The sequence below is a fragment of the Malaclemys terrapin genome, chromosome 24 (assembly GCF_027887155.1).
Source record: "Malaclemys terrapin pileata isolate rMalTer1 chromosome 24, rMalTer1.hap1, whole genome shotgun sequence".
NCBI classification, from domain to species: Eukaryota; Metazoa; Chordata; order Testudines; family Emydidae; genus Malaclemys; species Malaclemys terrapin.
The window spans coordinates 8007473-8238418 of record NC_071528.1 but is presented as its reverse complement, the minus strand read 5'-3'; the positions used below and the strand labels follow the sequence as shown (position 1 = coordinate 8238418).

Below are 230946 nucleotides of genomic sequence, written 5' to 3'. Positions count from 1 at the left end.
GCCGGAATAACAAAGTCTGTTTTCTTTCTCCACCCCTCCAAGGCAGACTGTGTGTGTAGGACGTTATTGTTTTGTTTTGATAGCATTGACCTGGGGGAAAGGAACCCAGAAGGTTCCATGAGCCAGCGGATTGAACAAGTTTTTCCCCTGGAAGGGAAAGGGGCACTCTAGATTCAAACCAAAGGAATCACTGGTCAGTCCTTGCCCAAAGAACAACTTTCCTCCGACCTAACCTTAAATAACAGAGACAGAGTCTATCTAGCTACGTACACAGCATTAGTAAGGAAAGTTCCAGCCCATGAAATCCTGAGTCATTGTTACGCATGGTATCACAATGTGTCTCTTCCTGCGTCCCCCCCACATCCCAAATGGATAGGGCCCAGATCCTGGGTTGCTATTTATTCCTCCCTTCTGGGCATGCTGATTTAGCTCAATGAGGAACAACTTCTGCTTGCAGCTGCAGAAGGTCCCCTGATCAGTTGCTGCAGGTGATACCACCCTGTAATGTTGTTACATCGTATTTTATAACATTTACAGTATATAATGCTCTTTATTCATGAGCTCCATGGAGAAGGGACCATGCCTTCTCCTCTGGAAGCCAGCTAGCACACTATGACCCTAGTGGAAATAATAGTAACAATTAACCAGATCTTGAAGCCCTTTCCAAAGCTGGGAAAAGCAACCGTATCACCATGTTACAAGCATGTCTCACACAACGTGGCCCATTATTATTCCTTTTATAGGACTGTAAATATCTGTGGTGCTGTCCAGGGAAAGGTCCGTGCCCCAGACCACGCAAAGACACAAGTGGAGGCAAAGGAGATGACAGATCACACTCAGTGCAAGGTGCGGCTTTTATAACTTGAATGCCTGGAACTCCTGCCATTTACAACATCATTGCATCTGTGGTTATGCAAGCCACATTACAACTCATCAGATCTCAAGCTAGGCTGACCATCACTTGATTGCTGTAGGGGTCGCCGAGAATTTTCCCACCATTCCAGCTACATGCAGCATTATTGCACAACAGGTCTGCTACTTTATTAGCCACCCTTGTAGGCAAGGTACTGTACCAGTTAAACCAGTAACCTAATACAGTCTGACGTATCCTGGGTCTTAAATCCATGGAGCATTCAACCCAAGAGGGATTTCAATTCAGATGCTCGAATTAAGTAAATAATTATCCGGTTTATTAAAGTCCTAATGAAAGCACCAACCTAGTGTGATCACACCAAAGACATGACTTTGGACAGGGTCTCACATTGCTATGTCATCTGTAGCATTGGACATTTGTAATTGGGTACAAGCCTAGTTCAGCAAAGTAGGCACCACAGATAGATGTGGGCGAAGAGTGGATTTTTCAGTCAGCTGGCAATTCCAAAAAAAGTTGGAAAAAAAATTAATTTGGGGTCAAATCAAAAATGCAACTTTTCAAACATTTTGGTGAATCAAAAAGTAAAAAAAAAAAAAAAAGTTTTGGATCAGACAAAACAGTTGATTTTGATTATTTTTTCATGTTTTTACATTATTTTTTAATTCATGGAAATTGCAACACGAAAAGCTGTTTCGAATTAAAAAAATCAAAAAGCTTCATTTCTTTCAGATTTCATTTCAAAGTCCGTCCCTCCCAATTGAAACCATGTGGCGAAGTTCATATGAATTTGCAAAATGTTTTGGTGTTGCCAAGCCTGCGGTTGTTTTTGTGTGTGGCCAAAATAGCGTTTTGGTGGAAAAATATCTAATCACTTCTGTATCACATGAGTCTCTGTTGGATGCGAATATGGGATGCCAAGCAGAAACATCTGTCTCTCTCTCTAGAAGAATGGACGCTTCCCATTTATAGTTAAAAATATGAACCATATAGTTCAGAAGGAAGAAATCATAGTACAGAAGCACCTGTAAACAAACCCCAGTCATGATCAAGACCTCACAGTCCTAGGTTCTGTATGTTCACATAGTGAAAGACAATTACTGCCTTGGAAAGTTGACTAAATAGACAAGCCAAAGACACCCTTACACCAAATCAAGTCCCAAATTTATCCGTAGATGTGAAATGGCTAATGATTTGTCTTCCCTTCTGAGCTGCAGATATTACATGTAAACATAGGGGCAAAGGATAAGAACCCCTGGGGGATTTTCATTTCGCCTGAGCCTGCAGCTTTAGGTCTTAATTGTAAAAACTTTATAACATTTTGCACTTGCATAACACCTTTCAGCGGACACTCCCAAAGCTCTTTGTAAAGCTGGAAAGGTCTGACTGCCCCTGACTGGAGGGGAAATTAAAGCACAAAGAGATGAAGTGGTTTGCCCAGATTCTCATAGCAAGTAAGTGGCAGTCCAGAAAAGAACCAGGCGCCTGATCTCCCAAACATGCCATCAGGCGTTGTCTGCGAATAATCTAGGTGGTGGGCAGGGCGTGAACATCACCTAAGGTTTTGAAGGAAAGGGGTGACATTCACACTCAGGAGAGATTCCCTCCCCCAAGACTTCCACCACTCTGCCTTACCTCCTGCTTCATCGGTCACTGGGTGACCTGTGAGGACAAAGCCGAGAGAGAGCGTGTCTGGGAGCCACCATGTGAAAGACAATAAACTGTTATAAAGTCACCCTGACTGTCAATAGAGTGGTCTGTTGGCACAATGGGATTCATCATAGAATCATAGAACTGCAAGGGCCCTCGAGAGGTCATCTTGTCCAGTCCCGTGCACTCAGGGCAGGACTACCTATTATCTAGACCATCCCTGACAGGTGTTTGTCCAACCTGCTCTTAAAAATCCCCAATGATGGAGATTCCACAACCTCCCTAGGCAATTTATTCCAGTGCTTCACCACTCTGACAGTTAGGAAGTTTTTCCTAATGTCCAACCTAATGTCCATCCTCAGAGCGATTGTTATTATAATTATTTGTTATTACACAGTAATAATGAAATTTGGGGCTCTTTTGTGCTAGGATCTACTGAGACAAGCTTACAGTCTGAACAGGCAAAGCGTGGGGAAATGACTTCCCAGACTGACACAGGGGTACAGGGGCAGAGCCAGGATTAAGACCCAGGTTTCTATCACTTACTGCTGTGCCCTCACCATTAGCCGTGGTCGAGAAGCATCACAGAATTGCCTGGTGGCTACTGAATGATTGCCACCAAATTATTTTCACTCATGGTCTAAAGGACTGAGGGGGTCTGATCATGGCTGAGGTTCCCTTCACTTCTAGGCCACCAATTTGCATTCAGTCCAGGTTGGCAGCCATCAAAGGTCACCTCCATCTGAAGGCTGTGTGTGTGTCCAGTCAGCGGTCTTACCCACGCTGCCCACATGACAAAACTACCCCCCGTCCTCATCCCAGCTGGCACCTGCTGGTCCCACAGTTGGCAGCCTTAATAGAGAGAGGAAGGCAGGAACGGTCCATGAAGAGCAAACTCCTCTTTCTGCAGCAGAGCTGGTCTCTCCAGATCAGAGGTAAGGCACAGTGGCAGTGGGAAACTTACTGTGCCCCTTTCCATGAACAGAGAACCTCACATCCTGTGGTGTTGGAACAGTTTGTATATGAGGGGTGCTAAGGGCCATTGCCCCAAACTGTAAACTCTGCATACGATGGAAACCACTGCGAGCTCCTACTGCTCTGAGCAGTGTGGTAAGGGGTGGGGAGCGGGGGGGGGGATTGGATAAGGGGCAGGGGGTCCCGGAGGGCAGTAAGGGGACAGAGAGCAGGGGGCGGTTGGATGGGGCGGAGGTTCTGGGGGGGGTTGTAAGGGGACAGGGAACGGGGGGGTTGGATAGGCGTGGGAGTCCCAGAAGGCCTGTCAGGGGGCAGGGGTGTGGATAGGGGTCGGGGCAGTCAGGGGACAGGGAGCAGGGGGGTTGGATAGAGGGTGGAGTCCCAGGGGACGGTTAGGGGCAGGGGTCTCTGGAGGGGGCAGTCAGAGGACAAGGAGCAGGGGGGGTTGGATGGGTCAGGGATTCTGAGGGGGGCAGTCAGGGGGCGGGAAGTGGGAGGGGCAGATAGGGCGCGGGGGCCAGGTTGTTTGGGGGGGGGGCACAGCCTTCCCTACCTGGCCCTCCATATAGTTCGCAACCCCTATGTGGCCCTGGGGCCCACCCTGATCTAGGAGACATTGAACGGAGCTTCCCTGCAAGATAATCTCGCTTTACATTGCTTGGAAATGGCTCCCCTTACTGGTCCCAGCACGTCTCTGCAGTTACAATGGAGCCTAGGAAAGGTTTCATTGCAAAGCTCAGGGCTAGAATGTCAGCTGTCTCTTAACTCCATGGAGCTAGTCCCAGACACATCCGCTGAGATCTGGTCTTCGGTGTTGCTGATAGTAAAGGAAGGGAGGACACTGATCCAGAAGGACCAGCAAACCAGGCCTTGAAGTCTATGACACTATGTGTATTGCGAATCCCAAGTATTATAATAGCACGAGTTAGGGTCCAATCAATTTAGCTAATCAATTTTGGGTGCTTTTTGCTTTCTTGAGTCATTAGGGTGCACCCAGGTCATATTTTCAAGCTTTTCTTTGCAACCATCAGAGAAAACCCATTAATGTATTTTTTTATTTTTGTGTGTGTGAAAGCTGAGAGTCTCACCTAAATCACATGCCTCCAGGAGCTGGGACTTTTGGAAAAATGCCAAATATTGTGAGACTTGCAATTAAATGGCAAGAGTTAGCAAGACTGGCAGCTCTTTGGGGCAGGGACCATCATGTTGTTTGTGCAGCACCCAGCACAATGGCGTCCTGGTTTCTTAGACTAGGGCTCATAGGATCTACCACAATATAAATAAATAATAATAATTAATAGCGCATCCCTATACAAAAGTTTTGGTTGTGGGATCAGGTAGGGTAGGGGTGGGCAAACTACAGCCTGGGGGCCGCATCCAGCCCTTGATGTTTTAATCCGGCCCCCGAACTCCCGCTGGGGAGCGGGGTCTGGGGCTTGGCCCGCTCCACATGTGCCGTGGCTCCGCACGGCTCACGGAAGCAGAGGTATGTCCCCGCTCCGGCTCCTATGCGTAGGGGCAGCCAGGGGGGCTCCGCATGTTGCCTCCGCCCCAAGTGCCGCCCCCGCAGCTCCCATTGGCCAGGAACCGTGGCCAATGGGAGCTGCAGGGGCAGCGCCTGTGCACGGGGAAGCACACAGAGCCGCCTGGCCATGCCTCTGCGTAGGAGCCGGAGGGGGGGACATGCCACTGCTTCCGGGAGCTGCTTAAGGTAAGTGCTGCCTGGAGCCTGCACCCCTGACCCCCTCCAGCGCCCCAACCCCTAGCCCTCATCTCCCTCCCACCCTCTGAACCCCTCAGTCCCAGCCCAGAGCACCCTCCTGCACCCCAAACCCCTCATCCCCAGCCCCATCCCAGAGCCCCTGAGCTGGAGCCCCCACCCTCCCCACACACCCCAGCCTGGAGCCCCCTCCTGCACCCTGAGCTCCTCATTTCTGGCTCCACCCCAGAGCCCGCACCCACGGCCAGAGCCCTCACCCCCTCCCGCACCCCATCCCCAACCCCCAATTTCTTGAGCATTCATGGCCCACCATACAATTTCCATACCCAGATGTGGCCCTCGGGCCAAAAAGTTTGCCCACGCCTGAGCTCGGAGATGAACCTTCATCCTGCATTTTAAGAGACATCCCTTGTTTGATGTCTCACCACCTTTCCCCACTAAAGAGCTCCTGAGAAGCATTTGATCAGATAAAGAAAGGATCAGACACTGTGATACAAATGAGAGTTTTGTCCCAGGGATGAAACATGCTGGGAGGGTGCCCCTTAAAATAGCTTTGCTCTGGATTTTTAATGCTGTCATTCTTTTCCTTGAAACGTCATCCAGTTCTGGTCACCAGATCTCAAAAAAAGATATGGAAGAAGACGAGTGGGTTCAGAAGTAGGAGGCTGTTTTCTATAGCTCAGAAATGAAGAGGACAGGCTACGCAAAGTAACAGCCAGTAGGGAAAAATACTGATTGGGAACTTCTGTTCATGCTGACTCATAGTACAAGAGCAAGGGGGCATGCCATGAAATGAAAAGACAGCAAATCTAAAGTAATAAAATGAAATACTTTTTTATGCAACATATAATTAACCCGTGGAACTCCCTGCCACAAGAGTGCTTGAGGCCAAGAGCTTAGAAGAGTTAACAAAAGATATTTAGGTGGGTAATGAGAGCATCCAGCGTTATGCTAGCGGGGAAAAGTAGGAGGGTTATTAACACTCCTGCTTCAGGACATAAGCCAGCCTCTAATTAATGGGGGTTAAGAAGAGATTTTCCTGTGGGCGTTCTATAATTACCTACTTCAGGGTTTCTTACACCTTCTTCTAAAACAGGGGTTTTAAAACTGGGGGTTGGGACCCCTCAGGGGTCATGAGGTTATTACATGGGGGGTCGCGAGCTGTCAACCTCCACCCCAAACCCCGCTTTGCCTCCAGCATTTATAATGGTGTTCAATATATAAAAAAGTGCTTTTAATTTATAAGGGGGGGTCGCACTCAGAGGGTCAGCACTTGCTATGTGAAAGGGGCCACCAATTAAAAAGTTTGAGAGCCACTGTTCTAAAACATCTGGTACTGGCCATTGTCAGAGACGGGATACAGGACTATATGCACCACTGGTTTGATCTGGTCTGACAGTTCTTATGGCCCTATTTTGAGACTGTGTGATCAGAAAGCCATCATAATTCAGAGACAGCCATTTATGTCAGATTATTTGTGGTGACTGGTTTTTGGATGGTGTTCAGTTTGATCTTAGGGCTTGCCTACATGGAAACTGGGAGCAAAATGACTAAATCAATTAAAAATGGCGTTAGTAATACTAAAATATGGCTTTCTTATTCCGAAATAAGTGTCCACACACGGACTTGCACTGAAACAGCTGCCGATGGGAATTACCACCAATATAGTTATTTTGGTTCACGATTCTGAATAGCACAGCCCTTAAATTGGTGTCAATTCTGTTGGTAAATTACCTAAATCCATGGAAGCAAAGTTTAAAGTGGGGCTTGTATCATTTAACTAGACTGATTCTAAATCAATTTAGTTACATCAGGGCAATTTTTCTAGTATAGACAAGGCCAAAATTCAACTTTATAGTAAACCCAGGGTAAAGACTGGTCTACACCTAAAACTTAGGTTGACCCAGGGCCGGCTCCAGGCACCAGCGGAGGAAGCAGGTGCTTGGGGCAGCCAACGGAAAGGAGCGGCATGTCCGGCTCTTTGGCGGCAATTCGGCGGTGGGTCCCTCGGTCCCTCTCGGAGGGAAGGACCTGTCACCGAATTGCCGCCGAAGAATGAAGCGACGGCGGTAGAGCTGCCACCAAAGTACCGCCCATCGCGTCTTTTTTTTTTTTTTTTTGCCACTTGGGGCGGCAAAACCGCTAGAGCCAGCCCTGGGTTGACCTCTACCGATGTTGTTCAGGGGTGTGAAAAATTCACACCCAGGAAAGACGTAGTTAAGCCGACATAAGCCCTGGTATAGACATCACACTAGGTTAATGGAAGAATTCTTCCCCCAGCCTAACTATTGCCTCTCAAAGGCAGGATTTACTGTGCTTCTGCTAGACATAGTCTAAGGAATCCCAAATGGCTGAGCACTAAAGCCAGGCTGGGATGATGGGTGGTGAAAGAGGAAGTGGAAGCGGGCCAAGGAGCATTGTCCTCGACAGAAGAACAGGAGACTACTCTGAAAAGCACCGTTGAAAGGACCTTAAAACAAAGGCAGATTAGGAAGCAGAGCAGAACTATGGGGCATTTCTTCCAGCGGCTCCACTGGGGATGGATCAGGACCATACAGGGCTGCTTTGGTAAGTGAAGATCCCGGGGGAAGGGGATGAGCCAGTTGGGAGCCAGGCATTTCTTTATTAATGGAACCTTGTCTTATGAAACCTAGATCTTTGCTCTATGTCTAGATTGAGACAATAATACCTAGCTCATATAAAGTACTTTTCGGACCACCGCTCTAGAAGTGCTTTACACAGTGTCATTATACCCATTTTACAGGTGACACCCCTGGATTGTAGATTGTGTATCATCTGCAGGGGGTGGCAATTCAGACTTGATCGAAAAGCAGGAGCATCTGCTGCCCCTCAGATCAAGAACCCATGTGCCACAGTTGAAGGCTGTAGCAGACTCAAAAATCTCGTATTTTTAGACTAGCCACTAGAAGGAGACAGAGAACCACGCTACGTAAGCGTGAGTTACAATAGCACCGGCTGGATCCCTCTGCAGCAGGAGGAGCCACAGAGGGGATCTAGATTAAGGAGTTAATACAGTTTCAGGCTGTTTGTCTCCTGGCCTGATTTTTTTAATTTACATCGAAATCAGGCAGAGCTGCAGGGAAGAGTGCCAAAGACTTCAGCTGATTCCCTTCCCCCACCCCTCTCTCAACTTTGAGGTATGGGGGGAAAGGGGGTTAAGGGGCTAGACTACAGTTGTGGTAGTCATGGGTTCGTGTCTTGCTTGATCTCACTGAAAGGCCACCTCCAATTCCCTCCACTGCAAAATGGGTACCTGACCCATAGAGGTAGGGACCTCAACGGTGGGTAGATGTGATTCTGGCCACACCACTCCCTTATGTACTGTTGGCTATGGAAAATGAGGTGCCTTAAACCACATCAGCCTGATGAGCCGCTTGACTTGACCCCCGTTCTCAGGCCCTGACACCCCCCGCCACCTAAAACTCTGTAGTGTACCTACTAAAGGGCATCTATGCTGTGATGAAGGTAGAAAGGAGATGCTGGCAAAGGTGCCCTGCATAGGGAGGGGACCACGTGAAGGGGGAGAGGAGGATGAGGTGGTGGGGCAGCAGGGGAGCGAGGAACAGAACAGCTGGGAACGGGAGATGAAATGAGTGAAAGGCAGTGGGCCTGGTTGGTGCCTGCCAGGGACCATGTATCAGTCACTCACACCTGTGTCTATAAGGTGCCACAAGGACTCCTCAGTCTTTGTGTTATAAGGGGGGCAAATTTGGGCCTAAGGGCAGGAGCGAAGGATGCAGCAGTGGGGGTCAGTAACTAAGTGGAGGGATCTGAAGGCGAAGAGGAATAGCAGCAGGATTATGCTCCCGGCCTAAGGGGGAGTGGCGTGTGGCAGGTGGTACAAAAGTGAGGATCCTTCCAAGTTCTGCCATCAGATGTTACTTCCTTGTCAAGGGCCCACTGCCTCCAGGACAAAACCATCTACCCTTCCACCTCCATCTCTCCCCAGGTGAGCAGCAGCTGTGCTACGAACACCTGCTGGGCAAGCCAGCATGGCCACTCACCACATTTTTGCCAGGTTCCTGCTGATTTTGATAGGGGCTGGGCCATCATACCAACTACACTGGATCCAGGCTCATCGGTGCGGCTTGCACGTCAGCACGGAAGGATAAAAGAAATATATGGGAGCGGAGAGAAAGAAAGAGACTCCTTCTCGGGTTTCCTTTGAAAGCAGGTAAAGTGCTGAGGTATTACGGCAATGAGCACAGAGTAGAATTAATGGCTAGCCGGATTAGCTAGGGACAAGCCAAAGATTGTGATGCTGCAGCTGTACAAGAGGTCATAAGACATGAGTTTATCCAGCGGACAAAAGCTTCTCTTCCCCCACAACGTATTCACCCTTCCCCAGGATTCTTGGGCTACAATAACTTGAGTATTAATTTTTGTGGCAGCCACTTGTCTCCTCTGATTCCCCCTGCTTGGAGACGTCTGGGATACAGGGGCCAAGTCCTGGGGCCTCCTGGGAAAATTCCCTGTAGGTCAGCCTGAGTATGGGAGGGCTTTGCCTCTCCCTGAAGCATAAGTTTCTGGCCCCTGACAGAGGTAGAAGTCTTGGCTACAGGGACTGATGGTCTGATCTGGCGTGATAGGCAGTCAGATATGGGGCTATTGGGGTTGATGGTCTGATACAGCATGGGAGGTGGCTATAGGGATACGAGGCTATAGGGATTGATGGTCTGATCCGGCGTGTCAGGGGATTGGATACAGCGTTATAGGGACTGATGGTTGGATCTTGTGCAGCAGTGGGTTGGATATGGGGCTGATGGGGCACAGCACTCCCAAGACAACACGATCCTTGTGCACTCTTGGCAGAGGAGAGGAGCAGGGGGTTACGCCAGGCCTCTTCCAGCCTCTCAGTTCCCTGCCCTCAGTGAGCCAGGGTTGTGGTAGGTCAGACTGAGCAGGGGGTGCTGCAGGGTGGATGGGCCAGGGAGGCAGCGCAGTGGTGGTCCTGGCCAGCAGGGGGTGCCACGGGGCTGATGGGCAGTGGCAGCAGTGCAGTGGGGGTCCTGGCTGGCAGGGGCCCGCTGCAGGGTGGATGTGCAGGGGTGGCGGCACAGTGGCAGGGGCCCACCAGCAGGGGGCAGCAGTGTGGCAAGTCCTGACCGGGAGGGGGTGGCGTGGAACGTCGGCGCAGTGGTGGGTCCCAGCCAGCAGGGGGCACCGCGGGGCGGGTGGGCTGGGGCAGCAGGAGGTACAGCAGTGGCAGGTGGCCACCAGCAGGAGATGCCGCGGGGCGCCGGGGTGGCAGCACAGTGGCTGAGTCCCAGCCAGTAGGGGGGCTGTGGAACGGTGGCACAGTGGTGGGTTCTGGTTGGTAGGGGGCACCGTGGGGCGGGTGGAATGGGGTGGCTGTACGTGGTGCATTGGCAGGTGCCCACCAGCAGGAGGTGCCGCAGCGCAGTGGCTGAGTCCCCGCCGGCAGGGGGAAGCACAGTGGCGAGTCCTCGTAGGGGGCACCGCGGAAGGGCAGCGCAGCGGCGGGTCGCGGCGGGCAGGGGGCGCCGCGGGGCGGGCGGGGCGGCGCAGAGGCCGGGTCCCGGCCGGCAGGTGGCGCCCCGGGAAGGGCGGCCCGGGCGGCGGCTCAGCGGCGGGTCCCGGCCGGCAGGGGGCGCCGCGGGGCGGGCAGGGCGGCGCAGAGGCGGGTCCCGGCCAGCAGGGGGCGCCGCGGGGCGGCGAGGCGGGTCCCGGCCGGCAGGGGGCGCTGCGGGAAGGGCGGCCCGGGCGGCGGCGCAGAGGCGGGTCCCGGCCGGCAGGTGGCGCCCCGGGAAGGGCGGCCCGGGCGGCGGCGCAGAGGCGGGTCCCGGCCGGCAGGGGGCGCCGCGGGGAGGCGCAGAGGCGGGTCCCGGCCGGCAGGGGGCGCCGCGGGGAGGCGCAGAGGCGGGTCCCGGCCGGCAGGGGGCGCCGCGGGAAGGGCGCCGCGGGGAGGCGCAGAGGCGGGTCCCGGCCGGCAGGGGGCGCTGCGGGAAGGGCGGCCCGGGCGGCGGCGCAGAGGCGGGTCCCGGCCGGCAGGGGGCGCCGCGGGGAGGCGCAGAGGCGGGTCCCGGCCGGCAGGGGGCGCCGCGGGGAGGCGCAGAGGCGGGTCCCGGCCGGCAGGGGGCGCCGCGGGGCGGGCAGGGCGGCGCAGAGGCGGGTCCCGGCCAGCAGGGGGCGCCGCGGGGCGGCGAGGCGGGTCCCGGCCGGCAGGGGGCGCTGCGGGAAGGGCGGCCCGGGCGGCGGCGCAGAGGCGGGTCCCGGCCGGCAGGTGGCGCCCCGGGAAGGGCGGCCCGGGCGGCGGCGCAGAGGCGGGTCCCGGCCGGCAGGGGGCGCCGCGGGGAGGCGCAGAGGCGGGTCCCGGCCGGCAGGGGGCGCCGCGGGGAGGCGCAGAGGCGGGTCCCGGCCGGCAGGGGGCGCTGCGGGAAGGGCGGCCCGGGCGGCGGCGCAGAGGCGGGTCCCGGCCAGCAGGGGGCACCGCGGGAAGGGCGGCCCGGGCGGCGGCGCAGAGGCGGGTCCCGGCCGGCAGGGGGCGCCGCGGGGAGGCGCAGAGGCGGGTCCCGGCCGGCAGGGGGCGCCGCGGGGAGGCGCAGAGGCGGGTCCCGGCCGGCAGGGGGCGCCGCGGGAAGGGCGCCGCGGGGAGGCGCAGAGGCGGGTCCCGGCCGGCAGGGGGCGCCGCGGGAAGGGCGGCCCGGGCGGCGGCGCAGAGGCGGGTCCCGGCCGGCAGGGGGCGCCGCGGGAAGGGCGCCGCGGGGAGGCGCAGAGGCGGGTCCCGGCCGGCAGGGGGCGCTGCGGGAAGGGCGCCGCGGGGAGGCGCAGAGGCGGGTCCCGGCCGGCAGGGGGCGCCGCGGGAAGGGCGCCGCGGGGAGGCGCAGAGGCGGGTCCCGGCCGGCAGGGGGCGCTGCGGGAAGGGCGGCCCGGGCGGCGGCGCAGAGGCGGGTCCCGGCCGGCAGGGGGCGCTGCCCCGTAGGTTCCCCCTTTGTTGCCTTTGGCGCCTTCCTCTCTATAAGCGGCTCGGCGGCGGCGCGCTCCTGGCTCGGGCGGCGGCGCGGGGCGGCGGGTCTGAGGTGCGCGGCCGGCGGCGCAGGATGGAGATGGAGAAGCGGCTCACGCTGGAGCTGCGGAACAAGAAGCCGGCGGAGGTGAGCGGGGCCGCCCCCGACACGTGTCCCCGGGTGCGGGGCCGCCGGGCCGGCGCCTCCGCGGCTGCCGGGGGGGGGGGGGGCAGGACAAGGCTCCGGTCCCGGTCCCGGTCCCGGTCCCGCGCGCGGGGGGCGGGGGAGGGGCCGGGTGTCGCCGTGCCCGGTCCGCGCCCGGCGGGCCCCGTGGGGCTGAGACCCGGCGCGGCTCGCGGCGCGTTCCCCGGGGCCGGGACGGAGCCGAGCCGCGCACGTGGGCGGAGGCGCCGGGGCTGGTCCCCGCGCGGCCTGGCCGGGCCCGCCGGGGGCTTTTCTCCTTTTTATAACGACAATCGAGGTGGTGCCGCCGCCCCAGCGGGGGAAGCGGCGGCTGGCGGGCGGGAGCGGGGCGGCGTGTTCCTCGCTCGGGACCGGCGGATCCGGGGAACGTGGCCGCAGCGTGACTCGCCCGCAGCCCCGGCCCTGCCCGCGCTGCATCGGGGGGGGGGCTTTTCCCACGTCCGGCCCCTTCCCGGGGCTGGGGCACCCCACGGGCCGTCCTCTAAATACAGAGTGTCCCAGCCCACAAGTGCTGAGAACTGGCTCCTTTCCCCTTGTGCTCAGAGAGGCAGAAAATGGCTGGGACTATAAATCTCGTATTTACCTTTCGAGTAGTAGAAAGTATGAACTTTCCGTTTGTACGTCGCTAGGGCTTTGTCTGTAGCCTGTTGTAAAACGAGGCACATCTCTCCATGTGTTGATGGACCCCCCCCCCCCGCCGCCGAAGAGCTCCGTGTCCCCCTGCTCCAGAACCTGGCTGTCTAAAATGGTTTGTAAAAACTTGCATCTGCCCAGACACCTGGTGTTTAACCAGGTTCTCTCCGGGAGGGTGTTAGCCGGGTGCCTTTTCAGTGTACCTGAACAGCTCGCGTGCCAGTGAGGATGGGCACCTGGAACCCACATGTGCTTATGCGCTAACCAATGTGTTCGTCTCGAAGGTGCCACACGGACTCCTGTTCTTTTTGTGTGGCGCTCGGCCATGTTCGATCTATCCTCCGAGAAGGTGCCATACTTCTCTTGCCCCAGAATTTGGTGGTGTTGGCTTAAAAATTAGCCCAGGGCTTTTGTAATTATTATTTTTAAATGTTTCTAGCTGGCATTTATTCCTTGGGCCAGTGACTGGCCTTTCCCCACTCAGTGTAGCTATGCACAGAGCTCTTCTCCTATTTGAGAGCTTTATTCAATAAACTGTCTCCCCGCTTTTCTCCACATCCCCCACGTGAATAATCCTGTTGAGTCTCGCTGGCTTTCTTCAGCATGTCATGACCGCTTTGCATCCTCCCTGTTACCCTTCATGGCCTTTCCTAACTGTACCATGTGTAAAAAGAAGAACAGGAGTACTTGTGGCACCTTAGAGACTAACAAATTTATTAGAGCATAAGCTTTCGTGGACTACAGCATCCGAAGATGCATCCGAAGAAGTGGGCTGTAGTCCACGAAAGCTTATGCTCTAATAAATTTGTTAGTCTCTAAGGTGCCACAAGTACTCCTGTTCTTCTTTTTGCGGATACAGACTAACACGGCTGCTACTCTGAAAAATGTACCATGTGTGGCATCTGGCTCCTCTGACACTTTGATGCCCCCTGTACTATTTATTTCAGGCCTCCTGTGCCCTGTTCAGAGTTTGTGGTGAGTGTTGGCTAGTTTCATGGACTGCTGGTGAAAATAATATACCAGATGTCTTGTGACATCAAAAATGGATTCCACTGATGCTTGGCAGGGGCAGTTCCTGGTCTCTGAATCAGGGATTTGTCTTTGAAGCTTGCCCAGGCTAATACAACCCTTTTCTTTCTTCCATTCCCTCCCCTAATTGTTTGCCTGTGGTTCAAGTGGGCACTTTTTTGAGTTACTGGAGGTTGGGGCTATTGTCACCAATGACTTTGTCTAGGTTAGGAATAAAAACACCTTTCTTCAGGCTAGGAGTCGGCTCAACTTGATTGTGTCTACATTGGTGTTCAGTGGGGTTTCCAGTTAACACTTGATTAGGTTTTTAACGGCTAAAGTAGAGCTAAGGGTGTTGAACTGTCTGCATTTTTAATGGGGTTTTCAATACAGTTAAGTTAGCACTATGGAGCACACTCATTTCACCTTTTGTGCTAGTCTAGATGAAGGCCAAGGTGGCTTGTCACTGGTAAGTGGATGAGTGGCTCCTCAAACCTGGCTTTTGTGGGGTTTTCTTAGCTGTTTCACCACCTTGTAAAAATGCTGTCGATGACTGGGAGTTGTATAGGAGTGGGGGTTCAGAGAGGAGTGGGGTAGATCCATGCTCCAGCGTGATGGTTGAGACCCCAGACTTGGTTTTGTTAATACCATGGGCTTCTTGCAATTTTTAAAACATTTTCATGAAATAAAGCGGAGCCAGTGTTTTGCTAGGTTTATCCCTGCACTGCGGTGATGGCAATGTCAGGATTGCAGCATTGGGCTAACATATGGGCAGAAGAAAGGACAAGTGACTGCTCAATCTTTCACTGAGCAAAAGGAGTGAAATGTAAACCATAAAGCAGCAGCATAGATAGGACACATTAGCGACTGTCCTGTTATTTGTGTTGTGGTAGCTCCCAGGAGCTCCAGTCACGGACCAGGATTCCACTGTGCTAGGCCTAGTACAAAAATAATCATTATTGGTACAGGCTCAGCAGTGATATTGTCATGGCTGGGAATTGCAGGTGAGCGTGCAGGAGGTCTTGGAAGGAACTGGAGAGCGAACAAGCCTCTGGCAGCTGAAGGGCTGTGTTTGTAGGCTTCTGGAGAAAGAGAAGAATGAAAACGTTGATGGCCTTTAAAGCATTGGAGGGTATTGAAATCACTGGGACTCAGTGCAGTAGAGAGCTAGGCAAACCTGCCTTGATGGTGGAACTACTGGGGCTGAGTTCAGCCGGCGAGGAATCATTTGAAATTCCCTAGTTGGCCCTTGGTCAAAGGAGTGGAACAACCTGACCTGCCTGTTGATCTGCAGGAATTCCTGGTGATGTCACCTGCAATTTGGAAGGGACTCACGGCCTGTTTAAAATCTAGTCTGATTCTTTGCTAGGTTTCCCTGTGCGTGGCCAGCCTGTTGGCACTGTGGCTCCCTTCCGGCTAGTCTTTCAGACCCAGTTCTCTAGAGAGCAGCAGGAGGTTGCTAATCTGTTTCCCCAGTGCTCATTGGGGGCACTTAACTTTAATTGCCCCTGCACTCTTCCCCCATCTTGTAAAGATGCTCCGCTCTGATCCTCTGTTGCAGCCACCCCAATTCTAGTTGGCTGTTGTCCAGGTGCTGGGCTTGCAGCTACACCTTGCAGTAGTAATAGGAGTGGAGCTGAGTTTCTGGGCTACTGAAAGGAGTACAGGGGTTCCTGCTGCTCAGCTTACCACCTGACCCCCCAGGGTTGTGAAAATGAACTTTCTCACGTTGAAGGGGGGCTGTCCTGCCCACTATCCAAGCCCCAGGGAGCAAGAGCTGACCCTCTCCCCCACCCCTGCTTGAGATACTTCTAGGTTGTGATTCTGCCCCTTCTGGAATTGGGGCAGCTGAAAAATTCACCCTGTGAACTGAGAACAAGTCAAGCTAGCAGACCAATGTTTGCTATTACTGTTCTCTACCTCGTGCAAATGAGTTCATGGGGAAAGGAATAAAGAACTCTAAACTTCCTCCCTAGTCTTCCCCAAATGTAATTGAATATGTTGGGGGTGAGAAGGGAGCTGTTACTGTGTGTTTCTTAATATAGGGAAATGTGGAGGCATAAGGTGGGCATTGAGTGCCGTGGCTGGGTAGGAGAGATCCTTGCTGTTGGTCTCAAGATGAAATTGCCCTACAAAACTGAGTCCTCCTGCAGTGGGAGGAGTTAAATCTCTTGGGGATGGCTGGTGCAACAGGATATGGGAGGGTCAGCATAAAGAATGGAGGAATCTCTGGTGATGCCTGATCTTTGGGGAGAGGAGTTGATCAGATGAGTGATCTGTGCTGCTTTGAGTAATGTCTCCCTTTTCTGGAATCTTAGTCAGTTGCCTTGGATGTTCTTTCCAACCAGCTGGTTGGCTGATCTTTTGCCTTGCAGAGCAATTGGTGACTAGCACCTCCTTAGCCAAGCAAGGAATGCTGCCCCAGCCTTCTGGTGGGGCCAGTTCAACTGCATTGTTGCTGGAGTGCTTAGACAACACAGCTGACTAGCTGAATCTTGAGCATTGGACTCCTGCATCCTTCAAAAGTGCGTTGTCCTTCATGCCTGGGTTCATGGGTGCTGGCTTGACTTGCTATAAATACCAGGCTTTGCTTATAACAAGGCCTCCCTCTTACCTAGGGACAACCTTGCAGTTTAGGTGACATTTATGTAGGGAGATAAGGTCTTGCTCTTTGGCGAGCCAGAGAAATGGTGTGGATCAACTTTAAATAAGGCTAGGAACATAAGGACAATTGTGGGCGTTAAATAGGACGTGACTAGGGCTAGACAAAATGCTTTCTAGATGGTGGGATGGCAGGGGAGGCAATAATAGTAGGAACTGGGGTATAAAACTTAAAACCAACTGCAGGGTACCCTGGGTCTCTTACAAACTGAGTATTTTTTTTACATTTTGCAGCACATTAGTCACTCATTCACTTATTACTTCAAATGTTGCAAGCAAAAAAAGGAAACTAAAGTATATGAAGTGGCAAAGAGTGTGGCGTGTGCTTGGAAGTGGTTAATGTGCCTGTTAAGAAACTGTCTTTAAATGTGGGGTTAATGTGATCATTCTAAAATGGGCTAAACAGTTTTTCTGGTCAATGAACCAAGCAAAACACCTTCAAAGCAACTTTCTGATTGTTGGTTGGTCCACCCAAAAGCTGTAGTTGCTACAGAGGAGGTGGGATTCAAAGCAGGAGTTGAGAGCATCTGTAGTTTTTTAGCCAAGGATGTGACTTTTGGCCCGCTTTGAAGAACATGTAGGACAAGAGCCCATTTTGGAAATTGACCCTGTAACAGCTGCTGTTGGAGTACTGGGACTGAACCCTACTTGTTTCTGGGGTTCTTGCCATGTATGTTTGCCTATCTGACAAGTCGTCAAACGCAACATGTGTGGCTGTGGGAGTGGATTTTTTTTACTGTGGTAAATATTGAGTTTATGTGAGGTCTGGGTGTGAGCTGGCCATCTTACAAACTTTGTTTACCAAAAAAAAAAGTCAGGGCAGAGGAATTGTCATGTACCCTACTGTGCTGTTGTGTTCCCCTGCTGGCTGGGGACTAGTGCATAAAGTAGATGGAGAGTATGGCCTTTGAGCCGGGCTGGAAATGCTACTTTAAAAGATTTTCCAGCATAAGAGGGAAATCCAGATGAATGGAAAGATGGGACCCAAAGGGAATTAGTAACTGGATAAAACCTTGTAGTTTCAAATCTGGGTGAAAATAATTGCCATTTGAAACGTCTTTGGTGCCTTATATGAAATGAGTTGAGATATTTCAGTTCAGCTCTGTTTTGAAGCCCTTGTTAACATTCACTGCTCGGAAGCCACACATTAGCTGGGCCACAGAGACTGAACCTTTTTTAGAGATGATCCCACCATATCTTGGTGACATGGCATAGTGGCAGTGAAGATTATCACTGCCTGTGCTTTAACTGTGGTAGGACTGTGGTATCTAGGGACTGCCAGTCTGGCACCTTGTACCCACACTAAGGTAAACTTGGTTTACAAATAGTGGATTACTTGCATACCCCCTTAACAGGGTGGGTGGGAGGGGTTTATTTGGTATTGGTGCCTTAGACCGGGGCATGTTGCTTCAATCTTAAATCGGTCCCACTTAGGAGCTTGATCTTAATGGGTTAATTCGGTAGGTTAATACAAATTGATTTTTAGAGCGGAGAGACTCCAGCAGTTTTAAGTGACAATGATGGCTCCTTGTGCCAGCTCCTGAGTGTTTCTCCTTCCTTCTCTAGGTGAAGGAGCTGGTGCTGGATAACTGCCGCTCGGACGATGGGAAGATCGTCGGCCTTTCCTCGGACTTTGAAAATCTGGAGTTCCTCAGCATGATCAACGTCAACCTGCTGTCTGTCTCCAATCTCCCCAAACTCAACAAGCTCCGCAAGGTAAACTAAGAGGTGGTGCCAGTCAGACGTGAGGCTGTGCAGCTCTACCATGAGCCTTCTGGCAAATGGGGCAGTAGCAGCTGGCGTTAGAGCTGCGCTTCCCTTATAGGGATTACTCCATCCCCTTGTATAGCTGTCCTACTTCATCAGAGGTATCCGTGCCTGCCTCCTGCTTTCATTCACATGTGTGCTATCAGAGCCTCTTGTGGTAGGGTTACCCCTTGCATCATGACTCATTCTGAGCACACACGAGTGTCTCAAGTTGAGCACCCCAAACTAGAGACCAGTTTTGAGGATCTTGGCCTCTTCCCTCAGCCTCCCCCATCACAGGGGCATCATGCCTCTTTTGGTGCTGCAGTTCCCGTACTACTTTGAAGTGCTGAGCAAACATTCCTTTCCAAATTGAAGTATGTTAAAGAAATATTCAGGGAAGGCCTGAAGCCGAAATTAATCTCCCTTTAGCCCATATGCATGGACCACCCTAGAAAAATTCTGTTGCTGGTCCCTGGGTACTAATAACTGGCTCGGCACCAGTTCAGAAGCCCAGGGGTCGTCTTCATCTCAGGCTTTCACGATGATTTCTCAACTCTGGCTGTCCTCAGCATGTCCCTCTCTCCACCTGCAGCTAACCCAGCATGGGAACTTGTTGCCGACCCCTGTTGAGGGTGCTGCCCTGCATCACTCAGCAGTAGGGGGAAGGGACCATAATGTTTATATGGGGGTTAATCAAATAGATGTGGGAGCAGTAACCAAGCAGAATGACTGTACAGTCACATTAACCATTTAATAATCTCCAATCCTCCCTTTAGAGGTTGAAGGTGCTGTGTCTGATGGCGATCACCCTATGTGCATATGACCCCAATTGGCTGGAAAGCGCTGTGCTCTTAGCAGATGCCTGTGAGACTGATCCCAGAAGCAACGCTGTCTTTGGGGCTTACCTCATTGTGAATGGCTGGCTACGCTAGCTTTTTTCTGAAAATTTCCACCATTGCAAACACTTCTGGAGTGGCTGAATGTGGTAGGGTGAACTGAGCTCCAGGGTGGCTGCTGGCATTTTAAGCACTACCATATTTTCTGGGAAACAATGGTTGAAATGCAGGCAGCTGCCTGGAGTCTTGTCTGCAGTAGCCCTGCCACCGGTGGAGATGCAGCGGTGTGAAATCTTCTGGAAGAAAGGATTAGTGTAACCAAGGTTCTAAAGATCCTTGGCCATTTCATATCACTGACCTTGTGCTCTGACTGGTGTACACATGCCCCTTGTAGCTGAAGTGTTAGTGATTTCCCCCCACGTCAGGCATGTAGGAGAGTGGAGGAGTAAACCTCAGATTATCGCTTTTAACTTGGATTTTCTGGCACTGCTTCTTAACTTGAGGGATTGTTACTCGTGTTCCATATACAGCCTTGAGTGGGCTCAATAGAGCTTCTTCCTGACATGATCATTCTGCTGTTTGTGTTAGGGAGGGGAGGGCATCAGAGCTTTACTGGAAAACTGCCCAATCCCCTGCCCTGATTCCTTATTTCCCTCCCTTTCCAAACAGCAGATATCCAGGGGGAGGAAAGGGGCTCATGTTTGCCTGCTGTGGGTTACGTAATGAAGTTAAAATGAATTCTTCATCTGCAATTTATAGGTAGCAAGGTCTAGTGGTTAGAGAACGGGGTTGGGAGTCTGGACTCCTGTGTTCTGGTCCATGCTGTGACTCACTTTGTGGCCTTAGAGTCCGTGACTTACCCATCTGCAAAATGGGAATGTTATTCACCTATGTCAAGCATTGAGATCCTCTATAGCAGTGGCTCTGAATATTTCCTGGCAGCTGGAGCTGAGCGATAACCGGATCTCCGGTGGCCTTGAAGTTCTAGCGGAGAGGACCCCTAACCTGACCCACTTGAATCTAAGTGGCAACAAGATCAAGGACATCAACACCCTGGAACCCCTGGTGAGTGAAAGGCCCTGTGCATGGATCTAACTGATAGAGGCTGTTTCCTTCAGGCGTCATGTGGGTGCAGCTGAAATCAGTCTTGATAACTGTTCCAACGGCACTTTGTGGTTCTAATATGAACTGACGAGTTGCCCAATATGTGGCTAGGCTAATAGTAATTGGCTCCTCTGTCTGGAAAACCAGCAGCCAGTTGCTAAAGGAACATGAAATTGGACTGGATGAGCAAAACGGTGGCTGTGGAGTGCTCCGTGTCCACCTGGGAAAGGACTGCTAAGGGGTCGGACATTGTTTGAGGTAGATGGCACCTGGGTGTGTCATGGCGATGACTTGCTTGGCCCACATGGGGGTGTCTGACATCAGTCCTAGGTTTTCTAAGGGGCACCTATTACAAAAAATAGTATGCATGAAAGAGTTACTTTACTATAGGTCAGGTTGTAAACCACCTGCTCCAGGCACATCCTAATGTCTCCCTCATCCCTTTGCTCATAGCAAGTTTACCAGAACGGTGTCCTAATGGCCTAACAATTAATCTTTGCAGAAGAAACTGCCGAATCTGCATAGCCTGGACCTCTTCAACTGTGAGGTGACAATGCTGATCAACTACCGGGAGAGCATGTTTGCCCTTCTGCCCCAGCTCACCTACTTGGACGGGTTTGATGCCGATGACCAGGAGGCCCCTGACTCAGACCCTGAAGCAGATGGTGATGGGCTGGATGATGAATATGATGAGAACGGAGAAGGTAAAGGGGGCTTTGGAGTGGCTTTCTGTAATTGCCTCCCACCTATTTCACTAGCCATCCCCCACTGACCACCTCCGTAGTGGTGTGAATTCATTGCCAAAGTCTAATCTTGCTTTGGGAATCCCATCTGCCCCAGGCATGAACTGGAAAACCAAGCTTGATTTAAGCCAGCTGGGCTTGTCAGTTGACATACCTCCCATGCATAGGTCTGTTCTGTGGGCATAGGGCTTTACCTAATGCCAGTGGGGCTGTTCTGGGTTAGTTGCTTTTTCTGAGTTGGCACATCTGTGCGAAAAGCTGTCTGGGTGCATTTCCTGGTTCCCTGTCCCTGGTGTGTTGCTTTGAGCACATTGGTGGGGAACCCACTCAACTCCCTTTGTTGTGGTAGAAGGTGAGGAAGAGGATGACGATGAGGAAGATGAGTTGGATGAGGAAGTCATTGATGACGAGGAGGAGGATGAAGATGATCTGGAAGGTGAAGAGGAAGAAGATGGAGTCGATGATGAGGTGAGGCTATTCTTGTTGGTTTGACATCAGTGTGAGCCTTTGGGTCTGCCTGTTAGTAAATACTTCATCTGTGCCCTGGTGGATGAAAATCAGTCCTCCTGAGAAACTTTATAATCTGGCCAAGTATGCTGTATCCTTGCCTGAGGCTAGTCTCATTCAAGAAAAGAACTTCCTAGGTAGTCAACTGCTCTGGGAAGTGATGCCTGGATTCCTGATGCTGTAGGTGGGGATGGTATGAGGGGGAAACACCTTGCTGTGTTTCCAGGCGGCATTACAATTTCTCTTCTTTGTGCCCACAAGTTCCTGTCCCTGTGAGATGAAGGATGAGGAAGGGGGGCAGGCATCAGGGTGCAAGGGAGAGGGGCTGATTTTGTTACTTGTCCATTTTGAGTTCCTGTGCTGCCCAGAGGGCAATGTCCTCTTGAAGTCATACATGAAAGATTGGAGTGGAAAAGGAATTAGATCTCTAGTCACTGGATCTTGGTCCTTGTATAAACAAAGATTCTTATTTTTTTTTTAATTCAAGGAGGAAGAGGATGAGGAGGATGAAGATGATGACGAAGGTGAGGAGGGTGAGTAGATCTAATTCTCCTAATTAAGATGCAGCACTTACAAAGGTAGCATTAACCATCCACTACTCTGATGCGAACAGTCACTGTCTCCTTCTGGGGGCTGAGCAATAGAACAAGGCACTTTTCTCTTTTATGGCAAGGAAGTCTTGCTCCCACTGAACCAGGACACTGTCCCACAGCTACGTAAAATGTTAAGTATTGAGGTTGGGAAACAAAGCATCCAAGTCAGGAAATTCAAAGTTAGGGCTTCCACTCTGCTACTCAGTGCATCCTGTGAGTTCCATGGGAATGTATTAGTTGCACTAAACATCAATCCCAAATGGCACGTCCTGTGTGGTTGTGGTCAGTGTAGCATTAGGAACACTAACTTTTGAGTTTCCTTACCTTATAGTTTCTCCAGCCATAATGCTGCACTGATTTTGCATTTGATTTGCACGTTTAAGGGAAAAGACCTGGTACATCTTTAACTGCAGGGCTTGTTGTTTTAAACCACGATTGGGTGGTGAGATCGGAGTGTGCTAATGAACATTCAGTGCAGCTAAATCAGTCTCAGGTAGAATCCATTTTCCTTTCTCAATGAGCTCTATAAAACAAGCCATGTTTTGTAGCTTCCAGCCTCAGATCCGTGAGTCCCTGTTTCTTTTGCGACTTACGGGGAAATGGCTGACCTAACTTTGCACACTTACCGAAATACGACTGCTTCGAACTGAGACCAAGCATGAATCTACAGCCCAAGAGAAACTGGTTAACACTTGAACTAAATTATACCAGCATCCCAAGACATTTAAAACAGTCAGTCAGTATTAATAGGTTGTCAGTTGCTAAAAAGCTGATCAGGTAGATTGGCAAAATATCCCAGTTCTGTGTAATTCAGTATAATACTCTGGAAGGAGGAGAGGCTCTAACGGAAGCTCTGCTGTGTTAGCATTTCTATAAATTGCTTGTTCTAGGAACTGTGGTTTCTTTTAGACTCTAGCTGGGGTCTCACTTCACTCTAGGCAACAAAGCACAGGGCATCTCCTTTCTAACTCTGAAGTAAATTCCCTAGATAGTTGAAGACTGGATCTGGATGGGCTTATGTATAGTTGATTAAAATATTTGTAAGGGTATTTATAGGAAAATGGAGATTGGCACAACTCTTGAATGACAAATCACCAAGAATAAGCTTGGCTGAGAGTCTCAAAAGTGACTGGTGATTTTAGGTGCCTCCGTTTTTGGGTGCCCAATTTCACACCTCAAAAAGGGGGACATTAGAGTTCAGGTGCCCACAGTATCTAAAATTTGGGCCCTCTGAAACATCTCAAGAGCACCAAAAAGCACTCACCACTTGAAAAACTTGCCCAAGGCTTTTGCTTGGCTGCCACGTAAAATGGAACAGTGGGTGGGACTCCATCCAACAGCTGCTGTGATTCTAGTTGATACTTGTTCCCCTGCAAGATGTGTAGCTTAAATAGCCTGTGAAGAATGAGATCAAATGCTGTTCTGCAAGACTGCGAATAGAATTTAATCCTTCCTCCCTCCCTGCAGACCTTCCACAGGGAGAGAAGAGAAAACGAGATCTAGAGGATGAGGGAGAGGAAGATCCAGAAGATGAAGAGGATGAGGAGGACGACTGATAATCCTAGCGAGCCAATCAGTTTTACGGACTATGACTGTGCTTGTTAACCTCCCCATTGTGTCCATGTGAGACTGTAAATCCCCCTCTCCCGGCCCCTCCCCCTTTTGTATGGCTGCAGTGTCCACAATCTATTTTTTTAAGACGTAGAATACAGTAGGCGTTCAGGGGAATCTTTCCATACAAGACTCACTTTCTCACAAGTATTTTATGACCAAAGGCTTTCTCCGTTCTGTGGTTTGCGCAGCATTTTGCAAAAAAAAAAAAGTTCTCCTCCTAGAGCATCTCTCATGTCTGAAACCAGCCTTACCGCATGGGACCGAGAGCTCCAACAACCCTTTGCCATCCCACATGACCACAAGAGGCGAACGCTCACCGCCCCAGCATACATGTCCTCAGCCCAACATTTGAAGAAGCTTGCAAGCATTCTGAGCAGCGGCTGCAAACTCTGCTCGTGTAAGTGGACTCTGAAAGCAGTCACCCAAAGTGAACTGAAACAACAATAGTGGTGTGATAGTTGGAGATGCTTGGAGATACTCTAGCGATTGGGGGTGGGGGAAAAGGGCTTGGGTCCCTTAGAGAATCTGCTCTTCGCTGCATCTCAGACCTGTTAGGAGGAACTTTGCAGTAGCCTTGTCTCTTGCTTTCCTATTTTTTTTATAAACTGGAATATTTTTACCCATTAGCCACTTCTTTGTAGCTTTCAGTTCTTGGATGTCTGCAAAGTAATTATGGTTGGCAGGTGTGAATGTCTTCACTTGCCATAAGGAGGCTTTCTCCCACCCCCCTGCCAACCTACACCTTCAAGGAAGAATAGGAAACATCAGGCAAGGGGATACTGCACTGCTACCAAACTGCATTTTTCACTGTACAGAACACACACTAACCATTATTACTGTGATACACCTAACTCGGCATTCACCGGAAGACCGGGTTAGCCTAAATATTCTCAGGGTCCTTCTGGCTAGCCAGTAACAGCTCTCAACAGTGGCCTCAGTTGTTAGCCTGGTGCACGTACACCTCTCCTTTTCCTTTTCAGAGTGATGAGAAGTCCAGCTCTTTCCCATTTATGCACTATGTGCTGTGACAGCTGTCTCTCTTCCCTTTCACCCCAGCCCGTAGGAGTGGAGCCACTGCCTCTCTGACCTGTTTGAGGCATTTTTTTAGAACAGGGAGGTGGAATCCTGCCAAGTGCCGCATGGGATTTCTGACCTGTGTTCACATGATACATCTGTTAGTTTCTAAGGAGAGCTTTGGCTCCATGGCATCAAGGGGCATTAACCAACCCTTCAGTATTGAGTGCCTAGTGATCTCTGCTCAGATAGGTTGGTGAGAGTGGGGGAGAGCAACTACCTTTTACCCAGGTTTGTGGGGGTGTTCCCTGAGGCTTTATACTAATGCAGATGCATTGGCACTTAACAGGGTTCTCCCTCAGCCACTGCGGGCAAATGTCAGCACCCAGCAGTTGCACGTATTCCTCTTGCAGCAAGAAGAGAAAAATCTCTCACCCCTCCTATAAAAGGCAATTTTTGCAAAGGTGCATTGGGTACTGCAGCACATCTCGATTTCTAGCCCTGCCCTTGTCTCTTGCATTGTACAGTAGCGATAACCATTCAAAGATAAACTTCTCCTGTAAAATGCAAACTGAGTAACTTATAAATGCTAAAGGAATTTTTAAAAAAAAATTCACAACAGCAGTTGATCTTTTTAATTTTTTCCCTGCATTTTTTCAGCAGATTGTATGGATTTTATATTCGCCTAGTAACTGTCAGGTTTCGATTGGTCAGATTAGTCCCAGAAATAAGGATCTTCACCCCTTTTGTATCTTTTTTTGTTACAAAATTTGGATAAAACTTTTAATAAAGACTTCAGTTTTTAAAAACCTATTGCAATGGATGGTGTGTTCACTGCTCCTGGGTGAGACACATGGGAGTGTATTGTCCACGCTCTTGCTCAGAGCAAGGTTTTCACTCCAGGACTCCTCAATCTAGAAGCACAGTTTATGGCCAGCTTTTCTTGTGAGTGCCAGGATCTCTCTGGGAAGCCAGTGATTACTTTGTCTCTGGTTACCTTTCATAGCTAATAATGTAGGCGCATGCTCTCTATTGCTCCTTCATGATGTATAACGATCACCTCAGGCTTAGAAATAATATGCTTTCTACTCTTGAAATAACAGTAATATGGAGCCTTCGTTTATTTCTTTGCTGGAATGGAAGACCTGGTTAAAATCTGGAGGGCTTGTGCTACATAATCAGTTCCATAGGGCAGATGCCCTTCAATTCCATGGGAAGAGGCTGACTTTCAGGTTTATAGAAGGGGATCAGGTTGATTTGGTGGGGAGGCAGAAGAAATTCCAAATTTCTTTCCAATCCTCCTTGATTGGCTTTTCTGTAACATCCACACTTGCCCCATGGCACAATTCCTGCAGAAGCATTTTGCCATGGCCAACTTGCTTAAAGGGACACTGGCCAAACATGGTGCCTAGACCGCTCTCACGCCTTAGTAGTCTTGGTTTGCAAGGACCCTTGGTTTCCAATAACCCTGTCTGAGGAATTGTACTCCAGCCCTGCAGCCTACTGGGTGCAAAGGAAGTTTAGCATCCTAAAATGAGATGGAAAAGACCTTACCAGATGGATTTCCATCTTCATCCCTCCCCCATAACAGGGGCAGGGTTGTTCTAGAATATTGGGTTGTGCTTTGCTGGCTTTAAACAGTCTGTTCCCCTTGCCCCATCACACAAGGGGAAGTTGCATCCCAATAGTGACTGATCAAACTCTCCTTGTCTGGGATCTGTCAGGGCCCCCAAACCTTGCATGGTGCTGTGGCCAGCTGAGCTACCTTATGGTGTCAGAAGGAGGCCTGGCTGCTACAGCAAGGTGGCATCGGAGGCAGCACCCGGCAACCATGACTGCTCAAGGACAAAATCAAGTGCCCACACTTACCCAAGACCAGCAAGTTGGGAAGCAGGTGCCCCCAGGAAGGATGGGTAGACAACCTAGAGTGGTTCCCATGGGAGATCCAGGCTTGGGAGAAAAACACCCCGCGCCCCCCCAATAGGCCCACAGTCTGCAAGGAAAGTGATGGGGGGGTTCTGCAGTAAGTCCTGAGCACTGGTGGTCTGCTGCAGATCCACTTTGGCTAGTTTCCCATCCTACCTCTAGGCTGCTGGGAGGCAAGGGAAGTCCTGTTTTGTCAGCCTCTGATTCCCCCTGGTGGTCGGACACCCACTTTCTTCCCTTCTGGTGGCGGACAGGAGAATCTGGCCCTCTGCTCGGGTCAGAGCACTGGTCAAGGAGACTGCGAATCTCATGCTCTGCTTCCCAGCAGTCTGTTCTCTTTGGGGGCTGGGCTTTCCCCTAGCCTGGCAGGTGGGCAGATCTCTGGTGAAGGGACTAGCCTGGGCTCCAGGGTGGGTGAGGGGTTGAGGTGAGGGACCACGAACAATCCCTGCTCCCACTCGGTTTCCTGCTGCTCTGTAGCACTAGGAGGTGCTTGCCCCCGTCCAGTTCGCTGTGTGGGGCGAAGCTGCTATTGCCGAGTAGCATCTTCCCTTCATCGCACCAGCAGGGATGTGGCCGATTCTGGGAGCTGGTGGGAAAGAGAGCGTGAGGCCTGTCAGATGGCTGGGATGCCCCCTTCGGTTTTTCAATGCAAAGGGAAGGGCCAGTGCTCTTAAATATTAAATTACGGTATTACCCAGAGGTCCCAAACCAGATCAGGATCCCTGTGTCCTTGGAGACAGCCCCAAGGACCCTACTGTCTAAATAGATAAGACAAAAGGTGATGGGTTAAATGGAGGCACAAGAATGAAAGGCACTTGCCCAAGCTCAGTGGTGCAGCCAGGTCTCCTAAATCCCAGGCAGGGCCTGATCACCAGACTGCTGCTACCTCCAGGGAGTTGCTTTTCCTTCCCTGGAGAGATGGTCCCACAGCCTGACTGGCAGGCAGTTCCTCCTGATCTCCCGTCTGTTTACTCCCGGATCTGCCCCGAATACCCTTTGCTGTGGTATCCACCTCTGTAAGACGCAGGGATGTCCTCTCCCCTCCCCAGCCGACTGGCTGAAGCTGTTCCTGCATCCCAGCCCCTCAGCTCAGCCACATTGCAGCTGCACTCTCTCTGGGTGGAGTGGGCTTGTTGCTCCCTTGGCGCTACATTGGTGCAGCCTGCTGTTGTGTTGGCCTCTTGTTGCATTGTGTCAGACTTCCCCTCCTATGTGAATTCCATGGGCGCTGAGGCTGCTCCCCACCCCTGGGCGCTGACTCATGCAGGGTGTAGTTGCCACAGGCAAGTCTGAGGAAGGCTTTGCAGTTGAAGCTGCCTTTACAGAGAGCTGCTGGAGGGAGGGAAATTAACCCTTCCATGGTCTTGGAGGAACTGCTCATCACCTGTGCTGGGGTAGGGGGAGTCTCATAGCTCAGAGTGGCTGCCTACCCCTTCTCTCTGACTAGCTCTGTGCAAGATAACCGTAGAGTTCCCCCTTACCACAATACCCTAGGACCTGTTCTCCAAGTTCTCATCGCTGTGGTATGTGAATGCCTTCCACTAGAGCAGCGGTTCTCAAACTGGGTCTGGACCCCAAAGTGGGTCACAACGAGGCACGTAAATATTGTTTAAAAAGTTAACCATTTAAACAGTTATATTGTTTAATCGGTTAACCAATTAAAGGGAGAGGGGCTGGGGCCACTCGGGGCAGCGTGGCTAGGGTGAGGGGTTAACGGCTAGGGTTGGTTAACTGGTCAGACTAATGCTTACTGGTTAACCATTTAATATTTTACCTCTCTTGTCACAACCCCATTTTAATGCGGTCAGCAGGGCTAGCTTAGGGCGGTGGGCTTTGGTCCTCCCTCTTGGGGTCATGTAGTAATTTTTGTTGTCAGTGCAAGGAAGTTTGAGAACCCTGCACTAGTGCATCAAGCAATGTGACCTGCATCATCTGTCTTGTTTGCTCCCATCCTCTTTCCCGGGGGGAGACTTGAAGGTGGGTGGAGTGGTTTGTTTTGGTAGGGTTTTGTTTTGGAATGTCTTAATGATCCCGTTGCTCTGTTTATGTTGGAGAAGGCAGGTCGGAGACATGTGCGTGGCCCAGGTCATGGCATGCCTGAAAAGGGCCAAGAAGCCAGTGTAGAGGGCCGCAGGCAGGTTTGATGTGCTCACGTTAGGCTGAGGAGCTGGGCGCAGTGTTCTTAGTTAAGGGTTTCCTAAGGGCTGGATGTCACCGAGTCCCTGGGCGATGCTCTGGAACTGCTCCCCACAAAGCCAGTCAGGACTTTGGGGAGCCTCCTCTCCCTCGGAGCAGACTGTCTTCAGGGCAAGAAGCTCACATGGCTTCACCTCCTGGGTCTTTCCGGGGAGCATTCAGCATATGCCCGTCCGTATGCTTCCCACAGCGAGTCCGCCCAGGCGGGGTCCTGGGGAAGCCAGAGGGTCCTGCACCCCCCACTTCGCTGTCAGACGTGACTCTCAGCCAGCCAGTAAAACAGAGGTTTATTAGATGACAGGAACACAGTCTAAAACAGAGCTCGTCGGTCCAGCGAACAGGACCCCTCCACCGGGTCCATTCTGGGGCCCAGCGAGCCAGACACTCCTGTCTGCCCTCACTCCTAGTCCCCAGCCAGCTCCAAACTGAAACCCCCTCCTCCTCTGGGCTTTGTCTTTCTCTCTGGCCCCCCCACCCCCAGCCAAGAGGTCACCTGATCTCTTTGTTCATCTTTAGCTATTTCCTTGCAGGGGGGAAGGGCCCCAGCTATTTGTTGCTAGGAGATAGTGTTGGTGATTTATGCACATTGGCCTTTATCCCACCACCTAGAGACTTAAGAAATGCATAGGGGAAACTGAGGCACCCACACAGTATTAGGGGAAACATTAAGAACAGTCCCACTTCGTCACACAGGTATATGGTGTTGCTATGGGCCAGCTGAGTGGGGATAAAGACTGGTATAAGTGATGCCAGAGCATCATTCACCAGGATAGGACAGAGTCTCCCAGCCAATGGGTGATGAGAGCAAGCGTCACTAGCAGATGCAGTTATGTGAGAGCTGAGTGTTGGTGAGGTCTCCAGGAGTCTTCTGAATTGACCAAGTGTGGGGGTGAAGCTTCAAGCAGGGCCTAGGCTACAGCTGCAGATGCTTCAAAGTGTTTTCCTGGTGTGCCCCTCCTGTCCTCTTTCCCCCGCCCCTGCAGCACCTCTGCCCTGCTCAGGTTGACCCTGCTGATCTCATCCGAGCCATGGGGGAAGGATAAGTAGAGCTGGGTACCCTCTGCCTAGCTGTGCTGGTTGGGTTCCTGGCATTGGATCTGCTTCACCTAGTGAAGGCAAATATGACCAGAGTCAGAATTGAGCCTTGGGGGGAAAGGTGGGTGGGAGGTGGCGTCACAGGAGGGAGAGCCAATTTCCATGCTGCAGGTAGCCAAGTATTAAATCCATGTTACAGCTGAGGACCAGCAAGAGAAACTTGTCTAAGATCCCCCAGGGCTGGGGCAGACCCTGTGGCTACCAGACTAGCAGCCTCACTCCTGCATTAGTTTGCCCCTTACCCGGAGGGTGGTGTGTAACTCCAGCAGCTTGGCTCAGTCCTCTGCTGAACATTCACCCCGGGCAGCGGAGGTGGGGTGGCTTTCCTGGGGCAACATGGGACAATGGTGCCATGGTTTGTATTTCCCAGCCCCAGCCTGTGGAGCAGGTCGGGGAGTGAAGTGGTGCCTTGGTCCAGGTCCTTGTTGGGCCTCTTCAAAGGAAGTGCTTTGCTTTATGGAAAGCGATAAATAATGGTGTCCCCCAAGGATCTGTACTGGGCCCAGGGCTGGTCCACTTATTCATCAATGAGCTAGAAAAAGGGGCAAACAGCAACGTGGCAAAATTTGCAGATGATACAAAACTACTCAAGGTAGTTGAGTCTAAAGCAGACTGCGAAGAGCTACAAAGGGACTTTACAAAACTGGATGACAGGGCAACAACATGGCAGCTGAAAATCAATGTTGATAAATGCGAAGTAATGCACACTGGAAAACATAATCCCAACTATACATATAAAATGATGGGGTCTAAATTAGCTGTTACCATGCAAGAAAGAGTGTCATGGATAGTTCTCTGAAAACAGCCCCTCAATGTGTGGGGGCAACTAAAAAAGTTAATGGTGGGAATCATTAGGAAAGGGATAGATAAGACAGAAAATATCATATTGCCTCTATATAAAGCCATAGTATGCCCCCATCTTGAAAACAGCATGCAGATCTGGTTGCCCCAGCTCAAAAAAAGATACATTGGAACTGGAAAAGGTACAGAAAAGGGCAACAGAAATGAAGAAGAGGATGGAACAGCTTCCCTATGAGGCAAGACCTGGGACTTTTGAGCTTGGGAAACAAATTACTAAGGGAGGAGGGATATGATTGGGGGAGGCAAATCCTATAAAAGCATGATGGGTGTGGAGAATGTACATAAGGAAGTGTTATTTACTTCAGCTCATAACACAAGAACTAGGGCTCACCCAATGACATTAATAGGTAGTGGGTTCAAAACAAGCAGAAGGAAGTATTTTTTTCATACAAACAGTCAGTGGAACTCTGCCAGAGGATGGTGTGAAGGCCAAGACTACCAGGGTTCAAAAAAGAACTAGCTAAGTCCATGGGGGGGGAGGGGAAGAAGAGAGAGAGAGAGAGAGAGACAGAGGGGTCCATCAATGGCTATTAGCCAGGATGGGCAGGGATGGTGTCTCTAGTCTCTGTTTGTCAGAAGCTGGGAATAGGGGATGGATCACTTGGTGATTCCCTGTTCTGGTCATTCTCTGGGGCACCTGGCACTGGCCACTGGCCGAAGACAGGACACTGGGCTGGATGGACCATTCGTCTGACCCGGTCTGGCCATTCTTAGGAATGGTGAACCTAGCATCAGGGCTGCTTCGAGGCTGCTACTGCAGCACTGGGGGTGGGTGGTAAATGAGGCTGGCAAAGAGTAATTGCTTGGGAAAAGGCCACGCACCCGACGCCCGGTCTGGGCAGCAAGCTGTTCTTCTGCCGCCTCCTGGTCTTGCTTGTAAGATCCGTGGACAAGCCCTCTCCCTTCCTGGAGTGCATGTAGTGCACCTCGCATGGGGGGGAGGAGGGGTCACCCTGCTCCTGCTTGGGGCCTGTGGGCACCACTTCAATACAACTCATTAGCAGGTGAGGCCAAACAGCTGCAGGTTGTGTAGGGCAGTGTTTAAAAGTAGCTTCTCTATCTTCTTTACCCCCCTCCCTGTGAGATTGTAACAGGCTCTGGCTGGCGTGAGAAGAGGTAGGTGGGTATCAGCTCAGGTTTTCTTAAACCAGGAGATCACAAGCCCCCCCCTCAATGAGGGAGGATTTTAACCTGGCCAGGCTGACATGGTTTTACTGAGCAAAAACCCCCTCTTGCCTCTTGACAGGTTTGGCTGCCGCTACCGTCAGTGACCCTCGCTTGCAAGGCAAAGGCAGCGTTTCGGTACCGTTGGGGCCATGACCCAGTTGCAGCAGGAGTGGAGGGAATTTCCCCTTCTCTCGGGCCTGGGGTTACACTTGATCCTGCTTGATCCTACTCCCTGCATGCTGCAGGGAGGTTCGCCTCCCACCTCGGGCAGATACAGCTGGCTCAGCAGAAGTCTTCCGGCGCCCTTGCTCTCCTGTCCCCGAGCGCTGGATTAACCAGTCAGCAGAACAAAACCTGTTGCTGCCAGAAACGACCACGCCCTGGTGCTACAGCCGTAGCTCAGGGCAAGACCCTGAGGGTCAGATTTCTAGCCAGGCTCAGACCCCAGGAAGGTGCAGACTGAGGGGGCCTGTTTCACACACAGCATGCAGCACAGCTCGGGGGAGCCCTTTTGAGAACCGGACCCACCCACTGTCTGCCTCTGTCTCCCCTGCTGTGAGACACAGCGCGCTCTGCCTGGTTTTCTTAGAGCGTAAGCGCTAAAGGGCAAAGAGGGGCTGGGCGTTTGCACAGCAGGTCCCAGCCTGCAGGTGCTGCCAGCGGAACCCAGCGATCCTGCTCTGGCCAGCTCCCTACGCCTAGATTGATGCTGTCAGTTTCCTGCTCCCCAAAAAGCAGAATCCTGGAGGTTAGCCTCCCCGTCCTCCTGGCACAGTGCTCTGAGGGAGGCAGGGCTGGCCCTTGCCCTGTTAAAAATCAATTATCCTGCCCTGAAGCTACTGCCTAGCCAGCCCCCCTCCCGTAGAGCCCTCCCCATGCAGGGTTCCTGCATCCAGCTCTATCCCCCCAGGGAAACTCACACCAGTCTTTTACCCAGCTGCAGCCCGCGAAGGCAGCACGACACAGAGCAGACGGAGACCCTTCTGTCCAATTCCCATTTATTTCTTAGCGACCTCATCCCCGAGAAGAAGTCCACTAACTCCTGAGCAACTCTACCAGGCTCTACAGAGAACCCTTGTGCCTGAAGCAATAAGATCTGGAGCAGGGGGAAGACACACACAAGCTCCCAGGACTTAAATTAAAGTTAAAAAAAAAAAAAAAAAAAAAAACTTAAGAAAAAGCCTCTCCCTGCCCAAACTCTTTGCAGTGCACAGCTTGAAGTCAGTGGCATGGCTAGGGGTGAGGGGAGGGGTGCAAACACAGCATGGGAAGAAGAGGGGGGGGGGTAGGTTCCTGCTGCAGCCCTGGCTTTTACGTACACCCGTTCCTACGGCATTCCCATGCACATCTCCTTCCCCGCCCCTGGCATCAGAGCTGCGAGTACAGGGAGTTCTCCATCTCCGGCGGGAGCTTTGAGTGGAAGGAGGCGAGGCCGACGCCGAAGTCTGCAAGAGAAGCACAAGGGAGACCCATCAGCGCTAAGAAATCCGCCAGCTCCCGGGCGGCTGCTCGAGAGGCTGTGGCGAAGTGGGGCATTGGGTGCATGGCCTCCTAGCTTGCGTGGGGCCAGCGCTCTGGCTTCCCGCCCCGCGGTTGCAGCTCAGCGGAGGCCATTGCGTTGGTGTAGAAGGCGAGCTTCGAGCCTAGCTGGTGACCAAGAAAACCTGGTTGGGTCCAATCCAGCTGCCTTCGGGAGCTTGCAGAAAGGCCCAGGCCGTTATCTGCTCCAGGCACCTCGACTGACTCTGAAGCCTGATAAGTCCAAGGTCATTGCAGTTTGGTAGAACCAGCCCGTTGTTCTGGGCTTGTGGGTGCAGCTGGCCCCTCTAGGAGCACTTCAGCCAGGACAGCCGGGCAAGGGGCAGGTTTCCCAGCCAAGGGGGAGGATGGAGTTGGTGCAGCTCCGAGACAAGTAGGGAAGCAGTTAACGTCAGGGGCCATTTCTCGGGCAGCTTTAGCAGGGTCCACATCTCTCCGGTCCCTGTGCATTGGGGCAGCGTCCCCTCCCTAGATCAGTCAGAGACACGTTTTCCTCCACCCCCTTGAACCTCCCCAAGCCAGGCTCCTTGCTTCTCCAGCCAGGAGAGGCAAACTCCAGCACTGTCAGGCTCCGGGGAAGGGTGTGACTTTGGGAAGCTGGGCTATGACCCGCTCCCACTACAGGAACACTTGTCATGCAAAGGAATCTAGACTGAATTCTGGGGCTCAAGATCCCCCGCTCAGCTCCTCCCACCAGCAAGCAGGGCAGATCCCCGTCCCCCAGCTCCCCCCGCTGCAGCGCACCCATCTCTCCATCCAGCCGGCCGGGCAGGGGCGGATTCTTGTGCTGATCCTCAATGTGCAGCGTCATCTCTTCCCGCGAGGCGCTGGAGAACGGGCACTGCATGCAGGTGTAGCGCCCTCGCGTGTGCTCCCACACGATGCGGCTGTTGGAGGAGTGGCCTGCAGCACAGGGGGCGGAAAGCGTGTGCGTTGACTTGCTAGTGCCCGGGGAGAGCAATCGCACGGCCAGCCCCTTCCCCCCCGAGAGGCATGCGCAGCTGTTCACCACCACAATGGCAGCACCTGGGCCACGCCCCCTGAAACACACCCAGCAGCTGATGGCCGTGGGAAATGGGAGATCCAAAGGCCAAGGCAGGCAGCATGGTACATTGGACTGCGATTCAGGACGCCTGGGTTCTATTCCCAGTTCTGCCGCTGACCAGCTGGTCCCCTCCCACCCTTGGTCGGTCTTGTCTCTTGAGACGGTGCGCGCTTTGGGGCAGGGACTGTCTCTCTCTGGGCAGCACCCGGCAGGGCGGCCTGGGTCTCTGGTGCCTCTCACTGCTACTGTAACGCCCCTCACACAGAAGAGGAACAGGGGGCTGGGCCAGCGGCTGTTCCAGTTTACGCCCCAACGGGCAGGTCATTCCCCTGCCCAAAGCCTTCGCTACCACACGCTTGACTTGGCTGGGGAAATCCAAGCCTCCCTGGTATCACAGTAGAACAGCTCATTTCCCACGCCTCCCAGGTTTGGCATGGGGTCCAACAGGGATAGGCCAGGCTGATGCTGCTTCCAAGAGCAGCCAGGCCTCCGAGATCATCCCTGCTCTATACAGAGTGGAGGGGAGCAAATGATCAGAGCCCCCAGAAACTGCAGGGCCACTATCCCTCCCCAGATATCAGGGCCAGCACCCCATAGACACACACTAGCACCACAGCACACGGCGTCGGGCTCAGGGTAACAAAGCCAGGCCCGCCCAGGGTTGGGTTTAAACAAGGAGTCTTGTCCATCAAGACACCACCGCAGCGGTCAGTCCCAGACAACTGCCTCTCACCACCAGATCGATTCCCCCCGCCCCGGGCAGGCAGCACCCTCCCGTCTCAGCTAGAGATACGTCAGCAGTTTAATACCAGGCCTCCATACTATGTCCCTTATCGAGGAGCTCAGAGGTCTCCATCCAGTGACGGAGCTGTCTTGACGCTGCTTAGCGTACAGGCAATCAGGGCATAGGGCTGCAGGTTAGAACACCAGAACGGCCAGACTGGGTCATCTCCCCCAGTAGCCTGTCTTCCAACAGTGGCCAATGCCAGGTGCTTCAGAGGGAATGAACGGTTATTGGACTAAGCCACTCAACCACACGTATTGTGGTTGTTTTGCCCCCTGGGTGGTGCCCTTGGGCCTTCCAAGGAGAGCCCCTTGCTGTCCTGTGTGACATGGCTAATTCAAGCCCTCCCCTCGCCCCCTTGGGTTCCCCAGTTCCCAGGGCAGGTCACCCCCTCACTGCACAGCAGCACCACCCAGTGACCAGAGAGCAGCCCAAAGCCGAGAGGTGCCGAACTAACCTGAAGTCACACCTGAGCCAAAGCATGGGAGGCGTGGGCCGACGCACACACCTGCGAAGGGAATCGAGGGGCGAGACAAGCATTAGGCCTTCCCCTCCCTTGGCTGGGGGGGAAGGGACGCGACCAAGAGGCCCTGGCTCGGATCAGCTGCAGCTGCCACTGGCTTTTCAGAACAAGGCTGACAGGACCAGGGGGCACCACTCCAGGCGCTGCCCCCGCAGGAGTCCACGGACAGTTCCAGGGGGTGGAAGCGGGACAGAGATTGGGTGTGGGGGGGCGGGGGAGCTGAAGGGTGATTTTTTTTTTTTTTTTTTTTTTTTTTAAAAGCACAGGGAGTGACTTTCAGACTGGAGCAAATGAGAGCCAGGAACACGTCCCGGTGCCCACTCCATCCGCAGGTTTGCCAGGGCGTTAGTTGGGCAGCAGTCACAATAGCGGTTGCCGGGGCGCCTCCTCCATCAGCTCCTGCGCCGAAGGGGTCCCCAACGCAGGCCGACGACGGCCATGACGGGAAAGGGAGCGGGGCTCACCAGCCGAGCACGGCGGCCACAGGCTGGTGGGAGGGAGCGAGGGAGGAACAGGCCAGGGAGGCATCACGGCCTCGGTTACAGAACGAGAGGCGAATTCTCCGCTGGCGTGGTATCTCCATGGAGGCTGGTGGAGCCAGCGGAAGATTCAGCCCAATACACCCCCAGGCCTTGGCAAACAGAAGGACAAATGGGATCGTGCCTCACGCCCCACGTCCGGGGAGCCCGCCAGGAGAGACGTGGGCCTTGCTCTCAAGTTTCCCCATGGAGCAGCTTGTCTGTGGGAGGTGAGATGTTGGGACGAGGGGCGGAGAAATGGCCACTGGAACCCACCCCATGGAGCCCGGGACAGAGGGAATCTGGGCGCTTGCGCAAGTGGGATCTCTCTGGTTCTCAGGGTGGCAAGGGGAGGACAGGGCAGCTGGTGGGTAGCGTCCTCGGCTGGAAGTGCCTCCCCGCCCGCCTGTGGGTTCTGGCAGCAGCGGTCTGGGGCGAGCCTGGAAGGAGGTTTGCTGTAGCCTGGGGGATTCCCAGCTGAAGACGACAGATTTTACCTGCTGGCCCTGTGTTCTCACCTTGACTTTTCTTCCACACAGCGTTGGAGACGGGGAGGCCTTGGCTGGGTAAGTACGGCCTGAGGCGATGCTGAACCGAAGCCTGAGGTAGGCTGTATGGAGAGGGGTGCATGTAGGACAGGAAAGGCCCCGGCACCGAGGAGTGAGGCTGGCCCGAGAACCGGGTCAAGGACGACGGCCCGAAGAGCGAGGGTTCCAGCAGAGGGAACGGGTGGGAGGCCGGAGAGACCAGGGGCATGGACTCCAGGGAGCCGTGGAGACTAGTCGGGAGTGAGGCTGGCACGGCGGTGGAGACAGCGTCCATGCTGGGGAGGATGGCTTCTTTCTCCATGTGCCGGATGACGCTCTGGAGTTTGGGCAGCCCCTCCAGCGGCTTGGCCGGGGGGTCCTTCTCCAGACCGGAGGTAGCAGGTGGGGTGGGCCTCTCGGCTTTCGGCGCCGGAGCCGGGCTGCTGGCGCTGTCGGAGCAGACGTGCAGGTGCTTGAAGAGGGAGCGGTGGGTCCGGAAGCGCAGCAGGCAGTTCTCACACCTGGGGAGCGACAGGAGAGGGCGAGTCTGCAACGGCCTGGCCCGAGGGGAAGCCGCCGGCCTGCAGGCTCAGCCGAGCGGACCAGGAAATCTCTGTCATGGAGAAAGGAGCCATCCCAGGCACATGGCCGGAGTACAGGTCTGGGCCCAAACCCACCAGACCCCGCTAAGGTTGAGCCATTTTTTGACCCGACCCTTCCCCCGAAACCGGAGCCAGTGCTGCAGCTGCCTCCTGCCCCTGGGGTTGGCACAGCCGTGCCAGCGGCCGCGTGCCCCTCTCTGGTCAGCTGTCACCCCCTGCTGCACTGCCCATGTTGTGCGGCCAGAGGTGCTGCCACCTTGGCAGTCGCGCCGCGGCCGGCGGGAGTGGAACAGGCAGTGGCTGCCCAGACCCCGACCCTCGGAGGCGGGACCCGTTGGGCTGCGGGACTCTAGAGCCCAGAGGACAAAGCCAACACCGAGGAGGGAGAAGAACTGGCCCATTGCTTGTGGCGGGGCCCTTGTGGGATCCAGAGGGACAGCACGGAGTGGTTCCCCAGGAGAGAGCCCCATTGCTTGGCACAGTGCCCTGGTGAATAGCCTGGCGGGCGCAGTGCCCTGCCTAGGAGATCTGGAGGCTCTGGACGAGCTGGGACCAGTGAGAGGGGTCGGTGAGGGAGGGGAAAAAGGAGCCTTATTTCTGTGACCCAAAGAGGGGGGACTTACTTGAAGTAGCGGTTTGGCTTGTAGTGCACCTTCATGTGAGCCACCAGATCCTGCATGCTGGGGAAAGTGTCCGTGCAGCCCTGGGTGGGGCAGTGGAATATTTTACCTGGCAAAAGAAGGGCAGAGGGGTCAGCGAGACACCCACAGTCAGGTCCACCGTAGACACAACGTTCTCAGCTTATATCAAGGGGATTCTTTATAACCAGCTACGCAATGGTTAGGGAGCCCAGCCCCTTCGACACGCACACCGCTCACCGCTGTAAACACACTCTGAACCTCTACAGGAACTCCGCACTTAACGTCGTCCCGGTTAACGTTGTTACGTCGCTGATCAGTCAGAGAACATGCTGGTTTAAAGTTGCTCAATGCTCCCTTAGAACGCCGTTTGGCAGCCGCCTGCTTTGTCCACTGCTTGCAGGAAGAGCAGCCCATTGGAGCTAGCTGGTGGGGGCTTGGAACCAGGTGGGCTGCCAGCCCCCCTATCAGCTCCCCTAAGTTCCCTGTGCAGCAGGCACCCAGCAGGCTATCAACTGCCGGCAGTTCAGCTGTCCCTCCTCCCACTGCTGTGTGCTGTTCCTGCCCTCTGCCTTGGAGCTGCTCCCGGGAGCCTCCTGCTTGCTGTGTGGAGGGGGAAGAGGGAGGCTAATGTCAGGGTGTCCCCCTCCCCCCTGCTCCTGCCCCCTGTTTAACCCATCTTCCATAGAGCAGGGGGGATACGACGGACTCAGGACGGAGGGAGCTTGCTGATCTACTTAAAAAGGCAATGTACTTAGAGTGAGGTCAGCGTACTTAAAGGGGTAAAGCGCATCTCTTGCTCTCTCACACAGGGTGAGAGTCTCTGTCTGCCATGCGGTCTGCCCTCCCTTCATTCGTGCTGCCTTGTAGAGTGTGAGGCTACAGTAACAACGTGTTAACCCCTGAGGGCTCAGCCGAGTGCTAGTTCATCATTTAGCAGTAAGGCATTCCCTGGGAAATAGCCCACCCTCTGACTCCATCACCTCAACCAAGCTTCACAGTCATCATTGCTGTGTACGGTATTAAATTGTTTAAAACTTATACTGTGTGTACACACACACACACACACACACACACACACAGTATAATATAGTCTTTTGTCTGGTGAAAAAAGTTTCCCTGGAACCTAAGCCAACCCCCCCCTACGTTTACATTAATTCTTATGGGGAAATTGGATTCGCTTCACATAGTTTCACTTAAAGTTGCATGTTTCAGGAACAGAACTCCAACGTTAAGCGAGGAGTTACTGTATTTGCAAGGGAGGGCAGGGGACCTTGTTATCACAGCAAGGGAAATTTCAACTCCCCCATCCCCCCCCCAAAAAAACAAAAATCAACCCCCCCCCCAGGTTAATTGGACAGTTTACGAGCGGCGGCTCGGCAGCGAGTGGCTAATAAGATGAGGGGGTGCGGGGAGGGGCTTCAGAAGAGAACCTGGGGGTGGGGAAGTTAGTGAATTAGCTTCTCCTCAGACAGCCAAGGGGTAGATTGGATCTAGCTCTCAAGCAGCCGGAGCCCATCAGTGAGCGTTTGTACAGTCAGAGCCAGTGGGCTGAGCGTTTGGGATCAGGGAGCTGCTGTTTGCGAACACTTGGCTGGGCGAGTGCCGGTTCACACTGTCTGGGGTGGGGGGTTTATAGCTACGAGCTCCCATTCCCACGCACTGCTATAAAAAGTTACGGCCAGAGCACCCAGCGTCTCCCGTTGTTCCTTGTTGGAGCAACTGAGCACTGAGCTCTTGGGAGAGTCCAGCGCCTGTGCTGGGGCCAAGCCCCCGTAACCCCGGCCATTGTCACTCGACGAGTTTGCACTCTCCCTGCACACGAGTTCCAACCAGCCAATCAGTGGGTAGCAAGACCATATGACTTCAGTGGACAATCACTGCTCCAACAAATGCTCACGCGCAACCCACAGGCTGGAGTCTCTTCATGATCTGCTTAGGGGGGAGGGATAGCTCAGTGGTTTGAGCATTGGCCTGCTAAACCCAGGGTTGTGAGTTCAATCCTTGAGGGGGCCACTTAGGGATCTGGGGCAAAATCAGTACTTGGTCCTGCTAGTGAAGGCAGGGGGCTGGACTTGATGACCTTTCAAAGTCCCTTCCAGTTCTAGGAGATGGGACATCTCTATTTATTATTATTATTATTATCAAGAGCAAACCAATGTAGTAGAACAGCCGGGTTGATGCCCCAGAGGAAGCACTGGGAAGGGATAACAAGGCCTCCACATCTCAGGCATCCAGCCTGCCCTAGCATGTGGTGTCCTGACACCCCACCCCTCGGCAGCAAGGCCCCCCCTTCTTCCAGCACCCCGCTGGGATGATATGCAAGCCAGGCCTTACCCTCCAGGGACTGGGTGGGTCTGTAGTGGACTCTCATGTGATCCATAAGCTCCTGCATGCTGTGGAAGGCCAGTTTGCAGCCGTAGCTGGAGCACGGGTAGTGCTTCCCTGGAAGGAGAGAGCCACTGGAGTCATTTCTCTCCCAAGCCCCAACAGCTTCCCTGCCTTCATGTCCTCCCTCCTCCCCAGAACGCGTGCACGGCCTCGCTGGTCCTTCCCTGCCGGCATCAGAATTAGCTGGCTTGGGCCAGAGACCCTGCAGATGTGAAACATAGCGGGTTCACGCAGGAAAGGGGTGCAGATGGTGGCAATGGCCGTTTGCTCCCCCCACAGCATACCTCACCCCTGACCTGGTGGGATCCCCAATGGCTCATTCAGGCTGGGGCTCTCTGCTGAGATGAGCAACCAACGGGGCCAATTCACACCGAGCGCAGGGGTGATTTGTATCCCTCATGAGATCCACCGAACTCATGTCATACAGGCAGGGACAGCTCTATGTATTTTGCCACCCCAAGCACGGCAGTGAGGCAGCCTTCAGCGGCATGCCGGCAGGAGGTCTGCCGGTCTCGCACCTTTCGTGTACCCGCCGCCGAATTGCCGACAAAACCACGGGACCAGCGGATCTCCCGCAGGCGCGCTGCCGAAGGCAGCCTGACTGCCGCCCTCACAGCGACCGGCAGGCCGCCCCCTGCGGCTTGCTGCCCTAGGCACGCGCTTGGTGCGCTGGTGCCTAAAGCCGTCCCTGCATACAGGCTGATGAGTGGTCAGATGGCAACAGTTTCCAGTCCCTATCGGCCTGGGCTCTGCTTGGACCAGAGACGAAGGGTCCAAAGCTTCAGTTCTCCCTTAGAAATATTCCATCATCATGTCCCTTTCCCCCCCCCACCCCTCCTTCTTCCCACCTCTGCCTCTCTCCTGCCACTGCCTGGTCTCTCTCCCCTGCTCCAGGTAGCCACTGCTTTCCCTTGCCACCTCCTCCGGCGCCACCCCTCTGGGTCTTCTCGCGGGACAGTTCTCAGGGCGAACAGGAAGAGTTTAGCTGATTAACCCAGGAATACAGTAAAGGAATCTGGCCTGAACCCAAACTCCTTCCCCTTCTCTAGTAAGAATCCCAGGTTAACATTTAAGGGACAAGTTCGAATTAGTCTCCCTAAAGAAAACGGATGAACAGTTGTGCCCCTGAATCTACCTGGAGCGGTGCCCTCTGCTGGAAGAGAGTGGACCTGCTGGGATAGCAGTTCTACCTCCCCCTCCCCCCGGCCCCGCATGCACTGCTACTCCCCGAGCTCACCTGGGAGGGGTCTGCGCTTCGGGAGCCGCAGGTCCTGAGCTTGAGCCCCGCTGCCTCCACTTCCCGTTGGGTGCATCTGGCTGCCCGACACAGCCGGGTCATTGTAGCCTGCTGGAGAGATCCAGAATTACGACGCGAGCGTGGCCACCTGAGACGAGCTCCCAGCAGCCTGGCGAGGCTGAGTTGCAGTCAAGAGTAGCGTTGCCCAGGGCATAGCGAAGCTCTTGCCAATACCAGGCGGAGGCCATCAGACCAGGAGCGCGTTCAGCACAGGGGGTATTTCAGCGGTCGTGGTGGTCTCCGCGTTCTGTATTTCGACAAGGCCATTGTTGGGTGCCACTTCCCTGCTTCTCAGCGTTTGGATTCCTTTTCACGCTGAACCTGGGTGTTGGGTTTTTATTGGAAGCATCTAGGTTTGTCTACCTTGCCATTCAAAACCCACGGCTGGCCCGTGCCAGCCGACTCGGGCGTGGGGGGCTCGGGCTACGGGGCTGTTTCAGTGCGGTGGAGATGTTTGGCCTCAGGCTGGATCTAGGACCCTGCAAAGTGGGAAGGTCGACACTGCCGTTAAACAGCCCCTTAGCCCGAGTCAGCTGGCACAGGCCAGCCGCAGCGCAGACCTCCGACATTGCGGCCTGGCTTCCTGATGCAGGCTCTCAGCCTGAACGCCTCGGAAAGGTTTGTGAGCCGCGTTGGGAGGGAGCCACAGCCAGGCCCCTCCACAGGGCATCTGGGGGCAAAGAACCAGCTCTTCCACTTCCCACCCAAACCCAGGGTTGTGAGTTCAATCCTTGAGGGGGCCACTTGGGGTTCTGGGGCAAAATCAGTACTTGGTCCTGCTAGTAAGGCAGGGGGCTAGACTCTATGACCTTTCAAGGTCCCTTCCAGTTCTAGGAGATGGGATATCTCCATTATTTAAATTTTTTAAAATTTTTTAAACCAAGGCCTCAAGGCCATTTAAAAGCCAATGTCCAGCTCGTGCACTAAGTTCTGAGGCTCCGTTTGCTCTGCAGCAAAGAACTATTCTTGGCAATGAGCTTGTTAGCCGCTGGATCCAAGAAGGGCAAGTCCAGAACAGCTCTACACACGGGCGTCTCTAGCCTAGGGACGATTCCTACAGAGCACATGCAGGATGCACTTTGGACGTCAGAATTTTCGTCGACCCAAATGGATTTTCCCACCCCCACCCCGAAAACTAAGGTGATACACTAGATCTTCACCACCACCACCAGGACTATGCCACGGTCCAGACCTGGGATGGGGGTGGGCGGGGAGCGTGTAGGTCCACATTCAACTAGTCTGAACAGGGTTGGAAATATTTTCAAGTGGGAAAAGCATTTCTTTCCCTGTTCTCCCATAATTCCAAGAGAGACGCTGGAGGGGTCTTTCCACCGTCTTAGTCTGATCCATTAAGTCACCTTGCCTGCCCCCCCGGCCAAGCCTGAAAGATTGGAGCAGGAAGGTTTCAGAATGGGAAGACGGGGGTTGGAAGGGAGAAAGGTTGGCGCTCGTCTAGTTCACGGCCTCTATGGAACTAGACGAGGGACATGCTGTCTTAACACAGGTGGGAGGTGACGGCCGAGACCTAGAGGTGCGCTCAGCTCCTTCAGCAGGAGAATTCTGCACGTGGGTCCCGATAGCCCACGTTTGACACCACCCTGACCAGAACCTCATGGGGCAAACCCATGCAGCGGGGTCAGCTTTTGCGTTACTGTGAGCGGGGGCTTTCCACTCATGGACTCTGCAGCCTGCCATACGCGCACACTGCCCGTGGCTCTTCCCTCTCATGCCAACTGCCTTGTAACCTGCATCCACCCTCCTCATCTCCCACCGACACTTCTGCTCCCACGGAAACGTATTTACCGCCCAAGGAGAAGGAGGGCAACGCCGCGTCTTTCTCAGTCTTCAGGGCTTTGCTCTTGATGGGGCCGGGCGAGGCGTAGTGCTCGTGGTAAGCGAGTGCCGTGGCGGAGCGGGCAATGCCGGGCACTGGCGAGGGGCTCTTCTCTTGGTGATGCTAAACCAGACACAAGGGGACAAGGTCAGCTGTGCACAGAGAGGTCTCATGAACGCGCAAGACCGACACCTCCCCTCCCCAGCTGCCAGCTGTGATGGACGCAAGCAGGGGAGAGCAGGCAGGGCTGGGCCCAGAGATGGGCAGGGAAAAGGTTCTGTATGAGGAGAGGCTGAAAAGGTCCAGGGCTGAGGAGTCTGACGAGGGATACAAAGCTGCATGTGGCCTGTCGGAACTGGGATCCCTCCACATCCTCTGAACCCCAGGCCGGCCGCCCCCAAAACGCAGGGTCTCCTCTGCCCCCAAACCACTTGCTCCTTCAAATATTTTCGTTTCCCCTGCCCTGCCCCTCCCGAGTGTGGCATGGGAAAAGCTGCCGAGACAGCAGTGACCAATTCCGCCCCCTCCCTCCGCCTATCTGCTATCAGCTACTGGGGCATGTGGGTGCCAAGGACGTAGCTTTACCACTACCTGTGGCCACAGGACCCATGGGGGCATCAGACTTCCACAAGGGGAAAAAAAAAACAGGAGGGGAGGGGCTCACAGGGAAGATACGAGAGGGAAGGGGAGGCATGTTAGGGAATTGTCCTAGCCCACCAGCCTTCTGCTCTCCCTCTCCGGTCACTCTTCCCTGCCCCTCGTTCCCCACCACCGAGGAGAGGGCAGCGTGGCTGGAGGGGGGCAGCGGCGGGGCAGAAGGCCCTTGGGGTGGACAGGAGAGAGCGGTGCTGGGGAAGGAAAGGAAGGGGGAGCTGCTGGAGGGGACGGCTGGTGGTGGTGGGGGAGAACTGCTGCTCCTGCAGGGCCTGGTGAAGGACCTGCCCCGATGAAGCTGGGTCAGGCTCTGGGCATGAGCAGGTGGCAGGGGCTGTGAAGGTGGAGGCCGTACGGCTCTAGGGTGACCAGACAGCAAATGTGAAAAATCGGGACAGGGGGTGGGGGTAATAGGAGCCTATATAAGAAAAAGACCTAAAAATCGGGACTGGCCCTATAAAATCGGGACATCTGGTGACCCTATGCTGCTCCCTCTGGCCAGGGTGTGGGCTGGCAGCACCAGTCAGGAACAAATCACGTCAAACCAACCGAATGTCCTTCTTTGACAGCGTTCCTGGCGCAGCAGATAGAGGGGAAGCTGCAGATGGGGATCTCTTGATTTTAGTAAGGCCGTCCCACATGAGGCTCTCATAAGCACACTAGGAATTACTACAGAACGGGTGGTTGAAAGACCGCACTCAAGGAGTAGTGATCAGTGCCAAACTGGGAGGGCGTTTGTAGGGGGGTCCCACAGGGATCAGACCTGGGTTTGGTACCGGTCAATATTTTCATTAGTGACTTGGATCACAGAGCGGAGAGGATGCTTATTAAATCTGAAGAGGTCACAAGCTGGGAGGGGTCGCCAGCACTTTGGGGGGCAGGATTAGAATTCAAAACGACGGTGACAAATTGGAGCATTGGTCTGAATTCAACAAGATGAAATTCAATAAAGACAAGTGCAAAGTACTCTATGGAGGAAGTGCCGGGGGGAAATCAAACGCCAAGTACAAAGTAGGGAATGGCTGGCTAGGTGGTCGTACCGCTGAAAAGGATCTGGGGGTTACAGGGGATCACAAATTTAACAGGAGTCAAACTATGTGATGCGGGTTTGAAGAAGGCCAATATTCTGGGGTGTATTAACAGGAGTGTTGTATGTAAGACACAGGAGGTAACTGTCCTACCCTACTCGGCACTGGTAGGGCCTCAGCGGGAGGACGGTGTCCAGTTCCGGGTGCCCCACTTTAGAAAAGAGGTGGACAAATCGGAGAGTCCAGAGGAGAGCAACAAAAACGATAAAATGTTTAGAAAACCTGACCTCTGTGGAAAGGTTAAAAAACTCAGATGTTTAGTCTTGAGAAAAGAAGACTGAAGCGGGGACATGATAACAGTCTTCAAACATGTTAAGGTCTGTTACAAAAGATGCTGTTGATCAGCTATTCTCCATGTCCACTGAAGGCAGGACAAGAAGCAATGGACTTAATCTTCAGCCAGGGAGATCTAGGGTAGATATTAGGGAAAAACTTTCCAACTCCCAGGGTAGCTAAGCTCTGGACTAGGTGTCCAAGGGAGGTTGTGGAATCCCCGGCACTGGAGGTTTTTAAGGACAGGTTGGACAAACCCCTGTCAGGGCTGGTCTAGGTTTACTCGGTCCTGCCTCAGTGCAGGGGGCTGGATTTGATGATTTCTCAAGGTCCCCTCTTCCAGCCCTGCTTTTCTAGGATTCTCAGTGCAGCAGGCATGCTGGCGGCCGAGCTAAACCCAGGATCTTGGCCAGCCTTGGCCAGAGCCCAGGATAGTCCTGAAAACCAGGAGACTCTCACAAAACTGGGCCACAGGTCTTGTCAAACAAACAAACTGGACATTGTTCTGTGGCTGGACCTCAAGAGCGCATCGTAAAGGTTACGGTGTTGAAACGCCGTGTATTCGGCAAGGGGTCCAGCCCGCAAGTCTACACAACAACGAAACAGCCCAGCGAGCCTGAGTCAATTGGCACGGGCCAGCTGTGGGTTTTTCCTTGCTGCGTAGACCTACCCATAGTCTGTGCATCTAGCCCCTACCCCCATCTCTGACAATGCAACGTTGCAAGAACCTCCCTAGTGGACAGTTTGGGAATAATATGCCCATGAGGACATTTTTCCCACCCTCTGGCAGTTAGAGGTGGGGTGTGTCTGGAAGCAAGAGGGCTTTTCCCCCCAGGGATGTTCTAGGTCTTTGAGCTCCTACGCATTTTCTCAGGATTCAGATCTTCTGCAGAGCACCCCCAACAGGCCATTTTTAAGATACCCTGCATTTGTAGGATAGCCTGCTCCTCCCAGCCAGTGCATGCACCTAAACCCACAGTGCAAGCTCCAACAGATTGTATTGGCCTTGGAGGCACGCACCCACCAACGGCCAGTTTTTGCAAAGTCTTCTCCACATGCAGCATCGAAGACATCAGCGAGCTCAGCGTCTGCAGCTAAGCTCCTGCCAGGAGTACATAGATCAGCTGCAAAAACCCCTTCACCTCCCCACGGCAAGGAAGGCGGGTCAGATGCGGGAGACACTGGCTTGATTGGTCATCTGCCTGCCAGGACAGCTGACGACGGAGCAGTGCATTGTGGGAGCCTGCTTTATCTTTCTCTCCCCCACGCCGCCAGGGAAATCGGCCTTCCCTACGTGGGTCCCAGCCTAAGCCTATTAGAAACAGACCATCTTGAAAAAGCCATTTTAAGTTCCGTTAGCTGCAGCGAGGATGAAGGGCTGGGGAGCGACAGCTGCCAGGCTCAGACAGATGGGAGCCGAGGCAGGGAACAGCGTGTGTACAGCTCACCATCTAAACGAGGCCAAGCTGCCAACTGTATTTCCCCAAAGCTGTCGGAGCAGAGCAGCCCTTCAGGACAGAGCGGAGATCAACCACATCGGTCTCAGAAGGTCCGGCCCCGGCCCAGTGGATGCATTAGCCTTGGAAACTCAAGGCTGTGAACGCCTCTCTCGTGTCAGGAACTGGGCTGTTCCCCCACCTGCGCAGGGAGGCAGCGGTGGGAGTTAGAGGACAACGTGTAGGGGACCCCATGACATTCCATCAGCCCCACCTCTCCCCATGGAGGGCTCAGGGCAGCCCAGCTGATTGGGGACAAGGAGATGCCAGAGCTCACCCTTTGCTCGGACTCTCATGCAGGGATGAAAATCTAACGCCGACACTGCTAACTACAGGGCGGGTCCAGCTGGAGACCGATGGGCCAGTCCGCTCCGGGCACAGCGCCCACCACTACGGCGTGGGATGCTGGCGCTGGATTCCTAATTTGCCTGGGCAGATGTCCTTGGACCAGTGGGGCTGCTTCCTCCCTTGGCATGAGCGTGTAGCTCTAGTTCACATCGGCACATCAAGAGCAGGGCAGCGCCGTGGTGCAACTCACTAACTTGTTTCCAGGAGAGCCTGGTGTTTACTCTGTACCAGGCCTGAATGCAGCCAAGTACCCCTCAGCCCTGACCACTGGGGGAGGGTCACATAGGTGGCTCCAAGGTCTCCTTGATCCTGGCCTGCCAGTTGTGGACACTTGTCACAGGCCAGTTCCTAGTGGGACCATTAAACTCATTTTCATGCAAACCAGTAGTCAGATGAATGATTTTTGATCATTATTGCCCTGGGCAGGATCTGAACCCATGACCTAGAGGTACAAGGCTCCCTACTGTCAAAATCCCCTGGATAGCCGCCACAGCCCCCGAGTATCTCATGTGTTTCTCCTCCCAGCACCCAGTGAGGTTTGACATTTTACCGATGACATGCCCATGGTCACATGGGAAGCCTGTGGCGGAGCGAGGAATTAAACTTGGGTCTCCCAAATGGCAGGCTAGCACCCTAACTGCTCCTCTCCAAAGGGCCACCGATGGATCCCTCACTGCCAGGCCGCTTGCAAACCACCGGTGAGTGTGGCACCATCTGTGTTTAGTTCGGTCCTTGGGGCAGCTGGTACCGCACAGAACCAGACCCCCCCAAGGCACCGCTGATCAGCAAGGCTGATGGCGGGCAGAAGTTGGTCCTGCTTTGTACAGAGGCAGCACAGTGTCAAAGCCTGCTCTGTGGTACACAAAGAAGAGCCTGTTTCTCCTCCTGGCCGTGCTGCAGTGGAGTCGGTCAGGGCTAGGGACTCCCCATGCGGATGCAGGCCCAGTACAGTGACAAGCATCACAGACCAGGCCAGCAAGAGATGGAAGGGGATAAGGACCTTGCCCCAACCAATTAACACGTCGCTTCTAAACCCAGCTGCACCGGGGAGTTCTCAGCAGTGGGGATTGAACCTGGGACTGCTGGTTCGGAAAGCACGCCCCGCCCCACTGCCTGAGTTCACAACGCGGACAAAGGACATCCGTGGGATGCCCAGCAACTTCCCATTTGCAGGTACAGTGCAGGAAAATACTCCCAGGCTATGGCTCGGTGACATCTCACCTTCTGTTCACCACAAGCAGTTAAGCACTGGCAGGATTGGGGCTGAAAAATGTACTGATCTGAGCCTGGCTGCTTAACTTTGGGGTTTGTATTTAAAACAAAACAAAAAAACCAACCACCATATCTGGCTATTCTCTAGCTCTTTTCATCAAGAGAGCTCAAAGTGCTTTACAGAAATCACTATCCTCCTTTTGCAGATGGGGAAACGGAGGCATAGGAAGGCAAAGTGACTTGCTCCAGAACACCAGACAAACCAGTGGCAGAGCCAGAAACTGAACTGGGATCTCCCAAGTCCCAGTCCAGTGGCCTATCCACTAGGCCACCTTGCCTTCCTCTTAGGCCAGATGTCAGTTTTATAGAGTTAAGATGATCAGCTTGTTCGCTTTCTGGTTTGTGGGGCCTCTTTGCAGCCATCGGCAATAGTTTCATGCTACCTGCCCAGTCTGTGCCTTTAAAGCCAGAAACTCCCTGGGCTTGTCTAGAGGATTTTGCTGCCACTACATCGGAGCAGTCATAGGTCAGCACAAGGAGGCTGCTGCTGCTGGTACTGCTTTTACTTCTCTTCCTTAGAGGCCAGAAAAGGAAGGTTCTGGGAGGACAGTCAGGGAGGAGTAAGGATAGAGCCAGAGAGCCAGTGGTGCAGTAGGGGGGCGTGTGCAGTCGGTAGATGGATATTTGGGACCCATCAGGTACAAAGGCCTTAGGGCCCAGCAGCTGAGGTGCCTACAACACTTGCCTGAGAAGTGGTACCAAGGACAAAGGTGAGTGATCACAGCACTCCAGTTCCACTGGTGGCAGCAGTGGGATGCCCTTACCCTTCCTAGTGGTAAGAGGAAGGCCTCTTATTGGCTAGTTTGGCTGGCAGTAGCTGGGATGCAGGGGCCTGAGGACTACTCAGAAGTGACCCTGACACATTCCAACCGTTTCCTTAAATCCCAAAGAGGGGAATAGACAGGGCATATGGTGAGACGTAGGGCACCTCACAGGGCTATGCATCTATCAAGGATGCTTTGGGTGGTCCCTGGGCCAAACCACTGACCCCAAGTGAAACTGAGCAGGCTACAACCACCACACACAAGCAAAGGGGGAAATCTTTCAGTGGGGCGATTGGGACTCGGTAGGCTCAGAGTGCCTCTGCCATTCCCCCCCACTCCACCCTGAGAGATCAGAACACCCCCCCCCGCCGCCCAACCCCATACAGGGGCTGGAAATTCTATGCTTTCTACACTCTTAGGCTGGGGTTTTCCCCAGGCGGCCGAAGAATTTTCACCCCAACCCCCAGTAGGGGTCTGAGGCCCCAGCGGGTGTTCGCTTTGCACGCCGTGAGCTTTTCAGCGCATCTCCTCCTTTGGAAAGGTAGAGTAAAGAGACACAAAGTACCATTAGCTATAGCATCAGCTTGTGGGTCTGTGCATGTGCTCTCAGCAGTTTCTGTTGGAAATCCCCACCTCACAATCTCTGTACAATCTCTGCAGGGGTAATTTTTTTAAAACAACAAAAGGGAGAACTACCAGGTCAAAAAAATCCCTACGGGCCAACATTCAAATGACCTCCCGGAGGTAGAAAAAATAAAAATGCTGCACATCAGACAAGTCTTAGGGAAAGTCAATCATTCAGCCCAACCTGATCAGTCCACCCTGGACTGTCTCAAAGGCTGGTTTGGCTCAGCCCCACGGACACGCAAGAAACAAAGACCAACAATCACCTCCAGCGAGAAGTCATCTAAAAGCGTGTAGAGAATTCCACAGAGATCTACACTGAGGGATCACGAAGGCTGCATCACTGAATCATCGGACTGCCAGAGCTAAGTCTGTACCTACAACGTTAGCTCTGCCCCCTAACCCCACTTTCGCATGTGCCTTAGGGTAAAGGGTTAAGTTTTCCAAGAGCACTTAAGAGGCTTATGACTTAAATCCCATTGAAAGTCAACTATACTAGGCACTGGACGGACTACATAAGTGACAGTCCTTGCCCCCAAAGAGTTTACAAGTTAAGAGATAAGACAACAGGTAGGTGGAACAAACAAGGAGCAGGAGGGGGGGAGGGAGGGGACAGGACAACATATGGGCACAGTCCTTGAAACATCCTATATCTAGTCTTGGGGTAGTGTGAACCAGACACACTGAAAGTAGGGTTACCATAGGTCCGTATTTCCCCGGACATGTCCGGCTTTTTAATTGTTAATTGCCATCCGGGAGGATTTTTTAAATATATAAAAACATCCAGAAAATACGGACGTATGATAACCCTACCCACTGCCCCCTCTCCTCTTGGGGTGTCAGCTCACTCAGCCTGCGGATTGCAAACCCCCCGTGCTGCTGCAACCCTGCGCCCCACGGCTAGGGGCGGTGGCGTCTCTGCAGCCAGCTGCTGGTGCGGGGGACCCGCGGCTGCTTCTCCCTCCTCCGAGCATCCCCCACGGCTCTGGCAGAGCCTCAGTCTCCCCCCTCCGTCCCGGCCGTGCAAGGAGCCCCCCCGCCAGTGGTCCGTGCAGCCGGGGCGGGTCCCGGCGCAGGGGAAAGTTTCTCGGTGCATGGCGGCTCCCGGGAGCCTGAGCTCCCCCACCTGGGAAGGGCCCGCGCTGCAGCGCCTCCCACAGCCTGAGCTGTCGCAGCCTCATCGGGTCCGGCTGGGAGCAGGGTGGAGGCTCCCCTGAGGGAGGTGAAGGGTGGGGGAATCTGAGGTGGGGGGGATTCTGAGGGTAGGGGGCGGGAGGCTCTGAGGCAGGGGCTGTGGAGAGTGGGGGGCTGTGGAGGGGGTGGGCTATGGGAGGAGGTGGGGAAATGAAGGGTAGGGGTTATGGAGGGAGGTGAAGGGGAGGACTGAGGTGGGGGTGCTGTGGAAGGTGGGGGCCGCTATGGAAGGTGGGGGCTATGGGAGGGGGTGGAGGGCTCTGAGGCAGGGGCTGTGGAGATTGGGGGGGCTGCGGAGGGCAGGCTCTCAGGTGGGGGGGCACTGAGGCAGGAGAAGGCTGAGGATGGGCCCTGTGGAGAGCAGATGGCTCTGGGGTGAGGCCTGGGGGGTCCAGCAGGCGGGCAGGGAGTGGCTCTGGGGTGAGGCCTGGGTGGGGGGTCTGGCGGGCGGGAGGCAGCAGCTCTGAGGTGAGGCCTGGGGGGATCTGGCGGGAGGCGGCTCTGGGGTAGGGTTACCATACGTCCGGATTTTCCCGGACATGTCCGGCTTTTGGGTCCTTAAATCCCCGTCCGGGAGGAATTTCCAAAAAGACGGACATGTCCGGAAAAATAGGGAGGCATGGTAAGAGGGCCGCCTCCTCCCCGGGCTCCCACTTTCCTGGCTCCCGCCGCTCTCCACCGCAGCGGGGCTGAAGCAACTTCCCCAGCGCAGCAGCAGCCGGGGGGGCGGGAGGGAGGAGGGGGAATGTGGGGTGCTCAGGGGTGGGGGCGGAGACTTTGGAGAAGGGGCGGAGTTGGGGTGGGGAAGGGGCGGAGTTGGGGCCCCATGGCGTGTCCTCTTTTTGCAGTATTGAAATATGGTAACCCTAACAAAGTCTTTGGTGTTCTAGGTTTATCCCCTGTAGGCTAGTAAGATGTAAGTTGCAGAATATTAAATTTGGGAAGAGCATGTGACTGATACAAGACTGTATCATGATGCATATACACAAAAGGGACAGAGTTAAGGATATATGTCAAGGTTAGCACAATATTAAGGTGGAGTGGCTAAACTGGGATGTTAAAAAGCACCCGTTTGACTTTGGAGCACAAGCCCCACTGTACGTCAATAGGATTTGTGCTCCCATCCCCCATGCAAGTTGCACCTGCAACGAGACAAGGGCTCCTCATTCGTTGAGCCCCTGCTCCAAAGCTTGCTTTAGCAAATGGGCGTCTTTGTATCAACTTCATTGGGCTTGGATCAGGCCTGAAGCATGCCCTTCACACCAGTGAAAAAAAACGGAGCTGACTGGGACCCCGAATTCCTGTTCTGTGGGAAATTCAGACATTTAGAAAAAAAATTATTCCAATTGGGAACGAAAAACCAAAGTTTCAGAATTTCCGACAAAACAAAAAGTAAAAATTGATTCAGGACCATCGAAATATTTCATTTCGATAGCATCTAGGGCAACCGGACAGCAAGTGTGAGAAATCAGGACGGGACGGGGGAGTGGGGGGCGGGTAATAGGAGCCTATATAAGAAAAAGCCCCAAAAATTGGGATTGTCCCTATAAAATCGGGACATCTGGTCACCCTAATAGCATCAAAGTGTTTCTTTAGTATCGTTTGATTCATTAACAAGTTCCCACAAAACCGTCTGGATTTCAAAGGAAAACTGTTCTGTTAAAAGGTTTCCCACCAGCTCTAGCGTAAACCTCCAGGCGCCGAGCACAAACGGTCCAGCCACATAACTCGGCACGCGCTGAGCCAGCGGTTACCTTTTGCACGGGTGCCGGAGGAAAGGCTTGCATGCGTCCAGCTGCAACCCCAATGCCAGTGACAGCCCCAGGAGGAGCTGGAGATGAGGGGATAGGAGTGAGTTGCATAGAGCAGTAGTTCTCAACCAGGAGTTGGGGGGCTCCTAGGGGGCCTCGAGCAGGTTTCAGGGGGGCCTCCAAGCAGGGGCCCAGGCAGAAAGCCAAAGCCCCCTGCATGGGGCTGAAGCCCGGGGCCCTGAGCCCCACACTTAGGGCTGAAGCTGAAGTCTGAGCAATATAGCTTCATGGGGGACCCTGTGGCGTGGGGCCCCAGGTAACTGACCTGCTTGTTACCCCCTAACACCGGCCCTGGCTTTTATATGCAGAAAACCAGCTATCATGGCACAGATGGGCCGTGGAGTTTTTATAGCATATGTTGGTGGTGGTAGGGGGCCTCAGAAAGGAAAAGGTTGAGAACTCCTGCCATCGAGGTTCTTAGATCTCCGCTCCGGAGCCGGAGGCCTATTTGCAGGGGAGCAGCCAGCAAGCCTCAACGTTTCTTCCGTTTGAAAGCCAGGGGTATTTCTGAACAGCGCTCCAGGAGCCTTATGGCCCTGAGTGCCATCGACAGGGCAGAGGAGTGGAGAAAACCCAGTGGAACATTGCACAATCCTGGCGGATTTGGAGTAAGAGGATGGAGAAAACCCCGCTGATTTGGGGTGGGGTGTGGCGGGGGAGGGGAAGATAACGTGGCATAGATTTTTCCCAGATTCCCCTGCTGATTTATAGCACCCCAGGTCAGGCTTCTCCACTGGGAGCAGCACCACTCGTTGCTATGGCAACAACTATTCAGCCTCCTTTCTTCAGGGGTTCGATCTCAGGCAGGGGACGAGCATCTTCTAAGCCCTACAGGAAGCAGCGAGCGTGCGCCTGCGTAGTGGGGGGCGGGGTGGGGGAGAATCCAGTTTTTGGCACAAAACGTTCTGAGTTAAGAAAGGGAAGTGGCAGCAGGGTGTTTGAAATAGGGAGATTTTTCAGATCCCAGTTCCTCACTTTGGACACTGCTTCAGCTCATCCCCAAACAGCCACCGTGTTTTGAGAGCCAGAGAAAGGCGAGAGAGAATTTTAGGCCTGATCTCCCCCGCGGTATAGCCCCAATTTCAGCATCTGGTACAGAACAGCGAACTCCCCAAGTCCAGTTCTCCAGGTCCCCGCTCCTCGTTGAACCCATTCACCCTCAGTGCAAAGTAGTGCATGTGAGCAGATCAGAATGGGAGTGTTTTACAGGCCCCGTCCTCGGCCCGCTGCCAGATCAGACCAGGACCTTGCCCTGGTGTGACTGCACGAGGCGTGGAGCCATGGGCATTAGGGCCATAACTCCTTGGTGTATTTCGGTCCTCCAAACTTTAACTCTGCAGCACAATCAGGGGCAGACATACCTGAGCTAGCACTGTTAAAAACCGCCATGTAGATGTGGTGGCACAGGCTTCAGCGTGGGCCGTACCAGCATGCCGGGAGCCTGGGTACACACTCGCGTTGCTAGCCCGTGCCACTGCATCTTCACTGCTCCGTTTAGCAGTGCTAGTGCGGGTAAGGTACGTCGACCCATGCTGCAATCACGCCTCGGGTCGCCGTGTGGACACACCGTTAGAGTCAGGATTCCAGCCCCGAGCGCGAATTCAAAAGTCACTTTCTACAAGTATTCCGCTTGGTTGTGCAAAAATCCACCATTTCCCCCCTCAAGAGACTTTCACTAGTGAGCTCTCTCGGTAGAATAACTGCAGGAAGCAAACGCAGCCAAAACACGGTCCTTTACAAAATCCAAACCAACGATCCGTGGGGGAGGGGTTCACAGCAACCACTCAGCCCAAACTAGGGAGAGAAGTCCCCATTGCCACGTCTGTTAACAGCCACAGCTCGGCTCCCCAGTGCAAACACGAGGGCTCATTCAGACCAGCTAACACAGAAGACATTCACGAATCCACAGCAGCGGGATAAATGGAACAAATAATCCTATTTGAGCATCTATACCCTGCTCTGCAGCCAGAGGTTTAATACAATTTCTGAAACGCACATTGTCACACGCAGAGATAAGAGACAAAGGGTTTGGAGCCAGGGACTCCTGATCACTCACTACAAACATAATAAAAGAAAAGGGGGACGAGAGATACAGGAAATAAATGCTCTGACAGCAGAATGGCTTTTTCACTGATCGTTCTGCTGAGCTTTCAACCCACAGCTCTGGTGGTTGCTTGCTCAGTGTTTCCTGCTCAGTCTGGAAAGCATAAATTTGTCTCAGTTAAGCCTTGTCCTTTCTGGATGGATACAAGCAGACCAGGGATCACAGGGTTAATTACGTACACGTTAAATAAGAATAACGGTGTTAAAAGAACACGACGACTGAGCTCAAATGGCACGAAAGTGAGATAATTCAGATTTCTCTTCCAAAGTCTCCTTGACTCACGCTCATCCCCCCTCCCACACGTGTGTTTTGTATTATCGCATGGGGCTGACCATGAACTTCAACGCCATAATCTACAGTTTGTAATGGATCCAGATGACACTTGTTTGTCCTTGTTTGAAATATTAATATTTCAGCCTTAAACGTAGATTTCTTCCTTTCTTTCTTTCTTTTTTTTTTTTTAAATGATGAAGGGAAAAGACAAGAACTTTGCATTTGTGATTAAATACATTCTCGGTGGAGATCACTCTTATTTATGACAGGTTTCAGAGTAGCAGCCGTGTTAGCCTGTATCCGCAAAAAGAACAGGAGTACTTGTGGCACCTTCGCGACTAACAAATTTATTAGAGCATAAGCTTTATGCATCCGAAGAAGTGGGCTGTAGTCCACGAAAGCTTATGCTCTAATAAATTTGTTAGTCTCTAAGGTGCCACAAGTACTCCTGTTCTTATTTATGAAGCATCTAACCTGTGCTAGTGAGAGGAACACACAGAGTTGCTTTGCACCAAGCCCTGATCGCACCTGAGTGTTAATTTCAAGATCTATTCACTGGAATAAATGCAGCTGTGATGGTGGATTACAGCATTTCCCCTGCTCTTAATTATTTTCAGAGAGGGCTGCATGTCAGGATCCTAAATTTATGATGCTTTCACCATTTCTATGCCAGCTTTTAATGGCCGCTAGTCAAGTGACTTGCCCTAAGCAACCTTTTAAAATAGTCCTTCTGAAAATGCTGCTTCTTTCAAATCCTTCCTCATCATAGCTCACTTAGGCCAGGTCTACGCTACAGTGGCACAACTTACGGCACCGTGGCATAGATGCTTCCTACATGGATGGAAGGGGTTTTTCCATCGATGTAGTTAATCTACCTCTTCGAGAGGCAATAGCTAGATTGGCAGAAGAGTTCTTCTGCCATTGACCTCGCTGTGTCTACACCAGGCTTAGATACACCTACCTACAGTGCATCATTTTTAAGTGTAGACCAGGCCTTAGTTTGGAGCCTTTCATCACTAATCTCTACCTACTCACAAACCTGGTCATGTAAATCAAATAACCAGGCATTAGGAAACAGAATAGATGATATGAGCTACCATCATCAGTAAAACCACCTTCTCCCAAGAAAAAACAACAAGGAATCCTTGTGGCACCTTAGAGACGAACACATTTATTTGGGCAGAAATAAGTTATTAAGTAAAATATTTATTATAATGTAAAAATAAAATAAAATATGTATGCCCAAATAAATGTGTTCGTCTCTAAGGTGCCACAAGGACTCCTCGTTGTTTTTGCTGATACAGACTAACACGGCTACCACACTGAAACTGTCTCCCAAGAGCCTCTCTCTCCCCCCACCCCATCTGACAGTGATCTCTTGCCACTGCCCCATGTGCTAGCCTGCAAATTGATCTGCAGAGGAAGCCTCCTTCCATGCAGGACCCATTTGAAGTTATTTCAGCTTGCAGGACCTTCCTATGCGTCCGTACTTCACCACACACACACACACGACATTACAGCAATATGGGGCGAGGGGGAGAATTCTCCCCCTCCCCCCAAAACAAAGGCTTGAACCCCCATTTTTCCTACAAACAGCCAGCACCAGCCCAAACCGGTGCAACACCCAACAGCTCACCCGTTGTCACAGCGCAATGCCTGACGGCCACCTCCAGTTCAGGCCACCCCAAGCCCTCTGAATAACTGCAGCATCCCAGAGCATCTGCAAGCAACCCTAGGAGAACAACAAAGCCAGTGCAGGCAGCTCTGGGACAAGGAGCCAGCTAACATGTGCAGTCAATCAGGGGTGGGGGTGGGGGAGAGAAACTGAGGTTTACAAGGGGGGGGGGAGGGGAGGGTGTCTTTACGAACAAAGACGAATTATAAAAAGGGGCAAGAAAAATCAACATGAAATAAGCAGCTTCCTGTTAAGAAAAAAGGGGCCACTCCAGGCCCATGTGACAGATGGGGGGGAGGGTACAACGGGCAGGGTGAATTCCTTATACCAGGTTTTCTCATAATCGTCCTTAAGGCAGGGGGGTGGAGAGGGGCAGAATGGATGTAATGGCTGGGCCCCTGTCCAAGGGTCCCACTCCCCCACCCCCCAGGAGCCATCTGCCTGGCTCAGCTGAAAGCCAGTTTCAGTTTTCCTTTCCCCTCTGAGCGCAGAAGCTGCTGGCCAGCGGGCTAGTTTAGAGGGGACCCCCCAGAACCAGGCATGGTAACCAAAGGACATAAGGCCACCTAGAGCGCCCCCCTCGGCCCGCACCCCTCCTCCCCCACCGCCCACGGGGGCTTGAATCCCCCCCCCCCCATCTCCACCCTAGCAGATGAAGTGACATTTTCTCCCTTTGCAAAACACAAATGCGGTGGATTATTTTAGGGGGTGGGGGAATACGTAACGCTACCCCCCTCTTTTAGCATGACCTGCTTTTCTCTTTGTGGGGGTGAGGAGGGGAACCCCCCCCTCCAAGGTCCTCACTTACTTTCAGCCCCTTCTGGTTCATTTCACAGGCAGAGAGTCCAGCTGCCCCTGGTCAGTTTCAGCCACTCTCTGTTGTACCGGGCTTGTTTATTTCCAGGACCAGGGAGGTGGAAAGGAGAAGGGGGGGGCTGCCCCCCAACACACACACACACGGCGGCTCCTGGGTTAGCCGAGTCCACCTACCATTTCTCTGGCAGATCTTGCAGGGGAGGGGCTTTTGTGCTGGCTTTAGATCCCAAATTCTCCCGGAGCAGCAGCAAGACACATCAAAAGGCAAAGATGTTACATTGTAGCCATTTTATGTTAAGCAGCTGTCGCGAGACCGAGGGTGATGGTGGAGGGGGGGGAGGGGGAGGGATTTGTTATAGGAGGGAAGTGAGGGATTAGATTCCTTTAGCAAAGGCGGGGGAGGAAGGGGGGGATCTCCTGGAGTTGACAAGACTCCAATACAAACCTAAGAGGCGGTGACTCCAGCGCCCAACCCCCTTGGTCCCCCCCCCCTCTCTGCTCTCCTATCACATGATTGTGTCTCTCATTTGCTTCCTTTTCTCCCCTTAGTTTTTTTTTTTTTTAAATAAGGCCAGAGCTGATGGTGCCAATAAAAAAAGATCTGCCCAGGCCAAGGGGCATCGGGGCTTTGTTTAGGGCAATGCACGGCATGGCAGATGTGCACCGAACCGACATCCTGCGGCATCCTGACCTTTCGGGTGTTTGTCTTGGGCGTGGGGTTGGCGGCTCGCTTGCAGGTATTGCTCTGCGCAAGGCCAGGCGGGAGAGACGCCCCCCTGCGCCTGTTCGTTAAGAGCGGCCACGGGATCTGAACCGATCTCACCACAGCCCTGAGCCCGCCGGCAACAAGGTCCATGCAGATGGACCCTCTGCCGCTTCAGGGCCTAGCAGCAAGATTTGCCAAAGAGTTTATGGGATTTAGGCACCCCATTCCTATCAGCATTCAGTGGGAATTGGACACCTCCATTGCCTTTTGAAAAGCCCACCCTATGCTTACATTTTAGGTTCTTTAAGAACTTGCAAGGCTTGACTAGGTTGAATTGGCTTGGCTGTGTGTACTGCAGACGTCCCTACGGGCCCCAATCCTGTTCGGGGCCCCATTGTGCTAGATACTGGACAAAAAGAGAACCACGAGACAGCCTCTGCCCCAACAGGCTTTCACGGATCTTGGAAGACAGAAAAGGGGAATATTAGGTTCTCCCACTTGCCAAAGCCAAAGATGTCTTTTCTCAATACTAAAAGGACCAGCAGCCCCTCCCTCCATATCCCCCAAGCCCTGCAGCTAAGCATAATGCTGTGTAAATGCTGTAATTGTACAGTAAAATCCTGGTACTTTGAGGCCTTAGAAAATGTTCACATGGGGCCCCATACCAGTCTGCGACCTGCTGACCTGGGTCATCCACTAGATAGTGAGGGATTTCCCCTAATTCTCCACTGCTTTGTCCAGTCTAGTTTTCAATATCGCTTAGTAATGGGTCTCGCAGGAATGAGAGGAATCGCTGAGACGGATGTTTATGTGTTTATTAGATATAGAAGAAACATCTGGGCCAGATCCTGCCCTAGATTACCTTTGTGCTATTCTTAGTGGGAGCTGTACAAACCTTTCTGAAGGGAGAATAGGCCCCATGTTTAGTAGCTCTGCTCCCTTAAGAGAAATCCTGGTGGCTCTTCTATTCCCAGCTCTCCCATTGGCCTGCTGGGTGACCCTGGCTAAGTCACTTCCTGCTCTGTGCCTCGGTTTCCCCATCTGTAAAATGGGGATAATGATATTGACCTAAATATCAAGTGCTTTGAGAGCTGCTGATGCAAAGAGCTAGTGACGAGCTAGGGGTTAATATTGTTACAAGGATTCCTGGGATCGGTTTCTGGCTCTACCGCAGACCTGCCGTGTGACTTTGGACAGGCCACTGCTCCTCAATGGAGATAACACCCCTTCCGTCCTTCCCTTCTGTGAGAAGCCATTGGTCATTAATGTACAGAAGATGCTTGGCTCTTACAGCCATCAGCCTCTTGGAGAGGCCTATGATTAATGCACAGTAAGTCCTTCTTCTCAGGCATTTGTACATTTTCTGAGTTGCCCTTTGGGCTGAAGTTTCTCCAGTTATTCCCAGACCAAGGGCATGTTGATCTCTGAGGAAGTTCCATGGGGGAGTTTTTGCTGTTACCAGGCGTGGCTCTAGCGGCAGGGGCAGCGTGTACTACCAACCAGCAATATAGACTCAGAGACTTTAAGGCCAGAAGAGAAGCCCATGGTCATCTAGTCTGACCTCCTGCACGTTGCAGGCCACAGAACCTCACCCACCCACTGCTGTAACAGACCCATAACGTCTGGCTGAGTTACTGACGTGCTCAAATCATGGTGTAAAGACTTCAAAGGACAAAGAATCCACCACTCACATTAGTTTAAACCTGCAAGTGACCTGGGCGCCATGATGCAGAGGAAGGTGAACCCCTCCCCCCCAGGGTCTCTCCCAATCTGACCCAGGGGAAAATTCCTTCCTGACCCCAAACATAGTGATCAGTTAGACCCTGAGCATGTGGGCGAGACCCACCAGCCAGACACCCGGGAAAGAATTCTCTGTAGTAACTGAAACTAACCTTTTCCTTCTGCCTTAGGTAATAGCTTCAGACCCGTCTCCTGCCGATCTGATTTGTCCAAAGCCAGTCAGTTTATAAATAATGAAGGCATGAAAAATCATTGGAAACAACAGCCTACCGTGCATCCTCCCAGGGGGTTGTGACTCCAACAGCTGCACTGAGATGGGAGACCCAGCTAGGCAGATGTTTCAGCAGCATTTACTGCAGTGATGCGTTAGTGACCTCACTATGAGGAACCATAGTTGACTGGTGACAGCGTAGGGACCCAAGAGACCTGGTGCTAGCGGCCTCTGTCACTAATGGCATGCAGTGGTGTTGTCACCGTGTCGGTCCCAGGATATTAACGAGACAAGGTGGGTGAGGTAATGTCTTTTATTGGACCCACTGCTGTCTCTCTCACCGACAGAAGTCGGACCAATAAAAGATATTACCTCACCCATCTTGTCTCTGTCACTGATTGGCGGTGTGTGCAACCTTGGGGCAAGTTACTAGGGCCCAGCTCCTCGAAGGGATTTAGGCACCTAATTCTCATGGGAGTTAGGCACCTAAATAACTTTGAGGAACTGGGCCGTCGCTGCACTGTGCCTCAGTTTCCCCATCTGTAAAATGGAGCGGATGCTGCTAATACTAGATGATCCCCACCACGCCGGTGCATGAAGGGTTCTCAGATCTGGGGGACCTGGAGTGCGACCCATGGCATGGGGGAGCGCCACATCCTTGGCCTCGTATCCCCTCCCTGCAGAATCTCCCCTGCCAGGGGCTTTGCGGCCTGGTGGGGCAGAGCAGGCCACCTCCTGCTCTTGCTGACGTCTGAGCAGCTCTTTAACAGGGAGACGCTGCTGCTTGAAGAAGCCATGCAGGAGTTGTGTGGAGCAAAGCAGCCAGACCAGACGCCCCTGTCTGTTCAGGACTGGGGCTCCCTTTCCCCCGATCGCCATAACCGTGGGGCACTTTCCCAGCTCCCAAGGGGACCGAAGGGGTTGGATCTGAATGTAGCACCAGGGATTAAAAAATTGCTTCTGCTTCACCTCCTGCCTGGTGAGGATCCGGGCTGTTTCTAGCTGGGCGCCTGGTGCCATCTAGTGTAAACTGTAGTGAATTAAAGTGATGAAAAGGTTACTACTGTCCTTCATAGCATTAGAAATATCACATGGTAATGTCCTCGCTGGGCTTCTTGTTTAGTGTTCATGGATGCTTTTTAATTCAACCTAACAAGGAAATTCCCTGACAAAAGCTCCACTGAGGTGGAGCTCAGGCTGAGAAGGGAAATCACCCCCCCCGATGAAGGGGGATGTAGCCCACAAAAGCTTATGCTCTAATACATTTGTTAGTCTCTAAGGTGCCACAAGGACTCCTGTTCTTTTTGCGGATACAGACTAACACGGCTGCTACTCTGAACCCAGTAATTTAGGGTAAACGATATTAGGGTTTGTTTCTTTTTTTACATGGTGGGTTATGAGCAGGCTTTGAACCCAGCCCCGTCACAGGCAGAGACAGCACAGACCTCGTCCATGGAACTAAGACAGTGGAGATCCTGAAAGGGGCGTGGGGGTGGGTGCACAGTGGAGGCCTGGGGGGATTTGTTGAGTGTGGGGGACCAATCTTTCCCCTCCACGTAGTCTGTCCCCTCACCCACAGACATATTCACTCGGTCCTCCCCACTGCATGTCTCTGCTGGCCATTTACTCAGCCGTCCCCTTCTCATCTCCAGCTGAGATGTTTTCCTAAAAGATCGGCTGTAGGAATTATTTGGGGCAGTTCTCTGGCCTGTGAGATACAGGAGGTCAGAGATAATCCCAATGGTCCCGTCTGGCTTTATAAATCGCCATCCTCCCCCAAGTATTCAGCAACCCCCCCCTTGTCTCCTGCCCCCCTCCTTTGGTCTCCCATCCTCCATCTCCCCCCATCCCTTGTCCCCTGCCCCCTCTTTCATCTCCTTCCTCCCCTTCTCCAAAGTCCCCAGAGTCAGTTTGGCAGCACCCTGGGGGGGAAAAAACTTCATCTCCCAGCAACCCTGGGCCTGTGTCCTATCACTCCCCGCCCCCTCAGAGGGAGGATCTACCCCACCCTAGAGAGAACTAGCTCTAGGGTGATCAGATGTCCCAATTGTATAGGGACAGCCCTGCTATTTGGAGCTTTGTCTTATACAGGCACCTATTACCCCTCAGCCCCTGTCCCGATTTTTTAGACTTGCTCTCGGGTCACCCTAACTAGCTCCCACAGCCCCTGTGCCTGCATCTCCCCTCATGACCTCGGCGAGTCTGCCCCACCCTAGAGAAAATGCCATCGACCCTCTCACTTCTGGGGTGGAGCATCTGCTTGGCAGGCTTGTGGCTGAATGTGAGGGGAGGGGCTCCCGGGGATGGGGAGCAGACCTGGGTAGGGGGAGAGAAAGCGGGACTGGAGGGGTTACTAGTCCGCCGGCTGGCCGGCTTGTACAATGCCAGGACTGAGAGCCATTGAGCCAAACAGTCAACCCTGCACGTCAAGCCAGGGGGTGCAGCAGTACCCCTAGGACCAGCAGCTATGCTGGCCGCACCGACCGCGCCTGCTAGATCTGACCTTTTCATCACCTTCTGCCTGCAGCCGTCCTCAAAGCACAACCAGCAGATTGCAAATGTACACACATTTGCATATATATATTTGCATAACGATACAGCGAAGGAGGAAAGAGGGCTGCAGTGAGGAGTGAAACCCCCAGCCCCTATGGTCTTTACCCTGTCCCCCCTCAGCCATTACAGCCCTTAGAAACCCCCTCCTCCCCAAAAAGAAGAACAGGAGTACTTGTGGCACCTTAGAGACTAACAAATTTATTAGAGCATAAGCTTTCGTGGACTACAGCCCACTTCTTCGGATGCATAACAGAAGTGGGCTGTAGTCCACGAAAGCTTATGCTCTAATAAATTTGTTAGTTTCTAAGGTGCCACAAGTACTCCTGTTCTTCTTTTTGCGGATACAGACTAACACGGCTGTTACTCTGAAACCTCCTCCCCAAACATACCCTCCTCTCCTTGGGCAGCGCCAGCAGGCCCTCTCTGCTCCACTCCCCCACAGAGCACTGGGAAGGGGAGGGCGGACGCCGGGGGAGTCTGAGGCCAGCCTGCAGTGTTTGGAAGAGGTACTTTGGCCAACGGGGTGCCCATAGAGGGCCGCATTCCAGCCGCAGTGGATGGGGCAGGGTAGATACAGCCATGGGAAATGGGCATGGAGCGGCTGGAGGAATACAAGAGATGGCCTGTCAGGTGGCCCAATCTTCCCATTTCTCTGTTCTGTGGAGGGTGTGTTATAAGATCGTAAGAACGGCCAGACTGGTCAGACCAAAGGTCCATCTAGCCCAGTATCCTGTCTTCCGACAGTGGCCAATGCCAGGTGCTTCAGAGGGAATGAACAGAACAGGGCAATTATCGAGCGCTCCATCCCATCGCCCAGTCCCAGCAGTCCGAGGTTAGGGCCACCCAGAGCATGGGGCTGTGTCCCTGCCCATCCTGGCTAATAGCCATTGACCGACCTGCTGAAGCACTTCGCAACACTGGGAAGATGTCAATACAGAGTTAACTTGGGCGATGGGGTCTCACAAGAAAATTTTCGGTGGCCTCCGAGTGCGGCCACCGACTCTCGCTTGTGGCTGCTCGGACGATTTTTCCTAACACCCTTAATCAACTTTAGGAAAAATAAATAAATATGCTCGTCAACGTGTCTAGATCGTAATTTGTTTAGGTAGGTTTTTATTGCAGCCTCAATAATAAAAATACTGTACAGTTGTCTCTGTTCTTTACTGGCCCTAAACAGAATAGAAACAAAGAACGTGCTTTGCACGTTCTGGTCTTTTCGTTGTGGTTTCTTTTGCTTTTTTTAAAAAAGGACTTGCTAGCTAGTAAGTCTGTTTCTGTGAAAGGTGATATTTGTATGCTTGTCAACACTGCTTGGCCCCCACAATCACCCGGCACGAAAAGCCCCTGGTGGCCCCATTGGAGAAACACGCACTGCAAAGCCCGACCTGAGTTCCTGGCACCTCACCGGAGTGGCACTCCCCACCCGTGTGTCACCAGGGATATAGCCCACGGTCCCTTGTGCTGCAGGGAGATGAGCCGCTCTCTGATTCTTTCCCAGTGAACTGTAGGAGAATTTATCTGTCTTTCTGGGGGCACGTGCGTGTGTGTGTGTGTGTGTGTGTGTGTGTGTGTGTGTGTGTGTGTGTGTGTGTGTGTGTGTGTAGGGGGGAAAGGAATTGTGGGACGGCATTGGAGGACTGTCAGTACTCAGTGATTTAAGGTGTGTCCTCACTGGAAAGTGGGAAGGTTCCCAGCTAGTGAAACAGCACCTGGGCTCTAACCCAGGGCCAGGGAGCCTGGATATAAGCCCCCTTCCCCCAAGCACTCAGGAGAGAGGGTTTTGTGTGTGGACAAGAGGGGGTGGGGGCAACACCTGGGCGTGAGGCTGGGCTAATGCTGCAGTGAAGACAGACCCAAAGCTCACACAAAGTGGGGCCGGGGTGTGTGTATGGGGGGCAGACGGGACCGATGGCTTGGAGCACACACACACAACTGCCCCCTCTCCTGGGCACAGAGGCATCAGCTGGTACCAGGGAAAGATGAGGCACCAGCACTAAGGCCTGGAGGGGCTGGCCCCTGCCCCCAGCACAGCTCCCCCTCTATGAAATAACCCATCTCAGTCTCCCCCAAACATCCCCGCTCCTCTTCCTACTACCCCAGGTGGTCACAGCAGTATGGGAGGCCTCTGGGATAAAGGGCTGCAAGGGATACCATGGGGTGTGGGTGGGTGGGTGGATCAGGCAAGTCTTGGGAGCAGGGAAGGGAGCATGCATGGTATGGGGGAGGTCAGGGAGAGATCGCTATGTTGGGGTTCCTCCAGATTCATGCTTCCCTCTGGTCAGGCCTTCCTGCATTCATGCCCAGCTCTCAGACTTCTGCAAACATCACGAGAGGCCTTGCAAAATAGAAACAGTTCCTCCTGGTCAATGGCAGTGGACAGAGTGCTGTGCTGGAACTCAGGAGACCTGGAGTCTATTCCTGGCTCCGCCACAGGTCTGCTGGGGGACCTTGGGAAAGTCACTGCAACGCTCTGTGCCTCAGTTTCCCCAGCGTTACAAGGGAGCTAACACTACTAACCTCCTTTAAAGGGCTTTGAGATCTATGGAGAAGATGAGCTAACTATTAGATTTCCACCTTGTAGCAAACAGCGTAAGACCCGGAGAAGAGGAGAGAGCACAATTTGTCAGGGCCGAAAAAGAGCCTGGTCTTCAGAGCACACGGAGTGGCCCAGCCAATGAGGCCCCGCTCCACAAAGAGACTTGGGCGTTGTGACGCTGAGCCTGCAAACATCTAACTAGAAACTCATAGGAACACCCTGAACTGGGCACCTCGGGGCCCCGGGTGATAGATGGGTGCCTGCGAATGCAAGCCCAAAAAGCCAGCATGCTGAGCTGGGAGCTGCCGAAGCTAGCCCATGGGAGATGCCAAGGAGAGGGATATGTCCTAAGCCCCGTCCCCTCTATCGCGGCTTGCAATGCACAAACTGGGGACGACGGGTGCTCCTTCCCTTAGGCACCGACTCCGTGGGTGCTTCAGGGCTGGAGCACCCACGGGGGAAAAAAAGGTGGGTGCTAAGCATCAGCCTTCCCTCAGCATCTCCTGCCCGCCCCGCTGATCAATGGGGGGGCAGGAGGCGCTGGGGGAGGCAGGGGGGAGGAGCGGGGTGCGCTCAGAGGAGGGGGTGGGAAGAGGTGGGGCGGGGGCGGGGCCTTGGGGAAAGGGGTGGAGTGGGGGCGGGGCCTGGGGAGCACCCCCTGGCACATTAGAAAGTCGGCACTTATGCCCCCTAACTTGTATGCAATAGACATGCTCGGAGGCTGCCTAACACCACACAACCAGCAACCAGGAGGCAAAGGCAGCCTGCCCTCCCCTACAACCTTTAGCTCCGTGGTTAGGGCACTCACCTGGGACACCCCCCCAATTCAAGTCTCCTCTCTGGCCCAATTAATATTGGGTTATTCGGTTATTTCGTTAGAACGGAACAACTTAATAGGAGCGCTTGTGGAGACCTACAGCAGACTATCTCACACTACCTGTGTGGGCCCAGGTGTTACCGACCACCCGCAGAGACCCCCACTCCCAGTTTACACGGACGTCCGGTCAGAAAAACCGGACCAAGGAAAAAGTTTTAGCCAACTCCCAAGGACAGTTCTGCCGCCTTGTTTCTCAACAAAAACGACTCAGCAATGGAATGTGAGACGATTTCCAGCCCAAGTGCGGAGGGGTCTGCGCTGAGAAGCTTTCAAACCATTCGGAGAAAAATCCCAAAGCCCATTTCCCAGATCCTGAGGGCGACATTTGCACGAGAAGCACAATGCAAATTCGGAACAATTTCCCCCCCAGCGTCAGTCTGTGTCTCCTACTTTACTAGGGGTGAGACTCATGAAGATCAATCAAAACATGCTGCCATCAGAAATCCTCTGACGATATAAGGTGAACATCCATTCACAGTCAAGCCAGCATACGAAAGAAAGCAAAATTCTCCCTTTATTGATCTGCTAATTTGGGGCAGTCCAAGCTCTTTATTAGTCATGACAAATCCCTACATCCGTTGAGCCAGTGTTTTGGAGCATCCCAGTCAACCAGGGCTGTACGACCTGACTTGCCTGAAAATAAACTCCCCTCCCGAAAGAAAAATTGGCTCTCAGCACTTCAGTGAAATATTCCCCGTGACTTTTTCCCCGGGTAGTCAGATAACAGCAATACACACACACACGGTTCTGTGGCACCGGATTCCCCGGGGTGTCACTTTCTCGCCTAGACCCGTGTTGTTCTGGAGGTAGCGTTGTTAGAATTCCCTGCTGAATACGCATCCAGATCCCCTGTGGGGCCCACGTGGTTTGGCCGAGCGGTTCAGCATAGCGCTGCGCCGCTCAGACGTATCGAAAGGAGACTGTACCTGAGCTATCATGCGGGAACGGCTGGTTTCCTTGCTCCACACCCTCCAGCAAAATCTAGATACAGAATTGTCTTCTTTGAGGTAACTGTGCAGTCTCAGAAGAGCATCCCCATTGTGTTGGTGCCAGGGTTTGTACTAAGGTGGGAACCACCACCTTGGAGGCAAGAGTTCCTATATCACTGCGGGGGGGCCTGAGGAAATCAGTCGTTAACCATGGCTGGGATTAACCGTGGCTGAAATTCCTGGGGATTTTGGATCCCCCATCTCCGCTTTCCCCGCAGCTCCAGGGTCAGGATTCAATGTGCAATAGCAACAACGTAGGAGTGCTATGTGCCGAGTCACACGGTCAAAGTCACCACTGCTATAAGTGAGGACAACATTATTCTTACTTACTACGTGTACTCGTCCTGTCCCGCTGTGCTAGGAGCTGTACAAATGTGTAACAAAGAGCCGGTGCCTGCTCCAAAGAGCTTACAATCTTAACTCGCGACAGAAATCGGGGTGCAGGTGACTTCCGCGGCCAACGCAATGTTGCTCCAGGTCACGGACAACAGCAGAGCAGCAGAGCCACGCAGCAAGGGAAAGGAAACCGGAAAGGGAGTCGAAGCCCGCGGTAAAATGGCAGCTTCAGCAGAAGGGCACAACAAACAGCTGCCCAGCAGCCATCTGGCGTTAACTCCGCCCCCACCCGACGTTAAATACAAGCGTAATTGACAACACCTGGGCCTGGGAATCCCAACGACGCTTGTGCCATAGTTTCTGCATCATGCTTGGTTGTTGCAGAGCTGTCCATCTGCTACACATCTGGCCTGCAGCTGTCCCTCCCAGTCGGCAAGGGGAGCCGGTGCTCACCGGGCAGGGCCTGTTTTCTCTTGATCAGAAGATGCGGTTGGATGAATTCATTCATGTCTCTCTCTGCTCCACCCGTCTGGGCAGCCGGCGGACCGAGGCTCGCTCAGATCTTCTTCACGTAATTCCCAGGGAAGAGCCCTTCTTTGCCGTGCAGCCGACCTTTCCACCATCCGGAGGGATCTGGAAAAAAGCGACGGGATCATGATTATTCAGTGCAGGGCCCGAGCAATGCCACTGGCGTGGTATTTGTGCCCTACCACCTCAGTCTTACTCGGACAGGGGTGTGCGAGAGACAGGGAGCTGGGTACATGTCTGTGTTTGGTTGGTGGGCTTTACGGCAGAGTTGTACACGTACCCAAGGTTCACGGTTGCAAGCCTACATAGGTACAGCCCAAACCCAGGGCATAGCTCAGTTGCTCCCTGGCTGAGAGCAGCCTTTTAAAGGATTGTTACTCATCCCTTTTGAGGAAGGGGTTAGAAACTATTTGTTCAATATAACCTTAGCCGGCAAGATTACCAGCCCGGGAAAACCATATAACAAAATCCTATGGCCTGTATTGAAGTGCTCTGGCCTGGGTTACGCAGGAGGTCAGAAGAGAGGATCGTATCGGTCCCTTCTGGCCTTAGAACTCGATGAGTGAAAGGTTCTCCAAACAGATCGCCTGCCTGCCAGCTACAGAAATACAACTGCGCACCTCATCAACCCCTCCCAGCGGCTCGCAGGGAGCAAACAAAGGCCTCTGAGGCTATGAGCAGACTCCCTGGGGAAGTCAGATTGTCCTTGGTAGTCCCCGACATCGTTTGTTAATTCCACAACCACAACACGGGAAAGATGATTTTACACACCAATCCCGCAGGTGCATTTTCCTTGGTCAGAGGCAGGAAGCCAGGGTGTGTCCTCAGCCCTATGTTGCTCCGCTTGTCCTCTGAGGGTCCCGCTCCTGAACAACTATTCAGGACGGCACAGTCAGCGAAGGGCAGCGGGGACCCTGAGATGGAAATACTCCCTGATGGCTGCACCCAATGGCTCCATTACATTTTTCAGCCTCTGCAAACAAGTTCCATGCTTCCGCTAAGTCCTTTGGTCTTGATTCTTCATTTTGGTTCTTTAGTCTTTTTGTCCGTCTGAGGCATCCATCTGCAGGTGACTCTCATCCTCCCCCGTAACCCAGTTTAACAATACTCTGTTGGGTGCCGTGTCCAGGTTCCTTTACCTAAACAGCAGCCTCTCCCGTGATTGTGAGGTGAAGCAGCTAATCCTCAGGCCAATGCTTTGGCGGGCAGAGAGGAAGCATGTGGAATGTGCCCGACATAAGGATCCAACCCACACCCTGTGGTGGATGTCTCCTCTGCTTTATGACTGTGCAGCGAACAGGCGAAGTGCTGCATTAACCCGCCAGGCACACACAGATATACTGAAGATAAACCAGCCGGACGGTACGACGAATAACGTGTTGCTCATGAGAGCACAAGCGGCTGGCACTGAAGCCCCGATGGCGGAGGACAATCGAGATGAGCATGTTCCTAATGGGCCTTTTGAGAGGTTCTTAAGCAACTAAGCCATGGAAAAGGCTCCCAAGAGAGTCCAAGAACCATGCAAAGCCGCTAAGCGGGCAGCCAAAAAGCGTGTAATGTCCCATCGCCCTGAGAAAAGGCCACACGGGACAGGGAAGAGGGTGTCTCAGCTAGCTGACAAAGCCACGTCCCTCACGCCAAGGCCACCTGCATTGAGCAAACAGCACTGAGCAGGATCCCACACTCTCTGGACATCCCTCATGATGGCTTGTGTGTTGCCCAGACCCAGGGCAGGAGGGACCAATAAAGAAACGAGGACGAGGCCAGTCAGCCCCAGAGACACCTTCTGATCCCCCGGCCGCCCAGCTTGCAGAGGCCGGAAGGAGGCTCCAGCAAGGCGGGGTTGCTGTGTCCATAGACTCCTCTCCTTTCCTTACATCCCTCCGCCCGCTGGGCTGCACTGCCCGCCCCTGCTCAGGTGTATGAGACGGGGGTGGGGGCGCAGCAGGTGCCTCGTACATACCTTCCAGCAGGATGTCGATGACGTCGCCGACGTTGAAGCTGAGCTCATCCACGTCCTGCCCGATGTACTGATAGAGAGCTTGGCAGCACGGGCCGGTGACCTTGGGCTGGGGCTTGGGGCGTCCCGCCGGAGGGGGCCGTTGGTTGACGCTTCTCTTCCTCTGCATGCTGGAGGGGCAAAGAACAAAAGGCACCCGCTCAGCGCGGGCCGGGCAGGGGTCATGCAGCAGCAGAACGCGGCGGGAACAGGGCAGTGGGGACCCAGCACGCAGAGCAGGCTCCTTCCAAGGGCAGGAGGGTCACAAGCTCCTGTGGGTGGATTCCCCAGACCCCCCGCCCCCCCAAACCGGATCCTGACCCTGAGCATACCAAAAGGGAAAGAGGCTTTCCAGAGGGGCACACAGGTTAGAGCGCTCTTTGCTTATTCCCTAGTGACACTGTCTGGACTTTCCCCCGAGGTCTCCCATTCCCGGGCTGCATGGGCACTGGTAGGGTCACCGCCCAGGGGGTAGAGCTGCAGGGGAGAAGGAGGTCTAAACAGCCTCTTCCTCTTGGCTCCTCTCTGCCAGGGCACACAGCCCGGTGCTGGAGAGGTGATGCTGATCTCCCGCACCGTGATGAATGGGCAGGCTGCGCTGTGTCACGGCTGAATGCAGCAGGAGGGAACTGATTAAGAAAAAAGAGAGCAAATGTCCCAGTGCCCAGCTCCGAGGCGAGGGAGAACCCAGGGAGTGGCATTGGTAGCACGCAGTCTCTCTAACCAGCTGGCGCAGAGGGGCCCGACTTTTGCAACACCTACCCTGCCACTCCTTGGTCGGGCACATTCAGGAACTCCAAGTTTTGCTCCGAGGGGGGTCGCGCCTTGGTCCTGCGGCTCACGCCCTGTTTGGGCAGCATGGCGGCGGGAGGCCCCTGCGCCTGTTTCTGGGTCATGGAGTACATCTGCTCCCGCTGCCGGTTGTCATTACGGGGGAACTGGGCAGCGCCGTTCCTGCAGGTCCCTGAAAGAACCACCAGACGGGGATCGGTTACCCTGTAATACTTCACACCCACCCAGCCAGCCGGTGACATCCGCAGCCTCCCATTTCCCAGACAGGGAAACTGAGTCAGTGGCCAGTTGTCCTGGTTCCCAATCCAGGGGCTGCTGGACATTGGGCCCGCTGCCTTTTCCATCTGAAAAGGTAAAGCCAGGACTAGATACCTCCTGAGGTCTCTTCCAACCCTAAGCTTCTCGGATTCTATTCTCTGACTTGGATTAACCCCTCCGTGGACACGCAGCGCACTTCCGAAACGGGGGGCTCTGCTGACGTGCCTTTGCCCAATCTTGACCCTTTCATGGGAGCTTTGGGGCTGAATTCACAGTGCTGGAGCCAGGCCTCTCGTTCTCCACCGAAGAGGGACAGTTCCAGGCAAACTGCCGCCTCCGACCTGGGCCCCGTAGGGCGGAGATGGGAGGTCAGCGTCCGTAGCTGCAGCTTGGCCCCTCCGCCGAGACTGGCCCCAGGCCTGCCCGCCAGAACCAGCGGAGAGAGTTGTTTTTTTGCAACAGGGACACCTGCTCAACAGGGGCTGGTCTGAGAACTAGCAACTCGTTTCACATGTGCCACTGAACAGCCGTCCGACGGCGGCAACTTTGGGTGCCAAGGGGCAAACTTCTGTCTCCCTGTCTCAGTCCCCGGAGCCATTCGTTCCTGCCCTCACCTCCCACTGAAGGTTTGCCGGGGGATGGCCCCTGAGCGCCCCCAGGGGGCAGGTAGCCCCGAGGGGTCATGTTCTCAGGGTGCAGGGGACCCTGCAGAGAGCCACAAGCCCTGATGTCCCGGCTGGAACGGACACAGGTTTACAGCCCCGGACGGTAACTTCCAGCTGGCTCCAGGCCCTCTCCTTGGGGGTTCTGGGGTCGCCATCAGCTCAGCAGGCTCCCCGGGGCGCGGGTTGGCTCTCACATGGCCCCTGAGGCAGTGTCCCCCCTTGGCTCTGTCCCCCTCACCTCTTGGGGCTTGTGGGGCACCTCTGGAGGGCGCCGGTTGCTTGCGGTGGCCTTTGCTCTGCTGGACCCCTTTCTTAGTGGGCTCTGTTGGGAGAAAAGAGAGCAGGGTGGATGGGGGCTGGGCCATATTGGGCTCTTTGCAAACCATGGTCGGCCAGTAAAACCTGCCATTCCTCCACCTCCTAATTCACCGACCAGCTGCACCGCTGCCCCTCGGCGGCATGTCCCCCTTTCACAGTCGGCAGAGGGGAAAATCCACTCCACCCTCCACAGAGCCCCCAGACTAAAATAATGACCCCCCCCTCCACCAGCCATTTTACAACCCCATGCCCCTCCCAGAGCTGGGGATAGAACCCAGGTGTCCTGCTTCCCAAGCCCCCCTGCTCTAACCACTAGACATCACTCCCCTCCCAGACCTGGGGATAGAACCCAGGTGTCCTGCCCCCCCACCACTCTAACCACGCGGGACAGAGTCCTGAAGCCCAAATTGTGCGACATTCTTCCTGACCCCACGACTGGAGAGTGCAGGACACCAGGCGCTGAGCGAAGCCCCTGCTAACCCGGCTCGCAGCGGGTTTCCGCATGGACCTGCGCTGCTGTTAGCGGCGGGCGCCATCACCCAGCTCGAACGGCCTGTTTATTTTGCGGTCGGTGTTTATCCCGGGCGCAACGGGCCTGGTTCCGTACAAGCGCTCAGGGCGCAGAAGCTCCACCGTCCTCCGGGTGGACCTCGGCAGAACAGCCCCCCATCCCCGCCCCCCGAGGGCAACGGACCCACCGCCAATACTCACTGGAGTTCTTGGGGAGTCCGTCCCCGATGCTGACCGTCAGGGTCTTGCCTCCTGCTTTGAAGACGGCCACGTCACCCTGGCCCCTCAGGAATGTGACGCTGCGCGTGCCACCTCCACCCCACCCTGCCTTCTTCACCCGGAACTGTAGTCTGAGCAAGTGGGGAGAAAGGCTGTCAGGGCTCAGGGTCCAACCAGGGACCCCCCCGACCTGGTGCGGGGGCTTGTTTTAAAAGCCCTAGTGCCACTGAACTTGACAAATCAGGGTCACAGGCTTCTCCTGACTACCCGCTACTCTCTACAGAGCCCCCAGACTAAACTAATGACCCCCCCCCACCAGCCATTCTACAACCCCACTCCCCTCTCAGGGCTGGGAATAGAACCCAGGAGTCCTGCCTCCCAATCCCCCCCACTCTAACCACTAGCCCCCACTCCTCTCTCAGAGTTGGTAATAGAATCCAGGAGTCCTGCCTCCCAATCCCACCCCCATGCTAACCACTAGCTCCCACTCCCCTCTCAGAGCTGGGAATAGAACCCAGGAGTCCTGCCTCCCAATCTCCCTACTCTAACCACTAGACCACACTCCCCTCTCAGGACTGGTAATAGACCCCAGGAGTCCTGCCTCCCAATCCCACCCCCACTCTAACCACTAGCCCTCACTCCCCTCTCAGAGCTGGTAATAGAACCCAGGAGTTCTGCCTCCCAATCTCACCCCTACTCTAACCACTAGCCCCCACTCCCCTCTCAGAGCTGGGAATAGAACCCAGGAGTCCTGCCTCCCAATCCCCCCACTCTAACCACTAGCCCCCACTCCCCTCTCAGGACAGGACTGGTAATAGACCCCAGGAGTCCTGCCTGCCAATCCCCCCACGCTAACCACTAGCCCCCACTCCCCTCTCAGGGCCGGGAACACAGGGCTCTCCAGTAGGTGGAGCCGAGCGGCAGATCGGCCCAGCTGCCCCCGGAGCCCCACCGCCCCTTACGTGTCAGCGAAGCTGAGCTGCAGCTTGCGCTGGGTCAGCTCCTCGTAGCGTTTGCACAGCAGGCTGATGAGCTCCGTCTTAAAGATGGACTCCAGGAAGCTGTCGGCTTCCTCCTCGTGGAGGATGAAGAAGTCGTCCTGCCTCGTGCTGGCCAGACAAAGAACCAGAGAAGAGGGCATCAGAGCCCAGCTGGGAGCAACCCTCGGGCCGGCTGGAGGCCACACGGATCCATCTGGAGATCACAAGGGCCAGGGAGCTGTCGATTCGTAAAGCTGTCCACGGAATGTGACGCTTTGCCTGGGGCCTCCCCATGCAACCCCTTCCTTGCACCCCCACCCCGGTCCACCAAGAAGAAGGGAGACTGGGGGACAGCAGGAGAGCCAGCCCACCAATGCACGCCATGCTGAGGGCCCGGGGCATTGGTAGGAGTGGTTGAGCTGGGGGCCTATAGAGCTGAGGTGATAGCAGTGGGTTGGTTCCCTGGTTGTGGGGGGCTGAAGCTGAGGACTTCTGGGGAAGGAGTCACTATGCCCACATGCAACCAGACCCACATTTGTGGTCCCAAGACCTTGCAGAGGGCTGTGGGGGTGGGCGAGGTCCAGGCTACTAGGGGCCCTGCCAGCTGCAGGGGTCACCTGAGGGAGACTCTGCAGATGGCCTGGATCTCCACCTTCTTCTTCAGCACCTCCTTGATCTGGCCTTTCTCAGGACCCTTCTTGACCTTCTCGCGGCCAATCAGGTAGAAGTACTTGGGGGTCAGGATGAAGTCACGCTTGATGGCCTGGGGGGAGAGATGGGGCAGCAGTGTGAGGGGAGGCGACCGCCAGCGGGAGGAGCCCGGACCGACCCCGGGGAGTCATTTGCCACGTCTCACAGGGAGCAGCACCGGGGACCCCAGGGCAACAGCGGGCAAAGCTGGGGAGAGGAGGTGAGCACTTTGGGGGCATCGCTGGCACAGAAGTGGTTAAACCAATCACTGTCTGCAGACTTCAGAAGGGGAGAATTCCCAGCCCGCTCCCAGGCCCCTCCAAAATCTCTCTCTGTTTCTGTCTGGGCAGGGGTAAGCAGATCCCATTTTCATGCAATGCCTTTAAAAACCGAGCGGCTGCCAGCTCCCGGGCAGGGAGAAATGGACACCTCTGGGACCTGACTGACCGCAGCCCTGCCGGAGAAATGGGTATGGGATCCCACGGACAGCAGGGCCCTTGAGAGGACTATAAATAAGGAACTCTCCCATCCATACAGCGCTGCCTGGGATTTGCCTCTTCCTTTCCGAGAGGAATCTCTCAGCACCCGCCCCTGGGTGAGGAGGAGGAATCCCGTCCCCCTCCCCCACACCCTCCTCCCCGCCCCGGACGAGTCCGTTTACCTTGAATCTCCGGTCGTACTTGGTGACCGAGTCGGCGAAGTCTATCCGCTCCCTCTTCCCCATGAACTGCCGCAGCTCAGGCCTGTCCTCCATGCCCAGATAATCGCCCACAAAATTCCGGTTGATGCTGTTCTTCCTCCTTTCCTTGAAATTGTACAGGATGTGGGAAGCTGGGCAGGGACACACAGTAACAAGAGTCAGTCACAGAGCGGGTCAGTGGCCCGTCCAGGCAGGTATGTCGTCCCCGTGTTGGAGGCTTTCAGAGGATGGCGTTAAAATTCTACAGTGTACTTCACTGTGCAACCTATACCGGGGGGTGGACATATCTTCCTGACCCCCAGTGTATGCCCTGAAGCCTGAGCATTTATAGCTCATGGGATTTTTGTCCTAGCTATTCTAATGGCAAATGCTATTCTTGGTCATATAAATGTCCCCTCTTACTGAGCTGCTTGTCTCAATAACATCCTGCAGCAGCAAGTTCCACAGGTTAATTATACGTCACATAAAGTGTTTTCTTTCAGCTGTTCGAAGTTTGTAAACTTTTAATGACACTGATGCTTGTGTTGTGGAATGGGATGAATGGGAGTGCATGCCTGGCCTTCTTTGCACCATTATTTTAGGTGCTTGTATATCTCCTTTCGCTTTTGGCATGAACAATTTGAGCGTATTACGAAACATTTGGAGTGTTAGTAGTAGTACAAGTAGGAATACCTGCACTTCCATATTACGTTACAAACATGTATTAATTAATTAAGCTTCATAACACCCCAGGGGAAACAGAGGCATGGAGAAATAAGTGGCTTGCTGGAAAACACAAAGGAAATCACGGAAAGCTTGTAAAAGAGCTGAGGATTCCTGCCTCCCACACTCCACTGCTCTAAATCCCCTCCCTCTCCGAGGCAGAATAGAACCTAGGAGTCCTACGACCCAGTCCCCACTATTCTAACCCCTGGGCCACACATTCTGGGAATAGAACCCAGGAGTCCTGCTTCCCGCTTCTCTCATTCCAGACCCACAGCCAGGAATAGAACCCAGGATTCCTGCATCCCAGTCCCAAAACTTATTAAAAGGCCATTGTCAAAAGTGGGCAAAGGCTAACTTTGTGCCCTGCCTGCTTCCCCCCCACCCCTCGAATGGCTCCCCAGCTGCTCCTCCCTGTGCAATCCAGCAGGCGAGAAGGTGGAATGCCCAGCCGGGCTACGTGCACTTTACCCCAGGTTGTATCAGCTCCCCGCTCAGTGTCTCCACAGAATCTCTGCCTGCTCCCGCCCTGGGTCTGCTGGCGCAGCTCTCGGCTCTCTTACCCTCCTCTCGCATCTGTTCGTACTTCCGGATAGCGATGTGCTTCCGCCAGGCCTTCTGGATAACTCGGGCAAAGCCATCAAACTTCCGCTCCCGCATCTCCTCCAGCAAAAAGAGCTGGTGGCAGCAAAACACAAACACACAGGGAACGTGAGACCCAGCCAGACCTATGCAGAGATGGGGTCGCAAGACAGAACCAACCTGTGCTCTCCTTAGGGGCTGCAGAAATGGTTTGAGTAGAAAGACGGACAGACAGAGAGGTTTCTGTCTCATCTAAACCTCTCTCTGTATCAGCTATCCCTCCCTCTAGGTTGCACTGGATGAGAGAGGACACCAAGTTGACTTTATGGGGGCTGTGCCCAGTTTTCTTCATTCCCCACAGGGGTTGGGAACCAGAAGGGCAGCCTCCCCCCTTCTACCCATCAGCCGAGCCCCCGTGAGCCGAAGGCTGGGGAAATTGGTGAAAACATTTGACACTCATTCGGTTTATGTTTTTTTACACCCTCTAATGTTAGGTGTTTACCCCCAAATTAACGAGCCTGGGAGCTCTCTGCTGAACATGCCTCTCTTGGAAATACTGTCATTCCCTAGATCCCCTCTGCTGAAGTTCAGACCGTTAGCTGCAGGGCAGCCCTTGGACAGAGCAACACAGAGACCAGGTGGGAGGCCCTTTGCCCCAATTTCGTGCTGGATGGAGCCGGGTGATTTTATGGGGGCTGCCAAGCACATCCGTTGCCCCGCCTGGAATCCTTGACAATCCTTGGGGGCAATGGGTGAACCCACATTGCAGCAGGCAGCTCCGGTCTTAGGCCAGATGGGCAGGAGCAGGGCCACTTACCGATTCTGGGTTCTTGACAAAGACCTTGCTCCGGCCCATCTGATACTGGTCGGCGTCCATGTTAACCGACCGCAGCAAGTGCTGCACGCCCTGGCGCTCGTCCCCGCGCCAGTACGGCCACGTCTCTGCTGTCAGGATGGCGTACCTGCCGGGAAAGAGGCACGTTAGCTGACAGGCTTCCGGTGACCACAGCTCGGATGCCTTCAGAAACAAGAGGTCCTCTCTGGAGCTCCCAGATCTAGTTGTGCTGATTCCAGGCGCAATGGGTGGGGGTCCAGCCCTGGCAGAGTGCACCGCTCCGGGGGTCCCTGCAGCACTCCCAGAGGTGGCCTTACCTTTGTAGAAACTTGTGAAAGACCCGTCGATAGGCAAATCCTGCCCTACGTACGCGGATGTTCTCTTTCAGCCCCAGATATTCCACTTGGTGCTTCACCCTGCAAAGCAAGGAGGGGAAGAGAGACGCTCAGCACAGGTGACCGACGCGCCCTACGGACGGACTCTCGGGCTGGAGCGGGGCCACCTGGATTTTGCTGAGTCTTGCTGGCAACGTATGTGTGAGGTGGGTGGGCATGTACACGCAGGTGTGGGAGCGTGAGCGTGTGCATGTATGGAGGAGTATATGTGAGTGTTTGCACGAGCGTTACACTTAAACTGGCCTGCTGGGTGACTGCGGGCAAGTCACGTCGCGGCTGTGTGCCTCAGTTTCCCCCTCTGTAAAAGCTTTGAGATCTGCTGATGATAAGCGCTGTATAAAAGCTAAGTATTAATTAATGATTAATGATTAATTAACCCTGTCTGGAATCACAGAAATGAGAGATGGGAAAAAACCTCATGTGACATTTTCAAAAGGGCTTCAGGGACTTAGGAGTGCAAGGGCTATTTTCAGAAGTGACTCATTTTCAATTACATTTCGGCTCATAGGGGCCAGGATTATAAAGGTAATTAGGCCCCTAAAGAGGAAGATAGCGGGGTTGTCCAAAGCGCCTGAACAGGTGAAATGCCCGACACCCATCAAAGTGGTCAGGACCTTGTTTGCAGATAAACGTTTTTTCTGCCTTGAACCATGGCCTGGATCTGCGGGCAGTCCCCTGGGGCTGCCTAGTAATGAATCTTTGGCTTCTTGCTCACACACTCGCAGTAAGGAGCAGTCTGGCCTAGTGGGTAGAGGCACTGGTGTGTCACTCAGGAGACCCAGGTGCCATTCTTGTTGAGCTCCTCTGAGATCTTGGGGAAGGTGTCTCCCCTCCCACCCTTTGTTTAGACCATCAGCTCTTTGGGGCAGGGACTCTCTCTCACGATGTGTATGTGCAGCTCCAAGCGCAATGGGCCCGCTAGGCGCTACTCGTAATGCAAGTAATGAACGGCGAAGGCCTCTCTCACCTGCTTTCCTCCCAGTCCTTGGGTCTCTTGGTCTCGTTGGGTTTGATGCAGCGGATGTAGTGTGGCGTGCACTTCATGAGCGTGTTCACCAGGTCGTTGGCCTGTTTCTGTTGGAAAGACCGACGTCGACAGTGTTACCAGTCTCACCGGCTCCCCGAGGGAAGGGAGAAGCTCTCCCGTACCCTCCTCCCGTACCTTGATCTTGGAGCTGGCTGTGGTCGGTCGGCCCTTCTTGTCGGCATCTAGTTTTTCTGGGAAAAGCATCCGGATGAAAGCACTAAAAGGCAGAAAACAGTCACCAGCGTGAAACCGCCACGGACCCACTGAGGTTCTGAGCTCCCTGCCGCAGGGTCTGGCCAGCTCAAGGAGCTCCTTTCAGCCTGGGCTCAGGCAGGTGCTGCTGCGGTTGAAGTTCATGGGAGCCACACCTGTTTACACCAGGGCTGAATTTTACCCCGAATTTTCCCAACGGGGCTGACCAGCAGCAGGAAGATAGGAGCTGCACTACTAGATCAAATCCAGTCCAGTGTCCTGCTTCCCTACACTAGAGTCACAGGGTTGGAAGGGACCTCAGGAGGTCATCTAGTCCAACCCCCTGCTCAAAGCAGGACCAACCCCAACTAAATCATCCCAGCCAGGGCTTTGTCAATCCGGGCCTTAAAAACCTCTAAGGATGGAGATTCCACCACCTCCCTAGGGAACCCATTCCAGTGCTTCACCACCCTCCTAGTGAAATAGTGTTTCCTAATATCCAATCTAATATCCCCCTTCACTCTTCTCTTCTGCAGACTAAATAACCCCAGTTCCCTCAGCCTCTTCTCGTAAGTCATGTGCCCCAGACCCCTAATCATTTTCGTTGTCCTCCGCTGGACTCTCTCCAATTTGTTCACATCCCTTCTGTAGTGGGGGAACCAAAACTGGACGCAATACTCCAGGTGTGGCCTCACCAGTGCCGAATACAGGGAATAATCACGTCCCTCGATCTGCTGGCAATGCTCCTACTAATGCAGCCCAATATGCTGTTGGCCTTCTCGGCAACAAGGGCACACTGCTGACTCATATCCAGCTTCTCGTCCACTGTAATCCCCAGGTCCTTTTCGGCAGAACTGCTGCTTAGCCAGTCGGTCCCCAGCCTGTAGCGGTGCATGGGATTCTTCCGTCCTAAGTGCAGGACTCTGCACTTGTCCTCGTTGAACCTCATCAGATTTCTTTTGGCCCAATCCTCTAATTTGTCTAGCTAATACCTGATGCATCCCAGGAAGATGAGTCCCCCGCCCCGCCCTTAATAGACTGGTACAATGCTGCACATGAAGGGGACGTGCTTGCCTGACCCCTGAGAGCTGCTGTGCAACAGGCCAGTATACAACCCAGCGGGCTGGGGCACCACTTTGTCCGAGGCCAACAAAGGGTTAAGCTCAGTTAAGCTCTGGGGAAGGGCTGCTTGGGAGACAGAGGGGAGAGAAAGCCACTGGGAAGGCCAGGCTCCACACTGGGGGTAGGGGGCTGTCACAGCCCTGTCCTGTCCTTCTCCCTGCCGGGACAGGGCTCTGGGCTTGTTTCTCCGGCTCATCTCAGCAGTTTGCACTCAGGCATTTTCGCACGTAGACAGAACACAGGGCAGGAGCTTTAAGAAGACCCCTGTGACGGGCCCGGCTATATGGCCAGGGCGACACTCACTGTTCGCTGCTCTGCATGAGCTCAATGAGGTCGGTGAAAAGCACGTCCCGGTTCCGTTCACAAAAGCCATTCACGTCGTAGGAGACCTGGAAGGAAACGTCAGAAATCAGCCCGAGGAGGGTCCTCTACGGACCAGATCCACTGGTTGCCTGAGCCGCAACGACCCGCGCTGTGGAAGAAATACACGTTTGCCGTCAAACGTCCCATGAGCGGGTTGCATACGTCTTGCATTTGTTCCGAGTTATCCCTCCCGTGAGTCCCTCGGGTCGTTCTGGGCCTGCAGCTTGTTTGTGGGGAGCGCTCCCTGCCAGGACGAGCGTAACCCGTTGACTCAGGGCTCTGGTACAAATGTCTCTGCTGCCAGGTGACTGCAGCTTTGCCGAGGTGCCTGACTCAAGGCAGCCGATGGATCCAGGGAAGTAATAACTGCATGTGTCCCTATGGTGCCTAGCCACACGTAGACACGGGAATCAATGCGATAGTTGTACATTATCCATGCAACACGCGGGCATCATTCGCTCTCTCTAGGCACCTACCTGGTCCTCAGCACCATCATACCTGCATCATACCTCACCCCTGTGAGCTAGGGGGGAGTTATCCCCATTTTACAGATGGAGAACAGAGGTACAGGGTAGATTCAGGGATTCACCCCTTAGCCCTTGCCCAGTGCCCGATGTATTATTATTTGTGTTATTGTAGCACCTTGGAGCCCACTCATGGACTGGGACCCCACTGTGCTAGGTGCTGTACAAAAACAGAACAGAAAGTCAGTCCCTAAGAGCTTCTCCACTAGACCACCCTTCCTATCCATTCTGTGCATATACCCAGGGATCCATGCAGTGTGCAGCTGTGTCCACGTGATGTGTGTGTACTCCCATAGGATTATGTGCAGGGTGAGCGGACAGGGATCCATGCGGTGTGCGGCTGTGTCCATGTGACGTGTGTGTACTCCCATAGGATTATGTGCAGCGTGAGCGGACAGGGATCCATGCAGTGTGCGGCTGTATCCATGTGACGTGTGTGTACTCCCATAGGATTATGTGTAGTGTGAGTGGACAGGGATCCATGCGGTGTGCGGCTGTGTCCATGTGACGTGTGTGTACTCCCATAGGATTATGTGCAGCGTGAGCGGACAGGGATCCATGCGGTGTGCGGCTGTGTCCATGTGACGTGTGTGCACTCCCATAGGATTATGTGCAGTGTGAGTGGACAGGGATCCATGCGGTGTGCGGCTTTGTCCATGTGACGTGTGTGCACTCCCATAGGATTATGTGCAGCGTGAGCGGACAGGGATCCATGCGATGTGCGGCTGTGTCCATGTGACGTGTGTGCACTCCCATAGGATTATGTGCAGCGTGAGCAGACAGGGATCCAAGCCAGGTGCTCGCGTGGGTGCCGTGTGCAATGGCGCTAGGCCCTGCGTCCATGCAATATACCTTGCCTGCATAGTGGTGGATTACAAAGCCCGAGTTCCAGCTGTTGAAGTGCTCATGAGTTCCCACCGCCGCCTGGAGCTTCTGCAGGAGGGTCTGGTCTGCCCCTTCCCCCGTCGCATGCATGGTGGCACAGACGTCATCGAGGACGCTCATGATCCCAGGAGGATTCTGGGAGAAAGAAACATGATGAGGGGCCCTGTGTTCGCTGCATCACTGACCCGCAAACCTGGGCGCATGCCAGCAGCGCTGCAGGGATCACAGTATCAGGGATTGTCCCGGATTGCTGGGCCAATCCCAGTGCCAGGCTTTGGCCCGTTCAGCCCAGCCACGTGCTGAGAGGGGTTACGCTCCACTCAGGTCAAGCGAATTAACCCCTTATGCAGAGCATGCGGGGAACAAAGTCACTCCCCAGCGCGGGCTCGTTCCCTGCGATGTCACCTGCGCAGTGCTGCCGTTCTGCAGCTGAACACTGCCCAGGGTTTCAGTCCCCTTCAGCACCCAGTGGGTTAAGCACCTTCCTCGGGGACACACCCCACAGCCCGCACTGCCCCCCGCCAGGAAGGACAGCAGAACTGCCCTCTCTTACCAGCTTGTTCTCTATCAGGTCACACACCACTTTGTTATTGAAATACTGGATCGGGGTCCACTTGATCCCCTCCTGCACATACTCTTCCTAGGACAGACAAGAAAGGCCCAGCTGATCCAGCCGTGCACCGCAAGGACGGAGCTTTGGGACCCACAGCTGGGGCACAGGCCGATGGGGGAGGGGGGCAGTTTTGCCTGCCTCCCTTTTATGCACATAAAGTAATTCCCTCAGGTGCAAAATTGTCTCGGGGCCTTGGGCTTGCTGCAGACGCATTCAGGACCTTTGGGGCAAGATTTTCAGGAGTGGGGGCCTCAGGTGAAGTTCCTACATCCGTACTGAAGCACCTGCTTTGCAAAAGTGCCGAGCACCTAGCAGCCCCCTCCTGCCTGTTTCCCTGGTCTCTGCCAGGGGGGGAAAGAAAAGGCCACAGGCAAATGAGGTAATGCATACGCTCGTTTGCATAAACCCGCCTGATTTCAGAACCTCCAGCCTTAACAAGCCCGTCTCTGCTCTCCCCTGCCCCACAGCGCGTTGCCCCGGTGTGCACCGTACCTGCTCCGCTTTAAGGGTCAGCTCGATAAAGATCTGCTGCAGCTTCTCATTCACAAAGTTAATGCAGAATTGTTCAAAGCCGTTTTTCTACAGAGGTATAGAGGAGAGAGAAAGAGTGAGATCCCAGCTGGGAGGTCGGCTCCCCCCCGACTCACACCCTGTCGCTCCTGTTGGGCCTTATGGGGCATTCTGCAGGGGGCTCCCCGGGAGGACAGCCAGCCCCAGCTCGGGGCTCTCCCTCTCCAGGCTGGTGGGTCCCAGGGGCACTGTGGCTCTGCAAGGCTGGGCAACTAGCTCCCCAGCTGGTCTGCCAGAGGAGACATTGGCATGGGATCTTGGGCGACGGCCCCTGGCTCCAGAGCCGGTCAGTGGGGAGGATGGGCACCAGGAGGGGCAGCTGGCACGCTGGTCCGTGCAGAACTGGGTGTTATACAGCTGTGGGGCAGACTCACAGGCCAACACAGATCAGTCCCCCAAACAGTGGACCCCCGAGAAGGAGCCCAGCATTTTGAGGGGTGCCAAGAAGGAGGGCGGTGGCAGGTGGAGGAAGAGGAAAAGGGCGTAGTGGGGAAACAGTGACTCTGGAAGGGAGGTACCTTTGGGTTCTGCATCTGAGAACCCCTCTTGGCAGTCTAGGCTGCAAGGGGAACCCCCGCATTTCCCTCTCAGCTGTTCTGTAGGGAGCGACCGTGCCCTACGGGTGGGGGGAGTTGGCACCTCCATTCAAGTGTAACAAGTACCTGGAATATTTCAAAGCCGTAGATATCCAGCACCCCGATACTGTACTCCTCATTGGGCTTCTGCATGGCCCTGTTAATGGACTGCAGGGGAAGAAACGGAGAGAGGGAGAGAGAAGGGGGAGAGACACAGGGAGAGCTTCAGCACCAGGAGGTCTAGTTCTCCGACATGTGACACTGTCTTTCTGGCCTGGCGGCTCTCATACATGCGCTGACCCTGGCTCTGGCCCTGGGGGAAGGGAGAGGGACCCTGGCGAAAGCCAAACCCTGTCCCTTACTCACATCGCACCTAAAACGAGAGCCAGTCACAACGGCTGCTTTGGCCCCAGGGACATCGTACCCAGTGGAGAATGTCAAATCGAAGTCAGACACGTCCCCTTCATCACAATTCAACACACCATTCGCAGCTGCTAATCCCAAGTGTGTTGGAGGGTGGATCTATCTATCTATCTATCTAATCTATCCTCATACACCCCCTCTATCTATCTATCTATCCATCCATCCATCCCCATACACCCCTTCTATCTATCTATCCCCATACCCCCTATCTATCCATCCATTCATCCCCATACACCCCCTCTAACTATCCATCCCCATACACCCCCTATATCTATCTATCCATCCATCCCCATTCACCCCTTCTATCTATCCATCCATCCATCCCCATGCACCCCCTCTATCTATCTATTCATCCATCCCCATACACCCCATCGATTGATCGATCTATCTATCTATCTACATACACCCATCCATCCCATCCATCCATCCATCCATCTCCCTGGTGTCTGAGTGCCAGCCAGAAGCCCTGCCCCATACTCAGACAGGGGTCTGGCAACTTCAGTAGGGGAGGGGCCAGCAGCTGCTCCTTTATGAGGAGGAGGGGCAGCTGCTGCTTTAGAGACAGGTTGAAGCGGGAGAGGAAGGACCATCACATCCTCTGCCTTCCCCTCAAGTGTTGGGGCAGTTTGGGGGTGGGAGACTTTGGGGAACCCCGGCCATGGGTCTCTTCAGGCAGCTGCTGCTGGATCCACGGCTGGTGAGATGGGAAGCCTGTAACCACCCCTGGGTAGATGGGACTCAGTCTCCAAGGGGCATCCCATCCTGGGGGCTGATCTCCCCCAGATTCCTAGTCAGGACTCGGGAACAGCCACAGAAGAGATTTCACACAGAGCCAGGGACCCACCGGCTCTGCTTAACCCGGGTAGCTTGGGGTACGACCCTCACCTCCACGAGGAAGTCAAAGACCCGCAAGTAGAGCCCCTTGGCCAGGGCGTCCCGGGTGTAGGACGCCTGCTCCACATTCAGGGTCACGTTGATCGACTCCGACCGGCCGCCCCATTTGCTGTCCATCTTCCTGCTGGTGATCTTGTCATTGAGCCTGTCCTTATCAATCCCCAGCAGGTAGGCGGGGAAGGCCAGCACTGCACACAGGGAGTGAAAGTCAGGGTGTCTCTAGACACCCCACCAGCCCATACAACTCCCTCCCTCTGCCGTTAGTGAACAGGGCTGTTGTTGTTCCCCAGCTCAGCCATGCCCCCATGGACAAGGGGTGGCTGTGGTCTAGTGGTTACAGCAGGGGTCCTGTGTGCCAGGACTCCTGGGTCCTATTCCTGGCTCTACCAATGTCTTGCTGAGTCACCGCTAGCCAATTCACTTCCTCTCTCTGTGCCTCAATTGCCCCATCTCTAAAATGGGGACAGTGACGCTCAGCCATGTCTGTATTGTGCTTTGAGACCTGTCGTGTAAGGAACTTGCATATAAGTCCAAAGCATTATGAAAAGCATCTCCGCTTGATCTCATTAACTGAAAAGGCTAGCTTGAAATCCAGCCTGGATATTGTGAGCTGCTTATCTGCCCTGACACTGGGTGGAAATCTACCCATTCAGCTGTCTCCTGGTCTTCTCTACTGGCCCTTTCCCGGGGGGATGGATTCAGGCTGTGGCACTCACAGTCAGGGTTCTCCACCTGGGCATAGTTGCCCTGTTCTCGGAAGTTAATGTTGCCCAGGTGCAGAATTCCAGCCACGATCTGTAACACCAGCTGCTGGTCCGCTCTGGCGATGCCTATCACCTGCATGGCGTTCTAGGGGGCAGAGAAAGCATCCCATCAGCCCGGGTCCCTGGTATTATGGCTGTACACTTATTTGGGGAAGATTTGGAAAATTAAAACACCAGCAAAAATAAAGCCACCGTGACCATTTGTGAAATGGAATATTCAGCCAAAAAAAAAAATAAAAGAATTAATTTTTGTTGACAACGAAAACGTTTGGAATGTCCTGCAGGACTTCCAAGGGTTTTAGACGTGTCCGCACTTTCAGAAATGTTGCCCTAGAAGAAAGCAGCATCCGCTTCCGGGACCTGGTGAAACCCGGACACGAACAGCCCTGCTGTATCAATCTACCACCAAACAGACAGCACTACTGAAAAGCAGCCACCTCTGGGGTGGGAAGACAGCAACGAGGTGGCAGGTAGCACCCTGCACAGTAATGGCGGGTTAACATTGGCAGAGGACACTCCTCTTCCAAAAAGTGCCAGGGGTTCATTCCTGCGCCGGAAGAGCAGACAGGACCAAGCACGGGTAGAAAACAGCCTCTCTCTGCCTCAGACAGAAAACCTAGCTGGTGTTAAGATGAAGCTTGATACATTTATGAATGGGACAGGGTGGCCCATGACAGCAGAGGACTGGACCAGTGACCCAGGAGGTCCCTTCCAAGCTTGTGTTCCTACACATATGTGGCTGTGTCGACCGTGGAGGCCCTTGGCAGCTTTGCCCTTAAGGCAGGGGTGGGCAAAGTATGGCCCGGGGCCCACGTCCGGCCCTTCAGACATTTTAATCTGGCCCTCGAGCTCTCGCCGGGGAGCGGCGTGGGGGGCTTGCCCTGCTCCACATGTGCTGTGGCTCCACACGGCTCCTGGAAGCCGAGACATGTCCCCACTCTGGCTCCTATGTGTAGGGGCAGACAGGGGACTCCGCACACTGCCCCCGTCCCAAGCACGGCCCCCGCAGTTCCCGTTGGTCAGGAATTGTGGCCAATGGGAGCTGCAGGGGCAGTGCCTTCGGACGGGGCAGCGCACAGAGCCGTCTGGCTGCGCCTCCGCATAGGAGCTGGACAGGGGACATGCCGCTGCTTCTGAAAGCTGCTTGAGGTAAGCGTTGCCCAGAGCCTGCACCTCTGACCCCCTTCCACGCCCCAAGCCCCTGCCCCAGCCCTGATCTCCCGCCCACCCTCCAAATCTCTTGGTCTCAGCCCGGAGCACCTTCCTGCACCCCGAACCCTCATCCCCAGAGCCCGCACCCCCAGCCACAGCCTGCACCCCTTCCGGCGCCCCACCCCCCTGCCCCAGCCCGGAACCCCCTCCGGCACCCTGAACTCCTCATCTCTGGCCCCACCCCAGAGCCCGCGCCCCCAGCCAGAGCCCTCACCCCCTTGCACACCCCAACCCCCCAATTTCATGAGCATTCATGGCCCGCCACACAATTTCCATACCAAGATGTGGCCCTCGGGCCAAAAAGTTTGCCCACCCCTGCCCTAAGGGCTGCTTTTGGTTGCCATGGGAATGCTGGGAAAATAATACAAGATGGCGGCACCACGGGTTCAGAGACTGGGTAGCTGGCCAGATCCCCACCCATCTCCGAGTGTCCCGCTCTCAGAGGGTGCGCGGGGCGCCCAACCTGTCTGCTCATGGCCAGGGCCAACGAGAGGGAGGGGAAGCCGGTACAAATTACCGGGGCCTGGCGGTCTGGAAGGGGGTTCGGGGTCCAGCTTCCCCCCCCTCGTCGGCCCTGTTTAGCCGGTCCGCCCTTGCTGTGCCCAGCACAGTGCGGGAGGGCCAGCCCCGTTAGCCTGGCCTGTTGAGGGGCCGTTATCTGGCATGTGGCTGCAGGCAGGTTGCCACTGTTCCCACTTGGATGTCCAGCCCTCTCTTTCAGCTCCAGCCAGTCCCTCTGGAATACGGGGCCGGAGGGCCCCAGGAGCAGCAGCAGATGGGGCACAAAGAGCTGCCTTCTTGGAGATCAATCCTGTTTTCATCCACACGCTGGGCCAGGTCAGAGGGATAGCTCAGTGGTTTGAGCATTGGCCTGCTAAACCCAGGGTTGTGAGTTCAATCCTTGAGGGAGCCATTTAGGGAACTGGGGTAAAAATCTGTCTGGGGATTGGCCCTGCTTTGAGCAGGGGGTTGGACTAGATACCTCCTGAGGTCCCTTCCATCCCTGATATTCTATGATAAACGTACAGCTCAGGTAAGAGCCACATTCTAACATGCCCCCCTGTGAACACGCCACTCACCATGGTCTCGTGGAAGTCGCTCCGGTCATCGGTGCCGTCCACCTTGTAGGTTTCGGACTGGTTCAGGTAGTAGTAATAATCGGGGGTCATGATCCCCAGGTTCTGCTGCTGCTCCTGGGAGGCCCCTTCAATGAGCTGCCGGTAAAGGGGAAGAATGCAGGGCTGGGGTCAGCTCCTGGAAATGAACCAGCCCTCGGGGATCCCCTGCTCTGCAGCGTGGGGCTGTCTGTCTAACCTTGGAGTGCCGTCTCCGTCTCCTGCTCAGCCAGAAACCCAGGCCTATCAGCAGCTCTAGGGCGCAATTCTGCTACAGACGCTACAGCGTAAAAGCATAGGGGCGCGCTCGCTCTTTCCAGGCACGGACGCCAGTACACAGGCATGTCCATTTGCACACTCACGACGATGCCCGCATGTGCACGTTCACATATACACTCACACATTCTTAGTCAATCATGCACACACGTGCTGATATGCACACTCAGCCGTGTTCACTCTCCTGTTCTCTCTCTCACACACACACACTTGACCGCCGTGGGGCCCGCTCAGCACCAGATCCCCCGGGTGCCCAGGTTTGTCAGGGTACCTGGTAGTAGATGTGGAAGTTCCTCTCGCTCTCATTCTGGTTCACCACCCTGGATTTCTCCAGCAGGAAGTTGGAGATCTTCCCTCCATCCGGCTCACCGCCCCGGCTGAACTGGATTTCAAAGTATTTCCCCTGCCGAGGGAAGACATTTCAGCCGTGAGGCTGCAGGGCTGCGGTTCTCTGGGAATCAGCCAGAGGCCGGGCCGTCTCATTTCAGGGACCCCCCTGTCTAAGGAAGTCTCTCCCACCTTCTCCCAGGACCCTCTGCCTTCAGGCCTCACCATGTTTCTCTTCCCCACACCTGCTGTCCCCTGTCACTGGCAGCTTTCTGGGGCAGGATCTGTCTTTGATGACATGTATGTACAACACCATTACACCAAGCTTTTCACTCCAGATTGGGGCTTCTCGGTGCTACCATAAAACAAATAATAGCAACATACAGGACACAGGGCAAGGCCTTTCTTTTTGGGGCCTCTCATCTCTGACTCTCTTCCTGTCCCCTGCAGGGTTATCTTTCCTTCCCCTCATCTGGGGCCCAACCCTGAGAGGCGCTGACCCTCCACAACGGCAATGCCTAGTTAGGTCCTTCCTACAAACACTGCCCTGATCCCTTTCCAGGCTGTCCCGCCCACACCCTGCCCCTCCCCAGAGCCAGCCTTCCAACGGGAGCTGCTGGAATGGGGGAACTGAGCCATGCTGGTGAGTCCCAGAGCTGGAGAGGGATATAAGCCAGTCCGTGGGGTTCCGAGATGGCACATGCAGCCTGGAGACGTGCCCTGAGAAGCCACTTGCTTTGCTTGTGCTTCAGGCCAGCTCTGGCCCTGTCAGACTTGCAAAATCCCCAGGGGATGGGAGGGCTTCAAGAATGAGCCAGATACCCATGGCTCCCATGGGATGATCACATCTCCCAATCCGCACACCCCTCCCCGGGACCGACCAGCGGTGAAATCTGGCCCCGGAGACTTACAAATCGGCTGGAGTTGTTGTTCCGGACGGTTTTGGCGTTCCCAAAGGCTTCCAGCAGAGGGTTGGACTGTAGGATGATGTCTTTCACGTGCTGAGGGTTAGAGCAAAGACTGGGCGAGTCAGAGATCGGGCCAGGTCCATTGGCTCACGGGGGACTAGTCGCAGCGCGGTGAGGTGCATGGCAAAGGGCTGCCAGAAAGCTGGCAATGTGGCACTTCACGGTTTAGGGGCGGGGGACTATTCCTAGCTCTTGGCTTGGAGCAGGTTTGCTATTTCCAGCTCTGGGTTGGTAGGATGGAAGGGCATTGCTCCGTGTCAGGCTGGCACAAGGCAGGCAGTGCCGGATCTTGGTGCGTGTGTGGGCACTGCCGGATCTGTGTTGGGAGCGCCAAGTCCTGGATTAGAGCAGGGCAGGTCTGAGCATGCAGGGCGGGGTTTGAAGAGGAAGCATGATCTGGTGCCTGGTAGGTCATCACCTTTCCCGGGCTAACCTACGGTGATCTCAGCCGGCGGGGAGAGCTGAGGAGCTGCAGAAGACGGGGAAGGAGGAGCTGCCCTCTGACAGACAGAAAGATGATTCAACCCTAGGAAAGTGGGTGGGAGGGAAGGAAGGGATGGAGCGAGGTGGGGGAAATGGAGAACAAGAATGATGAGAGGATGAGTAGAGAGAGGCTCAGAGAGAGCCCGGGCTGCAGAGGGAGCCGTACCTGCACTTTCTCTCCACCGCCGGACACTTTGGAAATGTAGCCCATAATGTATTTGGCTGCCACCGTTTTTCCAGCCCCGCTTTCCCCACTGCAGAAACATTCAAACAAAACGGGGGGACGTGAAATAACCTGCCCAGTGTCTACATTTCCAGAGAGAACCACTGCCCTGCTGGAGGTTTCACTCACCCCTTAGCCCGCTGTGGGTCTCAGAGGCAGATTACACTTTTGTGGGGCTCTGGGCTAGAACAAGGGGGGGGGCCCTCCCCACCCCTTCCACCTGCAGTGCCCCCTGCCCCTTGCGCTCCTGCCAGGAGCGGGATTGGGGCACGGGGGCTTCCACTGCTCCCCGGCAGGAGCATCGGGCGGGTGGAGCAGGGCAAGCCCCTGCGCCCTGACCCCGCTTCCCGGCAGGAGCACCGGGCGGGCAGAGCGGGTCCATTTTTCCAGGCCCCCCAAGTTGGACGGGGCCCCTGGGCATGGGCCTCGTTGGCCCAGTGGCTAAACCGCCACTGCAGATGGGCAAGGTACCTCCTTGCCCAAAGACAGAATATTCATTCCTCCCCTAGAATGAGGTGCAGACAGTGACAACCATCCACCAGTGACCCAATTCCCTCTTTGGGCCTGTTTTCCTGTCCATCCTTTGTCTATTTAGGTAAACGCTACGGGACAGGGACTGTCTCTTGCTTTTTCCGTGCAGTGCCCAGCACAATAGGGGGCCAGATCTCTCTTGGGGCCTCTAGACCCTATTGCAATCCAAATGCTACATCATTTTATAACTCGGAGACTCTTGGGTATTCTCTCCGTGTCTGCGGAAGGGGAGCTCTTGCTGGGTACAGGAGGGTGGTCCCGTTTTGAGTTGAATAGTTCTTCCTGGTCCTTGTGAAGGGGCAGCGGAGGTGTGTAGCGATATGGAATCATGGCTGCACATCCCTGCAGCAGGTGGGTGACGAGATTCCAAGCTCCGCACACTCTGGTTCCCGGCTCAGGCCGATGCCTGAATTATTCGTTTTGGTGCCTTGTACCTAGAAGGGAAGTCTCTGGACTTGCCCCACATCCGGACAGCTCCTCCGCAATATTCAAACAGACAAACCTCTTGCGTAACGTTCATTTCCTGTGCTGAGCTGCCGTCCTCTGCATCCCAGCCGGGCACATTTGCTTTTAGCAATGAGGTCCAGGGGTAAGGTGACCAGAGAGCAAGTGTGAAAAATTGGGATGGGGTGGGGGTAATAGGAGCCTATATAAGAAAAAGACCCAAAAATCGGGACTGTCCCTATAAAATCAGGACATCTGGTCACCCTATCCAGGGGACTGAGTGCTCCACTCAGATTCAGTAAACCTGGGCTCTATTCCCGGCTCTGCCGCAGACCTGCGGGATGACCTTGGGCAAGTCACGGCTCTTCGTTGTGCCTCAGTTTCCCCTCCCAACCTTTGGCTGACTCGTCTGCTTGGACTGAAAGCCTTTGGGGGCAGGAACTGTCTTTTACTAGATGTACGTACAGCTCCTAGCGCAATGGAGGCGAGCCGTGATCTTGCATGAAAAGTGGCAGTGTGGTGGGTCATGTGAGAGAGGAAGTACGTTAGGGCTTGTCTACATGGGAAAGTTTAGCCAGTTATACTGCTACATAGTATAGTGAAACCTGTGATAGCTATACCAGTGTTCATATACACAAGTATAACTATAGCAGTTTAGATTCACACCTTAGCTCAGACGTGGGCAAACTACAGCCCGCAGGCCACACCTGGCTCGCGGGACTGTCCTGCCCAGCCCTTGAGCTCCTGGCCAGGGTGGCTAGCCAGCCCCCAGCCCCTCCCCTGCTGTCCCTCCTCCCCCGCAGCCTCAGCTCGCTGTGCCGCCAGCGCTCTGGGTGGCGGGGCTGCGAGCTCCTGCCGGGCAGTGCAGCAGCATGGCTGGCTCCGGCTGGGTGGCTGCCAATCCTGCTGCTCTGAGAGGCATGGTAAGGGGGTGGGGAGTGGGGGGGTGGGGGGAGTTGGATAAGGGGCAGCGGGTCCTGGGGGCAGTCAGGGGACAGGGGGCGGTTGGATGGGGAGGTGGTGATGGTGGGCAGTCAGGGGACGGGGAATTGGGGGGGGGTTGGATAGGTGTGGGAGTCCCGGGGGGCTGTCAGGGGGCGGGGGTGTGGATAGGGGTCAGGGCAGTCAGGGGACAGGGAGCAGGGGGATTGGATAGGGGGTGGGGTCCCAGGGGGCGGTTAGAGGTGGGGGGGTCCTGGGAGGGGGCAGTCAGGGGACAGGGAGCAGGGGGGTTGGATAGGGGGTGGGGTCCCGGGGGGCGGTTAGAGGTGGGGGGGTCCTGGGAGGGGGCAGTCAGGGGACAAGGAGCAGGGGGGGTTGGATGGGTCGGGGGTTCTGAGGGGGGCAGCCAGGGGGTGGGAAGTAGGAGAGGGCGGATGGGGCAGGGGCCAGGCTGTTTGTGGGGGCACAGCCTTCCCTACCCAGCCCTCCAAACAGTTTTGGAACCCCAAGGTGGCCCTCAGGCCAAAAAGTTTGCCCAGCCCTGCCTTAGCTTATACTGGTCTGACTTTCCCCTTAGGCTGGTGTGGAAGTTTGTTCTCTTGAAAGTGGACGGGAACTTTAACCCGTAAGAGCCTCGCGGTGATGACTGGTGACTACAGTGCCCATACTACTCATTACGTGGAGCGGGCCAGGGGAGGGGAGGACTGATTCTGAGTATGCCTGAGAGAGGGAGCTGGCACAAGGCGGGCACTTGGTGGGTTTGTGGAACCCTCTCCTAGCCCAGCGTTTCGTTGGACGCCGTGCCAACGTGCTCCCTGCTAGGAATGCAGAGTCCAGGACATCTGCAAGTGCCTTTGATAACAACACCGATGAATAACCTCACAATTCGATGGGGCTTTTCATCCCCGAGCACTTTGCAGATCACACACATCCACGGGGCTCGCCGCACCCCGCCACTGCTGGGCAGCTACCTTTGCAAGGCTTACCGCGGCTTACCGGCGCATAGCAACGGAGGAGAGGAGGTGAAAAATGTTGTATCCAGTCAAAACTGGAAGAGGAATGCAGGGAGGCGGGACTGGAATTCAGCCAAGACACCAGCAGTAACAAGCCTGGTCATATGAAAAGTGTCGTGGAATCTCTAATGACCCCAAGAGGGCAGGATGCTAGCCCCACTCTTCTGGTTTACTTCTCCCGAAGATGGCACCACTCCCCGCAGCGCGGCAGTGCGGTATTGGATCAGTACTGGCTCTGAGCGTGCCACTGACTGAATCGCCAATGCCCTCCCTGTGGGGCACCTATGGGGTCCTTGGGAAACAGACCTGACCCTGCTCAGCAGCTGAGATCAACCCCCACTTCCACCCAAGTCACGCTTATTTGAGAGTCGGCGTTCTTGCTACCTGATAATGACGCACTGGTTCTCTCCGTCGATCAGCATGTTCCGGTACATGTTGTCGGTCAGAGCGTAGATGTGGGGTGGATTTTCATACTGAGCCTAGAGGCCAATGAACAGACAACGAGAATAACGGTTACTAACTACAACGCAGAGTCTAATGCATAAACCAGAACCCTCTCGGTGAGCAGCGCTTTCCCTGGGAGGATAAGAGACAAACATCCGCCACCTCCCTTCTCCAGTTAGGCACCCAAACAACCTTAACTCTGCCCTATAGCAATGCCATGGGGTAACTATACATGGATGACCAGTGGTTCTCAACCTATTTACCATTGTGGGCCGCGTATGCAGCACTCTATGTTATGTGGGCTGCATCCACACAATATATACACTACCTGTAAGGCCCTGAGGATGTCACCTGGGCCGCCGCTGTGTGCCGATTGGGCTGCAAGCAGTTGCATGTTGATGCTTGTGACGCCAGATTAGATTAAACTGATTTTTAAAGACACATTCGATTTTTTTCATATTTTTTCCCCCTTCAGGGCAGAATTAAGGTTTTTTGGGTGCCTTAGCCGTGCATTTCCATATCTTAATACCTTTGGGTTTCTTTTAAGTGTAACCTTAACTCTGAAGCTCCCGGGCTTATAAAGTTGGTTTCTGGAATAACTGCAGCTGCTCGGTAATACTTTTTTACCCTAAGTTGCTGATATGTACTTTCAACCTTAACACAGGTTTTGTTTGGAAACAGATACTGCAGTAATCCCTATAGCTGGAGAGGAGACAGACACCCAGGGAGCTGCCCACGGTCATCCAGCAGATCAGAGAGTGAGCTGGGACCAGAACCACACCTCCTGACTCCCAGTCCGAGGCCCTAGCCTCGCCTGGGGCCCGTTTATACTATCAGTTAGAAACGTGTCTGCGCCTTGCACGTTATGCATTGGTGTAAGACAGAATAGCCCAAACAAGGAGTCATGTCAACCAGCCCCACCCCAGTTCTAACCCCCAAGACCAGCCGGCCTCCTCACCGCTCCTTGGTACAGTTCAACCTCCCGGTCCGTGAAGTAAGGCATCTGCTTGAAGGGATTGACGGAGATGAGCACCGAGCCAATGTAGGTCTGAGCTGTTTGTTAAGGGCCGTCAGCTTCCCCCGTGTTTCTCCTTTTCCCACCCAGCCCCACGCTCCAGACATGCCACGGTACCCAAAGCCAACAAGACCCAAAAGGACCACGGTAGATTCAGGCGCACGGTGAGGACTTTGATACAAGAGATGGGTCCAGACCAGCCCCCTCTGCCCCCACTCTGGAACCTGGGGGGGATCTGGGGTCTGGAACAGAACTTGGCAGAGGTGCTGGAATTGGGGGTGCAGCACACCCCCAGCTTGAAGTGGTTTCCATCACATCCAGGGTTTACAGTTTGGTTCAATGGCTCTCAGCACACCCATTACACACATTGTTCCCGCACCCGTGGAACGTGGCAGCTTATTGGGTGGCTCACTGCAGACAATACCCTGGCGCCGTTACGGCCCGAAGAGAGTGATGGCAGATGGACTGTTCTGGGCTTCTCTGGCTTCTTCTAACCCCGGGGCCCTGGACCTGTCACACAGATTGTCATCCCGGGGGAAGGGGCCATGATGCGGCACCTTGATCAGCAGGAGAATTAAGGGGTAGCAGCAAGTGGGGGTGCTGGAACAATTTGTATACTGGGGGTGCTGATGAAGGAAGCCATGGGAATCATGGAGTTGGTATTTGTTATTACTACTTCAAGCCAGGGGATGCGGCAGCACCCCGAGTTCTAGCAGCATTGGCAGCAAGTAAAACACACGATGTGCCTCCCCTCCCTGTGGTAAGGGAATCGCCGGGCTGCAGAGGGCTAATGCCACAGCCCTGTCCCTCCTAGGAGCTCCCTGACATGGGGCTGCGGGAAGGAGGCACTGGAATTCCACCAGGGGCAATGTTGGAGGAGTTTGTTCTTTGGGACCAGTTCAAAAGGCAGAAGGAAAATCAGATTCGGTGACACCCAAGGGCCGAATTTCAGGCGTTCAGCTTAGGGTTACCATTTGTCCGGATTCCCCCGGACATGTCCGGCTTTTTAAAGTTAAAAATAGCGTCCGGGGGGAATTTGTCAATGTCCGGACTTCCCCCCATGCAGAGTGTGCACGGCGTACAGGGCAGATCGTGCCACTCGCTCGGGGCTCCGGCAGCCAGAGCCCTTCCTTCACTTCCCCCCTCCTCTCTCCTGAAACTTGAGACCACTCCCCTCCTCTCTCTCCCTCCCCCTCCCTCCCTGCATTCGCAGATGGCCGGCCGGCCTCGGCCTCCCTCCGTCTGGAGCTCCGACCCTGCTCCCCTCCCCCGCTGCCGAGCGCACTGCTCTGCAGCACAGTAAGGGGGCCGGGGGTCAGAGAAGCGGCAGGGAGGTTCTGGGGGGGGGGGGTAATCAAGAGACAGGGAGCAGGGTTGGATGGGTCAGGAGTTCGGGGGGGGGCTGTCTGGGGGTTGGGGTGTAAGGTTTTGGGCAGTCAGGGTACAGGTGGGGGGGGTCTCAGGAGGGGGCAGTTAGGGGACAAGGAACAGGGAGGCTTAGGTAGGAGGTGGGGTTCTGGAGGGCAGTTAGGAGCAGGGGTCCCAGGAGGGGGCAGTCAGGGGACAAGGAGCGGGGGGGGGGTCGGGAGTTCGGTGGGGGTTCTGGGGGGGTGGATAAGGTTTTGGGCAGTCAGGGTACAGGTAGGAGGTAGGGTCCTGGGGGGCAGTTGGGGGGGGGTCTTAGGAAGGGGCAGTTAGGGGATAAGGAACAGGGAGGCTTAGGTAGGAGGTAGGGTCCTAGGGGGGCAGTTAGGAGCAGGGGTCCCAGGAGGGGGCAGTCAGGGGACAGGGAGCAGAGGGGTTTAGATGGGTCTGGAGTTCTGGGGGGGTCTGTCTGGGGGTGGGGGTGTGGATAAGGGTTGGGGCAGTCAGGGAACAGGTAGGGGTTAGGGTCCTAGGGGGCCAGTTAGGATGTGGGGAAGGTCTCAGGAGGAGGCAGTCAGGGGACAAGAGGCAGGGAGGCTTAGGGAGGGGGTGGAGTCCTGGGGGGCAGTCAGGGGACAAGGAGTGGGGGGGAGGGTTGGGGGTTCTGAGGGGGCAGGAAGTGGGAGGGAGTGGAAGGGGCAGGGGCGGGGCTAGGACAGGACAGGGGTGGGGCTAGGACAGGGGCGGGGCTAGGGCGGGGCTCCTCCCGTCCTCTTTTTTGATTGTTGAAATATGGTAACTCTAGTTCAGCTTCCATTTAAGCACCTTGAGAAGGGCCTGGATTTTCACCTGACACGCGGCGTGGCTCTGTCGGAAATCTGGCCACTTTTGTCACGTGCCTAAGGGGGAGCTGCGCGCGTTTGAAAATCGGGCCCCAGTTGTGGGTGCCAATGTGGAACACTAGTGAAAACTCTGCCCCTAGTGGCCAGGAGGTTTCACGAAGCCTGTCCTTGCCCAGCAGCACCTGGTGGGTGGTCTCCCTCCAAAGCCGTGTCCTGCGGAACAGCAAAGCGTTCTTATTGCAATCTTGAAATGGGCTGCGCTCACATGACGTCACCCCGCGGTGAGGCTGTGTTGCCACCACATAAATGAAGAATGCCAGCTGAGATAGTCCGTGGGTTTGATCCTGTATTGGAAAACGGCCACTGCACTAGATGGACCAGTGGTCATGTCCTGTGCAGCAGGAGGTTGGGCACAGGACGAAGATGGGCCAAGGGTCTGATCCAGTATAAAGTGGCTCTTCTCTTCTTAAGACCTCGCCTAATGATGCATTTGCAGAGTTTTCGCCTCCTACCCAAGTGCAACAGGAGCTTTCTGCAGCCTCGGCCTGGACGACAGCCCGGGACAGGCCCATGAAAACAGGGGCCGCCCTGCAAAATCAGGTACAGGTGATGACCCTGTTGGTAGGCCCCCCACCACCTCTGAGTTGTGGCCTCCCCAGAGAGCACGTAGCAAGCGAAACAAGCGGTGAAAATCGCAGCCTGTTTTGGAAGGGCGTTCCCCAGCGCGGCTTTGATGTGGTGAAACAGCTGTGCCACATGAAGGGGGCAGGAGGCCCGCTTCTGCACAAGGAGTAGAGCCTCATTGTTCCAGCTGGGAGGTTAACCGGCCACACCACTCTTGCCCAGTAGTGCCCTCCAGCATCCCCCAGTCACTGTGGCTTGGCCAGGGTCCTCAGCGGAGGGTCTGTGTGGAGCACAATATGGGATGGAGCACTCGGCAGCTCACCATGGGTTACCACTACTTCCGGCCACCTCGGCGATGCTCACCCTAGCAGCCTTATGATCGACACTCAGCACTTCATAGGTCTCAAAGCCCTTTATAAAGGGGGTACAATTACCTCCCTTCTACAGATGGGGAAACTGAGGCACAGAGCCACCTCACGGCTTGCTTAGTGAGCTGGGGCGGGGCTGGGGACTAGAACCCCGGTGTCCTGACTCCTACAGCTGCACCTTCCACCTGTCCCTCCTATAGACCTACCCCATGGTATCTGCCCTAGGTGGACCAAAGATGGAGGCACGTGCATAGGACACCCCAAAGACGGAGAGATAGGAGGTGGTGAGCTGGAGGGTATTACCGTGAGGGGCTATGGGAACAGCAGGGCTGGGGAGAGCAGGGGGGACCGTTACAATGGAGGGGTCTGGGAGAGGAGGGTGGGTGTTACAGTGGGAAGATGTGTGGGTTCATACAGAGCTAGGAGAAGCCTCACTCCCTGCCGCAGACGTTTAAGCAGGACGGGTCCCCCTCATGCCCACTTGGTTCAAGAGGGATGGCTTGTCCCCCAGGAGAGGGAGTGACCGCGGGGACTAGCGTGTCTCTTACAGAACGGGAAAGGGGGAGGAAGAGGAGGTGGAGGGGCTGGTGCTTCCTGTGGAATGCAGAAGTGCTCCAGACTGACTCATGGCTGGACACTGGGCCCTTACACAGCAGCAGAAAAAAAAAAAGGAAGAGGGAGGTTTCTGGTTTTTTTTTTTCTTTTCTAAAAAAAACCAAACAAATGAGCCACTCCAGCCCTTCCGGGCTGCTGTCACAGGCAGGAGGAGCACCCGCCCTGAGCTGTCGCAAAGCACAGCCTTGTAAGGACACAGCCTTGCCTTCGGTGGAAACCACAGCCCACTCGAGCGGTGTGCGCACTGTCTCTGGTGCGCTCCTCTTCCCTGAGACCTGCCGTAGCTCACTGCTCCCGTCTCCCCTGCAGGGGAACAGTGTTCCCAGCCCGACAGCCAGGGAATTCAGTGCTCAGCCAGGCCTAGAAAGATTTCCCTGCTGCCAGCTCGCTGCCTCCTAGCAGAGATGGGACACGGGAGCCAAAGGAGCGCTCTGGATAGCCATTGGGACGGCGAAGGCCCTTGTCTGGGCACAGGGCCAGGCTCAGTCTCATGCCTCTGTGGGTCAAACCCCGTGATAATCAAATATAAGGTCAGGGAGAGTTTATGTTCTCGGTCTGATGAGCAAGGAACCAGCCAAGCAAAGAGTGACGCTGCAGGGTTGTGCCGACTGCCTCCTCCGATTGCCATCGCAGCGAGCTCCTTATAGGCGGCCATCAGAGACTCGAGCAGGAGTGGGGGCTCCACAGAAACCTTCTTCCTTCCCCGGTGCAGTGCCCCATGTGGACACGCGCCAGGGAAATGCGGGAGACTGAGATCATAATGCATGAGGCTAAGCAACATCGCAGTTACAGAACTAGAGTTCCACAGGTTGACTGTGCATTGTGTGAATTGTCTAGGTTCCTCATTGTGTGAGGGACCTAGACAAATTGGAGGATTGGGCCGAAAGAAACCTGATGAGGTTCAACAAAGACAAGTGCAGAGTCCTGCACTTAGGATGGAAGAATACCATGCACCGCTACAGACTAGGGACCAAGTGGCTAGGCAGCAGTTCTGCAGAAAAGGACCTAAGGGTTACGGTGGACGAGAAGCTGGATATAAGTCAACAGTGTGCCCTTGTTGCCAAGAAGGCTAACGGCATTTTGGGCTGTATAAGTAGGGGCACTGGCAGCAGATCGAGGAACGTGATCGTTCCCCTTTATTCAACATTGGTGAGGCCTCACCTGGAGTACTGTGTCCAGTTTTGGGCCCCACACTACAATAAGGATGTGGAAAAATTGGAGAGAGTCCAGCGGTGGGCAACAAAAATGATTAGGGGTCTGGAGCACATGATTTATGAGGAGAGGATGAGGGAACTGGGATTATTTAGTCTGCGGAAGAGAAGAATGAGGGGGGATTTGATAGCTGCTTTCAACTACCTGAAAGGGGGTTCCAAAGAGGATTGATCCAGACTGTTCTCAGTGGTACCAGATGACAGAACAAGGAGCAATGGTCTCAAGTCGCAGTGGGGGAGGTTTAGGTTGGATATTAGGAAAAAAAATTTCACTGCGAGGGTGGTGAAGCACTGGAATGGGTTCCCTAGTGAGGTAGTGGAATCTCCTTCCTTAGAGGTTTTTAAGGTCAGGCTTGACAAAGCCCTGGCTGGGATGATTTAGTTGGGGATTGGTCCTGTTTTGAGCAGAGGGTTGGACTAGATACCTCCTGAGTTCCCTTCCAACTCTGAGATTCTATGATTCTATGAATAAAAACACCAAACAGCCATACTGGGTCAGACCAATGGTCCATCTAGCCCAGTCTCCTGTCTTCTGACAGTGGCAGCCAGGTGCCCCAGAGGGAATGAACAGAACAGGGAATCATCAAGTGATCCATCCCGTCACCCATTCCCAGCTTCTGGCAAACAGAGGTTAGGGACACCATCCCTGCCCATCCTGGCTGATAGCCATTGATGGACCTATCCTCCATTAATTTATCTAGTTCTTTTTTGAACCTTGTTATAGTCTAAGAGGCGCCGAAGGACAGGGCTGGAGTGCATGGGCAGAGCTGTGTGGCAGGCCAGGACTGGAAAAGCAGAGGGTGCTAAAGGGCCGGGACTGAGAGGCATCAGCACAGCTGCAGTCAGGTTGCCCACAACCTTGCAAAATCCTCCACTCCATCTTCTCCTGTTTCACACCCCATCCCTCTCAGCCCTGCTGAGCCCGCTGCCGCCCTTACACGCCAGACGAAGAGGAACAGCGGCAGCTCCTTTTGGAGTCCATTCGCCTATTCTTTAAATCCAGGAAGTGCTTCCCCTGCCCGACCCAACATTGCCACAGAGCGCTCCCGGTCCACGAAAGGCTCGCTCCAGGGACGCCCGGGTCCTCTCCTTGAGCCTGCTCAGCTGAATCTGGTCTCTTTGCTGGCCTCCAATGTCGGGGACACGTGAAATCAGCGAGACCCCCAGAGCGGCCGAGCGTGCTGTGTGCACCGGGGCAGTCCCGGCATTCAGCAAAGGCCCCCGTTTTAGAAAGAGCCGTGGGCTGGAGCAGCGCAGAGCGTCGTGCTTTAGAACGACCGATGCCAGGGCAGCAGCTCTGGGCCGCTCGAGAGGCCTTAGCGTAAACCACAAAGTCAGCCGCTGGGTCCCAGTGCCATGGGGGAGCACAGCCACACGGCCAAGGTGAGGGGCGGGGGCAGGAACCGGGCCAGCGAGGGCTGTCTGCCTGTGCCGCGGAGCACACGGGTGAGACTGGCCGAGCCCAGGGCAAGCTCCGTCTGCAAAGAAACTTTGGGCTGGGGGCTAATGGTCTTGGCACTGGGATCTGGGAAGGATTCCAGCGCTGGCCCCAGAGCCTGAGTCCTTAGGCTGGGGATGCAAGGTAGGAGGACACCACGTGGAAAGAAATAACAACCATGCTTCCTCCCTTTAAGCCCTCATGGGGAGGTCCGTCCCAGGACCTATCCGGCAGCAGCTCTGGTGCGGTGCACAAAGGCCCGGGGGCAGGATTTGAGAGGGACTGTGCAGCGTAGCTCATGAGCTATTTGCTAGACAACAGAATGAAAACCAGCAGGGCTCACGCTTCCTGGGTTCTGTTCTTGGCTCTGGGAGAGGAGCGTGGCCTTGGTGGGTGCACAGAGAATAGCCAAGCACATAGACGGAGCAGATTCTTTCTGAAACACGGTGTGGCTGAGCCTTGGGTGGGCTATGCCCGAGAGCTGGGCTCTGTTCTCAGCTCGGCCAGAGGTTACCTTGTCTGTGAAACGAAGAGAATAACACTTGCCTGTCTCACAGGGAGCGCTACGAAGCCTTGCTCAATTGTAAATGTTGCACAGAACCTGCTGTGGGTGAAAGAGACGAGACTGGCTCGCGTGGTCTCCTGGCTCCCAGCTCAGTGCACCTTCCCTGGAACAGAGATGAAGGAAGCAGAACAGTCTCCTGAATGTAGGGACCGACTGCAGGGAGGCAAGGAATAGAGCCCCAGTGTCCAGACCTAGTGGGGGTGCGGATCTGGCCACATGAGCCCGTCCTCCGGAGGTAAGGGGACGAGGAACTGAAATTAATTCCTCCAGCAGCTGTGACTGCATCGGAGGCCCGACATTTAGATTTTGTAAAGATAAAGCCTTCACCGCTAACGACAGTAAGGGCCTGATTCTCCATCATCCTGCCTCGTGTGCACTCATTGCAGTGGGAGTGCAAAACACAACCCTTCCGCTCAGGGAACATTTTGCACCCCTTTGCACGGCGTACACACTGGCACAAGTCACAGGGCAGCACCGAACCAGGCCCGCAGAGCAACACTTGCCTGACTCTAAACAGCTATGAAATGGAAACGTTATTTCACGATTGGTGTTGTTTTATAACTTGTCCTGCTGCAGGGCTGGGAACCAAAACCCCAAAGTGCTGTCCGATGGATGAGAGCCAGGAAGTGAAACTGACCAGTGTGGTTTCTGTATCTGAGCAATGAAAGGCATCGAGTCGATAAGCAGCATAAATGATAGGTAAACAGGTTTCTGTGCGGGGCGGGGCAGTGGGAGCATGTTCCGTTATGCTCCATACTCCGCACTGGCTGTCCATTCATATCGGGGAGCCATGCAAGGTACCTCAATGGTCTAGGCTCTAGGTGTTTCAGAGGATGCCTCTCTCCCGTGCCCTGTTGCAGCCGGTGTGCTTCTGCTGTCTGTCTGAAGGCTGGAGCTCATGGGAGCTGGCCGTTGGCTCCCATCAGGGATACAGTCAACTCTTTTACGGTGATGCATCTTTGCGTGTAGGCTTTCCACTTGGCGCTGGTTCTGGATTCTCCTGCCACTCAGTCTTGCTTTCTTTGGAGGCTCCAGTACTGTCCATGCCAAACTAAGGTGTTCCAGCCAGCTACAAAACCGCAGAGGCGTAATTGAGGTGCCGGTGTGTTTTTCCATGAACAATGCCCTGGTGCTGCTCTGTAAATAGTCATCCTTTTATAACGCCCCCTCCGGCAGACTGGCTCCCAGCTCCAGTCAGCCTAGTTATACTCGGCCTCGTGATCCCACACCCTGGTACCTGGTGTCATCCAGCCAGCCCTCTGCACTGGGGAATTTATACAGCGGCTGCAATGGGCTGGCCACAAATATAAGAGATTGTTCCGCCTGCTCTCGCTAGGACTGGCTGGAACTGTTTTTTGACAGAAAATTGGGTTTTCAACCAAAGAATTTTTATGTGTGAAAAGCGTTCAGCTTCTGCAGAAAATTTAGATATTTCATAAAAAACCAAAACATTTCAGTTAAAAACGTCTCATGGGAAGGGTGCAGTTCAGGTGGCGTATGTTCCCATTCTCCTCTATGGGCCAGGCTTCCTGGCCAGACTACATCTTCCATGATGCATCACAGCCAGGGACTCCTATTCACCACTTCGCTTCACCAACAGGGTAGAAAGTGGTGCACCATGAGAGATATATTCAGGTTCCTTGTATTCCTCTAATCGTCAGCCAGGCTTTTTGGCTGGATTACATCTCCTATGATGCACTGCTTTCTACCTTATTGGTGAGGGGAAGAGAGCATCATAGGAGACCCTATCTGTGATGCATCATGGGAGATGTAGTCTGGCCCGAAAGCCCAGCTGATCCAGAGAGGAGAACGGGAGCATAAGTACCCAGAACTATAACTCCCATCAGGCACTGCTGCTCCCATTTCAATTAGAATAGTTTGGTTTTGGGCCAAAGTATTTCACCAAAGATTCACATTTTTCCGTGCACTGCCTGCCCGGCCCCTGTTTTCTGACCAGTTCTACTTTACATAGGTGGGGTTCCTTCCCCCAGGTACAGGAGCCCCCCAGGGGAATAAGGACGGGGCAAGAGGGACAGTGGTGTACTTTAAAAGGACTGTTGCTGCTCTGCTTGCTGGTGATCGTTCTCAGCGCTGTATTTCCCACAAGCCGAGGGGCCCGTAGGAGAAAGCGATAAGTTACGAATGGCCAGATCATAGAATCATAGAATATCAGGGTTGGAAGAGACCTCAGGAGGTATCTAGTCCAACCCCCTGCTCAAAGCAGGACCAATTCCCAACTAAATCATCCCAGCCAGGGCTTTGTCAACCTTAAAAACCTCTAAGGAAGGAGATTCCACCACCTCCCTAGGGAACCCATTCCAGTGCTTCACCACCTTCCTAGTGAAAAAGTTTTTCCCAATAGCCAACCTAAACCTCCCCCACTGCAACTTGAAACCATTACTCCTTGTTCTGTCATCTGCCACCACCACAATCTAGATCCATCCTCTTTGGAACCCCCTTCAGGTAGTTGAAAGCAGCTATCAAATCCACCCTCACTCTTCTCTTCTGCAGACTAAACAATCCCAGTTCCTTCAGCCTCTCCTCGTAAGTCATGTGCCCCAGCCCCCTAATCATTTTTGTTGCCCTTTGCTGGACTCTCTCCAATTTGTCCACATCCCTTCCCCCAGATCATCATGACACGGAGGCCATGGGTCCGACAGAGGCCCCGGGTCCGACTGAGCCCGTCCTGCAGATCTGGGGGAAATGAGCTTTCCAAGGGTGCCTGGCCCGGTTGCTAACACTGAAGGCCAAAATATCAAAAGACCTCAGGGCTGGAATTTCAGAAGCACTTCGCACCCAGCAACACCCACTGAGACACTCCCCGGCACATTTTCAAGTGAGCTCAGCACCCAATGGGCAAAGCTCTTTTGAAAATCCAGGCGCTTGTTTTGGTGCGTAAATGGGAGCTGACTTGGTTTGAAATTCTGGCCCCGATTTTGAGCGCCGGAAAATTCTGCCCCTAGTGGCCCAGAGGGAGTGCGCACTGGTCCGTTCAGCCTTCCAGAAACCCCAGGTGTCATTGCTTCTCCAGCCTTCCTATGCGAAAAGCAGGATTTTCCATACAGATTGAGACAGGCATCTGGTTTTGTGGCTGCATCTGAGAGTGCCTGCATCCCCTGCTGAGTATTGTTCAGAGGCTCACGGGAGATATCCCTACGCCTCCTACGACAAGACAATTGGGGACTATTTTCCCCCTGTATCTCCAACCTTGGAAGGACATTGCTGATACAAGAGCCTGGCCTCGCCCCCTTTACAGGGATACTGCTAGACCCGCCCGTAAAGGGCAAACCTAGAATTGCCAGAACAGACCCCAGAACTAGTCCACTGAAAGGCACTCAGGTGCAGCCCCGCTGCCCCAGGTGTGGCCTGTTTTGGGTTCTCTGAGATGCCCCAGTGCCCCGAGCGCGGCCTCTGGAAAGGATACGAAGATGTAATCATCCATGAAGCGCTTTTTAAGATTTTCCACAATGGCATCCTCGGAGATTTTGGAGAGCAGGACCATGTCATCCACTCCGCTCTGCTTGACATTGTGGCTCTGCCAGTGAAACAGCTCCTTGCTGCCCTGTGGAGAGATGGGGGAGAATTACTGCACACAGCAGGGCAAAGGAAATGCTTTCCAGAAAGCAGAGCAGGTCCAGTGGCTAGGACTCGGGTCTGTGAGTCAGGACCCGGGGGTGTGTGTGTGTCCGCTCCTTGCTCAGCCACTGACTCACCATGTCACCTCTGTACCTCAGTTTCCCCATCTGGAACATGGGAATAATAATGCTCAGGCCCCTTTATAAGGTGCTTTCGGATCCCAGGAGTTACAGAAGAGCAAAGTGTCACTGTTATTTATGGCTCTAACTCATTTAGAAGATCCGAAAAGCGAAAGGCTCTGCTAGTAAAACAGAGTGCAGCTACCGCCAAGTCAGTGGAGCGGCACCAATTTGCAAGAGCAGAGAATCTGTCGCTTAATTTAAAGCAAGTACTGTTATCCCCCCCATGCCCCACACACTCCTCCACTTGCCCCCCCCCCCCCCCGCCTGCGTGGCCTTGCAAAGATTGGCCTGACATTTGGCACTAGCCCGTATCACGCAAGCAGCGCTGGTTGGACACATTGCTTGTGGGGCCTGCGGCGAAACATCATCAGAAAAGCTCAAAAGGCTCCTCTGGGGAAATGAATGAGGGTTGGGCGGGTGTGGGGGAGAAGGAAAAAGCAGAGGCCTGTTTGGGGTGCAGCCGGATTGTGCAGAATCTGAACTCCCAGGACGTCCCGGGACCAGAGCCTCCTTCCCCTCCTGCGGATCACAAGCCGGGGAGGCCCAGCCTCACCAAGCCGCCTCGTTTTGGCCCCCATAGCAGTCCAAAGTCAGGAGGAAGCAACTGCAGTTCACGCTTTAGCTGGTGTTGCCACCTCTGAGGTACAAAACACCAGGACACATCAAGCTGGCCAACAGGCAGCGTGTACTGAGCCCCTGACAGATTTCCTGGGACAATACCTCAAAAACCGGACCATCCTGGGAAAACCTGGCCAGGCAGCAACCTTGGCTTTAGCCCACTTCCATCCTGCTGGGCCGCAAGCCGGAGGTGCTGCGTACAAATCTCACCCACTACGCGATCAAAAACGAAGCTCACAGACAAGAATGCTTCTCTGTACAGCACCAGTGGCCTGTGCTCCCCCACATCCCATATCTGGAGTCTCTTGACTCCAACATGGTGTAATAGATCTCACCCCTCACCAGGGCACGCCCGGCAGCCAGCCACAGTGCAAAGGACGAGCCCTGCCTCAGTTTCCCCTTGTCACTGGGGCTGACTGAGCTGCCCATTCTCTCCCTATGGACCCAATCACCAGCCATCTCACCTGTTTGGGAAAGGAAATATGTCCTCCTCCAAGTCCAGTGATTTAGATGGGGATTGGTCCTGCTTTGAGCAGGGGGTTGGACTAGATGACCTCCGGAGGTCCCTTCCAACCCTGAGATTCTGTGATTCGATGACAGGCCCACTCCTAGGCATAGTTTATAACTGCAAGCTTCAGCAGCTCTCTCAGCGTAAGTTCATCAATCCCAAACGGGGGTTTTATAGGGACAGTCCTGATATTTGGGGCTTTGTCTTATACAGGCTCCTGTTATCCTCCTCCCACCCCCATCCTGATTTTTCACACTTGCTGTCTGGTCACCCTCACCCCAAAGCCTTGTCCAGCTGTGTTGCACCCAGTTCCTCTGTCATTCTTCCAGGTCCCATTCTCACGGCCTTCCACCCAAGAGTGAACAAACCCCACCTCACAGTTCCCACGCTCCTGTTCCGGGGCTTCCGCACCACTGGCCTGTGACCACACTTCTTATGACTGTTCCCCTTCAACCCTGGCCTCAGGGCTCCTCTGAGCAGGCTTCCAACAGAGTTCCACACCCCTGTTCCCTCCCCCGGCAGCTCCCCCTGCGGGGTCACCCTCGTGCTGAGCCAGTTCTTCCCCGCAGAGCTCTTCCACCTAGTGGGGTTCCCCAGGTCTGTCACACCAGCTCCTCTTCCCTCCCAGGAGCTTCCAACTCCTGCTCTCCCAGGTCCCTGCCACTCTCTTCAGGGACCCACCCACCCCCACTAGGGTGACCATATTTTCCCAAAGGGAAAACAGGACACCCCCACAGGGCTGGCCTGAAGTGCTCCCCGCATGGGGCTCCTCCCTGCCTCCCGCCCGCATGGGGCTCACCCGAGGTCCTCCTCTCCCCCTCTGCACGTGAGGTGGTCCAAGCCCCCCTGCTGCCCGCCTGCGGCCACCCCGAGCCATTCTCTTGAGCCTTCCCTCCTGCGCAGGGCTGGCCTTGCCGCTTGCCCCCCACGTTCCTCCACACCCCGCTAGGAGTAGAAAAGAAGACCGAGAGGGGACCTGATAAGGCTTCAAACATGCTAAGGGTGAAAGAGGACGGTGATCAATTGCTCTCCATGGTCATGGAAGCCAGGACAAGAAGCAATGGGCTCCATCTGCCGCAAGGGAGACTTAGGTTAGACGACAGGGGCAACTTTCTAACTCTAGGGGAGTGAAGCTCTGGAACGGGCTCCCAAGGGAGGGTGTGGAATCCCTGTCACCAGAGATTTTTAAGAACCAGGGCCAGCTCCAGGCACCAGCTTACCAAGCAGGTGCTTGGGGCGGCCACTTCGGAGAGGGGCGGCACGTCCAGCTGTTTGGCGTCAATTCGGCGGACGGTCCCTCACTCCTGCTCGGAGCGAAGGACCTCCCGCCGAATTGCTGCCGCAGATCGCGATCGCGGCTTTTTTTGTTTGTTTGGCTGCTTGGAGCGGCCAAAACCCTGGAGCCGGCCCTGTTAAGAACAGGTGGGACAAACCCATCAGGGACGGTCTAGGTTTGCTTGGCCCTGCCACAGTGCAGGGGGCTGGACTAGACGACCTCCCGAGAGTCCATCCAGCCAACTGTTCTATAGTTCTGTGACTCTCCCTGAACGGCCGCATGGCTCTTTATAGCAGCCAGGTGCCCCCTATCAGGCCCCAATGGGAGGCAGCCAATGAGTCGCAGGTGAACCGGACCTGTTCCCTCTTAAAGGAACCAGTCTCCCTGTGACACTGGGGCCTAGATTCACAAAGGGTTTGAGCCTCGTAACTCCCACTGACGTCACAGAATCATAGAACCAGAAGTTAGGAGCGTAAACACTGTTCTGCATCTGCGTCTTAGATTGAAAGTGCTTTGGGGCTTTGTGTTATCTGTTGGTACAGTGTTCGGTACAATGAGGCCATGGCCTCTTGGTGCCCCTCCAGTACAGATACATTAATAAGTATAATGAATAATTTCCTCTCTGTGAGAGATGAGTAGGAATTGCTTGTTTCTGTTTTTCAGTGTATCACGGAGGAAGTCTTCTGAGGTTGTCTATCTCTGTACTTGCATGGCAGCTGGTTGTGGGGGAAGCTGTGGCCTGGGGTTTAGGACTTTCCAGGCTATGCAAAGGGGATCAGAATGAGCTGGGTTGTGCCAAGTTAGTTTCCCTTGGTGGCTGCCATTTTGTGCTAAGCTTTCATTAAAAAAAAAAAAAGTATCTAATACTTAAGGCAGCAAAGAAAACCTTCCAGAGGGTGACCCGAGTGTAAACTCATGCAATGATGCCTACCTGAGTCTGCAGACAGCTTGAAACAACAGCTCTGAGAGAGGTTATCTTAATAGAGTGTTAACTCTGAAACTTAATAACGACAAGTTAAATATCAACTTTGTTCATCACTTAGAACCTGGTCAAAGCAGACAAGAAAGAATCCAGGTTATTCTGGTGTGATGGGCTGCTCAACCCACTGTGAATAACCATCTTGTTTTGGTATCACACGGTGGTCGTGCTGGGCACGTGGGAGGAGTTTGGTATGGGGCGGAGCTGTAGAAAGTACAACCATTTATTTATTTCAAGGCTGACCCTGCTTTGGTCACTCCTAGCCGGTCTCTTCCTTTCCAGCCCAGTTCATTGCTCGAGTGAATGTCACTATGTTTCACTCAAAGCAGGAGCCGTTCATCAGGCCCTGCCCATCCGGCAGTCCCTCGCTCGGTGAATCGTCTGCACGTTGCTGCTGCTGGTGCTCCAGAATTTCCTTTTTTCACTTGCCGTGCATCAGCACCGGCTTTCACTTCTCCCGTCAGCCAGTTGTTTCTTCCGCTTCCCCTTTTTCTTCTCTTCCTCTTTTGCTTTGTTTTCCTCTCTCTCCTGGAGCCACAGAGCTGATTTTGGACTCCTGGTTTCAGATTGTGCCACATACTCATATAAATCCGGCCCAAGCATCCAGCCTCTCCCAGCGGATTCACGCAGGAAAACACCTGCTCCCATTGTCCCCTCCTCTGTCACATGTACCGCTCCTGTGCCGCCGGACCTCGCCAGACCAGCAGGTCTCAGGCATTCTCTGATGAGGTCGCATCCACTTGTGCGGATCAGCCCATTTCCCGTCCTTGTCATTCCTGTACCTTCTCCACGGTGTCATCTGCCGTGTGGGCCAGCAGACGCTACTCGGCTGGACGCAGCCGTGGACATGAAGCCTTCGGTATTTAGGAAGCGCCAGCTGCTAGTATAGAAGGCTGCAGCAACACATGCCACTGTCAGCTCATCACACCTGTCCTCTGCTCTCTGCATTGGCTCCTCGCAGAATTTTAAATCAACGTCAAGGTCTCAACGCTTATCTTCAAAGCACGTCACAGCTTGGGGTCAGGCCATCTGAAAGTGCCTACAGCTGCAGGATGAAGACTTAAAGTTGACAATGGTGCAGCCCTCCAGCCCAATGGACCGCTCTACAATAAGGGTACAGCTGATTCGTGCAGCAGACAGGGCTTTCGCGAGGGCTGGCCTGAGACTGTGGGATGAACTCCCCCAGAAACCAAGGCCCATCGCAAAGCTCCCCACCTCCCGTTCCAAGTGCAAGGCGCCTTTCTTTGCCCTCGCCTTCTCCAACATAACCACATAGCACCAGGTAGAGTTATAAACAACAACCACCCTAAACTGTACCAAAAAACCTAGACACTCCACTGCACATGCGTCTTTTGGGGAGAGGACGAGAGACCAACCAACATCTGGCAGATGATGGTCATAAGAACGGCCATACTGGGTCGGACCAACGGTCCATCTAGCCCAGTATCCTGTCTTCTGACAGTGGCCAATGCCAGGCGCCCCAGAGGGAATGAACAGAACAGGGAATCATCAAGTGATCCATCCCCTGTCGCCCATTCCCAGCTTCTGGCAAACAGAGGCTAGGGACACCATCCCTGCCCATCCTGGCTAATAGCCATTGATGAACCTGTCCTCCATGAATGTATCTAGTTCTTTTTTGAACCCTGTTTAATTGCTTAATACACAACTGGAAGGTGCTCGGATACAGAGGTGAGCACGGACTAAGAACCTATCTAGAACAGATTAGGATAGCAAGGGCCCAAGGGAACACAGTATGTGATGTCATGGGCCAAGTTCAGCCCTGCTGTAGCTGTACTGACGTCAGTGGGGATGACCATGGCCCCCTCCTGTCCTTAGGCCTGAGAGGTTGGCGGGGGGCGAGGGAGGGGGAAATGTTACAGTCCCTAGGTGGAGACAGATGGAGACCACCAAACAGCGCCTCCCAGTGACCCCAGCCACATCTCTTACTAGCCGCAGGACCTGCCGTTGGGCTCTAATACCAGCCGTGAAGCTGAGTCATGCAACGGGAAGTCTGAGGGAAAAAAAATGCTGTTATTCCATATAAACCCAACTCCACCTCCCTCCGGGTACCCGGGGCACAAAACTCTTGTAGACGGAACTGTCACAGGATTGCGGCTAGTGAGCAGGGATCCTTAGCAGGCCGGACTCTGTGTAGGCAGGATTTTGAGAGACACTTCGAGAACTCAGCCTGTTCTTCCCTCTTTTTCTAGTTCCTTGTTTGAGTTCCTCCATCACCCATTCTCTTTCTTCCTAGTGAGACGTTCAAAAAGAAACCCAGTGAAGATGGGATCATCGTTCAGATTAATCATGCTGTTTTCCTGGCATGCTATTATTAGCCAGACTGTTGTATGACTATTCGTAGCATTTATCATTGTGCAAGCGAAGCAAGGGGCTAATGGAGCCTCATGCTTCAGGGCATGGTCAGCTGGTCCTGACAAAGGTCAGGAAGGGATTGTTCTTCCATGCACAGCCATTCGCAAAGCCAGATGCATTATGGGGCTTTCTGGCCTTCCTCTCAGATCTCTGGGATTGGCCATTACCAGAGCCAGGATACTGGTCAGACTAGGCCGGCCAGTGGTATTATCTGGTGTGGGCACCCTGAACTTGCTGCATTAAAGGGTTAAGGCAAATAGTTTAATTTCCTGTATCACAAACAGGCTTTTGATCCATACTACACCCTTAGGCTCTAATAATCCATTTCAGCCATGCGCTTGGCACTGTGGGACTCCAGACAGAGGGCTGGTTCTCACCTTAGCTATAGACAACTTACTGTTTCTTGACCAAACTTGACGGAGTTAATGTGCCTCAATAAACAGCCCCAATGGGACAATCCCGGTCCCGTTTAGTTCAATGAGAGTTTTGTCACTGGCTTCAGCGGGAGCAGGAATTGTCCCCATGACAGCACTTCTCCAGCACCTTCCGCTGGAAGAGCTCAACGTCTCCTCTACAAGTACGTGTGAATTAGGCCTCACCGTACCCTGTGAGGCAGGGTACCCCCTTTTACGGGCGGGGGGGGGGGCCGAGACGCAGGGACGTCACACTGCAAGTCACGCACCCAAGTTGTCACATCCGTGGCAGAGTCTGGAACGTGTGATGCGTAGGCTGCAGCGCTGAACACTAGCTGCACACCCACCCTGTCACACACTGCCCGCTGCCAATGAAACCTGTGAACACACGTTTGTGTGTCTGACTCATTCTTCACAAGAAAGCCGCAGAGTGAAGGGAAGCCCTTCCATGCTAGCTAGGCCTGCTGAGGGAACTCACATGCTCACGGCTGGAGGGTAGCTAGCTCTCTGACTGGCCAGAAGGCAGTTCGGGCCTAGGGCTTCAAGCATAGGGCTAGCTGACAGGAGACCCGGGCTCTAGTTCGCCTCCTTACCGGCAAACTTAAGTAACTATCAGCCGAGAAGGGGGCAATAAGTGAGTTTGCTTTCACAACTGTTAGCCCCCAGTTCCCCTTTTCCTTCCTCAGTAGCACCCTGCGGTCGCAGCACAAACCTCAGGCCCAGCTCTTGCAAAATCCCAGAACTCAAGAACCAGGGCTTGAAAGTGTTGCCTGCAGCATTTCAGATGATTTCAGTGAGACAGTCACATACGTGCAGCCCCCCTCCCCTGGGAGGCGAGGGGTTCAGCCCTCCCTGCCAGGGGGCCGAAAATCCCCGACCAGGGTCCTTTTCCTCTACGTTCTCAACAGCGGGGGCCTTTCAGATCCCTGGATGTGACTCAGAGACCAAGCTCTTTGGGGCAGGGACTGTCTTTTAGTTCTGTGTACAGCGCCTAGCACCACAGGGTACTGGTCCATGCCTGGGGCCCCGAGACACGACTGCAATACAAATACATAAGTATAGATAATTGTGATCATCACTTGAATTAGAAAAGGTTCCACTTCCTGTAAGGCTCCCAGGGGCTGGCCTGGCCTCCCACTGGTATTTGTAATTACTAGGGCCCCAAGCCACTGCTGATTTCAATGGAAGTTAGGAACCTAAGTACCTCTGAGGACCTGAGTCGAGGACCCTTGGCTTGAAGCCAGGGGGTCTGATTTGACATTCCAATGATTGGGAGAGGTTGTGTTTCACGCCCACCTTGTACTGGTGCAAATGACAACACAAGGTACCAGGTGATGGAATTTAGCTTCTTAATTTCTCTCTCTTCTGCTGTTATTTCTCTCTCATTTAACTGGGAGACAGTTTGTAGGTTTAGCGTCATCCCAGCCCGACTGCAGGTGCCTTCCTGCATTCACCCAGCCCAATGAGTCTAGACCAGATTTACAGATTTTGTAAGGCCGGAAGGGATCATTAGATCATCTTCTCTAAGCACCTGTATCACACAGGCCGTTCCATTTCACCCAATTACCCCTGCACTGAGCCCAGTAACGTGTGTTTGACTAATACACATCTTCCGGCAAAGCAGCCAGTCTGGATCTGAAGAGATGGAGAATCCACCACTTCCCTTGGCAGGGGCGGCCCCAGGCACCAGCGCACCAAGCGCGTGCTGGAGCGGCAAGCTGCGGGGGGCGGCCTGCCGGTCGCCGTGAGGGCGGCAGTCAGGCTGCCTTCGGTGGCATGCCTGCGGGAGGTCCGCCGGTCCCGCGGTTTTGGCGGCAATTCGGCGGCGGATACGCCGAAGGCGCGGGACCGGCGGACCTCCCGCAGGCATGCCGTCGAATCCACGTTACCATGCCGCTGAAGGCTGCCTGCCTGCCGTGCTTGGGGCAGCAAAATACATAGAGCCGCCCCGTCCCTTCGGAGCGTGTCCCGTTGGTTAATCACCCTCGCTTATTTCTGAGCCTTATTTCTCATGTGAGTTTGTCTGGCTTTAACTCTCAGCCATTCATCCAACACCCTCGCGGACGAGCAGGCTTTAGGTGTGAGTCTAGTGGCTGTACTCATCTGTTAGCTGCGATGAGGGCACACTAATAACGAAACCTAGGGCCCGATTCCCCATTACGCTGCACCTTGTGCAGCCAGCCGTTCACAACAGGACGCAGAGGGTGTCAAATACTGCTAAATCGATGACACGCTACGCAGGGCAGTGGGGGTTCTCGCCCCACTTGTTTGTGCCCTAGTCTGACAAGTGAGGCTTCATCACTGGCTGTCACCGGCACTTGTATTTGCTAACTGCCTACCCACCCCGCAACGGCTCAGATATTTTGCACAGATAAAGATCTGACACAGTATCCAACACAACGTCCGCCGCGATCTTAAACACCATCTCAGCCTTGCTTCAAAGTGCAATTCCAGTCAGGAAAGCAAGCAGGAAAAGCAAAGACAGCGCAAAACGGGGCAAAGGCTCACTTCCGAAAGAGGGGCACCCGGAGCCTTAGTACCCCCTGAACTACTCAAAAGACCGAGAAGGGGATAGTGCATTACCAGCCAGGAAATCAAAACCAATCAAATAGGGACGGGGTGTCCAACTTCCCCGGCACAAAACCCCACCTAGGACCGGAGAACCCAGCTGTGTTCTATCTGCCACTTGTGGGAGTACGAGTGACAGGAAGGATGAGTAAACTTGAGGTGAGAACACAGAGGGGGCCGTCAAATGCCCAGTTCCCAGCTCTGCTATAGACGTCTTGTACGGCCTTCAGCTAGTCACACAACAGCATCGTGCCTCAGTTTCTTCATTTGCAAAAGGGGGCTGATACCCCGACTCGCCTCACCGGGGCGGGAGAGCTATGTGACGTGCCTTGAGATGCTCAGAGAGGAGGGGGGAGCATCGGAGCTGCGGGGCAGCCAGCTACACGAGTTGATCTCCTCGCTATTGTGGGGGCTGGAATAGCCTCTGGCTCGCTCCCCCCCCCAACTCTGCAGGGCCAGGAGAAGGGAAGGATGGAAGACACAGAGGAATCCCGCTAGTATCAGCCTGACCACAACGACACTCTGAGAAGGTGCACCATGCGTCTGCTGCTACGGTTCGGGTTTTTTTTTTTTTTTGTAACACCTCTCACCATGCCTGAGAGCCATCCTCACGCTGTCTGTATTGAGCCGGCTCTGAGAACAGGCCCCCAGGGGCAGATTCAGCTCTGCGCAGACACTGGGACAGAGGCAGCTGGCATCTCACCGATTCAGGGGCTCCTGAGAACTCAGAACTATTTTCAGTTGAGACCAGCCAGGCTGGCGGGGGGGTAGGGGGAGGCAGGAAGCCCCATCATAGGGATCGTTTAAAACCAGAGAAGCCAAAGGCCTCGCTATAGGGGCAAGTCTCGCACTGCTCCCCACACAGGGGACCAGGGGGGTTGCATAGGCCTTTTCTCATCTCGCCAATCTTTGGGCCTGATGGCCTCCCGGCCGGCACCTCACGTCACCCTCGCTGGTGCAGCACAAGGTGCCCGGCGGGGGACAACCAGGCCCAAAGAATGCAGCGCTGGGAAAAGGTCTGAGCTTCCCTGGCGCGTGGATACCGTGTGGATGGGCCCTCTGGTCCCCCCGAGAGACAGGGCCTGCCCCTGCCTCAGCATCGGTCGCGCGCTCCCCTCTGCATTCACACTTGCTGCTGTGTCCCGTCCTGGGGAGGCAGAATAGGATTATCCAAGATGGAATTTTGCCTACAAATTCTACTCCTCCAAAAAGTGTCATGGGCTCCTTGGGGATGGCAACTGGTCAGAGCCTAGAGAGATGGTCTTGAGGCTAAAATACAGGCCTAGGGATCAGAAGACCTGGGTTCCCCCAGGTCCTATAGATTGTGATCCAGTCAGTCCTTTACTTTCTCTTTGTTAAACTGAATAGATTGAGCTCCTGGCATGTGTCACTATAAGGCATGTGTCTAATCCTTCAATCATTCTCTCTGCTCTTCTCTGACCCCTCTCCAATTTCTCACCAGCCTTCTTGAATTGTGGGCACCAGAACTGGACGGACTGTTCCAGCAACAGTTGCACCAGTGCCAAACACAGAGGGAAAATAACCTCCTGCCTACCACGCCAGACTCCCCGGTTTATGCATCCAAGGATCGCATTAGCCCTTCCGGCCAGAGCACCACATCATGTCCTGCTGATTCTCTCTCCTACGCCCCCACGTCTTTTTCAGAGTCAGGCCGTTCGGCGTTCCCTGCCTTGGCCTTCCCATCTGTGTCACTGGAGGGCGACACTGAACTCCCTCTCGGTCGTGTTCTGATGCCCAATAGCTGGGCAAAGAGCTACAACGTTCATGCCTTCGGCGGCGTGCCTGCGGGCGGTCCGCTGGTAACGCGGATTCGGCGGCGTGCCTGCGGGCGGTCCGCCGGTCCCGCGGCTTCGGCGTCCCTGCTGCCAAATTGCCGCTGAAACCGCGGGACCGGCGGACTTCCCGCAGCCTGCCGCCGAAGGCAGCCTGACTGCCGCCCTCACGGCGACCGGCGGGCCTGCCTCCCGCGGCTTGACGCCCCAGGCACGTGCTTGGTGCGCTGGTGCCTGGAGCCGCCCCTGGCTTGGAGATGCTGAAAAGCTGAAGGCCAACACGTCAGGGGCTCTCCAGCAGCCTGGGTAGCTCGCGGGTCCTGGTGGGCAGGGGCAGGGAATTCAAAAGCACCTTCCATAACTTCACCATGTTGCCTGAACCCCTCCATCGCCATCAGCCCCTCGCCCCCCCACCCTCAGCGCAAACAGCCCCCCCCAGCCAGGCCCCCCCAGGCAGCAGCGGGTGAGAATCCAGCTGAACAAGCCAGCGTGAGGCCTGGCAGCAGCACATCCCCCCCCCGCTGTGCTCCCCAGCACCCCCCGCTTGCCTGTCCCTCCCCTCGGCCCTGGACGAGGCAGGGATGTTAATTCTCATTCAGCCCCAGCCCCACAGGGGCTCACCTGGTAGCCCCAGGGCGTTACTGGGAAGAGGGAGGGGTTTGTGCAGCCCCCACCTTCCTGTGTGGGGGATGGCGGGGGGGTTGCAGCTTCCCCGGCCTCTGGGAGTCTTTCCAGCTCCCTCTTCCCCACACAGCCATGAACCCAGGTTACTTCAGGCCCTCGGGGACCAGGTGCTCCCTGGAACTCAGGGCAGAGACGTTTGAGTGGGTGGGTTCAGGGCAAGGGGGCAGCAGGGGCAGGGATGCATGGCAGGTGCTAAGCAGGGGCTAGAGATACAGTGGCGGGCGGGGGGGGGGGGGGGCGGGAGGGCAGCAGGCAGTAACACCTTGGTAGATTTTGTGAGGGAGGGAGCAATGACCCAAGTGCGTGCAGAGCAGGGAAGGGAGCAGTGACCCCAGTGGGTGCAGAGCAGGGCAAGGTGCAGTGACCCCAGTGGGTGCGGAGCAGGGAAGGGAGCAGTGACCCCAGTGGGTGCAGAGCAGGGCAAGGTGCAGTGACCCCAGTGGGTGCGGAGCAGGACAAGGTGCAGTAACCCCAGTGGGTGCAGAGCAGAGAAGGGAACAGTGACCCCAGTGGGTGCAGAGCAGGGAAGGGAACAGTGACCCCAGTGGGTGCAGAGCAGGGCAAGGTGCAGTGACCCCAGTGGGTGCAGAGCAGGTCAAGGTGCAGTGACCCCAGTGGGTGCAGAGCAGGGAAGGGTGCAGTGACCCTAGTGGATGCAGGGGCAGGGAAGGGAGCAGTGACTCCGGTGGGTGCGGAGCAGGGCAAGGTGCAGTGATCCCAGTGGATGCCGGGGCAGGGAAGGTTGCAGTGACCCCCGTGGATGCAGGGGCAGGGCAAGGTGCAGTGACCCCGGTGGGTGCAGAGCAGGGAAGGGTGCAGTGACCCCAGTGGGTGCGGAGCAGGGCAAGGTGCAGTGACCCCAGTGGGTGCGGAGCAGGGCAAGGTGCAGTGATCCCAGTGGATGCCGGGGCAGGGAAGGTTGCAGTGACCCCACTGGATGCAGGGGCAGGGCAAGGTGCAGTGACCCCGGTGGGTGCAGAGCAGGGAAGGGTGCAGTGACCCCCGTGGATGCAGGGGCAGGGCAAGGTGCAGTGACCCCGGTGGGTGCAGAGCAGGGAAGGGTGCAGTGACCCCACTGGATGCAGGGGCAGGGAAGGGTGCAGTGACTCCGGTGGGTGCGGAGCAGGGCAAGGTGCAGTGATCCCAGTGGATGCCAGGGCAGGGAAGGTTGCAGTGACCCCAGTGGGTGTGGAGCAGGGCAAGGTGCAGTGACCCCCGTGGATGCAGGGGCAGGGCAAGGTGCAGTGACCCCGGTGGGTGCAGAGCAGGGAAGGGTGCAGTGACCCCGGTGGGTGCAGAGCAGGGAAGGGTGCAGTGACCCTGGTGGGTGCAGAGCAGGGCAAGGTGCAGTGACCCTGGTGGGTGCAGAGCAGGGAAGGGTGCAGTGACTCCAGTGGATGCAGTGATGCCCCACAGCGGCAGAGCAGGGGGCAGTGCCCTGGCCTTTGCAGCATGGATCCAATCTTTTCTACTTACCATGGTGTCCTTGCAGCCTGGGGGTCCTGCTCTTCCTGCTGCAGCCCGGAGACGGGGTGGGGTGGGGCTCTCTGGGCGGGGGTGCTCTGGGCTCCTGTCACTGGGGATCAGGGAACATGGTCCCTCCCTGACACTGAGTCGCCTCACTTGGCTTTTCTGCAGCAAGTGACAAAAGTGCAACTAAAACTAGGACTGATTTCCTTTTTACCCCTCCCCCCCCCTCGCTTCCTCATTTGAAGCTGAGTGGTGAAGGGGAGGGGGGAGCAAGTGCTGTCTACCTGTGGGAACTGGCACTGGGGATGGGGAAGCACCCACTGGGCACCATGCCTGGGGGGGGGGGCAGAACGGACCCATCGCTGGGCTGTGGAGCAGGAATAGCTCCCCAGGAGCGTCCTCGAACAGCCCGGCATTCAGGAGGCAGCTGGCAGCGGGCTGCCGGGCGAGCATATGGCTTTGGAGGGGCTCCGGGCAGTGCCTGCTGGAAGTTGAGATTACAAAACAATTTCCTCTGTAAGCAGCTGTTTTCCCACTCCCCTGGAGTCTGGGCTGAAATGAGCCTGCCGGGGGGGAGGTCTCTGACCCAAGCGGATTATGGCTTAGTTACCGACTGTCTTGCTTGGGCAAAGTTGGAGCAAAATCTCCCGGATCATTTTTGACTGGCTGAGCCCCCACCTCTTGCCCTCCCCTTCCTGTTTGCAGACCCGATGGCTGCCCTGGGTGTGCTGCAGAGATAACTCCCAGCCGGCTGCGCTCTGACGCCCGCCTGCGCAGAGTCCTAGGCCAGGAGCATGGCTGGGACCACCTTGATCAAACGGCGTGGCTAAAACTGGAACAAATCCACGGCCCCCTAGCACTTCCCGTGTGTTGCCGTGTGTCACGCTGCAGCCGAGCCAGGGCAGAACTCACATCCTCCGGCTCCAAAAGCACAGGCCCCTGCCTCATCTGCTACAGGTGAATCTCCTTTAAGCAGTACGGGGCCTATGCCACACAGCTGAATCATTCTAATCCATCTGCTCGAGGGCAGTGGTCTATGTATGTGTACACACACTAGCCAGTTCGTTGCAGTAATACACCACGGGCACCGGAGCAGGGAGCCCGGCTTTCGGCCGAGCCCCCTGATGTTTAGGGCTGCTCATATCCTGGGTGCGAGCCACATGGCCATCGCTAATACAGCCACAGCCCTTCTGAGCATGCTCAGTCGGGAGCTGCTCATTTACTTGTTAAAACAGCCTCTAGCCAAGCCCCGCCCACTTGTGACGTCACAAACTACTATCCCCGCCCAGCCCCACTAGGTGTTGCCTGCTGCGGAGACAAAGGGCCAGGTTTTCATAAGGGCCCAGCCAGGGAGATCCCTGGGGCTCCTCCCCCTTTGCAAAGGGGCCACACCCTGCATGGGCAGCACATGTTACTGTCTGCGCCCCCCCGATTCAAATGCAGACAGACAGTGGGGGAAACTAATCGGGAAGTCAGGGCGGGGTGGAGCCTGGCTCCAGCCCATAATACTCTGGTGACCACTTTTCTGCATCCCTTCCCTCTTAATGTACAGCCCGGATGTAGCCATATAAATAACCAGGGGCTCTTCTCTCCTGCACAGCGGAGCGCCTCTCTGGGGGAGAGGGGAGTAGTGGTCCAATTCCCCCAGGCTCCTGGTCCACCAGTTTTGTAGATACCCCCATCTCGGGCATCCCCAGCAAAACCGCATCTGATCCTGGCCTCAGCTCCTCCAGGTGGTCGCCACCCAAGGGCAGAGGCCATGGTCCTTGCGTGTCATTGTGCTCCTGAGGGCGTCTTACAATCCAACCATCACTTCACTGGACTTGAAAAGACAAGGGGCCAATTTGCTCTAGGATGGTACCCGGAATCGACGCTGTATTGAAATGTTGGGTACAGCCCACGTCCTTTGGGCCCGGCTCTTTGTCTTTAGCGTAATAGGCACAGGGCTGTTTTCGGAAATCTTGCATGGTGTCAAGTATCAGAGAGGTGCCACAGGACCCTCTGTTGCTTTTTTCGGAAATCTTGTTGCCTTAGCATTTCCCTCTCCAGGCTGGGATGGATTAGATCCACACGAGCGCTTATCTTCCTGCCCATCGATAGCTAGGTGGGCTCACACCCAGCGCACTCGGAGGCCTAGTTCTGTATTTCCAAAGAAATAGAGCAAGGTGCCATAAATCATCTTTTCATCCCCTCTTTAAAGATCCTCTCTGCGAGGCCACTGCAGGCTGGATGAGATGGGGAAGTTTGAATAGATTTAATCCCATTTTTGTTCAGAAAGTCTTTGAATTCCATGCTCGTAAAATCTGGTCCATTGTCTGTGCCGAGGACACCGCGGTAACCCATGTGAGGCTCAGGGCTGTCGGAGCCGTTCACAGGTAGCTGTGTGGGTCGTTCAGCTCATCACATGCTCCCGGGGCAATTTGATGCTTGGCCTCAGGGAGGGACGAGGGAAAAGCGTCAGCGTCAAATCATTGCAGGTCTCCTGGGCCTTGGGCCAGTGGCCCATGTTGTTTGCTGCAGTCTACAAGCGTCTGCGAACTTGCACTTTAAAGGTGACCTGCAAAGTGTGTGGGTGTACGTGTGCCCACGTGTATATATGTGGCATGTATGTGATGTGTGCACACACGTGTGTGTGTGTGTGTCTATTTTCCAGCCAGTGCCAACCTGACCCCCGAGCAGTAGTGTTTAAAAGCCGTTACCATCGCGCAGCTCTGGGCGGCCTGTGCAAAGTGTAGGTGAACTCGCTGCAGTTCCTAGGGGAGCCCCACACTTGTCCCCCTCGTCGGCAGCCTCGCGAGAGAGGCCCAGCACTGGGCTGTGGAGTCGGGCCTCCCCTCTCCCACCTAGAGACGCTCACTCCCAGGGCGGGCAGGCAAACTGGCTGAGTCAAACGTGAATGAAGCAGGGCTGGGGCTGGAGCTAAACAGGGCAGTTTGGGGCTTGCAAGCCTTTATTTGGCTCCACATTCTTGTAAACCCCCAAAATGCTGCTCCTGATCTTGCTGGCAAAATCAACGAGGAAAGGACTGGCGGATAACGACCAGCTTTGCTGCTCCCGCTGGAGGAGGACTCTGACGCCGGGTTGTGCCCGGGGAGAGACTTGTCTGTTGTCCTGTCCTTTGGAGCTGTCCTCTCTGCAGCACTTGAGCGATTCCGCTCGTGGGCCCAGCGAACAAGACCGGCCTGAACTTTCTCTTCCTTTTTCTCAACCTGTGGGAGAGAGGGGGCTGGACAGGGCTGGGCTTTTGGGGCATCGGTTAGCTGGGCCTTGCGCTGATGGTGGCACATTGAAGGGTTATGTCATGCTGATCAGTTCTGCGGGTGTCTATGACGGAGAGGAGATGGTGAAACCAAATCCCAGTGAAAAAGTCTGGCAGCCAACTCACACGCCTAAGCCAGCAGGAGAGCTGCATGCCACTTAACCGTGTCTGTGCAGAAACAAAGGGAAATGATCAACCAAGAACCACTCACAGTCACAGGAAACGGCCGGTACTGAGGTACACCCACGTGCGGAGCACTATGAATAGCCAGACAGAGATGGGTCTTTAGAAACGCCTACTGTGTCTAGTCACAAACCCCTCTGTGATGATCAGCGGCACCCGTCGCAGTGTAACCAACAAGCAGCTACGAACCCACTCAGCCCCCATGGGCGTTAGCAGGGATTGAAACCTGGCCCATCACCACTCCGGGTGCAGGCCACAGCGTCTCAACGAGAGCTCCTGGAACTGGGCTATTGTCATAGCCTTGTGCAGCTCCAATCTGACCTAGGAGGAATTAACGATCTCCGGGCAGGTAAACAGACCGGCAAAAATGTCCCAGTCATTTTGTTGGTTCGCTGGAGTTTTGCTCATTTACCAGGCTCAAGTCCCGCAGCGGAACTTGTCGTTCACATGGGCTGGCATCAAAAATGTCCAAACTCCGCTGCCTGGAGCGAGACCCCTCCGGCCGGATGCAGCCACCCAAATGTAGAGGCAGCCTGATTTGCAGAGGCACCGAATGCGCACAAACCAGCCCGAGCTGGGGGTGGGAATCAGACTGCTTATTTCAGCCTGGGCTTTGAAAGGCTCTTTAAGGAAATTAGGCACGGTGGAAAGCCAGCGGGGGAAGGGCACCTATGAATTTAGGGGTCCAACTGTGGGCCCTCAGGGTTGAACATTTTGGCTTGCGTGTGCCCTGGCTGGCCCCTTTTCACGGCTGGGGGCTACCACTGATTAGGGATAATTAGTAGCATTTGGCAAAGAAAAGAAGCTCCCGTGGGTTGTACGGGTGATCGCTTGGAATTCACATGCACTGCTGCGGTCCTTGCTCAGCGGGTACAAAGAGTAGCTAAGAAGCGAAAGGGCTTATCTCAGGAGGATCTTCTATCTCTGCAAGTGAAGAGGTGATTCTGTGATACGCCCTCCCCGGGCAGGGAGGTGCCCAGGGTTAACTGAACTACCAAGCTCTGAAAACGACAGCAAGGCCCAGGTAACAAGGGCGCCGTTCTTGTGTCTCTGCAGCGTGATGCTGGTGAGCTGGGATAGGCCACCCTCCTGCTATTGATTAGATCAGTGTCGCTTGCTCCACACACAGGACCATATTTTGGAATAAGTTTCCTAAATTCCGCCTGCCTGCTGACAAATCCCTGTTTGTAAGAACAGAGTTATAACGCCAGCCCCTAAGCACTACTGGGGGGACCCACTGCACCTGCAATTCTTTAGCCTGCAACCAGGACCTCAGGGCCTGTCTACGCTGGGGATATTTGCATCCCTGCGATTCTACACAGTAGTGGCAAACCAGAGTAAGCCAGACGGGGTCAGCCCCATAGTGCATCAGGGCAGGATGTCTGCACTAGGGGGTGGGAGGAAGGGACGTTGCAGAGATGTAGCTACAGCAGTACGTACATCCCCAGTACAGACAGGCCCTTAGATGCTCAAGTACTCATTTTGCGCACAGGTGATCATGCAGTGCAGGGACCTTTCCTACAACGCAGTGAGGGGGATCATTGAAACACTGGAAGGTGGTGGGATGGGGAATTTCGATGCCTTTCAAGGGGAGGTGGGATAAAACCCAAGACGCAATAAATCTGGCCAATGGGGAAGCTGGAACAAGAGGCAATCAAATGAACTAAAGCCCTTAGCTCCACCACTGCGTTAAGGGTCATTTAGTGTCTCAGGCTTTGCTGTTGGATTTGAAAGAATGGGAAACATTATAAAATGGCACGAAGAAACCCAGCCTTTTGCTTGGGCAATCTGGCCCCAGCGAGTGATGGTTTGATTTTTGTTTCTCTCATATGGAACAAGACGAAAGCAGGATTTCCTGCCTCAAAACTAGTTCAGACTTGGAGGAGTGTTGTGCTTTGATGCGGAGGGACATCTAGTGGAGGATAACTGCACCGCACAGGCGGGTTTCCTTCCTGAGATGATCTGGCTACATCTAAAGTAGGACAACAGTGACAGCTATTGAATCAGCCAGGCCAATTCCTGAAGCACCTCAGGTTTGAGCCTTGCTGCTAGGCAGAGGCAAGTAGTGTTGCCAGCGCTGGTGATATTCGGGGGTTTTCTTAAAGCCCCAGCTCCTGGAATCATGGTAGTTTGTCAGAATCCCCACGTTCGTTTCAAAAGAAAAGGTTCCAGCCCTCATGGCAACAGAGATGGAAAATGTGAGGTGAGTGCACCTGAAAGGCTCAGAAATGAGAATGCAAATTAAAAGCGCCCCCCCCCCCCCTTTACTAGTTAAAAGAATCTTGTGATTTTGGAGGGCCTGATTCCTGATGTTTGAACGCATGGAGTTGGCCATATAACGTCTTTGGGAGCCTCAGGATGTTGAGGTGAGCTGGTAACTTTCTCATAGACTCAGTGTCTTTCCTTTGGCTGCTTGCTCCTGTCTGACGGCAAGACTGGCTTCTCCTCTTTCCAGCCAGGCACGATCAAGGTAAAACACTCCCCCCCTGCCACTCACCGTGGTGTCCTGGCCCATCCTTCGGGGTCGTGGCGGGTGTGTGTGGTGCAGGGATAGCAGTCGTCTGCTCCAGAGATGGGTGGGAAGCTGGAGCCATGAGACAGTCCTGCAAGGAGCAGCCGGCTGGGATCCAGTGACAAGGCAGGAGGGGAAGGGAAGAGCGGGCGAGTCACGTGGCAGAATGAAGGAGGCAAAGCAGGCGTAAATGCAACACGTCCTTCCCACAGTCCTCCCAGGCTTAGCAATCATCCATCCTCCTCTGCGCCTCTAGGGACCCAGAGCTCGCCTTGTCCCGGGCCGCTCCAGAGACCACAGGGAGGAATTGTTCCAGTCCGCTTCCCCACCTTGACGGTAAACCCTTTTAAATCCCCTCTTGCCTGGGAGTTATGGGGGAACCCCACCAACGCTGGTTGGGTCAGGGGGGACAGGGATGGCAAAGGTGCGCAGAACTATGTCAATCCAAAACATGTCCTACTCCCCAGGTTTGGAAGGGGATGGGGGGTGAGTCTGCAGGGTGGGGGAGGGCGGCCTGGAATGGGCCACTGGGACGCAGCTGAGCGCTCGGCCCAAGGCCCCAGGCCACCCAGGCAGGTGTGCGGCCAGCTGAGAAATGACACTCGGACCAGAAGCTGCCCGGGATGGTAGCTACTCCTTTATTATAGATCATGCCGTTATTTTGCGCCTTCTTCTCAGAGTTAGTATTTTAAACAATTTTGGTTATAATATATTTCTATAAAATCGTGAAAACAACGCCCCCCCCAGAGTAAGCGTTGGAATGGAACATTCCACCAGGAAGGAAGACAATTAATACCCACGCGCCAGCCAATCAGGAGCCACCCAGCACCTGAGAGGCTGTGATTGGCTGGTGAGCGGATGCTGCTGCTGTAGCAGGTATATTAATAGCTAGAGACACTGGGGCAAGGGAGGAGAGAGATGTTCATCGTTCCTGCATCGTTCCTGCAAATGGAACAGACCCCCGGGCTTGGGCCTTGTGTTGCTTCATTATGATGCAGAAAAATGTGATTTAAAAAAAAAAATCCATGTTCTTTTCACATTGGAAACTCAGGTCCTGTCTAGCCCTGTTTTTCCTGGAAGACTCTATGGAGAGCTGGGGAAAATCATAGGACGATAACACCCCCGTTAGCAAGGCAGCGGAACCTGATTGAGCATGACGTGGAGGAATGTCAAGTGTGCTCTTCTCTTGCGGGTGCTCTGCGGAGGGGTCGGGGAAGTGGATTGGGAGCGCTCGTAGTCCTAACTGAATCTTGAAAGGAGAAAGCTGTGCTTTCCGTTAAGGCACCATGCTGCAGGAGGCAGTGGGGTGCAGTAGGCAGTGCCCTGGCCTGGGATTCAGGAGACCCCAGTTCAATTCCTGGCTCTGCTGGGTGACCTTGGGCAAATCACTTCCTCCTTTTGTTTCTGCTTCCAACCTTTCTCTGTCCTGTCTATTTAGATTGGAAGCTCGTCTGTCTCTTATGTATACGTACAGCACCTGGCACCACAAGGCCCTGACTTCAGCTGGAGCTTCTAGGTACACCCCTGTGATACAAATAATAATAAAAGGCTTCAGAAAACCAATGTTTTTAACACACCTTCCCCTCCCAATTCACCCAGTGTCACTTCCTTGGGGACAATCAGTATCCGACCGGTTCTCCAGTCATCCACAGAGCCTTCCAGGGGAGACAAGGCTTGCACAAACCAAACAATCCTGCTCCTCCCACCCCAGCAGCCTTGCTTCATCCATCATAAAGAAGCCCAAAGGCACAAGCCAAGGGTTGTCCTTGGCAGGTTGATGCGCCACACAGCTAAAATCTTTCTCCTCTTCTTGCTCTCCCTGTTTTCCCTGGGCTCCCGCTGGCGCAGGGCAGGACGGACTGCTCCATTCGCTCAATCCCCCTCCCCTGCCCGAGGCCTGTTTCCCAGCGCCATGGCAGCCATGGGGCACACTCGGTTTCCCAGAGGCGGACAGCGATGCCCTTCAGAAGACTGGGCACGGAGCAAGGCGAGGGCAGGAGCAGAGCATGCTGATTGGCTGTCGAGAACCGCCCTGCCCTCCCCAGTGTGGCGGGCAGGGCTTTTGGCACCGTCTGGAGGCTGTTGGCTGGTGCCCGCAGGACCCAGCTGTGCTACTAAATAAATAACAAATGTCAGAATTTCAAGTAATGTCCTTGTTGCCACGCTCTCCCCAGCTCTGCCCTCTCCCGGCACGGTGACCAGCTCCGTTGTGGCCGCAGAGATCTCCCCGCTCCTCCCATGCTTTGTGCTGCCTGTCTCCGGAGTGGCACACGCCTCGGCAGTGGTTTAACTGAGGGTCCCGCCACTGGGGTTCTTGTGGGGTTGGGGTGGGGGGGTGTCGCCGGCTCCCACCAGAAGCACGACCAGTGTTTGGGTTGAATCCTTTGGAGATTCCCGGGGGTCGGGGGCGGAGGGGAACGGCACGGCTCGGCTGCCCTCCGGCATTGCTTTCGCCTTCCAGTTTTCCTACAGGGGTCGCCTTGCTCCTTTAATGCCCCTGGCACGTTTTACAGCACATCTGTCGGAAGTAGGTCCGGCTGCAGAACTTGAACTTCAACACCAGGGGGCAGTAGGCGACCTTGTTCACATCCTTGCATTCTGCAGGGAGCCCAGAGGGAAAAGGGTTAGAGACCCCGCTGCGCACAGAGGGGGAGCCTAGTCTATGTAGGTAGGGTAGAAATGGGCTCAGAGCAGCCCCCCACCCCCGAGCTCAACTGCCCCAAACTCCGGGAAAGTTTTGTTACCCAGGGCCCAGTCTCCAGGGAATGATCTCCTGCCAAGCAGCAAGTGGGGTGAACCCCACATAATGGCATGAACCGAGCTCCGGATGGTGAATCTTATAGGGAGATCAAGGCCTCTCCTCCCAGGGGTCCCACAGTGCTTGGCAGACTCAGCCGGACAAAGTGTACATGCAGCAGCCACTTCACCCTCCACCCACTAGGGCGACAGGTTCAGCACTGACCCAGAGGGGAGAGCGCCCCTTACTGAGACACCCCCCTCCCCACGCCCTGCAGCACAGACAGCGCCCCCATGCCCCATCCAGGGGGCCTGGTTCAGGGCCGACCCAGAGGAGCGAGCGCCCCTTACTGAGACCCCCACCGCTCCGTGCAGGGATACTGGGGTCAGCATGGACCCAGAGGGGAGATTTTGACCCCAGCTGTTAGCAAGGGAGAGGATTTAGAGCTGAAGCTCTCTCTTCTGGATCTGCGTGGCCAGGCCGGCCGGTACCTTCGGGGCTCTCGGTAGGTCCTGATTTGCACCTAGCTTCACACTGCTGCATGCCCGCAGGCTTCAGGTTCTCCCCGCAGTCGCTGGACGGCTGCCCAGTGTGGGCCAAGCACTGGACGGAGCGCCTCTGCTGGCCGAGGCCGCACTGCGCGGAGCACTGGGGAGGGGGACAGGGCAGAGTCAGAGCTGCCCTGCAGTTCTTTAACCACACACAGGGGGCTGGGCCTGGCTTCTCCCGGGGCTGGAGCCTGGCCAATGGGTTTAACCCAACCCTTGATGGCTGCAGCTTGCTGCTTCCAGCTGGCTACAGGGACTCCTATGCACGCAACTGATCACTACAGGCTAGCTGCCTTTATAGGCCCGATCCAAGCCTACCGGCCCTCCCCCTGCAAACCCCTCAATAGCTGTTACAGTGGAGAGTCCAACCCTCCACCCCCACCCTGCCCTGCACTACAGAGCCCAGTTCTCGGTACGTTTGCTAATCCAGCCGCCCACCCCGCATCAGTAACTGGGGCACTGCCTAGGCTGCGGAGGCAGAGATGGCCTGCCTGTGCCTGAGTGGAGGGAAGCTCCATCAGCCGAGTCCCTTGGCTGGACATCCCTTACTGGTTGACAGCAGAGGGGTTCGAAGGCTGGACTCCTGGGCTCTCGGGGAAGGGGCTGGGATGCTAAGGGGGTGGGGACACCAGCCGTGCCCAGGTAAATAAGGGTCCCCTTTGGGAAGGGAAGAGGAGCAGACCGAAGGGCATTCTCCCCTTTATCTGCCCGGATCCCACCTGGCCACGGCTTGGGGGCTCCTCGTCCCACTTCTCCCCGTTGCAGGGAAGAAGCAGGTGCTAAAACTTCAGGGCTGAGTGGGAAGAAGGTGCCCAACTGACTCCAGGACGGGGCCTGGTGGCTAGGACACGAGCCAGCCTGGACGCTCCACCTACCCCGGGGAAGGGGGGGCAGGGAGAGGGAGCCCCAAAGGTGGCAAAGGAGCGGCTCCGAGCTCGCACAGGGAGGCGTTTCATTTGCCCAGCCGGCTAGTCAGCACAGGGACCCCAGTGACTGGGCAAGAGACAAGGCTTGAGCCGCTGGAGTCCAAGGGGCATAGGCAGCAAACCCATGGAGTGCTGCGTGCGCCAGCCAAGCAGGGACTCCAGCCAGGCCTAGGCAAGACTGGCACAGCCGACCAGGAGCCAACGCCCACCAGTGTGCTGATGACCACCGGAAGCAGAGCGCTGCCTGGCACGCAGCCCGGTGTCTGTCTGCGGCCTCCGAGGGCATGTCTACACGGCACGGCCGCGGCTGGCTTGGGCTGTGGGGCTGTTTAATTGCGGTGCAGATGTTGGGTTCGGGCTGGAGCCTGGGCTCTGGGACCCCATGAGGGGGGCGGGTCTCAGCCTGGACGCCTGCGTCTCGTCACTGCTATTTCGAGCCCCGCAGCCGGAAGTTATTTATTGCAGTGTAGAAGTGCCCTAGGAGCCAAATGGGGCCGTATGGATATAGCGGCGGGCAGACATTGCTCTCAGGTGAACAGGTGCCTGCGGGCAAAGGGACTGGGGCGGGGCTGTTTGCTGCGGTCAGTCAGTGTCTGCCTGGCGGCCCTGGTACTTTGGCTTTCCACACATGCTGCATTATTCAATTCCCTGTGGTGCAGCACCCCCTGGTGGTCCCACCTGGGAAATCTCCTGGGTTCCCCACCCCAAGACTACCGAGTGGGCCGGGAACTCCTGGGACTCCGGCAGGAGATCATTCAGTACCTCTCCCCATTCGCCAGTCACCCACCGCGGGGGCGGGCAGCGTCGCAGGTTGCATCTCATGTTGATCGGGGGCTTGGTGTTCTCTGGGCACTGTGAGGTCGGCAGGGTCGTGCTGTGGTCGCCGCTTTTGCAAAGCACGAGGCGGTGGCGGAAACCAGGCCCACAACTCGGGGTGCACTGCAAAGGGCAGGCTCAGATTTAGGGTGCACAGGGAAGAAAAGATACACTGATCTCAGGGGGTATGGAGAAGAATCTCCCCATTCCCTCTCCACCCAAGGGCATACAAGGTAAAGGTCTGAGCAACAACAGGCCCCGTGTCCTGTGACACCCACGTATTTCAGCCTGCCAATGCCCAAGTGAAGAAGGCACCATGTCACCAAGATAATATTGAGTCTTGCCTTGAGTGCAGGGGACTGGACTAGATGACCTCTCAAGGTCCCTTCCAGTTCTATGATTCTAAGATCCCAACTTGGGGAGGCAACTATGGGTCATGCAGGTAACTTACAATGGCTGTGGGATCTCTTCCCTTAGCACAGCTGAGTTTGTGAGCTCAAGGCACTCCCATCCTGCCGAGCACTTCCTACCGGGCACACCCCAGGCTCACGCATGACGTTACACAGAGCAGGCGGGGTCCTCAGCTGCTGGAACGCAATGTAGTTCCAACTGACTTCTGCGCAACGACGACAATCCACAGCTCAAGATCGGGCCCCGTCATTCTGTTTGGCACCTGCTGCATCTGATCGCTTCTCTGCAGGAAATGCCACCCCTAATTCCCTCCTTCTGATCTCTCCAGTAACGCCAGAGAAAGCCAGTGGAAACTGAGAATTACCCCAGGCTAGTTTAAATACTGCAGTCAGGTCTCTCCAAGTTAAATTATCCCAGTTTGGTCGGGTCTCTCCTCTGCCGTGAGCACCTCCACTGAGATCGGCAGCAACATGGCCTAGAGGTTAGAGCAGCGGAGGCGTGGGATCAGGAGACTTGGCCTCTACTCTCCATCTGTCAGATGTGGGGAATGATGCCTGGCTAAAGGGCTTTGAGATTTCAGAAGAAAGGAGCTGTGTGTAGGGAGCCAGACCCTCAGCTGGTGTGGACGGGCGCAGCGCCACTGAAGTTGATGGAGCTACACCGATTTACACCCACTAAGCATCTGGTCCAGTAACTGTCAAGCATTAGTGTCTTCGTGGCCTCTCCAAAGGCAGCAGCCTGACAACCGCTGAGCGGCTGCTGTGCGGAGGCCAGCGCTCATCCCGCTGGCTAGAACAGGCTCACTGTTTCCTTGGGCTCCCCCATCTGGCTGTGCCCCAGGGGTGGCGCTTGTCTATTTAGAGTGGAAGCTCTCTGGGGCAGGGACCGTCCTTTCATTGTTTGTGGGGGGTCCTGGGCCGTGACTGGGGCTGCCAGGAGCTACAGTAATGAATAAATGACGCCTTCTTTAAATTAGGTGCCAGACAGGACCTTGCTTCGAAGGGGGCAGGGAGCTCTTCGACCAGAGTTTCTAAAGCGATAGCTCAGTGCCTTTGGATTTTTCCTTCTTGAGACAAGCCACTAAGCCAGCGAGCTTTCTCCCTCCTCGCTGCTTCGGCTGAGACTCCAAACTCATTTCACTTGGGGTCAGAACAGGCTAGGGACGTACTGACCCTCCGTGCTAGCTTAGCTCTCAGAAGTCTGCTGTAACACTGGCTTGACAGGTCAGCTAATGAAGCCCTAGGCTTGCCCCTCCCAGCTCAGAGGACGTCAGAACGTAGAACTGGAAAAGGTCCCGAGAAGGACAACCAAAATGATTCAGGGGATGGAACAGCTTCCGGATGAGGAGAGATTAATAAGACTGGGACTGTTCAGCTTGGAAAAGGGACGACTAAGGGGGGATAGGATCGAGGTCTATAAAATCATGCCTGGGGTGGAGAAAGTGAATAAGGAAGTGTTATTTATTCCTTCTCATAACTAAGGCTGCGAGTCTGTCACGGAGGTCATGGATTCCGTGACTTTCCGTGACCTCCGTGACTTCTGCAGCAGCAGCAGTTGGGTGTGTGGGAGGGGGCTCAGGGCTAGGGGCAGGGGGTTGGCTGGTGCGGGGGGGCGTTTACCTTGGGACGAGGGGCTCCCCGGCCCCCACTGGCATGGCCCTGCAGCACCTTCTAGGTGGAGGGGCCAGGGGGCTCCACGAGCTGCCTCCGCCCACAGGCCCCGCCCCCACAGCTCCCATTGGCTGTGGTTCCCAGCCAATGGGAGCTGTGCAGCTGACGATTGTGGCGGGAGCAGCGCGCGGAGCCCCCTGGCCCCTCCGCTGCCTACGAGCTGCAGGGACACGCAGACTGGGTGGGGAGCCCCTGCCAGCCCCACCAATCTTCCCCCTCCCAGCACCAGTGGGGGTCCCAGGCTGTGTGCCACTGCCCCCCCCCCCAGCACCAGCAGGATCCTGGGCCACCTCCCCCAGCACCACGGTGCCCCCGGACCGCCCCCCCAGAGCACCCACAGCCCCCGCCCAAATTTTAGTTAGGGGTATATAGTAAAAGTCATGGACAGGTCACGGGCCGTGAATTTTTGTTTACTGCCTGCGACCTGTCCATGACTTTTACCAAAAATACCCGTGACTAAAACGCCGCCTTACTCATAACACAAGAACTAGGGGTCACCCAATGAAATGAAGAGGCAGCAGGTTTAAAACAAACAAAAGGAAGTATTTCTTCACACAACGCACAGTCAACCTGTGGAACTTGTTGCCAGGAATGTTTTGAAGGCCGACATTATAATGGGGTCCAAAAAAGAACTAGGTAAGTCCATCAATGGCTCTTAGCCAAGCTGGTCGGGGATGTAACCCCACCCTCTGTGTGTCCCTAGCCTCTGACCGCCAGAAGCCGGGAATGGGCGACAGGGGATGGATCACTTGGTGATTCCCTGTTCTGTTCATTCCCTCTGGGGCACCTGGCACTGGCTACTTTTCAAACATAGGATACTGGGCGAGATGGACCATTGATCTGACCCAGTCTGGCCGTTCTGATGTTCTTAGGACCTAATGCAGCCTAAGCGTTCAGCGTGGGGCAGACACCGTGAAGTCACCCAGGTTCCCACCCAGTGGCAAAGCCCCATTAGGTCCCACCTAGTCCATCGCGTTGGTCAGTGCAGGACTGTGCCCTGCATGGGGCAGTACCCCTCCCCCGGTGGCACTGTAGGCCGTGGACAGCCTTGGCCTGCCCTAATGAATGGAGCGCAGCAGGGCCCAAGCTGTAAGGACCCAGTAGATTTCGAGAGCAAGGGGCCCTTACCTCTGACCAGTCCAGAGCGGCCCATTCTGGGGGGCACGTTTGGTTATTGCAGGGCTCATGCATCTTGGGCCGGGGTTGGGCGCAGGAGCCATCGTCCAGGATTTTCTCCTCGGTGGCAGCGACCTTCCTCCGGCAGACGACGCTGCGGGTGCGGACGCCCTCGTTGCAGCTCCGGCTGCATTCGGACCAGTTCCCGATCACCCAGCTGGGAAAAGAGACAAGCGCTGGCAGCTAGGAGCGAGGCTTGACCGTGGGCAGCCGTTGTCGGAGCCCAGCACTAGGAGCCCGCAGCCCTGGGCTACATCTACACAGCCCGTGCAGCGAGCCTCCGAGCCCGGGGTGACGGACGTGGCTAGCACGGTGCTAGCCCTCTGAAAACAGCTGAGTAACCAGCGCTTTGAGGTTGTGGCTCGGGCTGGAGCTCGGGTCCTGAAGCTACACAGCTATTTATACAAGTCCTGTAGCCTGAGGCTGTCACAGCCCCCCCTGGGGTGAGAGGCTGGCTCCCACTGGCTGTGTACACACACCCCGAGTCCGCCCCGGCCTGGCACGAACTGGCTCTGCACCGGTCATTTAATCTCTGCATGTCTCCATTGCCCCACGTAGAGCGGGGACAGTGACACCGACTTGCGAGGCTGCGTCTGTGCATGTTTCTAAAGGGGACGCACAGAGAAATGGTGCTAATATTGCGGGGAGAGGGGCCCCGGGGGCGGGGAAGAGGGGGCACAATGACTCTGGAGAAATGCCACTTTACAGATGAACCTCACACTCTGTGAGCCCATCTCCTGCACTAGTCTAGTGGCTAAAGGCCCCGGACAGGGACTGGGGTTCTAGTCCTGGCTCTGCCACTGATCTTGGGCAAGTCACTGCCACTCTGTGCCTCAGTTTCCGCCTCTGTAAAATGGGAACAATGCTATTGTCCTCCTTTGTGAAGCACTTTGAGGTGAAAAGCGTTGGATCTTATTATTAGTGACAGAGCGGAAAGATAACATAATACCACACCCTTGCCTTTCCTCTGGGGAGCCCAGTGGCGCCACACAGACTTTAGTGCCTTGCTGAGTATGATCATCACCCCCAGAGGTTGGATGTGACTCCACCCAGGAGCCTCTGGCCCTGTCTGGAACGGATCAGCCTTTCTCCCAGAGGGAAGAAAGACGGGGAACTGAGTCAGGGGAAGAAAAAAGATGGGGGAACCTGCTTTGCTGATTCAGGGAGACAGCAGGCACCAGACCCATTCTCCACCTCGATCCAGCCCTGCTTCTCCATCTGAGAACCCCACCGGTTGTTCCTCAGCCCAGCCGCCCCACGCCCTGTGATCTCCAGCAGCAGACACCCTTCCCAGCCCGGTGATCGCACTCACGTGGGCGGACATGGCTCAGTGTTGCATGGCCTCTGCTTCTCAGGTAATTTGGTTTCAGGGCTACAGAAATGGTTGAAGACTGTGGAGCTGTCGGCCTGTTTCCTGCATATGACGGACTGGACTTGGCTGCCTGCGGGGAAGGGGAAGGGAAGAGAGAAATAGGTTAACCCTGGGTCCAGAGTTTAGAACCGTTCAGCACGCCCCCTGCTGGCTAGTCAGCATGCGTGATGCACCGCCCAGCTGCTCACTCTGGGGCTACAGGAGGGCACAATCACTAGACAAGGATGCCCCTAAGTTTCTGTTTAAAGCCAAGTTTTCCATCATCTCTACAATCTACAACACCAGACAGGGTGGGCTGAAAACTGGTAGGTCAGGTCAGGGCCCAGGGCAAAGTTTGTAGAGAAAATGTGAGGGCATTTGATCAAGGGGTTCCTGCACCCAGAAAAATAAACCGGTTTTGAAAGTTTTGTATCTCTTTATTTGAGCAGGATTAGGGGAAAGCAGTGAGACGGCGAGGGGGAGGGGAAGGGGGGGCTGTCCTGCACTCCCCTTGCTGAGGACTGCTGCCCCATGCAAAACCAAGGCCCCTAACATCAAAGCTGAAAGATCGCTCAGCCTTGGTTTTGAAACTGCCTCCGTCTTCTGAATATTTGCTCAGCCTCTCGCAGCCAGGTTCTGCAGACACCCCACAGAAACCACGGCTTCAACTCCCACCGGAACCAGCCCAAAGGATTCTGGGAAGCATCTGTCTGAGGCGGACCATTAGGCCAACCTCCTGCCTAACACACGCCATTGAATTTCAAGTGTATCATTTCAACCCAGTGACCTTTATCAGCCACTCTTGGGGTCCAGCCAAAGAACAACGTCCAGGATAGGTGACAAGACCTGTTGTCCAGGCAGCCTTGTTGACTGACACTGAGTTGCAAGCGGTTGAGTGTGAGGTCCTAGTCTGAGAGCCCCATTAGACCAACATGGCTCCCAAAGCAAGTCCCTGTGCGTGGCGTCTTGTGCCTGGAAGTCAAGGGAGTTGCCGACACTACACCGCTACCCCAGCCAAAGTACAGTCAAACCTCTCACCCCCGGCACAGAGAGCTGAGCATTTGGTCCATGGGGTGTAGTGCCAGGAGTACTGGGTCAAGGAGCCTCGGGTGATGGGCGCGTTGAACTTGTACTGAATTCCCTGCAGCTCTGCCCGCACGAGAACCTGTGGAGAAAGGGGCTGTCAGTGCATTGGGGCCGACGTGCCATCAGAGCCGAGCGTGACCATGGGCCCGTCTCGTGGTGTGTCCCAGGACCCCCACCAGGCTCTCCAAGCTCTTCAAGGCCTGCTGGGCTTCCCTTGCCTTCCCAGCTCTGAAACCACTGGGAGTCGACTCCGGCCCGGCACAGCAGGGCAGCATGGAGGTGTGAAGAGCAGTGATCAGGAGGGACCACAGAGCCAGGCCAGCCAAAGCCTGATTTCTTTCCAAAGCCTGGCTCTGTGGTGTAATGGACCCTCCGCTCCGGAGCAGGAATCTGAGAAGAATTTGGCCCCTATGGTGTCCCTGTACCCCTGATTAGCGCTAACTCTGGTGCGTGTGTCTGGAAGGGGGCATAATCGATTGGGGTGGGTTAGCCGTGGCCAGGCAGGCAGGCCAGGGGGACAGAAAGGGCCGTTACCAACCATGACAATGAGAGTGGCATTGGTAGGTCCTAAGGCCTCCAGCGATTCGGGGTCGTCCTGAGATCTCCTGTAATGGAACGTCGTCCCGGCGACGTCAAAGCGCCTGGGCGGGTCGATGGAGAGCTTCCCGTTGATGAAATACTCATCGTTCTCCCCTTTCAGCGCTGGAAGGACAGGCAAGGAGAGGGTCCTCAGTGCGGAGGGGACTGCCGGCTATTTCCCAGCGTGCACTGCTTCCCCCCACCGAGTTAACGGGCAAAGCTCGGAGGCTATCGATTCTCTTTGAAAGCAACTCTGTACATAGGCCCCCGGCCCCCTGAGCAGCTCTGCCATGGGAATCATGGGGCATGGCTTCTAATACACCCCTCACCCTAGTATCTGGGCACTGCGATTTCCTCCCCTCCCCCCCCTCCCGCGACACCATAACAATGCTTAGCCTGCCATTCAACCACTGTCACAAGGCGGGGAAGTACCATTGTCCCCATTTTACAGATTGAGAAACTGAGGTGCACGCAAATTAAGTGACTTGGTCAAGGCCAGGGGCAGAGCTGGGAACAGCCCCCCCGTCTCTGAATTCACAGTCTATGCCTGAGCCATTGGACCACACCAAAGATGCCATAGTGGGACAGGGCTTACCAGCCATCCTGGTGGCACTAGGGATGGTAACCAGGGCAACAGCTTAGCACATGCCACTTCATACGCCGGTAGTGTAACGAACGGTGGCCACAGGCTATACACAGAGACCCCAGCACTTCTGGGACCACACTCGAGATCTTCCAGGCCCGAAATGCAACTTCTAGAGCAGAGGTGGGCAAACTACGGTCCGTGGGCCACATTTGGCTGGCGGGACCCTCCTGCCCGGCCCCTGAGCTCCTGGTCCGGGAGTCTCGCCCCCAGCCCCTCCCCCGTAGCCTCAGCGTGCCCCACTGCCGGCACAATGCTCTGGGTGGTGGGGCTGTGAGCTCCTGGGGCAGCGAGCTGCAGAGCCCGGCCTGACCCGGTCTCTGTGCTGCGTGGTGGTGGCAGCGTGGCCCGGCTCCAGCTGGGCGGCACGGCTGTAGTATCTCCAGGCACCGGTGCTCCAGGCAGCACGGTAAGGGGGCAGGAGGCAGGGGGGGTTGGATAGAGGGCAGGGGAGTTTGGGGTTGTGGTCAGGCGTGTGGATAGGGGGCGGGGCAGTCAGAGGGTGGGGAACAGCGGGGTTGAATGGGGGCAAGGGTCCCAGGGGAGCAGTCAGGAAGGAGAGGGGGGGTTGGATGGGGCGGCGGGGGGCAGCCAGGGGTGGGGGTTCTGGGGGCAGTCAGGGGACAAGGAGCGGGGTGTGTGTGGATGGGGCAGGAGTCCCGGGGGGGGGGCCATCAGAGGGCGAGAAGCAGGGGGGAGGGGGGAGATAGGGGGCAGGGGCCGGGCCATGCCTGGCTGTTTGGGGAGGCACAGCCTCCCCTAACCAGACCTCCGTACAATTTCCGAAACCCGATGCGGCCCTCAGGCCAAAAAGTTTGCCCGCCCCTGTTCTAGAGCCTGTGCTAAAGGAATGGCGAGTGAGCAGCTGGCTGTTGTAGTCGCAGAGGACGGTCACTAGAGGGAGACACGATCTCTCTCTCTCACACACACACAAAGCCCGTGTGTTACACTAAGGCCCGCAGTTAAGTTTTTCACGGTTGTACACTTGTTGTTGTTAACGTGCTCTTTCCCACGATGCTTTGGGGCAGGCTGGATGGTCCCGCATTGGTGAGAAACGCAGGGGACACTCGTTCCCCTCCAGGCTGGAAATCTCACGCGCACAGCCCGGACGGGCAGGCCCTGCAGGGGACTGGCCGCAGGGAGAGATGCCGGCTGTTACTCCGGGGACAGAGGCAGGTTTGGGTCGTGCCTTTCCACAGGTGTGATGGGCTCACAAGTGTCCCAGCCAGGCAAGCCCCATTAGAGGAGGACGTAAATTCCCAGCCTGCCCCTTAGCCAGGATCATTCCCGGTGACGTGGATGCACCAGCCAATCGTTTCTGATGGACTGGAAAGACTAGGGGAGCCCCGCTCTGTCCGACACCAGGGCAGGCCCTGAACCAGCACCAGGGAGCCGGCCCGAGGGGTCCCTTCCCCGGTCTGGCACCAGCGCAGGCCCTGTTAGCGAATGCTGCTCCTCCAGAACTGCAGGGAAACCCCAGCTTAAGGGAGCCCCCTCCCATGGGACCTCCGTGCAGGCTCTGGCATCTGCCGTGGCTCAAGGTGACCTGCCAGGTGAGGTGAGGTTTACATTCCCCTCCCTTCCTCTCCCCTTGCGGTAACGGCTGCCGATCGCTTGAGAAAAGCAACGAGGCAGAGTCTGGCTGGAAAGCCGAGCGAGGCGGCTGGTTTTGAACCCCCAGCCGAACACGCCAGCTCCGAGGGAAGTGCCAAGGAGCCGGGGCCAGCGCCGGGGCATGGGGTTGGTGTCGGGTTATGTTGCTGAACGGAGGCGGAGCTGCGGAGAGACAGGGGGGCGTCTACGCCACACACAAACACCCCACCGGCCCTGAAACAGCTCCCCCATCGCGCCCTGCCAACCTCGGCAGGCACCGCGCCTTTGCCAGCCGCTGCCACCCCTGGGGAGGGGGAAAAGCTTTTCTCAGTGGTTAGCTCCGAGTGTCAAGAATACTTCCCCCTACTGCCCCTCAGGCTGGCACCTGGAACCCTCCCAGCACCCACCCCCCCGGGGAGATCTGCCAGGCAGGTCTTGCCCACACAACACCCACAGAGAGGGGCGCCTTGGCACTGAACGGGCATGTAACTGGGATTTCACTGGTGCTCCATCGTGACTCTCCCTGTCCCCCAGTGTCACCCCTGGGCTGCAGACCCTGCTGTCTTCTCACCCAGGTAGTTGAGAGAGAGATTCAGCTCCCTGATATCAATGTGCACTGAGCCCTTGGGGATCCAGATCACCTCCTTGTAACCTGGAAGACAAGCCCAGGGCGTGGGGTTAGCAGGGAAACCTGGCCATGCTGGGATCAGAGAGACTGCAGGGGGCAGCCTGGGGGTGGGGGAGACCACCTGAGCCCAGCGCAACTTGGGTGGGGTGGGGGAGGAATCCTGAACCCCACCAAGGGAAATCAAGTTGAGGACCCCAGCATAGCCCAGAGGCATATCCAACCCCCACCTCGGGGAGTCCATGGGTGTACCCGACATCCCCCACCCTGGGGAGCCCACAGGAGTACCCGACCCCCGCCACCCCACCCCAGGGAGCCCATGGGTGTATCCGACCCCCACATCTCCAGAGATAAAGGCACTGAACCAGAAGAAAATGAGCAGCAGGTAAATCAAGCCTCGCCGTGTCCCAGCTGGGCCGGATGCTCCTTACCCCCCTCGGGCAGGGACTGGTTGAAAATGCCTTCGATGGTCTCGCAGGTACTCCCGTCTCCCCCACACACGCGGCACTTGTCCTCCTTCAAGTCCGAGCCGAGGACGCGGTCGCAACCCACGTGCTGGAGGGAAAGAGCCCGGGGGATTATCTGCGTGCAGGGGGCGCTGGCCTCCAACTGACCGGCCCTCCCGATGGCCATTCTGGTATCAGGTGCGGGAGGGTTCAGACTTCCCCTTTGCCTCCATTTTACTCCTGCCCCCTACCCCTCACAGCCGTGGGGGCTCAGCATGGCTCCCCTGTCTTTCTGCCACCCCTGGGGGATGGCAAGAGAAAGGGGCGTGAGCATGGGGCCCGAGGGCGAAATCTGCCTCTCCCCATCCATGCCCCGAGCACCCAGGGGGAAGGGCTGAGCGTGTGTGTGTGTGGGATGCCGTGATGGAATTCACCCTCCCTCCTGGGGGGGGGCGGGATTCCCCCCATACCTGCGAGAAGGCTCCTGGCACATGGAGCTTCGGGATCTCCCTCTCCAGGCCATTTGGGTACGAGGGGTGCCCCCTTTTCCCTTGCCCAGCCCTGCCACAGGTTTCGTGCTGGCCCTCCACGGCTGGCTGGATTCACCCCCTGAAGCAAATGCCCCAGATCTCCATGGTCCTGCAACGGCTAATGCTGGCCCCAGGCGAGCGATGGGGTGACGCCAAGGCTCAGGTGGAGGAGCCCCTGCCACGTGCCGGCGCTGGCCTGGCTATCTGGAGGGCTTGGCTCACGAGAGGAGGCTCCATGCTCCTCCCTGCCTCCGGCCAGGCTGGGCCCTTCGCCCTTGCTGGGGCCTGGACCTCCCACTGTGGGCGCAGGGTCAGGCCAGCGCGTCTCCGGGCCCCGATGCTGAACGCTCATCGGCTGGAGGCGGAACGTGCAGCTGCCCCGAGGGAGGATGAGGAAGAGGGAGAAGGCGACGTTTTCAAAGGGTGGAAGGAGGAGACGCCATGTGCTTGTAATCAGCAGCCCCTGTGTGACTGGCTGCTTCCTGCCAGGCTTCCACCGTGCTCTGGGGTCCTTCACAGCACAGGCCCCAGCAGCTGGAAGGGACAGGCTGGGCCTACCTCCAACTTCCCAGAGACTCCTGCTCACGTAGCAATGCCCCCTCAGATCCCAGAGGGAGTCTCAGGCCCCTTCAGGTCCTTCAGACCTTCCCCAGAGCTCTTGAGGGCTTTGCTCGTCTCCTCAGGGCAGCATGCAGTGCTACCTTCACGGCCACCCACTGGTGTGGGGGAAGCCTCAGGCCCTGAGCCTGTCCCACGGTAATGCTAAGCACTCACAGCGCCCTCCCGGGCAGGGGACGTCGGGGCTATTGCCCGCACTCCACAGATGGGGAAACCGAGGCACGAGAGGTAGGCTGACCTGCTCCAGGTCACAAAGAGTCAGCAGCAGAACTGGGGCCTGGGCCTCCTGCTGAGTCCATGAGCCCCCGGGCAAGTGGGAGAGTAGCTGGCTCTGCTCTGCTCTCCCCACCGACAGCCAAGGCACACGAGAGGGGCCTGCAGAGTGCAGGAGAGGGTCTGAGTGCCGGCAGGGGAGCCCTCGCCTCATCCCATCTCCCTCCCCAGCACCCCCCGACCTTGGCACTTACCTTGCACTCCCCATTGACACAGATGTCATTGGAGTCCTGCCGGCAGGGCGTCCCGTCCACCACGGCCGCTGCCCGCTCCGTGTAGAAGTTGAAGCCCTCGGCCAGGCAGTTGAGAGAACAGGATTTCACGCCCCCTGCAAGAGAAAAGGAGGCGGTTCCGGTTCCACCTGCTCCAGCGCAGCGACAGCCAGAGGAGCGATGGCGAGGCCCTACCACATTCACGGCAGAGCCGCCGCCAGCAGCAGCGCAGAAGTAAGGATGGCATAGGATGGCCCCGCCCTTCCTGGGCACCACCTTCAGAGCTGGGCGCCCGGCAAACAACCGCCGCTCTCCGGCCGCCCAGCGCTGAAGGCAGCACAGAAGTAAGGGCGGCAATACCGCAACCCCCCTAAAATAACCTTGTGACCCCCTGCAACTCCCTTTTGGGTCAGGACCCCCACTTTGAGAAGCGCTGGTCTCCCCCGTGAAATCTGTAGAGTGTAGGGTAAAAGCACCCAATGGACCAGATTTCCACGGTCCGGGACGCGTTTTTCATGGTTGTGAATTTGGTAGGGCCCTAGTGATGGAGCTTCCACCCAGCCTCACGCCCTCCACTCTGTGCCCGGCCTAGGCTGCTCCGAGGGGTCAGGAGGCCCCACTGCCAGGCAGCAGGTTCAGAGCAGCATCAGGCCTGCTCACTAACTATCCTGTGGGGCTTTGGGGCAGAGACAGCTCCCAAGGGCGCCGTCTCCAGCACACCTTCTGGGAGCAGCCACTCCGGCCTGACAGGCTCTTTTTCCTCCGGGCTCGTACCGCACAGCCCCCAGCTAAACCCCCGGCCACTGGACCACCGGCAGGCAGCCCAGCCCAGACCCACCCCGGAGCTGGGTTAGCTCCGCCTCTGGCCAGCACAGGCCGGAGCTGAGCTGGAGGGCTGAATTCACACCCCGTGACCCCTGCCTGCCAGGGGTAGCCTCCCTAGGGTAGGCGGGCTCGAAACCTTCACAGGATGGGAGCCATGGAGCCCGGGGAGAAGATGGAGGGGGAGGTCAAAGGCAGAGCAGGGGTGATGCTCACCATTTTAGTTCTCAAACGCTGCCCCCCTGCCCCGCTCCCTGCCTTGGTAAGGAGGCTGCACAGTCATGAGACCACCACCCAGTTCCATCCTCTTCAGCTACAGGTGCAGAAGGGCTCCGAAGGGCAGGGCAGGGCAGGGCAAGGATATTGGGCCATTCGCAATGGGGGGAAAAGCAGCTCGAATGTGCTGCTTAGAAGGGAGGAGAGAGGGAATCCCAGGGGAAGCAAATCCCTCACTGCGGGGAGGGGTTCCCTTCCTAGCTCGCTCCCTTCAGGCCCCAGGGTGGAGGTCTTTAACTTCCCCTGGGGCGTGAGCCCAGACAGCCATCAGTGCGAAGTTCCTGGAGCAGGCCTCGTCTGTAGGGCAGGGGGTAGGGAAGGTGGGGTAGTTAAGAAGAACAAGATGGTGACATTCATCCCCATGGTGAACCATCAATATTTCTGAGCCCAACCTAGTTCTCATGGAAATCACTGGCAAAACTCCTATGGGCCAGCAAAGGGAGCAGGACTGGGCCTGACGCAGACACTGTATCGTGTGTCATTTGACAAGATCTCAACCTTCAGGGATCGGCTGACCATCTGCCGGTGACTGGAAGGTTGTACCCTGTCTCCTACCGACTATGGTGCATTATGATTTCTCCTGCACCTTCTTCGGCAGCACTGGGACTTAGCAGGGTAACAGCAGGAGATCTGAGGGATTTCCCCATGAGATTCAATTCTGGAAGAAATTGTGGCAGAAGAACTTTCATCCAGAGAACAAATTCTGAGCCAAGTGGCAAGGTTAGACCAGATGGACTGGCAGAACCCAGGACTGACTGGACCAGTGGCCTCACTCCTCTTGGAGTGCACGGAGCCAGGATGCTGGTCTAGACTACATGAGTGATCCTAAACATCCTAGCAGGAAGTGGGAGATCAGTGAGAGGGATGAGCAGGTCCAATCTGTTTTGGAAGAAGGCTGCATATGGGACTAGACTGATGGCAGAAGCAGATTCCTAGTGTTTGGGGACAAAAAGAAGAGGCGTATAATGGCTAGAAAACAATTTCTCTCTCTCTCCCCCCCACGACTGGATCTGTGCTTGGATCTGTGTTCACTCAGTATTGCAGTATCTTAAGGAAGGTCAGCAACATTTAGGAGACTCGGGCGGAGCGGCATCCCCCAGGGCTGGGACCCTGGGACCCTGGCAGCTTCCTCGTGGTACCAGCGATGTTCATGAGCCATTTGCTGGAGCTCTGAATCACCTAGCTTAGTGAGAACCTCAGCAACTGAAATCTGCAAGTCGTTATTGCACATCAAAGGGGCAGATGGAGGGAAGAGGCGGCCCAGCTGCGTCTGGGAGCCTGCAAGTTCAGTGAAAGCAGATGGAGGGGGAAGGAAGAGGGAAGTCAGATGGGGGGGACGTTAGAGGGGAGTTCAGTGAGCTCTGGGCAAAGCAGTTGAGAATGACGACGGGGCTAGGCACTTGGTGAAGGGGGTTGCGTTATCCCTGACTCTCTGAGAGCCAAGGATTATCACCTACCAAAACTCTTTTGCTTTGACCTCCCCTCTATCCTTGAAGGATGTTGAAAGATGCTGGACTGACAGTGCTACAGTCAAATCGCAGGCCAGGAGCCATACATGCTTCTCCTTCATGCTCACCACAATGTGTCTCAACACTGGCTTGGGGGATCATTTTGAAAGGTTTAATAATATATTGAGAATATACCTATCTCATAGAACTGGAAGGGACCCTGAAAGGTCATCAAGTCCAGCCCCCAACCTTCACTAGCAGGACCACGTACTGATTTTGCCCAGATCCCTAAGTGGCCCCCCTCAAGGATTGAACTCACAGCTCTGGGTTTACCAGGCTAATACTCAAACCACTGAGCTATCCCTCCCCCCCAAGGAGAGAGATTCCACGGCCCATTGAATCCTCAGCTTCCTGCCTGAACTCACCAGGCGTGGTGATAGACTGTCACACCGACTCCCATCCACTGGGCACTCCACTGAGGTCACCAACTCATTTCATGGAGGCCACCAAGCAGCCATCAGTGGGCAAGGCCTTTAGGTGGCTAAGCCCTGTGGGTGGATTTGAACTTGTCACTTGAAGGTCAGAGGTTCAACGTCCCGCCCTTGAGACAGCTGGGCCTCTGCTGCTAGTTTAGTTCTCTTGGCCGCAGCATCCCAAAGCTCTTGTGTCCGAGAGCTCCTTTCCTGAGAGTCATCAGTGTACAAGACAAGTCTGCATCCTGTTACTCGCCATAGTTTAGTGCCAGCAGGTGGTGGCTTCCCACGAGGACAGGGACTAGTGATTTGGGCTAATTCAAGGGCTCAGTGGCTGCCCAGGCCGGACAAGGCCACAGGAGCACCTTTGACTGGCCTTTACTGAATTTATTTTATACCCTTGTTTGTCTTACTCTTCTGACTTCCAAACAAAACCACCCCAACCCTTGCAGCCGCTCCTCCACCGGAACCTCATTCTCCTTCCATCCCCGAAGCCTCCCACCATTTCTGCCTCTTTACAATGAGGTGCCCCGCGCTGCCTGCCCTACCAAGGGGAGGAGAAGTCTCTGATCTGTGGAACGATGTTGTATCTTAAATAATACAGCCGAACCCTGGGTTTTTCTGCCTGCTGCTGCTGTGTCTGGAGCACGCCGGTCATTGAACTGCACAGAGATACTGAGAGGTGACAATTCAGAAGAGCCCATCAGTTTGTCCAAGAAGGTTAATTGCCCCTGGTGTTCTCTAGGTTAAATCCTGTCTGCCATCTTGCTTCAGAGCTGGTTATTTTCAGAGGTGTCACTCCTGCCACCCCCAGCATCACCTCCTAGTGACAGACATAAAGTCAATCCTGCCTGTGGATCCTTCAGCCCCAGACAGAGCCACTCGCTTTCCTGCTGTATCCACGTCTTGAAGGGAGCCTCTCGTTTCTTCCATCACTTGACCATGGGACTGAATACGTAACAAGGTGGGACTGAGAAACAGCCAGAGAGTCAGCAGTCTCATTTCAGGACTTGCAAATGTTTCTTTAAACTGCTCCGCACACGCAACCCCCTTTCCCCTCCCCACTTCCCTTCCTTCCTTGTCTTGGTCTCCCCTGCAGGAGAAGTGAGACCTCCCGCCCCGTAAAGCAGCTAAATCATGACACAGCCTTGCTTCCTCCCTCTTCCCTGTCTCCTTCTCCATTTCAGCAGCTGTGGGGTCCTCTTGCCCTTTCCTATAATACTCGCTTATTGCTGCTGTCCTATGTTCAGCCTACAGCAGCCCAAACGCCTACAGCAGCGACCAGCCCAAAGCGTAACCATCACGGGCTCAAAAAAGCAGCCAACACGGAAAACGGGAATGAAAAACGTACTATGCCGCAGAGGGAAAAAAGGGATCAGGGGTTGGTGGCGTGAAGGCCAAATTCCTTCCTTTGCCCCGGCTTTGTTGCAGCACCTACAGGAATGGTGCAGGGCGTAAGAACTCGGGAGAGAGGGAGGGAAAAGCTGGCAGGTGTGAATCCAGCTCTGGGGGAGGCTCGGAGTTTCCTCCTTGGCTTCTCCACATTACTGCCCAGGAAGAGGTTTTTTTTAATCTTTTCCTTAAATCCTTCAGAATTCAACCTTCTTTCCAAGTGAAATCAGCAAATAGAGAAAGCGAGCGAGCGAGACCTCCAGCTGAGGCCAGCACAGTCTGGCTCCTAGCAGGTCAATCAGGGGTAAATTCCCCTTAGGCTCACTTGCCGATGGAACACCAGCATCCTGTGTCATGTCTTGGCAGTGGCGATGTGCAAAGGGACGCCAGCCAGCGGGCAGGCAATCTGGCGGACCAGGCTAGTCCACTCAGGTGACTGTGAAATCCCAGGCCTCCCGGCCTTCTGCTAAATGTGCATGGCTTATTTATTTTATCTGATGGGAAAGTAAAACTGGAAACCGTTTGTTTTGATCGACTGGGTCGTAACCGGTTAGGCAAATTAACAACCCTTTTGCTCAGATCAATGGGCAAGATGCCCCAGTAGAAGGGAGCAAGCCGGCTTGGGACACTGCATGGGAGAGAAGGGGAGATCTGCTCACCGGGGTGAATTCTCCGGGATAAATGGAACAGAAGATCCTACAGTGGATGTCTCTGCCCTTTCCCTGGCTGCTTGTACCAGCCACCCGCTATGGTTATATGCAAATACAAAGCAGCTAGTGTCAAGTTGTGCCACATCCCAAGAAGTTTGTCTTGTAGATAAGGGCAGCGGACAAGGAGTCAAATCATTGCCTATATGTGTCTCCCCTCCTGCCCTTGGCCTGTCCTGTCTGTTTAGATGATGAGCTCCTTGGGGCAGGGGCTGTCTCTCACTCTGTGTCTGGGCAGCACCTGACACACGGGGCCCTGATTTAATTGGAAGCCACTGACACACGCAGAACAACAGTTCACCCCGGGACCATGATGCCTCCCCGTGGCTATGATGCATCCCCCTTTATGCCTCACACTCTGGGCCATCCCACGGTTCCCTATGGCTTGGGCTCCAGTGTGGAGGGATCACCTCCTTTACAAACCGACAGGCTGGAATGAAGTTGCTTGGTTGGGGGGGAGCGGGGAGGAAGAAGAGCTGCTTTGCTGAGAGGAAGCGCATCTCGGGTACCTCCTGGAGCCCGCTCCCTGCCAAAGCCCAGGATGGCCCAGGGTCTGAGAAATCTCTGTGAGTAGATGATGGTTTATTGGCACCTTCCCCTGGCCAGCTGTTTGGCGGGGGATTTGAGAAAGGCTTGCAGCTGGGAGACCTTTTCTTTAATAAAAAAAAAAAAAGAGTTTTAAGTGCAAGGGAAATGGAGAGAGAAACCTCCTCCCACACGGTTTTCTGCCTCACTCACTCATGGCCTCATCCAGAGCCCACTGAGGTCCCCGGCAGTCTTTCCGCTGACTCCAACGAGCCCCAATGCATGCTGCTCGGCGAAGGCTTCCCAAGCTGTATTTGTCCAAGGAAGCTCACGGCAAACAGGCTGCACTCCTGCAAATCGGTGGCAGCACCGGCCGGGATCCCTGCGCAGCCTCCAAGAGAACTAAACAAACAGGCCACGAAGCAAAGCCACTCGGCTTCTTTCTAAGCCGGAAAACAGGGAGCTCACTGCAGCCTTCTTGCTATTGGCATTAGCCGCGTGCATCCCGGTCGTCCCCCTTCACACACGGACGGTCCCTCCTAGACCACTCTGCCCCAGCGCGGGCCATGGAGCACAAAGCCTCGTCCCTTCTCCCTCAATGCCCGTTTATAGTATTGCAGCGTTGGCGACTCCGGTTTCGGTTCATGCAGTACAGACACAAGGAAGAAGGGCCAGCCGTCCTGCGGGGCAGAAACAAGCCGTTGCTAAATGGGGAACGGCTCTGCGGCTTGGACCCGATTCGGATCGCCCTGGCCGTGGTGTAAACCCCACTGGTGGAGTTACTCCGGATTGACGGCTACGATTCCGGTGGTGGTTTATGTATTTGGTTCCTTGGCGGATGGAAGATTTAAAGAAAAGAAAACATGAGAGCTGTTGTGCAAAGGAACTGGTCCCCGATGGCTAGTTTGTGGGCTGCTGCCAGGCGACATTCTGCTGTGATCATGTAAACAGCAGGGCCAAGCCATGATTGTATTTGGCTGGGGGAACGACTGAGCGCAGCAAGAAGAGGTGCCAGCTAGGAAGTAGGTGGCAATGGCCCAGCCTGGCTCTAGGGGGCGCTGTGCTGCTCTGTAGATACCATCATCCAGACGAGAGGTGAAATGGAAGTTCACGGTATGTGGGAAGCCTTAATCCTGATGTCCTGGCCAAATTCCAATGTGGGTTACGGCAGTGGGCCAAATTCTTCCCTGGCTGACACGCTTGACCATTCTACTGCGGTGAACTCTGCATTAACGTACACCAGTTGAACCCATCCGCTGCTTCCCCGAGCTCCTGTGACACTCCTCACTTCCTGTCCCAATGCTGAAGAGTGCTGGCTCACTCCACCTCCCGCCCCCTGCCTTTCTGTGAGGGATCAAAGGATCTCGGTCCATCCCTGACACACCTCACAGAGACGCTATGGGGCTCTCTCAGTCTTTGCAAAGGGTTTGGAGCTCCTCCGAGGACAATGCAAATGAATGAAAGAACAACGATACTAACAACCCCGGGGGGAACAAAGTGGCTGGATTGCATGGGGCCTATTAGCCCTTTGCCATCTCGGTCTTCTGTGCTTTGTCCCGACCTGCCTGACTCTCGCTGGCGGCTGGACCAGGCTTGCACCATTACACGTCAGAGAGGCGGGTTTCCCCACCCCGTGTGTTAAAGCAGGTGTTGCCTGGGGATGTGGGCAGGGGAACCCGAGCGGCTGCAACTTGTCGCTGCTGCTCGCCGAGGTTTCTGATACTGCGGTTTCTCTTTCCCTTGGCACGGGATGCTGTGGAATAGCGGTGTTGGCTCAGCAGGGCTCCCAGGCCATTCAGTAAGGAATGGAGGAGGAGGAGGAGGAGGGAGTTTTGCCCCTGGGGTGTGGGGGGGCGAGTGGCCCAGTTCCAGATTCTTAAAGTCCATTCTGGGGGGGGCCTTTGTGAACATGCTTAGTGGGAGAACAGCCAGAGACCAAATCTGTGACCCCAGGGGCCTCACTGGCAGCTTGCTGGGAACCTAACTGGCTTGTGAATTTCAGAGAGACACATTTCTAAACAGCAAAATTCAAACCCAGTTCTGAATTTTCCCCATGTTCGAGGGGGTTTGGATCTGGCTCGTCCCAACTAAAGGCACTTCTCTGTGTTACCTGGGATATTTGCTTGCACTCAGGGGTGAAAGTAACTTAAAGGACTTACCTGTACGCCGGAGTTCTGAGCAGGAGCGTGGCCTCAACCGAAAGAGGCGTGGCCTCAACCGGAAGAGGCGGGGCCTTTCAAGATTTAAAGGCCCTGGGGCTCCGGCTGTGAGCCCCAGGGCCTTTAAATCACCCTGGAGCTCCCAGCTGCAGAGGCAGCTGGGTGCCCCGGGGCGAATTAAAGGGCCCAGGGCTCTGGCTGCCACGGAGCTCTGGGCCCTTTAAATCACCGTGGGAGCGTGGCTGCCGGAGCTCCAGCAGCGCTTTAAAGGGCCCGGGGCTCCCTGCAGCGGCTGGAGCCCTGGGTCCTTTAAATCACCGCCGCGGAAGCCGGTCCAGTCCGGCCCGGCGTTCTGGCTCTTGCCAGTACGCCGTACCGTACCGGCTTACTTTCACCTCTGCCTGCACTTGCATCTTTCTGGCTGGATCAATCGAAAAACTTCCTAACTGTCAGGGGGGTGAAGCACTGGAATAAATTGCCAAGGGAGGTTGTGGAATCGCCATCATTGGGGATTTTTAAGAGCAGGTTAGACAAACACCTGTCAGGGATGGTCTAGATAATGCCTTGAGTACAGGGGACTGGACTAGATGACCTCTCGAGGTCCCTTCCAGTCCTATGAGTCTATGAAATGGTTCGTGTGCTGCATTCACCAGGCAGGGGCTGGTCAGACTGTCAGATCCTGTGAAGCTCCTTTAAGGATCGGGGCGTACTTTGGGCTTTCTGTGCAGCGTGGTTCACCTGCTGGGATCAACTGGGGGGATCTCATCTAATCAGTTCCTTGCCATTTCAAAGTCGTTGCGCGCGGATGGCACTTCGATCTTTCCTGCTCTCTGCCTGGGGCATAGACTCCAGTCACCCGAGGACTGACATAGTTTAGTGTTTAACTAAGGCCTTTGGGTTTAATATTTGGGTGAAAATTAAAGGCTTGTGTTATACAGGAGGTCAGATCTAATGGCCCTTCTGGCCATCAACTCGATGGATATGGGTTATTTGTTGTTGTTGTTTTTTTACCTACCAACACTACAAATTCAACTGGGCTCTGAGATTCAAGCGGGACTCTTCCCTTCTCATGCATCCTGGCCAGAAATAAAGATCCACTAGCCTGAATCCTGCCTTCCTTTATTATTACTATTTATTAATTTAGAGAGAGTGCTCGGCCCTTTCCAAACCCAGAGAAACATTCCCTGTGCTAAAGGACACACAAACCTAAAAGCCAAAGATAGCTAAAAGAGGCCAGGGGATGCAACATACAAACAAAGGGCCTGATTCCGCTCCCTCCTATAGCTGTGTAAACCAGCAGTGGTTCCACTGAAGTGAATAGGGTTACACAGGTGTAAAAGTGTATAAACGAGAGAAGAATCAGGCCCAACGTGATCACAAGGATGGCAGATCTTTTGTTACCCTATTGTCTTCAAATTCGGCCCTCTCTTACCTTTTGACTTCATTGCGATTGCATGGGGTCAAGTGAGATCAGAATTTGGCCCTGCGGCTCGAATGGAGGTAACCACTCTCCCCCAGCTGGGTTGGCTCTGCAGGGTGAATAGGGTTGAAAGTTTATCTGTGTTGAGCCGCCATGGCTCTGAATACACCCCAGGGGTGGGTTTGCTGGGTAAGAAAGGGCCACTTTCCCAAACTCCTTTCTCAGGGCAGAACCGTGCTGGTTGGCTGGCTTTCCAGCGCATGTTAGTGTTGTTATTCTGCACCAGCTCATCGGCAGCTGGGAAACCACAAAGACTGATGGGACACAAGCTACTGAGCAACAAAGGATCATGGGTAAACGGTGTGAAAATTCCAAATGTTGAAAACTAGGCTGATCCACAAAACATTCATCAGGAACACCAAGACGTGTGTTCTTTGGCTTTGGTCCGGTCCGTCCAAAGTCAATAAGAAAGAACGGCCATGGGTGCTTGCATTTACCCACAATGCTTTGCCACAGAGGACGTGTTTTGTTCCTGCTGCCAGCCCGTCCCCCTCTTGCCTCCCCCAGGAAGGAATTAAAGTGCATAATAGCTTATGATGAGCAGTCTCTCCTGTTTTCAGCAGACCCTGGTTCCCCACCCCGACCCCATGAGCTGCTCCCCGCTCCCTTGGCTCTGACATTCGCCAAGAGCAAAATGAATAACTAAGCGAATAAAACAAAATAAACAAACAATTAAAGCCACATTCCAAGAGGTATCTGCTGACTGTTAAACTCGGACAGGCTGAGCTCAGCGCTTCTCGCTGGGTCTGTGTATCCTGCACTCCCAGGGTCTGGGCTCCAAGACTGTTATAAATCACCACCAGGAAAACACGCCGTGCCGGCCCCAGGCAAAACCCAACCTCAACTCGCCAGTGACCCGGCAGCTGGCGCCAGGCCTTCAGCCGACTGCTCCTATCCTCCCCGGGAACCGGCTCCCTCCCCCAGCTGAGCCATGGGGATGCTCTATGCCTTTAAACCTTGCTAATAAAGACAACTCTTGGGCCTGCTGGGTTGGCCCTAGGTGGGATCTTGCCCCGCACAGGGCCTCCCTCCCTGTCCCACACAATGGCAGCCATGTTGGCGAAAAGGTGGCATCCCGGTGCAAGAACACGGGGACATCTTGATGACCCTTGCTGTGGGAGCCGGCCCAGATCTGAGAGCTGAAGCTGGTTACCTTGGACAGGAGCCTTTCTGAGGGGGCTAGTGGAAGGGGGAATAAGGAGCCAGAGGCACTTGGAGTTGGCTTGACCAGGTGCAGGGTACCAGATTTCCCCGCAGGGTGAGGCAGCAGCTGCCAGAAACTCTCTCCCAAGGTGGCACCAGCTGAAGGAGCAGAGAGCACTATGGGAACTCAGGAAAGACTCCAGGACGGAGCGGAGTATGTCCCATGGGTGGGACTGATGCCTGGGAGAGAGAAGGGGACTGAATCCCTCTCCGCCCAGCAGCCAGACAGGAGGGAGTGGCTGGAGCACAGGAGAGAAGAGCGGGAGGTGGGTGGGAGATAAGGAGAGAAGAGCATAATCCCTGACGGATCCTTGGAAGCTTTGAGGGAACTGGTGCCACCTCTGAAGCATGAGCAGAGCAAAGGGTTTTGCGGTACGGGGTCTTGCTGCAACATGGGGCGAGGGGAGAAACCTATCAGATGCAAATGGAGGCACCTGGACAAGCCACTCGGCCTCCTGTATCTGGGAAGGTTGATTCTGTCTCTTATTAGCTGAAAACAACAACGTGGCAGATGGGATGGCCTGAGACAACCTCTCCCTCCTCCAAACAGACATGTAGCAGGTTCCCTCTAGGGTAGCACCATTGTCTTCAGCAGACTTCCCACGCCTCCCAAAGGACACCCAGCAGCACTCCCTCTGAGCTACCTTGATCCCTGGGGATTTGACCGGCCAGGCACCATTGCTGGCAGGGTCACCTCAAACCAGCCACTGATATTCCCCTCCGCAAAACAGCTGTGATAGTCCGGCTAGCGCCACCGACCCCACTGACCTCTGGGGCCTTCACATGAGGCTCAGTCAACATTTGCCTCTCAGTCCTCAGTTTCCCTTTCTTGCACTTTGGTGGTCAGGAGTCTCCTCTAATAATACTGACAACAGTCACCATTCAACGTGCTCTCTGGTATTGGGAGCTAGACAGCGTTTTCACAATGTACGCAGTTCTCCCTAGCTATTCCCAAGGTAGAGGGAATACCTCGGTAAAAGCTAGCCAGTAGCTGGGACACTAGGTTAGGATTTGGGGTACCTAGGTTCTATTCCCACTTCTGCTGGCATGACCATAGGCAAATCATTTCCCTTCTGCGTGCCTGGCTTTCCCCAAATGATACTGACTTGTCTTTGCAAAGAGCTTTGCATGAGCAGGGTGCATATGAGCAAAGTATTATTATTATTAGTTATCATCATGGCCAAAAGCAAAACCAGGATGTTTTTAAAAAGAGACAACTCCCCAGTGCTTTGCAGACATTAACTTATGATGTCTTGTGTCCTCCTCAGAGGAAGATGCGTTTTATCGTCTGATTTTTCAGATGGGGAAACCGAGGCAAGGAGCAGGGAAGCGCCTTACTCAAGGTCACAGAGGAAAATCAGGGTCAGAGAGGTGGACTGGAATGCAGGAGTCCAAGTGCAACCAGCCAATAGAGCGCTGCACCAAGCCCCGTAGTCAGACACTAGGCCACGCCTCTCTCTCAGCTGGGACTGAGCAAGAGGTCCAGGCAAGTATTTCAACTGCATTTTCCACCGTGGAATCCCACGGGGTCATTGTCTGACTTACGGCTTTGCCATTTTATTACATTTTTATTGATCCATCCCCTGCAGCCTCAGCACATCTGTTCCTGATGCAGGGTCCCCCCGGAGAGGTAAGCTTATTGACACAGCTGCAAAGGAGTTCCCCAGTCAAGTTCATTAAGCACATGAAGGAGACGCACTGTTCTTTCTTATTATTAAAAGATTTCTGCCACACAGATCTCCCCCTCCCGCCTCCCTGTTAGCCATTCACTTCTACAAGACCCGTTAGAACTGCCCGAAGAGAAGAGGGGGCACTGCTAGCAACCAGCTAGCTCAGAGGGTAGATTCCGCTCTCTTCCCCAATTGGCTGGGCACAGACTAAAATGCCAGGCACTGAAACGTGAAATCTGGGCGTGAGAGTGAGGCTAGGTGCATTATGGGTAGAGGTGGGCAAAAAATTTTCAGCGACTAGTTTATTTGCTGAAAATGACAACTTCAGGTCAACTCAACCTGTTCACGAATTTCGGTCGAATAGTTTAGGCCAGAAAAAAAAAACAAGGGGCGGGCGGGTGAAATCCTGACGACGTCAAAACGTTTCAATGTTTTTCAAAAGAAAATGGTTCAACTTTTCATTTTGAAACAACAGCTCATTTAGAAATGAAGCTACATTTATCTTAAAATCTCCCCGGAGGGTAAAACACACCCATAAATGGAATATTTTGTTTTTTCATTCGACGCAAAGCAAATTTTTTTCTGGTTTTACATTCTGACAAAAAATGCTGAAAAACGGTCATTTCATCTGACTCAAAAATACCTCCCCCCCCCCCCCGAATTTTTTGGTTCAGCCACCAAACAAACAAAAAACAATTATTCATCTAGCCCTAATTATGGGAGGATTTCACTTTTCTTCTACGGCTACGCCATCAAGTGTGGGCCAAGGCCAGAGACTGGGTAGTGAACTAAATTGAGCAGTGGTTTCAGTCACTAAGCAACTCCTGTTTTTGTCTCTGGTCTTCTTGTTTATACCACTCAGAAATTAAGGAACAATCAGATCTAAAGAAATAAACTAAACAGCTCCTCTCCTGTTGGATTTTTGTCTGCATAGCTAGGAATTTAAAAAGCAGCTGCATAGAGTAACACGAACAAGAGCAGGAGAACTGCTGGGTGGTGTCTCCAGTCAGCTGTCGGAGGAGAACAAGACTTCAATCAGCGAAGTGTGTTTCTAGTTGTCATGCAAGAGTCACTCTAAACGTGGAGGCAGACAGCTCCTAAAAAGGGACTGGGGTGCCACACGAACGGGCGACCCATGGAAAGACAGATTTGACGAAATTTGCCAATCTGTGAATTTGACGAATCTGCACATTTGATGAAGTTGCAAATCCCTGCAGAAGGAGTGAGTAACCTCCTATTAATAAGACTCTGCTCCAACTCGGGCTGCCAGAGCTCCTGAGGCCCAGAGATGTGCTGGTGAAGCAGCGAGAGGACCAGTGCCGAACAAGTCCTGTGCCACTCACCTCCTCGGTACGTCTTCCAGGTGTAGTATTTCCCTCGGAAGGGGATGTTGTCGAACTCGGCGCACTGCAGCTCTCGGAAGTCGTGGGAACCCGGAGGGCAGTCCTGCGGGGCACAGATTCAAGTGAGATTAGTGGCTTCCCTAGAGCCTAGCAGAGAGCCAGGGTGACCGTGCATAAGCCCTACAAGGAGGAACTGCTGTATCAGAGTAGAGCCACGGTCCTTTCACATGGGCATCTTGCTTCCAACAATGGCCAACGCTCGGCACGTCAAGGGGAAAGCCAATAACCCCTGCCAGTGATGTCCCTGGCCAACTGTAGCATGGGAGGGGCATCTTCTTTCTAAACCCAGGCGCAGCATGAAGGCCAATGGCACCTGCCATTGGATCCCAACCACTGGGTCTGCAGATGGGACTCCTGCTTCAAGCATCCCATTCATTTGTGAATCACGTCAGGGGTTTGATACGTAGCCAACTGAAGGCAACGGGAAGGCTCTCAACGACTAATGCAGGGGTTCTCAAACTGGGGGTCGCGGCCCCTTGGCATTGCAAGGTTATTAGGTTATTAGGTATTATGAAGGCAGCGCTGTCACCAGCAGCAGTGCAGAAGTAAGGGTGGCAATGGAGCGCTAAGTCTGCTGGGAAAAGTGATATTGGCAAAGTTTCTTCATGCCCCCAGTATTAAACAATAACTATTAAAAAAAACCCTTTAATGCTTATAACAACAATTCAGTAAAAATATGTTTTAGTCTTAATTTAAAAGTGGAGAGAAAAGGTACATTCATTAAAAAAAAAATAGGGTAATAAATTTAGCATTTAAATAATGTTAAATATAAAAATGTGTATAAGGGGGGGTCACACTCAGAGGCTTGCTTTGTGAAAGGGGACACCAATATAAAAGGTTAGAGAACCACTGGACTAATGCCATTAACATCACTAGCAGCCTGCAAAGGAATATAAAAGTTACAAAGGTTGGGGATACAGGCTTGGAGCGGAGAGTTGGCAGCAACGAAATCCCAGAATCATAGATGTTAGAGAGGGCAAAGGCTGTAGCCAGTGGCTCTCAACCTTTCCAGACAGGAGCCTGATTTGTCTTGGGTATCCCCAAGTTTTACCTCACTTTCAAATGACTTGCTCACACAATCAGATATAAAAATACACAAGTGTCACAGCACACGATTGCTGAAAAATGGCTGACTTTCTCATCTCTACCCTATAATTATAAAATAAATCAATTGGAATATAAATATTGTACTTACATTTCAGTGGATAGTATATAGAGCAGTATAAACAAGTCATTGTCTGTATGAAATTTTAGTTTGTATTGGCTTCGCTAGTGCTTTTTAATGTAGCCTGTTGTAAAACTAAGCAAATATCTAGATGAGTTGATGTACTGCCTGGAAGACCTCTGCCTACCCCCAGGGGTACCCATACCCCTGGTTGACAACCTCTGTGCTAGGCCATTCAGTCACTGTCCTTGGGAAAGATGCAGGATTGTCCTCTCCCAGACGCCTTCTAGTCTAGCTTTAGGTTAACTTTCCATTTGCCTCTCATTTGCCATTTCACCCCTTCCCTTGGGACACTGCGTCACTGTTTAATAGAAGATTTTGGGCAGGGACTTTTTGTTATGTTTGCCTTCAGTCCCTAGACCAGTGGGGCCGTGATCCCTGACCAGGGCTTGGAGCTGCTATTGCAACAAAGTCATCAGCATGATCTCAGAGTCAGAGAGTTCTCCTCAAATTCTCCTTCGTTAATTTCACCCCCGGTTCCTGGTTCTTCACTCCATGGACCACACCAAATAGCTCTTTGCCCGTCCTGCAGGTATGCGTAAGCTGTTGCCGTGACATCTCATCACTTAGCCACGTCACTCTTTCAAGCTTCAGTCACAACTGAATCCCTCTGATCGTTTCGTGGCTCTTTTCCGCACTGCCCCCAGCTTGTCAGTGTATTTCTGGTTCTGTGGATGCCAGCACGGTACCCAGGACCCCCCCGAGCCATGCAGAGAGGCACGACCCTCTCCCTGCTTTCTGATGTAACCCTTCCCCCGATTGATTTGGCCTGGGTTGTTGCCATCTCCCACCACAGATCCATGTCAACCTCACTGTCCACCATCCCCCTTAGAGCCCTTTTGCTACTTACATCGGTGTTACACGACCGATAGCGTTTCCGCTCGCCCAGGCAGTACTTCCCTCCGATGGTCGGCCTTCCAACAGAGAACAAGAGGGGAGAGAGAGGGCTAAGTGAGATGGATCACGCTGCTTGGGCACATGGCGGCTACATTCCCCGCCAGTGCAAACAGCAGTGGCAGGGCGGGGCAGCAATCCAGGGTACTCCCCCCAGGGGAAGGGTTGCATTCGGTGGCGCCAGCAGTTCACTTACCGCGGGCTGTCGCAGTGGCGGATGGATGACGATACGCCTCCCCCGCACGTCCTGCTGCACTCCCCCCAGGAGGACCAGGCTCCCCAGGCGCCGTCCACTCCCTCTGGCCGCGTACCGAAGGGCACGCACTCCCTCTTGTAGCACCACTGGGGAAACACAGAGCGTCAGCGCCCGAGAGCACACGGGCTCCTCACGGGCAGCTCCCCGCCCCGCGTCAGGCCGGCACGGCCCAGGGGACGGCCAGGATGGAGCAAGGCGAGACCCGTTTTGGGACACCAAGCACAGGGCCCAGGCCGGCTTGTGGAGGTGCAGGGATGGGTTGGCCAGGGAGGCCTCCGAGGTGCATTTTAGGGGGTGGCAGGGTGGGCTCTGGAATTTTGTCAGCTCTTTGGAAAGGGAAGCGAGGCCCAATTTCCGCTCTTGCCGGGGTGGGGTGGGGGAGGGCAACAGTGCAGGTGTTGAGGCCCGGATTGACCCTCCTGCCATGATCCACTGCTGTTCGTGAGCTTTTGGATTGGCAGCCCCAGGCCGCATCCAGCCTCCGAGGCAGACAGAGGCCATGTATCCATTCCGCGTGCCCAGGGCTAGCTGGCCGGTTCATCCCAGCACTCGCATATTGTGATCAGCAGCGGTGGAGGAAGGAAAGAAGCCTGCCCAGCCATACGGGGCAAAGACGATGTCAGCTCCAACACCCCAGAGTCATGCCCTTCTTTTCTCTGACTCATGTCTCCCTCCCCGGCTCTTCCGCGATCTGCCTCTAGAGGGTGCCAAGGAGCAACATGGGTAGCACGGCCTGGACCCTGGGGCCAAGAGTGAGCAGCAGCAGCTCTTGGTACCAGACACCCCACAGGAACCGATTCCCAGAGAGCAACTACGACAGTCCATTGGAAAAAAACCACAGAGAGTCGAAGCTGGATTACCCAGAAATCTCCGAGTTGCCATAACCCAGAGGGCTGGTAAATCAAGAGAGTAGGCAGGAGAAGTCTTTATGTACCACTTAGAACGCAACTGCGGCGCTTTCCCCTTCAGGCTAATCTCTGATAGCCAAAACAGCTTTGCTGCTTCCTACAATTTGATCCTTATTCCCCCACCAGCCCAAAGGGGAAAAGCCAATGCAGACCTGAAGGCGCAGATCTAGCAAGGCGTTCAAGGTGGGGGGCTGGCCCAGCAAGCAAACCAAAGAGGGAGATATCCAAGCTCCGGATTACCAGGAACTTTAGCTAACAGGGGTTCTGAAAAAGCAACATTCCGTTGACGCTTATATCAACCAAAGACCCTCAAAACACTTCATAACCATGAATACATTAAGCCTCACATTCCATCTTGTGAGGTTGATCAGTACCATCATCCCCATAACACAGATGGAGAAACTGAGGCATACAGAGGTGAAGTGACTTGCCCGGGGTGAAGTGACTTGCCAGTGAGTCAATGTCAAGGGCTGGGAATAGAACCCCGGAGTTCTGGGTGTTCTAACTCCTAGACACATTGCCTCTCTTTAGAAAGCTGCCAATCACTAATGACTGGTAGAAAAGGGAAAAAAAAGAAGAAATTAATAGAAAAAAAATCATGGGTAGAAAATTTTCTCATGGTGCGTGGAGAGCCCTGACCAGCAGGGATGCCCAGCTTCTACATCCGAGGTTCTCAAACTGGGGGTCGGAACCCCTCAGGGGGTCACGAGGTTATTACATGGCGGGGTCGCAAGCTGTCAGCCTCCACCCTAAACCCTGCTTTGCCTCCAGCATTTATAATGGTGTTAAAAGTATTAAAAAGTGTTTTTAATTTATAAGGGGGGGGTCGCACTCAGAGGCTTGCTATGTGAAAGGGGTCACCAGGACAAAAGTTTGAGAACTACTGTTCTAGATGCTGTTTCATACATTTCAATCTGATTTACAGCTGAGTTGAGGAACAACACGCTTGTCAATTTCTGCCTCTTCTTCTGCCTGAAACTCTCAAACCTATTAATGATTTGAAAGGATTCTTGAATTTCTTTGCAACAAATTCCCCCCATTGGAAAAACTCACGTTCATTTCATTGTGAATGTTCAGGGCCTGATTCTCCATCATGTACATTGTGCAAAGGGCACGTTAGTCATTAACAGCCAGCTTTAGTGACCCACGTCACTCTGGCTGCACGAGGTCCGGGGCAATGGAGAACCAGGCCTTCAGTAGTCAAGCTCTGAAATTCACGCTGGGTTGGCTAGTCACGTGATGTTGAGCCTGTTCCCCGATTGGGTGGCATGCAGCTAACCAACGCAGCGTGACTAACAAGCGTCAATTTCACAGACTGACCTTAGTGCTCAGTGAATAGCCTTAAACATCTCCTCCCTCGAGTATCAGCAGTGGAAATTCTGAGCGAACATGAAGGGGGCGTGGACGCTGCCAAATCACAACTCACTTTCCAAAGAGATAGTCATGGCAACACACACAGCCAAAACGGTCCACGCTTCAGCTGACCGGAAAAAGTGAAGGGTTAATAACACCGAGCTTTATCTAGCTCTTTTCATCCGGTAGATTTCAAAGTGCCGCACAAGCCATTATCCTTGCTTTACAGAAGGGGAAACTGAGGCATAGATAAGTGACTTGCCTGAGACCACCCAGCAGGCCAGAGGTGGGAACAGAACCCACGTCTCCTGCGTCTATCCATTACACCACAGGGCCTACCTGCAGCTGGATTTTGGGCATCATTGGAGTGGGGGGTTATAGAGTCTCTCACTTAAACCTAAAATGAATTGAAATTCAATGATGCTCCTTGGTAGATTCCAGCCTTAATCTCCAGGTCTACCCCCTCCACACTGGGACACTAGAGGCAGGGGTGGGCACACAGTGCTTTCAAAACACTCACCAAATGCAGCAGTAATCATGCTAATCATCAGAAAATTGCTTCAACCACACAGTGTCAACTCACGCTGGTGCCCTGGGCTTCCTTACCCCCTTTTCAATGGTATTGGTTTGGCATATGGTCCCCTCAGCGGCCGGTATGCTGTTGGTAATGCAGCGGTTGCTTTTGCTCAGACACCATAACTCACTGCAGACTTCCTGGAAAGAGACGTCATCGGTGGTGGGGGGGGAAGAAAAAAGAAACAAACAGAGCCAAGGTTAGGAATCACTTGTGCGAGCAGCAGCTAGGGTTGCAGTAGCAGCACTTTGGTGTCTTTGAGAAGCTCCAGCTGGTCTGGGACATTCTAGGAATGAAAACATTTTCAGTGGGGAAAATACAAAACCGGGATCATATCTGGAGAGGCGCTTAGCCCTCGCAATGCACACTGAGTGCAGCCCCTCTTGGGATCTGGCCCGAGGATATTTCTGGTTCTTTGGACACCATTCATTGTCCATTCGGAGACACGGGAGCAGAGTTTTCAAAGCTGGACACCTGTGTTGGAAGCACCAAAGTGGCACTAAGGCAACAAACTGTGCCCCCAGCGCATCCGAACTCCATTTTTAACAGAAGATCCCTCGCGGAAAAAGTGTCTCCCAGGATTACCCGGTACGTCCAATTCTAACCCGGTGTGTTCAGCCCTTCCCCTTCTCCCAGTCCTTCCCTTCTTGGGTGATGCTCGCGGGAATGTCTCCTTCTCTTGGTCTCAGTTATGAATACGAGGGAACAGATCCTGGCCCCTCCTGTCAGCCTCTTGGTGCCAGGTGGATGGAGATCTGTGTTTACAGGGCAACTGGGAATCCCCAAGAGATGTCAAGCTGGTTTCGATGGTTTATGCCATTTTTCTCCTGGCTCCCCGAAACACCACAGAAAGTGCACTAGAGGGGGGTGTGTGTACCGGCACTACAACTGTCCCCAGATGGTGTAACGGTCCTTAGGGGACCGTTCCAGCTGGAAGACTTTAGATCTGCCTTTAGGAGGCTCTCAGTTATGCCAGGTGCTGAACTGGCACCAGGACTGGAGGAGAGGGAGGCTGGCTTAGAGAGTCTCCTTCTCTCTCATCAGGTCCTGCCCTGAGTGCATCTCGGCCCTCAAATTCCACTCCTCCTTCGAAGCAGCTCTCAATCCAAGTTCCAGGTTCTCAAGCCCAGTCCCACCAGGACCCCTCATGGGCAGCGGGCGAGCAAAGCTCCCCTCGGCTGGGCCTTTTCTCCCCTCGGTCCATTTAAAGCCCACCCAAAAGTCAGTTCCGTCACAGAGACTCTGCCAATCCGTCACAGCTGCTCAATTGGAAAACGCAGAAGTCTCGGAACCTGCTCTGGCCCCCAATCTTCTACATCCAGACTTCAGCACCTGCAAACCGCAACGCAGCACCTAAGGAGGGTGGCTGAGTTGGTTGCCGGATCTCTGTGGTGGCCCTTTTGGTATTAGAAGCAGCCTATTTGAACTTTTCAGCGTTACACAGAAAGTGACTCCCTGGGGAGAGGGGGGGGAGTTCATCTAGGTGTGTGGGTATTAAAAAGAAAATGATAGTTTTTTTTTTATTATGGTAGAAACGGCCTGAGATGTGAGAACAGGAGCTAAAGGGGCCATGGTCCTCCATTAACCCAGCCTCGGCAGGGCAGGGATATCCGATATGCTAATAGTGAATAAAGGCTTTACGGCGTGGATTGCAAGGCCTCTTAAAACACTGCCACCTACCAGCTGAGTCCTTTGCTCTAGCCACTACGTGGCATGACTAGAGCGGCAGACCCGCTTAGCACTGACCAGGTGCTGGAAGGAGGTTGGCAGCAGAGAAGTGAAGGCCACTGGCTGATACAGAGGGAGGATCAAATGGGATTCAGGATCTAGGGAAGGTGGCTGCTGGGCCTCCCCCAGAGATGCAGGGACAATGGGATTCGGAATCCAGTGCCATATGCACTGGAGTCAGGGCTTCTTCGGAGACCCGGGGCTTGCGGTATTGAGGACCCGGCGGCACGCACATCACGCTCTCAGCCAGGCCTGGCTGCGATCCGAGCAGGAGAGCTGAGGCCTTAGCTATAATCAGCCAAAGAAAGCTATAGCTCATCGGCACTACAGGCCCGGGGCTTAGGGTTGATGAAACCTCCAGGAACGTGTCCGACCAAAGTTGGCAACTCTACCGGTGCTGCTGATAGAGAACGAGGCAAAACCCTCCCAACCTCTGGCCTCCCCCTCATTCCCAAAGCGGCAAGAGCAGACAGTACCGCGCTCGTGCAGGCCGCCAGCCTGCAGTCAGGTGACAGGCCATTCATCACGCCTTCCTCTCTCATCTGAGCGCGTCAGGAGGAAATCCCCTTTGGCCCCTGTGAAGGCAGCGCTCAGAACAGGAGCCGACACCCCAGGACGATAAATGAACTCGTTCAGCACGTGGGAATCCCCCTGATGGGTGCCGAAGGGGGCAGGACGTGAACCCGACCCTGGTGCTAATCCCATTGTTACTGGAGTTACCATACGAGGGGACTAAGGACAAAGAAATACCGTAGTATCTTGCAGTAATGACCCAACACCCTAGAGGCTGGGCGTCTCAAAGGGCTGTAAAGGCGTCCGGCACCCAATTCCCACTGAGGTTCAGTGGGATGCAGGCAGGCGCCTAACTCCCTTAGGCAAACCCCAGCGACTAACCTCACTACTGCCCCTGATTAGAGGAAGGAGAAGTCATCTCTGCTTATTGATATGTGCCTACCACTCTTCATGCCTGTTCACCCTGCAGAGCCAACAGAGGGATGGGAGAGGGAGTCTGCTCCTTCTTGTGCATCAACAGAATTGCTTGATGAGCTTCTACCAGATACATCTGGGCAGCCCATTGAAGGGCAGAGGCTCCACAGGCATCGCTGGGTTTGTCTACACTGCACACTAAGCCCAGGCTGACTCCAGTTTGATCCCAAGGCCCCCTTCGGTCCCCACACCAATCAGTCTAACTTGGGTCACCCAGCACTTAGGACCTGCGTCCTAGGACCCTGCTAGGGAAGTGGATCAGAACCTGAGTCTCACTGTGACTTGGGTCCAAGCCCTATCGTTTTGCAATGTGGACGCGGGTTGAGCCACAGACCCGAGTTAGGTGGTCTGGGTGATGCAGGACGGACATGTTAGCACAGCTGGGAGACCCAGCTCCAGCATTTGTAAACCCAGGTTTACAATGCAGTGTGGACACAAAAGCACAGGTCCCATAGACCCGGGTTTAGTGTGCAGTGTAGACAGACCAAAAGAGGGCAGAACTGGAAGACAATCTTTCTGTTAAAAAAAAAAAAAAAACACAAGGAGTCCTTGTGGCACCTTAAAGACTAACAAATTTATTGGGGCACAAGCTTTCGTGGGCTAGAACCCACTTCATCAGAGGTATGAAGTAAAAAATACAGGAGCAGGTATAAAAACATGAAAGGATGTGGGTTGCTTTACCAAGTGTGAGGTCAGTCTAACGAGATAAATCAATTAACAGCAGGATACCAAGGGGAGGAAAAATAACTTTTGAAGTGATAAGAGAGTGGCCCATTACAGACCGTTGACAAGAAGGTGATGAAGTGGGTTCTAGCCCACGAAAGCTTATGCTCAAATAAATGTGTTAGTCTCTAAAGTGCCACAAGGACTCCTGTTTTTGTGGTTTTGTTTTTTACCATTTCTATAGTCACTGTTCTGGGTAGTACTCTACCCAAATTCATTAAGGTGAAGAAGAATGTGCAGGTCCTCGGGCATCACATGGTTAGGGGCAGCTGTAGACTTTGGGTCAATTACTCTAGAATACTGCAGGTGTTTGCTTTTCTTTTTTTCCCCCCCACAGGATGCATCTACATAAGCTAAAAGGGAGCTGGGGAATGGGTGCGTGAACTTGGAAAGGTTCCATTCCACATTTGCAAATACAATAACAATCAGCCCTTGTTCATGGATTCATTTTAAGGCCAGAAGGGAACATTAGATTATCTAGTTTGCTCTCCTGTATAACACAGATCATAACATTTCAAACAACCTCAACTTCATTGAGCCCAGTCACTTGTGTTTGACTAAAGCAGAATCTACAGAAAAGCCTCCTGTCTTGCCTTGAAGACCTCAGGATATGGAGAATCGACCTCCTCCCTTGGTAGTTTCTTCTTGACTGTTAGAAATGTGGGCCTTATTTCTAGTTTGAATCTGGCTTTAGCTTCCAGCCATCAGTTTTTTGTTCGGCCTTTCTCTGCTAGATTACAGACCCCAGTGAGATCTCCCGATGAGTCCGAGCTGATTGATAATCATCTGGTTTAATCCTGCCAGTCCCACAGAGCCGACACGGCTGCAGGAGGGTGAGCAAGATTCTCCTCTGTCTTGAGCATCAGGTCAAATGACCAGTTAAGTTCCGATTTCAGAATCGTGTCGGTTGCTGATGATGCTAGAAGCAGAGAGAAACCAGCGTGGCCATCAGATCCCCACCATGAGCTGGTGGTGGCCGCCCATGAAAAAGAAACTCACTTTGCCTTGTAAGCAGAGTGAACTGCGGTGGGAGCTGCTGATGGATGCAGAGATGCCATCATTAGAGAATCGCTCTCTGGGTCATAATTGCAGGAAGTGAAATGCATCCGAGGGGCTCTTTGTGCATCTCTAGAGCAAGTGATGGGCCAGACTCTGATCTCAGTTACACGAGTGTCAATCCAGAGTCACTCCATTGGCTTCTGTGGATTTCCTCTGGATTTACACTGGTGTAACTGAGATCAAGATCTGGTCTTACTCTCTTTTCTTCCTGGCTGTTTTTCTTTTCTAACCCTAGTTTGGCTCCCCCCATGGACCCACCAGTGGTGAGCAGAGATGGTAATTTTACTGTAGTTTAGTTTCCTCCTCATTTCTCTGTGGCCTCCCCAACTCCAACAGATCCATCGTGCGGCGCCCTCGGAGACCTGCAAACCGCTCCTCCATGAATCGGCGTGGAGGCCCAGTCCACATTCCCAGGCTGAAAGGCAGCACCAGGCCCATCTTTCCTGCTTCCTCTTGGGATGGTCTGAGTCTTTTACGTTTCATGCTGGAAGTGAATCAGTTTTGAATCCCTCCACCTTCTTCCCCATCTAGGGTGAGGCCTGCTTCCCCCGACTAGCTCACGGGTGATGCAGCTTGCACTTGGCCAGATACATCCCTTCCAGCCTGACATCAAAGCTACTAAAGCACCTTCCTGCTGGGTTCAGTCTCCAACTCAGGTGGATTCTCTGTGCACTCTTTGGGAAGCTGGGCCTTTCACATACCGCTATTAACTCTTTGGTGCACAGGCCTCCAGCTGAAGTTCCAATCGGACAGGCTGTTCAGACCCAGCGCAGGTGGGGAACGGAGCAGTTATGTCAGGCAGCACTTCAGGGACAGGCCTGGTGGCGGATACGGTTCACCTCCAGAGGAGTCTGGCCTTCCACAACAGACGTTCCCTGGCTTCAGCAGCTTCCCCCTGAGTTGATTGGCTGAGTGTGAAAGAGGCAGAGGGGCATTCTGGGGAAAGGCAACGGCTGGTTTAATGTCCCAAAGCTCTTTCACCATTGGGACTGTCTCATCTGAGAGAGACCGATCCTCTGTGAAGTATCTCTGTCCGTTTCCCCAGGAAAGAATTCCCACGGGAGGGGTTTCTCCTCCTAATTTGCGCGTGTGTGTGAGGGAGTTCTCCAGCCAGCTCCCAATAACGACGACGAAAATTACCAGTGTGAACAAACCCCAGCCATCACCCGCCAACCGCTCCAGCGAGGACTATGGTGCTCCCTAAGCAGCGGATGAATTGGGCGAGTGGTTTGCTTCCGCCAGAGCTGAGCGGATGGAAACCGAGCTCAGCTGAGCTCGCCCTTCGCAGATCTGACTGGCCCCTTCTGCCCTTTCACAGCAAAGCTAACGGGGAAAGTGCTTTTGTTTCACGCAAGCCAGCAAAGCCTCGTGGGAGGTGGAAGAACGGCCCCGATGGCCCAAGCCCTTCGCGGCCCAGCCCTCCGCCCCCTCAGAACCGATAGTAAAGCAGGAAGGCTCTCTACCCCGTATTTACACTGGCGAGATTTAACTCCGTACTGGAAACGGCACTGCTCGTCCGCGTCATAGGCCTGTCCGGGAGCCACCGTTGGGTAGATGAAGTCTTGCTTGGGAGGAGCGTTGTTCAAACACAGTCCCATGCCTGAGCTGGAGAAGAAATAGAGAATCACAGATGGGAAACCTGTGCAGACAAATGGGGTTATAACCAGCCAGCTGAGAATGAGTGATGGGTTTGGAGGTGAGCCTGGGTTACCTCTCCAAACAGCTGGAGTCTGCACAACTGGGATGGAAACCTCAGTGGGACAGGCTTTGTCGAGGTCTCTCAGCACCTCCACCTCCAGACAGAGCCAGGAAGTGCAGAGGCTGCTAGGAAAATGACATGAAACAGGAGGACAAATGAACCAAACTCTTCCGAACCTCATAAAAGGCTCCGTCTGAGTTTTCAGCAAGGACCCAAATACTACAGTGATGGCGGCAGTGGAGATACCAGAGACACAGGGATCTAGAACTTCAGACTGGTTCTCCTGCTACTCAGATTGGAGTTGGGGTCAACCTGCAAAGTCTGGATCTGAGTTTCAAGCTTTCCTTGAACTCTAGAGCCGTATGGTGCTGGGGTTTCAGGTCTACCCATTGTGAAGTCTGGGGCCCCCGGGCAGCAGGAAGAGGATAAGAGAAGGGAAGGGAGTGGGAAGGTTAGTCCTGTGACCAAAACACAAGGCCAGGGCTCAGGAGAACTGGATTCTGTCCCCAGCGACTTGCTGGCCGACCTTGGGAAAGTCACCTAGGGCAAGATTTTCAAACAGGTTGTCCTAAATTTAGGAAGTTGAATTTGGGCCTCTGAGTGTCTGAAGATGCTGAACGCACCCAGCCTCTATCGGCTGTGGCAGGATTTGAGTGCATTCAGCTCCTCTGACAGGCCGCTTTCATTTAGGCACCGAAATATGGACTAAGTTTAGGCACTCAAGTTTGCAAGGGTCGGCTTTAATCTCTCTGGAGGGATTTTCAAAGGTATCCAGGGGAGTGAGGCACCCAACTCCCTGTGACTTTCAGTGGGTGCCTAACTCCCATAGGCCCCTTTGAAAAGTCAGCCCTCTATCTGTAGGCTGGAGATAATTATACTGACCTACCTTACAGGGGCAATTTTGGGACTTATTTAATGTTGATAAAGTGTTCGGAGATCCGCCCTCTGTAAGGGCAAAGGACTAGGCTCTGATTCAGCAAAGCACTTATGCACGTCCTTAATTTTCGGTAAATAAGTGTGGTTCTGTGGACTGCTGGGTTTGAAGCACTAGCCTATATGCTTTGTGTCTTGTTGCCCACCCCTCTAAGCTACCCACTCGGACAGGTGGCCTTTTGGGTATCAGATCCGATGGAGAATGCATGGCTGGAAGGAGCAGGTCTGAGCGCAGAGCTTCTGCGCTTCTAGATCCCAGCATCACGTGCCTGGAGTTAGCTGGAGCTCTTCACGCAGGAGCCACATGGCACAAAAATGCTACAATGAACAATGGCTGGAACACTCCTGCTTTTCCCAGCTTGCCATGTGTGTGCCAGGCCGTCGTGGGGATGCCCAAGTTTTGCAAGAACTTTGCCTTTCCCTCCCGCACCACAGTCCCTCCTTGCTGCCATGTTCTTTTCTGAAATCAAATCTCCAGTCATCACTCCCATGGCCGCTGTGGCACAAGAGGACCATGTAGGTACATGCATCTGAGCGGGGGTGGACGGAAGGGATGGCAAAGGGGACTAAAGTCAACTCTCCATCCCCGGCCAACCAGTTGAGACCCTTCAGGGCTCTGTGCCAACAATGGAAACCTCTTTGGTGAGACCACATTTCTCCGGCACTATCGAGGGAATGCTCTTTGCCATGTTGCGTGTGCAGAGTTCGCTGCAGCCAAAGACGAGCTGCCAGAACTGGAATTTCATGGTAAAGCCTCATGTCCCAGCCAAGGGGAGGAAAACTCACGCCCTCGGGGTCCCATCGGAAAGATTTGTGTTTGTTACATTCTTTAAAAATTGCAACTGGAGGAGTCTTTGTTTTACCCCTTACTCTAGAAGGCTCTGATGCTTGGACCATTCTAAGACTAGACCAGTGGCTGATGACCCCAGTACATTGTTTGCTCCTATCCAGCTTCAGTTTAAAGTCAGCATCATCTTTCTAGCAGAGACAGGGGTCCACATCACACCGACAACCCCCCATCACAACTGGTGCTAACCTGCGCCTCCTTGATAGGAAAGCTGAGGACTGCATGGCCACAGAAATGGAGCCTTCTTGTCCCTGGGAGTCCTGCTTGATCAGGACTGCACTGCATTGCTAGGACGGGGTATGATTTTCAAAAGCACATCAGTGGCTTAGGAGCACATGTCCCATCGATATTCAGTGGGACTCATGGGAGAGAAGTTCAAAATCACCAAAGGAACTTTGGTGCACAAATCTTGGTGACAATAACTAGGACTTGTGCACCTAAATCCCAAAAGGTGCTTTTGAAAATCTCTCCCATGGCTCCTAAGTTGCTTAGCTCAGGGGAGGGCAAACTACGGGCGGGAGGCCGGATCTGGCCCATCAGGGCTTTCAATCCAGCCTGCGGAATTGCCAACCCCATGGCGCAGCAGGGCTAAGGCAGGCTCCCTGCCTGCCCTGGCCCTGCGCTGCTCCTGGAAGCGGCCGGCACCACGTCCCTGTAGCCCCTGCGGGAGGAGGGGGCAGAGGGATCTGTGCATGGTCCTCACCTGCAGGCACCGCCCCCCGCAGCTCCCATTGGCCGGGAAGGGGGAACCGTGTCCAATGGGAGCTTTGGGAGTGGTACCCACAGGTGAGGGCAGTGCACGGCAGAGCCGCCTGCCCCACACCACCCCCAGGAGCCACTGCCGGACATGCTGACCACTTCCGGGGCAGCGTGGGGCCAGGGCAGGCAGGGAGCCTGCCTTAGCCCCTCTGCGTGCCACTGCCACCCTGGAACCGCTTGAGGTAAGTGGTGCTGGGCAGGAACCCTTCTAGCACCCCACACCCCAACCCCCTGCCCTGAGCCACCAATCCCTGCCCTGAGCCCCTGATGCACTCAGCACCGCTCCTGCACCCTAACCCCCTGCCCTGAGCCCTCTCCTGCACCCCGCACCACTCCTGCACCCCTAACCCCCTTGCCTTGATCCCCTTCCTGCACCCCACACTTCCTCCTGCATCCCAACCCCCTGCCCTGAGCCCCCTCCTGCACCCCGCACTCCCTCCCACACCCCAACCCCCTGCCCCATCCCTACATTCCTGGCTCTGCATGCAATTTCCCCACTCAGCTGTGGCCCTCGGGCCAAAAAGTTTGCCCACCCCTGCCTTAGCTATATCTGAAAATCCTCTTCCACAGCGTATGGGGGAAGCTGGTTGTGCTGCTGCCCATGCTGCGTGGATAAAGAGAGGAGCTGACTCTCCCGGGCACCTTTCCTCAACACGCAAACCCCTCTCCGCACTTCCTGGCTCAACCAAAATCCTTTGAAAGGTCTCAAAAAGCTGGTGGTTTGTTTGGGAAATTCCTGCAAGTTGGGAGGATCTATGGAAAGGTCTGGATGCTGCAGGGCCAGGTAAGTCGGGAGAGTTAGTGGCATTAGCAGAGGGTAAATGTACAGAGAGGAGGGGAAATGCATTGTTGGCTGGGAAAGGGCTGGATATTGGAAGCCAGGGAACAGAATGCATATGGGGCAGGAGCATGTGGGGTAATTTATGAGGATGGGCAGGGGAAGCCAAGGGAATCGCTGTCAGAGGCTGGAGAAGTCTCTGCGCCTGGGGGAAAAGGGTGGGTGGGGCTGGCCAGGTTTCTTACTCCAGGAAGCTGGTGATATAATCTCGGCTGCAGGTTGACCATACGAAGGGGTTGGTCTTCATGGTGATGTGAGCCGCCATGAGCTTGGCCGTTTCCTGCCCGCGGGAGCCGCAGCCATTGCCAACTCCATCATGGTTCATGCCGAACCTGGAAAAGGTCACAACAACAACGACAAAGACGCGAGCTGCGGTTACAAGCAGCTGACGTCCCTCCAGTGTGTCTGGGCACAGAGCCACATGCCGAGATGGCCAGTCTCCTCGGCTGGGGGAAGTCAGTAAGGGATGCTGGGCCGATGGAAGACGCCCTGGGAGCTGGGGACTTTTGGGTGCAACCGGTCAGCTTTGCCTGCCCTGCCTGGGTAACCCCTCTTCTCCGGGCCTCCCACCACTTCCAGTTTCTGATCCCTCCCTCAGGCAGGGGACTAGGAGTGGGAAAATATGGAAGAACTGGAGCGGGGAAGAACAGCGAGGATCTGACCACATGGCTGAGTGGGGAGACGGGGCTGGCGGCAGAGAAGATTTGGGGGGATGTAGGGAGCTGTGTCCTGGCATTCACTGGGAGATAGAGGAATCTCACTTGATCAAAGAGCGGGAGGGAGAGTGGGGATGGAGGTGGGACTCAGTCTGGGAGGAGGGAGATGGACCAGGGAGGAGTTTACTCAGTTCTAGTCTCTGAGTTCCATATCCTGTTAATTGTTTCAGGACCCTGCAGACCAGGGGTAGGCAACCTATGGCACGCGTGCCGAACACGGCACACAAGCTGATTTTCAGTGGCACTCACACTGCCTGGGTCCTGGCCGCCGGTCCGGGGGGCTCTGCATTTTAATTTAATTTTAAATGAAGCTTCTTAAACATTTTAAAAACCTTATTTACTTTACATACAACAAAAGTTTAGTTCTATATTATAGACTTATAGACAGAGACCTTCTAAAAATGTTAAAATGTATGACTGGCACGCGAAACCTTCAATTAGAGTGAATAAATGAAGACTCGGCACACCACTTCTGAGAGGTTGCCGACCCCCGCTGTAGACTGTTCTCGTATTGTTTCTTTCCCCTGCGTCTTCAGCTTCACTAGCCTTACTTTCCAATTTCGCTTATCTTTTTTGGCATTGTTTCTTTCCTGCTTTGCCAAGGAGGAACAAGAAAATAGATGGGTGGAACACTTTAAAGAAGTGCTAAACCAACCAGAACCAATTACAAGACTGGAATTTAACAATGATAAACCATTAGACCTAGATACAGATTTGTCTGAGGTAAAAATCGAAGAAGTAAAAAAATGCATTGCAGAAGCTGAAAAACAACAAGGCGCCTGGTTTGGACGGCATTCATCCTGAGATGCTTAAATATGGAGGCGAAGACACGGAACGAGTCATCTGTTTGCTGTGCAGCAAAATATGGACGGAGGAGAAAGTGCCGGAAGAATGGACCCTTGGTATCATAATTAAGTTACCAAAGAAAGGTGATCTAAACAATTGTTCAAATTGGAGGGGAGCGACACTTCTATCTGTCACAGGAAAAGTATTAGCAGTGGTCCACCAGAACAGAATGAAAGGAAAGATGGATACCATCCTACGTGAACAACAAACTGGATTTAGACAAGGGAGATCGTGCACAGACGCTATTTTCACCCTGAGACGGATTATTGAGAACACAATTGAATTTCAAGGCAGTCTTGCCATTGATTTTGTGGACTTTCAAGAGGCATTTGACAGTGTAAACAGAGAAACAATGTGGAAAATGGTGGAACAATATGGAATTACAACAAAATTAATTAACATTATGAAGGCATTCTACGCCAACTCAAAATGCTGCATTAATATGGAAAAGGGATTGATAGAACAAGGAGCAATGGTCTCAAGTTGCAGTGCGGGAGGTTTAGGTTGGATAGTAGGAAAAACTTTTTCACTAGGAGGGTGGTGAAGCACTGGAATGGGTTCCCTAGGGAGGTGGTGGAATCTCCCTCCTTATTGGTTTTTAACAGTGATACATATGGCCTAAAATGGAACAATTCATGGCTATTTGATCTAGGCTTTGCTGATGGCATCGCTCGTATCAATGAAGATGCCAACGGACTACAAAAATGTACAAATCAAGTAAAAGAAGTAACGGAGAAGATAGGTTTGAGATACGATGCAAAGAAATGTAAAGTCATGTTAATGGGGACTATAGGGACAGAAATCAAAATTGAAGAAGAGAAACTGGAGAAGGTGGACAATTTTACGTATCTTGGAAGTACCATCAGCCAAGAGGGTACTAGTTCCGAGGAAATAATAAGGGTATGTCTACACTACCCACCGGATCGGCGGGCAGTGATCGATCCAGCGGGGGTCGATTTATCACGTCTAGTCTAATCGATCCAAGAGCGCTCTCCCGACGACTCCTGTTCTCCAGCGCTGCGAGAGGCGCAGGCAGAGTCAATGGGGGAGCGGCAGCAGTTGACTCACCGCGGTGAAGACACCATGGTAAGTTGATCTAAGTACGTCGACTTCAGCTACGTTATTCACATGAAGTTGCGTAACTTAGATCAATCTCTCATGCCCCCCCCCAGTGTAGATGACCAGGGCCAAGAAGATGAATCGGGAAGGCCAAACTCTGCATTTTGCAGACTCAAAAACATCTCCCTCAAGACAAAACTGAACGTGTACAAAGCAATTGTTATCGCCATCACAACACATAGCAGTGAGACATGGCAACTTACCAAGAAAGAGACGCAAAAGCTGGACGCATTTCATCACAGATGTCTGAGAAGAATATTGGGAATAGGGTGACCAGATCACCCAAGTCAAATATCGGGACGCGGGGGGGCGGGGCAAAAACACCCTTCCTCCGCAAGCCCTGGAGGGAGGCCCCGGAGATGCAAGGGGAGCGCGGGGCCAGGGTGAGTGAGAGTCCGGCCTGGCCCTGAGTGCAGGCAGGACTCAGTCGGGCAGTAGGGAGAGGAGGGGGGTGGCCGCTTCCTCCCCCCGCGGCAGTGGGAGCTGCAGCAGAGGCTGCTCCCGAGTCCCGCTGCCGAGGGGGGAGAACAGCCGCCGCCTGGCCCCGCGGGCCGCCCCCCTACTCTCCCTACGGCCCGACTGAGTCCTGCCTGCTCGGGGCCAGGCCGGACTCTCACTCACGCCGGCCCCACGCTCCCGCTGCGTCTCCCGGGCCTCCCTCCAGCGCTTGTGGAGGGAGGAGGAATGGTGAGCCTGGGGAAGAGGCGGGGATTTGGGGAGGGAGCCAATCAGGGGAGGAGGGGGCGGAGTCGGGGCAGGGGGCGCGAGCACTTTCGGGCTCCGGCGCATTTCCTTGTTTGTCCAGTGTCCTGACCTAACATCGGTCGGGACGCGGGACAAACAAGGAAATATCGGGACAGTCCCGATAAATTCGGGACGTCTGGTCACCCTAATTGGGAGTAACAGAGAGAGAGGAAGACGAATGAAGAAGTCAGAAAAATGACTGGACAAGGCACCCTCTCACAAATAATCTACAAAAGAAGACCTCAGTGGCTGGAACATGTGCTGAGAATGGAAAACAAACGCTTACCAAATGCCGCCCTTGAATGGAAGCCAGAAAAGGCAAGAAGAAAGAGGGGAAGACCACGAATAACATGGAAACGAACAGTTCTGAACGACATCAAGCACCTCAACATGAAATGGGAAGATTTGGAGAGAAGGGCAGTTGACAGGCAAGGATGGCAAATGTGGGTAGCCCAATGTGCAGCAAAGCACGGGATGGACTAAGGTCTGACTCTAAGGTAAAGTAAGTCTCTGAGTAATGAGTGCTGAGAGCCTGATCCGGCGAGGTTATCGCCTGCTGATGGCAACAGGAGTTGAGTTCCTACAGCATTTCCCAGGATTGGGCCCTTACTGACTAATATTCTCCCCTCCCCCGAATTAATGAGACTCACTCTGTACTGGGCTTGTAACGCAGTATTATAGGAACATGGCATTTCCTCTGTTTGACTAGACCATTGGGCTGCCTACTCCACTGTCCCGCTTCTAGCTTCAGAGGATAGTGTAATAATCCTGACCACCCACAATGCACCTCAACAACTGTGCATGAAAGCATGTGGGGCAAAACTTCCTTCCTGACCCATGGAGGTGGCAGCTGAAGACATGGAGCATGAGATTTGATTGCTCTTAGCTTAGCCTATATAACTACAGGATGGTATTCCTGTCATTCTTGATATGTGTCATTGCTAGGCAGGATTAAAAAGGAGGAGGTGCTAATTTGAATAAATGTATTCATTATGATTAAATATTTCTACTGAGGAGCATGTGCATGTGAGGTAAATGGGTCCCGCCGTGCAAGGTGCGGTACAAACATATAATAAACAACAGTCCCTACCCCAAAAGTTTACACAAGAGAAGATAAAGTGTCAAGGGGCTATTAGTGCTTAGGCTTCAGGACACCAGTGCATCACTAAGGTCAGGAAGAAATTTCCCTTCCCCATGATACATTGGTCCAGGTGCATTAGGCATCACAAGCCTTCCTAGGATGCACGGAGCATTGGCCACTGCTGGAGACAGGACAATGGACTAGGTGGACCAATGGCCTGGTCCAGTATGAGCAAGAAGTGAGATCTTCAGTCTACATGGACTACTGGTGTGATCTGCTTTGTCCCGGAGTGGGGACATTGGGCTATCTGTTCTGGTGGGTTATTGAACTGGATGGACTGTTGGTCCCACCTCGCATGGCTATTCCAAGGTCTTTACACTGAAGATGATTCTCCAGTTGGCTACTGGTGAGAGCAGCCCAAAAAGGGAGGTCTTTCCTGTGAAGCGACTCCCCGGGGGAACGCTTCCGGGTGTAACACTCACGTGTGGCCGATCTCATGGGCAATGGTGAAGGCAGTGGCCAGCCCGATGTCCTCGTTGATGCTGCAGCTTCTCTCTCGCTCACACATTCCTCCCACCGGGGCCAGCCCTAGGAAAGGCAGCTGTGGTTGGTATGGGGCCAGTGAGGAGCATTGGTGGCGGGGTGTAAGGCCACAAGCCATGTTTCAGGGTTAAACAGCGGGCTTTGGGCTTAATGTTAATTTGGAGTGTTAACCTGGCCCGGAGGGCCTGACTCTTTTCATTGACTTCAGTGGATTGTTCATCAGGCACAGGAGGGGAAAGTGGTTTGCTGGGCTCTGGCACCCATGTCTCCAGCGACTCCCAGGGCTGTTCACAAACTCGCTTTGCCGCGAGATGGCTGGCAACAGCAGGAGGGCTTGGAAACGCCAAGCGCCAATAAAACTCCACCAGGCTTCAGATCTGCTCCCCAGATTGTCTACACAGGGAGGAAGTGGGGCTGGTCACACCAAATGAGCCCAGTGGGGACAGAAAGGCCCATCCAAAGCCTGTCTGAATATCGGTCTATAAAGGGCCGAAGCCACGGTCCTGCCGCTGTCCATTGGAAAGAGACAAAGCCCAGATCCTGGGCTTCCGCTCCAGGGGTTTGATTGGCACCCATCACCACTAGAATCAAACCTGTGTCCATCTGTGCTGCTCAACACCTCGGAAATATCTCTGGGTTCCTCAGTCCCTCTGCACACACAGCGCCCCGGGCTCAATGCCGGGCACCCTTCCACCCGTGGAGGCAGAAGCAAGGCAGTGGGGCGAGGGGGGGCCTTTGGTTATTTGTTAAGAGCATAGATTCCTACTGACAGGTGCCATACTGAGACAAGGTAACCCTCTATGTACCTACAGAGCAGGTGCAAGCTTCCCACCAATCTACCAGAACAGGACACAATCCCATGACGAGTGAGGAGCTTGTCCTCCACGGCCTATTCAGTTCTTGGCCTCCCGGGTGGACCACCTAGCCTCTAAGAAGTTGCTTTGAGATCCATCCCATCTATTTTACTTTTGGGGAGTATACTCAGCCCTCCCTTCCATGACCGCTCAGTTCAGACCAAACTTACGGAGACCCTGGGTATGGGCAGTACAAGAGGGCAGAGCCAGAGAGAACTGCGGGGTCTGTGTCCAGCAGCGGCAATAAAGAATTCCCTTTGTGTTCAGAGTCCCAGCTCTCTCCTTGGCAGCTAGGGAGACTGGGCTGCTAACCAGCCTTCAGAATGAGACCAGTTCTGAGTTACTGGGCTGGAACTGGACAAGGGATAGAACAGTGAAATGGTCCAAAGCCAGTCACCAGACCCTTGGCACTAGGTAGATTTTTTTTTTAAACACTTATTGAAGTAAGGAGGCAGTGTGGCCTAGACGATCAAGCATTGGACAGGGACTCAGGATACCAAGGTTCTGTTCCCAGCTCTGTCACAGGCCTGCTGGGTGAGCTTAGGCAAGGCACTTTGCCGCTCTTTGCCTCAGTTTCCCTATCTGTAAAATGGGGCTACTGATCTCTTTTGTCAAGCATTTTGAGATCTACTGACGCAAAGCGCTAGAAACGAGCGAAGAATTAGTTACAACAGAGTCTCTGAATTGGGCTCTTACCTACCTAAGGTGCCACATGGCTTGTTCTTGTAGATGCATATATCGTATCTGAAAGATAAGAAAGGAAAGAGATGAAATTAAACCAAAAAACTGCAGGCTGAAAAGATGGCAGCTTTCATTAGACCTCCATAGTTTCCTCCCAATGGAAAAAAAAAAATCATGGTTTTCTGGCTAATTGCCAAAGCATCTTAGCCCCACGGGATTTTCCCCTAGGATAGGTGAGCACAGATCCTTTGGATATTTGCCATCCGGCTTCTCTGAGCACCTGTATTATCACAGCCTGGGTCTCTGAAGGTTTGTCTACACTGCACCGCATGGCTGCGAGTCAGCTGACTCCAGTTCATGGGGCTCGGATGGCGCAGCTATAAAACTGCAGTGTAGATACGCAGGCTGGAGTCTGGGCTCCGAGACCCACTCCTCTTATGAGATCCCAGACTCCAGCCTGAGTCTAAGGGTCCACACTGCCCCGCAGCCCAAGCCCTGCAAACCCGTCAATTGACCCAGGCTCTGAGACTCGGCGCTGTGGTGTTATTTATGGCAGTGCAGACGTCCCCTGAGATGCCAGGAGATCTTGGGAACCGAGCAGCAGCAGTGCCCCTCCCGCTGGAAAATACCCTCCTGATTTCGTTTGATCAAGAAGAAAACGATGCCGAGATTGAAAGAAGGAAGCGAGCAGCAATTTGGATGGCCAATCACAGCACCTGTTCTACTGACCTCACTCCAGGTGAACCACCTACTACCCATGGGGCCCTGCTCCCAGTGCTTAATTTGTGCCAGGGCTTGCCAGGGCTGAGCCCTGGCACCTCCGGGCCTGGCCGTTCAGAGCCCCGGCGCCTCCGGGCCTGGCCGTTCAGAGCCCCGGCGCCTCCGGGCCTGGCCGTTCAGAGTCCCGGCGCCTCCGGGCTTGTGAATGTAAAAAAAATTGCTCGAGTCCCGGTACCTTTTTAACTACAAATTAAGCACTGCCTGCTCCCCAATAGACTTTCCCATGAGTGTCCGAGAGCCTCACATGCCCCAATTAATGAATCCCACCTCAGGCTCCCTGTGAGCCACCTTTCACAGATGGGGACAGCGACGCACAGGGAGGTTACGGCAAGACCGATGTTTCCCAAAACAGTTGCTCATTTTGTGTGCCTCGGTTTCCGGAGGAGTCCTTTATCCAGGCTCAGACGGGGGAACCCGAGCAAACTCATGGCCGCGCTTTGGACAATTTTACGCCAGCAGAGATCTCTCGGGGCACCTGACCTGGCTGCCCTGATCTCAGCACGGCTGGAGTGGGAGGCGTCAGAGGGCTCGGAACAGGGCTTGGCTCTGCGATTCGCTTTCCCCATTAGTCAGCCCCAGCCCAAGTCCATTGAGCTTCAAGGCGAGGAGCGTGACGCATATAGTCTGTCAGGATTCCTTCACCTGGGGGGTAGGTACAAAGAAAAGCCAGAGCTAAGCGCCAGATAGGAATACGCAAGGGCTTTGGGAATTAACAATTCCGTGACCCCGGCCTTTCTTGAGTTGTTATACCGGTGTGTGTGACAGAGAGAGAGAGAGAGGATGATGAAGGGTGGGCTGGAATAGCAGGGGTGTTGCTGGTCAGGAGTGAGGTGCATTGGCAGGGCTGCCTGTGGGCCCAGGGCTCAAAGGGTGGAGGATGCGGAGTCCAGACAGAGCCGTGAAGGGGCGGGAAGCTCACGTGCCAGCCAGCATTATAAATCGGCCTCGCTACCGCTGGCTGCCTCACAGGCCCTGAAACCGGGGAGAAAAGCAGCTTCCAGCAGGCTATGGGTTAAGAGTGACAATTGCTGGTAGATGGCTCCTGGCCCTCTGGCCTCCCCGCTCGCTCCACGTGTCCAAACCCCTCGCCCTCGACAGGAAACCGAGCGAGGGGGAAACATTCGCCGCTTTGTTTCGAGCGGATTCCGCTAAAGCCTTTGGAGGTTCTGACTTGACACGTCTCCGGCGGAGGCAAAAAGCCCACAGCTCAGCAAGATGTTATCGGGAGACAGGGAATTTATTACAGACAGCTCCAGATGCGGTAGGCCCTTCCCAGGGCTGGCGCGGGAGCTGGCCCCGGGGACTTGGGCCCAGAGAGTCTCTCAGGGTTAGTTCAAACATCTGGCAGGAGGCCGAGGAATTCGGAGTCAGCGTCCGCGTCCCACACGCGGCAGCCGCTGCGAGCCAGGGAAGGTGAAGTCGGGGCTGACAGGGCTTTGGCTTGCCCCTCCCCCCCACATCAAAAATTTCACAAGCTCCCCTGACATGAGCCAGGCTCCGTGCAGCTCCGAACTGGAGCGAGTGTGCAGCGTGCTGGGGAGGCCAGCAGGAATCGGCTCCTGCTTGGAGACTCCCCGCTCTGCTGCTTTCATTTTAGGACCTTCCCCCTTCGCTTCCTGGAGGAAAAAGGAAGGCGCAACCTCCCCTCCCCCCCACCCCACACTGCCCGCATGTAGCCCACTGCAGTTGCCCCAAACTTGGGACGTCCAACCCGTCTCCACCTGGAGCCCCCCACCATTAAAACGGAGCCTTCCGGTGGGCGAGGGGCGGCCAGTGCTGGCTGCGGGCGAGCATCGAGCAGCTGTACCGAAGCCTTCCAAACATGCCTGTCAGCCCCCACGGACGTGCCAGTCTCATGCCCCATAACCAGTGCCGGGCTCTCAGGGACCCCCGGCTTCTGTCTTGCTCAGCCAACGTGTCACAGGTGGGGCTGGATCCAGTACACAAAGCAGGTCCAGCATCCCAGTGCCAGAAGAGGTGCACCCTGTTTGGCCAGGTAAGAGGGCTAGAAAGGATCAGGGTGAACCTGAGAAAGGAGAGGGCGGAAGCGGCTACTGGGAACGGAGCAGGCTCCAGTGGTAAAGGGGCAGGAGCTGGACTTCAGGGGAGGGTGCAAGGAGGCCTTTAAACGAGGACTAGAGCCAGGAAAATGAGGGGGATGAAAAGTCAAGCCCAAGCAAGGCAGAAGTTCAGTTTACGTTTATACTTTTAGTTTGGGATTTTGTGGGGAATTCCCGGGGAGAGTCCTGAGGCTCGCGGCCCTGGAGGACGGGAGAACCCAGAGAGGCTGTGGGGGAGAAAGCCTGACAAAGGTCACAGTAGGAAGAAAAGCCCATGGAAGTAGCACCGAGGAGCTGGGGGTTGTAGGATACCTGGGCTGGATCCCGGTGCACGGTTCCCTGGCCAACCACTAGTACAGCAGCATGAGGCCGGAGATGGGGGACAAGGATACCTGAGGTCTAAGACACTTGGGGCTTGCCTTGGAGCAGAGACTGCATCAGTCAGGACAGGGCCGGTGAGAGCTGCCAGAGACCGGGGGGCTTTGGAAGGTCCCCAAAGGAAGTTGCGGTTGGTTCCTGGGAGAAGGCTGAAGGCAGGAGAGCAGCAAGAGGGGTTTGCTGGCTGACTTCCCCTAGCCAGAGGACCAGGGCTGAAGACAGCTGAAGGCCGGAGAGCAGCAGAGGGAGTTGCCTGCTGACATCTAACCTGGAGAGCTGAAGCCGAGGGCTGGAGAAGGCTGAAGGCAGGGGGGCAGTGGAGGAACTTATCTGCTGACATCTCCCTGCTGCAGAGCTGGACCCAGGGGAAGAGTGAGAGGCCCGGGGGAGTGAGGGGTGCTCCCCTGATGATCTCCCAGAAGAGAGGCAGCGGGAGTCCCTCTCGGAAGAGTGGGGTTACACTCCAGCTGGAAGGACTTGGGTGGCAGTCCTGGCAGAAGGACAGGAGAGGACCACGCCAGGTACAGCAGAAGACACTGGAGAGTGGAACGTGGGGTACCGAGGGCCTAGATGCCCTGGGATTTTAAGGACTCCATGCGCAGGAGGTGACAAATGGACTATGGGTTGGGACTGATGTTTTGGGATATTTGCACAATGTTTCTGTAATAAACTCGATTGGGAGGGGTATTATTGAGGCAACAGAACCTGGAGTACAGTTATTGGGTCTCCGAACGAGGGACACTGAGGCAGACGGGCCTGTTGTGCCATGGCGTGCCTCCGGAGAGCACTCCAGGTGGGGCTACCCTATGCCCCAGGTTAGTTAAACCCTGCACAGTTCTCATATCTGCACGGTGGTCATACAGAACAGTACGGCCCAAAACACCTGGGCACGTGCTTCTATCCCATTGATTTCAGCACATATCCTTCTGGACAGGCGGGGCGAATTCTGGGAAGGCATCGAAGGACTGTCAGCACTCACGGGGTTTAGCCTGCGTCCGCACTGCAAAGGGTGGGTTACCAGCCTGGCAAAAGCCTCGCTCGGGCTTTAGCCTATAGCCCCAGAAGGGCCAGCGAGCCTTGGGGTAAAGCAGCTCCATGCTGGGGAGAGGCGGGTTTGTGTCTGGATGGAAGAGGTTTGGGGGCAACACCTGGGTAAGTGTCTGGGTCACCTCTGCAGCGAAGAGGGACCCGGAGAGCACAGCCCAGCAGCGGGGGCCTTACCTGGTGATCAGCACGGCGGTGTCGTGGTTGGCTATGCCGTTCTCGGGGATGGCGTTCCCATTGCCGTTCCGGTTCACAATGGATTTCTGCCACTTGCAGAAACTGTCCAGGGATTTCCCAGCGTGGTGGTTAATCTCCAGAGTGGGCTGGAACGGAAGTAAGAGGAGAGCGTGTGACATGGGGAAGGTGCACTGCCCCTCTCTAGATGAGCAGGGGGCTAAGTCCAGCACTGCTTCCCTCTCCCATTGCACAGTGGGGCGGTGGGCATGGACTGGTTGGCAGGCAGAGGCGGGGAAAGTACAGCAGAAGATGCAGGTCCTGCCTGCGAGTAGAACGGCAACTGGCTCCCTGCAGCAACCCCTTCTCCACTCTGTCCGAACAGAGAATTAAGCCCCCAGTAAATACTTGGGTCCATGCAGGGGCACAGCAGGTGAGTTCTGATGGAACAAAGGTGGTCTGGTCTCTAGCCCAGCAGGTACCTGACACATGCACAGCAGGTGTGCTGCACCTGGGAGAACCTGCTTTGTTGAGCAGCACACCAGGTGCGCGCTGCATGGAACCCGGACCACTCAGCAGCAGTTCACAGCTTTGCCACACGGGAAAAAATACAAGATTTCACAAAGCCAGGGCAGCACTGCAGGGTCAGGGGGTCATGACTACACTGCACAGCTGGGATGGGGGTGGGGGGGTTGGCAAAGCTCCCACACTAGCCAGAAGCTCCGCTGCCACCTTACCTGGTCCTCAGTGAGAAGGATCAGACGGGTCACAAGGATATTGACAATATTGCCCAGACTTGAGTCCTGGAAAAGTTTGGCAACCTGACCTCCAAGAAACAAGAAAAGACAAGTCTTAAAAATGAGCTCAGCATTGGGGAGAGGGCGTCTCACGTGCCCGCTGCTGCTTTCTGCTGGAAGGAACCAGGTCTGCTTGAGCGTTTATTGGTGTGTAGAGGTCTCGCCCTGCACTGCAGGGAGGCCTGGACTCAAGATACAGGGTAGCCAGCGATGGGCTGGAGCCATCACACTGGGATCTGGATTTCGGAACCTAACAAAGGCCAAGGGTGTTCAGATCGGGGCTTTGGTTCTGCCCTGAATCTAACAGAAAGCGCCACCTCTCTGGATCGTCTGCTGGAGCTCAGAGGGTGAAGGCCTCTGGCTTTGGGGCTGCACTGTCCTTGGGTCTGAGCGTTGCTGAGGACCATGCGTAGGTGCAGGGAACAACGTGGTGAATGTTTTACATCACGTGCAACAATCGGAAATGGGCTTATTTTCAAATCTAGCACCCGCCTTAAACTACACACAGAACAAGCCCCAAGTCTAGCTAAACGGTGTCCTGCAGGGGACGGGGCAAAGAGCCGGCAAAGACAGGCTTTCATACCTGCTGTCAACAACTTCCCAGCCTGTCTCCTCTCACGGGAAGACAGGAGTCAGCACTCCCAGCTCACCCCCTGAATCCATCTCGCCTGCCTCTGTAATAATCCACACCTGGCCCTGTTGGGTTCTGGGGAGGATGCATTGAGCCCGGGAACTCAAATAATTATGGGGGACAACAGAAAATATAACAAGGGCAGGTGTGAAGGTCAAAGGGTCAAAAAAAGGGAACCCGAAGCGGACCATCAAGCAGAGAACCCCGGACAGCGCCCACTGCTCCTCGAAGGTGTCAAGGGAGCCAGCGGACGCCGCCTGGAGGAACTCTGTCCGGATGCGTGAACAGAGGGAGGATCGGAAATAGGCCCCAGAGTCGCAGAGAACCCCCTCAGCCATCATCCTCTCCCCGGTGTTGTAGATGGCCACTTTGGCCATCGCTAGGTGCTGCAGAGGAAGTCCTTCCCTGTCCATAACTCACCTGGAGACCTGAGCAGCATTGCATGGAGGGATGGGATATAGTCCTTCCTAACCCTCATGTCAATCAGCTTATGCCCTGAAGCATAACGATGGCCGCTCTGTTTTCCCACGTGTTTCACCCTTTCTCTTGCTCTATTCGCAGTGCGGATCATAAAGGAGGTGCTGTTTAGAGAATGGCTTTTGGTCCCCCCCTAAGCCTACAGCTGGGGGCTTCAACCTTTTTTCATTTGCGGATCCCTAAAACATTTTGAATGGTGGTGCAGACCCCTTTGGAAATCTTAGCCATAGTCTGCGAACCCAGGGGTCCATGGGCCCCAGGGTGAAAACCACTGCCCTACAGCACAGCTGTATGGGGCTAGACTTTGCCACTCCTAGTCAGATACCTTAGCACCCGACTCCAGAAGTGGTCCCCATGGGCTACACGAAGAACTGTAGGCTCTACCCGGAGTAAGGGGTGGCATGTAATTGCTCCACCCCAGCAATAGCCGTGGAGGGCTTTCTGCTCCCGACACCCCGCACCCTGGGGGCGGGGAGTAAGTTACTGCAGGCCTCCAAAGGGGCTGCCCATTCCCCACTGCTCTCTAGCCTCTCCTTATCCATGTGCTGGCAGTGGGAGCACTGGGTCTGCCCCACACCAAACCCGGACCCAAGAACTGGCTGGGTCGATCTTACCCGCCTGAACAAGGAGGCGGGGGCAGAGCTTTCTCCCGCTTACTGTGCCCTGCTCGGCCGAGTGAGATACGGGCACCCTCTGGCCTGTTTTGATCCGCCCTCCCCAGCAAATACACAAGTTGGGTTTTGGGTCACCGTGTTTTAGGCCGACCAGGCCATGTCTAGACTCAGGTTGTGACCTGTCCCAGGGCTGCCGATGACCCTCCAGGAGGTGGGGCGCCCTCCGAGTGCAGCACTCTGCAGTCTACCTCCCACCTGCTCCCTGGCAGCCGATCCCGGTTTGCCAGCAGCGTGGGCACACGGCTGTCCCCTGGCTCCCATCCCGGGGGCCACAGGGACCCTGGCGGGCCGTGATGTGGGTATAACACTTACAATATTCATGATGGCCAGGATGTACTGCTCTATGTCCCGCCGCCCGTGGTACCCCACCATCATTTTATCGGCCACCACGAGGGTCTCCACGTAGCGCTCGGTGCTGACGGATCTCTTCAGGGGCAGTTGGCCTCGTTGGCTGTTATTGCTCGATGGTTTCAGAGGGGAGGGCTTGAGCGTCCGCAGCCACCAAGGTCTCCCCTTCCAGGGCTTCTCATCTGAGGAGAGAAAGGGGCTTTCTGGCTTTGGGGTGTGCTTTGGTGCGCGTGAATGGGATTCATCACAACCCTGTCCTGCCAGTTCCCCTTGCAGCCCAGCCCTGGTAGCCACCCTCCTCGCCATCTGCCCTTGCACTTCAATGCCGAGGTGGGCGGCACCTTCTGCTACCCCGAGCCGGAGCCCTTTCCTCAGCGCGGCCCGTGCTCTGCTCTGTCGTGGGGAGCAGCTGTGCAGATTTAGAAACTACAAAGAAATAACCTGAAAACAAGGCAACGGCAAATCATTTTCTTCTCCTTTTATCTGCCGGGACCCGAGTTTGAGATTCGGGATTCCCCCTGCAGCAAGAGCTGCAACCTCTAAGGGTACGTCTACACTGTAAAAAAAACAACCCCACAGCAGCGAATCTCAGAGCCCGGCTCAACTGACTGGCGCTGGCCGGGCTCATGCTAAAAATAGGGCTCAAAAGAGCAGCGTAGACATTCCCGCGTGGGGAATGGGGCCTGGGCTCTGAAACCCAGTGCAGAGGGTGGGTCTCGGAGCCTGGGCTCCATCCCGAGCGGGAACGTCTACGTGGCTATTTTTATCCTCGCAGCAGGAGCCCGAGTCCATTGACCTGGGCTCTGAGACTCACTGCTGGAGGTTTTATTTTGCCGTTTGGATGTACCCCAAAGCAGCAGCAGGACTGTGGTATTTTGCTGCAAGCTTCAAGAGCAGTTGGTGCCCCCAGCTGGTGCAGCGAGCCCTCTGCCCCCCAATTGGCTGCCTCCCAATGGGTTCAACCTCCCTGGGCACCTTCCCCACCGCCAAACACTCCTGGTGACTTCCCCTGGGGAGAAGCATCTTGCAAGGAATTCTGGGAGCTGCGGTCTGCTGGAAGGCGGTGGCCAATGCTCCCACTGACCTCACCGACTGGGAAACCAAAGGCAGGGCGAATTCATGTCCTCTCTGTCCTGACGTGGGACTCAACCCATAACATCCTCCTGGGCGGGAATGCGGCCGTGTCTGGCCATCAGGGAGAGGTGACTCTCAGTCACTGCCTTGCGGCAGCTCGGGCTAGCCCACTGGGGCTGACGGGGAGGAGCTCTTTGTTGCACACAGGCGAGGCTGGGCTGCTCAGGCAGTCGGGGCGCAGGGGACGGGAGGGAGTGTCGCTGCTGCTGCGGCAGTTGTGCTGTGGTTGTTCTGAGCTGTATTTGGCCCGTGGCTCTTACTCTGTGGTCTTTGCTTTCCAAGAAACAACTGGGAACAGCCTTGCGTTCGTCTGGAAGCCGGGGAATGTGGCAAAGAGTCAGCCTTGTGTAACGCGGGACCAGGAGAGTCCAGGTCGTCTCCTGATGCTCCAGCAGGCACAGGTGGGACGGAGCTCGCCTCAGACCCCGCCTCAGGCACCAGCCCTTAGAGCTGCACTTCCTCAGCGGGTCAGGGAGATGCTGGATTTACGTGCTCTGGGTCAAACGCATCCTGCAGTGACATTCAAACTTGCCAAGGGCCTGGGGCAGCTGCCTCTCTGCATTCTCTGACCCTGACAGAGAACCCTGGAGCTTCTCCTTTCATCTTCCTTTAGTGCGATCAGCAGGAGCCTACCCAGGGCAGCCTAGGGGAGGGATTGTCGCCTTGCCCCACATTACAGACAATGGGGATGAATCTCAGATCCCCCCTGCTCCCAAAACAGAGGCCCTGGCCCCAAAGGAGAATCTCCCCGCCCACTGCAGGACCTACCACACACTATGTATTTCAGGTACATATATAATATCCAAGTGTCTGACAATCTTTAATGTCTTCTCCTCACCAGGGAGGCAGGGCCGTGCTGCTCTCCTGCATTCACAGAGGGGGAACTGAGTCACAGAGGCTAAGTGGCTTGCCCCAGGACACACAGACAGTCTGTGGTAGAGCAGGGAACAGGGCGCAGGTGACCCAGGTCACAGGCTAGCACCCTAACCACTGTTCTTCAGCTCTACACACCCGTGTGCATACACCACACAGTGCATTAGAATATGATGCATAATCAGATCAGTTAGTCCGTAAGCTCTCTGTGGCAGGGAGCAGTTCTCTGCCGGCTGATCACAGACCTGTGCACGGCGCTGGGGATTGGTACGGCTGGCACGACAGAAAGGATTCGTGATAATGAAATGGGGCCCGTCGGTGGGGGTTCAGCATCGTTCCGCAGAATGGAGGTCGCCACAAATTTTGCAGCTGGAAAGGGCACTTCTACTGGCACCCTCTGGGCCATCCGTATCTGGGGGTTCATCACCTCTAAAGGAGTCCTGTCCTATGCTCTTCTAGGGCCGCCCAGTGGAGGGGTAAGAAAGGAAGGTAAATATATAACTGCCCTCCTTTCCCAATACCTCCCAGAGCCCACAGTCACTCTCGGAAGCTGCTGTTTCTCTCCTGTGAACGGCTCCGGTGTTCTCACCCTGTCCATGGAGCATCCGACAGCATAGCAGCGCAAATGTGACTCACACTGACAAAGGGAAGTGTAACGCTGCAGCCCAAACATGGGCCAGGCCTTGGGCTCATCCCACATGGCAAAGGGGGGGCAAAGCCCCAACTCGCCACAGCCGGGGCCAGAGATCCAGGATGAGGGGTGGAATGGCATCATCCGCACACGCACTGACATTCCTTTACCCAGGGTGTGCCCCTAAACACCAGGCACTGATACACAGAGCACGCCTCTAGCACAGACACAGCACACACACAGACACGGCACACAGACACAGCACACACACACACTCAGCACCAGAGACTCACCCAAACATACAGTACCTCACCCCACACCTCCTCACACAAACACATCCACACAACCCCTACCCCCAACACAGAGATACTCACACAAGGCACCTCCCTCCCAAATCCCCCCTCTAAACAGAACCTCCCTCCCAGGACCCCCCCAAAAACCTCCCTCCCAGGTTCCCTCCCCGCACAGAATCTCCCTCCCTGCTTCGCCCCCCCCGACAGAACCATCCTCCCAGGTCCCTGCCCCCCAGAACCTCCCTCCCAGGTACCCCTCCCCCCCGATACCGTTCCCCCCACAGGCACCAAAACTCATGGTACTATACCCCACTCAAAGAATCACCCAACCTACAGTCCCCCCTCACATGGTGCATAGACACTTCAGCTGTGCTCACCCCAACGTAACAACGCTCACCCACCCACCCAGAACGGAGAGGCCCACGAACACTCACCAGCATACACAGATACCCGCATGCACAGGACATGCTCAAGATGGCGCCTATGATGCAAAGTCTGGATCCAGGTCTATGGTTTGGGGGTATCGGGGTCACACAGACACTCATGCTCACCAGCTCAGTGTCTCATCCTCAGACTGCGAGGGGAGGGCGTGAGATGAGGAGGGATTCCTTCCTTTAACCCTAACTGTATATATTTTGATCACCCACACACCCACACACACACACGCACATTTTCAGAATGTTATTCATCATTACCCCCTTGTGCGTGTGCATCCTTTAATTACATGAGCACATGCTAATTTTCCACAGCACCCCCGCCTCGCTCAGCGCATCGGATGGATGGCGCTCAATTAACGAGCAACTAGTCCAGGTTTTCTTTTCTCCTCATTGTTCGATGTGGGTCCCTAGGCCTTATTCGCTGCATGCTATTCATCCAGTCTCAGACTCTCTTGCACCCAGTCCCAGTCTCCTTGCCCAGCAGTTTCCCTCTCCCCCCCACCCAAACACCCAGTCTCAGTTTCCCTCTCCCCCCAACCCTCCTGCCATCCTCTGGTCTCATTCTGCCCCCAAACATCTCCAAGCTCCTTGTCCCAGTCTAATACCCCAACCCCCACTCCAGCTCTTGTCCTAGTTGAGTCAGGTGGCTTCCTTTTTCCCAGTGCCTGGGCTCTGCAGGGAGAGGGGGACATTGAGACCACAGTTGAGACTGGCTCCCAGCTCTCAATTCCAATGCCTGAACCAAGACCTGGCCCAGCAAGTCCTGTTCAGTGTGGACGGAATCTTCAGGAAATTTAACACCAAAGCTCTAGAAAGTCTCCACTGAGCATGTGCAAACTGGAATTTTTCAAAGGCTTATAACTTGGCCAAATTTGGGTGGATTTTCATGGGGGCAGCAAAAGCCACCCGCCTGCCAAACTTCAAGTCCTTGCTACAAAGCATGGGGTTGCTAAAGCTTCTGAAAGAAAAAGGTCACCAGGATTTTTTAACGTTAGCAAAGTAATACATTTTTTACTGCACCCATTCTCGGAAACGGCTGAACTGCGTTGGCTGAAATGTAAAGTTACAAGCAACGGGAAACTGGGTCTTATAATGGAAAGTGTCAGGGAACCTTAATAATAGCCAGGTGCTGCCAGCCCTGCCTATAACTATCATAGCTTCATGTAATCCCCACTGACACCGAAGGGACTCTTCATTCCTGTGTGGTGACTATGGCATGTATACAGGGTTAGTCCCCGTACGGGCACTTGGAACAATGTCCCTAGTCGAGTCATCTGCCTGGATTGAACTCCCAACCTCTGGATCTAAAATCTCTTTGAGCTAAAGAACCAATCCCATTAGTTTACAGGCAGTAGCTGACTCGTGATCTTTTATATGTGGCCTAAGCGTTAGAAGGGGACAGAGGTACAGTGTGATAGCCTGGTTTACATTTGGTTTCCAGAGTCGGCATTCCTGGCCTCTCTGAAACAAGCTCGGCGACGCCAGGTTCTCATGGATGGGAGAGAAATCTGGCTCGATCAGCGGGATTCTCTGGCACACACGGAGGTGACTATCATAGCGTTGGGGAGGATTTGAGGGTTTGTCTGTCAACATCGATACCTAAAACACCGCAGGCCGCGTCCATGTGCGAGTGCTGCAGAGACGATCGCTTGTACACAACATGGGGGCTTCCCTCGCCTTCACTCCCTGTGCTCACGTTGGCTCCCAGGCTGAGAGGCTCAATGAAATACTCTTCCTCCTCGGCAACGATCACCCCGTGCTGGAAAAGGAGAGAGGGAGGGGGCAGTGAGGAGGGAAGCAGGGTGCTGTCTCCCATCTGCAAAACTCCACCCCCCCAGGGGACAAAGAGGGTAAGACGCATCAGCTGCTGTGGATGAAATAGGAACAGAACTGAACCTTCACACAGAGCTTAAACCAACATAGCCTTGCTTGCGAGCTTAGTCCAGGGTTGATTGTGGAACTACGAATGTTTTCTGGGAGCATTCACATATTCAGTAGTAGCCAAAGTCATACCTAGCTCCTATATGGTCCTTTTCATCCATAGAGCTCAAAGTACTTTACAAAGGAGGTAAGCCCTTTAAAGGTATTTAGATGACTAGACCTAGATGTTTCTGAAAATCTCACTAGGCACTTGTTTGCATTTTTAGGCACGTAAATACCTTTGAAAATCTAGCCTAAAGTCACCCAGCAATCCAGGTCTCAAAAGTCCCAGGCCGGGGGGGAGGTGAGGGGGTGTCTACCCACTAGACCACACAGCCTCCTCATTATGTTTCTTCCTTCACACTAGGTGATTGGCCAGCTAAGGCTTGGTCTACACTGAACATTTAGGTCAGTGGAAGAACAGCTAGGTCAATGGAAGAATACTTCCCTCGACCTAGGTGCTGTTGCTCAGGAAGGTGGTGTCTCTACACTCACCGACAAATCCCTTTGCTTGGTCTAGGCTGTATCTATACTTGGGGGTTATGCCGGCAGAGCTATGGTGCGGTAGCAATGCTAGTAGAGTGCTGCAGTGTAGACACGGCCCAAATCCGCTGGCATTGCTTCTGGTCCCTGACCAGCTTCCACTTCTGATTTCCTGCCCCCCTTGATTGAACATATCTCAGCGGTGGCTGCACAATTCGCTTTCTGCAAACCGGTGTGCAAGCAAAACTCTGCCCTCCTGAAAAGCAGTCAAGAGAGGGTGGGAGACCACTTGAAACGCAATTCAGAACCAGCAGGATGCCTGCGAATACTTTTCCCTAGAGCCTGCCGGCTCGTTAGGCCAGACTAATGTTCTAGGTGACCCACAAGGATTTTTGTCAGCCTAAATTCTATGCTCAGCTCAGCTCTGCATGGTCTGAGGGAAGCCTATCTATCTTAAGTGCTTACATGGTCACTGTTATGCCCATACATCAGCACCTCACAATTGTTAATGTATTTATCCTCGCCCCACTCCGGTAAGGTACGAAGTGCTGCTAACCCCATTTCACAATTGGCGAACGGAGGGAGAAAGGGACTTAAGGCTTGTCTACACAAACCTGGAGTTCCCAGCAAGCTGGGGTGTGAATCTGCCCTGCAGTAGCCTGCCGCGGACCAGCTGTCCGTGTGAACCCTTTGATGAGCCTTTTTGAAACAGGCATAGATCAAAGTGCATTAAAGAACTGTTCAGGTGGGTCCAGACAGTCCGTCTGTGGGAGATTCACAGCCCAGTTTGCCGCAGACTAATTGTGCAGGTGGACAAACCCCAAGCGACTTCTCCAAAGTCACGCAGGAAATCAGGGGTGGAGCAGTGAACTGAATCTGAGTCTTCCCGGCTAGTCCCCTAACCACTGGGCCACGCTGCCTCTCGGTGCTCATAATTAAAGTACAGCCCTGGGAACAGCAACATTTGGGTTCCCTTCCAAGCTCTCCCACTGCTTGTTGTCGGGCAAGTCACTTCACCCCTCTGGCCCCAAGCTTCTGGCTCCGTGGGGTGAGACTGGAGATCGATAAAGCCCCCTGAGATCCTTGCATGGAAGGTGCTATGTAAGTAAAATAATGATTGCTGGGAACGTTGGGGTGAGCATTCTTTGGGGGTCTATGCTGCCTCCCTAACAGGGCTCTCTCTGTCTCCTCCTTCCCCCCTCTCCCCGCTATGAAAGCTGAATCAGGGGAGTGTGCACGCCGCGAAGTCCCCATCTCCACCGAGTGCTGGGGGATTTCCTTCTGCACCAAGCTCTGTTGCTCTTGGCCCGGCTCCACCTTTTCATACACAAGCGAGGTAGTGTGAGGTTAGCCTGGCGAGGATTCCAACAGAAAGCCGAGCGTCGGCCTGCAACGCCAGCTGGCTGCTGGCTTTGTGGGACAGGGGGAAGGAGGTCACTGCCGGCTTATGGTGGAACAGCGGGAAGGGAGAGCGCGGAACTGCCTGGAAATCGTGTGCGGCTAGAAAAGGACCCTACCGATCTGCCCGGGACATCATCTCTGGGACCACTGCAGAGTTTCTAGTGTGCAGGGGACACCACCGTCTCTCCTGCCCGTGCGTGTGTGAAGCTCTGACCTTTCTGGGGTCCAAAAGCAGCTCTGCAACGGGCCAGGCTGAGTGGCTTGGGTTGCTGACATGATATCTGGCTGCTGAAAGGGGGCGGACTGGAGTCCTTCGAGATGTAGCTGCGGTTTGTGGGGGAGATGAGCCGGACATCCTGTCTGCGCTTTGCTCAAGTCACCTGCAGAGCAGGAATGGGCTCTGAACCGTCTATCCCATTCGCTGATAGCCAGGCGTGGGAGGGTTTGAGCGCTGAGCCGGCAAACACTTACACGGGATATTGCTAACGACACTTGCCTCCTTTGTGAAGGGCTTTGAGATCTGCGGATGCAAAGTGCGATGTAAGAGCTCGGGATTATTATATAAGATTCATGAGTAAAGTTAAGCACGCCTGTGTTTGGAGGACGGGACCTTGATTTGTCATTCTTACGAGTTTTGACTCGAGAGGGATCCAAGCCACGAAGTTCACGTCTGGATTAGGCTCTGGATCCAAACTTCCCCAAAATACAGGAAAGTTTGGAGTTGGGAGGCTAAGGTTCTCAGATGCCACAGCACAAAGGGGTTCAAATACTAGGGGGATGGGCTGCCTTATAAAAATGAGAAAGACAGACAGGCTCCGTCTAGACATAGGAGCCAGGAGTGATAATCAGATCATGATCTTGATGATACCAGAGGTGGGAGATATTCACCAGAGCAGAGCTCTGGGGTCGAACTCGGATGGATAGCGAATTATGTTGACTTCCAAGGTCATTTTCCCGCCCTGAGTCTTAATTAAATTAAAACTGTTGCAATCAGGAAATTAACCCCACCTCCAACATCAACAGATAAAAGGGGCCAAGTTCTACTCTTACTTCCCTTGGTGTAAAAAACAGAGTTAATGCCAGTGAAGTCAGTAGAATGACTCTGATTCACACCAATGCGAGAGCAGGATTTGATCCCAAGCATTACTCATGCCAAATGTAAAGGCCTGAAAAATTCAAGATTCAGAAAGAAAATCAGACTGTGACACAATAATTAATTCCATAGTCCTTGATGGTCAGATAGAACTGACAGCACAGGAGGGCCCACAAAGGCTGTCTGTCTGTCTGTCTGAAGTATTTACACAGCTCCAATTACTAGAGTATTTATTAATCATTATTATTATTATTTGCATTGCAGTAGCACTTAATAGACCCAGTCATGGAGCAGGACTCCACTATTCTAGGTGCTAGACAAACACTGAACAAAAAGACAGTTCCTGTCCCAAACACCTTACAATCTACAGTATGTATTTGTCTACAGGGATAGAATGTTGGCTCATAGGGTTTTATCAGTCCCGATCTCTACTGCAAGGTTATAAACCATGGAGTTCTTTTTGGCAGAGACAGCAATGGGTGCTGTTTTTTACTCCAGGTTTGTACAGCTCCCAGCACAATGGGGTCCTGATTTGGATTGGAGGCCCTACTGCAATACAACTCATAATAGGAATAACTTACCAGTTAAATCAAATTCTTTATCAAACCCGTTAATAATTAGCGTTAAGGAGGAACTGGAATGTTTTTAAAACCTGTCAAAAGCTCAGAATGCCACGTGCTATGCCTCCCCGTGAATATTAATGTTAATACCTAGCCTGTCTCCCCCAAAGCACTTCACAAAGGAGGGTAAGTAGCATTAGTCCCTTTTTACAGATGCAGAAATTGAGGCACAGGGAAGCAAAGTGACTTACCCAAGGCCCGCAGCCATTCAACAGCAGAGGAGGGAGTCGAACGCAGGCAGACTGATTTGCAAGCCAACTTTCCTAACTACCAGACTATACCGCTCCTTGGCCCTAGCAGCAGGCCTGGTGTCTTGTGAACTCAAATCATGGGAGGTAAAGGAAGGAAAGTGTGATTTTCAACCCTTTCGTTCTGAGCTGAGGTTATCTGTGGCGCTCCCAGGCACCTGGGTCTCGGGGATCCCAAACAGCCAGTGGATTGAAATATTGCTTTGGGTAATGCAAGGTTTTCAGTTCCCCTTTAGGGCCCAGGCAGAGAAGGGCTGCTGGGCCTGCTTTCTGCCGCCTCCAGCTGTTTTTCGTTGCAGGCTTGTTGGCGGCCTTGCCTTGCTGGCAGCTAACAGCCTGTGCAAGTTTTGGAATCCTGACCATTCTGCCCTTCGCTTCCGACAGCTTAAGCCTCGGTGACTTTTATTCTGTTCAAAATGAAGTGTAGCAAAGAGCACATTGCATGAGGCAGCTCTCAGTCCCGGGATGGGTGCGCAGTTGTGGGTAGCAATGGATACAGGAGATGGATGTGTTCAGATCTGCATGTGTGTTCAGATGATTGTGATTGTGAGTGTGGTGTAGATGTCTCAGGGTGTGTTTAGATATCAGGATAGAGAGTGTGTGTGTGTGTGTGCGCACAGGTAGCTAGCAATAGGAGTCAATGTGTATCTATGTAATTATCAGTGGGCCAAACTCAGAAGTGACATAAGGTGTGAGCTATACATCATTAAGTGGGTGTGAGCTGGTGTAACTTGCATGCTGAGGCAGTGCTGGGTGCAATGGGGAGGAGTAGCAGGAAATTCAGAGAACAAGGGATGGTCTGATTTACGTTACCCCTTCTCACCCTCTCTCCTCATGTCAGTTGCTTTTCCTGCAACACCCATCCAGCTTCTACCCCCTTCATGTACAATTTACACCAACGTACGCCAACTGGCACCACTTAGCAACATCGAACATACAGCCCACTTTACATCCCCTCTCAACTTTGCTCCCTGTGAACGGGTGCAGGAAGGCAGAGGATGTACCTGGCATGGGGCGTGTTGGCCATAAGGAACAATCCTGCACTGGCCTCTGGGACAGGGTCTGGGTGAACTAATAGGTCTTTTCCATCTGTATTTTACTGGAGACAGAGGGAGCAGGTGAGAGAGAGGAAAACAGAGCAAGAGAGATGGAAGGGGAAGAGGTTTGGGGTTGTGTGCGTGGCTGCTGAGTGAAATGTTGGGGCTTGAGGTGTCCTGGCAATTGCTGGTGACTGGGGGGCTGCGGGTGGAATGCTGGGGTCTGAGGGTGTCGGGGTGGTGACGGGCGACTGGGGGGCTGCGGGTGGAATGCTGGGGTCTGAGGGTGTCGGGGTGGTGACGGGCGACTGGGGGTGGAATGCTGGGGTCTGAGGGTGTCGGGGTGGTGACGGGCGACTGGGGGGCTGCAGGTGGAATGCTGGGGTCTGAGGGTGTCGGGGTGGTGACGGGTGACTGGGGGGCTGCGGGTGGAATGCTGGGGTCTGAGGGTGTCGGGGTGGTGACGGGGGACTGGGGGGCTGCGGGTGGAATGCTGGGGTCTGAAGGTGTCGGGGTGGTGACGGGTGACTGCGGGTGGAATGCTGGGGTCTGAGGGTGTCGGGGTGGTGATGGGTGACTGGGGGGCTGCGGGTGGAATGCTGGGGTCTGAGGGTGTCGGGGTGGTGACGGGTGACTGGGGGGCTGCGGGTGGAATGCTGGGGTCTGAGGGTGTCGGGGTGGTGACGGGGGACTGGGGGGCTGCGGGTGGAATGCTGGGGTCTGAGGGTGTCGGGGTGGTGACGGGGGACTGGGGGGCTGCGGGTGGAATGCTGGGGTCTGAAGGTGTCGGGGTGGTGACGGGTGACTGCGGGTGGAATGCTGGGGTCTGAGGATGTCGGGGTGGTGACAGGTGACGGGGGGGCAGCCGGGTGGAATGCTGGGGTCTGAGGGTGTCGGGGTGATGAGGGGACTGGGGGGGCTGCGGGTGGAATGCTGGGGTCTGAGGGTGTCGGGGCGGTGACGGGCGACTGGGGGGCTGCGGGTGGAATGCTGGGGTCTGAGGGTGTCGGGGTGGTGACGGGCGACTGGGGGGGCTGCGGGTGGAATGCTGGGGTTTGAGGGTGTCGGGGTGGTGATGGGCGACTGGGGGGCTGCGGGTGGAATGCTGGGGTCTGAGGGTGTCGGGGTGGTGACGGGCGACTGGGGGGCTGCGGGTGGAATGCTGGGGTCTGAGGGTGTCGGGGTGGTGACGGGCGACTGGGGGGCTGCGGGTGGAATGCTGGGGTCTGAGGGTGCCCTGGCAGTTGGGGGTGCTGGGGCGGTTGGGAGTGACAATTGGACAGTTCTGTTCAGTGAGGAGAGAAAGCAGAGTGGGAAGGGGGAGATGCTCTTGGCATCTAGGCGGGGCTGGCTCCAGGTTTTCTGCCGCCCCAAGCGGCGAAAAAAAAAAAAAAAGCCGATCGGTGGCACTTCGGCGGCAACTCAATCGCGCCGCTCCATTCTTTGGCGGCGGGTCCTTCTCTCCCTCTCTTCCTCTTCGGCGGCAGCTCAAAGAGGAAGAGAGGGACTGAGGGACCCGCCGCCGAATTCCTGCCGAAGAACCAGACGTGCCGCCCCAATAGTGGATGGAGTGCCGCTGCCGCCCCTTTGTATTGGCTGCCCCAAGCACCTGCTTCCTTCACTGGTGCCTGGAGCCGGCCCTGCATCTCGGATCCTGTTTCCTGTCCCAAGTGGCCCTAGCTGCCTGCACTCTGAGGACCCAGGGGAGGAAGCACGATGGCCGAGTGAGGGGGTGATGGGGGGGTTCGGTGCCTGATGCGGTCAGCTCCCCAGAAGGCTGCCCTGTGAGGTGGCTGGGCGCAGCTTGGACGTTGCCAGACTCCCCCCACCCAAGCTCCTGGACTCCCTTTCCCCATCCCCCACACTGATGTCCATAAGCTCCCCAGGACAGCGGGACTTCGCTCAGGTAATGGGGAGATTTCTGGGCTTGCAGAGGGTTTATTTCCCACCCTGTTGCACCCTCCCAAGTGGGGTTGGGCGTTCGTCTGTCATTGGGATCTCTCCATGCCCCATCCATTCCCCTGGAATGTTCTGGGCTTGGTCAAAGTACTGTCTGGCCATCAGGTGTCCTGGGATGTGTGGGCCGCTGTGAGAAAGGCATTGATACCAGATCCCTTATGAGTCAGCAGTGCCCCATGCACCCACCAGCTCACCCTGTGAGTCCTAGAATATCCACTAGGACATCACTGGAGCGCTTACCCTCAGATGCATGGAGAGCCCGCTCTGACACAGCAATCTGGGGAGGGGGAAAGGATCCAGGATGCATCCTGGTGCCGGGGGCGGGGTGGAAACATGGTAAAAGGATCCTTGACATAACAAGCCAGATTCTCATTACATTAGGGCCTTTTCAATGGCAACGCAAACCTGCATTAAAGGCAGTGTAAATTCATGCCTATGTTAATGCCCTTTTACGTTGCCCGAAGGGCCTTGGCGTAAAGGAGGATCTGGCCCACCGACTCGATTCCTATGTATGTTTACCCCACTACGGAGTATGTTTGCTCCATCCCTCTCTCTGGGGGGCAACAGGGCATCATACTTGGCAAGCTATTCTCTGGAGGCAGCACCAAGCCCCATATATGGGGAAGCCCCAGAGATACCACACCTGCCATCAAGGGGAAGCAGAAGATGACAAAGTAAATGCTAATGTGACCAGTGAGATGCTGGACTCCGCCCTCGTCCATGCAGGAGGCACTAGGGATACTGGACAGTCTCACAGCATAAGCACAATATATCCTCTCTGTGACTCAGACGACACACTGCATCCCCGCCTGGCAAGGTTGATGTCACAATGTGACAGCACTACCTCATCTCTCATTAAGGCGTTGCCAGGGCAGAGCGATGCAAGGTTTGCAATCCATCCGTCTGGCATCACTAGGCAATTCTTTTTCCCCAGCAGTTTAAACACAACTGGGTGGCAATGTCTAAGGACAATTTATTAACTACACAGATCTGGATAAGCATCTTACTTTCTGAGGGCTTGTGTCTGAGAGTCCTGCCCCCTCCCTATCCTAGGCCAATTGATGTCAATGGAAACTGACTGGCTTCCATGGGACTTCGACTAGCTTTTGGTCACCCTCAGCTTTAAGAGAGTGAGTTACGGCCAATGGAGACGATAGATCCCAGCATGCAATGTCCCATCTCAGCTCTGCCCGCTTGGCCATGCATATCATAATGGAGCACTGAATGCTGGGACCAGTCACCTTAGTAGGTTGCACCTCTGTAACAAAGATCAGGGAAGCTGCAATCTGCTCCATTTTATGGGCAGCCCTAATTATTTTTACCACCCTCGGCTGGGCAAACTGGGAGGGCCTGTCTTACGATCCCTTTGGAAGCTCACCAGTCCGTTGCAGTTGCTGATGGCGACTTTGGAGTTCAGGTACTGATCTTGCAAGTGGCCCGCGTAGTGGCAGTCCTCGTGGAAGTCGTGCTGCCAGTCCACCCCGTCCCGCTTCCAGTACTCCACCGTGAAGTGCTCGGCCAGCAGGTTGGAGTGCAGGGTCAGGTTGAGGAGGAACTGGGTGCGGTGGGCGGAGACTTTGTAGAAGACCCGCCGCTCAGCGGCCTCGTAGGACAGGGAGCCCAGGCTGCGTCGGGAGCGCCGCTTCAGCTGGCTTCTCATGTCGAAGGTGAGGAAGTCCCCGTTTTGGTCCACTTGGATGGGGAAAGCGATTTCATAGTGATCGAGGCTGGAGAGGAACTCCTCTGGAGGGCAAAGCAAACGCAGTGACAGTCACGTTCTGGAGAAACAGGGAGGCCAGGAGACCCGGGGCATAGTAAAAGCCAACGCAGTTCTCAGCTACAGGGGCATGTTAAAAGCAGGGAGAGGACCATCCTTCTCTATAGAGCTTTGGTAAGATTGCAGCTAGAGTACTGCACCCAGGATGGCCCAGTGGAGGCAGGAAGGATGGTTGAGTGGTTGGGGCACAAGCCTGAGACACAGGATACCTGAATCCCCTGCTCTGCTACTGATTCCTGAGAGACCTTGGGCAAGTCACTTCGGGCTCCTCTACACTAGAATCGCTGCAGCAGTGCCGATGAAGCTGCTGCCAGTACAGATGCTGTATGCTGATGACGGGTGAGCTCTCTCCCCTCGGCATCATGACTCCACCACCCCGAGCAACGGTAGCTCTGTCAGTGGGAGAGCTTCTCCTGCCGACGTTGCGCTGTCCACACCGGCGCTTAGGTCGGAGTAACTTACGTCGCTCGGGGGGCGGCTTTTCCACACCCCTGAGCGACTTACGTTATACCAAAGTCAGTGCTAGTGTGTACAAGTCACTTAGTCTCTCTATGCCTCAGTTTCTCATCTCTAAAATGGGGACAATTCCCTACATCAGAGGGGGACTGTGAGGATAAATATGTTACAAATTGCCAGGTATTCAGACACCACAGGATTGGGAGCCAGGTAAGCTGGAAAGCTGAAGGCAGACGGGGAGGATTGATTGGCAAGGAGAGATAAAAAGCACTAGCTAGGCAGAGCTAATCCAGACAGCGACCATGAGGCTGGAAGAAGGTGACAACTATCTACAAGCTCCTGAAAGGTGTAAATACCAGAGGGGGAGTAACAACCCTTAGGAACAAGAGGCTAAAACCGAGCAAAGGAAACTGGGCCAATTTTCCTTACAGTTCAGTTGTATTAGCCTGCAGAGCAGTCTCCCCAGGGCAAGGATGGAAGCCTGATTGTTTGCGTGATTTAAACTAGACTGAACAAAGGCCCGCTGTGAGGAACCTCCTATGCTCTGGCCAGGGGATGGACTGAAGGACCATAGAGGACTTTTCCCATCTGTCTTCTAGGATTAACTCATTTGAGTGTGCTGCACTTGGAGAGAGCCACATGCTCTTTTGGCAAATTACAGCTATTTATTTCTGAAATTCTTAGATCAGGGGTTCATTTCCTTGGGCTCTGGGCTTGCAAAAAGGTGTCAAGGGATTGCGATCACCCTGCTGCCTTTCCCATATTGCTGTATGGGCCGGGGTTCCCTGCTAGAGGGAACAGGGGTCCGGGGATGGGAAAGGGGGTTCCAGAACAGTAAACGCTGAGAATTACTGTCCTAGAGGGAAGGTCTCACAACTGTGCACTAAAGCACAGAGGGTGCACTAATGGTTTAGTGAATGAAGTCATAAACCCAGAGCCTTATGTTGAGAAGAGGAAAGGAAACACACTCCTTGACCAAACAATCATTGACTGTCTACAGCCTGGTACTGAAGAAAAGAGGGCTACTCTGCAATTTTCATGATCAACTTTTAAAGGATAGATACAACAATAACTACCTTCTAGTCCAGTGGTTCTCAACCAGGGGTACACATATCCCTGGGGGTAGGCAGAGGATGGACCCCCTGGAAGACAACTCCAGATATTTCCCTTATTTTACAACAGACTACTTAAAAAGCACTAGCGAAGTCAGTACAAACTAAAATTTCATACAGACAATGACTTGTTTATACTGTTCTATATACTATCCACTGAAATGTAAGTACAAGATTTATATTCCAATTGATTTATTTTATAATTATATGGTAAAAATGTGAAAGTCAGCCATTTTTTTCAGTAATAGTGTGCTATGACACGTATGTCTTTTTATGCCTGATTTTGGAAGCAAGTCGTTTGTAAGTGAGCTGTAACTTGGGGGTACGCAAGACAAATCAGACTCCTGAAAGGGGGACAGTAGTTGTGCTAGTCCTTCAGCATAGCCATCGATTTTGATAAGTGGTTGTGCTTTTTTGTTAGCAACTCAGCAGTCAGGTTCCTTCAGAACTTTGGGATGTACCCTCTGGTCCTGATGACTCATTGCTATTCATTATTATTATTATCATTTATGTGATGGTAGCACCAAGAGAGACCAGGACCCCATTGTGATAGGCATGGTTCAAAACCCTGTTCAGAGTCCATGCCTTGAAAATCTTACAATCAAAATAAGAGAGACAAAGGGGAGGGAAGCCAGAGTTCAAGATCACACAACAGGCTAGTGGCACAATCAAGAATAGAACCTACCCCGGCCAGTACTCTCCCCACTAGGCACTTCTGCCACTTCAGCCACTTGTTGCACTTTAACTTATCAACCTCTTCTATCACCTCCTCCTCCGCTGCTTCAGTCTCTAAAAACAGTCCAACCCCACTTAGCATGTGTGATCTAACAAGGTCCCAGTCCTACACGTCTGACTGCACTTGTAGGGGAACAAGACACCTTTCTCCATCAAAGAGATTGGCTCCATGTAACTTTTAGTGCCGTGGTTCCCAAACTTTTCAATGTCACAACCCCCTCTGGGCTCACCTGTGTTAACCAGGCCCCAGGGTCTGAGACAGAGCCCCGCAACCCAACCGGGACTCAATGGGACCAGACTACGCATGTTGGGTTTGGGTTGCATCTAGGTTAACCACCAGTCCCTTATTTTAAGATGTATTGAAATGTATCAAAACTGATCATGGCGGATTCCATTCTAAAGATGAAAGTGAAGCGTATGATAATTGCATGATGTACTTGAGGGCAGTAGAAATGTACATTTGAGTGACAAATCCATACTGTGCTCAAGGAAATGGGGCTTCCCTAAAACGTCCCTTAAAATGAAATGTTGTCCCGGATTTTTCACACGGTTTCCCCTTATTCCCATCCAACGAATCGCCCTAGTTGGGCCAGGTTGTCTTCTGATCCCCTTGGGCTTGGCTTAGGTGGGCTCCCTTCCCCCTGTTCAAGAGGTTGGCATAGCAGTGGCTACAAGCCCCATCCCTGCTGGCTGCCGCCACCTTGCGGTGCCAACCCACGTGTGGCACAACCAGGCGGTGCCGGACAGTTTGGGCGGGGCAAGCAGCTGCCGCTCGCAATGCAGCACGCACATCTCGTGACCTCCTGATGCTCTTTCACGTTTCATGAGCCCCCCCAGCTCCCTCGGCAGTATGACCCACAGTTTGGAAAACACTGCTCTAGAGAAACTTCTTGTGCAACTAGCAAACCATCACAGGAATTGCCAGAGCGATTCAGACCTGAGCTCTAGTGAGCCCAGTATCCAATCACGGGGTAATCTACCTGCAGGGCATGTCCTCCTAACCCCCAGTAGCTAGAGGCTGACTTATACCCCGAAGCATGAGCTATTCATGGCATGGACCAGAAGAAGTTCTACCCTATTGGACTCACCTGCCCATTTTGTCCAAGGGATTTGCTGTACGGTTTTTCTTGTTGCTTTCTAAGCAACCGGGGAGAAGCCAGGCTGCCCTGAGGTGGCTGCATTTTGCCTGGTTCCACAATGCCCATCTTCAACGCCATCATAAATCTAGACTCCAAATTACGCTGTCACCACATGCCCAGCTCTGGAACGTTTACTTTCCTTCGAATGGATTTTCCAGCGTGGGCTCTTGACAGAGTGGTTTCTTCGGCTACTGCTAATGGAGCAATCCTTCCTACTGGCTGGGTCTAGGGGTTACGTCCGGACCTTCCAAACCATAAACACCTCTGGCACCTATTCCTTGGCCTGACCAACCAGAAGTGATGGTTTTATTTTCACTCCTTCTGCCTCGGCTTCCCCCACATCAGACCACATCTGGTGCGATGCAGCCGGGCAAACAGGAAAAGCTATTTCCACTTAAGGAATGACTGGAAGCCTGCAAAAACTTGCTGCTACCGGAAGCATTTTGTTTTTCTTTCTGTCCTCTCCAGCCTGCCACATGGGCAGAAGGAAGCCTGGCTAGGAATGGAGCTTGTGCATCTAGTGGTGAGAGCACGGGGCTGGGAGCCAGGAGCAGGGCTCTCTGCCACCGACTTGCTGTGTGCAGCTAATCCCAGAACAGAGCGGTGGCATTGTCCAGTGGCTAAAGCATTAGCTTAGGCGGTGAGAGAGCCAGCTTCAAGTCCCTGGTTCGACACAGACTCCCTGTGTGACCGCGGGCAAGTCACTTAGCCTCACTGTGCCTCAGTTTCCTATTAATAAAATAGGGATAACGGCATCGCTCTACCTTGCAGGAGGGTTGTGAGGATAACTACAGTAAAGATTGTGAGGTGGTTAGATAGGGGGCTATGTATTATTATTGCGTCTAGGAGGCTGTCAAAGACCAGCACGCACTGCGCTAATTGTTGTACAAACACAGAACAAAAGGACAGCCCTGCCCCGAACAGCTTACAATCTAATGTACCGAAGACAGACAGACACACACACACACACAGAGGTTCTATCTATCAGCCTGTAAAGTGGGGATAAAATGACAGCTTGCCTGATAGGGGGCTATGAGGGTTTATTAATGTGTGGGAAGTGCTTTGAGATCATCAGCTAGAAGAGGGGCAAAGTTACTCTTATATCCCCGAGATTCACACAGCGACAGAAATGGAACTGGCAGGTGTCAGGAGAGGGATCTCCACCTGCCCCCCAATTCCTGGGAGAGAACTGATTTCATGGGCTGGTCCGACACGCTCACACCCAGCAAGGCAATCCAATCCAATCCAAAAGCTCCCCGTGAACGAGGGCTGGAGAACGCTGGGGGCTGGGAATCGGCCACAGAGCCTCTCTGCTGTAGGCCACCGGTTGGAATCTAGCCCTGCTTAATAGCGATCAGCTGTCGGGTGCTCGATCTTAAAGGGGTATTGTCAATTCACAGACGGCACTTCTGTTGGAAAATGGTTTCGCAACGCTAGATACATCTGCCCCTGGGCCCTGCTCTTGTGCTTCTCCCTTCCCTAGAGTATTACGGGGGCTCCCCCTACTCTACTCCAGTAAGGGGCTCCCGTGCTCCCCCGGCCTGCTTCACTACAGGGGCTCCCCCACTTTCCTGCCCCGCTCCAGTACAGGGGCTCCCCTGTTCCCTCCTATCCCGGGAGACTACGGAGGCTCCCCCACCATTGGCATTACAGTCCCCCTCCACTTCTGTTGCCTAGCGTTGCAGGAGAACTAGCTTGTCTGGCCCTTAGCCAGCCTCGTTCCTTCCAGAAAATCCAGTCCTGTTCTCTCTCTCCTTGCAGCCACTCATGCTGTATTAATAGACCTTGGCGTGACATCCGTAGAATTGTGCCCATCTGTACCAAAGGGGTTTGCACAGGTGATAAGGCGCCTGCTGTTTCCCGCAAGCTCTCTAGCAGCGACCGCATTCCTAGAGAGAGACCATACTAAGCCCTGGGGGAACAGAACCTGCCGAGATGTTCGGGATGGACGGCAGGAACTTGCTCAGACCCCATTCTAGGTCTCCTCTCCGACCTAGGGAGGGGAAATGCATCTGCAAGGGAGCGTGAAGGGTGCAGGCACGGACGGGGACAGAGAGGAAGCAGTAGACACAGAGTGGGAGTGTCGGGGAAGAAGGGAGACAGCAAGGAGGAGACGGAAAGAGGTGAAGGGGGGCTGGAAAGAGGGAGCCGAGGCGGCCCGAGGAGGGGAAGAGAGGGAGCATGACAGAGGAAGGGGGAGGCAGGAAGGAGCTCCCTACCAAGTGGTGTCCTTCGTTCCAGAGAGCCCAGGACCTTGTCTCAGTTCCTGCACCTCGTACCGCCACATGGTCGCCTGGGATTATGGGATTAAAGGAAGCCACAGCTTCCCTGGCCTTGTTACCACAGCAGAGACAAGCCCCGGCAGCAGCCATTCACACATTTCATAATGGATGGGTGAGAAACATGCCCTCCGGGCCCCAAAGCTCAGGCTGCTCTGGGACCCCATGCCTTGAGTCAGCTCGGCTACACAGAATGGCAGTACTGGGTCAGACCAATGGTCTAGCTAGCCCCGTATCCAGTCTTCTGACAGTGGCCGGTGCCAGGTGCTTCAGAGGGAACGAACAAAACAGCAATTATCAAGTGATCCATCCTCTGTCGTCCAGGCCCAGCATCCGGCAGTCGGAGGTTTAGGACCCATCCAGAGCATGGGGCTGTGTCCCTGCCCATCCTGGCTAATAGCCATTGATGGACCTATTCTCCAGGAACTTATCTAGTTCTTTTTTGAACCCAGTTATACTTTTGGCCTTCACAACATCCCCTGGCAAGGAGTTCCACAGGTTGACTGTGTGCTGTGTGAAGAAACACTTCCTTTTATTTATTTTAAACCAGCTGCCTATTAATTTAATTGGGTGACCCCATATTCTTGTGTTATGTGAAGGGGTAAATAATACTTCCTTATTTACTTTCTCCACACCAGTCATGATTTTATAGACCTCTCTCATATTCCCCCCCTTAGTTGCCTCTTTTCTAAACTGAACTGTCCCAGTCTTTTTAATCTCTCCTCATATGGAAGTGGTTCCATACCTTTAATCATTTTTGTTGCCCTTCTTTGCCTCTTTTCCAATTCTAATAGACCTTTTTTGAGATGGGACAACCAGAGCTAGACACAATACTCAAGGCGTGGGCGTACCATGGATTTATACAGAGGCATTATGATATTTTCTGTCTTATTATCCATCCTTTTCCTAATGGTCTCTAACATTCTGCCAGCTTTTTAGACTGCCGCTGCACATTGAGCAGATATTTTCACAGATCTAGCCATGTTCACTCCAAGATCTCTTTCTTGAGTGATAACAACTAATTTAGACCCCATCGTTTTGTACGCGTAGTGGGGATTATATTTTCCAATGCGCATTACTTTGCATTTGTCAACACTGAATTTCATCTGCCAATTTGTTGTCCCATCACCCAGGTTAGTGAGATCCCTTTGTAACTCTTTGCAATCAGCTTTGGACTTAACTCTCTTAAGGAGTTCTGTATCATTGTATATTTTGCCACCTCACTGTTCACCTCATTTTCCAGATCATTTATGAATATGGTGAAAAGCACTGATCCCAGTACAGATCCTGGAGGGACAGCACTATTTATCTCTCTCGATTGTGAAAACTGACCATTTGTTCCTACCCCTTTCTTTCTTATCTTTCAGCCAGTTATTGATCCATGAGAGATCCTTCCCTCTTATCCCATGACTGGTTACTTGGTTAAGAGGCTTTGGCGTGGGACCTTGCCAAAGGCTTTCTGAAAGTCCAAGTACATCATATCCACTGGATCACCCTTGTACACATGCTTGTTGACTCTAAGAATTCTAATAGACTGGTGAGGCATGATTTCCCTTTACAAAAGTTGTGTTGACTCTTCCCCAACATATCGTGTTCATCTGTGCATGTGATGTCTCTCAAGTCATCTCCCACTGCTTTATATTTTCCTCTGCTCACACCAACACTGCCACTAAATCCTGCCATTTCTGTCTCTAGGGCTTCCATTCCTCCACATTCCCACAGAACGGCTTTCACCACCTCACACCCTGACTACTGCAGTCCCCGATCCTGGCCTCCCTGCCTCTCACCTCACTCCTCTCTAGTCTGTCCATAAATGATCTAATCCTGAATGTGTCTACCTTCAACTTCTAGCCATCAGATCTCGTTATACCTTTGTCTGCTAGAATGTTCATTATGTGTCGGGACTAAGAGACTGGGATCAAGTTACCCCTTAACCTTCTGTTTGAGAAGCTAAATAGATCGAGTTCCTTGAGTCTATCATCATGAGGCATGTTTTCCAGGCCTTTAATCATTTTCGTGGCTCTTCTCTGAACCCTTCCCAATTCATCAACATCCTTTTTGAATCGTGGACACCAGAACTGCACACAGCATTCCAGTAGCAGTCACAGGGGCGACAAACACAGAAGTAACATAGCGCCTATTCCCATCATATTCTGGCTCCCTTTGACAGACATTGATCTACACACCTCCACTGATGGGTTGGATTGCATCTGAACAGCTGGGCCCCCCAATCCACCTCTAGTTTGCAGAAGTGACAGGAACTGTCCGTGGTACCATAAATTGGTGGACGTCTATCCCAAGCATTTTCCCTTCCTCACCATATGGGCAGCAGCTTGGATTGCTCTAAACCAGGATCATATCAGATTACTGCTCTGGCACCATGCCTAGCACAGCAAAATCATACCAGAATAATGTTCCACAATTGGGAGTGCAGGCTAAATGCATTTACACGGGGGTCCCACCTATAATAAAAGGCAGTGTGCTCTAGTGACTGGAGCACAGGGATATTATAGAGTCCAAGGCCAGAAGGACCCAATCTGATCATCTAGTCTGACCCCATGTGTAACACTGGCCAGAGAACTGCTCAGAAATAATTCCTGCTTAAACTAGAGCACATCTTTTAGAAAAACACACAACCCTGAGCCAAGAAGTCCTGAGTTCTAATCCTACTTGGATGCTAACTAACTGAGCAGCCTTGGACACATCACACAGGCGTCTGCAAATGTTGGTTTTTAATTGCTCTGTGCCTCAGTTTCCACATCTGCCAAACGGGGAGTGTCATTGCAGGTGGTGCCTCTGCTTGGCTGCTCTGGGGTTAGCGCTTTCCAGGCCTGAGGCCCCCTGTAGTAAGAGGAGGCCCTGAGATATAAACCTTGGTATCAGAGGCCCGGTATGAGGCCTAAGGCCCGAACTAAAGAAATGGTCAAGACTTTGCTAACACAAAGCAAAGTTAAGCTGTGAGCCAGAGGCAGGCCTGCTCACAGAAGCTGGCAAGGAAAGGGCTGATGCTGCAAAAAGAGACATTCCTAACAGGTACTGGACACCAGCTATCAGAACATACACTATACTGGAAAATTCCACAGATAACATGGAACAGGCCAACCCATCCCAATGACAGGGGCAAAAGGGTAAAATGATGGATAGAGTTGTTTGGATCAAACCAACATGTACAAGGTGAGAGGCGGCACCTTACTACGTAGAGGGGTTGTACCTCAATACGTCAGGAGTGATGTGTAACTTGTTTGTACCTGTGTATAAGAATGTATCCCTGGGGTGGTGTCTTTGTCTGGCCGAGGGGGCAGTGGAAAGTCCCGCTACTGACTGAGCCGGGTCCATTGCCAAGAGGCATCTATTAGTAGTATGCCCGGTAGACTAAGTAATCTACGGGGAACTGCAACTGTGTCCGAGGTCGCAATAAACCTACTCGACGTGACTTTGCATTTTACTAGACTCTGTGGTCATTGGGGGTTCTCGTCGGGTTTGCTGTGTCAGCTATCTGCAGAGCTGGGGCAGCACACAGAGGGAACACACGCACGCAGCCGAGTGATATCAACATAGGAGAAAGCAGAGCACCACACCGGTAGCGTCTGACAACATTCACACTTCTGCAGCTTGCTGCCTTCCCCTGCAGCCGCTCTCACTCTTTCTGTCTCTCTGGGGCCCCTCTTTCTCTCCGGGCGCTGCAACCTCCTCTTCATGACTTGACCCTCCAGCCAGGTCACTATCCGTGTTTCCTTCTTACAAGGTACCAAAATCTCTCCTGACAAATGGGCAGATAGATGATGCCATAGTTGCCATTATAGAGGATAATGCTATGACAGGAACTGTTCGTGGGAGAACTGTGGCAGAGGGAAACGGAATCACCAGAAACATACATAACTTCAAATTTCTGTGCGGCTTAGTGTTGTGGCATGGCATACTGTTTGAAATAAATGTTGTAAGCAAGAGACTCCAAGGTGTTGACCCTGATGTATCTGGAGCAATGGAACAACTGGACAAAGCAAAGTCATACCTACAGTCTTACCGGTCAGATGAGGGATTTCAAAACGTTCTGAAGAGTGCACAGAAGTTGGCAGAGGAACTTCACACTGCAGCTGTTTTCCCACCCATTCAAGAATACAAGAGTCACCGAAGAAGAAGACATTTTGATTACAAGGCACAGGATAATCCCATAAGAGATCCCAAACAACAATTCAAAGTTGAATTCTTTAACCAGGTGCTAGATTGTGCAATTCAGTCAGTTGAAGAACGTTTCATGCAGCTCAAGGAACACAACAGTATATTTGGGATGTTTATGATATTGCAAAACTCCTCGCTACACCTGAAGAAGACCTACACCAGCAATGCAGGGCACTAGAGACAGTGTTGACACATGATGACATGCGCGATATTGATGCGAGTGATTTAGGTGATGAACTGAAAGCCCTTTCAAGATACATTTCAGCAGGATCAACTCCAAAGGCTGTCCTGGAATATATGTGCACAGATAAGATGACCACCCTCTTTCCAAATGCTTTTGTTGCTGTGCACATACTTCTAACACTTCCTGTAACAGTTGCCAGTGGAGAACGCAACTTCTCCAAGCTGAAGTTTATAAAAACACATCTATGCTCCACAATGACACAGGAGAGGCTGGTCGGCCTTGCAACCATCTCAATAGAGCATGAGCTGGCCCAGGCTGTGGACCTTCAGGAAGCAGTTCAAATCTTTGCAACCAAGAAGGCACGGAAAGCACCACTTTGATTATTCAAACAGATAAAAATGCCAGTGTTTACTATGCAGACAAGGTGTCAAGTATCGAAGGGGTAGCCGTGTTAGTGTGGATCTGTAAAAGCAGCAAAGAGTCCCGTGGCACCTTATAGACTAACAGACGTATTGGAGCATAAGCTTTCATGGGTGAATACCCATGCATCCAAAGAAGTGGGTATTCACCCACGAAAGCTCACGCTCCAATACGTCTGTTAGTCTATACTGTGCCACAGGACTCTTTGCTGCTTATGCAGACAAGAAAAGTTAACTTTCAAATAGCTGAACAGCAAACGTAAGTGTTACTTAAAATTTTTCAATAAATTAAAAATATATGGAGATATACCCATCTCATAGAACTGGAAGGGACCCTGAAAGGTCATCGAGTCCAGCCCCCTGCCTTCACTAGAAGGACCAAGTACTGATTTTGCCTCAGATCCCTAAGTGGCCCCCTCAAGGATTGAGCTCATAACCCTGGGTTTAGCAGGCCAATGCTCAAACCACTGAGCTATCCCCCCTCTGAACAAGGTATTTTAAGTTATTCCTTCTCCTTTATTGGGGTAGGTAGCAGAGCGGTACCATGAGAGGAGTAGAACAAGAAGAAGGCAGAATTGAGACCTTTCAAAGTTTTGGCCCAAGCGAGGGGGCCTCATTTGAGCTCCCCGCCTCAGGTGCCAAAATGCTGTGGGCCAGCCCTGGGTGCGCTGGATGAACGGCACCGGATCCCAGGACTGGAGCAGCAGGGGGCACTGTAGATTTGACAGAACTGAGTGGGGGGGTCAAGGCTTGGCCGCAGGGGCTGTTCCAGGTGAGGACCGAGGTGCTTTGGCAGAACTGCGTGGGGTAGTTAAGTTTTCACTGGCGTTTATTTAGCGCAGTGAATAAGGTAATGCAGCTGGAGCGAGGTGTGAACTCACTGATGGAAGAAGCCCAGAACATTCAGAAGAGGAATTGCCAGAGCCTTTGGCTAAAAGCCCCAGGAACTGTGTTTGTTTCCGATTAAATGTCTTTTCTGCCTCTATAAAACTCTGAACTGCACAGCGTCGGTGGTGGTTCTGCTTTCAGTCACCTCTTAGTTTACCCCTGCTCGGGCTGCAGCTAGAGGAGGCCGTCCCACGGATTTGGAGCACAGATGTGGCACTCGGACCGTGTTCAGAACCCAGAATAGTTTTGTGGCTTTGTCCTTTCTCCGTTAGAACTCTATGTAACAAGCAGACCACAGCCTGATGGCATTAGGTGTGTGTGCAAGGGGCCTTAATACAGCACTGAATTTAGCCCGACTGCAGCTAGCCCCATCACCCTGAGTGTGTACAGTTCCTTGGGCATAATCTAGGATGACCAGACAGCAAATGTGAAAAATCAGGACGGGGGTGGGGGGGTAATAAGAGCCCATATAAGAAAAAGACCCAAAAATCGGGACTGTCCCTATAAAATCGGGACATCTGGTCACCCTAGCATAATCCAACCACCTGCACAAGTTCACCTAAACCCATGCACCCTGCATACAGACCAACAGACACAACCAGCCGGCAATACCACACACTAACTCAGAAATGCATTCATAGATACACCGCCAGATGACACGCACATGTTCCCAAAAGTACACAGACGGACACCCCGCCCACCCACACGCAAGCCCGTAAAATCACCCACACAATTGCAGCTATCTATATAGACACAGACCTATACATGTATAGACATATACAGACATGCACACACAGAGACATGCCTGCAAACCCACACGTGTCAATATGCACATACACCCGCGTCTCCCTTTTCATAAGGCTCTTCGCGATGAAGCTCTTACTCCTACTGGGATGCTCCACTCCACTGAAGTGCAATGCGAGCGTCCTCATCCCGCTTGCTAACAGGCAGCTCCCTCCTGCTCTTCCTAGCTGTCATCCTGGGGCTTCATACAACCCTTATCAGTTTGCCGGCTAAGCACTGCCTAAAATCAAGGAGCATTAAATCCCACAACAAAAGCATCTCTCTTTTTCACGGAAAGACAGGGGTCTATAACTGGGCTACAGGCCTAACAGAGCCAGTTCTAGGGGTTCCCCTACTTTAGGGGTGGGTCCAGGGGTTCCCTAGCACAGCGGCTCTCAACTTTTCCAGACGACTGTTCCCCTTTCAGGAGTCTGATTTGTCTTGTGTACCCCCACGTTGCACCTCACTTCAAATCTACTTGCCTACAAAATCCGACCTAAAAATACAAGTGTCACAGCAGGCTATCACTGAGGGATTGCTGACTCTCTCATTTTTACCAGTTCATTATAAAATAAATGGATTGGAATATAAATATTGTACTTACATTTCATACATAGAGCAGTACAAACAAGTCATTGTCGGTATGGAATTTTAGTTTGTACGGACTTCGCAAGTGCTTTTTAGTAGCCTGTTGTAAAACGAGGCAGATCTCTAGATGAGTTGATGGACCCCCTGGAAGATCTCTGCGTACCCCCAGGGTACATGTACCCCTGGTTGAGAATCACTGGACTAGCACAGCAGGACTAGCACGCAGGGTTTCCCAGCTTAGAGCCAGCATTAGGGATTCTGCCCCCCCTCGGCACACAATTCCAGCCCCTCTTCCCCGCCCCCGTGGGAAATCCCTACCTTGTGAGTGGAATTTGTAACCGGGAGAGTCGCACGCAGCTGTGGTGAAGATGAGAGTCCACGTCAGAAGCCTCCAAGCGGTTGCCATGGTTAGCGATGCTCGTCTCAGCGCAGGGAGCATTGTACCAGCCTAAAGGGCTCTGTCCCAACATGTCTCTCTTTGGGCCACTGCTTATGTAGAGACAGGAGTCCTTGGTCCCTTTCCAGACATCCTCAGCCTCTCCGTGCTCTCCCCAAAGCAGCGAAACCGATGGAATCTTTGTAGTGCGCTGTACCCGGGCCGGCGTAATGGCTTCAACATGTGCTAATTAGAATCAAAGGCTCTCGGCGGCATTGCCCCTGCGGAAGAGAGGGTGAGGAGAGGGAGCGGGAGAAAGAGAAGCGGAGTAAAGGAGAGAGGGAATGGAGGGGGGAAAAAGGAGAGAGAGAAAAAGGCAGGGAAAGCTAGGGAAAGCAGAGTGTGCAGGAAGGGAAGAGTGAACGTGTCAGAGAAGGAAAGGAAAAGAGGGGCGTGGGCAGTGGGAAGAGTATAAATTAGATCAACCACGTCATTTTCTAGCATGTTAAAGCCCCGTTAGACAAGGGGCCTGCTCTCCGGCATCCTGCCCCTTGTGTCATCATTTCCACCAGTGAAGAGTGGCTGCCTTTCTGACTGATGGGCCCTGTACCCCCTTTGCACCCACCCGCCTGAACGCTCAGCTATACCGAGATCCCTTATACCGCTCGGGCCACGTAAAGAGACCTTCAAGTGATGGCAACTGCCATTTGCCCCCACTTTGAGGCCCCTTTGCCCTGCCAACGTGGTCTAAATCGTTCTGCATGTAAACAAGACCCCCCCCCCTTTTCTCGGCTTTGCGCCAGGCAAAGGAGAATCAGGCCCCAGCCCCATCTGAGCTCTTGATAACAAACCACGAACGCAGGCACAGCGCTGCTGCTCTGGCAGAAATGTTTTACGGCGGCACAAGGGTTGAGCGTCGGAAGTGGCTGGCTGCAGAGACCTCCAGAGAGAGAAACAGGACAGAGCGGAAGCGGAAGGCACAAGGTGGAGGAAAGGGTCTGAGTTCCAATCAGTCCCGCTGTAGCATCAGGTAGCATTCGGGGTGTCACTGCCATATCTGTGGGGACAGACTGGGATGCCACAAAACAGACAGGGCGTGTGAATGCTCCGGCAAAAGGCCGAGGAAGATGGGCTGTACAGACGAACGTGTGAATTCAAATAGAAAGAGCTTTTCTGCTAACAGGAGGATGGCGGGTGATGGGTAACGGGAATGGCCTGCAGTTCACAGCAGGGTTGTGCATTCTGCAGGAACGGGAAGAAACCTGAATTGCTCTGTGTTTTGTATTTACGTTTCTAGGTTAGGGGAGTTAATTTTGCTTTAGAAAGATAAAATAAACCAAAGATACAGCTTCCTTGGGGTATTTCCACCCTTCAAGAATTTAAATACCATGAGCTTGTGTTTAGTCCCATAAGTGGCTCCTGGAGGCATTACGAAAGTTAATATTTTGTTACGTCAAATACTAATTGGACAGAGACGGAATGATGCAGTACCTATCTGTGAACACTAGAGGGAGTCTGGGGAAAACAGGAGATGGTGCAGAGCCTGCTGTAATTTGCGAGTTTCTTTGAGACCCTTCCTCCCCATGACGTACATCACTGCAGTTTGGCTAGCTAACATCCCAACCCCATGAAATGGCTCACCCTGTCCTCTCAGGTTACTCTGTCCACTACCAACTGAGAAAGACAAGCCTGGGGCAGGGCGGCTGTGTCATTCCCATCCCACCTCCATGCAAGAGAGGTTCCCTTGAGAGAGAACAATGTCCCCCGAGTCCAGTCACGTGGCCGGTGAATCCAGCAACGTCTGGGATCTCCAAAAAGCATCGATTTCATGGCAGAACTGAGAGAAATATTCTCCAGGCATGATGCTGGAGTCCCCAAGGCTTCCTGATTTCAGTGCATGCCCGAGCAGCTCCTCTGAGAAACTGGAACGGAGCTTCATCTCAACCTTCTCCTCCTGGAGCTTTTCCCAGGTAGTCTCCTGTCTAGCTATTCAGCCAGTCACACTCTAGACCTTATCTTTAGCCAGGATTTGGGCACTGGGAGTCCTTGTCAGACAGTCAACTCATCCAGGCTCATTCTCCCTACCGATAATAGTCTGACCATACAGACTCAGGAAGCCAGCCAACTTTCAGAACATCCTAAAAGAAACTGGCCACCAAATAAGTGGCCACGGCATGGAGATCTGGTCAGCCATTTGGACCACATACTTTCCACTGTCACTGACACCTTAGTACCAAAAGTCTCCTTCCTATCACTCCATAGACACCCATGGCACTCAGATGACTTGCGGAAAGGAAGGAAGCATGAAGGTCAATAACGAAAACTGTGAACAGCCAGGGACAGAAGCATAAGAAATTTGTGGCAAAGAAGGTTAATCTCAGATCAGGTCACACACATCCAAGAGGTCCCCTCAGGTATACTGATGGACACATACAGAACCCGTGATTCCATTTCCGTCCCCATGGATTTGGACTCTTCATATCAGATGAAGTCCTGGAAGCACTGCAAGATCTCAGAGGCACCGCATGCAACTTTGTCCCGTGCCCTTTTTGGCTTATTAAGGACAGCCGGTAACTCTTGGGCTCCTTGGTTAATTTATGTCTCCTTGGATGAATGTAGATGTCTTCCCTCTCAAAGCCTTGCAAACTCCAGCTAGTAATTAAGAAACGATTGCTTGACACAAACTTGGCCAACTATCCAGTATGTCTGTCTGTAGGCTGGTGTCTAACCTCCCATTTCTAAATAAGGTGGATGAGAAGCTAAGATTCCAACCACACCTGACTGCCATCAACATTCTGTATCCCTTTAAATAGCAGGCCAGGTATGGGTCAGAGATGACCTTGGTTGTGTTATTAAATGATCGCTTCTTTGTTATGGACAGCGGAAAAGTGTATTCCTGGCACCAGGCTCTCCTCTCAGTCCAAACCCACCGAGTTGTAATGGGTATCTTCAGTTCTGTCTCTTGGGTTTTCATTGGAGGAGTCCTACAAGGTTTTATCGTCTCACATATGTCGAGAAGACTATTAGAAACCCTGGGTTCAAATGCCAAGTGTATGCAGATAGAACACAATTGTCCATGCCCTTCACATCCTACGCAGAAACCATCATCTCCCAATTATGCCATAGCCTCAGTGAAGTAAGTACATGGCCGAAGAATAGCTGGCCAAAGCTTGACCTTGGGTTACTCTGGTCACCAAGAACAGAGAAATCTGGGGGGCTGGTAGGCAGGACTATCCCACCTCTCAATGTAAGGCCGATGTGGCCCGTGCTGTGGGGTCACGAGGCAGGGACGTAGCGGCGTCCAACCTAGTGACCACAACACGACCTCCAGCTGTACCAGTGAACGGAGAGTAAATTTAAGAGAGCAGCAATCGTAATCATGCAGCCAAACTGACGCAAAACCTCAGAGCTTGTCCATCATGAGTCCCCTTAAAGCTGCGCGATTGAAACTGCACAAGGGAGAAGGGAAGCAGAAGCCCAGCATGGTCTGGCTCTCCTAAGTCAGCATTTTTAGACTCTATTAAGCTTTGAGATTCCAGCTCTTAAACTTTGTCCTACTTCCAAGGTTTCTGGACAGAAAGCCTCTCGGCTGAAGTATATTTCCCCTGGGCTTTACACTCCTAATTTGTCTTGTTTTTCCGTTGTTGAACCGGCTTCCTCAAAGCGGTTATTATTTCCTGTCGCTCTTCCACATCTCCAGGACCCTGAGCTGCAGTGGTCATGACTTCTGACCTCCCTCCTCTCCCCTCCATCTTTCCCTCCCTCTCCCTCTCATTTATGTTAGCAGCGCCCTCATCCCCAAAGGCATCAAAGCCTGGGAGAGGTTGCAGAGCAGGGAGAGCCTGTCAACCCTTGACCCCACAGGGAGGAAAGTCTGTTTTTAGCACCACAGGTTGGGAATTAGAGCTGTAAAATTCCCCTGAACTGCAGTGGGGGGAAGGGCCCAAGCGTTGATTCCCTCATGCCCAGGGTGGTGAAAACGCATCCCCTTTTCCACAGCCCTCCACCTCTGAGACCCCCAATGACCCTTTATCATGGGAGGGAAAGACCCAAAACAAGGAGCAGAGGAGGAGGGAAGCTGGAAGACCAGCGGGCTCCTCAGTTTCTTTAATATGTATAAAGTTTTCCATAACGTTCGTGTCAAGCTTTAGCTTTCAGGATGTCAATAATACACAGACACAAACAGGCAGGAAGACCCCAGATCTGTGCACAGGGGGAGTGGCAGTCTCTTCGGATCTTACGAGGCGGGGCCATGTCCAGCAGTAAAGAGGTCCAGGGTACAGCGTGACCTCTCTGGGTCTCGTGCCTGCCTCACTTGGGTCGGTTCCGATTTGCTCCTTTCCTAGGAATTCATTGTACTTGGCAGGCACTGCCTGAGAGCTAACACTCCCAGCTGCGGGTGCCAAGGTGGATTTCGCTGTGTGAACTCTTGGGTTGTGGCGTGAGTACAAGCCGGCTGTTTGGATCCCTGGCTCGAAAGAAAGAAAGACAGAAAGAAAGACAGAAAGACAGAAAGGACAACTGTTACTAATTTCAACATCGGGTCTGCAGACAGAATTCCCTGAAAGCCTGGCTTTTTGGCTCCGGAGGCAGCTGGATGGGAAGGTAATAGAAAGCAGATGGGCTCTGATTTGGCCCAAGAAGAAGGTTCAAGGTGCCTCCTAGTGCAGAGGAGAGGAACTTAAATGCTTTTAAAGGTGCAGGGGCTTGCTGGTTCCAGGTTTCTCATCCAGCGTTTGCAATTTATGAGCTCAGGTGTCCCTTTCCCTTTTTGAGAAATAAAGACAAACGCAGATTTCTGCTTCCAGCACGCCCCGGTGGGAGGAAATACTTGTGAGCCCCTCTTGCCAGCCCCTCCCCATCCCCCTTCCACCAACACACCTTCCCTGATGTGCAGCGTCAGCTGCTGAAAACAAGGAGAACATAAAGCTCCGGAATCAGAACTTCCAGACCGTGTTGTTCTCTTAGCTGAATAATGAATGACTAATACCTGGCCTTTGTCTGTGCCGTCGCAATGCAGTAACAGTTCATGCAGGCTGGATACACTCTCAAAACCAGAGGAACTTAACCACAGAGCACTCAGTTAATGCCCCGCGTCTGCTGCCCAGATCCAGTGCGGGTGGCCGATATAATTAGATCAGGAGCGCACAGCCCAAAGGAGGAGGATGTTCCAGGGGTTTAAGGTGCTCGGTTGGAACTTGTGGGACCTGGCTCCAATACCCTGCTCTGTCACACACTTCCTGGGTCACCTTGGGCAAATCACTGAGGCAATATCTACACTCTGGGCCTCACAGCAGCACAGCTGTAACTTCGCAAGGTCTCTGGTGTAGCCGCTGTATGCCAACAGGAGAGCGCTCGCCTGCCGGCGTAATTAAGCCACCCCCAATGAGCGGCGGTAGCTGTGTCGGTGGGAGAGCCTCTCCTGCCGACATAACGCCATTCACACCGGTGCTTTTGTCAGTGAAACTTACGTTAGTGTGTTTTTCACACCCCTGACCGACAAAAGTGCAAGTGTAGACATAGCCTTAGTCTCGCTGTACCTCAGTAAAATAGCACTTCTCCAAAACACAGGGGCGCTGGGAAGATCAGTGCATGAAAGATTGAGGTGCTCAGGGCCATAAGTACCAGAGGTAGACGCCATCCAGCCAGATAGTTTCCTTTCTCCAAGATTTCTCATCATAAACAATCACCGTAAACCAAACTGCCCCGTCAATCTGCTTCACTCCTATCACCACCGCTATTGACCAAGACCAGAAAGATGCTACTGTAGGTCAACAAGGTCCTGAATGAGGAAGGACCCAGGACTGCTGCAGAGCAAAGACCTTGCAGCAGGAGAGGTTCAGAGTTCATCCAAATAGTCATAGACTCATCCTGAGATTCTCATAATCTCTTTTCTCTGAAAACCAACCGCTTTCATTACCCGCTCTTTCATTACCAATTCTGGTTTGGAGCCTTTGCTGAAATATGGCGCTCAGATATGGACCAATCCAGTCAAAAGGTGAAGGAAGGATAGTTCCGTGTCGTCCCAAAGTGCGGTCCCAAACCTAGTCTGGGTTATTCTACTCAGGGGTATATAGTAACCAAGGCCAGTGTCACCGATTATTGCATAATTGTTCATTATCAGCTCTGAAGACTGGAGTTTTGTCCACTGATGGAAATAAGCTACTGAGATGGGCCATTGGCCTGATTTCTGTGTTCTTATGAAAGGAAAAAACCTGCAGGGATCACTCAGATAAAATGTGAAAGCTGAGAAATTTGTGATCAAGAGAACTCCAAATTGCTTAACGGGGGATTGGCATTTCTTGAAAGCCAAAAGCCAGAGCTGCTGTTAGCTTTGCCAGGCAGTAGCTGAAGGGAGGCCATGGCTGGATCTCCAGAGACAGCCCTTAATTCGTTTCTCATGGCCCACCTGCACAGCATCCCTAAGCTACCAGTGAAACTGTACTACAGAGAGGACACCATCGTCAAGGGCTGCACCCCCTAGTCAAGCCTCTCTTTATTAGGATGATTATTATTTTAAACATAAATTTCCCAGACATGTGACAAACTCATTCTTATCAACCAACTGAGTATCTTTGTTCTCTGCTCTTTGCAAGGAGAAACAGGCTGTCCTGCTGGGCTTGGTCGCATGCTGAAATACCACCAAGTCACCGACTCCAACTGGCCATTCGGCACCATGCGACTGAATCCGATTGGCCGTTCGGCTCCATGCGACTGAATCCAATTGGCCGTTCAGCAGGATGAGAGGCACAGCCAGACAGGTCTGTTTTGAAGTGAAAAATTCATAAAACATGGGAATTTTAAAATTGAATTGAATTTTGTTTTAGTTTATTTTGTTGAGGGAAATGAGCCCTTTTCTGAGTTTTTAACCAAATCCAAACCCCATCAAGTAGCTTTGCCTCTCATTGTGAAGGTCTCATGTGCCTCAAATGTAGCAAGTTGTTTGCTCCAGCGTGGCGGAACAAGGCAACCGGCCTGCCACTCACACATCAGGGAGATCAAAGTATCAGCCCCAGAGGTGAATGGCGTGCATGTCGGTCTGGGGTGTACTACTCCCCTGGGTGGTGGTGTTGCCTTCACTTCCCTTTCCCTTGCAGGTGGCTGTCTAGCTGGGGGGTTCTGCTGACACTGATCATGGCAGTATCTGAGCGTCTGCCCCATAAAATCAACAGCAACGCCCCCAGCACACGTAATGCTCAACACTGGTCCATTCTACCGCGTAGTGTGAGCATCCCAGAGGGCGGCACGGCGCCTGGACCGGCCACAACAGCCCGGTTGGTTGCGCTGGGATCTGTTTCTCTCTGGGTGCGGGAGGGCTGTAAGGAGCTGAAACAGAAGAAGGATCGCATGAGACACCAGCAGCCTCAGAGCTGGAGAGTCTCCTGCCTGCCAAGGTGAGGGCATAAGGACTTGAAGGGTTAGAAAAAGCCTCTCAAGACCTGCCTGCTTGCCTTTGAAATGGAGCCCTCAGAACAGATCCCATTTCTCCTGGCTCCTGCTCCGCTGTCTCCCTGCATCCTGCACGCTCCTGGCTCTCCAGGAAGATACTGAGCTGCGTCCTAAAGGCGTTGGTGAGTCCCAACTGCAGCTGCGTGCTCCCAAGCTGGGCAATGCTGGACAAGCGCAGCTCTCCGGGGCTGCCCTGGCTGCCGGCCAGCAAGGGGAGTTTAGCGCGTTTGGGTTCGTTCTCCTAAGCTCTCTGCAGGCCCGTTGGGGCTCCACAGGAGAGAACGCAATTACCCTTCGCTTCCCTCCCTCCCTACACAGCCTCAAGCAAGGAGCCAACGCAGAAGTCATTGAGAACTCAGCCCTCGCTGGGGAGAGAACACCAGCCAGGGGACCAGGGCTTTGATTTCCCCAGGCCTGGGGCAGAAGGCACCGCATTTTAGCGGGAGGCAGCCGAGTCCAGGACAGGGGGCAAGGGAGTCCTGGGATCTCTTCCCTGCTCTGCCACTGACCTGCTCTGTGATCTTGGAGGCATCGCTTGACCTGTCTGTGCCTCACTTTCCTCATCTGTCCCACGGGGATCACGTTACTTGTCCAGCTCCCTCATACAGTGCGTTGAGAGCCTGATCTGGGAGGTGCTGTAGACGTGGGGGCAGTGCCTCCTGTCCTGCCTCACAGGGCAGCGTCTGCACTCGGTCGGAACCCTAGTCCTTGGACCACCCAGATTAACCCTCTAGGCCCGAGATAAGACAGCTATGGACTGAGTGACACAAGAAGCTCCTGCCCTCGAAGGAGACACCGGCCCCGGGACGTCTTTTTCTTTAAGGAGATGAAGCTAAGCGTTCCCAGGCAGGTCCCCTCTCAGACAGGAGTTATGCAATGGCTTGGAGCCATTCCATGTGACCCAGACTTGCTGGCCCCCAGCCACCACACTCCTCACTGGCTTCAGCTGTTACAAAACGGCAGTGAAAAGAAAAAAAAAAAGAACAGGCAGTCACTGAGCGAACGTATCTGCCATCGGCGTGTGCGCATGCCATCGAAACATGGGTACACACACGCCACCTTTGTACAAGTGTGCAGGCCATCAACACATCGGCTTGTGCGTGTGTAGGTGCCACCGACACTTATATGTTTGTGTGCCATCCACACGTGTGCATGCCTCTATGCCCACGTGTGTCATCTATGCATAAGTGTGTACGTCCGTGTGTGCCATCTACACGTACATGGATATGTGCCATCTCTGCGTGTGTCATCCATGCATAAGTATGTGCACCATCTACATTCTTGTGCACCATCTATGCATGTGTGCCACCTAAACACATGTATGTCTGTGTGTGTGTGTACCAACTACATGTGTCTGTCTGTGTAATTGCCACTCCCATGCCTGTGTGACTAGGTATGTATTCCATCTACATAGAAAAATCTCTCTACCCGTGTGTCCGGTTCTGCCACCTGTGCTGGGTGTGCTACAAAATTATAAGGGCCAAGCACTTGAAAATTTGACCCTGAGTTCTTTTGAAAATCTAGCCCTGCCTATCTGACGTGTATACGTAATACTTGGTCCTGCCAGGAGTGCAGGGGGCTGGACTAGCTGACCTCTCGAGGTCCCTTCCAGTCCTACAATTCGGTGATTCCATGTATGTGTGTGTGTCAGAACATGGGACAGATGGAACATGTGTGTGTGTGTGTGTGTGTGTGTGTGTGTGTGTGTATGAACACAGGACAGATGAAACGTGTGTGTGTGTGTGTGTGTCAGAACACAGGACAGATGGAACGTGTGTGTGTGTGGGAGAGAACACGGGACAGATGGAACGTGTGTGTGTGTGTGTGTGAGAGAGAGAGAGAGAGAACACGGGACAGATGGAACGTGTGTGTGTGTGTGTGTGTGTGTGTGTGAGAACATGGGACAGATGGAACGTGTGAGTGTGTGTGTGTGAGAACATGGGACAGATGGAACATGTGTGTGTGTGTGTGAGAGAGAGAGAGAGAGAGAACATGGGACAGATGGAACGTGTGTGTGTGTGTGTGTGTGTGTGTGTGTGTGAGAACACGGGACAGATGGAACGTGTGTGTGTGTGAGAACATGGGACAGATGGAACGTGTGTGTGTGCATGCATGTATGTGTTTATTACAGTCTCAGCTGACAAAGAGAGATTCAGGATACAACCATAAAAAAAAAAAAAAAATCAGCAAACCCTATTTCCACCGGATCCAGAGCCACAAACACCTGCTTCAGTCGTTAGCGCTCAACGGTGCAGACTGATCGTTTGGCACTTGGGGACTCCACACCAGCTCTGGGGCCCCTGCACCCGCTCCCATAAACTGGATCGTTGACTGCTTAATAGTTCGCCGTTCAGCGGGATCGCCGGCTCTGGCGTCCCGTCCTCAGACATAAGCTGCACTGTGTGCAACTGTGAATGGCTCCACTATGCTCCTTACAGTTTATGGGGTTCGGGGTGGGCAGGAAATATGGACTCACCACCTTCTTGGGTGTCAGTGAAGGCAGCTTCCCTCCCACTCCTCTTACTGCCCCCATCCCCCTTCCTTGGCCACCGGCAGCGTCCGCGAAACCCAGCAGTGTCGCTGGCTCTCCTTTGGTTGCAATAAGCATGTCAAGGCTCGGAAAAGGATGAAGCATGCATGGTTATACACAGGCAGCGAAACATCCCTCCTCCCCCCACCCCGCCCCTCCTACAAACAAAACCTCATGGCCTGATTCTCCACTGCCGAGAGCCTTGTGCAGCCATTGGCACCTGTGCAAGACAGACGACCATGGTAGCCTTCTACACCCACTGGGCACAGGTGTTAATACCTGCACAGGGTGCAGGGCTATGGAGATTCAAGCCCACAGGCTCGCCGGGTGGCACGGTGACCACGCCACCGCAGCGCCAGTCTTGATCTCTTCTTTCAAGCACAAGTCCCATTGATTGACTTCAGACGAAGAACTTCAGTACCGAGCCCGACGCTGGGACGCCGCACGAGCGCTAGGGCAACGCCTTGCAACTCCACCACGCCTGTCATCCCAAAACGTCCCTACGTCTTTTAACCGCCAGCATACAGCGATCACTTCGCCCCCTCTGGAGTGGAGCGCAGCAGTTGTTTAATGCTGGACAGTGACACTCCAAGGTAGCAAGTGGAGCCGGGTTAAAGTGGTGCACAGCTGCACTCAAAACCTGGGACTGTGCTGGGATGCAGCGATTCTGACCTCTGGGGAGTCATGGAGGATCATCAGGGATCAAAAGAGCGAATGCCATCCTTGGATACATACATGGGGCACTCTTGAGTAGGAAGCCTAGTATACCTCTTGGCACTGGTGCGACCGCTGCTGAAATACCATGTCCAGTTTTGGTGGACATAATTCAAGAAGGATGTTGATAAATTGGAGGGGGTTCAGGGAATCATCTAAGGATGAGAAAACCGGCCTTCCAGTGAGAGACTCCAGGAGCTCAATCTATTTAGCTTAACCAAGAGACGGTTAAGGGGTGACTTGATCACAGTCCATAAGCACCTGCTTGGCGAACAGAACTTAGAATCATAGAATTGTGGAATAGTAGGGTTGGAAGAGACCTCAGGAGGTCATCTAGTCAACTTTGATCCTGGGCTCCACAATCTAGCAGACAAAGATATAACAAGATCCAATGGGTGGAAGCAGAAAGTCTAGAAATAAGGTAAGAGTTTTTAACAGGAGGGTAAGTAACCACTGGAACAATTTACCAGGGGTACTGGTAGATTCTCCACCACTGGCAATTTTTGGATCAAGACTGTACTGTAGGCTCTGCTCAAACAGAAATTAATTCAGGGACATCCTATGGCCCGTGTTATGCAGGAGGTCAGACTGCTCACAACCATCCCTTCTGCCCTTAGAATCTCTGACTATTCTGGGATGTGCTAGCTGCCTAAAGTAACACTAGGGAGGGGCCGAGGGGCGGGATTAGGGGGTTCTGAGTGAGTATCACCGCTCTAGGACCTATGGGATGAAATTAAGCAAAGGAAAATCTACACTAAATAGCAGGAAAAGCTTCTTACTGCTGAGATCTGCGAGGCTGACAGGAGGGAACTGGTTACTGCTTTCATTGTTTGCAACACTTAAAAATGGCCTGGACTATACACTGCGGGGAACCGGTCCCCCACTGGTTGAGGGTGGGCTTGATTGATTGAGGGCTTCCTTCTCCACGGCCCTGCAACTCTCACTATTACTTTTCTAGCTTGGCCCTGTGCAAACATGCGTTGTCACTGCCCCGAGGTTTACACCATTCAAGTCAGATGCAGACGGATGGTGGCTAAAAGTCCCACGCATCATGAGGGGAGCATGTCTGACGGAGGGAGCTGAAGGAAGAGAAGCGCGTGAGGGAAGGAACATCCATGCTCTTCAACTCCCAATAGATCGGTGAGTGGAAATCAAGGCTGGAGTTAATCCTGGCCCGAGCAGCTTCTGGAGGGCAGGGGAAAGGTACTTTAGAGCAGCCGGAGAGCCAGCGACAGTACGGCCCTGAGGAGGAGCGTTGCTCAGGAAGCATTGCAGAAGGAACGGTGAGTCATACTGCTGGGCCCTGACTTCTATATGGATCTCATGGAGTCTCAGGGTTTGCAGGTCATGTCTCTTGCCTCTTGCTCTGGGCTCCAAATCCCTCTCCTGATGGGAGCATGAGCAGTCAGCTCCGACGGCTCTCACCTGCCAAGATTTTAGGGTCCCTTTCTCCGCCGTCTGTGGGCTCTCCCCTGGAGGACGCATGTCAGCCAGACGATTTAGATTTGATGGGACACAGCAGAGAACGCTTTGACTTGCCAAAACATGTAGGTTTCTAATGAGGTAGCTGCAACTCAAAGGCTATCTATGCCCAGTCACCGACGAGACACCGCGGTTCATTGCTTTGGAATATGGGGCTGATAGCCAGACAGGGGATTGAACTAGTTCTTTTGTTCTGGTTTCAACTGAAGTGTGAAATCCTGGTGCCATTGCATGGTAAAACTCTGGGTATTGCACACACTAAGATCAACTCATGTTAGGACCAATATCTATGTAGGTTTTGCATTCATTAGGGTTTTGCAAACCTAAAAGGAGCAGAATCCTGTTAGTGATTTGTTTTTTCTTTAAAAATTAACTGAAAATGGAACAGAAGAACAGCCATCCTGGGTCACACCAAAGGCCCATCTAGCCCAGTATCCTGTCTTTTGACAGTGACCAATGCCAGGTGCTTCAGAGGGAATGAACAGAACAGGTCATCATCAAGTGATCCATCTGCTGTGGTCCATTCCCAGCTTCTGGCAAAGAGAGGCTAGGGACACTATCCCTGGCTAATAGCCATTGATGGACCTACCCTCCATGAATTTATCTAGTTCTTTTTTGAACCCCGTTATAGTCTTGGCCTTCACAACATCCTCTAGCAAGGAGTTCCACAGGTTGACTGTGCATTGTGTGAAGAAGTGTTGGAAACCCAAAAGCGACAGCATTGGCCTAGGACAATCAACAGGAAGTGAAAGCGACTAGAAACGGTGCCGCCGAATAGTCTGTTTTCACTGCCCATACCGAGTGAAACCAAAAAATAAACTACCAGCATCACTGGAGAACAGTCAGATCCTCAACTGTTGTCAATTGATGTAGCAGCTCCACTAACTTCAATGAAGTTATGCTGATCGTAAAGGGATACCATCGAGCTAAGTATTTCTCATCTCAGTTACTATTAACACCTTGGATTAGGTCTGAAGACAGTTTCAATGTGATTCGGCTCTGGAAACTGACCCCAAAAATGGCCCTGTGTTTCTCATGCTGGAATGATTCCACATCAGATCTGATCGGCTTACCAACCAGAAGATGGTTTTCCTAACTAGCCGCCCTGCAAACCTTGCCCGGAATCAGAGTCAAGCTGTGCTCTTTCTGGTTCCTGCGTCACCCAGACATCGGAGCCTAAACTTCGCCATAAAACTCCAAATCTGCCTTGAACCTTTCTGAAAGTTGAGGGACTTTGTTTCGCTTTCTGTGGGTTTTAACCTGATTGGCACTGCCCCTGTGCTTGGTCTGGGAAGTGACAAATGGCTGAGAGGCACTTCCCATGGCATTTCTGGCTTGGAATGAACTCAGAGCTGGTCTATGGAGGTTTTCAGAGTTAAGGGGGGGTTGGATAAGCTTTAGATACGGACGGAACCATCCCACTAACTGATGTTCTCTGCTCACTAGGCCCCAATACAATTCCTGCTGAAGTCAATGAAAAGACTCCCCCATTGGTTGAGGCTGCCTCGGAGCCGCACAGCGCTCACCATCTCCTGCCCTGGTGGGCAGCCAGGACTGACCGTGGCAATAAACGCTCCCCTCCCCCTCTGGGTCACCCCACTCCTCCCGAGCGTCGGAGCATTTTATTCCTCCATTGTCAGGGGCCCAGTGACCCGTCTTATGGCCAACGGGCCCTGGGCTCTTTGCACTTGGTGCTGCCCTCTAGTGGCCAGCTGCCTAAACTAACAAACAACACCTGTGACCTCTACGCTTTAAGTACAGGAAATCAAGCATTGCTGGTTATTCCGTGTGGCTGCTTAAAGCACATTTATATTCCTTGTATGGGAGGGGGAAATCTGTATAGCTTGGGGCAACCAACAGCCCTCCCTGAAACTAACAGCTCTCTTTGTCATGGGTTTTGTTTGGGGCATCCCGTGCCCAAGTGTTTTGCCTCCAATGCCTTGTCCTTGTGAACTGGGCAAAGGGGTTGGTTTACCCAGAAGATCACAAGCGCAAAATCTATGTGATTTTGACCATATGGCTAAGGGTGAGTAGGACTGGAGAACCAAATATAAGCGTCTGGAAGGTTTAAACATCAAGGAGGGGAAAGGAATGTACAGGGAGGGCCAGTGGGATATAACTGAGAATAATTGGATGAGATGGAGCAAAGGAAACACTTGGTATGTTTAATATAAAGAACTCTTCCTGACCGCGAGATCAGGGGATCATTTCAGAAAAATTCTGGGGCAGGACAAAGTTGTGTCAGCAAATAGAACATTATATGTAATGATATGTCCTGCAAGTCATGGTGGGGGTGGGGGTGGAAGACATAATCAAGCATATAGACCTATAAAAGTCACGGAGGGGCAAAACAAGGTTTAGGGGGATCAACTGCCCCCTTACCCCATAGCAAATGATGCCTGTCTATAATTTTGTGGAAACATGGAACCAGCTGAGACCAACATAGATACAACAACACTGCAAACTATAATTCAGCAGATCAGTCTCCCAAGAGACAGCGTCACTGATGGAGACATTTAAAACTAGACTAAGAAAAGCACTGGTGAACAGATGGTGGGGAGGAATCTTGCTCCGGCTGGGGAAATTGACTAGATGGCCCAATAAGTCCTGTCCCTTTCCCACAGCTTCCAAGCTTCTATGATGGATCCAAACCAAAAGACCAACAGAAATCACAGAGCCCCAAGAACCCTCGTGACCCTCTGCACAGCTGATGCCAGACCCTGAGCTGTCAAAGTCTAAACCCTACTGACAAAAATGGATAAAACCAGGATAGAAATCCCATCTGGCTGGTGTGTCTGAGGATGATAGCGAGTCTTCTCCCATGGAAATCGGTATCAGCTGCCATTAGAAAAACTCAAGGCTTACAACCACTGTGATATTGGACCCAATCGCTGCTGAGAACAGCTCTGGCCCCAATTTGAAAATGTAAATCTTGCCGCACACCCCTAGTTGGCGCCAAAGTCAGAGGGTAGCAGCCCTTCCACAGTGCTCACACCAGTCCAGCATTCAGTGCCTCTCTTGATTTCATTTTGCTGGACGTGATCGCCAAGGTTATTTTATAAACGCCTTCCTATTTATAGCGCAGCTCCACCAACCCTAATGAGATAATCTGCTGGCATTTCACCATCGCTAACATTTACCTTGATGTTTAAAATAACATGGTCCGGGGGATTAAATGAGAAAAAAAAAACCCTTTAAAAATATAATCAAGGCAGAGAAACATATGACCCAGTCCGAACTGCCAAATGCCTGATGCTGGCTCACAAAATTAGCGGCACTGTAGCTTTTTGGGGGCAGACAGTTTATAAGCCACATAGTACAGGAGGGAAAGCAAGTCTTGGCGCTCATGAAGTCAGAGAGAGAGAGAGAGAGAAAGCAATGTGTGCTTATACTTAGGAACCAGGGTAGCTAAGAACATATAATTCTGCAGCGTGATTACAGCTTTGGGGCTTGGTAATTGAGAGTTTCACCCCATAGCCGCTTTGCAAAAGGGACTCCGATGTTAGAACAAACAAGCATGCAATCAGAGTCTAAGCAGTTGACTGGTGTGTTTGGGAGAGACAGAGAGCAAGCGAGAGCAAATGCCTGACTCCTGGTGTTTGCAGCCACTCTGAAACACAACCCAGAGTTTTTATGGAAACTCTGAATGTTGGAGACGGGTGAACATGGTTTTCATTCTCATAAATGTTTTTCCAGCATGCAGTATTCCTCAGCCTCATTCCTTCAACCGGAGACCGTTTGGATTTCAAAGAACATCTGCATAACCCCCCTCCCGTAACCCCCACAAGCCCAACCTCTGAGAGTTTGCTCTGCAAAGATTTCTTTATTAAAAAAGCAAATTACCTTGGCTATCTTTTCCCCCTCTTTCTTCTGTTCCCCCCTTCTAGTGTGTCAGTGTCTCTTCTTTTTCCCAGCTGCAGCCAAAAGCGTCTCTCTCCCTCCTGCGTGTGTCAGAAACTTTCCAGGCTGCGGGCGTGTGTGTCGTCCTTCCTCAAGTCACAGCAGAATAGCCTTCTTCTGTCAGAGGTCGGCAGCTCTTGAGTGAAAGGCTTTGCTGAAAAGTCTCCTTTCAGGAAGTGAGCGGTAATCAGAGAGCAGCTTGCAGGCAGCATGGATAGGGGCTGTTAAAAAAAAATCACCGCTCACTCAGGAATTTTGCCAGGGATACACACACACAAAAAAAGTCAAAACCCCACAAGGCCATAAAAGCCCTGCCCAGACTGATGAAATCACTAAAGAAGGCAGGCCTTTTCTGTTACAAAATAAAACTACTCAGTTTTCCTGTTATAAAAGGAAACACTCCATCCCTTACTTGAATTAATGGGACCAACTTTTTGTGCTGTGTTTGTACCGGGCCTATCATGGTGGGGTTCTGCTCCATGACTGGCGTTCTTAAGGGCTACCGTAATTACATATGGTAAATAATTATAATAATTAATGACCAGGAAACTAGAGCAGTGGTTCTCAACCAGGGGTATGTGTACCCCTGGGAGTACGTAAAGGTCTTCCAGGGGGTACAGCAACTCATCCAGATATTTGCCTAGTTTTACAACAGGCTACATAAAAAAGCACTAGCAAAGCCAATACAAACTAAAATTTGATACAGACAATGACTTGTTTATATTGCTCTATATACTATCCACTGAAATGTAAGTACAAGATTTATATTCCAATTGATTTATTTTATAATTAGATGGTAAAAATGAGAAAGTCGGCCATTTTTCAGTAGTAGTGTGATGTGACACTTTTGTATGTTTATATCTGATTTTTGTAAGCAAGCAGTTTTTAAGTGAGGTGAAACTTGGGGGTACGCGAGACAAATCAGACTCCTGAAAGGGGGACGGTCGTCTGGAAAGGTTGAGAGCTCTGAACTAGAGGAACGGATCTGAAGGTGATGTGCAATAGATGTTTTAGAAATTGGGCTGCTTTCCTTTTCCACAATGAATAAAGAAAAGGTCTTCCCCTCCCAAACGCCTACGTTTCTTTTCCACTGAAGATTTAACCATAGAAATATCAGAAACATCAAATCTGGTCGTCCCTGGACCATTCCGAGGAATTGTAGCATGAGCTCTCACCCCCTTATGAAAAGGGTTGCGGGGAGATGTTGGTTCTTTAACAAAAACATCCTTTCTCCAACTTGTTACTAGGCGTTGGAGTTCAATACCAAAACACTGAGTTTGATGGTCCGTCATTTGGGGGACGGCCACCCTTTCAGCTCAGCCTTGTCCACAATCCCCCGCCAGCTTGCTGGAAAAGTTCAGGGCCCAGCTGAACTCGCACAAATGTCTGCTCTGCTGCTAGTGACAGTGCTACTTAAATCGCTTGCTAGCCTGGCAAGGTTAGCTCGGAAGAGCCTTCTGTTTCCCTATTGCCTCAGGGAGACCACGGAGGGGTCACTTTGGCCACATGGCCAATCCCGATCAGTCTGGAAACACGGGCTGCAGGGTTTCCTGATCGCTGAGGACCATCAGGAGCAAAGAGGGTGAACTGGGGAATGAAGCATTGCAAACCCTTACCCTGCAGCAAAGGGTGCCTGCCTCCCAAAATCCCGCAGCCCACCACACTCCTAGCTCAAACCGGGGCATGTTGGAGAAAAGAGCCATCAGGTGCAGTGACGTAGTGTGCATACAGGCCCCACTAGCCAATGGAATAGGGGTTCTCAGCTAGAGGTACACATACCCCTGGGGGTAGGCAGAGCTCTTCCAGGAGGTCCATCAACTCATCTAGGTTTTTGCTTAGTTTTACAACAGGCTACATAAAAAGCACTAGCGAACTCCGTACAAACTAAAATTTTCATACAGACAATGACTTGTTTATACCGCTCTGTATGCTGTACACTGAAATGCAAGTATAACATTTATATGCCAGTTGATTTAGTTTAGAATGATATGGTAAAAATGAGAACGAAAGCACTTTCTCAGTAGCAGTGCGCGCGGACGCTTTTGTATTTTCATGTCTGATTTTCTAAGCAAGTTGTTTTTAAACGAGGTGAAACTTGGGGTACGCAAGACAAATCAGACTCTTGAAAAGGGTACCGTCTTCTGGAAAGGTTGAGAGCCGCTGCTATAGAAGATAAAAACCCTACTCTGGGGACTGGAAGACATCCTTTAACCTAAGTGGCTTGGCTGGTTCTGCCTATCCACCCTTCAGCCAAGGACCCTGATGTCTGTATAGAACTCAGCCAGGATTTCACTCTGAAAGCCCCAGCAAGAGGCCGACGTTCTGGCGGGTGGGTAACACACACATGGCTACGTTGGAAGCATAGACAGCAGAGGTCAGAGCCGCCGGTGTCTCTGCATGAGGCGACACTGGAGCACAGAAAACGTCAGGCAAGAAAACGCCTTTTCATTTACGGACATTAAAACCCCAAAGGAATTGGCCATTTATTGAATAAAAGCAGTTCAAAGAGGAGGTGATTGTTGGGTTGGAGTCTTGGCCAGCTCGCTTGGTGGGTGGGAAGAGTGGCTTCCTTCCTTCCTCTTCATGCAGTTCACGCTGCTTTGGCCATTGTATGAGCCCCCAAAGTACATGCATAAAAGAGCAGCCAAACAAAGTATTTGGGGGCTTAATTGTTGAATGGAGCTGCTTCTGGCCAGGGGAACACTCACTAATTGCACTGAACCTGGCCTGAAGCCAGGCAAAGGACTTTCGAATGACTTCTCTCTGCTAAAGCTTGTCATCAAGCACTTCATGTATAATTACAAGGAAAGGAGGTTCCAAACATACACCTTTCCTGCCCAGGAATTTGCTGCCCCACATTCTCTCCCCTTGATATTTGTTTTTTCCCATTGCGGGAAGAGATTCTCCTTGTATTGGAAGTTGGATTTTGTGGCTTCTCAACTGATCTGCAGAGATACCGTTAAAGACCATATCGTAACATACAAGGGGGCAGGGTTAAAGTACCGTCTTATGCTCAAAGCCTCCTAGCCCTGCAACTGTGCACAGAGCCATTCTGGGGGACTATCATCTGCCCACGCAGTCTCCCTCTCCTTGCAGGGCACCTGAACAAAGTGGCTGGGACCAGCTGTCACTCGCAGCCCGAAGGAGGAGAGGGTTTCCTGGCTGGCGTGAACCAGAGCCCCTCTCGCCCGTGGTAATAGCGCCTCCAACCCTAAGAACTGGCCAGGCCTAAGGCGACTCACGCTGGAGCCATCCGGGAGCTTCCTGGTTGTGACTATCCTGAAAATCCGCAGCAGCAGGGATAGAATTCAGTTCCAGCTCCTTCCAAAGCGCAGGCCTCTGTCGCTAAAGCAAACACTGACCATCCATCAAGCTGTTAACAGTGCATGGCAGCAGACACACAGTTGTACAGTTCAGATTCTCTCCAGTAGAGGGCAGCGATGACGAAATGAAGAATTCGGGCAGGACTGGCCTGCAAACCCCACCGTTCGACTAACTACGCACACCGTTGTTTCGGGGGCCGCTCTCTCTCGCAGTGAAGAATTTTGGTCCTGTTTCCAGGAGACGCTCAAAATCCCACGCCGCTGGCCTTTGCTGCAACTTCACTAGTTTGGACCCTCACAGTTTGGAGCCGGAGAATCAGCAAGGGCCTTAAAAGCAGTTTACACTGCGCCCTCGTGTGGCCACAACTGGCAATAGTCACATAAGGATTCAGGTTACCATCATATTTCAAATGCACTCAGTCAGTACTTCTCACATTTTCCCCACGTGACATTGCATTTGGCCTGAACAGAAACTTTTGCTCCAAGGTCCGGACTGCTTAGTTAAACGTGGAGATCCGGCAGAGCTCCTGTACGGAGTCCGATCCCGTCCCTCTAGAAAGGTTGTAAACACGATCACATACAGTCTGATGCACACGGCAGTCATCGTCACTAGATACAGTTGTCAGATTCCCCCGAATCTGTGGGGTGCTCCTGAGTTTTCAGGGGGCTGCCCCACAGATCTGGCTCGTAGGATAATTAAAGAGCCCCTGATAGTATTTGAGGTCTTGCGATGTTGCTCTGCAGCAGTGTCACGACATTGTGTCCTTTTGTTGGAACGTGGCATCCCGACAAGACGACACAAAGAAGGGTGTGATGCAGAGGCCTGGTGCTGTGTTGTGATCGTTTTGTACCACAGCGAAATAAAAACAGGAACCAGGTCTTTCTGTGCTGAGATCATGGTCTCTACCACCTTCAGTTATCCCCATCTACCCAGCTATCCCCTCAGCCAAAAAGCCTTGGACCTAATGTATATGCCAACCAACATCCCAATCACCTGACTGTACTTTCCCCCCACCTTTCATGTGCCATCTAAATTGTCAGCATCTCAGGTCATGGGTTTTTTTATGTTTGTACAGCACCCAGCACAATGAGGACCTGCTTGGGACCTTTAGGTGCTATCGTAATAAACAGCAGCAGCGAATAATTCGCACTCCCTGCACCCTTTGCCACCCAAAAGTTGCAGGGCTGAGCCCTTGCAAGTGAAACTAACTACCAAAAAACAGTGAAACTGACGTCCTTGATTTTCATAGCCTGAGCTGAGAGAAATGCAAAAAGGAAG

At 53.9% G+C, this 230946-nt stretch overlaps 4 protein-coding genes across 8 annotated transcripts; 1 reads left to right on the top strand and 3 right to left on the bottom strand.

Moving 5' to 3' along the window:
• The first annotated feature begins 12216 nt into the window (after window positions 1–12216).
• LOC128828653 (acidic leucine-rich nuclear phosphoprotein 32 family member B) lies at window positions 12217–25684 on the top strand. Of its 2 annotated transcripts, none has more exons than XM_054013483.1 (7): window positions 12217–12352; window positions 18278–18427; window positions 20239–20361; window positions 20903–21104; window positions 21496–21611; window positions 22138–22183; window positions 23711–25684. In XM_054013483.1, the coding sequence occupies exons 1-7, from the start codon at window positions 12299–12301 to the stop codon at window positions 23797–23799; spliced, it is 780 nt and encodes a 259-aa protein (XP_053869458.1). In that variant the 5' UTR covers window positions 12217–12298; the 3' UTR covers window positions 23800–25684. The 2 variants fall into 2 exon arrangements, with proteins under 2 accessions (XP_053869458.1, XP_053869457.1); XM_054013482.1 differs by having other exon boundaries at window positions 21493–21611.
• A 7416-nt stretch (window positions 25685–33100) lies between these two features.
• ZNF414 (zinc finger protein 414) lies at window positions 33101–58612 on the bottom strand. Of its 3 annotated transcripts, none has more exons than XM_054013803.1 (9): window positions 58384–58612; window positions 43787–43940; window positions 41924–42034; window positions 40633–40740; window positions 38281–38386; window positions 37047–37576; window positions 35945–35995; window positions 34403–34561; window positions 33101–33564 (listed from the first exon to the last, which is right to left on the bottom strand). In XM_054013803.1, the coding sequence occupies exons 1-9, from the start codon at window positions 58384–58386 to the stop codon at window positions 33488–33490; spliced, it is 1299 nt and encodes a 432-aa protein (XP_053869778.1). In that variant the 5' UTR covers window positions 58387–58612; the 3' UTR covers window positions 33101–33487. The 3 variants fall into 3 exon arrangements, with proteins under 3 accessions (XP_053869778.1, XP_053869779.1, XP_053869780.1); XM_054013804.1 differs by having other exon boundaries at window positions 41924–42031; window positions 58384–58611; XM_054013805.1 differs by lacking the exon at window positions 35945–35995 and having other exon boundaries at window positions 58384–58611.
• Window positions 58613–67329: 8717 nt separating this feature from the next.
• On the bottom strand, window positions 67330–118881 carry MYO1F (myosin IF). Its single transcript, XM_054013276.1, has 28 exons — window positions 118750–118881; window positions 105728–105865; window positions 95219–95308; window positions 94201–94295; window positions 90830–90917; window positions 90124–90213; window positions 89157–89288; window positions 88574–88708; window positions 86235–86367; window positions 85510–85706; window positions 84289–84369; window positions 83549–83635; window positions 82997–83083; window positions 82411–82578; window positions 80975–81060; window positions 79493–79574; window positions 79298–79404; window positions 78253–78351; window positions 77918–78062; window positions 77082–77196; window positions 75778–75947; window positions 75044–75189; window positions 74409–74555; window positions 73429–73577; window positions 72638–72721; window positions 71447–71648; window positions 70649–70815; window positions 67330–68790 (listed from the first exon to the last, which is right to left on the bottom strand). The coding sequence occupies exons 1-28, from the start codon at window positions 118750–118752 to the stop codon at window positions 68714–68716; spliced, it is 3300 nt and encodes a 1099-aa protein (XP_053869251.1). The 5' UTR covers window positions 118753–118881; the 3' UTR covers window positions 67330–68713.
• A 6433-nt stretch (window positions 118882–125314) lies between these two features.
• ADAMTS10 (ADAM metallopeptidase with thrombospondin type 1 motif 10) lies at window positions 125315–226560 on the bottom strand. 2 transcript variants are annotated; one of them, XM_054013284.1, is made up of 25 exons: window positions 226288–226560; window positions 210212–210655; window positions 196733–197097; window positions 188193–188352; window positions 183190–183407; window positions 181036–181119; window positions 180302–180447; window positions 175882–175925; window positions 174267–174372; window positions 169464–169610; window positions 165666–165807; window positions 159738–159845; window positions 156811–156956; window positions 156571–156634; window positions 154436–154538; window positions 140920–141053; window positions 139290–139413; window positions 138805–138885; window positions 135957–136120; window positions 135371–135497; window positions 134294–134423; window positions 132934–133138; window positions 129671–129847; window positions 127926–128082; window positions 125315–127295 (listed from the first exon to the last, which is right to left on the bottom strand). In XM_054013284.1, the coding sequence occupies exons 2-25, from the start codon at window positions 210330–210332 to the stop codon at window positions 127186–127188; spliced, it is 3363 nt and encodes a 1120-aa protein (XP_053869259.1). In that variant the 5' UTR covers window positions 210333–210655; window positions 226288–226560; the 3' UTR covers window positions 125315–127185. The 2 variants fall into 2 exon arrangements, with proteins under 2 accessions (XP_053869259.1, XP_053869260.1); XM_054013285.1 differs by having other exon boundaries at window positions 159738–159841; window positions 165677–165807.
• Between the last annotated feature and the right edge of the window lie 4386 nt (window positions 226561–230946).

Coding starts and splice junctions, on each gene's coding strand:
- LOC128828653 (XM_054013482.1), top strand. CDS start 12,299: ATGGAGATGGAGAAGCGGCTCACGCTGGAGCTGCGGAACAAGAAGCCG. Junction 12,353..18,277: donor GGAACAAGAAGCCGGCGGAG/GTGAGCGGGGCC, acceptor TTCCTTCTCTAG/GTGAAGGAGCTGGTGCTGGA. Junction 22,184..23,710: donor TGATGACGAAGGTGAGGAGG/GTGAGTAGATCT, acceptor CCCTCCCTGCAG/ACCTTCCACAGGGAGAGAAG.
- ZNF414 (XM_054013803.1), bottom strand. Junction 42,035..43,786: donor GCCCTCCTTCTCCTTGGGCG/GTAAATACGTTT, acceptor GGATCTCTCCAG/CAGGCTACAATGACCCGGCT. Junction 35,996..37,046: donor TGTGTGGAAGAAAAGTCAAG/GTGAGAACACAG, acceptor TTCCCTTCGCAG/GTGTGTGCGTCGGCCCACGC.
- ADAMTS10 (XM_054013284.1), bottom strand. CDS start 210,332: ATGCTCCCTGCGCTGAGACGAGCATCGCTAACCATGGCAACCGCTTGG. Junction 188,353..196,732: donor TCAGCAACTGCAACGGACTG/GTGAGCTTCCAA, acceptor CTCCTTTTCCAG/CACGGGGTGATCGTTGCCGA. Junction 139,414..140,919: donor GTGTCAATGGGGAGTGCAAG/GTAAGTGCCAAG, acceptor CTTTCCCTCCAG/CACGTGGGTTGCGACCGCGT.
- MYO1F (XM_054013276.1), bottom strand. Junction 88,709..89,156: donor ACTTCCACATCTACTACCAG/GTACCCTGACAA, acceptor CTTTACCGGCAG/CTCATTGAAGGGGCCTCCCA. Junction 86,368..88,573: donor GCGACTTCCACGAGACCATG/GTGAGTGGCGTG, acceptor TCTGCCCCCTAG/AACGCCATGCAGGTGATAGG.